The sequence below is a fragment of the Dipodomys merriami genome, unplaced genomic scaffold (assembly GCF_024711535.1).
Source record: "Dipodomys merriami isolate MVZ:Mamm:240054 unplaced genomic scaffold, mDipMer1.0.p SCAF_8, whole genome shotgun sequence".
Lineage (NCBI taxonomy): Eukaryota > Metazoa > Chordata > Mammalia > Rodentia > Heteromyidae > Dipodomys > Dipodomys merriami.
In genome coordinates, this window is record NW_027206401.1 from 34,074,348 (window position 1) to 34,362,569 (window position 288,222).

Sequence of the window (288,222 nt, forward strand, 5' to 3'; positions counted from 1 at the left end):
AAAAACAAAACAAAAACACTTCCATGCTTTTGCTGTTGATTCAGACCGTTTCTCCTTTTTTGTATGGTGGGTTCGGTCTTGCTGGATCTTATCAAAACACTCATTCTTGAAGCCACTTCTTTTAAAAGTAGCTTCTGATAATCTTAGGATTCAATCACAGATAGCATCTGTGACTTCAGTTCTCAGTGATTTGGCAAGTGAAATGCCCTAGGTTTGGAGTAAAGATAGAGAGGAGAAACATTAAGTAGGCATTCTTTCATGGTAGTTGGCTATTAATAGTGGGGGGAGCAGTACATGTTATGTCTGTTTCCAGTGTCAAGTAATTAGTGCATCTAGTTGGGACACGGGGGCAGAAGTATACTTAGAAAAAATATGCATTCAAATTGATACGTTAAAAAGGGTTCAACAAGAATTTTATTTTTGCCTGCTTTTAATATTCTGTGGTTGCTTGCACCTATAGATATTGAAGGAGACTGGATCTAAGCAAAAGGCATTAATAATAGAGGACAGTCTTACGTCTACAAATGTGTTTTGAGTTGGTAAGTTCCAGAAAAGTCTTATTCTCCTTAAATGGTTTCTGATTTTTCCCTGGTCGTGTGCACATTTGATTTGTTTTGGTTTATATTTAACATTTTTGTTAGATTTAAATATGCGCTGGTTTTTTATTTACTTTGTGTTCACAGCTGATTTGATTTCTGTGTTGTTAAGATTGATTTCCTGCACCTTGTATGGTTTGGGTTTAAGAAGCCGTGTGTTAGTTGTATGCAGGGCAGTAGGGCTTTATGGAGTCCCCCTGCAGCCCACTAGTGCTCCAATGAAGTCTCCAGATTCGGCCTTTTAAGTGGTGGCTTCTCTGTTCTCGTAACTGGATCTACCATACAACATTATGGAATCCCAATGTTGGTAGAAGGCCAAATGTAATCCAAGTTTCCTGTTAATGTATTGCTTCTCTCAGGGATTCAGGGTAGAAAGTTGCAATATTAGTGATCTTGGCACACAAAGCTTGAGTATCTGGGAGTGGGCAGATCCCAGCTCAGAGGAAAACTAGTAATGAAAGTAACAGGCAGCTTAAATTCCTTTGGTAAATTTTTCATCTACTTTGTATTTACAAAAGATTTTCATATCAAGGTGATTTGACTATGAAATAATTCAGCTTCTTGTTGACGCTTCTTAATATAGATGTGCAAAGTTAGAATGCCTGATAAACATGAAGTGAATAGTGTCCTAGTAAAGACAACAGGAATCAATGATGATGCCTCATTGGAGTGAGCAGGAGAGATGGCCAAATACTAACATTACCTCCTCTTTGGCTCCAGGGCACAAATAGAGACTGTTTATGAAGGTAGCTGAAAGAAGTCACCAAGTGGGAACCTCAAGGAAGAGAGCCTCTGGGAAAGGGAAGGTCTTGTCTGGACCTTATCTCTGGCCATCAAATTTCTGGATTACCTGGGTTTTTTTTTTCTTTTTCTGGTGCTAGTACTGGGGCTTGAACTCAGGGCCTTGTGCTCTCACTTGGTTTATACACTCAAGGCTGGTGATCCATCAGTTGAAACACACTTCCACTTCCAGTTTTTTGCTGGTTAGCTGGAGATGAGTGTTTTGGATTTATCTGCCTGGGCTGGCTTTAAACTGTGATCCTCAGATCTCAACCTTCTAAGACTACAGGGGTGAGCCACCAGTGCTTAGCAATCTGCAAGTTTTGTCAGTTGCATGTTACCTATACATTGTGAATCTAAGACAATATAATAACATAATCCAATATAATCTCAAATGATATGAATGTTTCTAAGACGTCTTGTAGCTCATCTGTAATCGGTAAATAAGAGAATGAACACAGTATTAACACTGTAATTTTAACTGTAAAGAAGAAAGGAAAACAAGTTAGATCATTTAGCTCTATTTTTAGAGAACTACGAGATGTCTGCTTCTTGGGCTCATCCCCATAGATCTTGCAGATTCTGGGTCCTGGCAGAGTACTGCCTCCTTTGCTCAGAGCTTCTCTCAAAAGACAGTACTGTGCTAGACCGTGAATTTTTAATATTCTCTGAGGCATCCTCTACCATATGGTAAGTGGCCTTCCTGAATTCCACAGGTTATCTCTGGAGGTACAATTATTGCTTTTGTTGGTGCTCTAGTTATAAATACATGTAGGTTTTGACATGTTTTTTTCCCCCCTAAGCTTACTATAAGTTCTATTCTTTTAATAGACATGTTCCAAACTGTGTTCAGTTTGTTAATTACATGTATTTTATATCATAGAAGAAATTCTGTATTTTGCACTTAGAGATGTTTAATAGGCATGAAAGATTATTTTAATTAGCTGCATCACAAGAATTATAAAAAGTGACTCCAAGGAATGACTATGTTGACAATGATCCTAATTACAAGAATTAAGGAAGATCATGTAACTAGACTACAGAATCTCCAAAAGCAATTTTTATTTTCATGAACCATTTATCACTACTGCTATAGAGAAACAGAAGGTAACTTTTCATTATTGAGAACTGATGAATGATCTTCCATGAGTTCCAGCTGAATAACTGGAAACTGTACTTGTTTTTCAAACCATTTGGCAACTGTGAGAACCTGCTTGTCACAAAACGCAGGTCCAATAAACTGCAGTCCTACTGGCAGCCCTTGGTGTGAGAGGGCTACAGGGATGTTCACTGCGGGCAATCCTGAGGAAAAGAAGGAAATCATTAGTTGATAAATTCTCTAGCCAAAGATGCAAAGACCTCTTCCATTATCTAGTGCTAGGAAGTATAGGCAGAAAGACTGAAAAACTATCCTGTTACATATATGTTTTTGTACCATGCTTTGTTCATTTAACAATAGACCTTGGAAATCATGCTGTCTCAGTTCACAGAGATCTTCTTTCCCTGTTTATAGCTGTACAATGCTCCTTTATGTGGTTTTTTTTTTTTTTTTGCCATAATTTATCCACTAGTCTTCTATAATTGAGCATTGGGGGTTTTCAATATTTAGCTATTTTATTCAATACCTTGTGTGTCATTGTTTGTTGATATTTTTTTGAAACTTTTCATAGATGAAGAGGGTTTCATCAAGGGTGAATGAATTTGTGATTAGTAATTCCCCTTCAAAGATATGCTTCTTTTCCTATATCCTTGCCAACAGAATGCGTGCTTTTAGGCCAATCCATTAGATAAGAAATTAACTCAGGATAGACTGAATCCCAGATTTTAATTACATTAGCTTCAATGTAGTTTTAGTTCTACATGTGGGAGAGGGAAAGTACAAGATTCTAGGTATCTTATTATGCCATAGAAGCAAGAAAATTTTCAAAAATTTAAATAGAAACAAGTCTAAAGGATATATACAACTTGAAAATTAGGATAATTTCAACATTAAAAACAATGACAATAATTTCTTATGAAGAATTAAAAAAAAGAAGAAATCCATGTGTGATTTTATATGCCTATAATCTCAGTATTTGGGAGGCTAAGGCAGAAAGATCATGAGTTCCAGACCAGCTGTGCTACACAGTGAAATCCTTCCTAAATAAATAAACAGCTCTTACTTACAGAAGTCTGATTCTAGCAAATATACAAGAGATGACACAATTAGAGCAGTCAGCATTTTATAATTCTCTAGGTAATAAGTAATTCAGGAAGAATTATCAATGGATACTAAAACTGGGTTCAACATATTGAGGAAATAATATAATCATGTCTCTATTGCTCTATAAATTGCTTATAAATGATCAAGGAAAACTATACCTTTATAAGGGCAATGTGGCAGTTACCTCTGTGAGTGATCAACTTAAGTTTCCAAAAATGGGACAAAATAATACCAACTGCTGTATGAGGTGAAAAGTATATAGTATTTCTGTCAAAAATGTTTAAATCAACCCAACTATGAGGGGACAATTTGACAAATCCAGAGGACATCCTATAGGACCAGTAGATTAAACATTGCAATGGTGATACATGTCTATAATCCCAGCACCCAGGAGGCTGAGGTAGGAGGATCATGAGTTTCAGGCCATAGCAATTCAAGACCTAAACTATGTAGTAAAACCCTATTTAAAAAAAAAAAAAATCAAGTGTTGGAGATATAGCTTAGTGACAGAGCATTTGCCAAATGTGTGTAAAGTCCTGAGCTTGATTTGTAGCACCATGGATATGGGGAGAGTATCACTGAAGAGAAAAAAAAATAAAGGTGGGAGGCTTCTGATTAGAAAGTTAAATGGAACAAAACTAGATGGCACAACATATTTCATATAGCAGAGATAAGAACTACTGAACCAGAATACTATATCCAACAAAAATAACCTTTAAAAGTGAAAGGGAGAAGCTGAGGACGCAGTGCAGTGGCAGAGTATCTGCAAACACTCATGAGGTTCACTCACAATAGAGCATCTAAACAAAAGAGAAGGGTACAGACTGATTTGTTGAGTGATTTACATTATGTTTGATGACTGAGACAAAAAATTATAACATGCTTGATATGGTTGTTAAAAAAAACACAAAACACCTGAGACACTTCAGTGACTGCTATAGATTCTTAAAAGATATCATAAACAAATGTAATATGCTTAGGGGAAAGGCAATTAAAAAATTTTTGGTACAATTGAGAAAACTGAAATATGGACTATGTTCATATTATTCTTGAATACAAGTTTTTAGATGCGATCAAAGGAAAGACTGTGGTTATGTGGGAGAACACCTTTTTCATGTATGAAGTGTCATGTCTAAAACCTTTTAAATGATTATGCTAAAAACAAGGGATGCTGTGTGTGTGTGTAGAATGAAGAAAGAAAATGAAGCATACTGTTAACAATGATGAATTCAGATGAAAGGCTTATCAGTATTCATTATACTACTTTACATCTTTTCTGCACATCTCATTATTTTCAAATTAAAACTTTAAAAGTGTTAAGTGTATGAGTTCAATTATATACATATGTGTGTGTGTGTGTGTGTGTGTGTGTGTGGTTTTAATATTTATATTCCTAAGTATTCCAGAAGAATAGGCTTTTGCTTCTAGGATGCAAGTCACCTAGAACTAGCTGAAGATAAGGGTATCTATACAAAAATTTGAAGGAAATCAGAACATTTGTGAGGGATCCTCACCTGCCATATTTACAGCCTGTGTAAAAATATCATCCTGGGCACTTCGTGTTCTGTTGTCTTCTTTGATGAACTCCAAGTATGGCACTGCCTCACTCAAGGTAGTGGGGGTCAGCAGGACATCCACTCCAGAGTTAAAAACATTCACAAAATCGTTTGCAATGAGGCGTCTCACCTTCTGTGCTTTGATGAAATAATTCTCATAGTTCCTGTGGGAAAAAACAGATGACACTTTAAGGACAAGAAAAAGATGTTTACATTATGTTTGTTAAAGAAGCACTGGATTCTCAGGGTAAAGGGATACATAAAGCAAAGGAAAATTAAGTTGGGTCATTGAATTTTTTGAGACAATAACAAAACTCCCTGCTTAAAGGTCTAACAACAATAAGCCAAGGTGGCAATAACATTCAAATAATAGTTTTTGAATATAATCAAATATTATTTGGTTATATTCCACACTAAAAGACCCGTTTCCATACTGACCAGATGCTTATAGTGACTCAGGCGTAGGAAAAATGAAATATCTTCAGGAAGTTTTCTATGCTAAGAATTCTTAAGCTGAAGATGCTACATTTGCTGAATACAATGGAGAAGAATCACTATAATAATAGGACAATTAGTAAGACTAAAATCCTTTAGGGCCTACTACTTAGATTGTACTTATTATTTGCTTAGAACAACAATTAAAATTATTAAAAATAAAATTAAAATTAATTTTTTGAATAAGTAGGAATCAAAAGTACCATATAAATAGGCCTTTCCTAGTCTAATCATAAGGATTTTACTTAATAAATATTTCAACCTGATAGATGTGCTACTGTTTTATATTTGAGATTTTTTTTGGGGGGAGTCCGGTTGTGGGGCCTGAACTCTGGGCCTGGGCGCTGACCCTCAGCTCTTCAGCTCAGGCTAGTGCTCTATGGCTTGAACCACAGTCTCACTTCTGGCGTTTTTCTTTTTGCTTATGTGGTGCTGAGGAATTGAACCCAGGGCCTCATGCATGCAAAGCAAGTGCTCTACCACTGAGCCACCTTCCCAGCCCATTGAGATTATTTTGGAGAAAATTCTTTAACAAACTGTCTTACTCTTTTAATAAGAAAAAGTTTCCTGAAAGAATTCTTCCTCTCACCACATCATTGAATCCTTCTCTTCTGGTTGTGGCATACATGGCTTCAGTAGACATATTAGTATTACACCTGTGACCTGAACACAAAATAGTAAAATTTTGGCTGAAAATTAGGCCTATATTGAAATTTTGAGAAACTGTACTTAGTAGTTCCTCTTCTCTATCAGCCTTGTGACTGACCATGGAAAGAAAAGAACAGAGTCAAAAAAAGAAACTTCATCCATTTACCCATCCATCTGTTCACCCCCCCCCCCCAACTATCCAACCTCCCATCCATCTATCCATCCAGGCATTTATTGAGTTGTACCTTGTGTCAGGTACTACATTAGATGGGCTGATCCTATAAAATCATTATCTCTTTCAGATATTCAGTCTAGAGAACTAAATTGAACAAAGACATGAAAAGCTTATGCACATAAAATGATAAAATGACAAAAATAAAATGTTAATTTACTTTTCTGAGTCATTAACATTATCTTAGGTTTTCTGTGTGTGTGTGTGTGAGAGAGAGAGAGAGAGAAGAGAGAAAGAGAGAGAGATTGTGTACAAGTACAGGGATTTGAACCCAGAGTCTTGTACTCTAGGCTTTTCTTAGCTTTTCACTCATGGATGGTGCTCTACCACTTGGAGCCATACCTCTACTTACAGCTTTTTACTGTGATTGGTGAAGTCTCTCAGATTTGTATGCCTTAGACTGGCTTTATTTCTGAGTAGCTGGGATTATATGCATGGGCCAATGATGCCCAGCTCAAGGAAACCTTCTGAATGTCTGAGGGAAAACTACTTTAAAAATACAATACCCACTGGGCATTGGTGGCTTACACTGATAACTACTCAGGAGGCTGAGAACTGAGATTGCGATTTGAAGCCAGTCCGGCGGGAAAGTCCATGAGAAAGCTGGAAGTGCAACTATGGCTCAAGTGGTAGAGCATTAGCCTTGAGCAAAAAAAATTCAAAGGCAGCACCCAGGCTCTGAGTTCAAGCCCCAACATTGATGCCAAAACCAAAACTAAAACCAAACCCAGCCACCTTACCATATTCTAGACCATCAAATCTTGCCATATTTGATGCCACTTCTGCTGTGCACAGTACATGGTAGCAGACAATGGAGTAACAGGTGTGGGGCAGTGATACTTCGATTACTTTGGCTCCCTCAGACTCAAAGAGGTCAGCAGCTTTGGACCAGACAGATTGTACTTCACTTGATAATTCTGGAACAAGATATTCCTTATAGAAAAAAAGCCAACATACAGAAATTAAAACATCTATATAAGTTTATAAAAAAACTTGTATACTAAGACCAGTATACTTATAAAAACTGATATATTGCTGACAGCTGGAAAGACTGAGCCAGGAGTGTTTATGCTATAACAAGCAAAGTTCTAGATATTGTAAGCTGGATATAATAAAGATTGGAGATCTGGATGAGAATTCATATTTGTTAAGTATGTAAGTATCACATACTCTGCTACATGCCTTCAAAGGTTTGCTTATTCAATGATTCTGACAACCCCATTATAGAGATATTATCATTCCTCATTTTATGAATGAAAAGTACTGAGACTCAAAAAGTTAAGTAACTCCCTAATATTTATAGTAGGCCAGGATCCCTAACTGGGTCTGTTTCCTAAGCCTGTGGTCTCAGTCCTTAAAGGGCATAGGTGGTTACCTCAATGTAAGTCCTTTTTAAAAAGTAGCATTTCTCTATAGTAGTGGTCTTACCTGAGGGTAATTTTTGCTTCTTTTTTTCCAATCCAAGGGGGAATTTCTGGGATATTTTGGTTGTGGGGTTGTCATGGTGGTGAAGGGTGCTACTGGCCTCTAGGGGCAGAGGCCAGGGATGCATGTAAACTTTTTGCAAGCACAGCACAATCTTCCACAACAGAAAATTATCCTGCCCCAACACCAGCTGCACTAAGGTGGAGAAACTTTATTATTCTGCAGGGTAGTGTCATTTTGCAGACAAGGAAACTGGCCTGACAGAGATTAGCACATACTCAAGTTACATGGCTAGCAAAAGGAGCAGTCTGCCTAAGTCTATTCTGTTTGAGATGACAGTTTTTCTGTAAAAAAAAATGTAAGGAAAAGTGGCATTACAGCTCAAGTGGTACAGTACTAGACTTGAGCAAAAGAGCTCAGAGACAGTGCCCAGGCTACAAGTGTAAGCTCCACAATCCAAAATAAAAAGTTTTATATATAGGCTGGGCACAGGTGGCTTACACCTATAATACTAGCTACTCAGGAGGCTGAGATTTTAGGACTGCAGTTCAAAGCGAGCCCAGGCAGAAAAGTCTGTGTGAGACTCTCATCTCTAATTCATCACTCAAAAACCAAAGTGGCACTGTAGCTCAAAGGTAGCCTATACAAAAAGAGCTCAGAACAGTATCCAAGCCCTGAGTTCAAGCCCCATGACCAACTAAACAGAAAAAAAAAAAAGGAAATGTAAGGAAAAAGTTACCTTGGGAATTCCTATACATAATTTGCTCACATCTGTCAAACTGGAAGGCATGAGTGGCTTAACAGGATCTTGTACTGTGGTAGAATCTTTGGGATCATGTCCAGCTAGTACATCTATAAGGAGAAATAGTTATGTGCAACAGTCTTACAATTTTAGAGCAAAAGTGTTTCAAATAATCAAACAATCAAATAGATACCCAACACAATTGCTGTATCATCCACACATCTGGTTAAGATTCCTGGCACATCCATTGAATTCACCAGGGGAATGAGACCATGACGAGAAACTAAGCCATAGCTTGGTTTGAAACCAACAAGCCCACAGTGGGCAGCAGGATTTCTGGTCGATCCTCCAGTATCTGATCCTAAAGCCCTGGAATTTAAATAGAACTCTCTTTAGAAGAAAGGTATATTTCAAATGTACTTAGAATCTACCTTTTAAAATTGTGTATCTTTTTTTTTTTTTGGGGGGGGGGGGTCCAGTCCGGTTGTGGGGCCTGAACTCTGGGCCTGGGTGCTGTCCCTTAGCACAAGGCTAGCGCTCTACCACTTGAGCCACAGCACCACTTCCGGCTTTTTTCTTTTTGCTTATGTGGTGTTGAGGAATCAAACCCAGGGCCTCATGCATGCAAGGGCAAGTGCTCTACCACTGAGCCACCTTCCCAACCCTAAAATTGTGTATCTTAAAAATATACTTTCTCAGGGTGCCAATGATTCACTTCTGTAATCAGGAGGCTGAGATCTGAGGATTGCACAGGCAAGTTTGAGAGTCTTATCTTCAATCAACCAGCAAAAAGCCAGAAGTGGAGCTGTCATTCAAGCGGTAGAGGTCCAGCCTTGAGCAAAAAGGCTCAGGGACAGTGCCTAGATCCTGAGTTCAATCCCCAGAATTAGCGCGCGCGCGCACACACACGCGCGCGCACGCACACACACGCGCGCGCACGCACACACACACACACACACACACACACACACACACACTTGTATTACCTCTGATTATAAGTATTAACATATACTAATTTTAGGGTAGAAAATTGGGAGCCAGTGGCTCATACCTGTAATCTATTTATGTACGAAGATGAGATGTTGAAGATAAGAGTTTGAAGCCAGCTCAGGCTGAGAGGTCCTTAAGACTACCTCCCAAATGAACAGTAAAAAGTTAGGCTGGCTGGGCACCAGTGGCTCATGCCTACAATCCTAGCTACTAAAGATGCTGAGATCTGAGGATCACAATCAGAAGCTAGCCTGGGAAGGAAACACAAACACTCATCTCCAATTAACTCCCAAAAAGCTGGAGGTAGAGCTATGTCTCCAATGGTAGAGTGCTATCTTTAAGCAAAAACCCCTCAAAGACAGTTCTCAGGTCCTGAGTCCGAGCCCTAATATTGGCACCAAAAAAAGCTAGGCTGAAGTCATGGCTCAGGTGGTAGAACTCCAGACTCTACCACTAGGAGTATGAGAATCCTAGTTAAATCCTGGTATAAAAAAAAAATGAAAAAGAAAAGAAAAAGACAAAAAGGAAGACACAAAGAAAAAAGAGGAAGAAAAAAAAGGAAAAAAAGTAAATTTCTATTACCTAGAAGCAAAGTCCAATCTCCTACTGACAATATATCTTATACCTTCCTTTGATGTTACTTTATAGTTAATGCCAATTTTAAGTATGCTTTCACACTGATTGCTTTTCATTGATGTGCATGCTTGGAAAATTTTTCTCATTTGTTTGTATGCAAACTACCCAATTATAGTAACTGTTCGTCTACTTGCCTTCACACTTCTTCCAGAAATTCAGATACCTTTTGCTACTCCATTGAAATCATGTACCATAATTTACATAAATATTTACAGTTGTTTCCCAACTAGAATAGTAACTAGATAACAAATAGCTCTGTAATGGATACCTTTAAACATAAAATGTTTGCCCATATGTCTGATTACTTTTAGACTATATTCCAAGAAGCAATCTGCAATTACAAATTCTTATCATTATAAATTGTTGACATATATGACCAAACTACTTGTCAGGAAGATTATTCCAATTTGTATTCCAAACTTCACCAAATTCAGTTGTTTTAGTACTTTAGTATCATTATAAGTACTAGTAGTTTTACAAGTTGGTAATAATCAAGTTTCATTGATGTGCATTTTTGAAAACTTTTTCACACTCATTTTATGTGCACTAACTATAAAGTGATTGTTGACACTTGTAGAGTGTGAATCCTGTTAAAACTGTAACAAGAAAAACAAAAACCCTATCTTGAGGACATTAGACTGACACAAGCCAATGACAAGAAGATAAATACTATTCAGTACTACATATATGAAATACTTAAAGTTTTCTCATTCACAGAGACAGCAGAAGCGTTATTACCCTGGGCTAGGATAGGAGGGAGATTAATAGGGAAAAAGTTCTAGTTTTACAAGATGAAAAGAGTTCTAGAGATTTGCTGTACAGCAATGTGCTTGACAATACTGAATTATACACTTAAGAATGGTAAGGATGGCAAGTTTTATGTTTAAAATAAAGTGTTGAAGAACTTTCGGAAAATATAGGGGTATTGGTAGAAGAATAGCATATATCTACTGTAAAAATTAAAATATAAGCTCGGTGCTAGTGGCTCATGCCTGTAATCCCAGCTACTCAGGAGGCTGAGATCTGAGTATCGCCGTTCGAAGTCAGCCCGGGCAAGAAAGTTCATGAAACTCTTATCTCCAATAAACCACCAGAAAATCAGAAGTGGCACTGTAGTTCAAGTAGTAGAGCGTTAGCCTTGAGCTGAACTACTGAGGGACAGCACTCAGGCCCAGAGTTCAAGCCCACAACCAACAAAATAAATAAATAATAAAACAAAATAAAATTTGATATGGGGAAAAAAAACCAACCCTGGTCCTGTGACCAGTTTTGATAGTTTCACCCAGACATTTCTATACAATGACTGATAACCATACTATGTTATTATTATTTTCAATAGAAATAGGGCTATATATATGCACTGCTCTGTAACTTGTGTTTCACCTTCACAGCATATATTGACAGCTTTCCATGTCACTATACAACACACTATCTCATTCATTTTAGTGGCTGCAAAGTACTCCAAGAATCTTTACATTAAAAAACAAAACAAAAACGTAAGTCCAGTTGGGTGGCTCATGCCTGTAATCCTAGTTACTCAGGAGGCTGAGATCTGAGGATCATGGTTCAAAGCCAGCCCAGGCAGGAAAATCTCTGATACTCTTATCTCCAATTAACCACTAGAAAACTGGAAGTGAAGCTGTGGCTCAAGCTTGCCTTGAGCTGAAGAGCTGAGGGACGCACCCAGGTCCAGAGTTCAAGTCCCATGACCAACAAAAACAAGAAAAAAAAACCAAACACACACATACACAACAGCAACAACAAAAACATTAATATAAAAGGAATAAATCAAAACGGAAAACCAAAAGCAGAAAACTTCATAGTTTGGGACACATCAATCTGGTTACTTCTAGTCTGTGTTTCTATTGTTTGTAAATAGGGTGAGAAATATTCCTAACAGTAACATGCCACTTGTGCTCCTCAGAGAATGCAAATTATATTTCTTTTCTCACCAACTCTATTTAAACTACAAAATCAGACTGGTGCTTTCACAGTTTTAGAAGATACATTCTCTCATTAGCATTCACTGGTGGTTGTGTAAATGTAAAACCTACATTTCCATAGGAATTATGTGTCAAAATGCCATCTACTCAAAGTACATTCAGAAAGATGAACACTAAATGGGATGATGAGGATAGAAAAAAGCATCTAACTCTGCAGTTCTAACTTGTCAGAACTCTCATTAATATTAATGCAATGCTATCAAATTCCACAGAGATAAAATGAAATGGTTTTACTTGTTCACAAGATTTCAGGAAAACTAAGAAGAAAATCAGAAGAAACTAAAGCTCCACACTGCTAAAAAATATAACTTATCAGTTGCAATAATTGTGAAAGAGCTCAAGCTTTAATGGATAATTAAGGAGATAAAAAGTATATACAACATTAAAATTAGTTAAATTGGGACTGATAACTATAGTAACAGCCATATTTATTTACTCTTTTTTAGGTGCTTAAGAAATGCTTCAAAAATAGGACTCCACACATGACTGCGGGATTCCTACCAAATACACATGGTATGATATATTGAAAACCTCTGTTTACCTCTTGTGCAACCATTTGCAGATAATTTTTAAAAGTTGTTTAATGCTACACATTTTTAGGTGCACGTTTAGGAAAGTGCTCTTTTAAATATCCTATTGATATGTACTATGGCAATTTTTTTCTTTTAAAGTCAGATTAGATAGAAGATAAACCACTGCTAAGAGCTCAGAAACACTAACTAAAGCTATGGAATAGTCCCTAATGTCTGTACAATTAATGAGTACTTGAATAAATAATATAAGAAACAATGCAGAAGTCCATTTATGCTCAATGCTTTATTATATAAAGTCCATAAAATGTCTTAAAAGCAACCAGATAATTAAAGTAAAATGTATAAAGCATAGATAGCGTGCTGTACAGTTCATTGCATTCATATACAATCTGATGTACTTTTAAGTACAGAGAGCTTACTAAAAAAGAAACAAAGCCAGGCACCAGTGGCTTACATCTGTAATCCGAGCTACTCAGGAGGCTGAGATCCGAGGAGCGCGGTTCAAAGCCAGCCTGGGCAGGAAAGTCTGTGAGATTCTCATCTCCAATTAACCACCAGAAAACTGGAAGTGGCGCTGTGGCTCAAGTGGTAGAGTGCTAGCCTTGAGCTGAAGAGCTGAGGAACAGTGCCCAGGCCCAGAGTTCAAACTCCACGACCAACAAAAGGAAAAAAAACCAAAACCCACAAAAAACAAAATAAAAAAGAAATAAAAATACCAGTATTTCATGAACGACCCTATTGCTGGGTTTTGCATATGGTTTATGACTATTATTTGTATTTGGATGGAATAAATACAGACCAAAAAAGCATCTTACGCAAAGCATGTGAATGCTGCCACAGCAGCTGCGCTACCGCCGGAGCTTCCCCCAGTTATGAGCCAATTTGAATCCTTGTTCTCACCACAGGGTGTCTGTTGCCTTTTTTCTCCATATTGTCTTGAAAAACTCCAGGGGTTCTTAACTGGTCCAAATATACCATCAGTGCTCCCAGATCTGAGATGGAGAAGTGAAGAATATACCTTAGTAAAACTTCCAGTTTATGTCAAATTCTCAAATCCTGAGTAGATTATTTGCTCTGGTACTCTTTGATCTTTTAATAATCCACTGTAACTTGATTTGGAAAAGGTAGGAAGCCTACTCAGCAGTACTAAACAAAAACAGGCAGTTAAGGAGATGAAAAAAACATTTTGGGGGAACTAGAAAGTCAAAGAAATAATTAGCTAAGGAAATAATGTATCCTAATTTGATCATTCAATTCAACTAAAGATTATTTCCCTTGTAAATAAGTCTTTCAGTTGAAAAGAGTTCCAAATATTTAAGCAGTTAAGAAATCCTCGGAAAGAATCTGTCCTTCTAGCAGAAGTTTCAAGTAAGCATTGTAAATAGAAGGCTCACAGCTTATTTCTAAGTTTTGAAATTTATTCAGATAAATTATTTTAAAAAATCAAAACAATGTGTAAACCACTTTGCACCTCATCTGAATGCACCCACCGCTAATATTTCACCCATCTGTTTTATTATTCTCATGGTCTGTATGTGCTTATATACATACAAATATACGTGCTTCCCCCCCCCCCCGCCAAACTCAAGCTGTGCATATATATACATATACATATATATACATATACATATATATATATACACACACACATATACTAGTGGCTGGGAAGGTGGCTCAGTGGTAGAGCGCTTGCCTTGCATGCATGAGGCCCTGGGTTCGATTCCTCAGCACCACATAAGCAAAAAGAAAAAAGCCAGAAGTGGCACTGTGGCTCAAGTGGTAGAGTGCTAATCTTGAGCTGAAGAGCTGAGGGACAGTGCCTAGGCCCAGAGTTCAGGCCCCACAACTGGACTAAGAAATCGGTATTAGAATCCTCAAGAATCTTCAAGGTGCTACACTTAGTGATATTAAAGGCACAGATAGGAGAAACACAACAGGAGAAGATTTCCATTTTACTTACCCCATAGCAAACTCATCTAAATTTGTTTTTCCCATTAGTACAGCTCCCTGATCCAGTAACTTCTGAACTACTGTAGCATTATAAGGTGGTACATAACCTGAAAAAAAAAGTTATTCTTATTGCTGAAAACAGTGAACATGCAAATGATATGCAGAAAATGCAACTTCAAATTTTTAATCAATTTGTGTTCATGCCTTAATCCTAATTTGGATAGTAGGTTGAACTTTCTTCTAAGAGTTAATTTTTTTTTTTTTTGTCGGTTGTGGGGCTTGAACTCTGGGTTTGGGCACTATCCCTCAACTTTTCAGCTTGAGGAGAGTGCTCTACCACTTGAGCCACAGCGCCACTTCCCTAAGAGTTAATTTTTTCTCCTGATAATTTTCCAAAGACAGTCTGTACATCATTCATTGACTTTAGCCAGGTGCCAGTGGCTTATGCTTATAATCCTAGTTACTCAGGAGACCAACATCTGAGGATTGAGGTTTGATGCCAGCCCAGGAAGGAAAATCAGTGAGATCCTTCTCTACAATTAACCACCAGAAAACCAGAAGTGGTGCTGTGGCTCAAAGTGGCAGAGTGCTAGCCTTGAGCAAAAAGCTTAGGGACAGTGTCCAGGTGCTGAGTTCAAGCCCCATTACCAACTGACCAACCAACAAATAAACAGACAAATATTAACTGCAACTACTGCATGATAATAATATAATCAATTCATTTAGTATTTATTACAAATCATTATGTTGTTCACTATGCTTGAGTTTTCTTCTTGGACAATATCTAGTTAGAAATTTTATTCTCAATTAAAATTTCCTCTATCAATGAAAAAAGTTTTATCATATATTCCAGAACCACAAGCCACAGTCTACCTATGGGAGGAGACTGGAGCATGTTCATCATAGACTATTAGTGTGGTACACACTCAACTTCTTTTTCATTTTATTTGCTTTTGCTCAGAATCTAAATATCTTGATCAGAATGCTTGCTTTTGACCTACTAGATGAGGAAGAATAAAATCAAGCATTAATATACTACACTAAAGAGATGGAGGAAGCAGGAACTAAAGAACTGGTGAGTCAAGAAATTCTCAAATCACCCTTAAGTGAGGAATAAAGATAATAATTCATACTGAGTCCTTGTTTTACACAAACTTGAGTTAGAGGTCACTTTGTACTTTTGTGCTGATCAGTTGCTGAGTCTTCTTCTTAAACAGAATTTCTAAAACTTCTGAAACAGCACTTATTCATTAAGCTGATCTAACTCTAAAGCATATTCTGTATTCTGAAGGAATAGTAAAACAATCCTAAGTATTTTTCCTAAAATACAATTAGTCTTTAAGATTATCTTTGTGCTTCAGTATTTCATCTTTTACTAAAACATACCTATTTTTATAAAAGTTTGAATGCTCCAATCAGTTACCTTTTAGCATATTTGATGCACATGTTGTCTCGATACCTGATGTGCTGAAATTGTCTTTTATTGAAATAGGAATTCCATCTAAATCCCCAAGTGACTGACCTGCATTAAAATCCAGAAGAGTGATATACGATAATCTGGTTCAAAATATAAAAATGTACCTTTAAATACATATGCATAACTTTTAATATGTCTTTTAGTTGTTTTACTAATTATTATTTTTAGCAATGAGAAATTAAATTTATGCTTGAAATTATTACAGTTAGACATTATAAAGCATCACATATCCATTACCCTCGTTTTTACTATACCTCGTGGCCAGTTCTTTAAATACAGGTATGTTTTACAATTAAAGTTTCACTTGCTAAAAAAAGACTACTGTATCCAATTAAACTCTTTCTCTGGAGATATAGCAGAGAAGTATAATTACAAGTAATTTACTTTTCTTATAATTAAAAGTAATTTACCTTCCTTATATCTTTTCTCTGATTCTTCAGCTTGCTTTAGGGCCACCTCTTCTGATACAGTAATGTAAGCATTTAGAAACTTGGTTTTCCTGATGAGGGACAGACATTTCTGACAGAGCTCTGTTGGTGTAATCTGGCCTTGTTTCAGTGCTGCAGAAACCTATATCACACACAATTCAAAAATCTTTTATTATTATATGAAGTGGGGAATAGACAGAATGGCTAAACACAAAGTTTTGAAGTGAGGCTCTGATTCAAAATTCTGATAACCCAATATTTAATATAATAACCCAATATACTGAATGAAGGGAAGGATGTTGATCAGCTAGACTAGCTGGCTAGTTTTCTAAATTAGGCTTTGGCAGCCTTTAGAAATAGTTTTTTTGTATTTTCTTTTTTTTTGACCATGGGGCCTGAACTCTGGGCCTGGGTGCCATCTCTCAGCTCTTTAGCTCAAGGCTAGCACTCTACCACTTGAACCACAGTGCCACTTCTGGCTTTTTGTGCTTATATGGTGCTGAGGAATCAAACCCAGGGCCTCATGCATGCAAGGCAAGCACTATCCACTGAGCCACCTTCCCAGCCCCTAGAAATAGTTTTTGTAAGTCATCCTGGCAAGGATCAGCTAGAACTCTGCTGAATAAAGGATGAGTTGGGGATGGCTATGTATAAGGAACAGCTTATTGCACAGCAAACAGTTCAGAATAAGAAAAGAGAAGTGAACTGAACAGGCACTACAGGACTTTATGATGCTGAATAAGATCATTATATCTAGCCAGGAACTGGTAGCTTATGCCCATGATCCTAGCTACTCAGTAAACTGAGATCTGGAAGATCACAGTTTGAAGCCAGCCGAGGCAGAAACACCTCTGAGACTCTATCTCCAATTAACCAGCAAAATGTTGGGATGGAGGCATGGCTCCAATAGTAGACTGTCAGCTGTGAACAAGAAAGTAGAGCAAGAACTCAAGGCTATGAGTACAAGCCCAGGTGCCAGTAAAAAAGAAACAAATGAAAAAATATCTTAAATGAAAAAAAGAATTTATACCTGTTGTGGAATGTGAGCAAGAGACATTATAATTGAGAGTAAAGCTTGTAAGATATAGGTTCAAGAGCAATTGAAAACTTTTCAGGAATTCTGTTTTTTGTGTTCTAGGAAGGCTGATGAGAAAAGTGTTAAAACTGCAGAAGAAATGACCAGAATTTGCAAAATAATAGAGAGGAAGGCCTGAAATGAAGTGATGATTATCTAGTATTTCCTGTAGGAGCTAATAATATGAACTGATGAGTTAGAAAAGGAATACATAACAAGAAGACAAAGATGACACTAAAGCTTTGGCAGCCATATGAAAAAAGAGTTGGAGCTGGGCACTGGTGATTCATGCCTGTAATCCTAACCTAGAGTCTGGGATCCGAGGGATCATGGTATAAAGCCAGTCTGAGAAGATAAATTTATGTGACTCTCATCTCTACTTAACCAGCAAGAAGCTAGAAGTAGAGAAGTAGAGGTATGACTTAGTGGTATAACACTAGCCTTGAATGAAAAACTAAGGACCCAGCCCTGAGTTCAAGCCCTAGTACCAGTGCACGCAGGCACGCTCGCGCGCGCGCGCGCACACACACACACACACACACACACACACACGCGCGCGCACACACACACACACACACACACACACACACATTCAGGAGTGGGATTATCTCATGAGACAAGAGTTCAGAGACAGAGGGAGACAGGGAGAGTAGGGAAAGTATTACTATTACTATTAGTAGTAATTGTTAGTAGTAGTAGTAGTATTTGCCAAGAGGTAGATATGTTGCATTACATATCTTGTTAACTCATTTTACCCCAAAACAAACAAATATTTTAGGTATCAAGTAATAGGACTTTACAACTGAACATATCATTAAGGACATGGCATTTTCAGGTTTAAGGTTAATGAGAAAAGCAGGAGAAGAGGCAATTGGGAGAATCCCTAATGCTCATGGATAAGAGGAGGACAAAGACTGGCAAAGGAAGGCTGCAGGAGCAATTCAGAGATGTAAGGACGTAACTCAGTAACAGTGATATTTCTATTGACTTGCTTGCATGAAATACAAAGTCTTCAGAAGAAATGAGCTAGAAAGAAAAGATAGCTGTGTGCTCTAATGTTCTGAATGGAGAGTGCAAAGACAGAAGACAGTAGTCGGCTTAGTGGAGGAGTTATTACTAGCAAACACTCAACCCCAGACACAGAGAAGTAGTTATAAGCCTATCACATGGCAAAGCTGCAGTAACAAGCAAACTATGTCTGCCACCTCTCTTCTTCCTTGGTCATGACTTGTCAACTGGTATGAAACTAAGAGTTAAGGTATATGTTAAATGCTCAAGAAAGAGACTGTATTGGAGCACTCGCATACAATGGTGCTGATCTTCATTAGGGTCACCTTTAGGAACTCTAGCATTGAGAAAATCAGTAGGGGAATTGGAAAACAGAAGTGAAACAAAGATGCTAATTAGAGTGAACCAAGCATAAGGATAAGAAATGTAAATTGGATAGCTCTCCTGGGACAAAACTGCAGGTGTCATATTTCAATAAAAAACAAAGTTAATTTTTTTAATTCTCATTTTAAAAATTCTCTCTTCTGGAACATGTCTACTAGAAATTGAGCTTTCCCTAGAGACCACTGTTCCCCATTTTGTTCCTACCTAGTAGAGCCCACAGTCCAGTAGGGCAGAGGGTGTGCAGGCAGGCATCCTGGTTTTTCCACACCTTTTTCTTCTCTCTTCTGTTAAGAAGCCCAGCCAGTCTCAAGCACAATCTTTGGAATTATGGTGTTCCCTGATTTTGCATGTTAATCCAGTCACACTCTTGCATTCACTTTCGTTTTTGTTCCTATGGTCCATGTTTACTACAAACTTCAAGTCAATGTATAGTGACAACCAGTCTCTCAATTCACACAAACTGTTCTCCCCCCCCCCCCCCCGCCCCTCCCCCCCAGGGTGCTGTCCCTCAGCTCTTCAGCTCAAGGCTAGTGCTCTACCACTTGAGCCACAGCACCACTTCCAGTTTTCTGGTGGTTAAATGGAGATAAGAGTCTCACAGACTTTTGTGCCAGGGCTCAGCCACCTGAGTAGCTAGGATTACAGGTGTAAGGCACCCACACCTGGCACACACTGTTCTTTAACTACTTCTCAGTTACAAGCCTGCCTGGTTCTAGCCTAAAGTACAACATTAGCTAACCACTTCCTACAATCTCTTAAATATCTCTACATTATCTTAAATATTCTGTCACCCACATCTCCAGTCCCCTCAACTCATTACTTTCCTACTCACACAGACAGACAGGTGGGTGGGGGAGGGGTCTCAATCCCACAATCTCAGAAGACACCCAAAACTCCAGATGACACCAAGGCTAACACTTTGATTTTAGCCTGTGAGTCTCCAAGCAGAGGCCTACTCCACCCACAAGTGTCAATAAAAAGATTATGGTGTTTCTAAGCCACAAAGGTTTATTTATTTTTGATATATCTGCTTTAAAAGAAAGGAAAATGATGGAACTAATTTTAGAAAGTAGGGGAAGGGAGAATTGCAAATACAAATAATTTGGCAATTTTGTCCTTGTTAAAAAATTGGTATTAATAATAGCTAGTTCTTTTTTTTTTTGGGGGGGGGGTCCGGTTGTGGGGCCTGAACTCTGGGCCTGGGCACTGTCCCTCAGCTCTTCAGCTCAAGGCTAGTGCTTTACCACTTGAGCCACAGTGCCACTTCTGGCTTTTTTCTTTTTGCTTATGTGGTGCTGAGGAATCAAACCCAGGGCCTCATGCATGCAAGGCAAGCGCTCTACCACTGAGCCACCATCCCAGCCCCAATAGCTAATTCTTATAGACATTTTCTCAAGATCTTTTATATTTCTTTGAATGTTTACTTCCACACTGAGGAGCTGATGCTTTTTTTTTTTTGGCCAGTTATGGGGGCTGAACTCTAGGCCTGGATGCTGTCCGTCAGCTCTTCAGCTCACTGCTAGCACTCTACCACTTAAGCCTCAGTGCCACTTCTGGCTTTCTGCTTATGTGGTACTGAGGAATTGAACCCAGGACTTCATGCATGCAAGGCAAGCACTCTACCACTGAGTCACCTTCCCAGCCTGAGCTGATGCTATTAACTGCATTTTACTGATAGTGTATTTAGCTCCTGTTTGAGGTCACATAGCTAAAAAAGAGCTGGGATTCAAGCAAGGCCTGATTATATTTCCAAACATTCATGATTGGAATCACTAATCAAGAACACATCTGTGTGCAAGGCACTATGCTATCTATTTAACAAGCAGTACTTTTGTGTGTGTGTGTGTGTGCCAGACCTGGGGCTTGGACTCTGGGCACTGTCCCTAAGCTTTTTTGTTCAAGCTCTACTACTTGAACCAAGGCTTTTTACCAAAAGCCATAAAAGATAATTAAGAGATGAGAGTCTCATGGCTTTGAACCTTGATTTATAAATCTCAGCCTCCTGAGTATCTAGGATTACAAAAAGCAGAACATTTTTAAAAATTAATTTTGGAGGTAATGTCTGAGGTTTACTTAGACAAAGAACTGTCTCTCAAAAAGAATCGTCTTGAAAAAGGTATTGGTGAGCCCTTCAAGCTGAGTATGCCCTTCAAGCTGATGGGTGCTTATTTGCTCTTTAATACACACCATCATGTTTTGTGTTCATTGCTTCAAGATTTTACATTCCTAAAACTAGTATTCAACAGCCTGCCCTCACTTTCCAGTACATCATCTCAGCAGCACAAAGATGTGACTGCTTTGGCACACTTCACTTGGGTCTAAACATCATTACATCTTGGTTTTTCTCTTGCCCCTCTGGCCATTTCAAGGTTTATTTTGCTGGATTTATTTCCTATTGTTGACCACTAAAGGTTGGAAAAATTTAGGCCTTTTACTTTTACACTCATCCTCCCAAGGTGATCTCATCTGGCCATGTGGCTCTAACTATCTTTTGTACTCTCACCAATTTATATTCTCACCTGTGGCCATTTCCTGAGCTCTAAGCTCATTTCCACCTGCTTATTTAACATCTTCACTTAGATATCTAGGAGGCATGTCAATATTAACATCTCTAAAACAGAGTTCTTAACCTCTACCTTCCAAACATGTTCCTTTATAATTTTCATATCTCTCCAATCTTGATAAATGTAACCATTCCCCAGGACAAAAACTTAAATATCCTTGATTCTTGTCTGTCCTTCAACCTCAACAGCCAATCAGCAAGCCTTCACTTAAAAAACAATCCCCCAAACAATGGAGGGGGTAACAATGCTCAATAGGAAGTGTACTCATTACCTTACTCATGTAACTGTAACCCTCTGTATAGTATCTTTACAATTAAAAAAAAAAAAAAACAATCCCCAGGTTAAGGGCATAGCTCAAGTGGTAGGTAGTGTACCTGTCTAGCAAGTGTCAGGCCCTGAGTTCAAACTTCAGTACCATTTCTGCCTTCCATTCCCCACAAAAAGTTCCCCTTTACATTTCTTCTACCATCTCTAATTTGCCATCATTTAAAAAAAAATCAATGCAACAGCCTTCTAACAGTTCTTCCTTCTTTCCAGTTTCTTTCCTATAAATCACAGTCCTTGTGATCAAGAACCAATTAAAAAAGCTTTTAAGGGGCTGGGAAGGTGGCTCAGTGGTAGAGCACTTGCCTTGCATGCCTGAGGCCCTGGGTTTGATTCCTCAGCACCACATAAGCAAAAAGAAAAAAGCTGAAAGTGGCGCTATAGTTCAAATGGTAGAGTGCTAGCCTTGAGCTGAAGAGCTAAGGAACAGCGCCCAGGCCCAGAGTTCAGGCCCCATGACCGGACCCAAAAAACAAACAAAAAAAGCGCTTTTAAATGTTAAATAAGGGCTGGGAAGGTAGCTCAGTGGTAGAGTGCTTGCCTTGCATGCTGGAAGCCCTGAGTTCAGTTCCTCAGCACCACATAAGCAGAAAAAACCAGAAGTGGCGCTGTGGCTCAAGTGGTAGAGTACTAGTCTTGAGCTGAAGAGCTGAGGGACAGTGCCCAGGCCCAGAGTTCAGACCCTACGACCAGCAAAAAAAAAAAAAAAAAGTTAAATCAGAACATGTCCACAAATTCAAAATTTTTACGAGGTTTCCTAGTACACTTTAAATAAAATCTGCATTCTGTACTGTGGTCAGCTTCAAAAGCTATGATTTGGCTCTTGCTGTCCCTCTCTTCCCCAAACCTCATTTACTTCTCTCCAGGTATTCTGGCCTTCAGACATTCCTTTAGTATGTGAAGCTTACTCTTCTTAGTCTTTGTACATATTATTGTTCATTATACCTGGGCGTAATTCTCCCATATCTTCCCTTCATATCCTTACACATCTCAAGTACCATCTACTCAATTTTGAAATGTTCCTGATTAGATAGGCCACTCTCTATAAACCATCTAGCTTCCACAACTAGTACTATTTTTCTCCAGAATATTTATATTACTTGAAATTGTATCCTTCATTTAAAAAATATCAGTTCTTGCTTTCCTACAAAAAAAAAATAGTATGTTGCACAAGGATAAGAAATCTGTCTTCAATGCTAATCCCTAGTGTTTGGAACACAGAGGTGCTCAATGAATGTTAGCTGAATAACTAAACAGTATTTCACTTCAGAACAAATAAATTATTTTTAGTTTAGATCTTTAAGAAGACTATTATTAAAAGTTATAATTAATGTCTAACTCCAAGAAACACTGAGAAAGGTAAGCAAAAAGTTAAAAGTGAAATGGTTCCAACTTTCTGAATGTACCTGAGTAAATTTTACATGTAGAGTTTTACCTCCTATTTATCACCCTACCTCCTTTCAGCGATTCTTCCCAGTGATCTGTTGTCCTAGACTTCCATTTATAGTCCCTAAGTAGCTTCAGATATCCAGTTTCCAGCTCCCCTCTCTTACTCACTTCTTTCTTCAAATATTGTCTCAACTTACAGTGGTTGATGCCTGAGGATCATGGTCAGAAGCCAGCCAGGGCAAGGAAGTCCATGAGACTCTTTTATCTCCAGTAAACCACCAAAAGCCAGAAGTAGAGCTGTGGCTCAAGTATTGTCTCTTGAGCAAAAAAAGCTCTGGGACAGTGCCCAGGCCCTGAGTTCAAGCCCTAGAACTAGCATGTGAATGTGTATACACGCACACACAAGAATTTTTTTTTGTAGGTCATGGGGCTCGCACTCTGAGCTTGGGCACTGTCCTGAGCTCTTCAGCTCAAGGTGAGTGTTCTACCACTTGAGCTACAGAGCCACTTCTGGTTTTCTGGAGGTTAATTAGAGATAAGAGTTTCACAGACTTTCCTGCCTGGGCTGGCTCTTAACTACGATCCTCAGATCTCAGCCTCCTGAGTACCTAGGATTACAGGCATGAGCTACTGGTGCCCAACTATACACAAGAAATTTGATTAAGGTGCAATAATTTTCAATGAGAAAAATCGTTCAATCATCCTAGGCATTGGTACACATTTAAGAGTGAACATATACTGAATTAATCTCTAATAGGTAGAATGGGAGACATCAGAACAATGACCTATAGAAAAACAGAGTGGACAGAAGCGACTTTTGGGGGTAAGGAAGTGAAAGTAAGGCAACCCCTTGGTCTTCCTTTGGGTCAACAACTCCACATGGTTTTTCCTCCTCAGTAGCTAGGGATTACAGGCATGAACCACCACCAACTCCTAGCTAAAACACCAGATTTTTATAGGTTATATTTCAAATAGGTTTTGGGATTTTTTTTTCTTATTAAGTTTATTACCCAGAACTAGGTTTGAAACTCAGGGCCTCACACTTTCTACACACACACACACACACACACACACACACACACACACACACACACACACACACACACACACACACACACACACACACACACAAAGATACTGTACAGAGGGATTACAGTTACATGAGTAAGGTAATGAGTACATTTCCTATCAAGCATTGTTACCCCCTCTTTTGTTTTTCCCCTACTATCCCTTCTCTTCCCACCTCCTCCCTCCGCCCCCCTCCTCCCCCCCCCCAGTTGTAAAGTTCTTTTTCAACATAGTGTCTTGTACATCTCACTGTTACAATGGGTCAACCTGTATCCTTGTTTCAGCATTTTGTTATTTCCCTTCCCCTCCCCAAATTAGAAAAATGCATATACAAGATGCAGGGCACCGGAATCAAGTACAGTGAAAACAGGGGTTATACCATGGAGAAAGAACACACAAAAGAATAAAAAAAAAATCTCACAGTACATTAAAAACAACAGAGACAAAGATAAAACCTCTTGCATCCCTATCTTGGGGTTCATTTTGCTTAGAATCATCTAATATGGTCATATGTACTTCTGACCTTCTGCTTGTTTGGTAAGATTATCCTAGACGTATACTAGTTATTGCAAATAAGGGAAACCATAGGGCCTATGTTTCTTTGGGTCTAGTTTACCTCACTTAATGTAATTTTTTCCAAGCCTTTCCATTTCCTAACAAATGGAGCGGTGTCATTCTTTCTGATGGAGACATAGAATTTCATTATATATATACCACATTTTCTTGATCCATTTATCTACTGAGAGGCATCTGGGTTGGTTCCATATCTTAGCTATGTGAATAATGCTGCAATAAGCATAGTTGTGCTGGTAGCTTTAGTATGGCCTTGTTTGTGATCATTTGGGTAAATGCCTAAAAGTGGGGCTGCTGGGTCACAGGGGAGCTCTATGTGTAGTCCTCCATACTGCTTTCCAAAGTGGTTGAACAAGTTTACACTCCCAGGGACACCTTCTAAGCAGGGAGTCTTATCAATTGAGACACTCTGGAATTTTACAAAACAAATTTGATTCCTCAAAAATAATACTCTAGCTGGGCGCTCCTGGCTCACGCCTGTAATCCTAGCAACTTGGAAGGCTGAGATCTGAGAATCGTGGTTCAAAGCCGGCCGGGGGAGGAAAGTCCATGAGACTCTTATCTCCAGTTAACCACCAGAATATCAGAAGTGGTACTGTGGCTCAAGTGGTAGAGCACTTGCCTGGAGCAGAGTTCAAGCCCCACCACTGCAAAAAAAAAAAAAAAAGAAAAAAAGAAAAAAAACGAGGACTCTTTGCCAAACTAGGGTAGTAAGGCAGTATTTTATAGCAAAAAAAATTTAATATTTAAAACTTGTATATTTAAAGGTCACTTTATCATTTATAGCTTTTAAAAACACTATCAGCTGAAAGAAGAGAGTCTTCCTAAGTGGAGATACAGAGAAGATGGAAGGCAGGATATGTCCTTCAACAAAGAACCAGGTTAAAACAGTCTGGGTCTTACCATACAGATCTGTTATGTCTACAGTGAAAGAGACCTGTAGCTTACAAAAAGCCCCAGGTGATTCTAATTTCAGTGGCTGCAGACTTTAAAATCTGGGCCAGAAAGCAAGGTGAACCCAATTAAAGCCGTAACAGCAGAAATAAAGTGAGAAAAAAAACCCACTGTAGTCACATTTACAAGATAGGAGAGCCTGGTGATTTATTAAATATCCTAGCTGGACAATTGAAGAGTAAAAAGGATAACAGTTATGCTATTTAAAGGATTTTTTTTTAAGAATCCAGGAAGATGAAGGGTGTTTGTTTTCATACCGTTACAAGGATGACTTGAATCTTGGTTAAGAGTGTGAGTATGAGGCATTTGGAATGTTCAGAAGGCCCTGGAGAATGTGGCCAGGTAATGGAGGCAGTGGTTGGGAATCAGGTTATCTTGGTGGCATCTGAAGCTTAAGAATGACTTTCTTGTTGGTCAAGACCCTAATACAAGACTCCCCCCGGCCCCCGCAACCATCAACTATTGGTTCTAATGTTGTATGGTAAGGGTTCGCCATGCCCATGAGTGAGAACCGTACCACCTGGCACAGGAGAGAGATTGGACCAGCTGATCAAGCCCGATCTCGGCCCAAGGCTACACAAACGACTAATTTCGAGAAGCTGGGTGGACCTGCGCTTCCCCCCACAGCTCCGCGGTGCAGAGATCTCCTACCTGAGGAATGGGGGCTACAGTCTCAGGACTGAGGTGCGAATCCCCAACCCAATCCGGCCAATGGGCTCAACAGGCGTTCTCAGGCCCCGGGACGGCTCCGCGAACCTTCCCTTCTTCCAGGGGATCCCACCAGGCTAATTTCACTCACCTCTCGGAGGGTCCGGCCCAGCATAGTCCCCGTGTTCAGCCAGGTGACCGGAGGGAAAAAAAAGAGGTCAGGAGCAGCCGCCGGTATTACATGGACGCAGCCATCTTGGATCGTCACGGAGCTCTCCAACACGGAGGCTTCGGATTGGTCAACTCACAGCTCGAGGAAATGATCCCAGCACACGATTGGTTCGCGCCCTGGAGCTTTCGCCGGCGGCGCTGGAGAGGAGACAGGCAAGGAGACGGCGGCCGGGGATCGCGGCGGGAGTGGGAAGCCTCTGCTTCCGCTTTGCTTCGGGGTGGCCTGCACTGGTCCCGCCGTGGGGACCACGGACCAGACCCGGAGCAGGACGTTTCTTTCTTTCTCTTTAGGGGAGGGGGGATGTCAGGGAGGGAGGGGAGCGGACGGAATCCTGGTGGAACGTGAATCGGCGCATTTCTCATGCCAAGTGCGGAATAGTAATTGAACGTTCTTTCTTTAGTTGTCCCATCTGGTTACTTCATGTTTGAGTGAATGCTCAGTGTTGAACACGGTCTAGGGTGTTTGGAAGAAGGCCCTAATTTAGGGGTGAACATTTGAGTGCATTTTATTGGAGAACCCAGTTCCACCACTGTATACCATGGAAGTTTTGAAGACTTGCCTCCTTAGAAGAAATGCTGGTGTCGTGGCCTGTTTATGGAGAAGCAAAGCTGTACCCAAGTCTTTGATTAGGAGGATTAGTACTACCTCTCCAAGGAACAGTGTCATGCCCGCTTGGGTGATAGATAAATATGGGAAGAATGAAGTCCTTCGATTCACTGAGAATATGATGCTACCTGTCATCAATTATCCAAATGAAGTTATTATCAAGGTCCATGCTGCCAGTGTAAATCCTATAGATGTTAATATGAGAAGTAAGTTTTCCGAGATGGTTTTGGTTGCCTTGTTTTTAAAGTAAGAATTTTGCTAGGCATGCCGTTATTTTGTTCTTTTTTCTTTTTCTTTTCTTTTTTTCTTTTTTTTTTGGTCGGTCGTGGGGCTTGAACTCTGGGCCTGGGCGCTGTCCCTGTGCTCTTCAGCTCAAGGCTAGTGCACTACCACTTGAGCCTCAGAGCCACTTCCGGTTCTGAGTGGTTTATTGGAGATAAGAGTCTCTCGGTGTTTTCTGCCCCTGCTGGCTTTTAAGCAGGATCCTCAGATCTCATCCTCCTGAGTGGATTACTGGCATGAGCCACCAACGCCCAGCTGTTTGTTTGTTTTGTTTTGTTTTGTTTTGAGACAGGGCCTCCCTTTGTAGCCCAATCTGGCTTTCTGCTCAAATCATCCTGCTTTAGTGCTGGGATTACAGATGTGTATTACCACATTTGGCTAGGCATATATATGTATGTGTGTGTGTGTGTACATATATATGTACACATATATATTACTTTATTTGACTACACTTACTGCATATATATATATATCTGTCACTTTTTATTTAACTACACTTTTACTGACAGGGAGGAATCATTTAGGATTTTTATACCACTAAATATTTCTGAAAAATTTGAAATCTGAATGGCCTAAATATACTTTAATCTTTTACAAAATGTAAATTTAATTATTTGCCCATGTTTCTTCAAAAAGTAAATTGGGAATGGGAGAAGTCTACTGTGTCTGCTAGTCTCTTGCTGATGTACTATTCTAAGCTTTTCATGGCAATCTTAGATCCATCACAGGTTTGAGAGGTTTTGTTGTTTCTGCATCAGTTCTGAATTTGCATTTTTTTTTTTTTTTTGTCGGTCCTGGGGCTTGAACTCTTCAGCTCAACATGAGTGCTCTACTGCTTGAGCCACAGCGCCACTTCTGGTTTTCTAGTGGTTTATTGGAGATAAGAGTCTAACAGACTTTCCTGCCTGAGCTGGCTTTGAACCCTGATCCTCAGATTGAATTTGCATTTTTATAGTACCTATTTTCTTTGCTCTGCTATTGCTTACTGGAGGATTGAGCCTGAGTTCAGCGCCTGCCTACCAGTTGATCTAGTAGAGCTCACACAATTTCTTTTATTGATCCAGTGAGCAAAGCAACAACACTTCTTACTTCTCTCTAGGATATGGGCACATTTTCTTCTAGTTCATCTTTTTTTTTTCAAGTGGGTATAATATACCTTTCTATTTCCCATGGAAGTGTATGACTTATTTCAGCATTCAGGAGGCTGAAATCTGAGGATCACAGTTTGAGCCAGCCTGGGCAGAAAAGTGTCCATGAGACCCTTATCACCAATTAACCACTCAAAAACAGGAAGTGGTGCTGTGGCTCAAATGGTAGAGCACTAGCCTTGGGCACAAAATGCCTCAGGGACATCACCCAGGCCCTGAGGTCAAGCCCCACAACAGACACCCCCCCCCAATACAAAACAAAACACACACAAAAACAACAAACAAAACAAGTTTTCCTCTTCTGTTCCTTTCTAGGTTGCAAAAATATCTGATGGGTGGGCACTGACAAAAGTTTGAAGAGCTCTATATTCCTTAAATATATACAAAGATTATTATTATAGTGCAGAAAAGATTGATTTGTATTGGTGAAATACTTTAACTTTGGGGGGAGAAATGACAAAAATGCTGTTAGTCTTGCTGATGCGAACTCATTTATGTCTCCTGAAGAAATTGAAAAACCTCTTTTGGTGTGATTAAGGTCAGTGTTAATCACAGGCAGTTAGCCTCTGTGTTATAAGCTGCTGTCTGTAGTTTCATTTAAGCATGGGTCACTGTTTTTAAGGGCTATTTGTACCTCAATAACAATTCTCATATATGATGAGAATTCATCTATGTATGATGAATTTGTTTTTCCATGTATGTATCCAATTATATAATCAAAAGATTAATGATAGAAGGAAACAGTTCATGGGCTTTATAGAGATGTGTTTGACTTCAACATTTCCCCCCACCTGAAGTGATGTAATACAGTGACAATCATTTTCTTTTCTCTTCTTTCCTTCTCTTTTCTTCCTCCATCCCTCTCTCCCTCCTTTCTTTCCTTCCTTCTTTCCTTCCTTTTCTCCCTCTTTCCTTCCTTCCTTCCTTCTTTGCTTCCTTCCTTTTTTCCTATCTTCTTCCTATCTTTTGGCTTCAAGACTTCTTTGCACTTAAAAATGACTAGAATTTAGGTGAGCTATAGTTATATTATTAGAAAGCAAAACTAAAATGTTAAACTATTTCTTTGTTTTATCATAACTGATTAAAATTAAATCAGGAGAAAAAATATAAAATGACTGCAAAAAAAGCATAATGATTGAGAGACGAGAACATATGTGATGTACTGAAACAGGTAATTGATAGAGCCTGAGTTTTACTATCAAAGAGGTCATAATGAAGCTAGGTACTGGTGGTGGCTAGGTACTCAGGAGGCTGAGATTGGAAGGCTCACAGTTATAGGCTAATTCAGGTTAAAAAAAAAATTGCAAGATCCCATCTCAACAGAAAAACTGGGTTTGATGGCAAGTGCCTGTCATCCCAGCCACGTCAGAAGGTATAAATTAGGAAGATCATGGGCTAGACTGGCTGGGGCTGAAATACCATACTTATCTCAACAGTAACTGTAGCAAAAAAATGGACAGTCTTGGCTTAAGCAGTAGAGCATCTGCCTAGCAAGCACAAAGCCAGTTCAAATGTCCGTAGCATTAAAAAAAAAAAAAAAAAGTTATAGTGAAAAAACTGTTTTGTAAAATGAGAAAATTTAATGAAAGGGTAGCATTTTTATTTACAGCTTTCCATATCTCTTTGCTGTCTACTTATTTTCATAAGTACTTCTGTATTCAATCTGTTGCCCAAAGATAGATTTTTGAGAAGGAAAGAACTTCTTGGACTCCTTGAAAAGACTAGGGCATAACAAACTCGAAGTTCTGGTTTAGAGAAATGAACATTCACTGCCATGAAGCTGGCTATAATTTGTTAGGAGGTATAACCCGATTGTATAGGACGTGCCTACCTTGCAGAGAAGATGGTGGGCTACATCCCTAGCACTTAAAAAAAGCAACATCCCTTCCCCACCCCCTCAAAAGTTGTTACATGGCTATAATACCAGCATTTGGGAGGTAGAGGTCAGAGAATTTAAAATTTCAGGCCACTTGGGCTACATGGTGATCCTCATCTTAAAATACAAAAATTAAATATTGATTACATGACAGTGTTGTGGATATTTTGAGTGAAATAATCCCAAAATAAATTAATTCAGTGTAAAAGTATGTATTGTAGCTTGTGATATTTCTATTGGATAGCACTGGACTAGACAATCTGAGAATAATTATATTGCACATTTATGTATTTTGGGGAAGAGGTTTAGAGGAAGACTTTGGAGTCTTAAAATGTTTGTGGTTAGAAGGCTCTATGAAAAGTGAATTGAGGGCTGGGAAGGTGGCTCAGGAGTACAGCTCTTCCCTTGCATGCCTGAGGCCCTGGGTTCGATTCCTCAGCACGACATAAGCAGAAAAAAAAAGCCGGAAGTGGCGCTGTGGCTCAAGTGGTAGAGTGCTATCCTTGAGCCGAAGAGCTGAGGGACAGCACCCAGGTCCAGAGTTCAGGCCCCACAACTGGACCCCCCCCCCAAAAAAAAGAGTAAATTGAAAGCTGGGCAACCATGGCTCATGCCTGTAATCCTAACTACTGAGATCTGAGGATCAGTGTTCAAAGCCAGCCTGAGCAGGATAGTCCATGAGACTCTAATCTCCAATTAACCACCAGAAAACCAAAGTAGCACTGTGGCTTAAGTGGTAGAGTTCTTGCCTTGAGCTGAAGAGCTCAGGGATAGCACCCAGGCCCAGAGTTCAAGGCCCACAACACACACACATACACACACACACACCACACACCACACACACACCACACACCACACACACACACCACACACCACACACATACACCACACACCACACAGAGTGAATTGAGGCCATATGCAAGTGTGGCTTACTCCTGTAATCCTAGCTGCTCAGGAGGCTGAGATCTGAGGATCGCGGTTTGAAACCAGCCTGGGCAGGAAAGTTAGAATCTTATCTCTAATGAACAAGAATGAAAATTGAAATACTCATTTTTGTCTCATGAAGTCTATTTTTTCTTTTGTGCTGTTGAGGATTGAACCCAGGGCCTTGAGCATGCCAAGCAAATTACCATGAAGCTGCATTTCCAACTGTAGTTTTGTTTTGTTTTGAAGTAATCATTGCTATTTTTTATTCTGTATTCTTTTTACAATGGGCTTGAAGGCACTTTTGTTTTACAGGATGCATTTACACGATGTGTGTTGTGTTAATGTTTTTATCTCAGTAGAAGAGCTGCATTTGGACTTCCTTGGTTGTTATTCAGCATATATTTTACTTTTATTGAGTATTCTTGAGATAGGTTGGTGTTTTGTGACTTATCTGGGAGTACTATTTGCAAGTTATCCTACTGTCCATGGATTCTTTTCAAGAAAGTGTTATTGTTTTTGCAGATGGTAGCTTGGGGAAATAAAATAATTAGTAGAAGATTGTAAAACTCTCAGAAGCAATTACTTGTCTTGACAAGAAAGCACAGTGTGTGTACTTTATTTTGAAAGGTGATGGCTGGCTGTTTTCTAAAGATTGCTACTGTTGGATTAAAATAATAACTGTTAGAAAGGACTAGAAAAATGAGGAAATTAAAAAATACAGCATAACATCAACAAAACTTAGTTTCTTTAGTGGAAATAAAGTCTTTGAAGCTGCTGACAGATTTATTGATTTTTATTTTTCCAAATCAACCCAACTCTGAACAAGTGAAACCTCTGTCAATAAGAAGAAACTCTTAGGAGCCCTATTCATTCTCACCAAGCAGCAACTACCGGCTAGCTGCCTTCTGGATATGGGGCCAGTTGGGATAGTACCAGTGTGTCATGGCTACACTTGATGCATTAGTATATTACGGTTACAAAGAATAGTTAATAAACATCCTAGCTTTCCTGGCTCAGAACCCTAAAGAGAACTGAAACCTTTTTGCAGCTCTGAAACAGCCGAACTTTGATATAGCTTAATGCCCACTGCTGTTGCTCAAACCATATAACATAGTTTCAGTGAGTAATTGTTTCTCTTAGCAATGAAAGGAATGTGAGACAGGAAAAGTGAATTTGTAATCTTTATGAATCTCACATGTAAAGTTTCTCCCCTCTTCCCTACACCACAACTCCCACCCTCTACTCCCTCTGATAGATACAGTCTGAACTCTCCAGATGGTAGTTGTGTCATGCTGGCATAATGATTTCTCAGCTTAGATTTTTCTGGGACTGTCTCAGCTTTCAAACACTTTCTCCAATGTGCCTTGGTTTTTCATTAGAAAAACAACTTTTGCAAGCTAATCCACCTGTCAGCAGCTCTCTCTGTATTTACTTTGCCTTTTGCCGCTGGACTGTCATTGCTGCCATCCATCTAGGGCCAGCCTTCTGCTTGTGTTCTTGATCCCAACCCCTCTCTCTTACCCTGGGCTATCATTTTACCAATTCTCTTCTACCTCTTTAAATTTCTTCTTTTCTTCTGGATTATTCACGTCACACACACATTTGCTATCATTTCTCCCTCTGAGAGGAGGGAAAATCACTGAAAAACTCTCCCTCCGTCCTGTCCCCCTTCCTGCCCTGTCCTGCTCTGTCCTGCCCAGCTACTGCTTTATTTTTGTTTCCCTTTTAACAGATCTGTTTGAGAGAGTTGAATCTTCACACAGTCTTCCCATTTTCTCTCAAGCACCTCATCAGAACAGGTATTCCTATCTAAGTCTATATATTGTTGGACTGTTTTTTTTTTTTAAGCCCCTTAGCTGCTGTTGACCTGATTTGCAAACCTAATGCGTTTGGCATCTTTCAAGGACCTCCTTGACCATTTGGCTTTTGGGATATTTCTCTCCTCACTGGGCAGGCCCTCTAGGCCCCTTGGCTGGATGCTTTTTGTCCTTGATGTGTAGTGTGACACTGCCCCCAGGATGAGTAAGGGGCAAGGGGAGACTTAAAGGGTAGGAAAGTCATCAGACACATGTTGCTGGGCAAAGAGAAGCATATGACTCTGGAGGGCCTACCATAGAAAGAAGACACTCAGAAACAAGTTGAGCAGAAGAAAGATACTTCTAAGTCTTTGAAAAGTCATCTTATATATTGAAGTTACATAATAAACTACTTTGTATTATTGCTGATAGAGAACCAAAAAAAATTGAAATTATTTTCAGCTTTTTGAAACTGACATTTATGTAGGATATGTAGAGTAAAGCAGCTGACCTGATTTATGGCATCAGAACCGACACATCCCAGTGGCTCTTTTCCAGTCAGGAATCTCAGTGCTGAATCTAAAGTCATTTTTCTGGAAAGACTTTTAGGAGATGAGAACTTACAAATCAGTGCCAGTACTTTATAGTCATGCCTTGTTTATTCATTAACTTTTAGTATTAATATTAATATTTTAACATTTGTGTTCTTTACCAGACTTGGCACCACATATTTTTGTTATTTAAAATGTTCATGAACGAGCAGGGTGTTGGTGGCTCATGCCTGTAATTCTAGCTACTCAGGCAGCTGAGATTTGGGGATGGCAGTTTGGAGTCAACTGGAGCAGTTCCAATTAACAAAAAAACTGGAAGTAGTGCTGTGGCTCAAGTGGTAGAGTGCTAGCCTTGAGCAAAACAAAAAGTTCAGTGTTGGCACCCAGGGTCTGAATTCAAGTCCCAGGATTGCATATGTGCGTGCACATACACAGAGAAAAGTTCATAAATGAGCCAGGCCTGATGGTACAGCCAATAATCAGAAACACAGAGATGGGGACTAGAGGATCTCGAGTTCAAGGACAGCCTGGGCTAGATGACAAAAAAAAGTCCACAAATTAATAAATTAGTAAAGAACCATCTTCAGAGACAAAGTATATGTACATATATACGCATATACATATGTGTGTGTATATACACACAATACTAGAAGCTCTTAGTATTTATTTATTTATGGTGCTGGAAATTGAGCCCAGGACCTCAGGCATGCTAGGAAAACAATATATTACTGAGCTTCTTGACCAGATCAATATCACTAAAAGTTCTGGACAGTTTTACAGTCTGTTTCAAAGAGATTTTAAGCAATGGTGGCTTCAGTTTATAAGTGATTGTGATTATCAAAGTATTTTTCTTTAAATAAAATGTCCCATTGTTTTTATGTTTTCCTGTGTGGTGTCAAAAAGTTATAAAATTTTAATCCATTTATAATCTACATCTTAAGATGCTAACATTGTTCTTGGCCTGTGTCCTGTAGTTATTTAAAGATCATATTGCTCTTGCTTTCAGAGTAAATGGCTAAATTGTGGTTTGTAGGTGGCTATGGAGCAACAGCTTTGAATATGAAGCGTGATCCTTTACACATAGGAACCAGAGGAGAGGAATTTCCCCTGACTCTGGGTCGGGATGTCTCTGGTGTGGTGATGGAGTGTGGACTGGACGTGAAGTACTTCAAGCCTGGAGATGAGGTGTGTTAAACCTTTTTTTTTGTTGTTGTTGGTCACGGGGCTTAAACTCTGGGCCTGAGCACTGTCCCTCAGGTCTTCAGCTCATGCCTAGTGCTCTACCACTTGAGCCACAGCGCCATTTCTGGTTTTCTGGTGGTTTATTGGAGATAAGAGTTTCACAGCTTTTCCTGCCCAGGCTGGCTTTGAACCGTGATCCTCAGATCTCAGCCTCCTGAGTAGCTAGGATTACAGGCATGAGCCGCTAGCGCCCGGCTGTGTTAAACCTTTTATTCCTTATTTCTTATTTTTTATTCCCTCATTCTAAATGTGCAAATATCCTTCTGCCTCTTTGGGAAGTACGTCTACACCACTGGCCACTTTTCTTCTTTTCTGTAAATGTATTGAGCCTTGGTCAGTATTCTTGACTTTGCTGTTATGCTTTTCAAATAATTAAAAATAGCTTGACTACCATTAGAAAACTTGATCTGTCTAAATGGAATGCTTATGGATCACAGGACTGGGTGAGTCTTGAAACCAACAAGTGGATGTGATGTGATGTGACGTGTGTGTGTGTGTGTGTAATGGCACAGGATTGTGGTCTTTAAGTCAGCTCTTATATAAAACACACAAAAAAAAAACCCTCCAAAAAACTAAAAAAGTGAAAAATGACTAGAGACATGGCTCAAGTGGTAGAGCATCTGTCTTTGCAAGTTCAAGGCCCTGAGTTCAAGCCCAAGTACCACTAACAAAGCAAAACAAAACAACTAAGACTTTAAAATTGGAGCTACTTTGTTTTTGTTGGAAGGGCCTTTAAGTGACAATTTCTACCTGTAGATTAGATAATCTTAAAATAGCTAACATTTGTTATAGTTTCCTGTCACTTGTCACTTTGAACATTTGTGACAAGAGATTGTAATGAGTTCATGAGAACAGTAACTAATCCCTGTGAGATGGATGGTACTTGGCCCAGTACACAGATGAAGGAGCCATGCTATAAAAAGTTCCAGAGCTAAGCAGTGCTTGAGCCAGGATTCAAATCTCAAAGACTAGGATCTTACTGGAACTCTTGAGTAGTTAGTGCCACAGTCTGTTAGTAGTTAGTGGCCTCTGCTTTCAGTGTAGTTTTACCTGATCAATGCAAACTCCTAATTTGTTTTTATCATGTAGTGCTAATTCTTTTTGTATATCGTTCACAGAGAATAGGAGCACCTTCACCCTTACTTTTGGTCATAACATTTCCATGCCTCTGACGAAGGTTGTATGTCTGTTGTGTTTCAGGTCTGGGCTGCAGTTCCTCCTTGGAAACAAGGCACCCTCTCAGAATTTGTTGTAGTCAGTGGGAATGAGGTAACTCAACATCTTTGCTGAAATGCCATTAGAAAAATCTAAAAACAAACTGACATATCTTTGAAATGATTGCTTGTTTTCAGGTCAGGTTTGTGTTTTATGGTAAGTTTTGAGGGAGCTAAAACAAATGAATTTTTGAAAGACTAAGGATTTGGTATGACTCACTAGCACTGCCTACCAGAGCAGTTATCTTTGCCTAATGAAGAGGAGATGTGATATGAGGTCTAGAATACTGCTGTGTTACTTACTCTGCTTCATATAAACAGTGAAACCAAATGTGCCCAAGAGAGTATGGATTAGTCACATTTAGGCATGGAAGTGTCAAGTTGTTTTGAATCACTTTAAACACAGGAGTCTAAGGCTAGCAGGGTGTTGCAGGGCTATAATTAACAAACTATTCAGGAAGCAAAGGCAGGAGAATGAAGAGTTGAGAAGAAGCTCAGGCAAAATTAAGCCATATCACAACAAAAACTCTGGGAGCGTAGTTCATGTGTAGAGGGTGCCCTGGCTCAAGTGTAGAGGATCCCTCAGTACTGCAAAAACAAAAGCAGAAACAAAGAAAAAACTGCTCTCAAATATATCTGACTGGGGACACTCAAGTGGTAGAGCATCTATGTTTGACTAGAAAGGGTTAGCATTGAGGAAACTGGCTACAGAAGGGATCTTGGAAGAGGTCAAAGGGTGTTACTGAGATTGGAGAAGGCCTAGAAAGTTTACTTTCCAGAAAATGGGAGTGAAGGAAACAATTGATTGCATAAACAAATTGGAATGTGTTTATGAGGGTTGAAAGTTTAACTAGATTTTTGTCTGAGAATAGTCTGGTCTAATGGGATTATTACATATAATCTTTTTATAAACAGTACAGTAACTAATAATGTAGTCAAACAGTACAGTATCTCTGTGAGGCAGGTGAAGAGCTATTTGGAGATTTTTTTTTGTCAGTTGTGGGGCTTGAACTCAGAGTCTGGGCATTGTCTCTGAGTTTTTTCACTCAAAGCTATCACTCTTAACACTTTGAGCCACAGTGCCACTTCTGGTTTTCTGGTGGTTAATTGGAGATAAGAATCTCACAGACTTTTCTGCCCAGTCTGGCTTTAAACTGTGATCCTCAGCTGTCAGCCTTCTGAGTAGCTATGATTATAGGTGTGAGCCACTGGCACCCAGCTTTGGAGAATATTTTTTAGAAATAATCTTGAAATACATTGTGCAACAAACACTGAACTTTGGAAGTCTGTTATATTTATGTCTGAGGATAATTGGACTCCTACGAAGTGCTTAATTGTGTTAATAGATTTGCAAGTCCCTCATTTTTGTTTTTCCTCTTCAAATCTAGGTTTCTTTCAAGCCCAAATCCCTCACCCATACTCAAGCTGCCTCTCTGCCATACGTGGCCCTCACAGCCTGGTCTGCCATAAACAAGGTCGGTGGCCTGAATGACAAGAATTGCATAGGAAAACGGTACGTGTATCAATGGTGGCGGCTGAACTTGTCTCCTTTTCTTTTGTTCTTTATGGAAGATCTTTAGAAGCACTGAAGTTAGAATTATTTACCTGACCAGAGTTATGCTAATATTTGAAACAATTGCACTTTCGCCTGCACTTGAGTTAGCCCAATCAAATAGGGACTCTAAAAGAGTAGATGGACTCTAGGTATCTGACCTGTCTGTAACAATGCAAAAGTTTACATGTGAATCTTGAGGAAGAAGTTTCCAAAAAAAGTTAAGAGTCACTCTGCACTTTCTAAAGAATGATGTTGACATGAATTTTTTTTTAACTGACCAGGAATTGCTCTCATGTTTATATATTTTTCTGAAAATGAGATATAGAAGACCTATAGAACACTATTGTATATTCTTGGGTTCCTTTAGGCTTGATCCTTGATATTCTTTCAGTCATTTCTGGTGCTCCATGACTTGAATGTATGCTTCTGAGTTAGCAACAACACACTATCCAGAAGTATCTCTGGTGTCCAGTCCTCCCCAACTGGCAGCTTTATTTTCTGTGTTTTCACACAGGTTTCTACATCTGTGTTCAGCCATGGTCTCAAAGGCTGAGTACGCTAAGGTAATATGTTTTGAGAGAGAAAAAGCACATGCACATTTGTGTAACTTTTATTACAGTATATTATATTGTTATATCTTGTTATTGTTAATGCTTTACTTGCCTAATTTGTAAATTCAACTTTTATCTGAGGTATGCATGTTTAAGAAAAATATACAATGGGTCTAGGCACTATCTTCAGTTTAGGCATTTGTTGGGGTTTTGGAATGTACTCCTGTGCTAAGAGGAACTGTTGTACTTGAATTTGAGTTTAGGTTCTGCCACTTTCTTGCTGGTTGACTTAGTTGATTTTTCTTTGAGTTTGTGTTTGAAGATTAAATAAGAACATATATAACACTGGTGGCACAGGTATGGTACATGGGATGCTCTCAATAAATTTTAGCTCCTATTATTGGCCAAATTGTAATGCACTTTGTTTTTTTTTTTTTTTTTGGGTCTGGTCGTGGGGCCTGAACTCTGGGCCTGGGCGCTGTCCCTCAGCTCTTCTGCTCAAGGCTAGCGCTCTACCACTTGAGCCACAGCACCACTTCCGGCTTTTTTCTTTTGGCTTATGTGGTGCTAAGGAATTGAACCCAGGGCCTCATGCATGCAAGGCAAGCGCTCTACCACTGAGCCAACTGAGCCAACTTCCCAGCCCTGCACTTTGTTTTTTAGAAACTCAGCATAGAGAAAATTGATACTTTGGGGGTTTAAGGAGAAAACTAGGTACTAAAAATCACTTAATGATTATAATGAAGGAGAGAGCTATGAGCAAAATTATATTGAGTTAAAATAATAGTCCTTTTTGTTTGTTTGTTTTTTGGGTACTGGTCCTGGAGCTTGAACTTAGGGCCTGGGTGTTGTCTCTGAGCTTTTTTGCTTAAGGGTAGTAATCTACCACTTGAGCCATAGCTCTGCTTTTGCCTTTTTGTTTTCTAATCAGAGGTAAAAGTTAAAAGTCTCATGGGCTTTTCTTGCCATTTTATCTGTGATTTTAAGATCTCAGACTCCTGAGTAGCTTGGATTACAGATAGGAGTCACCTGTGCCTGGCCATAGTCCTTTTTTATTGCTAAAGATTATGCAGATAAAATGTGTTATGAGGGGCTGGGAAGGTGGTTCAGTGGTAGAGTGCTTGCCTTGCATGCATGAGGCCCTGGGTTTGATTCCTCAGCATCACATAAGCAGAAAAAGCTGGAAGTGGCACTATGGTTCAAGTGGTAGAGTGCTAGCCTTGAGCTGAAGAGCTGAGGGACAGTGCCCAGGCCCAGAGTTCAGGCCCCACAACTGACCAAAAAAAAAAAAGTTATGAAAATATAGAAATATTGCACTTTATACATAATTGTGGAGCAATAAAACACTGTCTTTATTGCAAGTTCAAGCCTTATTTCTGAAAGCATTGTGAAGACTATTCATCTAATAAGGCACTGCCATTTACCTTAGAATTCAAGGCAAATATTTATTCTAAAGGTCACTTCTGTTTAATTTTGAAGCTTTTGTGGCTTATCATTTTTGATGTTGCCATTTTGGTTAAATACTTTGTTTACATTAAATTTATGGACTACGTGTTTTTCTAATGGGCTGCTGTCATTAACCACCTTGAAAAAAAATCTGCGTTCATATTTTTAGACTTTTATTAGTATTGTAGGCCCTTCAGGGACATGGCTATTTTATTGCTTTGGGATTTTCCCCCTTTAAAAACATGTACCAGCATGATTGTGTGCACAACTATGGTTAGAGTACCGCCATTCTTTTTTGCTTGGGCTTTCTGAGTAAACTTTAGAATACTTTAGAAAACAACTTAGAGACAAAGAACTAGCTATTTTTCCACTGGACTCCCAGTGTGTGCTCTCAGTTTATTGTTGGCTTCGTAGCTGCTTCTTTGGTATGCTGCTATTGTCTGTGTAAGCCATAATGGGAAATTGGAATCCTGGATCCTACTCTCCACTCAACCATTAAGTAGCCATATGCTATTTATGGTCTCTGAAATTTCCTCTAAATTACCAATTGTAGGACACTGTAGACTGTGAGGGGAACTTTGAGAAATGGACAATTCTATACCCGTAATGCTCTTACATATTATATTGGTGGGAGAGGAAGAGAATCTCTTCACTGATTTAGCCACGTTATCCATACTAGAATGAGATCCATTGTAGACTGTCAGTAATTCACGTCATAGACTATATCCTCATGTGCATAGTGGCCTGGAGGATACATATGTTGTGAGCAACAATAAAAGAGCCTGGTGTCTTGGCCTGCTCTAAGTAGAGATTATAAACGGGTAACTTAAATGGTGACACAGAATTATATCTCACAGTCATGGATGTTGAAAGTCCAAGATCCAGACACCAGTATGTTTGGTGTATGGCTAGTTTTGTTTGTTTCACAGACAATGACTTCTTACTTGTCTCGCATGCTGAAAGGTGCTGCTCTCTGGAGTCTCTTGTAATGGGACTGGTGCCATTCATGCCCTAAATGGGGCATACCCACATACACTAAACACCTCCTGTACCGTAGAGGGAGGGTCAGCTTTCAATATCTGAATTAGAATGTGAGACACAAACACTATAGACATTTAAACCATAGTTCTAGGTACTTTGTGTTCCTAGAAATGTCAGTTTACTGAAATCACTAACCATGAGTTCCTTGGGTTATAATAGTAGCCTACCTCTCTACTTATTTGTGAGAATCCGAAGATATGTAAATGTGACTAAAGTTACCTGTTACCTGAGAACCTTAACATACTAAAAGAAAAAAAATTGTGCGTTGAAGATGTAATCTAGGTCCTCACACTCCAGGGCACTCTGCCACTTAAGCTATTGCCCCAGCCCTCTAAAAATCATTTTAAAAAACAAATTACATAATGCGATTTTAATACTCTATGACAAAAGTGAATTTATTTTTCAATGTAATTATTCATTGTGATTTTTGCTTTTTCTCTAAGTGATTACATTTAAAAAAAAAATTTTTTTTAAACTACAGGGCCTGGGCACTGCTGTCTTACTACAGGGTACTTTTACTCAAGGCTAACATTCTACTACTTGAGCCACAGCTCCACTGATGGCTTTATATGGTTAATTAGAGATTAGAGTTTCATGGACTTTTCCTATCTGGCCTGGCTTTGAGCCTCAATCCTCAGATCTCAGCCACCGCCAGCCTGTTGTTTTTTGTTGTTTTGCTGTTTTGTTTTGTTTTGTTGGCTATTGACATTTAAAGCATGCTCTGGTTTGCATAAAGAAGTATTTGTTATCAAGGACTGTCTGCTTTTTCTAACCAGTTAATACAGAAAAAAAATTACAAAAACTAAAGTAACAAAAATACTCATCAACATATTGATTTTACATGATAATTTTTTATATGTAACAGTGTTTTTGAAATTAAGACCAAACTTTCTAAGGGTTTGAGGAAGTTACCTTATGCTTCTGGCTACCCAATTCTATTTCTGGCTACTTAAGCATTAGTGAACCAAGGAGATAACAACCTTGATATGTAATATTGTCAATTTGTTTACACTTTGGTATTACTAGAAACATCAAGTAAAATTATTCCTTTGATAGCAACTTGTCCATGCTTTCTTCATGGTTTATTTGTAGGAGCACACGGATAATTTAGAAATTCAAGATGAATAGGAACCTATTTGTTTCTTTTTTTTTTTTTTGTCAGTCATGGGGCTTGAACTCTGGGCCTGGGCGCTGTCCCTCAGCTCTTCAGCTCAAGGCAAGCGCTCTACCACTTGAGCTACAGCGCCACTTCCGGTTTTCTGGTGATTATTGGAGATAGGAGTCTCACAGTCTTTCCTGCCTGGGCTGGCTTTGAACCGTGATCCTCAGATCTTAGCCTCCTGAGTAGCTAGGGTTACAGGCGTGAGCCACCAGCGCCCGGCTATAGGAACCTATTTGAAAAACAAAAAAACTAAATTTTTAAAATCTTGTACAATCTGAAGATCTTGGATACATTTGAAATTTTCATCCTCTGCCTGAAATTCATCTCTTGCTAGGAAATTTATACTTTTTTTTTGGTCGTGGGGCCTGGGCACTGTCCCTCACTCAGCTCTTCAGCTCAAGGCTAGCATTCTACCACTTGAGCTCCACTTCTGGCTTTTTCTGCTTATGGGGTGCTGAGGAATCTAACCCAGAGTCTCATGCATGCAAGGCAAGCCCTCTATCACTGAGCCACCTTCCCAGACCCAGAAATTTATGCTTCTCTGTTTGCCATAAGTATTAGAAAGTGTTAGAAATTGAATCATTCCTCCTCTACAAAATAAATTTGACTTTAAAATTTTATACACTTAGTAGCCAGGCACCGGTGGCTCACGCCTGTAATCCTACCTACTCAAGAGGCTGCAATCTGAGGATCGTGGTTCAAAGCCATCCCAGGCAGGAAAGTCGGTGAGACTCTTATCTCCAATAAACCACTAGAAAACCAGAAGTGGCGCTGTAGCTCAAGTGGTAGAATGCTCGCCTTGTGCTGAAGAGTGCAGGGTCAGCCTCCAGGCCCAGAGTTCAAGCCCCAAGACTGACAAAAAATAAACAAATAAAATTTTATACACTTGAAACTCAATGCAATGAATAAGAGTACTTCTCAGCTTCATTTTTCAGAAGTTTATGACATTAGAAATTTGTCATGTAAATATAAATTAAGATTCTGGTTAATTCTGTTTATAGAAATATACAGAATCAAAACAGTAAAGCATTGACTGTCCCTGCCACCAGTAAGCTTATACTGAAATTAAAATAATTGCCTGGTAATTCTACCAACCTCCTTCTTTCCCATGTCTTCTACTGCTTATCCTTCACCTCACTACCCACATGGCTCTCTGCACTCTGCTCCTGCCACCTCTTTGGACTTTGGGTTTTCATCTATGGGAGACTCTTTGTTGGGTTACAGGCATTGAGGAAGAACAAAGAACCCAGTCCTCTTATGTTGTAATTGTGGGGTTGTGGAGAAGAGGAAAGTTGAGGGCTGAGGCCCTGCCTGGCCAGTGTGATGCAAATGAGTCTTCCCTTACTTTGAACCCCTTATTGTGAGCCTGAGGTTCTGCAAGGTATTTGTAGAAACTTCAATTCTATCAATTGTCTTTTATGGATTAAGGGACTGGGATAGCTCTTTTGTAAGGCCTAGAATTCTTTACTCTCACTACACTGTAATCTAGCTCCCAACCCTTGCCATTTAACTGTAGCTATCAGAGAAGTGCCCAAATGAATTGACACTTTGAAGTCCTTATTCTAATATGATCTCTCTGAAGTAGCTGCCACTGTTGACCACCCCCTTAAAACTCACTGTTTGTGTGGCTTTAGGGACACTAGATTCCTCTAGTTTCCCTCTTTTCTTTTGAGTCATTTCTTGTTATTGTTTTAAAAGCCTCCGCTTTCTTCTAGCCCCTTAAATATACTGTGTTTTCAGTGTTCCACTCCATCATTTCTCTCCATCACCCAGGGCTAGCCATTTACTCCCAGGCTCTATTAGTTCTTGCTAGCTTGCACATCTGTATATCTAACCCTAACCGGCTTGCTGTTCCTTTTTTTTTTTTTTTGGGTCAGTTGTGGGGCTTGAACTCAAGGCCTGGGTCCTATCCCTGAGCTTTTCTGCTAAGGCTAGGACTCTATTACTTTGAGCCACAGAACCACTTCTGGTTTTTTGGTGGTTAATTGGAGATAAGAGTCTCACAGACTTTCCTGCCCTGGCTGGCTTCAAACCTTGAACATCAGATGTCAGCCTCCTGAGTAGTTTAAGATTATAGGCATGAACCACCAGCACCCAGCAAACTGTTTCCTTTGAAGCTCAAACTCAACTTGTGAAAAACAAAACTACTGTTACCTATTGAAGAAACTGCATGAGAAAGAGACGTATGTAATAATCCCTAATATCCTGGCAAGGCACTCTTATGTTACCAGAACTTTAGGACAGCTAAATTGACCCCAGTTCTTTGTTATACAGGAATTGATCATGAGATACAGAGAAGCCACATTTTGAGAGATCAAATTGGGATTCTTTTTTATAAAGGCAGTGACTGCGAGCTGATACATGTCGCCCAAAACTTGCATTCTCAAATATACTTAATACTGTTAGAAAATTGAGCCATGAGGGTAGCAAGGCATAGAAAGAGCAGAAAACAACCTCAAAAAAAACCTGCCCAACTCTAATAGAGAGCTGAAGAGGGAGACCATAGTGACCTGATAAGTTAGGAGACACGATGCATGGCGCAAAATAGCATGATGCAAAATAGTGGCTGAGCTGGTCAGAGTCTAAATAGGGTCATGGTCAGAGGGCAGGGTCACAGGGAGCTCAAGAGAGAGAGCCTTGGAAGTTCATGGCACAGGACTGGCAGGAACTGCCCCTACTTTTAGGAATTCAGACATCACCAGGGTGTGAAGTCCCATCACCAGGGTGTGGGACTTCACCTTCATCCACCAAGAAGACAAGTTGGTGCCAGTTAGACCCAATTCCCTACCACCCACGCCAGTGCCAAGATGGCACCAGTTAGAACCAGTATCTTTATTTCATCTTGAGTCTGCCAAGAAAATTCAAGCAAGAGGAGGACACTGTAAAGGTGATAAGAAAGTTTATTAGAAAAGTTTATATGGCAGAGAAAGGAGAGTCAGACATGCCACAGGATGATAGCACTTCAGCCCATGTCAGCCATCTTGCCTTGTCTTGAGGGTTACAGAGATTGGCCTTGGATTGAATAGGAAGAATTGGGAGTCCTTGAAGATGGCGTTCTGATTGGTGGGTCTCTTTGCAGTTTCCTATAAGGTCCTGGCACCAAAGACTTAGTTTAAGTCCTGTCCTTACTTCCTTATTCTTTTTAGTCCTTCTTCTTTGTTCTTTTGTAGCCTCTTGCCTCCTTTTCATTTGCAGGCAGGTTTTGGTTTATCGGTTTATCCTGCCATCTGCAAGCTGTATAGGCCTCAATTCCCTAACTGCCTGCTTTTCTACTAACTACTATTCCTGCTATCTGAATTCTTCCCCTGTATTCCTAATGTCAGTTAATTATTATTTACTTTAAGCCAAAACTTGATAGTTGTTTCTAAATCCTTCTCTGTCCTCTTCTGCATAATTCTCCATTGTTCATGCCATGTACAATTTAGAATTGCTGTCAACTTTGGAATAGTGTCTTCCCAAATTTCTTTTGTATATGAGCTGTAAGTTTTCTTTTGTATGTAATTGCAAGGCATTTCAAATTTATAGTGAATAGTACTAAAATACAATTGGATTTTAATTAACATGTCTTATTAAGTAGTTTGTTGTTAATGTCTTCCCTATTGGGATGTATTAGAAGTTTTTGCATGTCTTAATTGGAAGAAGTTTCTTGCAGACTAGTTTCTGGCTCTGTACATCTCCAACCTTGTTAAATTTAACCTTGTTTGTCCTTCACTACTCACGGAATTCAGTACTGGGTGCAGTGGCACTCAGTCTTACCTTTAAAAACATGTCATGTTTTAATGAGTTGACTTAGTGTGCAGTTGGGATATTCTTAGAAGGAAGTCTTAAACCAGAACAGCTGGTAATAACTGAATTTTTCAGAATGACTGTGAACCACATCTGTGTTTCCCACTTAACCTAATATATATAGTAGTCTCCCTTTATCTCTGGAGAGATACATTCCAAGACCTCAAATGGATGCCTAGTAGTATGGAATCCTATGTATATTGTCTTTTCCTGTACATACGTACCTATAATGCACTTTAAGTTAAAAAAATAGGCACAGTAAAAGATTAACAATGGTAACTGATAATAAAATAGAATAACTACAACAACGACGTAAAATAAAAGTTATTTAAAATTTGTAAATTATTTTCTATGGTTTTACATTTAATATGTGTGGACTACAACTTACTGTAGCTAACTGAAACCACAGAAAATGAGCTCATGGGTAGGAAGAGATCCCTTTTCTAAATTTAACTTTTTAGCTAAATCTAGTATCACCTAGCAATAGGGGAAGTATGATAGAGGAGTGGAAAAAGACTGCAATCTTAAACTGCTCATGATTGGCATGACTTAACGTTGCAAATTTGACAAAAACATGTGTCCATACCAGTATACTGCTGGAGTTCCTTCTAGAGCTCTGTATGTGTAAGGGAAGGGCCTTAAACTTTGGCTTCATTGGCTCCACGGAAATATACTTCTCTGGCCATGCTACTTCTTTTTTTCATCCACTGTTATTATTCACCTTATAACTATTTCTTCCCTCCATCTTATTTTTTGAAACTCAGGGCCTTGTGTATGTGAGGCAAACACATTAGCATTGGGCCACACTTCTAGTCCTCCTCTGTCTGTTTTTGTGTGTGCAAGATTGAAGGAACTATTGATTTGGGACAATTCTCACTGCCTGTCCCATTTGAGATACAGTCCAGTAGCCCTGGTTGAAATTCTGAATACATCTCAAATAATAGAACCATTGTTATCCCATGTATGAAGGTTCTTGGTCTATTATGGGTTAGCTAAACCTTTATAAACAGCCACCCTGGGCACCTTGCCAAGATGTATAAATAGCTTTGTTTTCATGGGAAAAATGTGTTTAAAATCCAAATGTCTAATTCACACGTGAACTCCCCTGTAAATTAGGAAATGTCAGCATAAATTACAGAGGCTTAGAAAAAGAGAACACAAATCAAGCCAACTTGATCACATTCGATTGATTTGTTTTATAGCTCTATTATTCTTCTTATTCAAATTAAGTTTCTTATTCACTATAGGGAGTAAACTTAGCATATTGTGCCAAGATACTAATCTTTCGCCCTTCTTTTCTATCAGATTTAAAAATAGTACATGAAGCTGAAAAGTGAGACATATTTTCAGCTTCTGTCTCTGTCTCTGTTTGCCCCCCTCCCCCACCTCAGCACCAACACTCCCTCCCCCATCTCCTAGTAATGGAGTAATGGGGTTTAAACACAGGTTTCACACTCTGTTTACTTGTGGTTTTTTTTTTTTCTACTTACCATGGTACTGTACCACTTGAGTCATACCTCTGGTTCAGCTTTGTTTTTGCTGGTTAATTAAAGATGAAGTTTCAAGGATTTTTCTGCCTGGGTTGGCTTTGAAATTTGATCTTCAGATCTTAGCTTCCTAAGTAGCAAGGATTACTGGTGTGAGCCACTGGCACTGGTGCCAGGCTTCATCATTTTTTTTTTTTTTAATGTACTGGTCCTGGGGCTTGAACTAAGGGCCTGGGTGCTAACCCTGCTCAAGGCTAGTGCTCTACCATTTGAGCCACACCTCTACTTCTGGCTTGTTTTTAGTAGTTAATTGGAGATAAGAGTCTTCTGGACTTTTCTTGCCCTGACTGGCTTCAAACCTCAATCCTCAAATCAGCCTCCTGAGTAGCTAAGATTACAAGCACGAGCCACCAGTGTTTGGTTCATCTTAATTTCTCAAAGAAGACTGGGCCATATTAAAAAATCATCTTTGTCTCTAAGCCATTAAGATTTAACAGATGACACTAATTTTGTGATTTAGCCTCTTTCCCCTCCACAAGTATGTAGTCTAGAGGGAATCATGGAGGCTATGTACTTCTGTGGTAGAAAGGTGGAGAAGCGAACTGTACGTTGTTTGAAAGCACCAATTGTTTTTCATTATTCCCAGAGTACAACTCTGTGATCACCATTTCACAGGTGTATCTAAGACCTAGAGATTCCATTAGAAACTAGAAACTTCCCAAGTTTCTAGTTACCCAGCCCTAGTATTCAAAGACTTCTGGGGCCAAAGCCAGAATACAGAAATTTGAAAGATGATTCCCTCCCTCTGGTTCTCCTGCTGTCTTGTAATTTGTTTCGCTTTTTTTTTTTAATTTGTAAGGCAGTAGATAAACTGCTTCATAAAACTGAAATACTGAAAACTGATCAGAGATGTTAGGTACACAATGCTAAATAAAAATGGTCTTAGTCATGGAGAAGAAGAGATCGTTTAGGGAGAAGTCAGGTATGGGACAGAAATGATAGAGCAGGTTAGAATTTTCAAATTTTCCCCATATTTTCTGTACCTGCCACTAGTGCAATCCCCCTTCACCTGAGGGAGCTCTCTGTATGCAGTAGGAACTCAAAAAGGCATTTCATTAGAGCTGAGGGACAGTGCCCAGGCCCAGAGTTCAGGCCCCATGACCGGAACCCCCCCCTCCAAAAAAAAGGCATTTCATTAAAAGTCATGGCAATTCTTCGTGGCTTCTTTCAATGTAGTTTCATGGTACATTTTCCTATAATAACCAACTATATTTTATATCTATCTATCTATCTATCTATCTATCTAAAACCACATTTCCTATATAATCAACAATACAGCACACCTTTCTTTACTGAACCAAGTAGGCATCTACTTCAATGAGATTTGCGTGTATAGTGTAACTATTGCAGCAAGCTAGGTGAAACATATTCCCTTTTTCCTTAGCATCCAAAGTGCTTTGAAGAGTACAAGCATACTTTAGCCACAGGTCTTCAGACTTTAGGGGACCATTTAGCCTAATGCTCTGGCTTAAATATTTATTTTTTTCTGCTTTATTTGGAAAGGAAAAAAAAGTATGGGCCCTGGTTGACCCTACACAAAACATAACGAAGTTTAGGGGATGGGGAATGGTGTGTCCTGCAGAGCCTTGAGTCTCCCTCTTTGCCTCTTTTGTACTTTAGGGGCGCCACCAGGTGGCAACATGAGGAACTGAAGCTGATGTTGCAGAACCTCTTCCTCTTCTGTCCAAGCCTTGCTTGAAATGTAATGCTGCTTTTTTGCTTGAGGAAATGAGGCTGCTTTGAGTAGTGGAGAAGAGATGAACAGACATTAATGAGGTCAGATGTATATTTGACCGTTGGACCCATAAGTGACCAGTACTTTTTTTTTCTTTTCTTTCTTTTTTTTTTTTTTGTGTGTGTCATTGGTTGTGGGGCCTGAACTCTTCAGCTCAAGGCTAGCGCTCTACCACTTGAGCCACAGCACCAATTCCGGCTTTTTTGCTTATGTGGTGCTGAGGAATCGAACCCAGGGCTCATGCATGCAAGGCAAGCACTCTACCACTGAGCTACTTTCCCAGCCCCCCATAAGTGATCAATACTTTCAATATCTTTTTTTTTTTTTTTGGGGGGGGGGGTTGGTCCTGGGGCTTGAACTCTGGGCCTGAGCGCTGTCCCTCAGCTCTTCATCTCAAGACTAGCGCTCTACCACTTGAGCTACAGCACCACTTCCAGTTTTCTGGTGGTTTTTTGGAGGTAAGAGTTTAACGGACTTTCCTGCCTGGGCTGGCTTTGAACCGTGATCATCAAATCTCAGTCTCCTGAGTAGCTAGGATTACAGGCGTGAGCCACCTGCGCCTGGCTTCGATATCTTTTTAATCTGGCCCTTTCAGAAGAAATTGATCAATTAATTTCAAGATTTTTTTGTTTGTTTTTACTAGAAAAAACTTCAGTGTAGTGTTTGTAGTAGCTAGAGAATTCCCTCACTTAAGGTGGTAGAAAACTGTAGACCTAATGATAGGATGTCATGCAGTTGTTTTTAAAGTCAAGAAATGTTCAGGCGTCTGCTACATCCAGGATAGTGTGGCTAGAATAGGCATTAATGGGAGGTCTCTATCTTTAAATACTTGCAGAATCACTTGGAATGCAGAATGTATGTGTGAATTCATAGCCAAGAAAATGCCAAATGTGTGATCTACTTATCAGATTCTGGATTATGTCAGAATATATGGAGGAAAACTGAAACTTGGTCCTTCAAGGAAAGGGAGCTCTTACCAGATACTGAAGGCATTTTAGATCTCTATGTGTAGAAGTTATAGGGAAGGGTAAAGAGAATAGAGTCTCTAAGGAGGAGAGTTATGTTCAGAAAATAGAAGAAAAATAGAGTTGACATGATTAGATTAACATTTTTATTAGCTTATATTAGTTACATAAGGGGGGATTTTATTATGACACTTAGTTTATTATCTATGCATATAATGTATCCTCATCAGACTTAGCCCTCTATCCCTCTCCTTTAACTCCCTCTCCCCTTTACCTTCCTTCCTCCCTCTGCCCACCTTTAGGATAAGCAGTCAGTTCATTGGGTCTCTAAGAGCAGCAAGCTGCAGTGAGCAGCCCTGTGAAGATCCTGGAGCCCATGGTGCATGTGCTGATAGGGCACATTTAATTAAGTGCTTTAACAGGAAATCACAGCAAGGATAAGATTATTTCCATTTGATAAGCTTTCACAACAGGTCTGAGCACAGGATGTTTATCCCACTTGGACAGGAATGTAGTCAGAGGATCTTTCTTAGAAAACAACTAAGTCTTGTACATTTAAAAGGCCCCGAATTTCCCCCTCACAGAAGCAGCTGTGGTAACTCTACCTAGAGAAATTGTAAAGCAGATGTTACAGAGTACCCTACCAGCTACCCCCCAAATCCCAGCTTATGCTTAGTAGTTTTGTTGATGTTTGGTATTTTTCATAAAGAGTTCGTAGAATGTCTGATGTTATGTAGTTACAGCTCCTTATGAACCTAAAGCAGAAGTCTTTGTGTGATATAATCTTGGGAAGCTGAGTAAGTCTGTTTGCTTTGGAAACTGTCACTGAGTCAGTTGTAATTTTCAAACATTTATCCATTGGTTTCTTTTGTATTGCAGTGTTTTAATCTTGGGTGCTTCAGGTGGAGTTGGTACTTTCGCAATACAGGTAAAACAAATTTTTAATATTGTAAGCAGGAAGATTTTTTAAAATTTGAATTTATAAATTAACATGTTATAAAGTATATTTCCTTAAAAGCTAAAAGCAGGTCTAGCAAATGAATTGTAATTTCAGCTTGCTCTTCTGAAATGAACATATTCTAATATAGAAAAAAGCATCACTCTTTCTAGTAGTTTAGTATGTAAGTTGAAAATATTGAGGAGAATTCTTTGAAGGGAAGATCATAGGCAGAAAGTTGAGGTGTGGCTCAAGTTGTAGATTACCAGTCTTGGGTGAAAAAGCCAAGTAATAGTGCCAAGTCCAAAAATATAATTTTTGTAAAAGAACATATACAAATGGCCCATGAGTTCATTATTTCTTACTCAGCTTACAAAGAGCGAGGGTTTATTATAGATCGTGGTTCAGAGGTTTCAGTCTATGATTGCCTGAGCTGTTGCATTTGGTAAGGATGTACTATGGTGAGGCAGCATATTATGGCAGCAGCATCTGACAGAACTTTTCATCTCATTGCCAGGACATGAGGAGGGAAGGGGAGAGAGAAAGGGGTAACTAGGATTCTGTGATCCTCTTTAAGGGTAAGCCCCAATAACCTGGAACTTTCTACCAGGCCTCAACTATTGAAGTTTCTACCACCTCCCAATAATGCCAAACTGAGAACTAACCATTTAACACATGAACCTTTGGGGGATATTCTAGGTCTCTCATACATTGCTGGGGGAATATAAAATAGTGTAGCTGCCATGAAGATAGTTTATTGTTTCCTCAAAACGGTGAACATTCAGAAAGTTTGCATACTAATGTTCATACCTGTATTATTCATCAGAGTGAAAAACCGAACTAGCTATAGTAGTTGGATAAACAAAATGTGATATATATATATATATATATATATATATATATATATATATATATAATGGAAAAATATTCAGTCATAAAAGGAGAATGAAATTATGGCATTTGATACAAGCTAAATAAATCTTTAAAAAAATTATGCCAAGTAGCTAGGAGTGATGGGTCAATACAGTAATCTTAGTTCCTTAGGGGTAAAGATGAGATCATGGTTCTAGACCAGTCGGGCATCATGAGACTCTGCCTCAGGCAACAGCTAGGTGAAGTGGTATACACCTATCAGTGTGGCTTGGGAGAGGATCACAGCCCAGGCTGGCTAGGTCATAAAATGAAACATGCCTCCTTAGTGGATGTGAGGTCCTTGGTTTGGTACTGTGAAAATAAGTAAAACTTTTTTTAAGCACAAAAAAAATGCTAAGTAAAAAAAAAAATCTAGAAATAAAAGATCACATATTATTTTATTTATCTCATATTCCAGAATAGATAAATCTACAAATACAGAAAACAGATTAATAGTTATCTGAGGAATTACTGCTTAATGGACATGAAATTTGTTTCAGGGGTGATAATATTCTGAAATTAGATTGAGGTATGGATGATAAAAATTCTGGTAAAAGAAAACCAAAACAAGGTATAATAGTTAATCTTGTTTGTCAGACTTGACTGGATTAAGAAATTCCTAAGGGATTGCTAAAGCATACCTCTGGGTGTGTTCAGAAGGGTGCTTCCTGAATCAGATCATGAGGGCTCCCATCTCAGAAGAGAATTAGTCCCTAAGGAGGTGGTGGACACGGGGGTAGGGAGGTGGGGCGGTGGGGGAGAGGGTGTCTTTGAAGGCTGTTTCATGCCCTGCCCCTTCCTGTATCCCCTTCCTCTATTTTCTGGCTGCTATGATGTGAACAGCTCTCTTTCTCCATGCCCTCCTCACTATGTTGGAAATAATTCCCTTATAGTAGTTTCTGTTAGCTGTTTAGATCAGAGATTAGCAGAAGTAACTAATATACAAGGGAATACTACAAAGAAACTTTTCTACTTTCCTGAAATCACATGTTCTGAAATATATATTGATTAGTTCCATCTCTTCTCTGAGAACTTAATTTCAAAATGACCAATACTAAGGAAAATTACTAGTAAAAGTATCAAGGAAAATTCAAGTAAAAACTTTGGCCTTTAAAGAAAAAGAAGCCGGACTCTGGTAGCTCACGTCTGTAATCCTAGCTACTCAGGAGGCTGAGATCTGAGGATCACGGTTCAGAGCCAGCCTGGGCAGGAAAGTCTGTAAGACTCTTATCTCCAATAAACCACCAGAAAACCAGAAGTGGTGCTGTGGCTCAAGTGGTAAGGCACTAGCCTTGAGCTGAACTGCTGAGGACAGTGCCTAGGCTCAGAGTTCAAGCCCCATGACTGACAAAAAGAAAGAGAAAAAAGAAAAAGAAAAAAAAATCATTTGGATATCTAGAAGAGTACATGCATATCAAAAAAAAAAAAAAAGTAAAGTTAGATTTTTATCAAACTTTGTGACAGCAACACTTTAATGCCAGGGGTTAAAAATGAAGTGACACCAGTCACTGATGGCTCATGCCTATAAGATCTGAGGACCACAGTTTGAAGCCAGCCTGGGCAGGAAAGTCCATAAGACTATTGTCCCCAATTAACCACCAGAAAACCAGAAGTGGTGCTCAAAGTGGTAAATTGGTAGCCTTGAAAGAAAGAGCTCAGAGACAGTGCCAGGCCCTGAGTTCAAACCCCATAACTAACAAAAACAAAAACAAATGATACCAAACACACACCAAGACTATTAGGTGAGACAAAACTGGCCTTTAAGAGTAAAGAACACATAAGAACTGTTATCAACCTGCTGTGTTAATAACATGGGTTATTGGTAATGTTATCTAATATAGATGTAAGGAATGCTCTTGTGATCCCTCTTTGAGAATCTGCTACTGAATTGAGCTTCTCCAACTGAAATAGCTAAAAACTCATGGTGAATGTTAAATGTGGAATTACAAGACTAAATAGAGTCTTAGAAGTTTAGATTGTAGTATTTAAGTTCAATGAATAGAACTTTTTTTTTTTTTTTTTAATTTTGGTTGGTCCTAGGGCTTGCACTCAGGGCCTTAGCTCTGTCCCTGAGCTCCTTTTGCTCAAGGCTAGAACTCTACTACTTGAGTCATTCATCTAGCCACCTCCTCCAGCCTTTTCCTGAGTAGTTTATTGGAGATAGAGCCTCATGGACTTACCTGCCCTAGTTGGCTTTGAACTGTGATTCTCAGATCTCAGCATCCTGAGTAACTAGGATTACAGGTGTGAATCACCAGTGCCTGGTAAGCTGAATACTTTTAATACTGTCTGGAAGACTAAATTAACACTTTTCAGAGATAGAAATGAAGATATGCATTTTTTGGCCACTTAAAATGGTTATATTCTGTGGATATGTGCTTTTTTTTTGCTTTTTTTCTGTCATTTGTCCTTGTCATTGAAGATGATAAATTTGATACTATCAACTCCTGTCTTTCCTGATACTAGGTACTGATCCCTCCTTGAAATGGATTGATTAAAACTTGTGGGCTGGAGGCATGGCTTAAGTGGTAGAGTCCTTGCCTAACAAACACTGAATTCAAACTCCAGTATCATCAAAAACAATACAAAACAAAACTTTATGCCATAGAGGCAACTGGCTCTCTGGTGGAAACAAACCAACACTTTTTCTTTCTAAACAAAAGTTAAGTCATTTTTACTAGTTTCTGAACAAAGTCTTCCTTTTTTTTTTTTTTTTAATTTTTCTTTTGAGTCCGGTCATGGGGCCTGAACTCTGAGCCTGGGTGCTGTCCCTCAGCAATTCAGCTCAAGGCTAGCACTCTACCATTTGAGCCACAGTTCCACTTCTGGCTTTTTTCTTTTTGCTTATGTGATGCTGAGCAGTCGAACCCAGGGCTTCATGCATGCAAAGCAAGCGCTCTACCATTGAGCCATCTTCCCAGCCCCTGAACAAAGTCTTCCTATAGTTCTCAGTAAGACAAAGTACTTAAAGTTTCATATTAAAGTACTTAAGGTTTCAAAATTAATCTATGGCACTACCTTAAAAAGTAATCTGTTTTATTCCTTTCCTTTTTTTGCCAGATAATGAAGGCTTGGGGTGCTCATGTGACAGCAGTTTGCTCTCAAGACGCCAGTGAGCTTGTAAAAAAGCTTGGGGCAGATGATGTCGTTGATTACAAGTGTGGAAGTGTGGAAGAGCAGTTGAAATCCTTAAGACCGTATGTATTGGAATAATGCTCCTGTTGGGCACATTGTCTTGTGCCTTTACTCTTAGCTCTGTAGAGGCTGAGATGGGGAAGATGGTAGTTCAAGGCCAATCTGGGTAAAAAAATTATCGAAAACCTCATCTCAACCAAGGAAAAAGCTGTCTGTGGTAGTTTGTACCTGTGATTCCAGCTACTATGGAAATGGAAATGAAATGATTGTAGTCCAGGTAGACCCAGAAATAATAAATGTGAGACCCTGCCCAAAAAAGAACTAAAGCAGCAACAAGGGCTGGTGCCCTGGCTCAAGAGGCAGAGTGCTTGTCTAGTAAGTGCTTGTCTAGTGAGTTCAAGCCCCAGTACTACTACCAAAGAAGAAAATACAAGAGCCAGCGATGCTCCCATTTGAAGTACAACAAGGATAGTTGTAATGCAGGTCTCAGGTAGTTTGGTGGCCTTTCAATTGCTTTGGGAGGAGATCTTTGAAAAGGGAAGAAGTGATGTTGTCCAAAAAGAAATATACTCTTTACCTGATTTATGTTACTGTAACTCCTCTGTCCATCACCTTTATAATAAAAATAAAAAAGAGAGAACTGAAAAATGTACCTTATCATTAAAGGTTAAGATAGTACTATAACATACTTTGGTATGTACCAAAGAAGCTACATTTATCTGATCTTTTGCTAATTTCTTTTTGCTTCTGGTTCTGGGCCTTGAACTCAGGATCTAGGTGCTGTCCTTTAGTATTTTTGCTGTACCACTTGAGCCATAACTCTACTTCTGCTGGCTGTTTGGTAGTTAATTGGAAAAACTAGTTTCTTGCCTAGGCTGACTTTGAATTGTGATCTTTGCATATAAGCCCCAAGCAGCTAGGATTACAGGCTAAACTTCTTTTGCTCATTTTTAAGATGCTTGTTCACATGTATTGCTGGTTTGTAAAGGTCTCAAGGTAAATCGGAAGTGTGCTGCCTTCTCTGGTGAGTGTCACACAGGAGGAGTAGAGTAGTTCATGAAACCATGTGATTGGCACCAAACACAGTTTCAGTGTTTTGGAGCTATAAGAACCTAAGAAAGCAATGTAAGGGTAAATGCTAGAAAGTAAGCACCACCCTGGTTGTCCTCAGTGGTCTAATGCTCACTAGGCTCTGATTTGGCCTGAGGTACTAGATAGGGACAGACTCAGGAATTTTCTCAACCCCCTCAATCTTCAGACCATGATTTGTTTACTTTATTTATTTATTTATTTTTGAGTTCGGTCGTGGGGCCTGAACTCTGGGCCTGGGCGCTGTCCCTCAGCTCTCCAGCTCAAGGCTAGCGCTCTACCACTTGAGCCACAGTGCCACTTCCAGCTTTTTTCTTTTTGCTTATGTGGTGCTGAGGGATTGAACCCAGGGCCTCATGCATGCAAGGCAAGCGCTCTGCCACTGAGCCACCTTCCCAGCCCCCATGATTTGTTTACTAATCTGATTTTTATTAGCATGACAGAACCAAAGCCAAAAGTGGGTTTGAGAAGTATTTGGAAGACTGGTTTGCTGCTATGATTATTACAAAGATCTTCCCTTTTAAAAAATTTTTGTTTTAATTAATTTTTTTCTTTAGTTTTCAAAAACCACTTATTCTTGCCCATGTTGAGAAGAGTATTTCAATTAATTAAAAGAAGGTGGATACCTATGATCCACCCATAACATTCTTGAGCGTCTGTCTACCCAGAACATTACAGTTCAGGATACAGTAAAGATACTTGCACATCCATGTTCATTGCTGCACTATTCACAATAGTCAAGTTATAGAAACAGCCCAGATACCCTACAGTAGATGAGTGGATCCAAAGAATGTGCCACCTATATGCAATAGAATTTTTCACAGCCATTACAAAGAATATGTCATTTGCTGGAAAATGAATGGACCTAGAACAAATCACGTTATGTGAAATAAGCCAAGCTCAGAGAGACAAACAGTGTATATATTCTCACATATGTGGAAGCTAGATCTAAAATACAACTGGACTGTATAATTATAGAAAATATTCTAGGCATTCATATACAAACAGACTAAAGGATGATACTCCTAGGGGACAAACCCAAAGGTATAACTTCTCTGAACATCTAAAATATTATTTATCAAAATGAATTCCAGGAAATGAAAACATATTCTGTTTTGGGTGTTTGTTTTTGCTTTTGGAAGGTTTTGTTTTTCTGTCTTTTTAGGGGAAGGTAAATTGTGGGGATTGGGGAGAAATGGAAGGAGGAAGGGTAAACAAACAAATTTGAACTATGCAACTTGCAGACAGGAGGGGGAGGAAGCAAAGGAAAAGAGTGACATTGTCCAAAAGGAATTGTACTCTCACCTGACTTATGACATGGTAACTTCTCTGTATAACACCTTAATAATTACAATTAGAGTACATTTTTATAAAGGGTGCCAGGAGCAGCTCCTCTCTGGCAATGCCTAGTCTTGGACCACCCACCGACTCCAACAGGAGCAGGGCATGTGTCAGAACAGCCAGCTGGGTCATCATTCCTTTCACTATTTAGCATCGACCCTTGCCAATCCCAACCTAAATCTTGGAAACAACAGCGAACATGACATATTCCTGCTGTGATGGAGCTTGCATGCTAGTTGGGAAGTTTTAATTTTCAGTATTCTGAGGAAAGTTGATTCATGAAAGGAGGAAAAGAAATGATTGGAAAAGAGGGTCTCATGGTTGGAGTGATTTAGAAATGCTTCTTCCAGCTGGGTGCTGGTGGCTCATGCCTGTAATCCTAGCTACTGAGATTTGAGGATCGCAGGTCAAAGCCAGCCTGGGCAGAAAAGTCCATGAGACTCTTATCTCCAATAAACCAACAGAAAACTGGAAGTGGCGTTGTGGCAGAAGTGGTAGAGCACCAGCCTTGAGCTGAAGAGCTGAGGGACAGTGCCCAGGCCCAGAGTTCGAGTGCCAAGACCGACAATAAATAAATGAATAAATAAGTGAATAAATAAATAAATAAAATGCTGCTTCTAGCTACATGCTGATGGCTCATGCCTGTAATCCTAGCTATTCAGGATGAAGTCTGGTGATCATGGTTCAAAACTGGTCTATAAGACTCTCATCTCCAACCAACCAGTATAAAGCTAGAAGTGGGGCTGTGGTTCAAGGGGTAGAGCGCCAGCCTAAAGTGGAGGCTTCTTTGAGGAAGCAGCATTTGGCAGTCTGCATTAGACAAGCTCTTTAAATAGGGTTTTTGTTTTGTTTTGTTTTGTTTTGCATGTTTCCTACTGTATCTTCCTATCTGGTATTGTAGGGAAGTGGTAAATAGTAAGTATTCAATAATATTTGATTCATTATGGAGGTAATCCAGAGATAATGGCATGTCCATATGATTGAGGGCTCACAGCTACTCTCCTGTGTGAATGAATGTCCAGGCCTTCTAAGCCTGGCCTTTGGGAAGTGAGGACATGACGAGTCTCTAGGATTTGGCTTGTGGATAGCAGAAGTTGAGTTTAATCGCAGGTCTTTTGCTGCTAGGAAGAGCAGTATTACCCTGAAGCCAACCCCTGAATATACCTTCAGCTTCATGTAGGTCTGGAATTTGCTTCCAGAGGAAGGACAGCTTGACAGATGGAAGTCTGAAGGACACTCAGTCTAACCTGTAGCCCTGTGCTATATTTCCATACCAGGTATCTCTGGCAGGTGGTCTTGTCACTGTACTTGCCCTGGTCTACAAATGGAGACCATTACTTCTATTTCTCTTCTGTTCCCCTCCCCTCCTCTTTCCTCCTTCCTTATTTTTTGACAACTTCAGTTAAAATTGACTTTTGGAACTTTAATCAGGAATTTGAGCTCTGAATCTATCTTCAGTATAGTTGTGCCTTCCAAGTAGCAACTCGTTAGCTATTTAAATCCTGAGAGTTTTATAGCAAGAAGTGGTTTTGAGATCCTTCAGTCCTCTGGAGTTGAGAAAAGAAATGTCAGATGGTTTATGAAGGTTTTGCGTGTTCATGTTACATTAATCATTAGTGTGATATTGGTCTACAACAACATGATCCCCAGACTTCCTTTACGTATTCTAATATTTGTTTATTCAAAAATTGAAAATGAAGTGGAAACTTTTTTTGTGGTCAGCCAAGGGGCTTCAACTCCGGCCTAGGTGCTGTCCCTAAGCAATTTTGCTCAAGGCTAGCATTCTACCACTTCGATCCACAGCTCCTCTTCCAGTTTTCTTTTCTTTCCAATGGTTAACTGGAGATAAGTGTCTCATAGATTTTCCTGCCTGGGCTATTTTTGAACCATAATCCTCAGATCTCAGCCTTCTGAGTAGCTAGGATTATAGGTGTGAGCCACCAACACCCACAAGTAGAAACTTTTTAGTGAGAATAATCATCTATAAGATCATTCTCCTGTGTTGCATAACCTTTCATTTTTATCTTTCTTTAGTTTAATTAAAAAAATCTCTTAAAGGCTCAAGGTTAATGAAGATAGCAAAAGCCTGTTTTAGAAGCTTTGATGTTTGACTTTATCCAGATGGATTTGGAAAGGAAAAGGCCTTACCCAGTCAATGGATTAGCTTAATTTATTCTCTCTCAATAGGTATTTGTTTTCAAAAGTATTTAAGATCTTTAGGCTGTTGTTTTAAGTAGAATACAGTGATTATAGCTGTTTTAGGTTAGCTTTAAGGATTTGAATATCTGTCAGTTCCTCTGGATTCCATTAGGGTGAATCTTTTGGCATGTTAGAACAGAATTGAAGACGGAGAGAAGGGTATTGATTTCTCTTCTTATATTATCTTGATTCGGTACATGAAATTAAAACAGAACACTCCAGAAGGTAACAAGGATGTGTCTACAAACATTTCTGGCTGAGGAGGGAATACAAGCAAATCAATCTGATGAGCAAAAACATATCCTTTCAAGTATTCATTTGCACCAAGGAATACTTTGGATGTATTAAGTGGATAACTTTTAGTTCCTCTACGGATTATTTTGGATGTGAGAGCCTCTTCTGTGCATCTGAACTTTACTTCTTTATCACCGAGCTTAAGTTGTTCCCAAAGTTCTAGAAAATATGATTTTTACCAGAAGAAAAAGTCACTTTTGGAAGTGGAGCTGTTGCTCAACAGGTAGAGCATTAGCCTTGGTAAATAAAGCCCAAGGACAGCACCCAGCACAAAGCAAAAAAGGAAAGGGAAAAAGTCACTTTCAATTTAGCTTAGAAAAAAGTTATTGATGCAGTGGGAGCCAATAAGCAGCCACCCCCTGTGCTGCGTGGCATAGTGCATCACAATTTATAAATTGTCACTGCAGTACAATCTGTAGACAGTGGTAAAGGGAATAAAGGAATATCCAAGCCTGATGAAGCTAACAAAGGTGTTCTGATTTTGACTTTCTCTCTCCAGGTTTGATTTTATCCTTGATAATGTTGGTGGATCCACTGAAAAATGGGCTCTAAATTTTCTCAAGAAATGGTCAGGAGCCACCTATGTGACTTTGGTGACTCCTTTCCTCCTGAACATGGACCGACTGGGCATAGCAGATGGCATGTTGCAGACAGGAGTCACCATGGGAACTAAGGCATTAAAGGTGGGAAGGACAGTCTTTGTTGGTGAGATAGAGAGCAAGCAAGTAACTGCTGTGCTCAAAATTACTTTTCCAGTTTACTTTCTCTTCTCTTGGAACACTGTACAGGCTAGCATGGACACTAGAGTTAGGGCCTGGATTCAGATTCTGAGCCCTACTCAGTAGCTGTGTGGCCCAATACAAATTACTTAACATGTCTGAACCCAATGGCTTTACCTATAAAATGAGGCTAATAATCTATGTATCTTACTGCATTTTTGTAAGCACCAAATGAAATAATCCATCTGAAGAACTTGGCACAATGTGAGGTACATTAAAAGCTCTTGTTAGGCCTGAGAAGGTGGCTCAGTGGTAGAGTGCTTGCCTCCTATGCATGAGGCCCTGGGTTCGATTCCTCAGTGCCACATAAACAGAAAAAGCCAAAAGTGGCTCTAGTGGTAGAGTGTTAACTTTGAGTGCAAAAGCTGAGGGACAGCACCCAGGCCCAGAGGCCAACCCCCACCACCTACCAAAAAAAACTTGCTAAAATATTAGTCATTATTACTGTCCATCTATCCCCTTGGACTCTCTTCCTGCTTATACTTGATGGCCTCTATTTCACTAATCTTAACACATATAGTACCTTGTATTTAAAAGTAGAAACTGTATTAGGGCAGCATACAGTTGCTGTTTTTATGACAGAATGGGGATATAACAAGTATTCCTAGACTGGCGCTTATTGCCTTCTGCAATCTTATCAGCATGTTATTGAATTGTAGAAGGAAAATCAACTATTACTGTAGTGAGGCTGCAAAGGCTAAGCCTGCTACCATTCTCCTGCTGGGTTTATATCACTGTCCTGACAAGGCATCTGTCCTGTGAATTATAAACTGTAGTTATTAATGGCATTCTAGGATTTTCCTGGACTTGACTAGTTAGCTTGATTCTGTTCACAGTCCACTGTTGCCAGGGCTTTGAAAAGCTAAAAACTGAATGTACCGAGTGAGTGGTGGACCTTGGAGACTAGCACATACCCGTTTCAGCTACAAGACTGATAGCAGAACTTGGGAATCTGCTCTTGACTTAGTGCCTTACTTTGTATTCACTACAGTGGAAACGGAGCCTTATAATTTTGGTTATGAATGGTTGGTAATTGTAGATCCCTGAATTAGTATTGAAGTATAGAATATATAATAGAAAAAAAATATAAAAAGAAATAGAATATAAAATAGAAAAAGTTGTTTTTTTAATTAGACTCAGGAAAAAGAAAAGGCAAAATAAAAGGTTGAGTCATTGGGACAATTCAGCCAGTTCTTATCTTACTTGTCAGATGATAGGCATGATCATCATTTTTGGCTGCTTCTTTTCTTCTACCTCCCTCCTCCTCCCTCTCCTTTTTTTCCTTTCCCGGCTCTCTTTCCTCCCTCCCTTGGAATGACAATATTTATATGAAATGTATACGAATAGTAGAGATGAACAAACTAAGCTTTGTATCTGGGCAGTGGAGAAAGGGATCTTAGCTGTCTTTTGTCGCCTCCTCCTTGAGAAGCCTAATCTTTTCTGTGCTTTAAAATACAAGTTTAAGGGCTGGGAAGGTGGCTCAGTGGTAGAGCACTTGCCTTGCATGCATGAGGCCCTGGGTTCGATTCCTCAACCACATAAGCAAAAAGAAAAAAGCCAGAAGTGGCTCTGTGGCTCAAGTGGTAGAACGCTAGCCTTGAGCTGAAGAGCTGAGGGACAGCACCCAGGCTCAGAGTTCAGGCCTCACGACTGGACCCCCCTCTAAGAAAATAAAATAAAATACAAGTTTAAGCTTTCTATAAGATTCTAAGTTTGTGAGCTAATGAGACCTCTTACAAGTTAACCTTCAGAGCTGTCTCCAAGAGTAAATACTCTACTCTTGGTTTTCCTCTCCCCTCCAGTCTGTGCTCACATCATAGTTGTGGGTAGATGCAGAAATAGCGGTAGTATAGTACTAGCCAGTCTTGTACTACCTCTTGGATAGTTCCTTTTGATGAACTGGGGTTGGCTAGTTATTCAGATATATGGAAACAATAGCCCAGCTGAGAGGCTGAGGCAGGAGTACTGTGCATTTGAGACCAACTTGGACTACATAGCAAGACCCCGTCTCAGAAAAAAATCGGGGGGTGGAAGAACACCTGAACTTGCTCTTGCAATAATTGACATAAAGAACATCAGATGTAAGGGGCACAGCAGTAGAGTTGAGCACTCCTAGTGTTAAGAATTTTGCTCATCCTTATCGGGAGAGATCTTTGTCTCATAATAGATGGGTTGGTATTTGTCATATTGTAGGGGAAACCAGGAAAATATACAGTAGTTTTATACTTTTGCCTTTACAGCTGCTTTATTTCTATCAGAGCCAGAAAAACCTGTGTTTTCTTGTCTGCAGTACTATTTTGTTGGCTTATTTCTCCTGAGACAATTTGAAAATTGATTTTCTGATCTCTCTGGGCCTTTTTCAAACCTTGTAGGAGGAATTTGGCTGTCTCAGCCCCTGATTTGTCCTAGGGAGGCAGTTCAGTGCGTGACTATCCAGACTGTCTTTCAGGGAGGGATTTCCTGAGCTCACTACTCATCAGCTTAGAGAGGATGCCTGAGCTGACATGCACATGTCCTGTTCATTTGTTTATTTCTTAAGCGTTACGGAGCGTCACTTCTCTGTCAGTCACTGTGCTAAGATGCTGGGCATAGCACTCATGTGTTGGCATGAAATGGGAACCTGTTTATCTATCCAGAAAAGGCCTTGCCCTGAATTTGTATTTAGCCAGATTTTATCCTTTTCTATATTTGACATGTTTTCTTTCTTCTTTTTAGCATTTCTGGCAAGGAGTCCATTATCGCTGGGCCTTTTTCATGGCCAGTGGTCTATATCTAGATGAAATTTCAGAATTGGTGGATGCTGGAAAGGTAGGTACTTCTGGAAACCTTTTATTTAGGAACTCGTGTGTGTGTGTGTGTGTGTGTGTGTGTGTGTGTGTGTGTGTGTGTGTGTGTGTGTGTGTGTGTGTGTGTGTGTGTGTGTGTGTGCGCGCGCATGTGCGTGCGTGCGTGTGTGATGTGTGTGTGTGTGCGTGTGTGTGTACGCGTGCGTGCGTGTGAGTGTGATGGGGCCTGAACTCTGGGTCTGGGTGCTGTCCCTCAGATCTTCAGATCAAGGCTAGCGCTCTACCACTTGAGCCACATCACCATGTCTGGCTTTTTCTGCTTATGTGGTGCTGAGAAATTGAACCCAGGGCCTCATGCATGGGAGGCAAGCAGTCTACCACTGAGCTACCTTGCCAGCCCTTAGGAACTCTTTTTAAAGTGTTATTATAAAGGTGCTACAGAGGAGTTACAGTTGCATAAGTCAGGTAAAGAGTGTATTTCTTTTTGGACAGTGTCACACCTTCCCTCACTCTCAGTTTTTCCTTCCTGTCCCCACCTACAAGTTGTATAGTTCATCCTTAACACAGTGTCCAATGAGTACCATTGTTGCATTTTTTCAACTTTTGTCCCTCTATTTCTCTGCCTCTCCTTATACTCTCAAACACATATAAATGAGCAAACAGAAAAAAAAAAAAGAAAACAAAGACAGTAAAAAATATTTAGAAACTTTTATAATACTGAAGCACCTCTTGTAGACCTGTCTACCATGCCCTACCCATGCAAACTCTATAGAGAAGGCTTGGCCAGGTTATATACTGCCTTCCCTGGCCAAGTTATATACTGCCTTCCCTGGCCAAGTTGAAGTGTCATATTCTTGTTTCTGTTGCCAATAGAACCATAGGCACAGACTGGAAAAGAACTTAAACTATCTAGTTCACTCCCATTAGTTTGTAGGAAAAGAGCTAAGCCCTGGAAGATTCCCCCCAATCCCTCCTGCCCCCTCCACAAATGCTCTGAGTTAGATGGTAGCAGAGGGATCTACATTGGGCTACAAAGGTGAGAGAACAGTAAATTTCAGTACAGCTGCTTCTGGAGCTTGCTCAGTCTAAGGTGAGGCTGCCCCAGGGGTAAGGTAACTTCCAGATGAGATGGAAACAAGTACTAAATCCCACTGTAGCTAGATTATGAGGTCACCAAGGTCTCTGGATTCCCAGAGTAGTGTTATAAAGTCTAAGACAAATAAATGATGCATCTGAGAAGGTCAAAGGCCCCGGTAATGGATGGGTAGAGATAACTGATTAATATGCTCTGACTCTGGGCATCTGTCCTGTGGGAAGTTTTTGTGGAAAGAGACTACTGTTTAGAAAGTCTAGTCATTCCTTTTGTTTTCAGAATGGCTTTCATTGATCCTGAAGTTGGAAAGGCTCCTCAGCTGCCACTTGCTTATTTGAGTTCTTACAGGGTTGTAACTGCCCTGACATTCCATCATGATATTCCTGACATATCCAGAACTTATAGTCTGGTGCTGATGTGTGTGATTCTAGTGTAATTCCCATTGAGAGATTTATGTATGACAAATTGGTTCAAAGAGGAAAAAAGGGATTGGAGACATGACTCAGGTGGTAGAGTACCAGCCAATGAATGAAAGCATCAGACATTGTGTTTGAATCTCATTCTTTTGAAAGAAAGCTTTAATTTTTTATTTTTATTATAAGGGTTACAGTTACATGTCAAATCAAGTAATGAGTACATTTCTTTTGGACATTGCCACTCCTTCCCTCACTGTCCCCCAAAGAAAAAAAGTGGGAAAAGGGATGGGATTATGCTTGGAGAAGGAGGACCAGAACTCATATCCCCTGAGAGTCCAGTGCTGTGCTTTTCCTGCTCTACAGTACAGTTGCCTTCTTAGTGCTTAGGGCTCATTTGGGACTTTAGCGTACATTTTCTTGTCATTTTGCAGTGGACAGGAAAAGATCTGTGTCTAGACATTTGGATAGCACCCCTAGAGGTGGGCTTCCATTTGCCAAGTACCCCCTGCTAGACTCATGCTTCTTGTTGGACCACTTCATCTTTCCATTTTGATTGTAGAAAAGAGTATTTTTAGGAACTCTAGTGTCTACTTTTTGTGCATTTCAGTTTCTTTATTTTATATAGCAAAAGAACTACATATAGAATATAGCTAGTTACTGCTTCCTTAGTTTTTGGTTCTAAGTCTGTGATCTTTTTCTTGGACTTTTAGCTCTTATCATATCTTGGGTAGAGAAGGGGTTCAGCACCATTGTAACTGTGTAAATACCTCTTTGTGGCCTTCTCCCACATCCCACAGGGATGCTTGTTTTCTTGCTGGGAAGAATGAAACAAACTCATCAAGTAAGTGCTTCATCAGCTGGAATTCTACTGTTAAAGAGGTTGCTGACCTCCAGAATGACAGAGCATGTCCTCATATCTGCATCAGGATGTCCACATGCTTGTTGTTGCTCTTTTTATTCAAAATATTATGACTCTCTCTCTACCTACAATTTAATGTTTACCCAACAGAAATAAAAGGTGACTTGTATGTATGTATGTACCAACTTAAGTTGGCAGATAACTAGTAGAATGGCTCAAAAAGCACATGAAAGATCAAATGATGACCTTGACATGTCCTTAGAGGAAGATGAGTAAGGAGCTGTTCCCTTTCCATTGATTGTCCTCTCTCCTATCCAGGGTTTTGGGCTTAGGATTCATTTTGACACTGAAGGGCCCTGGGCTTGTGTAAGTGGATAGTTGATACTGATGTCCCGGTGAGGTCAGCCCTCTTACCAGATCCCTGCTTCCATGAGAATGTGAGTGGTTAATGCCTATATACACAGACACAGCAGACCTTACATTATGGCGAAGTCGATAGAGATTTGCTTGACTGGATGAGGACATTGAAGTTTGTCAAGCTTTGGCCAAGTGTCTAATCAATTTGCAGTTGTTTGAGGAGCTACAGAGGCTTTTTTATAGTGTAAAGCCATGAAGCAACAGAGCCATCTGCTTCATGATTTTAGATAAATATATTCACAAGCGTCAAACCCCCAAAAGTAGGGAAAGTTATTTTAATTAAAGCTTTCCTTGACTCCTGTCCCTAAATTACTGAGACTCTACTTGCCACATATAACTAATATTACCCTTTTTGGTTACCCCAAAGCCATTTTGTCTTATCCAAATGGGGAATTTTTTCTTTTCTGTTCCAAACACTAGCACCTTGCTTTTTTAGGCCTTGAACTTTATTTCACACTAGTATGAAAAATTTTCTATGCTGGCCGTCAGTGGCTCATGCTTATAATAGCTACTCAGGAGACTAAGATCTGAGGATTGTGTTCAAAGCTAGCCCAGGCAGGAAAGTCATGAGACTTTAGTTAACCACCAGAAAGTCAAGAGTGTAACTGTGGCTCAAGTGGTAGAGTGCTAGCCATGAGCAAAATACTCAGGGACAGCACCTAGGCCCTGAGTTCATGCCCCAGAACAAGCACACTAAAATTTTTCTTTTAGTCTTTATTTTGTAAACAGCTGCATAGTATTCCTTAGTCTTTTATTTTGTAAACAACTTCATAGTATTCCTTTGTATATGTGTATTTTCATCATTGTAGTATTTCAGTGAATAGCTCAGTATTTGTGTTGAGCACATAATTGTGAGTATGTCCATATCTCTTTATGGAAATGGAATTGTGTGAGTCAGAAGAAACCCACAATTTGTAATCTTGATAAATATTGGAATAGCTAGCTTTTGAAAATTTAGTGTCTAGGATTTGTTTTGTGGCCTCCCCTCAGGCCCTTTTTAAAATTTACCATTCTCTTCATTATTTCTGGACATGGGAAGGTCTGACACTCCTCTTTGTCACTTGTCCTAATTTTGTTATCCTGATGCGCTGCAGTAAAAATGATGAAGCCTGAGAGTTACTGTCTACAATACTGAGCACTGTCATCGAGTCCATAGCAGTTTCGTCCTCTGCTGCCTTTGCCTTCTCACAAAGCAGCACTCAGTAGATACTTTGGAATTGACGGTCCTGTTCCTTTAAATGTAACCACCTTTCTCAGGCCCAGGAGTGGAGAGGGGCTTGTGGGGCCTCACAATCCATTCCCCCTAGAGATAGTGTCTAGGTGTTGTTTTGCATGGCTGTAGTGGGAGGGCTTGTTGTATACAGTAGGCTGTCATATTTATGTTAGCTGTTAATAGTTTGAATCTGAATTTTAAGTAGTATTTTCATTGTATCTTAGCAAACTACACAGTCAGCCAAATTAAGATGAGGCCTTTTTTTAATATTCTCTGGGCTAAGAATGGTTTTTATAATTTTTAATGTTTTGTTGTTGTTTTTTTTTAAAAAATAAAAATAAAAAGCTTACAAAGCCAGGCGCTGGTGGCTCATGCTTGTAATCCTAGCTACTCAGGAGGCTGAGATCTGAGGATCACAGTTTGAAGCCAGCTTGGGCAGAAAAGTTCCCCTGAGATACTTCTGTTACCACTCAAAATCCAGAAGTGGTGCTGTGGCTCAAGTGGTAGAACACTAGCCTTGAGCACAAAGAGGCTCAAGGACAACACCCAGGCCCTGAGTTCAAACCTACAACCGACAGCATCAAACATTATAGACAGTTTGAAACCTTGGTATTTTGTCAGATCTTTTTGTATTTGCTCATTGCTTTTGAGGACTAAGGAGGTGGTAAGGCATATTCATCATCATATCATAGTCATAAAAATGACTGTTTCAAGAAAAAATATTTTTACACGTCTGATTATATGTGAATGTATATATTGCCTATTGCTGTAACAGATTATGGAAAACATGATGGCTTAAGACAACATTTATTCTTTTATTACATATTAATTTGGTATTAGGGCTTGATCTCAGGGCCTGGCACTGGCAAGGCAAGCCATCACTTGAGCCTTGCCTCTAGCCCCACATTTATTATTATTCTGAAGACCAGAAGTCCAAAATGGCTGTATTCTTCCTGGAGGAATATAGAGGGCAATCTGTTTTGTTGCCTTTTCCAGCTTCTAGAGACTGCCTGTATTTCTATCTGAGCCTGTGTCATTCTGACCACCAGAAATTCAGCCATCATGTCTCCTTCTGTGACTTTCACCTTTCTGCCTCCCTCTTGGAAGGACCCCATAATTCCATTGGGACCATTTAGATAATCCAGTTGATCTCTCCTATCTCAGGATCTTTGCCCTCATCACATCTTTAAAGTCCCATTCCCACGTAAGGTAACATATTAACAGATTTGTAAAGCTTTTTTTTTATTTTAACTACCATGATGCATACAATATCTCAAGGGATAGGAAAGGATCTTGAAATATTTGTTGCCCCAAGAAAGGAAAATAGATGGCTAAGGATCAAAAATAAAGGTGAAAATTTTTCTTGCTCCATTTTTTCCCTCCCCATGTATTTAAGGAATCTCACTATATTGACCAGGCTGATCTTGAACTCTAGAACTCACGTAACCCTACTTGCTCAGGCTCTGAGTAGATGAGACTACAGGCATGTATTGCCATACCTGGCTCCTTTCTATCTTTTCCGGGTGCTTTTGTACACTTAGATTTTTTCAGACAATTTTTAAAGCCCTTTGATGTTACATATTTAATGGTCACAGGTATCCAGAATCCTAGTTGATCAACTAAGCTTCTTGGTTAAACAGTGATGTAGACTTCTCAAACGTTTAGTAAGCATTGGAAGAGTTCCTGGAATTTGATTCAGAACTTGTACTGAGAACCCCTTAGTATTCTGCTTCATGTTGTTGCATATGGAGAGATGTGCTGACTGCACTGAGTTAACCTGAGCAGCACTGTGCACTAGAACTTTCTGCAGTGATAGGAATGTTGTGTCTGCATTGTCTAGTATGGCAGCAACTAGCCACATGTGACTGCTGAGTGGCTAGCTCAACTGGAAGGCTGAATTTTTAGTTACTGTACTTGATTCAGTTTAATTGGCCCCATGTTCCTAGAAAATGTGAGTTCTAAGGTAGGTGATTTTCCAGACACTCCAACATGATCAAGCCCTAAGTTAGTTTTCCAAACTTGAATTTGCATATTGCAGCTGTATTCTGCTCCATAGAAAGATTGTAATGATTAGATTGAACCTTGAGGACTACTACAAAGTTAGCTTGCCACGTATGGAAAGTTTCTTTCTTTCTTTCTTTTTTTATGAGATTGATTGGAATATATTGTAAACACACGGAGATGTGACAATGAAAGCCCTTTATGTACAACTAATGTACACTAATACATATATTATGCATATATACATGCACATGTATATTACACACTTACATATATATTGTATATCATATATACACATATATATCATATATCACATATACACATTCACTAGCTCATAAACCAGGTGAAGAAACAGACACCAACAATGCAGGTTTGAAGCTCCAGGTACCCTTTTGGGAACCCTGAACATGAGTCTCACACTACTGCACTTAGGAATCAAGTTCCCCCTCTAAGAATGTGATTGGTTCAAGTCAGTCACATGCAGTCAGAGGCATGGCTCTTGATTTAAGCTTTAATGAAATAGCATGCAGTGGTAACCACCTGAGGGAGCTATCCAAAAGCCACTTGTAGGGTTGCTTGTTGTCAGAAGACATGGCCAGAGCCCTGGGCAGCAGCAGCAATATGCCATGGCAGATGTCCCGCAGAAGGATGGTGCCCAAGGATGCTCCCTTCCTCTGTGATCAAGGAGGCTCTGGGTTTGGGCTCCCTTTCCCTTGCACCTCCTTTGGACTTGGACATGTCCGAAGAGCGAATGTAGAACAATGCTTGGGCATCATTACTTCCTCTGTCTTGGTTATTTTTGCCTTGAAGCCAGGAAACCCCTGGGTCTTTCTTACCCAAAACAGGATGCGCCTATGGCTTAACTATAGAGGCACGCCCAGCACTCCATCTCACCAGAGAAGACAGGGGTGAGGTGGACGCCAGAGCTCTGGCTTCTTCTCCTACATGGCAGGCTTCTTATGAATCTCATCGCCCTGATGCTTCAGAAGTGTTTCTAGTTGTTTTGATTTTTGTTTTCTGATTCTTACTATATAGCCTAGGCTGGTTTACAACTCATAATCCTCCTATTTACTCCTGAGTGCAGAGCTGTTAACTGGCACGATTTTTCTGAAGTTTTGCTGATACTCCTGAAATTGTTTCCATGGGGAAATGTATGAGGGTTTCTCTGTCACACAGCTAGGATAAGTACCGATGCATAAGTTCTGGATGCTTTCCAAAATGGGTGCTCCCTTGGAGAGCACCCTTGTCCATACTTACCTCCTGTCCTATCACCTGTCTTCAAGCTTTGACTTTTCTGAAGGCAGGAAGTATTTAAGAAATAGCAAATTGAAACAAAACTTACCTCTCAATCTTTTTTTGCTTTTCATCTCAGGGCACTTAAATTCATCCTCTTCCCTTTTACACTGACCAAATCTGGAACTACTGAGCCCATCACAGGTCAGGGCCTAGCTGTCTAAGAAATGTCACTGGGATTGTGGTCTTGGTGCCTGTCCACAGGTGTGTGGATTTGAACTCAGACCAGAAGCCCTGGGTGTCTGTCCTCATATACTGCACTAAGATGCTGTAGCTTCTGTGCCTAGTGAAGGTTGGGGCCAAGAAGCTGGTAAAGAATTGGACAGATTGATACCCCAACACACCCACAGCCATTAAATCATGGATCCTGAGTCCAAGATTGGCTCTGTTCCTGACAGCTCTGACTTGCACGTTCCACCTAATCATGTCCTAATCTGTCAAAACGACCTGCTCAGCTATGTGGATTCCTCTTAGCACAGTTATTTTGTACTTGTGGGAAAACGAGAATTACAGAAACTTCTCTGCTTACTCCTGTGCCTGCCATGTCTTCTTACTACCAGAAAACACATTTTTGCAGTATTGGAAGTTTTTCTTTACCCTGTCCCTCAAGGGCAGAGAAGGCTTCTGCCTCAGAGTGACCAGAAAGTGAAACTATTGTGGGAGCACATTGAAGCAGGTTAAGGCTCTTCCTGTCCCTGTGTTATAGAAGTGATGTCAGGCAACAGGTACCAAATCTTGGGGCCTGACTCAATGCAGCCTTTGTTAAGAAAAGGAAGGCATCCCTGGGAGACCCCACACTTGGAAGCCAATGCTGAATGGGGGCTGTAGTGGGCACCCCCTGATCAGCTGTGAGCCTTGGTGTCTAGGTAGCGGGATGGGTGGCTTTGCACCTGCCTGCTTTATAACAGGCTCGCTGTGCTGATACACTACAGCAGTGTCATCACATAAACGCTCCCACTTCACTGGGAATAACCTTTCTTTCCCCTCTCTGGATTTTAACTCTGATCCCTTTGTTCTTAACAAACAAGCACTCTGGGTCTGATGGGAGGCCGGGCCTAGACACTGGCTCATTATCCAGTTAATCTCCATTTGCTGTCACATATTCAGCCAACAGTGGCATTTGCCTGCCTGTAATTTGAAAGCCTTTTTTTTTTTTTTTTTTTTTTCATTGTCACTTACAGGAATGGCTGAATGACTCATTATGCCATGGTCAGCCCTCTTGGGTTCTCTGCTACAATGGGCCTGCCCAGCCAGATTAAAGTGTGCAGCCACTGCAAGCGGCCAGGTCATCAGGTCAGCATCTGTGGCTGTGGACAGAGCTCTGAAATAAATGAGGCTCCCTGGCTTAGACCATTCACTCCTAGAGCCTGATTCGTGGACCTGATCAAGATTAGTATCTTGCGCTTAGACGGCAGACACTTAGTGGATCATTGTGGAATGGATGAGTGTGTACCACCATTAAGTTTAGGACTGAGAATAACTAGCAGAAGGACACAGTGATTCCCACTATAAGTGCTGGTGCACATCTCTTGGGGAGCTTAATCAAAATACACTTTTCCCCACCTCTAAGGAGCTTGATATAGTTGTTCTAACAGGGACCCTTGATAATGCATTCTAAGCATGCATCCAGGTGATTTGGTATCAGCTAAACAGCATCCAGAAAGCAGCATCTTTGGGACTCTAAGGAGAGTGATGGGTTTAGAAGGTTTTCCTTAATGTGGGACATACGGAAACCTGAATGCCTTCCTTTAAAAAAAATGCAAAGGAGTTTCATCTAACAAACCATCTCAGATCAGTTTGTAATGGCTGCAGTGTTGAGGACGGTTCTGAGGAATGCCCAGCATTCTGGAATTAATCAATTAGGATATCCTTCATGGGTAGACCGGAGTGCTGGCACACATGCCAAACATCTGTCAGTTTGCACAGAGAAAGCAGGCCGGGATGTAAGTTGTGATGGTATCCTGGGCTACCTTCTACTTCTTTAATGGGTAAAGGTGGAAAGCAGCAAGTGATAATGGAAGATTCGGCATGTGATGGTAAGAGCAGTCGCCTTTGGTTGAATCCTGACTTACTACTTCGCAGTGCCTTACTTACTTCTGTCCCTCAAATTCTTATAAAATGGGAGTAATGGCTATACCTACCTAGACCTATCCTAGAAGGTAGTTACGGGTTTTAACGGAGTTCTTGAACAGTATTTGGCACATAGTGAGGAAAGTTTGTGCTGGATGGTTTTGATATGGACTTATTGTGCGTTGTGGTTACAAAAAACAGCATTTTGGAGAAGGGACCATTGGATTTGGTGATGTTCTTCTGGTGGCTGGGCTGTGAAAGCTACACCAGTAAGCTGCCTCGCCTGCGTCTAAATGTTGCAAGGACATGTCTTCCTCTTGTAAGAGAAAAAGAAGCATCACATGTGTGCTTGACTTGTGCCTTCAAACGGTTGGTCTCTCACAGTGGAGATGTAGGCAAGTGAGCCTGCCAGGTTTCCACTGGACATGGCTGATTTCAAAACTGAAGTTTTGAAAAGGAAGAGTTCACTTGGACCTATGCATGGAGAAGAGAGGTATTACGTGAGGCCTACTTTTTTCTGAAGAAAGTAGGCTGGAAGTTCCCCCACCACCCCCAGCAGTACCCTAGACTTGCTGAACTAGCTGGAATGGCTTTCCTATCAATTCTAAGCACTGCACTACTATTTATCATATCCAGCATAGCTGTGGCTTGAGCCACGGTCTCCAAATGCTGGTCCCAGATCATAGAAAACTCCTGCTCCCTCCCTACTAACCTACTGGTTTTCACTAAGTGACATTGAGCTCATACTTACATGACTGGCATTATGCTGGGTGATGAAGATGCAAACGAGATAGTCTAGGAGACGTGATAGGGGAAGAGTGACAGAGGAAGTGAGCTTGGAATGTATTATAAATGTGTGAAAATATAACAATGAAATCTCCCTCTGTATAACTAGTATAAACTAGTAATAACATTTTTAAAAATAAATGAGGCCAGGCACTAGTAGCTCATAACCTGTAATCTAGCTGCTCAGGAAGCTGAGATCTGACGATCATGTTTCAAAGCCAGCCCAGGCTAGAAAGTCTGTGAGATCCTAGTCTCCAGTTATCCAGCAAAGAGCTGTAAGTAGAGGTATGGCTCAAGTGGTAGAGCACCGACCACCCTTGAGTAAAAAAGCCAAGTGAGGGCCTGAGGCCTTGAGTTTGTCCCAGTAACAGCAAAAAAAAAAAAAGAAAGAAAGAAAAGAAAGGGAAAAAAAAAGGAGCTGGGCGGGGGGGAGTGTACCATAGGTACTTTATGCTCTGGTTGAATAGATATGCCAAACATTTAACCAATTAAGGAATATGTGTGGGGCTGGGAAGGTGGCTCAGTGGTAGAGTGCTTGCCTTACATGCATGAGGCCCTGGGTTCTATTCCTCAGCACCACATAAGCAGAAAAAGCTGGAAGTGGCTCTATGCCTCAAGTGGTAGAGTGCTAGCCTTGAGCTGAAGAACTGAGGGACAGTGCCCAGGCCCAGACTTCAGGCCTCACAACTGACCAAAAAAAAAAAAAAAATACGTGTGTATACACATACACACACACACACACACACACACGCACGTGCACACACACACACACACACACACACACACACACACACACACAATTTCCTTTGTTAGGGGCCTACAAAGATACATGCAATGAGTGCATAAAGTATTTCCCATCCACGGCAGAATGGCAAAGACATGCTGGCTCTGAAAAGACCCTGTGGTTCCTACAGCTGTTCAAAAGAAGAACACAGTGCAGGTGGGGGACTTGGAAAAGTAATGTTAGCCTGGGATTGGAAAGCTGGTGGGGATTTTCAGAGAAGAAGCATTTCAGAAATGTAGCAAGCACAGCACCATGAGAGCGGAGGCCAGGGTGGTAGTGGTCTGTGGAGTGCCTGGCTTCATTGTTGCTGCAGAGTTCTGAGGAGGAGTGACAGGACAGCAGTGAGCATGTTGGAGCCGGTGGAGTCGGGAAGAAGAGGTGTGATGAGCACCAGCAGACAGTCCTTCCTAGACATGAGCTCCTGCCCAGGCACGCCAGAGAAACCTAGGAGAGACTGGCTTTAAGGAATTCCATGAGGAAACCAACTATAGACACCATCTACCTTGGAAGATGAAGGTTTTCTTACTTAACCAGTTACTTCTTGTGTTTTACAGATTCAGCCAGTTATTGAACAAACCTTCCCTTTTTCCAAAGTTCCAGAAGCCTTCCTGAAGGTGGAAAGGGGACATGCACGAGGAAAGACTGTAATTAATGTCATTTAAATAAATGCAGTATACAGTTTTGTGAATGTTGTTTCTCTGGTGAGTTCATGTGATCCAAATGTATTTCTAGCCATCTCCCTCAGATATTTTCATTTAAAGTCCATGGTATGTGTAAAAATAGCCACACCTGTGGCTAGGAAGTTGGCTCAGTGGTAGAGCGCTTGCCTTGCATGCATGAGGCCCTGGGTTCGATTCCTCAGCACCACATAAGCAGAAAAAGCTGGAAGTGGTACTGTGGCTCAAGTGGTACAGCGCTAGCTTTGAGCTGAATTGCTGAGGGACAGTGCCCAGGCCCAGAGTTCAGGCCCCACAGCCAAAAAAAAAAGCCATACCTTTTAACCAATAATTTGTCAGTAATTGCTATACAAGTATCAGAACTTGGACTTGTCTGTTGTCAGTGACAATTACACATTGTTTTCTTTAAGTTTCTTTTTTGTACAGCTTTGAAGATTGCAATGGCACCTTCTACCAACTCAAACATTATTAACCCTTGAGATCCCAAAGCTGTTAGTGTGTGGATGGATGTTAGCATGATGAACTTTAAGATGTAGTTTCTTCATGATTTCATCAGCGAGTATTTTTCTGACTAGCTGCTACAGATTGGATTTGAAATGTCTCCTGAAGATCCATGTGTGTAAGGCTTTGTCTCTTACCGCTGGTGATATTGGGAGGTGATGGACCCTTTAAGAGAGACTTAGTGGGAGGAATTTAGATCAAACAGCATGTCCTTGAGGGAGATAGTGAAACCCTGACTCCTTCCTTCCTCTCTCTGTGTCCTGGCCACCATAAAGGAAGTTTTCCTTCACCACTCACCCCCACCACAACATGCTGATGGCACTATTTGGGGAGATTGTGGAAACTAGGAGGTAGAACCTAGCTGGAGGCAGTAGGTCACTTAGGTGTGTCTTAATATCTTGGTCTGGGTCCTTTCCTGCTTCCCTCTCTTCGCTTCCTGTCTGCAATGAAGTGATGTTTTTTGTATATGCTTCTATGAGGCCACGCAACCATGGATTTAACCCTTTGAAACTGTGACCTAAAGTAAATCTTTCCTCTTTAAGTGGTTCTGTCAGATACTTGGTCACAGCGATACAAGCAACTAATACAGGGCTCTGCTGGAATGGAGGCTGCCCATGTTAGTCTGGCAAAGAACGTGGGTAGTATATTTGTCCATGATGCATCTTTGTGTGAGGCTGAGTTTAAAGGTGAGGAGGAAATTTTGAGACAACACAGCCTAAAGGCAGCAGGATATGACTTTTTACCAACTACTCTTAGCCAATTTTACAGTAAGAACCAGGAAAAGAGCAGAAACAAATTAGAATATTTTGCAGTTTAGACAAAAGTGGAGCATGCTGCAAGGAGTGGGGCAGTTGCTAAACAGATTAGCAGTATGGGAAAAGAAAACAAAAACCCCAAAATACTTTGCATTGAGACAATAGAAAAGATGCTTGGATGGGCTGGGAAGGGGGCTCAGTGGTAGAGCGCTTGCCTTGCATGCAGGAGGCCCTGGGTTTGATTCCTTAGCACCACATAAGCATAAAAAGCCGGAAGTGGCACTGTGGCTCGTGGTAGAGTGCTTGCCTTGAGCTGAAGAGCTGAGGGACAGCACCTAGGCCCAGAGTTCAGGCCCCATGACCAACCAAAAAGGGGGTGGGGGGAAGAGCATCTTGCAGGCCAGTGTTTAGTAAAGTACCTGGAGGCAGCCTCTGAGGGGGTGACGCATGACCTTGAAAGTAAAGTCGAAGTGGCAAGGGAGACCCCAGGAAGCACAGAGAACCTGTCAAGGAAGCTGAAGGTAGCCAAGCAGAGCTAGCCCAAGAGAGTGGTCATACAAGATGCAACCAGTAAGGCCATAGCAATGGGGCTGCCCAGGCCCGGTGGAGCTCCTATCAGGTCCCATATATCCCAGGTGCCAGATATAAAGCTAGAGGGTCTAGTGTGTGCCTTGATCGGATGCTTCCTTTTTATGCCCACATTCTTCCCTTTTGGAATGGGCATGTTGACACCCTGCGCCACTCTATCTTAGAAGTATGTAACTTGTTTTATTTGTACAGAGCTCACAGCTGAGTTTGCCTTGAGCCTTAGAGGAGACTTCAGACTTGGATTGTCAAGCAGTGCTGACTCTGGAGAGGGCCTGAATGCATTGAACTTTGTAAAATGGACATGAGCCATTGGAGGCTTGGGGATCAGACCTATGCGTGTAAAGCTTGGCCCCTAGCCTATGGCACTATTGAGGGGTGGTAGGACCTTGGGAAAGCTAGGTCATTGGAGTATGCCTTTGGAGGAGATCCTGTAACCCTGGTCCCTTGCTGATCAGCACAAGCTGAGAGTCTTCTACTCATTCCCACCATGATGTGCTGCCTCACCATGGGTGCCAGAAAGCCAAAGAACCAAAGAGCCATGGGCTGAAACTCCCAAACTAACAGGTTAGCTAAGGTTTCCTTTTGCTTATTTCCCCATCTTCTCATCCTCATCATCACCTTCACAATTCTGAGTTCCATAGGCTTCTGGATAAACATCTAGCCTGTCATTCGTGTTAGCGTTATAATACTGGATGGTGATGCCTTGTATTTTGCATTCGGGCTGGGCCTCTTTCAGTAATAGATGGTTTTCCATGGCCACTGCCTTCATTTTAACAGAGTCTGCAATCAACCATTATCTGACCTCACAAGCCTACATTTATGTTTCTCACCAATAAACCTACTATGGTATATACTCCTCAGTCTCCAGTCATCAAAGGTATGTTTTACAGTTTGATTCATCTATATCTCCTAGAAACTTAGATATTTTCTTCTACCTTTTGATGTCCAGAGACCTGTTTTTACTTTCTCCTTCATTAATTCTTGCTAAGACATTCATCTAGTAGCATGATGGATTATCTCCAGAGTTCCTGTAGAATTTTCTCTAGGTTTATCTCAGTATTTTAGTATTTTTCTATTTCAAAAGAAAAAGCCTACCATTTGCGCTTGGCTTCTACCTGAAGTGTCTCAGCCCTTGCCTCTGAAGGCTCCCAGATGGAAGTGAGTGGTTCAATTCTCAAGAGAGAGTATATGAGATAGGACTTCCTATCTAGAAAAGTGAGGATTAGTCAAACTTCTCCTGCCCTAATGGGTAGTCTGTCAGACATTTGCTTTTAGTCTGCCAGCTGACTCTTGGCAATGTACTGAAGGTTCCTGAACAGACTCAGGGCTCAGCAATTTATCAACCAGAAGAAGTTTATTCAAGAGAGAGATTCAGCAGAGACCACTGTAGAATCCCCTACCCCACTACAGTGTAATGATATATACACAAAAGGCCTAAGATCAGAGCTACACAGGTAAGACCTAGACAGCATATTGAATGCTGTTGTATGTGTGCAAATGCTATATTTAAACTAAAGCTGGACCATTCTGATGACAAGGGCCTGCCATGGGCTCCAGAGAAGAAATCCACTCTTAACAGATAAGATGAAAATCCTGAGACAGGAGCACCAATGTTCAGTGATGAGGACAAAATAAGGAAAAACATATTCAAGGAAATGTTTAGAAGTTTTGTTTGAAACTAGAATTCCCTGTGAGCAGCAAGAGATGGGCCCATGTGTTGCCAGCAGTTAAAAGTTTCCATTTTCATTCTTGAATTGCTTAAGAGTTTTAGGTTCCTCAAGAACTCTACATCTGACCACCAAGCAGCCCTGAGGGGGCTGCTCTCCTGTACTTTCTGGATCTGTACTAGTTTTCCCCTGGGGTGTTATAATCCTCTGTGCTACCAGAAGGATGTGATACTGAGGAAAAACACTGTAGAACATGTGTTCAGTACTTGCTGTAGGTGAGTAAGGAGGGCTAATAAATTAGGCCATGGTAATACTGTTCCAGTAGCAGCTGTAAAAAGGCACTTGTGATATTTAGAGCAGTCCATACATGCGTTATAATAATCCAAGTCCTGCTAAAAAAAAATTAGCAGACATGGACATGAAATTTCATAAATTCCTAATTTTAATATTAATTGAAAAGTGTTTTGTTATACTTACTGAACTCCTTATACCATCTCTGGATATATAAGACTTTTCACTATTCAACATAATTTATGGTTCTAGTAAATGCTGAGGCCGTGAACCAAAAGTACAGGCCTAATATAGCATTCTTCTCAGATGTAAACTGTTTTCTCCCTTACAAACCTGACTTCTGTCCTTCCTTTTGAAGGGATGTGCCAGTCCACAAAGTCAGTGAATTTGGTCTTTTTTCCCCTCCTGTCACTGTCTTTGGAAATAATTTAAAATGTACAGTTGTGACATAACATCTTTCAAAACAAAAAACCCAAATGTTGCTGATGTTTAAGTAGCTACTTAGAGGAACTGAAAGGCAAGAAATGAAAGGAGGACGAGTTATTGGTTCAAAACTACCAGTCTTTGAAAAGATAATTATCCCAGTTGTGGCTGTATTAACCCTAGACTGAAGGAGTCTGTCCACTTTCCACTGGGCTCCTCCATGCACACTGTCCTTCGGTGCTTCTTTAAAAGGGTGGCCGCGAAGACTCTCCCGTAAAGGTTGCTCCTACTTTCTTTCGTCAGCTTTACAACACCATGGCCTCCCACACTTGCGTTAACTTCTCTTGGTTGACCGTGTTGAGGATAATGTGGTTTTGGTCATACTGTGCACCCCCTGAAAAAAAGAAAGGACAGTGAGCAATGTGCCCAGAGAGACAGCAACAGCACATATGCATACTCCATCCCAAGAGCTGTGGATCAAAACTGCACAAAACGGCTCCAAGGAAAGAAAATGCAAGAAAGCCTAAGGCCTGGGCGATGAGATGGTCAACCTGCCGTAGACTGATGTGAAAACCCATCAGACAGGATATTTTACCTTGCAGGTTTCCTTTTTTGTACCCAGTTCTCAGTCACTCTATGTCTAAAACTGAGAAGCAATGAGGGGGTGGGAAATGTAAAGGAGGAAAAAAGCAGAGACACCACTGTATGTTTAGTGGTGAAATGGGTTTGAGAAACTAGTGAGAACTAAGCAGGCAGACCTAGAAAGGCAGTAAGAAGTGGCTATGAAAAGCAACAGATTTTTCGACATAACAACTTGTACATCTCATTGTTGCAATGGGTCTTCCTGTATCCCTATTTAAACGATTTGTTTTAAACGATTTGTTTTTTCCCTTCCCCTCCACAGATTATATGAACATCAAATACAGTGAAAGCAGGGGTTATTCTGTGGGGGAGGGACATACAAAGCAACAAAGAAATAATCTTATAAATGTGTTAGAAACAATTGCATGAAAGAAAAAAAACCATTTGAATACATATCTTAGGGTTCATTTCCCTAACATCAACTTATCTGACCTTTTCTGCTTGACTCAGACATATACTAGTTATTGCAAATAAGGGAAACCATGGGACCTATGTTTCTTTGGGCCTGGCTTATTTCACTTACTATAATTTTTTCAGTATTTTCACAATTAAAAAAAAGAAAGAAAAGCAACAGATTTTGCAGAATAATGGAAGATAGGTGCAATTAGGTAAAAGGCAAGTGAGCACAGGAATACAGAAGCATTCCTGCTACTTATACAACTTCACATACAACTTTATAGTATTTAAGATGATGAGTACACTGTACTATAAAAGTAGGGTCATGGACTCCTCAACTCACTGGAGTGTGTACGAGATGACTTTCCAAAGATACCTACTAGAAATTTCACATAGCTGAGGAGAAAACCAGTTTCATGGCTTCTTCAATAGAGAAGAATCATCAACAAAGAAAGGGTTATCTGATTCCCTCTCCCCTCCCTGCAGTGTGGAGTAAACACTTTCAGATACCTTAATCTACAGCAAAGCCTCTCACCAAAGCTCTTCCATCAGGGGCCCCATAGAAATAAAACTGCACATGTATGCAGGCCATGACTGGGACAGAAATCATAGCTCATCCTCAGGCCAAGGAGTGATCATCTGTCCTTTAAAACATGTAGAGCATCAGAGACAACTTACACGATAGACCTAGGTTGTTAGGGAAGAAGTCTTCCTACTTCCATAAGAAATCATTGTTATCTAGAGGTGTGACACCGCAGGGTGGAGCAGGAGCACAGGACTCTACCCTGCAAAGTAAGCTGCCACCTGGCCCTTTATAAACTTGCAATGGGAGATTAAAGTTCCCACCATTAAGACAAGTTGGAGTTGAGCCCTGGTTCAAGTGGTAGAACACCTGCCAAGTAGGCATAAGGTCCTGAGTTCAGCAACAATAAAGACACCAAGATTTCAGAAAGCACTAAGGGCCCCAAGATACCTTACTATATACTTTTTTTTGTGTGTATATTACTTTGATTCTAATTAGAATCATGAAGCCTAAAAAGTGAGAACTTAGTTAATTGGGGGCGGGGGTTAAATCATCCTAGTTCTTTTATTATTTTCCTGGTTTAGAAAATACTGGACCAGTCAATATAGACAATGGTATGTGATAGATAGTACAAATGACTGAAGAACAAACTTTTTTTTTTTTTTTGTCAGTTGTGGGGCTTGAACTCTGGGCTTGGGCACTGTCCTTGTGCTCTTCAGCTCAAGGTGAGTGCTCTACCGCTTGAGCCACAGCACCACTTCCAAGAACAAACTTCTTGATGTGTTTTTGGAGCTAGAAAGACTATCCTTCAAGATCTGATCGTAGAAGTGAAAACAAAAAATGGATCCACCATTGCCAGTAGGCCAAACTACCACCTGAGTATTTATTCTAAATCACTGTTTACTGCTAATGTACCTGGGAAGGGTTGCTGTGTCAGCTACATGTCAGCTCTCGTCAAGTAGGGCTTAAGGAAGAGCAACTTTTACCTCTTACTTTAATGAAATCATTCTTATTCCCTTAAGTATCAAGAAAGGTGCTGCTGGCATTGTGTGCTTACAGTCCTAGCACCCAGAAGAGACGAGAAGGAGTGGGAGAAGGAAAGCTACTGCTTGGTTCATTTAGTTTTCATGATCTACATAGCTGTTTGATTGGTTTGCCAGACTTTTCATGTTTTGAAAAGTGAGCATGAATCAACTCCATTGTTGTAAGACTGGATAATACTTAAATGTCTACCAAAACAACTTACTCCCCAAATACAAGCAGAAGAAAAGCAGCTGATTTAACAAGTCCTATGTCAGTTTTTACAGGTAACAAAAGGTTACTGGGCAGCTAATGAAAACCATGGCTTCCTCCTAAGGGCATCAAAGACAAGAGGCTTGTATTTCCCCTGCCCAGGAGGCAGGCTGTGCCCTGCTCTCGCGTGTCCAGAAGGTGGCATCATTCATCCACATTCTGAGTGTAATTCTGGAACAAGAAAGGAAGTAACTATTGTAACTGCTACAATGGACATGGCACAGAGAATTTGAAAAAACACTGGACAAAGTATTAGAGCCTGAAGTGACGCACTCAGGTACCTCTTGGAGCCCCATAGCTTGGAGCCAAGAACATTTCACTGTGGTTCCTCAGTGTCAAGCAGAGAGCCTGCCACACAGAGGCTGCCTAAACAAGACTGCTCTGGAGCCTGGACAGAGGACACTAATCACACTGGGGCAACGCAGAAGTTTGCTCAGCCTTCTTCTGGGGTCTAACCATTCTGATTTTTCTGAATTCCTCAAATTTTCAATTAGTTAATTTCCTTGTCTTCTCTGAGGATCTTACTCTCCTGTCTAGAATGAGGAGCCCTGCCATAAAGTTGGTCATAGTAAGAATAAAGACAGGCCTAGGTCAGTGATTCTTAAATAGTTTGAATCTTAAATCATTTGAATTCTACATTGACCATTCATAAAATGAGCATTCTGCTTGTCTGCTGTACCAATGTAATATGAGGAATGTATTTATTTTCTATATGCTACTTCCATGCATTTTCTATTTCTAGTTTATATTACATTTTGGTCCCCATCCATCCTGTAACCATGGTGTCTAGTTCCTGTGCCCTAAGTGCTGTCCTCTGCCTCTCAGCCCCTTCTCACTGCTCAGTCCTAGTGGTTCTAATCTCACAGAGCAGCTAGCCATTCTGCCTAATGGGCATTATCAGACTTGAAAGATACTTCCAGTCCCCCTGCAGGTATCAAAGTCCTTGATGAAAATGTTCAGGCTTTACTTTCCATTTTCCAGAAGTGTCTTAACAACAAGATCACAGCTATTGCCTGGTGCCGGTGGCTCACGCCTCTAATCCTAGCTACTTGAGCCAGCTCTAGCTATAATTTACAATGGAGGAGTGAGTATGGTATATTTACATTTTCACAAGTTTACTATATTATAAAGCTTAATCATACCGTCTTTCCTGATAGGGAATAGAAAAGTGCCTAATGATAATTTACAAATTATTCCAGATATGAATAAACACTGCTCCCATTTGCTTTTAAATAGCAACAACACTAGCTTATTGACTTCCCGTGCATAGGTTAGGGGTAGTTTTGTTTATATTGTTTTAAATTTCCATTAACTATTCCCTGGTTCAGCTGGTTCAGGCTAGTTACGTCTGCAATGCCTAGGTTCTTGTTAGGAAAGTAAATTTTCGTGTCCCATTCCAGATTCCTTGAGTCAGGAACTCCAAAGACTTGGCCCACTAATATGCGGTTTTAAATTCAGGGCCCGGGCTGGGAAGGTGGCTCAGTGGTAGAGCACTTGCCTTGCATGCATGAGGCCCTGGGTTCAATTCCTCAGCACCACATAAGCAGAAGAAAAAAAAAGCCAGAAGTGGCACTGTGGCTCAAGTGGTAGAGTGCTAGGCTTGAGCTGAAGAGCTGAGGGACAGCGCCCAGGCCCAGAGTTCAGGCCCCACGACCGGAACCAAAAAAATTAAATAAATAAAATAAGCAAATTCAGGGCCCTACTCTGAGCTGTACCTCTAGTCTGTTTTACTTCAGGTTATTTTTCAAAGTTGATCCTCTCCTTTTTTTTTTTGGCCTGACACCAGCCTTAAATCTCAATCTTCCTACTTACACCACCCCATAGCTGGGCTTATGGTGTGTGCCCAACTTATTTGCTGAGAATGGAGTCTCAATAATATCCCCTCTCCCAAGTAGCTGAAACTATAGCTAAGAGGTACCATGCCTGGCCTCAACCTACGGTTTTAAACACGCCCTCTAGATGATCTACTACATATGAAGTTTGAGGACTATTGGCCCAACTTATTCTTTCCAAGCACCATCAATTCACTTTAGATTAACTTCATTGAACACATGTTCCAATGAAATCATCCTGGCAGTTAATTCTTTTTAGAACTTAAGCCTTTCAATAAAAGGCTACAGGTACCTGGTGCCGGTGGCTCACCCCTATAATCCTAACTACTCAGGAGGCTGAGACATGAGGATGGCTATTCAAAACCAGCCCAGGCAGTAAAGTCTATGAGACTCTTGTCTCCAATTAAATCACAAAAAACTGAAGTGGGGCTGCAGCTCAAGTGGTAGAGCAAAAGAAGCTCAGGGACAGCACCTAGGCCCAGAGTTCAGCCGCAGGACTGGCCAAAAAAAAAAAAAAAAAAAGCTGATATATAAATAAGAACTACACTAATAAGAGCACAGCATTTTAACGGTTACTTTTAGTCTTACACTGTTATAAAAACAGGGCTAGGGGTGTAGCCCTGTGGTATAGCACATGTCTAGCATGTGCCCTAGTTTGTTTTTTCTTTTTTGTTGTCCCATGGGGCTTGAACTCTGGGCCTGAGCATTGTCCCTGAGCTCTTCAGCTCAAGGCTAGCACTCTACTACTTGAGCCATGTGCCCTAGTTTGGTTTACACAGAAAGAAAAATCAGTCAAGTGTCTAGATTCTAGCTTAGCACTTCAAGAGATGAAACATGAACAAACTCATAAACCATGCTCTGCCTTAGGTTTTTGGGGGGTATTATTTGTTTTCTGGCAATTAAACTGAAAGGGAGCAGAAAGGGAGGGAAGGATAGCACAGATTACTAAGACTCCTGTGGATATCAAATGGGCCATGTGTATGGACTGTTTCACACCGTGGCTAGCACATGGCAGAGAGGCTCTTACACTAGTGTATTAGCACTGCTCTTTTTTTTTTTTTGGGGGTCCGGTCGTGGGGCCTGAACTCTGGGCCTGGGCGCTGTCCCTCAGCTCTTCAGCTCAAGCCTAGCGCTCTACCACTTGAGCCTCAACGCCACTTCCGGCTTTTTCTTTTCTTTTTTGCTTATGAGGTGCTGAGGAATCGAACCCAGGGCCTCATGCATGTAAGGCAAGCACTCTACCACTGAGCCACCTTCCCAGCCCCAAGCACTGCTCATTTTCAAAAGTTAGAAGCAGATCTTTTTTTCCCCCTTAAGAAAGGTACCGTGCATTGAAGGAAATTCTCCTTACCTTTGATGTCTAGAACCAGATTTGGTTTTAGCTTGCTGTAGATCCTTCCATCTGACTTCATGCACCAGAACTGACAGTCGACATTCTGGTCCAGAGCCAGGCCAAGCTTGGAACCAGATGTTACCAGGCTGCCCACAATGGTCAGGCAGCAGTCTTCTGCTATCTGCTCAGTGGAAAACAAAAATATCTCAAAGAAGGATACATATTAAATCTCAAACTTTATTTATAAAACTAATGTAGTCCCAGGCTTCATTTGTCCTATGTAAGGCATTTGGCTCTTATTCCATATGACATGAGTGATGGACAGTTCTTAATTCCTGTCCATTGTCCAGGAGACTTCTGTCACTCGTAAGACTCCCTGGATAACTGGTAAGAGAGGCCTCGGGACAGCGACACGGCTGGTGGAGGTACTTTTCCCTGGAGGAAGTGACTGAACTGAGCCCAGGTCTGTAGCTTGGTCTCTCCCCACCACCTCACACCTCTGCATGTCCTGTCCTTCCGTATGCAACTGTACTTCTCAATGCCCAAGCACTGGGGTGTCTACAGAGCATTTTATCTCAAAACTTGAAATTGCCTTGATTGGCTTCTTGTCTTTCCTTTGTCAGAAACTCCCTCAGTATGCTACCCAGCTAGAAAAAGAAAAAGAAAATGCAAGCTCTGTAAAGGCCATTTAAGTGCAACTTAATACTGAGGAATCCTTCTTGAAGCCAGTTCACCCTTCATCTATAAACAGGGTATGGCAGTCAATGTCCATATACCACTAACACATCGTATTTTTAAAGAAATAGATGGGAAGGGTACTAGTCTATGCTAGAGATATGCATCCTTTTCTAGCTTGTGAGAAAGTGGGGTTTGATCCCCATCATTACCAAAAAAAGAAAGTATACTAATTATTCTATGTCATTTTTTCCTCAGTGAAACTAAAGTTGAATAACATCACTGCAAGGCGATGAGAAGTCATTGCTGAAAGTACGGCTTTCTTGCATCTAAGCAATCCCAAGGCAAAGGGGCTTCTGCGCCTGCTGTTTCTGAGGTGCTAAGCCACGCTTCTTTACGAAAGGGTGTTTTCTCAAGCACAACATCCCTGGAGGGCCAGCGTGCTCCTCTCACAAGGCTCTTCCCTTGGATGACTCATGGGCAGTGAGGTTTTAAAGGAGCAGGAGCAAACAGTAAAGCCCATAAAGTCAGGGAGTCAAAAAGATGCCTTCGACGATGAAGCGTGAGCTTCACTCATAAAAATCTGATGACGTTCAGCATGTCCATGTCTGCCGTGGCGGAGGGATGCGAGAGGGGGATGGGCCATTTCTCACTTTATCTCCCCACATTTTTCATTGACATCTTAGTTGTACAGGGGGTTTTGCTTTGACATGCTCATATATGCCTACAATACACCTCCATCAGACTCAGCCCCTCTGTCATTCTCCTTAATCCCTCACCCTTTCCCAAGCCCAGCTCTACAAACCATCCTCACACATATGTGAAAACAGAAAATGAAATATTAACCTTTCTTAACCCTCTGTTCACCCTCTCCCACCAGCCCCCACCACAGGACCTGTTTCATCTTCCTGTCATTCATATTTTTGAAGTGTGTGTTAATTGTTAAGAGTTTTACACATCATATACAGTGCCTTAATCACATTGATACTCTTGCTTACTCTCACTTCCCCATATTCACTACTCCCTATAGAACCTAAGTTTGAGGGGATTGAAGGGGTGAATCCTGCTGAAATACATGGCAGCCATTTTACAGCATGTGGCCATTAGGAAATGGACCAGGTTGTACAGAGAGGTATCGCTACCCTCCTCTTATTCTGTGGCATTCTCCAACACTGAGAAACCAAGAGTGATTTCTGTCAATTTGCTGGACTACTATGGAAAGGGTCAGAGTAGCATCACTTCCTTTAGCTAGCTCTTAAAGCCAGCATTAGTGGCTCACACCTGTAATCCTCCTTGCTCAGGAGGCTGAAATCTGAGGATCATAGTTCAAAGCCAGTCCTGGCAGAAAAATCTGTGAGATTCTTATCTCTAATTAATCACTAAAAAAAAAAAAAAAGCTGGGAGTGGAGGTGTGGCTCAAGTGATAGAGTGCTAGCCTTGAGCAAAAGAGCTCAGGGACAGCACCCAGACCCTAAGTCCAAGCCCCAGGATTGGCAAAACAACAACAACAAACAACAAAAACTCTGACCAGTGCTAGACGTGCCTAGCATTTTAAGTTCCTAAGATTGGTTGTATCTGAGCTGGGAAACATGTTCATTGGAAAGACCTTCAAATTTGTTCCTGAACACACTCCAGGAACTGTGAAATTAAGTCAACTAGAAGACAGGACAAAGAACAAAGGACAAGTCCCTTGCTGGCTAAGGTACTACAGACCCCATCTCATCTTAAAGCTCACCCTGCATTTGATGCATCCTTCTTGATAAATCCATATCTGGTCATCAGCACCAACATCTTCCATCACCTGTATTCTAAGAAGCTTCAAGTCATCTAAGTTTCCGTTGGTTGACATAAATAACCCTGTTGCTTTGTTTCGAAGTCTGAAGTAAATTCGTTTCTAGAAGACAAAACCCCAGCAATAGTCATACAGAGATTGTACTGTTAGAGGAGCTAGACAGACATTAACATTTGCAGAGTCTAACGTGAGGTATGGATGAAGGAGTCAGGTTTTCAGACTTATTTTTTCAGTGATGAGAACTGGAAAGAGCCAGGCTCTAGTGGTTCATGCCTATAATTCTAACTACTCAGGAGATTGAGATTTGGAGGCTCATGGTTTGAAGCCAGTCTAGGCAGAAACATGCTCATACTCCATCTCAAATTAACCATCAGCGAAAGTTCAAGCTGGGGGTATGGCTCAAGTGGTAGAGTTCCAGCCATGAGCAAGAGAGATAAGCAAGTTTAAAGCCCTGGTACTGTCAAGAAAAAAAAAAAGTAACTGGGGCAGGAAGCCTGCCTGTGGATAACAGAGCTTGGGACCCACCATGTTTGATGTTGGGTTTCAAAGCATTTCTGAACAGCCACACCTCTTTAAGACACAGACAGCCCAAATACTGAGAGGTGGGGGAGAGGCCAATCACAAACTGTATATGAAAACTAAAAAGTTAAATTGCAGCTATTCATACTGGCTCATGGGCTGGAAGGTGGCTCAGTGATAGAGCGCTTGCCTTGCATGCATGAGTCCCTGGGTTCGATTGCTCAGTACCACATAAGCAAAAAGAAAAAAGCCGGAAGTGGCGCTGTGGCTCAAGTTGTAGAGAGAGGGGGTAATAAGTTGGACAAGAAGTATACTTATTACTTTACATATGTAACTTAACCCTCTGTCTATCACCTTGACAATAAAAAAATAATAAAGAAATAGTTCAAGCCAGGTGCCAGTGGTTCACGCCTGTAATCCTAGCTACTCAGGAAGCTGAGATCTGAGGATCAAGGTTCAAAGCCAGCCCCAGCAAGAAAGTTGGTGAGACTCTTATCTCCAACTAACCACCAAAAAACTGGAAGTGACGTTGTAGTTCAAGTGGTAGAGCACTGGCCTTGAGCTGAAGAGCTGAAGGACCACATCCAGGCCCAGAGTTCAAGCTCCACAATCGACAAAAAAAAATAACAAAAGAAGAAAAGAAAAGGAAATAGTTCAGAGATGAGTCTATTTACAAGGCTGGGAAGGTGGCTTAGCGGTACAGTGCTTGCCTAGCATGCATGAAGCCCTGGGTTCAATTATTCAGTACCACATAAATAGAAAGAAAAGGGGGGGAGGAGGAAGGGAGGGAGAGTGTATTTGCAGAATAGAAAAGGAAAATGTACCTGAGCAAATGGTCGTAGAGAACCGATTTGGCGGCAGCCACTGAATTCATACCAGTTAGGTACTTCGGCAGGAGACAACAGGAACTGGCGCCCTCTGTAGTTGCCAAACTCGTAAGTAATCCATCTGCACAGAAAAAGAGCGAGGTGCTGTCTCAATTTTTTTCCCATAAATGTACTTATAACATGGATGGCCTTTATTTTTATATCCTATTGAATTTCAAAATTATTAAAGGATTAAAAATCCTCCCAAGTTGAATTTTAATCATTTGTGCAACTCCTGCCAAAGGACAAGCTTTCTCTTAGCTCCATAACCAAAATCGCTGAGAAACTACTCAGAAAAACCCTAAAGTGGAGCTGTGGCTCAGTGGTAGAGCACTAGCTGTGAGCAAAAAACAGCTCAGGGACAACACACAGGCCCTAAATTCAAGCCCCAGTGTGCACATGTGCAAACACGCATACGCACACACACGCGCGTGCGCGCGCACACACACACACACACACACACACACACACACACACACACACACACACACTGACATATACTACATATATCTTTGAGGCCAGATGTGGTAAAACATGCCTGAAACCCCGGCAGTTAGGAGGCTGAAGCAGGATTATGAGTTTAAGAACAGGCTGAGCAGATAGTGAGATGTTTTTCTTTTTTTTTTTTTTTTGGTTCCAGACTGGGACTTGAACTCCACACCTGCCACCATTTTTGCTCACTAGCTAGCACTCTAAAACCTAGCCATGCCTCCAACCTTGTAAGGTATTTCTTTAAAAATCAAAAACGTATTTTATTAGGTTAACAAGTAGTGAACTTACATGCCCCCAATAACCTGAACAGATCGTATTTGTGTGTTGAATCCCAGTGACTGGAGATTAACTGTTTCAGCATTAAGTTCAATCTTTTTTCCTTTGAAGTTTTCTCTTTCGAAAAGAATAATTGCTGGTTCAGAAAATTCCTGTTTGGGAGCAAAAATCATGTTCTGTTAATAATTCAAAGTTTATATAAAAATGATCCAGTTACAAGGACAAAGCCACAACCTGCCAGATTGACTGATTCATACACTCTCTTTCCCAGGAGCCTGGGTTATTTCCAGGTTTCAAAGCTAACAGGAAGCATGCAGGGGCCGGAAGTGTTTCCACTGCATATATAGGACGGCTGATGGAAGCCACATTATAAAAGAAAATATACCAGGCACAGAGAAACAATTATAAGCGTGGAAATATGAACACTTCTGATGCAATTTATATGCATCTATTTTTCCTTTTATTTTGCAAATTCTTTATTGTGATTAAGTGAACACATAATTTCACAAATTTCACAGTATTGTGGGATAGTGAAGGCTTAGTTAAAGTCACAAACACGTTCTAACTTTCATGGGGCAAATTGTCTATCGTGGTCTATAAAATTTATGAGTTCTATGAGCTTTGACAATACAGTTATTTCTTCTACATCGGGTGATATGTACATTTATTTTTCAATGGAAGCCATGGGCTTAAGTGGTAAGGTTCACAGAGCCGTGGTAGCCTGGTATACAATGGCACAGCGGAGCCTGCCCTTGCATGTGTTTTCAGATGTCCTTTGTTTTAATTGGCAACATGACAAGGATTTTTGTCATGCTTGTGAACCTTCCTGTAGGGGTCACTGTCCAGGACGGGCGGGGAGAAAGGGGGTGTGCAGAAATAGAGGCCACATGTTTAAACTTGACCATGATTGCATGGTAAAGAGAATTAAGCACATATACCCACTGGTTTCAGTAAAACAAAAACCAGCAGCCTTTGTTTGTTTAAATTAGGAATTTGACCTTGAACTAAAAATCTGAGAACAATATTCCTAAAATAAGAAAATATATGCCAAAAAAGCATGTGGGATTACAGTGGTTTTCCTACTTGCTTAAAGTTGAGTAGCAAAAATATGGCACTTTTGGCTTCATTTGTATGATGTGTCTGTGTAGGAGACTGTCTCATCAGTAAACAGAGCAGGTGAGTGAATGTGAGTATGTGTGAGTGTGTGTGTGTGTGTGTGTGTGTGTGTGTGTGTGTGTGTGTGTGTGTGTGTGTGTGTGTGTACAGAAGTGGGGTATACTGTCTAGGAATTAGCTTATATAAAACATACAAAAAGGAGACAACAAAGATTATAGCAGCATTACATTATCACTCTGTACATTTAGTGTGCTTTTCTTTGATGGCATGCCAAAAATGTTCTAAATACTCAAGTTTCGTATCAGACGTCAGTAAAAAAAAACTTGGAAGTATTAAGTTACAATTAAAAATGTGAGTTGAGCATGGTGGTACATGCTTATAATCCTAACACTTGGGAGATGGAGATAGGAAGATTCTGAGTTTGAGCCCAGCATAGACTCAAACGGGTCTCAAAAGAAAAAAAATACATAGAGAATTAGGGATGTAGCTCAGAGGTTATTTTTGCCTAACATGCACATGGCTCCAGGTTCATTCTCAAATGCACACACACACACACAAATTTGTGTGTGTGTGTGTGTGTGCGCGTGCGAGTGCGCGTGCGCGCTCATGTGCGCACACAGCTGCTCTTGGGCTTGAACTCTGGCCCTGGGTGCTATACTGAGTTTTTGCTCAAGACCAGCACTCTACCACTTGAGCCACACCTCCACTTCCAATTTTTAGTGGTTAACTAGAGATAAGAGACTCATAGACTTTCCTGTCCAGGGTTGGCTTTGAACCTCAATCCTCCTGAGTAGCTAGGATTACAGGCCATGAGTCACCAGCTCTTGACTATCTGCCTCCAATGTTAATTCCTCAAGAAATTTTAGCTGCAATGTGAAGCACCCATTTCTGTAAGGCTGTATTCACTGACAGATGTACTTACAACATCTATAAAACGAAGAGACTTGAAGGTTGCTCCAGGCAGGAGGCCCATTGCAGAGAGGCAAGGATAGTGTCCTTCCTCCAGCACGTACTGATTTCCAGAGAAATTTTCTCCATCGTATGCAACCCAGCTGCAGTAGGGGAAAAAAAAAACAACACAATATGAGATTTGAATATTCCTATTTAAAAATAGGATTTTTAGAGGCAGTCTATTTAAAAAAAAATCAACCTAATTTATAACTCAGTGTTCTTTCTTTGAAAATATCTGGGTATATTTACAGGATTTCATCTTATGGCAAATTAATATTCCTTAATCAGTGGACTTGGCAGTTAGATTTAAAACTTCCTTCTCTGTGGAATGGCCCATGTTTTGATTCTCCCACCCCCAGCGCCACCATACTTCCACCAAGGTGGCTTCAGGCCTTCGGACATCTTTCTTTGTCAAACGATCTCTCTTCAACCCTTGTAGGTGGTCAGTCACTATAGTTTATCCATATCTTCTGAAAATTTCTCTCACTATTCTCTTTTCCTTATTTCTAATCCCTCTGTCCTAGACCAGGACTGAAAGCATCACTGTGACATGAATACATCGCTGGGTTTTTCTACCTTCTTCCAAGAAGTTGTATGTTTTTCTCTTAAATCCAAAAGGTGCTCACTGAAGACTAATTGCATGTCAGTTACTTTCCTATTGCTAGAAATGCAGCACAGAACAAAACGGAGTCTCTGTCCACTTGAGGTACCTACTCCAGTGAGCCAAAACAGACACTAACTCAGCAACAAAACACACACATCTGGTAGTGATAAATGAAGCAGGGCTGGGAGGTAAAGAACTCAGGGTGGGTGGGCTGAAGGTAAGAAACGGAAGCTTCACACTCAGTCTGGATTTGAGTAAAAGGCAAGAGCCCTTTCGCTGTGCACTGCTAACTGGGACAATGGCATCTCAGCCATAAAGACCCACAGGACTGACTGCAGCTGTTATTATCACTTCTTTACAGATGGCTCCCAGGGTTTCCTGAGTTTCTTTCACCTCAGACTTTACCTTTCCTCATGAAGCTTTTGTAAAACTATTGCATTCAGCCTGGAAAGCTGAGTCTATTGCTTTTATCCCATTTTATGTTTCCTGTAGCATCCACTGAGAGTGGAGAGTCTTCATAGATGATCTAATGGCCCAGTCCATGCTGGCTTCACTCCTGCCTAACAGAAAACCCTCGTAGGCTAGGAATGTGGCTGGCCTTGGTCAGCACACACACATCACCTCCCCTTGCCTATCACATACAGGCCTACCCTACTCTTGTATGCCTGTAAAAATGCTGGTACCTAGGGAGGTACCTTAACAACCACTTCAAGTCCAGCTCTCCTTTTCCAAATGATGGAGCAGGCATTAAGAATACATAGCCGGGCGCCAGTGGCTCATGCCTGTAATCCTAGCTACTCAGGAGGCTGACATGTGAGGATCATGATTCAAAGCCAGCTGGGGCAGGAAAGGCCATTAAACTCTTATCTCTAATAAACCACTAGAACACCAGAAGTGGCATGTGACTCAAGTGGTGGAGCGCTAGCCTTGAGCTGAAGATCTCAGGGACAGGGCTCAGACCCAGAGTTCAAGCCCCATGACCAACAAAAAATAAAAATAAAAATAAAGAATACAGGGGCTGAGAAGGTGGCTCAGTGGTAGAGCGTTGCCTTGCATGCATGAGGCCCTGGGTTTGATTCCTCAGCACCACATAAGCAGGAAAAAAAAATGCCAGAAGTGGCGCTGTGGCTCAAGTGGTAGAGGGCTAGCCTTGAGCTGAAGAGCTGAGGGACAGCGTCTAGGCCCAGAGTTCAGGCCCCACGACCAGACCCCCCCCACACACAAAAAAAGAGAGCCTGGCTAGATTCCACTGCACGCTGGAGCTATCTTTACTTCCCCACCCACACTGTCTAGACTTCAGTGCTGCAAGGCACGCACACATGCACACACGCACACACGCGCGCACACACACACACACACACACACACACACACACACACACACACACACGGCAGAGTAGCTTGGCTTCATGTGGTGCCATGCCCCTAGCAGGTGTTACCAAGTACTTGTTGATGTGTGAGCTCTACCCCCTTTACTCCTGCAATCTGGCTCTGACACACCACTGTTTGCTTACCTGCCTCCCAAAATTCTGCAAGACTTAGTTGAAAATGAATCATCAATTTGACTTGTAGTCTCTTCAAAACTTTGACTTTGACCTTGAAACTGTGGTTCTGAAAACAAGTGAACCTTTGAAAAAGTAAGCAGAAACACACAAAATTATTCTCTGAAACATGCCAAAACTGAACTTTTGAAGTGATAACCCAAACCTGACATGCTAATTCTTGTTACAATAAGCAGGTGTGAATTTTATATATCCTTTAAGTTTTTACTTCATCATTAATGATCAATTAGAAACATGGTGGCTGAGCCATGTAAGGAGATTTAGTTGAGACCTCAAAGGAAACCCAACAATAGAGGTGACTTTCTATAGCACACCCTGTTGTTAATAAGCTGTGAGGCGTTACGAAGCTTTCTTGTGGCCAAAACTAATTGTTCATCAGGTCTAACATGAATAATAAACTGTATTTTGGAACCATGTAATATAGTTTTCCTTCCTCTCCATGGAAGATACTTGCTGATTTATCAAAATCATATACAGGCCAATAAAGGCAGCTATGCTGATATTTGTGCCTTTATAATTATGGCTGTCTGAACACTTCCATTAAAAAAATCTACCTAACAAATGGAATACTCCAGATGATTTCAGAGTCAGCAACCAAAAGGCTTGAGTGAGACTATATAAAATGTCTGTCTAATGCAGACACAGCAAATCTGAAAACTAATGCTACTATTTATCATAATTATGTCATTGCTTGGAATTTCTTAGTATACTAATGTAAACTCTGATTCAATGTTCTGATATAAAGTTTTGCTTTATATACAGTACTTGTATATACCTTATATACAGTACTTGGGTTAATGCTATCAATTAAGAATTAGAGCTTAATTTATCTTATTTTTATTTATTTTTTTGGGGGGTCCAGTTGTAGGGCCTGGGCGCTGTCCCTCAGCTCTTCAGTTCAAGGCTAGCGCTCTACTACTTGAGCCATAGTGCCACTTCCGGCTTTTTTCTTTTTGCTTATGTGGTGCTGAGGAATCGAACCCAGGGCCTCAGGCATGCAAGGCAAGCGCTCTGCCACTGAGCCACCTTCCCAGCCCAATTTATCTTATTTTTTAAATGCAATTATGTTTTGGAACATAAAAATGGGTAAAACTAACAACTAAAATGTCCCAAATAATTAATACTTTACACATATGTGAATTCAGTTTTTTTAACAGGAGGCCCTAGATTATAAAATGCTGATTCTTATTTTTATTTATTTATTTTTGTTGTTGTTGTTGGTTATGGGACTTGAACTCAGGGCCTGGACTGGGTCCCTGAGCTTTTTGCTCAAGGCTAGCATGCTACCACTTTGAGCCACAATGCCACTTCCAGTTTTCTAGTGGTTAATTGGAGAAAAGAGTCTCATGGTCTTTGCTGCCCAGTCTGGCTTTGAACCATGGACTCTCAGATCTCAGCTTCTTCAGTAGCAATGATTACAGATGTGAGTCACTGGCAGTGAGCTTACAGATTCCTTTTAAAAATTACCTGATTTCGTCTCCGTGGGCCAGCAAAAGAATCCTAAAATTAAAGAAAACAAAATGAATAGGGTATGTTGAAAAGTTTTTTTTCCATATCATTAGTAAGTTCTGCTAAGGATCACTTCAGAATATTTTCTGTAGCAATCAAGATTACATGAACCAGAAACACATAAAGGAAATCCTGGTTTCACTGTAGTATTCTCATATGAAAATTAACTCCTTACCAAACATATGGGCTGGACAGAAGAGATCTTACAATTTTTTCCTCCCCAGTCCTCAAAACTGGTGTAAAGACCTTTATCCAGAACATACTGCTCTCCTGTGAAGTCAGGATTTTCATATGCTACCCATCTAAAGAAACACAAACACTAGTTATGGCTCATATTTTACACATAACACCTATCACATCTGGCTGATGTGTATATATTTCATACAGAAATATCCATCCATTTACTAGGCAAATACCATAATTTTCTGGCCTTGTTAACTATTAGGAACAGGCTGGATTTGTCTATATGATAAATCAAGGTGATAATGAGAAAAAGGATATTTTGCTTTATATGCTTTATTTGTGGTTGTTTTTTTTTTTTTGGGGGGGGGGTCCAGTCGTGGAGCCTGAACTCTGGGCCTGGGCGCTGTCCCTCAGCTCTTCAGCTCAAGGCTAGCGCTCTACCACTTGAGCCTCAGCGCCACTTCTGGCTTTTTTCTTTTTGTTTATGGGGTGCTGAGGAATCGAACCCAGGGCCTCATGCATGCAAGGAAAGCGCTCTACCACTGAGCCACCTTCCTAGCCCCTTTTTTTGTGTTTTCATTAATCAGATCTTTATTCTTTGAGAAAATTCCAATGAGAATAATTCTCTGTGGGTTTTTTGTTCCCTTCTACTTTAAGGAAATAAATTGACTTTCAGAAATTGCCTAGTTCTTTTAAATTAAACAAGGAAGAATTCTTGTGTGTTATCAACACAAAGATTTAAAAGATCTTAACAGGAAGCTATATGTCTATTAAATATCAAATCACACTGCAGAACAAAAAAATGAAATGGCTGGCACCAGTGATTCACACCTGTAATTCTAGCTACTAAGGAAGCTGAGATCAGAGGATGGCAGTTCAAAGCCAGCCTGGGCAGGAAAGTCTGTGAGACTCTTTTTTTTTTGGGGGGGGGAGGGGGTCCAGTCGTGGGGCCTGAACTCTGGGCCTGGGCACTGTCCCTCAGCTCTTCAGCTCAAGGCTAGTACTCTACCACTTGAGCCACAGAGCCAGTCCGGCTTTTTTCTTTTTGCTTATGTGGTGCTGAGGAATTGAACCCAGGCTTCAGGCATGCAAGGCAAGCACTCTACCACTGAGCCACCTTCCCAGCCCCTCTGTGAGACTCTTATCTCCAATAAACCACCAGAAAACCATAAGTGGTGCTATGGCTCAAGTAGTAGAGTGCTAGCCTTGAGCTGAAGAGCTGAGTGACAGCGCTCAGGCCCAGAGTTCAAGCCCCACGACAGGCAAAAAAAAAGTTAAATGCTAAAAAAAAAAAAATGTTCCCAACAGTATTTCCCATATGACCCGATAACATAATAAACAAAATCAATCACAGAAATATCAGAAACAAATACTTTTTGGAAAGTTTTCATTTGTCAACTTTTCAATGATCTACATTCAAAGAAGAAAATCAATAAAACCAACTTACACTATTGCTACCCAAAGGTAAAGTCTTTGAGGGGAAAAAACCTTTGATTCTGTTGCAGTGCAGAGATACCTAGGCTCTACTTGTACCAGTTTATTACGTACCAGCCCTCTCCCAACTGACAGGAATAATATCTGTCTATGTGGAACTTTCCCCAAATGCCTTCACATCTATCAAATCACATTTATCTTAAGGAGATACTGGCATGCTCATTTTATAGATGCGAAAACCTAAAGACATAAAAAGTGAACCTATTTGTTCATTCGATAAACATTGGGGGCTGGGAAGGTGGCTCAGTGGTCATTCGATAAACATTGGAAAGCCATTTGCCCTGTGCCAGGAATGACGAAGGTGAAAAATACCAACTGCCTGAAGTGGACAGATGGCTCAGAACCATCGTCAGGAACAGTTGGTGCTTTTCTAAGGTCTGGTGACAACCAGTTAGTGGCCATAACATGGCTGGGGCTGCAAAATTTAAAGGTCACCAAGCATTCTACTTTATGACCTGCCTTATAAAGTTCCCTTTCCTTTACTATTCTAGTAAACCACACCTAAGAGTCTATATCCTTCATAATTAAAAGACCCAATTTTACTATCTAGGTAGTTGATTAAACCAAAGCACAAGTATAGTCATTACCAGGAAATAAGCAGCCATCAAGGAGAAAAAGGGGAAGCTGGGTAAGATGGCCACACCTTTGCCTTCAGCTACTCAGCAGGCTAAAGGCAGGACTTTGGTTTGAGGCCAGTACAAGCAAAAATTCATGAGGCCTCTTTTTTATCTAACAGCTCAGTAGTGGCCTGTGCACACCATTCCAGCTGTGGTGGGACCTGTAGAATAGGAGGATTACAGTCCAAATTTGCCCCTGGGCAAATAAACAGTGAAAAAAAAAAACACTGGAATGACTCAGCTGTAGATTGCCTGACTACCAAGAGTAAAGGGCAGAATGCATACCCTAATACTGCCAAAATTTAAAACAAGGAAGCCAGGTGCTAGTGGCTACACCTATAATCTTAGCTACTTTGGAAGTTGGGATCGGAGGATCATAGTTCAAGGACAGCCTAGGCAGTAAAGTCCATGAGAGCTGGTAAGGCTATTCAACAACATGGGCTACCTGTAGCGCTTTCTCCACACACAGCCTTCGGCTACCTTCACAATTATTAACAAAAGAATTAAGAATATAACAAAATCCAGGAATTCCAAACAAAAACAAAGATAGTAAGTTGTGACACAAAAGATTTCCCCCCAACATCCAGGTAAGCCTGTCTAATTCACTGAGGCTGAAGCAGGAAAATAGCTTATTAAAATGTTTCCTAAGCTCATGCCTGAGTAGCTAGTGACTCAGGAGGCTGAGATCCGAGGATCGAGGTTTGAAGTGAGTCAGGCAAAAAAGTCCATGAGACTCTCCAACCACCAAAAAGCTAGAAGTTGAGCTGTGGCTCAAGCTTTGAGTGACAAAGCTCAGGGATGGCACCCAGGCTCTGAGTTCAAGCCCCAGTACTGCACACACATATGCAAAAAGATGTTTTCTATAGAAAGTAGCAATGTTCTTTCTGGGCACAGCACTGAGTGAATGAGGAGCAAATGCCTGGATGTGAGAGTCTGCCCTACCTATGGTGCAGAGTTGACATATAATTAGGATTCTTAAAAACATACCTGGATGGGCATGTTCACATGGATTCTGTGCACATAAATCCATACTTCTCTGCTTAAAGGTGAATGAGGGGAAGGGAGAGAGGCAAGGACAAGTGTTAACAGGTCCCATCCCGGCCTCCTGAAGTAACTGTACATATCATAAAGGCAGCGGGGCAAACCTGCCCTTCTGGGGAAGGCTGAAGGAGAAAGAATTGCAAACAACAGCCCTTTTGCTTTTTATGTGAGCTCAGGAAATACTTCACTTTACTTTTTTGTTTTTAAAGCAGTTGCCCAGTTTGCACTCTATGAGCTGGAGTAGAGCACAGAACTAGACACTGATGAGAAGCAGAACTGTAACAGGAGTCTGACACTCCAGGAAGAAATGGAATGCAGGCCCCCAAATCTTCCATTGTTTCCTGAGCTTCCTTCAAGGCTGTTGCTGCTGGAGAGCTAATAATGAGTTTGCCACCTGGAAAATTTAGTACCCAGGTGATATTGAGTCTCCTGGGAGATACTTTCACAGAGCAAGAATTTCAAGAGGTTTTTTTGGTCGTCTTTGATTTTTCTGTTTCTTTTCCTAATGGGGCTTGGTGGCAAATGCCTAAAATCCCAGCACTCAGGTGCATGAAGCAGGAGAATAGAGACTTCTAGGCCAGTCTGGGGTACAAAGTGAGATCCTGTCTCCAAAAGCAAAACACAACAACAAAGTAAGAGTTTTCTGACTTTGACTGCCATGCTAAAAAATAAACAACCATAGCATTTTAGATGCTTATTTACTAGTAATATTAAAGCCATTTAAATGAAACAATTTTCCTTTGAAACTTAAAAATGAATAAGCTAGGGGTGTTCAAGTGGTAGAGTGCTTGCCCTAATTCAATACCCATTACTGGAAAAAGAAAAAAAAAGTTAGTTTTCCTCCTTATCTTGGTGCATCTTAACCTTCCCCTCCTCCAAAAGTCTTATCTGCATCCAGACTACAAATTTGTCTCTCTGCTGTGCATTTCTAAAACGTTTTAACTTCTTCTTTTTTTTTTTTTTTGGTCAGTCATGGGGCTTGAACTCTGGGCCTGAGCGCTGTCCCTCAGCTCTTCAGCTCAAGAAGACTGCTCTATCACTTGAGCTACAACCCACTTCTGGTTTTCTGGTGGTTTATTGGAGACAGGAGTCTCACTGTCTTCCTGCCTGGGCTGGCTTTGAACCAAGATCCTCAGATCTCAGCCTCTTGAGTAGCTAGGATTACAGGCGTGAGCCACCAGTGCCCAGCTAATTTCTTTTTTTTTTTTTTGTAGCAATAATTATTTGTGGTTTGCGTGAACAGTGTAACGTCTCCAAAGACATAATATGATGCTTTGCATACACAATAAATATTTATCAAAATGGCAAACTAAAATGAGGGAAATGAGGAAGCAGCTGATCTGGTAACACAGAAGGCCTTCTGCAAACAGAATTTAAAGGAAGTGTGAACCTGTATGTGTGCCTCCTTCAACTTCCCCCCAAGACCAAAACTCAGCTGCTACAATCAGAAAAAAAAAAAAAAAAAGAATGTCTAAGCCAGGAAATACAACTGGGAATGCTAAAAACAAAAACAGAAAAGCAATATGTTGTAATGGAAATTGATTTCAAGTAAGGAGGGTCTGGGGAGTAAAGAAAGGACTGGTTCAACTCAGTAATACTACCTGTCCCAACAGCACAATCTATACCAATGTCTACCCAGCATCCTTTGTGGCCACTTTGCCAGAGTAGATAGATGACTGGCCTATGACTCATAGAACCAGCACACCTGGTGAGGATCAAATGCACAACTCTTTCACCAGTCACTGAAATTTCCTGTTAAATAATTAGCTGTAAAGGTAGAGCCACTGTACCACTTCAAATGCCTACTGCCATACATCTCATTTCAGATGAAATGGAGATAGCCAACTATGATTCTACCATACCATGGCTTGAGAACAGGACCTTAATAAAAGGCATTTTAAGTCTGGAAGACCCAGATGAGACTGCTATCATTCTGGCAAGATGGCACCATAAGCAAGAGCTTACACAAGATGTGCTGACTAACAACAGAAAGATACTTCATTGAGGCCTACCTCACATAAACACAAAATACAACAGGGTTGAGGCTGGACTGATTCAAATAGCCTGTGTCCCTCAGTAACACATGAAACAACTAACATCAACCACTTTCAACAGAACCAATGTCATTTTTCCCCCATTTATCCAGAAGAACCTTCTCACATCGGAAAATAAACCAGACATCAGCTGGACCATGAAAATGATCATGCAGTTCCTACTGTAGACCCTGGCTGTTAGGCCACATGGGATCTACCTGCCCTCCTTATGGTCCTGGGACCAACCTGGGATGGCACATCTCCCAGGCACAGCCAGCGCCTGGATTCAGGTATGCTCATGTGATTTTCACCTAGGCAGCAGGTCTAACCTGGAACTTATGAAGCAAACAGCGCTCTTTCCACTGCAATGCAATGAGGTGGGAGAGCAAAAATTCAGGGTAAACATAGACCACCAGATGAAAGGGGACAGCCTAAGGTTAAACCAACATGAAAGACGCTCAGGCAAGACACAGCAACTAAGTTTGGAGGACTCTGAAATAAAATCTTCTCCAAGACAATTCACTTCCTAAGCCAATGAGTTCCATTGTTATCACTTGCTCCAATTAAGATTGGCTCATGGCCACTTATATCCCTGAGAGTTATCTCTCTCATTGGTCCTCTTACAATAAAAACTTGCTTTGCTAGACGGGAATATGGCTTAGTGGTACAGTGCTTGCCAAGCATCCATAAAGCCCTGGGTTCCATTCCTCAGGACCACATAAACAGAACAAGCTGGAAGTGACACTGTGACTCAAGCCTTAGGTAAAGGAAGCTCAGGGACAGTGCCAACACCCTGAGTTCAGGCCCCAGGACTGCCAAAACAACAACAACAACAACAAAGCAAAAAAACAACAAAACATTGCTTGCCACTAACAAAACATTGGGCTGGGTATGGTGGCACACATCTATAATCCCAGCACTCAGGAGGCTGAAGCAGGATGATCACAAGTTTGAGACCAACTTGAACTACATAGGCAGACTCTATCTCAAAACATACATCACACAGGTAGTGCCACCTCCTTGTACAGACATCTAAATACAATAAACCACTGCACTGTTAACTCCAGGGAAACTGAAATATTGATTTTATTGTATGTATTTTATTAAGTTAAAATAATAATGAAAAACAATCTGGAGCAGGTGGAAGAGCACAGGAAAATTTAGCGAGATTTTGTTCCAGCCTCAGGTTTTAACGTTAGAGGGCTGTTATCTCATAAGATATTCATGATCTTTCTATAATGAATGACACAGGAAGTGGATCTGTAGATTTCTGTCATGATCCTCGAAAGCCTACTTCAGTGTTCTATTACATGAAAAGAAAAGATTATATGAGAAATATTTGTGAAGCAACATAACAGTAAGTATTAAACAGTAAGTATTAAACAGCAGAATTGGTGTTTAGCTGGTTAGATAGCTATCTGCTGAGTGCCCACTCTACTAGTTTACCCCGAATCAAGACAAAAACCAAGTTCAGGATCGGGACTGGAGGATTTCACTTACACTCCACTCAGCACATGAATAGACTGGGTCTTCACGCCATATCCAGTGTCCTTTAAATTAGCCACAATTCCTAGCACGTCAATACTGGAACCTTTGGAGCCGAAGTTTTTTTCACTGTACATGATCATATGTGCATTTGAAAAATCCTATTAAGAAAAAAAATCAAAATTCAAAGGGGAGTCATTTATCACCAAAGAGATTGAGTCCTAACCATTAGCTTTTAACTTACACCTAATATAGGTCGCAAAGACTGAAGTTCTCCATTGTAACCGCCCCAGTCTTTCCAGTCCTTGTATTCTCCTTCTTCTAGTAAATACTGGTGACCAGTAAAGCCAGGCTTCTCATAAGCTACCCAACTGCAAAGAAAGAGCAGCACAGAGTCATGGTTTGCACTTCTCTTGTGCACAGCAGGGTCATGACAAATATCAATAGCTATGAAGCTAGTCATAAACTTGTCTTGTTACTGGAACTCTCTAGAGTTTAGGAAAACACTACATAAAAAAACAAACTAAGAGCTGGGAAGGTGGCTCAGTGGTAGAGCGCTTGTCTTGCATGCATGAGGCCCTGGGTTCAATTCCTCAGCACCACATAAGCAAAAAGAAAAAAGCCGAAAGTGGTGCTGTGGCTCAAGTGATAGAGTGCTAACCTTGAGCTGAAGAGCTGAGGGACAGCACCCAGGCCCAGAGTTCAGGCCCCACGACTGGACCCAAAAACAAACAAAAAAACTAAGAAATATACACCTGGACTGATGGCATGGGTCAAGTAGTAAAGAATCTGCCTAACAAGAAGAAGGCCGTGAGTTCATACTCTAGTAGTGCTAGAAAAACAAAAACAAAGCCAGGTGCTGGTGGCTCACACTTGTAATCCTAGAGACTCAGGAAACTCAGATCTGAAGATTGTGGTTCAAAGCCAGCCTGGATAAATAAATCCAAGAGACTCAGATCTCTAATTAACCAACAAAAAGCCAGAAGAAGTTAACATTATCCCCACATCTGGTCCTCAGCTCCACCTACACCTGAGCTCCTCCCTGCCCTAGAGTTCGGGCCATACAGCTGGCCACTCCCTCTCTCTGCCCAGATCTACCTGTGCGTGTACCTGCCTCACTACCAGCCCCAGAACTACCTGCCACCTGGATAGGGGCAGACGCCATGGGCTCCCTCTCCCTGGGGAAATATCACCTCTCTAATAAACCTTATAATAATCTTTCTCCTGTGCCTCCCTGCCTCTGCGTGGTCCCTTGGGATGGCCATGAAGGATTCTAACATTAGAGGCATAGCCCAAGTGGTAGACAAAGCGCCAACCTTCAGCAAAAAAAGCTAAGGGACAGCACCCAGGCTTTGTGTATAAGCCCTAGTACTAGCAAAAACAAAAGAAAAGAAAAAAAAACAGAAGAGAGATGAAAGAGAGAATGGCACAGAGAGACAGAGAGAGTGAGAGGGAGGGAAGGAGGTAGATAGATAAGGAAAAGGGGAAAAAGGGAAAAAAAAATAAATCTACCTTAGAATCAGGAATGTTATTTTGGGGAAAAGAGGTCATTTATTACTTTATCAAGGATAAATGAGAAATCCTTACCAGTTACTTCTCTACTTACATGCCTCTTAAAACTTTCATAGATCCCACTGATGTAAAAGGTAAATGACCATTTCCTGTTGTTTTTTCTGCTTCGCCTTCTTCTGTGATAAAACTACACATTTCTGTTTCTAGCTCCATACATTTTCCTTCAAACAAAGGCTTTTCATAAATGACTACCTACAACAGAAATAAGACATTTCAGTAACATGTAAGAAGTTAACTATCTCAGCAGCTGAAATAAGTTAGCCATTTCAAGCAGAAACATCTGGAATACAAATTCTCTGTATTTTCAATATAGACCATTTCCATTTTGACTATATTTTCTATATAAATTTTTATTTTCAATATAATTTTAATGACATCATTTTCAGTTAAATAAGTAACAACAACTAATAACATAGCTTAAAATAACTTATTGAGCTTTTCCCCTGCCCAGATGTTGAACAGTCCAATGCCAAGGTTCAAAAGATAGTTGGTTTTGTTTTTTGTTTTAGTGCCAGTCCTGGGGCTTGAACTCAGGGATTGGGTGCTATCTCTGAGCTTGTTTGCTCAATGTTTACATACTACCACTTGAGCAACAGCTCCATTTCTGGCTTCTTAGTGTGTAACTGAAGATAAGAGTTTCAAGGACTTTCCTGCCCAGGCTGACTTTGAACCATCCTTAGAGCTCAGCCTCCCAAGTAGCTAGGATTACTGGCATAAGCTATGGGCACCTGGCTCTATTTTCCTTAGTAACAATTTTCTGTTTAAAGTTGGGAACTGATATTTAGTACACTGCTTAGATGAAACTAAAGAAGCCAGCCTAGGCAGACAAATCCAAGAGACTCCCACAGACAACTACATAAGCAACAAACATGGCATAAGTTGAGAGAATATCAATAGCAGAAAGAACTATTTTGGAGTAGGAAAAATGTGTCTTGAAGGAGTTTCTTCTTGGCTATGGGCAAGCAGTGACAGGCCCATGCAATTAGCAAATACAGCCAGAAATAATAAACTCAATGGAACAATGAGCCTTGAGGGGCGTGGCTCCATATCCTGTTAAGTGATACCGAATGTCCCAGGATCTTCTTCCAGCCTGTGGATGCATGCAGAACTGAGGCCTGCCTCCTCTGGGTGTATCAGAGTGGGTTGGAAACTGGTGTACGCACAAGTCACATGAGATGGAAGAGGAATAAAACCACACACACATTTGCACACACAACAAGCACACTTACCTTTGGATCTGTAGGGAATTCAACTTTACGGCCACCCTGGGGAAAAAATAACATAGGAAGAAAACTGATTTTTCATTGCTGCATTACCATTTATGTTACCCACACCATTGAACCATTCATTTACATAAGATGATGCTAAAATTACCAGTAATGGAGATGAAGACATGAGCAACACAGCCTAGATAGACTCAGACAGGATATATAGGCTGAATGTGTATGGGAGATTTTTTTTTTTCAACTTAGAAAATTTCTCATTAACCAATCCATATTTTTCATTTGCTTGCTCAATAATCGTAGATCTGGTCACCTGTGAACCTAAATCCTCATCAGCAGCCACCACTACCTGTGGTTTATTCTGCCCCAGGCAGGTCCTTAAGCAGCAGGGGCACTAGCTAGCTAAGCCACCTCCACCTCTCCCCACAGTTTCTCTACTAGCCAGCCTCCCTCACCTGCATTTCCTGCCTGGCTCTAAGAGCCTGGCCTACAAAACTGCTTAAGTTCACACATGCAATCTGGAGGATGGTGAAATAATATGATATAAACTATTAGATAGCACTTAAAACATCCCAAAGGAGGGTGTGGGGGAGGTTGTTATACTTTTATAATAAAAGCAGACTAAAAATAAAGAAAAGGTTAAAATAGTACACAGGCCAAGTTAAAAGTCAGCAGTGGGAAAAGTCAGGACCTCTCTCACCAATATACCTTTAACAGCTTTGAAAAACTGCTATTCAGGATGTTCAAAAGCACCTAATGAGCTGTGATAATGAAGGGTTGGATCTGGTTTTGCTCAGCAGACCAGAGCTTATAGAACCAAATAAATATCCCTTTAAAGGAACCCTTTTCAGAAAGTATACATTCACAGGTTGAAAATGGTTCTTGTATCTGTTTTCAAAACCCCATCCTACATTCACATAAGTAGAAATTAAAATTTAAAAACCTGAAATATCTGCAAGAAACATTCAGATGTTTAAACAAATGCTTTGGCAGGAGATTAAAAAGTTACCTTTCTAGCTGGAGCCAGTGGCTCACACCCACAATCCTAGATACTGAGAGGCCTGAGATTTAAGGATTCTCGTTCAAAACCAGCCTGGACAAAAAAGTCTATGGGACTCTTTTCTCCAATTAACCACCAAAAAGCCAGAATTGGAGCTGTGGCTCAAGTGGTAGAGTGCCAGCCTTGAGTGGAAAAGCTAAGGGATAGCACCCACGCACTGAGTTAAGCTAAAAAAAAAAAAAATTATCTTCCTAACTTTCTAATTTGTCTTACACAAGTTCTGAAGACAACTGCAGTGTGGAATTTCACAAACATGTATAATGCAAGTGTCTAGTGAGGACATGTGCACATGTGCGGTGTCCACAAGACATAAGACAGAGGTGGCCTTGCTCCTCTCGAAGCCTGTAGGTGGAGGAAGCAGGATGCTCCTTCTAGAAGGGCAAATACTTGAGGGAAGTATGTGGACATCAAGCTCCCATAGCTACCAGTCTGCCAGCCTCCTGTCACTACACTGGGACATCCAGAGAGCTAATGTTTCCATTATTTCTGGGCGGGTAAAGGACCTGTAGACTTCATAGGAATTATCAAAGAGCATCTGCCTTCAAGAACACAAAATTCATCTTCACCATTTTCAGAGGCCGCATGGATCCAATGTACGCTTCTTCCGTATCCCAGAAGGATAAGTCAGGGTACTCGCCAGGCTCGAGGACGAAAGGAACACCTTGAAACCCAGGTTCTTCGTAAATCAGCCATCTAAATAACCACCAAGGGAAGGCAGAAGCAGATAGCTCAGCATTGGTGTCAGCTACAGGAACCCCTTGACAGGAAGGAATGCAACAGGAGAGGATGTGGGACAGCAGCTAGGTGTTAGGGGATATGGGACCCTGGGAGGACCAAGCCGTCCTCTTCCTTTTCAGCTTTCCTCCTTGGCTAACTTTGCCTGCTCCTAAGGGAAAACTTCCTGTTTCCTCCACATAATAAAAGTAGTTTGCTTTTTACAGTGTATTTACTCCGAGAGGCCAGGGAGGGAAATCTCAGGCCTGGTTTTAACACCTCATTTGTAACCGAACACTAGTGTTCCACCCTAATCATTTTTCACGGTATCAAAAGCTCATAAGGCTTGCCACCCTTGATTTTATCTAATCCTCACAACAATGCTGCAAGGAGGTCAAGGAAAAAGTTTTTACACTCCTCAGGCCACATAGCAGTAAGTGCCATGGGGGGGGGGGGGGGGGTGGCGACCCAGCCTGATTCCAGAACCCAACTCCCAGGTTCCCTGTTCCTGGTTCACGGGTTTTTCTCAGTACAGGGAGTAGACTCAACAACTTACTCTTTCTCAGTACAGGGAGTAGACTCAACAACTTACTCTTTTCATAATTACTTAGGATCAGGCTGTGAGCATTACTCAAGTGCACAGTGGTATTCTTAAGAACTTGAAAGGCCTACAGCGGTCCCAGGGCTGCAAAGCTTTTCCGGTTCTTGGTTCTGATTTTAACGGCTTTGCAGAGCCCCACCCATCTATCAGGTGAGTCAGCTGTCACTTTTGCTTTGGTCAGGGAATGGCAGCCTCACCCGCCTCTCTGGTGCTCTGGGAAGGAGAGGCTGCTGAAGAGGTGATGTATATAAGACAGAAAAACACATAGACTCAACAACCACTTACACTTGACACTTTTTTATTCTGGCTAAAATGCTAGTTGTGATACTCCACCATGTTGCTACCCGCCCCCCCCCCCCCCCCCCCCACCAAACACAGGATAGTTCCAAATAAAATCCTTCACCAGCAAACAAGCCTGAACTCCACTTCTTGCTTTTTCTCCTATTCCTAATTTTGGCACAAGGCACATTTTTATTTTTATTTTTTGTCAGTCCTGGGGCTTGAACTCAGGGCCTAGACACTGACCCTGAGCTTCTTTTGCTCAAGGCTAGCGCTCTTGAGCCACAAAGCCATTTGGCTTTTCTGTTGATGTGGTGCTGAGGAATTGAACCCAGGGCTTCATGCATGCTAGCAAGCACTCTACCACCAAGCCACATTCCCACCCAAAAGACACATTTTCAGTGCTAGTTTTTATTAAAGATTCCCCTGGATAAATCAGCAATTACTTTAGACTAACAAAAGGGTTTATCACCAAAATCCTACTGCAGTTAGACAATGACATGTAAAGAATGCTGAGAAGCTGGATGTGGTGCATGGTGAGACTCACAGCTCACACTCAGGGTGAGAAATCTGAACAGTGAGCTGGTGGAATACAAAAGACACGAGGAGGCAAGAATGAGAGGCATCTATTGCTTTAGATGATGGTTCCACTTGTGAAAATTAATTCAGCTTAGACACTTTAGGTTTGCTGTGGACCTTTTTGTACAAATGATATATTTCAGGACAATTTAACTGAAGGGAAAAAGTGGTTTGTCTTTTAAATATCCTCATAACCATAAGAAAACAGTAGGAAGGGAGCACTTTAAAGTTGCTAATACTGGAGCTGGGAAGGTGGCTTAGTGGTAGCGTGCTTGCCTAGCATGCATGAAGCCCTGGGTTCAATTCATTAGTACTACAAAAATAATAATAATAAAATTATAAAATACACAAAATTGCTAATATTTAAAGACAGTTAAGGATACATTATACATTTTTGGAGCTCAGAGCATCACAGCCTACTCTGTGCCCTAAAGTTCTGGAATAAGTTCATTTTCAGCTAACAAAGGCCTCAGAGTCTGACTTGGCCAAAGGAACGGACTTAATCTTTTACAACAGAAGGCGTGGCTCATGACCAAGGCACTGAGGGTCTGAAAGGAAGCTTTCCTAAGGGCCTTTTCTTTAGCTTTCTATAGAGTTGGAGTTCTGGATGGATTTATTTGCTGATACTAAAATTTCACTTTCCTTGAAGTTATGCTAATCACCTAACATCGGAAGGAGGAAGGCAAATTGGGGCAGAGAAGATCTGCAAAAAACTGAACATACAAACTGGTATACTCTGAAAGGACTATCATAGTACTACATATGCATATATAAAAATAGAATAATGAAGACTGTTAGCATTGTTCCCAAAAGGTGGGGAGAGATAAGAAAAAATAATAAAGTCAAGCCCCACGACCGACAAAAAAAAAAGAGTAATAAAGGAATGAATTCTATCCAAGTACATTATATACATGATATACATGCATAAAAATATCACAATGAAGCACTTTTGTACAATTAATATGCACTAAGAAGATAACTGATAACTCTTTTTTTTTTTTTTTGGTCCGGTTGTGGGGTCTGAACTCTGGGTCTGGGCACTGTCCCTCAGGCTCTTCAGCTCAAAGCTTGCGCTCTACCACTTGAGCCACAGCGCCACTTCCAGCTTTTTTCTTTTTGCTTATGTGGTGCTGAGGAATCGAACCAAGGGCCTCAGGCATGCAAGGCAAGCGCTCTACCACTGAGCCAGTACTGGGTCTTGAACTCACACTTGGTTTTTTCAGTCAAGGCTGGTATTCTGCCACTTGAGCCATACCTCCATTCCATATTTTTTTGCCAGTCCTGGGGCTTGAACTCAGGACCTGGGCACTGTTCCTGAGCTTTTTGTTGTTGTTGTTGTTGGTCGTGGGGCTTGAACTCTGGGCCTGGGCGGTGTCCCTGTGCTCTTCAGCTCAAGGTGAGCACTCTACCACTTTAGCCACAGAGCCACTTCTGGTTTTCTGGGGGTTTATTGGACTTTCTTGCCCACGCTGGCTTTGAACAGCGATCCTCAGATCTCAGCCTTCTCAGTAGCTAGGATTACAGGCATGAGCCACCAACGCTCGGCTGTCCCTGAGCTTTTGCTCAAGGTTAGCACTCTACCACTTGAGCCTCAGCATCACTTTTGGCCTATCTGTTTATGTGGTACTAAGGAATTGAACTCAAAGCTTCATGCATGCTTGGCAAGCATTCACCACTAAGCCACATTCCTAGCCCTCCACACTTTTTTTTTTTTTTTTTTTTTTGGATGTGGGTCTTGAACTCTGGGCCTGGGCACTGTCCCTCAGCTCTTCAGCTCAAGGCTAGCGCTCTACCACTTGAGCCACAGCGCCACTTCCGGTTTTTTTCTTATGTGGTGCTGAGGAATTGAACCCAGGGCCTCTGGCATGCAAGGCAAGCGCTCTACCACTGAGCCACCTTCCCAGCCCCGCCCTCCACACTTTTATTTGGTGCCAATCCTAGACTTTAACTGGGCCACGGCACTGTCTCTATGCTTTTTTGCTCAAGGCAAATGCTCTATCCCTTGAACCACAGCTCCACTTCTGGCTTTTGGGACAGTTAACTGGAGATAAGAGTCTCACAGATTTTTCTGAGTGGGTTTTTCCTGCCTGAGCTGGCTTTGAACTGCGACCCCCAAATCTCAGCCTCCTGAATAGCTACAATTACAAGCCTGAGCCACCAGTGCCTGGCAATTTCACACTTTTTGCTGGTTAATTGGAGATAAGAGTCTCACAGATTTTTCTTCCTAAACTGGCTTGCAACCATGATTCTCAGATCTCAACCTCCTCAGTAGCTAAGGATTACAGGTGTGAGCCATTGGTGCCTAACTCAAGACTGTATTCTGAGAGTTCTTTCTCAGCAAGTCTTAGCTGGAACTTGCTGGGTACCTCAGATAGATATTTATGCTGAGTGCACTTTGAGATCTGAAAACTCATTAATTTTTCAGAAACCATTCCAATAAAATATAATATTCATGAGGCTAACAGAAGAGGGGGTAAGTATCTTCGGGCAATGTTATTTCAGCTTATGAAGGTACTCTCTTTTCCTTTGCATTTAAGTAATGAGCTTTTGCCAATCTGCAATAAAAAGCATGACTAGGTGAGTGTGGTTATATATATCTGTGATCCCAGAATTCAGGCAGAAAGGTTGTCAAGTTAAAGATGAGTTACATAGCAGAACTCTGTCTAAAAATATAAAATACATTTAATATTTATGTGTGTAAATACATATATATTTGTATATGTATATATGTGTGTATGTATGTATATGTGACTTTATAAAGTCATAAACTTATAAAATTTCAAAGCATAGACTTTTTGTTGTTGTTGTTGTGGGTTGTGGGGCTTGAACGCTGGGCCTGGGCACTGTCCCTGAGTTCTTCAGCTCAAGGCAAGCACTCTACCACTTGAGCCACAGTGCCACTTCCAGTTTTTTGGTGGTTAACTGGACGTAAGAGTCTCACAGACTTTCACACTGGGGCTGGCTTTGAACCGCGATCCTAAGATCTCAGCCTCTTAAGTAGCTAGGATTACAGGCATGAGCTACCAGCACCTGGCTAAAGCATAAACTTTTAACAAACATGAATATATATAAATGTATTCATAACAAATGCATCTGAATATTGCTGAAGTACTAATAATGAAAATTCATAGGTATATTAAAAATATACCTATGTGATTATTCTTTTAGAAATACCCTTTGGCTCACCCAAGAAAAATTGGTCCCATCATGTCCACTAGTTCTTAAATAAGTAACCTGTTGTCACCACCTAGGAGACAAAGCTAAACTTACAATATTCCCAACTGAATCCTGACATGTGGTTGAACATAAAAACTGGTCATTGACAGAAACCAATTGGACACTTGAAAGATTAAACGTGATTGTTCTAGCTTTGAGGTTACATAAAACACAGTGGCTATGACTGGCAAGTAGGGAAATGTACTTTTACATGGCACCACTTCAACTGAGCAAGCAAAGTTGGCATCATTAATAGGCAAGCTGGTTAGTACAAGTCACCCGATGGGGTGCAGCCTAAGTATATGGCACTAACTGAATGAAGCACCATTGCCCAAATTGTTCAACCTGCGTTGCAGGTTTGGCTCAAGCCACAGAGCATCTACTTGGCAAGCTTAAAATTGTTCCACTTACCTATGTTATCTTTAAACCAAATTCTTAGTATAAAGAAAATTCAGTTAATAAAGGAACATGTTTGATAGATATAAGGAAATAAACATTCAGAATGTGGTACCAGTGTTTTCAGTTCTTAAAAAGTCTGGCATGGGAAACAAAGAGATTATAGAGTTATTTCAGAGATTCAAGGTGGCACAGAAACAAAACTGCTGAATGCATTTATGTGAACCTTGACTGGATCCTGATATATTTTTTTTAATCTACAAAAGACATCCATGAGACAACTAGGAAAATGTGGTTATAAGCCATAGATAGCCTATTGTGATGGGCATATTGCTAATTTTTTCTTAGGTAATGATAATGAGAGTTGTTCCGGAAAAGATGAATATAAAGAAACTCAGAAAGGCATAGATAATGAGTAAAAGGGCCTGATAGTTGTTACTTCAAGTGCTCAGAAAAAGATGACACATGATCCCAGCTACTTGATGACAGAGAACAGGAGGATGGAAGTCCAAGGCCTAGCCCTGAGTCAAACTATGAGACCCTATCCGGAAAAATAACTAAAGGGCTAGGCATGTCTTAAGTGATTGAAAGCCTGTCTGGCAAATATGAGGCCCTGAGTACAAAGCCAGTACCACAAAACCAACAAACATGATCCAAATAAGACAAAACGTTCATCACAGGATCTAGTGGTTGGTATATCGGTGTTTATTTAACTCTTTTTACTTTCTTTTTTTCAAACTAATTTTACGTTCATGGGTTTGAAAGCCTTTGTAATAAAAACTAGGCCCATTAGGTGTATGCTACACAATGAAATACACACAGTATTAAATAGCAATTTTTTTGTTTTGCTTTTGTTGGTTGTGGGGCTTGAACTCTGGGCCTGGGCACAATCCCTGAGCACTTCAACTCAAGGCTAGTGTTCTACCACTTGAGCCACAGTGCCACTTTCCAGTTCTATCGTGGTTAATTGGAGATAAAAGTCTTCCAGACTTTCCTGCTGGGGCTGGCTTTGAACCGCAATCCTTAGATCTCAGCCTCTTGAGTAGCTAGGATTACAGGCATGGGCCACTGGCACCCAGCTAAATAGCAATTTTTTTACAAGACCAAAGTACATGGCTGCTCATCAGTGTGGATAATTTTAGGACAGAGGGGAACTCAAGAGAATGACAGAGGTGTGCCGCAGAGCTGGGAATGGTCTGGGTGTGGGTTCGACAGTTGGTTCATGAGGGTTTATTTCATTATTGGGCTGTATAACTCACATATATGCATATATTATACTGTAGATATCAACTATGACACAATAAAAATGATCAAACACAGTTTGGCCAGTCCTTTCATTAAGAATATCAGCATTCTATACATGTTCTGCTAACTTGCCCTGGTCTGAGAAAAGTAACCAGACTCTTTCCTGCTTGCTTAAATGATGGTGCAGACCTGACTCACAAAAAAAAAAAAAAAAAAGAAGAAGAAGAAGAAGAAGGGCTGGGAAGGTGGCTCAGTGGTAGAGTGCTTGCCTTGCATGCCTGAGGCCCTGGGTTCGATTCCTCAGCACCACATAAGCAAAGAGAAAAAAAGCCGGAAGTGGCACTGTGGCTCAAGTGGTAGAGCACTAGCCTTGAGCTGAAGAGCTGAGGGACAGTGCCCTGGCCCAGACTTCAGGCCCCACGACCGGACCCCCCCCCAAAAAAAAAGAAGCTCTGAGTTCTTTTTTTATTAGAAATATAAAAATACATATTTTGAACAAATACAAAATAAAAATTTGGGGGGGGTCTGGTTGTGGGGCTTGAACTCTGGGCCTGGGCACTGTCCCTCAGCTCTTCACCTCAAGACTAGCTAGCGCTCTACTTGAGCCAAAGAGCCACTTCTGGCTTTTTTTTTTGCTTATGTGGTGGTGAGGAATCAAACCCAGGGCCTCATGCATGCAAGGCAAGTGCTCTACCACTGAGCCACCTTCCCAGCCCAAAGTAAATTTTTATATGTATATTTTATTTGTATTTTATTTTATATGTCTTCAGGAAGATGAGTGCTGATATTACGAGCTCTTTAAAACAAAAGTTGAGGGGCTGGGACTGAGTTGGAGGTCAGCCCGGGCTACATCAAACCTTGTGAAACCCTGTCCCAAAAATAGCAAACAAGCTGGGCACCAGCAGTAGCTCATGCCTGTAATCCTAGCTACTCAGGAGGCTGAGATCTGAGGATCAGAGTTCAAAGCCAGCCCATGTAGGAATCCGTGAGACTCTTACCTCCAATTAATCACAGAAAAAGCCAAAAGTGGTGCTGTGGCTCAAGGGGTTGAATGCTAGCCTTGAGCACAAAGAGGCTCAGAGATAGTGCCCAAGCCCTGAGATCAAGCCCCAGGACCAGCAAAAATTGGAGAAAAAGAAAACATCTACAAGATGAACAAAAAAGAACAACAAAGATACTCTCAACCCATCTACACTCTTCTTAGCAATCTGGGAAAGGATTCATGTCCTGAGCATACCAGGAAGTTCAGTAAGCCCAAACTTCGAACTGACATCAGAAGTAGCATTCATGAGCCTAATGACAGAAATGATGCCAGGCCATCATAAGCTGGACTTTGGGACAGACTTATGACCACCCCGCAGGATGCACAGCAACCCTACTGCAAAGATTAGAGAAAGGTTGAAATTTAGCTCCATAAACCCCAGCCTGGCTGGAGCCTGAGTCACGGAACATCCCAGACCCTGTGATTAAAATCTTCAGGCTGACACCCTTCTAATTCTTCTCTCAGGTTAAGTTCATTGCTCAACACTACTGCTCTGAAAAAGGATAGATCCCTTTGATGTAAAAAAAAAAAAAAAAAATCAAAGGCAGCCAGACATAAAGTCACTTTCTTTGACTTACATTCCTGCTTTTCATCCCAAGCTCTGAACATGAAAGCGCCTCAGACTCACGTGGCTGATCTCTCTTCCCTCACAGCACTCTCTGCCTTTGGGATATCATGCTGTGCCTGGTTTAACACCTTCCCCAAGCTCTTTATCTCTGCCTCTCCTCTCCACACTACAGCAGCGTCACTCACTCTCCTGCCTCTCTGTGCATGTACAATGGCAGCTCAGACTCAACATGTCCAAAATCAACCTGAAAGGCATTCTTCTGCCCAACCCACTCCTCCACATCTTCATCTCAGTACCCAGTCCTTTCACTCAACCCCTCACACCTACCTAAAAGCTGTTAGCGGATGCTGTCCCTTCTAGCTCCATAATGAGCCCCAAGTCTGGTCATTCCTTATGCTTCAATACCACCCTGAATAATGCACCCCAAGTCTGACCATTCCTCACCCTCATCACTATCTTGCCTGAGGCAGATTGGTTTCCTTGCTTCAACCCTTGGATGGAAGAGGTAGAGGTAGGAGGACTGTGGTTCAGGCCAGACAGGCAAAAGCAGAAGACCCTATCTAGAAAACACACGAAAAGCAAGACGACTGACTGGAGGTGTCACTCCAGAGGCAGAGCACTTCACTGAGACACATAAGGCCCTGTACGCAATCTCCAGTACCACAGGAAATAGAGGAGAGGTGAGGAGGGGAGTAGAGTAGAAAGGAGAGGAGAGGAGGAGAGAGAAGGAAGAAAAGACTAATAAATACATGAAAAATACAGCATCTTTAGCAATACAAATCAAGACTACATTGAACTGGCCATCAGTAGCTCATACCTATATTTTAGTATTCAGGAGGCTAAGATGCGAGGTTTGAAGTTAGAAGCCAACCATGGAAGACAAATCCACAAGACTCATCTCCAATTACTAGCAAAAAGCCAGAAGTTTAGGCATGGCTCGAGGACTAGAGGTCTACCTCTAAAGAAGAAAAAAGCTGCACAAGAATATGAGGCCTCAAGATCAAGCTCCAGTACTGGGGAGATAGGCAGATATCTAGAGATAGATAGACAGACAGACAGACAGACAGACAGACAGACAGACAGACAGACAGACAGACAGATAGACAGACAGACAGATACTACACTGAGATTCCTTCTCACTCTAGTCAGAATGGCAATCATCAAATAAACAAATAATAAATGTTGGTGAGGATGTAAATCAATTCAGCCATTATGGAAATAAGTATGGCGGTTCCTCAAAAACTAAAAACAGAACTACCCCACACTCCTGCTCTGCCATTTCTAGGTATATATCGGAAGGAGTGCTAAGTCAGCACACAATACATATGTACATAGTAACAGTATGAACAAGAGTCAAGTGAAGGAATCAGACCTCACTTGAAGAGAGAGAACACCTGGTATGCATACATAATATAGCTTTAGCCATAAAGAACAAAATGATGTCATTTGTAGGAAAATCGATTAAACTAGAGATGATCATATTTAGCAAAATAAACCAGAACCAGAAAGACAAATATAGAATTGTTTTTCTCATATGCAAAATCTAGACTTTAAAAAAAAAATTCATGGCTGGGAAGGTAGCTCTGTGGTAGAGTGCTTGGGTTCGATTCCTCAGCACCACATAAGCAGAAAAAGCCAGGAGTGGCACTGTGGCTCAAGTGGTAGAGCGCTAGCCTTGAGCTGAAGAGCTGAGGGACAGCACCCAGGCCCAGAGTTCAAGCCCCAGGACTGGGATGGGGGTGGGGGGTAGGCAACAACAACAACAAAAAAACCCACAGGTAAAATTATTGTCTGTTCTGTACCTGGATATCTCCTACCTAATTAGTTCCATTTTAACCATTTTAACAATTTGAAAGTTCTTCCTGGGTCAAATCAGAATCCATCACTAATTTCTGCTGGTTTTCCTGAGACCTCCTATGACCTACCAGGAACAAGGGTGATTTCTCTTCCACATGACTACTTTGCAACTCTTCAAGGCTGGCTGCTACTTCATGTTCACAATTTCCATGCAGTTCTCTACAAGTTTATCTTTTTGTGTGTGTGTGCTGGTACTACTATAACTTGAACTCAGGGCCTGGGCCCTTTATGTAAACCTACTCAGAGCTTTTCTATTTTGAACCACAGCTCTACTTCTTGTTTTCTGGTGGCTAATTGGAGATAAGAGTTTCATAGACTTTCCTGCTCAGGCTGATATGGAACCTTGATCCTCAGATCTCAAGCCTCCTAAGTAGCAATGCCCAGCCCAACAAGGTTTTAGTTCCTGATTTCCAAGATTCTGGTATTATTTATCCAACTCCTACATTCTACAAATCAAATCATTTTCCATGTTAAAAACTAGTAAGCAGAGACTTTTAGAAATTAATAGAATGAGACAGGTGCCAGTGGTTCATGCCTGTAATCCTAGCTACTCAGGAGGCTGAGACCTGGAGGAATGTTGTTCAAATTAAGCCTGGAAAGAAAAGTCTTGAAAGACACTATCTCCAAAATAACCAGTAAAAAGTTGGAGTGGAGGTATGCTTCAAGTGGTAGAGTACCAGTGATAAGCAAGCAAGCTAAGCCAAGCCCAAGGCCCTAAGTTAAAACCCTAGTACTATAGTGCATGCATGTGCGTGTGTGTGTGCGCACGCATGTGTGTGCGCACGTGCACGCACACGCACGCACACACACACACACACACACACACACAAGTTGATAGAATGCCAAAGGTCTGACTAAGGAGTACCTTATCATTCACCACAGAAACCACCTTTCACTTTACAGAGTAGACTTAAACCTTTTTGCCTTTGCCTACATACCCCATTATTAAGATACTCACCTATACTTCCTCTAATTAAAAAAAAAAACTTTTGAACATTCTCTGAATACATATTTGTAATGTATATGCATTACCACTGAACATTTGGACAAATACATTATGCATACCAGAAAACACACTCACAAATTAAAATCCTAAAAGGCAGGGAATTTGAGTAAAATGTGAAGAAGCTGTGTGGTATTTTCCAGCACCTCACCTGTCCTGGGCTAGCTCTGCACTTAGAGGAGACCACATGTTCACTACTGCAGTCTGTGCTATTTATCTATACTTTGCCCCTACCTGAGATTACCCATTTCCTTCAAACTATCCTGACAGATTCCTGAGATTTATGCATGACACTTTTACAGGGAGGGACATGTGTGTTGGCTCCCTCCCACCTGAATGAAATACTGAATTATCTCTTGAAATTACTGTGGACATATAATCTGTTACTCAGCTTTGAAGAGACGAAGATCCTTTGTTATAAGGAAAATCCCTACAGTAAACACAAATGCACTTGCCAGCACCGGAGGCTCATGTCTGTAAATCCTAGCTACTTAGAAGACTCAGATCTGAGAACTGAGGTTTGGAGCCAGTCCAGGCAGACAAATCTGAGAGAGACCTGTCTTTGTTTAACCAGCAAAAAGCCAGAAGTGAAGCTATGGTTCAATTGGTAAGAGTGAAAAGGCCAAGCAAGGACACAAGGCCTTGAGTTTCAAGCAACAGTATCAGTATTTACATGAAAAAGTGTATTCCCTGGGGCTGGGAAGATGGCTCAGTGGTAGAGCGCTTGCCTTGCATGCCTGAGGCCCTGGGTTCGATTCCTCAGCACCATATAAGAAAAAAGAAAAAAGCTGGAAGTGGCGCTGTGGCTCAAGTGGTACAGCGCTAGCCTTGAGCTGAAGAGCTGAGGGACAGCGCCCAGGGTTCAGGCCCAATGACTGGACCCGCCCCCCCCAAAAAAAGTGTATTCCCCCCCCATTCCTCTAATAAAGTGATTTTCATAAGCAAGGTAAATCATAGTAAACTAGGTTTAAAATAATCAGAATTTAATGTGCCATATAAAAAATACCTTTCAGTCCAGAATTACTGAACAGAACAGCTGATCAGAAACAGTATCTTAAGCTCCATCTCCAGTACTACAATCCCAACAAAACTTCATTCCAACCATCCACATATTAAATACTCACGTGCCCCAGTGCACTTTAATGGAACAAGTCTTCTGCATTACACCAAAACCCTGCATTTCTTCAGTGTCATCGAAGTAGGAGTTAAGGAGTCCTAACCCTTCTGGCTCAGTAAATAAGTCAATTTGACTAATTCTGTAATCCTGAAAAACATATACATATACATACACATAAGACACAGCTAGTAATCATCTTATCACATATTTAATTCTATAGTAAGCTTAGCATTCTTTTTTTTCTAGTCACTTTTCAAGTGATTAGAATGAGCCTTGCCAGGTGCTCATGGCTCATGCCTGTAATCCTACTACACAGGAGGCTGAGATCTAAGGACTGTAGCTCAAAATCCCGCCTGCGCAGAAAAGTCCAAGGGACTTTTATCTCCAATTAATTATCCTCCCCTCTCCAAAAAAAAAAAAACACCTCATAAGCGAAGTTGTGGAAAAAAAAACCCCTAAAGAACAGTGCCCAGGCCCTGAGTTCAAGCCCTAAGACCAACATACATACAAGAAAAAGAACGAGAGGTTGGAGTTATAGCTCAGATGGTAAGGCACCAGCAATGAGTGCAGACAGTCAGAGAACAAGTTCAAGTTCAAGTTCAACAACAACAACAAAGATCGTTTAATAGCCATATAACAGTTCACAAAGTCCTGCCAGTATGCATCCCTTTCCAGTTTTCAGTCTTGAGTTCACATTGCACTGCCTTGAGGGACAGACATACTCCATTCGTCACAGGCCTCAGTCACACTCAAACCCAGGTCATTCTGAGCATTCTTCTGTCATCTTCTCTTGGCTTTTCTTAGTCAAAGGGGTTTGGCTGAGAAGTATCTGAGACCATAGTCTATACCATGGTTGTTAATTGGCTCTGTGAACATTATAAGGCCTCCAGGCTGGGACTAGACCTCTATCCTGCTGATTTGATCTAAAAGGTCAAGGACAAAACACATATTCATGGTAACATTCATGGTGACTCTACATTTTAGTCACTGTTCTATGCCCCACATACCCACTGCCCACTAAACACACTGAGTACACTAGTGGGTTGTTTACTGAGCCTCTTCCATGCACACAGCCGGGTGAGCTACAATATAAAAAGAAATCTTAGGCTGGGAATGTGGGCTTAGTGGTAGAGTGCTTGCCTAGCATGCATGAAGCCCTGAGTTCAATTCCTCAGTACCACATACACAGAAAAAAAGTTGAAAGTGGCACTGTGGCTCAAATGGTAGAGTGCTAGCCTTGAGCAAAAGCAGCTCAGGAACAATGCCTGAGTTCAAGCCCAAGACTGGCAAAAAAAAAAAAAAGAAGAAGAAACCTTAATGTTTGGGCCAGTTCAGGTGAGATTTAACATCTCTAAAAGCAGTAAAGATATGGAACCAAAAACTGACTATCTTAAAACATGAACCATAGGGCTGGGAAGGTGGCTCAGTGGTAGAGCGCTTGCCTTGCATGCATGAGGCCTTGGGTTCAATTCCTCAGCACCACATAAGCAAAAAAGAAAAAAGCCAGAAGTGGCACTGTGGCTCAAGTGGTAGAGCGCTAGCCTTGAGCTGAAGAGCTGAGGGACAGCGCCCAGGCCCAGAGTTCAGGCCCCACGACAGGACCAAAAAAAGAAAAAAACACGAACTATAAGTCATATATTCAAGAATCCAGTACACAATCTACAAAGAAAAGGTAATTCACACCTATCAGGAGCCACAAACATGTTCCTGCCCTTCAACACAGTACTATTCAGAAAAAATTAAACCTAGGAAATAAATTAGAAAAAAAGTACATTTTTAAAATATTTATTTTGGCTAGAACTGGGCTGGAACTCTGGGACTAGGTGCTGTCATTTAGTTCTTTTGCTCAAGGCTGGCACTCTACCACTTGAGACATAACTCTCTTTCTAGCTTCTTGGTGTTTAATTAGAGATAAGAATATCAGACGTGGGGTTGGGAAGGTGGTCCAGTGGTAGAGTGCTTGCCTTGCATGCATGAGGCCCTGGGTTCGATTCCTCAGCACCACATAAGCAAAAAGCCAGAAGTGGCGCTGTGGCTCAAGTGGTAGAGCACTAGCCTTGAGCTGAAGAGCTGAGGGACAGCGCCCAGGCCCAGAGTTCAGGCCCCACGACCGGACCCAAAAAAAAAAAAAAAAAAGAATATCAGACTTCCCTGCCTAGGCTGGCTTTGAACTTCTGATCTTCAGATCTCAGCCTACTGAATAGGCATGAGCCAGTAGTATCTGGCAGAAAATTATAAATTATTAAACACACAGTATGTTCTCACAGCATTATTTACAATAGTGGGGGGGAGGGGAGAAAGGACCTGAAATCTACTGGTGCAGAAAATAATCAATGATGCTCCCTCACTTATCTGCTTAGTGATGAATGCTAACCCTTTATTTCAAGGAAGTAAAATGTCTGGCTAAACCACAACCCAGATAGTGACGTGGAAAACACTGACTAATCATTGCACAACAGGAGCTCTCTTGCCCCACATGCTCCACTTCCCTTACCCTGTCATCCAGTCTACTGGATCCCCTCCCCACCAGGTCCTACTACCTTCCCCAGTCAGAATTCACTGACATGGTTCCTTGGGAGTGTGATCATAGAGAACAAAAAGAATTAAGAATTACATTATAAGGAAAAAGTAGACCAACATTGGATTTGTGTTATGATTACAACATTAAAAAAGAACAGATTAGATTATGACCACCAAAATGCACAGAATTGAAAAGAGAAGAGAAGACAGCATAGTAGATGGTAGGCTTATTTTATTTTGCCTTATTTCGTGTGTGTGTGTGTGTGTGTGTCACACTTGCTAGGCAAGCACTCTACCACTTGAGCTATTCCCCTAGCCCAACAGATAATATATTTACACACTGATTGTCAATATAACTTGAGCCATAAAAAAGCAGGTGTAATATTCTACTAATGGGGGCATTTTAAGATAGAATTCATCTTATCTCCTTATCAATGTTATGTACTTACAACTACTAAAAAGGGGCGGGAAGGTAGCTCAGTGGTAGAGAGCTTGCCTTGCATGCATGAGACCCTGGGTTCAATTCCTCAGCACCACATAAGCAAAAAGAAAAAAAGAAAAAAGCTGGAAGTGGCGCTGTGGCTCAAGTGGTAGAACGCTAGCCTTGAGCTGAAGAGCTGAGGGACAGCGCCCAGGCCCAGAGTTCAGGCCCCATGACTGGACTCCCCCCCCCCAAAAAAAAACTACTAAAAAAAAATCACTTAGAATACTAAATCATTAAAGTGACTGAGAAGTTCTGACCTAAGGAACAGGTGTCACTTTCTCCTGCCAAAAATGGTTACTCAGTTTTAGAGACTTCCATTTCTTTCCTCCATTTCTTTTTTTTTGGGGGGGGGGGTGCGAAAAGGGAGGTGTCAGTCATGGGCTTGAACTCTGGGCACTGTCCCTTCGCTCTAAGCAAGAGCTCTACCATTTGAGCAACGGCGCCACTTCTGGTTCTCTGGGGGTTAAATGGAGATAAGAGGCTCATGGACTTTCCTGCCTGGGCTGGCTTTGAACCATGATTCTCAGATCTCAGCCTCCTGAGTAGCTAAGGTTACATGCATGAGCCACCAGTGCCCGGCTCTTCCCTCCATTTCTTTTGTGCTTTACAATATCTGACTCTATTACATAAAGACAGGCTTTCAATTTTCTACTGGGAAGATACCTGTTAATTATGTTTTTTAAAATAAATCTCACGTAGCCAAAAAATAAAGATACTAATAACACTTTCCTCATAACAAATATGACTTATTCAAGAAAAATCTAAGTTGAACTTTCAACTGAATTTCTGGATTATCTTTCCAAAATAGAATATGTGTAGACTATTCAAAGTAATCAAATCACGCAGCAATCAAAAACCAAGAAAAATAATGGTTCATAAAAAATATTACAGGGAAGTGGCACTGTGGCTCAAGTGGTAAAGCGCTCACCTAGAGCTGAGGGACAGGGCCCAGGCCCAGAGTTCAAGCCTCACAACTGACCCTCCCCCCAAAAAAATCACAGGCTGGGCGCTGGTGGCGCAAGCCTATAATCCAGCCTCCCAGGAGGCTGAGATCTGGGGATCATGATTCAAAGCCAGTCTGGGCAGGAAAAAGTCTGTGAGACTCTTATCTCCAATAAACCACCAAAAAACTGGAAGAAAACTGGAAGTGGTGCTGTGGCTCAAGTAGTAGAGCACTTGCCTTGAGCTGAAGAGCTGAGGGACAGCGCCCAGGCTCAGAGTTCAAGCCCCGCAACCAACAACAACAACAACAAAAAAAATCACAGCCAGAATCTCAAGTTTGAGAACAGTAGTCTGGGCTACAAAGTGAGCTCTAAAAACAAGCAAATAGACAGAAATCATCATAAAAAAGAACTCATACAATCAAGTTACTAAACAAAATACACTTAGAAGACTGAAATAAGAACCAGGATGAAAGATTTACACCTTGAAGATTTACCATGGGAAAAAATCAAACCAATTAGAATGCATCTTTTCTAATTCACCTAAGGCATGCAAATGTTTAAATTATAGAACATATACTCACAGAGTACCAATAAAATACTCTCCTGATCATTTATTTCATAAATTAAACATTTCCTTTAAAATACAAACCAGTTCACAAATAAAATTAAATTAAATTAAAAAAAATAAATAAAATACAAACCAATCCTGGAATTTGATATATATTTGTTGCATGAATGAATTCATATTTGCCATGACCTACCTGGACTACGTGTCTGATTGAACCAATTACCACAGGCTTGTCAGACTCAGCTTCCTGGTTTCTTTCCAAAATATCTTCCACACCCCAAAGACCAGAGAGTTCTACTTCGCCTTCTTCTAGGGGGACAGAGTGCCCTTCAAAATTTGGTTTCTCATACAAAATCCAGCTAGGAATAAAACACAGAAATACCATTAGCCAATGTTTAAAAAGTTTTTATAACTCAACTATTTTGGCTGATGTATATTATGTATCAGTGACCAGGCCTCTAGCAACTAAAAGTAGCATGAACCCTATAAAATAAACATTACTGGAATAATTAAACCTCTGCTAATTCAAGACCTATAGCAGTATCTTGGAGAGTTTTATGGAGAATTCCAGGAGGATTTCAACTACCAACACTGCTAGTTAGGCGACTTAGAAATTAAATATAGATAGCTAAATAGGTTTACTGTAGCAATATTTTCCTTATCTAGATAGAAAATATTAATTTTTATACATGTTTTTTATTGTAGAAATACTCTACAGAAGGGTTACAGTTACACAAGTAAGATAATGAGTATATTTCATATCAAAATTGTTATCTCTCCTTTGTTTTTCCCCTACTATCCCTTCTCTCCCTACCTCCCCAACTCCCCTGTCCCCCCACCTCCACCGAAGTTGTAAAGTTCGTAGAAAACATTAAGTTTAAAGGAATTTATTTTAATAGAAAGGACATGTATGTTAAACAGAGAGTATTTTTAAAACATTTTTCCCTCAGTCAAATACTGAGAAAAAATGTCTAACATATGACAGTGCTACACCTATGTGCTTATACTTTCAAAGAAACCTGGGCTAGGGGAGTGGCTCAAGTAGGAAAGCACCTACCCTAATTGATATAAGACTTTTGAGATCAAAACCCAAGACTGCAAAGAGAAAAAAAGAAAAAAGCCAACAAGGGTAATTGATTAAAAGAAAAAAATTATTGTTTTGTTAAAAAAAACTTACACAAAGTTTGTTTACAGTAATTGGAATGAAAGCAATGTTTTTACTTTTCTAATGAATATATTGAATATATAGAAATATATGGCCAGGCGCCAGTGGCCCACACCTGTAATCCTAGCTACTCAGGAGGCTGAGATCTGAGGATCACAGCTCAAAGCCAGCTTGGGTAGGAAAGTCCATGAAACTCTTATCTCCAATAAAGACCACTAGAAAACTGGAAGTAGTACTGTGGCTCAAGCGGTAGAACGCTCGCCTTGAGCGAGAAATATATGAAAAAATATAGAAATATATGGAGAGAAATACATCTAATAGGAAAGATGTTACATGTTTAATTAAATGGTGATCAAAAGAAAAACTTTGTTTTTTTTTTTTGTTTTTTTGCCAGTCCTGGGGCTTGAACTCAGGGCCTGGGTATTGTCCCTGAGCTTCTTTTGCACAAGGCTAGCACTCTACCACTTTAGCCACAGTGCCACTTAAGGCTTTTTCTGTTTATGTGATGCTGAGAAATCAAACCCAGGGCTTCATGCATGCTAGGCAAGCGCTCTACCACTGAGCTATCTTCCCAGGCCCAAGCTTGCTAAATTTTAAAATCATAAATGTCTAGAGCTCAAACTTCTTTATTTCAAACGTGTTTCTAATAGATAAGAAGTATTTATGTCAAATCAGTTATTTTTTTCAAATTGCTTTCTTTATTCAATTTCCCAAATTTTCCAAGAGGTAATTAATACTAGTAAAATAATTTTAGAAACACTCAAAGTATTTATATTTCATCTATTTTATTTAAACAAAACTATCTTTTTGTCCAAAAAACAGGGAACAGTTTAGGTTAGTTCTTTACTAAACTGTCACTTAAAAAAAAAAAGCTACCAAAAATGTCTTTAAGTGAAAATCTTATCAGACATTTAAAACTCAGGAGATTGGCAGGCACCTGTGGCGCATGCTTGTAAGTATAGCTATTCAAGAGGTTGAGGTTGAAGTTTAAAGCTGGACTAGGCAGGTAAATTCGGGAGATTTTTTTTTTTTTTTTTGGTCGGTCCTGGGGCTTGAACTCTGGGCCTGAGTGCTGTCCCTCAGCTCTTCAGCTTAAGGCTAGTGCTCTACCACTTGAGCTACAGTGCCACTTCCGGTTTTCTGGTGGTTTATTGGAGATAAGAGTTTCACGGACTTTCCTGCCTGGGCTGGCTTTGAACCACGATCCTCAGATCTCAGCCTCCTGAGTAGCTAGGATTACAGGTGTCAGCCTGGCTTGGGGATGGAGGGGGGGGGCTTTGGGAGATTCTTATCTCTAATGAACCAGCAAAAACCTAGAAGTGGAGATGTGGCTCAAGTGCTAGAGTGCTAGCCTTAAGCAAAAGCCAAAGCACTGAGTTAAAAACCAAATACCAGCACAGAAAACAAACAAACAACAAAACAAAACTCTCACAAGCCAAGAGAATATTATGGGCCATGATGGATAATATTCTAAAGCAATGTTCCACAGGTATATAAAGAAACTCAACTCTATTATACTTTTCTGACTTTTCTCCCAGAAACATATATACCTCTTATAATCAGAATCATGACTCAGACTCTGTTTCTTAGCTGTAAATTCCTTATTGTACCACAAGCAGCATTTCCTGCAATTTGCCTGCTAGGGGCATGATCCTAAGGACACAGAGAGGACCAAAAAACGTGAAGAAGCCGGGCACCGGTGGCTCACGCCTGGAATCCTAGCTACTCAGGAGGCTGAGATCTGAGGATTGTGGTTTGAAGCCAGCCCAAGCAAGGAAGTCCATAGGACTCATCTCCAATTAACCACTTAAAAACTGGAAATGGACCTGTGGTTCAAAGTGGTAGAGTGCTAGCCTTGAGCAAAAGGACTCAGGGACAGCACCTAGGCCCTGAGTTCAAGCCCCATGACCGACAAAAAAAAAGCATGAAGAACGGGAAATCCATAGGCTAAGCAAGGATGGCCCCGTGTCATACTTACCATCCTCTAACCACTTTGACGAGGATCACTGGAGAGAGGCTCCAGGAGGTACAGTCCTGAATGTGTCCAAACACCTCGATGCACTCCTCCGAGACTTCGGGCTCTCTGAATATTACTACCTACAAGCAAATCAAAGGGCTAGTGCCAGTCCACACTGCGTCAAACCACAATACAACCCAGAAGGGAAACAGAATCGAGTCTTACCTTCCCTGGTCGGGGATTAAGTTTACTTTGTAAGCTTCCTCTAAGTGTCTAGAATCAGACAAATAAAAACACAAGAAATAATTAAAACTCTACACAGTAATCTTCTTTTCTCTCCCTATGATCCTTCAGAGGAGGTCATATTTACTTGCCAATTTATCAGTTTTAAAACATGCCCATCCACCCAGCTTTATGCTCAAGTTATATTAAAACTCTCTCTGAGTCTGGATAAGTAAAACTGCAAGCTTCTCCCATCCAACTCAATTTGCCATTTCAATTTCTCCTCATATCCACCAATGCTAGAAACTCAGGGCCCAAGTCAGATTTCTGTTTTATATAACAGAACCAACTTTAGACTATAATTCAAATAATCTCAAATAGATAAACATTAGAAAGTACTAATCACTTATCTACAAGAACCTGGATCAATTTTTGTTTCATGCACACACCCTATCTGGATGTGTAAATATTGTGTTGCCATAGTAACATCTGCCATCACATAACAACTACTAGTCTAAATAAAAGTTGGTAGGTTATACTTTACAACACACATTGAACCCAGTATATTTAATCCTCTCTTTCTTTTTTGTCTTTACTGGGGCTTGAACGCAGGACCCTGAGCTCTCCCTGGGCATTTTTTTACTCAGGGCTGGTGCTCTGAGCCACACCTCTACTTCACTTTTTTGCTGGTTAACTGGAGAATCTTCAGATATTTTTGTCCCTGTCTGGCAGATGCTCAGATCTCAGCCTACTAGGTAGCTAGGATTACAGGTAGACTTGAGCCACCAGTGCTGGGCTTAATCCCCCTTCACTGATGCACAAAATAAATATCTTTTCTTTTATATGGCTTCAAAATTAATCACTTTCAAAACCATCTGACATGACCAGTAAAACTAGAAATGCATAAGATAATAAAAATGATAATTACACATGCATAAAATATTTCAAAACCTGGACCATGTCCTGTGCTGACGGAGATGCCTCTTCTAAGGCCTGTCTTTGATCTGACGACTCTTGCATCACACCAGTGGAACATGACCACAGACCAGAGAAAGGCCCACTGAGGTGTTATTATTACCTGTATGGCCTGAACCTAGCTATATGTATGTGTTAGAAGTAGAGAAAATAAGAAGCTTCACATTTAAAAACAAAATTTAGGTAAAACACTAAAAACAAGAAGAATGATATAAGGGGGCGACACTGATGGAGATGCATTATATTTATAAATTGACACACTGAATTGAAACCTCTTGGTATAACTAGTTAAAAAAAATTATAGGGGCTGGGAAGGTGACTCAGTGGTAGAGCACTTGCCTTGCATGCATGAGGCCCTGGGTTCGATTCCTCAGCACCACATAAACAAAAAAGAAAAAAGCCGGAAGTGGCGCTGTGGCTCAAGTGGTAGAGTGCTAGCCTTGAGCTGAAGAGCTGAGGGACAGCGCCCAGGCCCAGAGTTCAGGCCCCAAGACCGGACCCCCCCAAAAAAAAATTATAAAAAACTTAAAAAGCCACAACAAAAACATGAAAAAATAAGACTAGCTATATAGCTAACAAAGGCTAGAACCTAAAAGATAGTGTTGGGGGGCAATCTTAGAGTCTGAACTCAGAACCTGGAACTTGCTAGGCAAGTGTTCTACCGCTTGGGTCATATTTCCAATCAAAGAAATAATGTGTGTGTGTGTGTATGTGTGTGTGTGTATATAGACATATGTCTCTGTCTAGAAAAATATTATGCATTGCTTAGAAAAATATTATTGTCTAGAAAAATATTATGCATTGTTTCTTTTTTACTTTATGTGATTTAGTTTTTATAGGGAAGCTGTGTGTGTGTGTGTGTGTGTGTGTGTGTGTGTGTGTGTGTGTGTGTGTGTGTGTGTGTGTGTGTGTGTGTGTGTGTGTGTGTGTGTGTGTGTGTGTGTGTGTGTGTGTGTGTGTGTGTGTGTGTGTGTGTGTGTGTGTGTATTTTTTTTTACCAGTCCTGGGGCTTGAACTCAGGGCCTAGGCATTATCCCTGAGGTTCTTTTGCTAAAGGCTAGTATTCTACCACTTGAGCCACAGTGCTACTTCCAGCTTTTTCTGTGTATGAGGAATCAAACTCAGGGCTTTATGCATGCTAAGCAAGCACTCTACCACTAAGCCACATTCCCAGCCTTAGGCTTTGTATATTTTATCAGGACTGTCAGATTGCAGTTTAGTAACAAGTAATCTAAGAATAATTAAAAAGATCAAAGCTATAATGAATGAGAAGTAGGCCAGCAGAAATTTTGTGCTGGAGAGAAAGAGTTAAGAATCTCAGAGGCAAGGGAGGTGAAGGGTAAACAAAGGAGGAGGCTGCAATGCTTGGTAAGAAATGTATGCATTATCCTGCCCATGTAATTGTAGCCCCTCTGTACAGTATGTTCTCAAATAAAATAAAATTAAATTAAAAAAAAAAAAAAGAATCTCAGAGGCGCTGCACAGTGGCTTCTACTCATGAGACTAAGATCTGTAGGTTATGAGTTGAAGCTAGCTAGGGCAGAAAAAGCCTTCTAGATTCCATTTCTGATTAATTAGCAAAGTGCTAAGCTGGAGGTATGGCTCAAGTAACAGTGTGCCAGCCTGGCACTTGAAGGCCCTGAGTTCAAACCTTAGTACCAAAAAGAAAAAGAAAATCTTAGCCAGGAATGGGAGTGCACACCTATAATCATTTCACTCAGGAAACTGAGACAGGAAAATCACAAGTTCAAAGCCAGCATAGATAACATAGTGAGACACAAAAAAAAAAATCCACTTCTCCCACAAAAAAAATCTTAGGATTTTTTCTGAGTGCTACAGTTAGATAGATACTCTTCTGTCAATGCTATTTTCATACCTTTTTATTATTTTTTTCCTAAGCTCTTTTCCTCAAAGTGTTCAGAGGCCTACATAGTTCTGTAACATGTGATAATATCATTGTTCTGAGGGCAAATAGCATATGCACTTACATTTTCTGGCATTTCAATTTTTTTGTGTGTTAAGTTTGTTTCTAATAGAGTTCTGATAGACATTATCCTATCACCTATATAAGCAAAAGCTCTTTGAAGTTCTCAATTTTTTAATGTAAATGGATCCTAAGACCAAAAAGTTTGAAACTCACAAACATGGAAAATAGATATACTGCTGCTAGACACGTACATACAGATTTTTTTTTTTTTGGGTCCGGTCGTGGGGCCTGAACTCTGGGCTGGGGTGCTGTCCCTCAGCTCTTCAGCTCAAGGCTAGCGCTCTACCACTTGAGCCACAGCACCACTTCCGGCTTTTTTCTTTTTTGCTTATGTGGTGCTGAGGAATCGAACCCAGGGCCTCAGGCATGCAAGGCAAGCGCTCTACCACTGAGCCATCTTCCCAGCCCCATACAGATTTTTTAAGGAAGGTCTTGCTAAATAAACGAGGCTGGTCTGGAACTGGAGGTCCTCCTGCTTTAACTTCCTGATTGCTGGAGTGACAGGTATGTCTCACCATAATGGGCCAACTTTGGGTTTTGCAAGAGTTTTGTAGCCAGGCACCAATGGCTCACGCCTGTAATCCTAGCTACTCAGGAGGCTGAGATCTGAGGATTGAGGTTCAAGGCCAGCCTAGGCAGGAAAGTCCATGAGACTCTTATCTCCAATAAACCACTAGAAAACCGGAAGTGGCGCTGTGGTTCAAGTGGTAGAGCGCTCACCTTGAGCTGAAAAGCGCAGGGACAGTGCCCAACCCCCAGAGTTCAAGCCCCAGGACTGACAAAAAAAAAATTTTTTTTAATTTAAAAAATTATAAAAAGAGTTTTGCAAATCACATCATATGACAGAATCACAGTAGAATCAACGCAACCCAATGAATTCACCATAGCACCTTGTCCAGGTGAGAAAAGGTGGCAGGCAGTTTCTGCAAGCTCCACTCACATTTCTAGACAAACACTGCTGAGCTCTCCTCCTAATATTCTGCCGTCCTATTTCCTTGTCCTCCCTCAACTTGGATATCCGGTATGGCGGCGAAAGGGCATAAATTCACTTGAAAACTGATAGCGAAGACACCTGCTAGACTGGGGAGCAGAGCTCAGTGGTAGAGCACAAGCTTAGCAGGTGCTGAGTTTGATTCCCAACACTTAAAAACAACCAATCAGCCAGGCTCTGTTGGCTCACGCCTGTAATCCTAGCCTCTCAAGAGGCTGAGATCTGAGGACTGCAATTTGAAGCCAGTCCAGGCAGGACAGTCCATGAGACTCTTATCTCCAATTAAATGCAAAAAAATAAATAAATAAAAAAAATAAAGACTAAATAGAGCTGCAATTCAAGTGGCAAAGCACTAGCCTTGAGCTGAAAAGAACAAGAACAGCAGCAAGCCCCAGGACCTATACATGCCTTCCCCCACCCCCCCCAAAAAAAAAACCCCACAGAAAACCAAAACTAATCAGCTATCCAAAGAAACAAATAACAAAACTTATAGCAAGCCAAGTGCTGATGGCTCACACCTATAATCCTCAATACTCAGGAGGCTGGGATCTGAGAATCACAATTCAAAGCCAGACTGGGCAGAAAAATGCATTAGACTCTTATTATCTCCAATTAATGAGCAAAAAGCCACAAGTAGAGGTTTGGCTCAAGTGACTGAGTGACAACCCTGAGCAGAAAGCTAAGGCCCAGTGCTGGCACAAAAGCAAAAACAAAAACAAAGAACAAAGAACAAAGAAGATGGAGAAAAGATAACTCCCTCAAAGTCATATTTTACTGTACTCTTTACAATATTAAAGAGCTAGTGGAAACCAAAATGTGTTATGCTTCAAACTTCAGGATAAAGAATTATCTCCCTGATGAAAGCTAACTCCTTGTCGACAGAAAGCATGTGGGATGTACATTACTGCTTCTGTGAGAATGAGGGAAATCTCACAGCATAGAAGAAAGAAGAAATGGTCCCTTAGCTGGGTGGGGCCTTCACAAACAGAGGAAGCTGCTCCACACATCTAAATTCTAAATACAGTGTTGTGTGCTGCTACTCAGAATAGGAAAGAAAAAGTCTCATCTGTCTGAACTCAAAGCATGAAATGTATAATCTACCAGCTACATATTAACATGTAGACTACAAATGTCTTGAGAAAAGTACTTTCGTACTTTGTTATTGGGCCTTGATGGTTTCCTGTGCATAGCTGGTTTTCAAATACGTGATGAGTAGAAAATAATTAGACATGAACACAACCACTTTCAAAGCACAGCGTAAGATTGCTCACTGTCCTTTCCCTCCCAGCTCTGTGAATACCCCAGGCCAGTGGTTGGTACTTACCGCTGGATCTGGCAATGACATTCCAGAGAAAGAAATGCCTGGGTCATAGCGGCTCGGCTTGAAAAGACCCATGAAGTCAGTGTCACTGTTTCCGTGGTTTGGCACGTGGGGCTTAAGAACACTGTCCACGTGGTTAGCCTTTTCAATACCCTCATGGTTCCTCAGCTTGGAAACTTCAGAAAACTTCATTTCTGGCAAGTGCAGGTTGCTCCGGGAATTCAGCTCTTCTTTGTTTTCCTCTTTGGGTGGGTATTTTTCCATGTGGCTTGAATTTTTCAAGCCTGAACAAGATGGACTGGACGAGGTGAAGTTGAAGACCTGTATGGAGTTGTGGGGTGCCAGATGGGGCTGCTCTTTGTCTGAGGCACAGGGCGGGGCACCTTCCGTCCTGGGCTGCGCCCCTGAAGAACATGACAGAGAAGGGTTTTGCGACGTGCTAAAAGATGTGGTCATCGTATTGACTGACGTCACCGAGGGAGAAAAGACCTTATCTTGTGGCAAGGAAGACAACATGCTTGAGAAGAGGGTGCTTTTCTCTAGCCTTGATCTCTTCACTCCCCCGTTGCTGACATCCCTGCTCCCCTTGTCACTGACTTCAGGGGTTGCCTGAGACTCGCTTTTCCCGCCAGCATTGGGGTGCAAGGACTTGAAGAGGATACTCTGGTCCGCGGAGGTGCGTTTGGGTCTCAGTTTAGATTTGGGATCCAGGTTGTCCATCAAATGCAAAGCTGGTGGCAGTTCTGTCAGGCTCTCCTTCTTTTTTCCCAAACCAAAGGTGAACACATTGGGATCCAACACCTTTTCTAGATTATCCTCGTGAATAGGAGGCATGGCGAAGTGAGGGGCAGGAGAGTTGGGCATCCTGGCCTTCTTCTTTTTCTGGGGCACGCAAACTACACTGTCCATCTTTTTGATGATTTCAGTGAACTTTTCCATATCAGAAGAAGAATCAAAGACACTATCATCACTAGTGGCAGAAACATTCAAATGACTTGCAGGACTATCCTGGCCATTCACCACATTTTCATCTGGCCTTGGAGGCGTTTCTGACTGATTCCTGGTTTGGGGAGAGTTGGTGGGGCTGGCCTCAGCAGGCAGGGGAATCCTGCTGCTGTGATTTGGAGCAGGAGTGGTCAGAGATCTTGCAGATTCTGGCGGCATGATGTGTGAGCCTGGCTCTGCCACACGTTCCTCTATGTGAGGAGTGTCTGTGGGCGAGGTGCTCTTGTTACCCGCTACTTCCTCTTGCTGAGGATCACAACTTGCAACGGAAACCACTTCAAGTTCATTACTGTGGCAACTCGGCAACTGTGCTTCTCTAACTTCAGAGCTTTCTGAGATGATCTGGGAGCTCACGTCTTGGGTGCTCTCTGCAGGAAGCACAAAGGACCTGACCTGTACAAGGACCTTGGACGGAGCCTCAGGTCCCACAGCTTCTAGGCTGTGCTTTGGGGACAAAGGATGGTTGTCTTCTCCCCCTGTACCTGCAGAGAGTGGCACTTTCTCAATGTAAGGAGATGAAGGCAAGGTACATCCATTATGGCTTTCTGACTCTTGGAGGTCAGGGCACAAGTGGCTTATAGGAACTTGAGCACACCCATTTTGGGGAATGTCCACAAGGGGAAGAGAAGGCCCCTGGCATGACTCAGCTGGGGGCTGTGAGTCACAGAACACATCCTGTGGCTTTGGAGGAGAATCTTTGGTATCAACAATGGCAGAGCCATCCTGAGCTGTGTTGAGTTCAAGTCTTTTGCTGCCTGCAGCCTCTGAGTCGTCCTCTCCTGAGGGCATGGGGTCCGTGATGGTAGGGGCCTCTGGTTCTGAAACCCGGCCAGCATTTGTCTGCACATCTGCTTTGTCACCTTGGTTAGGCTGCGGAGTTAGGGCTTGGCCCTCAGGGAGCTCTTGGCCAGCTCCTCCAGCCACTGGGAGAACAGGAGCTCTGGTTTCTGCAGGGGGGTCCTTCGCCAGCACCCCATTCTGCTGGCTGTTTGGCACCGTTTTCTTTTCAAGTTGCTCCATTTCCTTGGCTTTCTTGGCTAAATTCAGCTTTGCCCTCCCAACAAACGTCTTATTGGAAGGAGGGATGCTCCTCGTACTGCGAACGTCGGGGTGTTTGGGGGTATTGTTCATCCGCTTGTTTTCAAATAAGGAGATTTTGGTGGCAGTGTTTCCCTTATGAACTGGCTGGCTGAATGAATTGTGTTCATTTCCCGAACTGTCAGAATTCTTGGGGGTTTTCAGACTTAGTTCCACACTTTTGGGTCTGGCAGGGCTGCAAGAAAAAAGCAGGATAGTTATCAACCTGGTTTTCAAAAGCCAATTTGTTACAAAACTATAACACTTTCCCAGTATATAACATTTGCCATCTTTGCTTTGTTTTGGGGACAGAGCTTATAGCCCCAGCTGACCTTGAATTCTCCATCCTCCTGCCTCAGCTACCTAAATACAAGAACTACAAGTATGTACTACCATGCCCTGCTTTTTATGTCCTGGGACATGAACTCAGGGCCCGGGCACTGTTCCTGAACTCTTTTGCTCAAGGCTAGCACTCTACCACTTCTGGTTTTCTAGTGGTTAATTGGAGATAAGACTCTCATGGACTTTCCTGCTTAGGCTGGCTTTGAACTGTAATGCTCAGGACTTAGCCTTCTAAATAGCTAGGATTATAGGCGTGAGCCACTGGCATCCAGCCAACATTTGCCTTTTTATGAACCCTTTAAAACAATCCTAAATATACTATCAACTAGGGTTTGTTTGTTTTGTTTTTGGTGCCAGTACTAGAGCTTTAACTCAAGGCTTGGGCACTGTACCTTAGCTTTTTTGTTCAAAGCTAGCACTCTACCACTTGAGCCACATCCCCACTTCCACCTTGAGGCTGGTTAATTGGAGATATGAGTCTCATAGACTTTTTTGTCCAGATTGGTTTCAAACAATTCTCAAATCTCAACCTCCTGAGCAGACAGGATTACAGGTGTACACCTGGATAACAACTAGTTATTTTATTAATTAATACTTATTTATTTTTGGTGCCAGTCCTAAGGCTTGGCAATGCCTCTGAGCATTTTTGCTCAAGTTCTACCACTTGAACCACAGTTCACTTCTGGTTCTTTTGGTGTTTAACTAGAGATAAGTCTCCTGGACTTCTGTACCTATGTGGCTTTGAATCATGATCTTTAGATCTCAGCCTCTTGAGTTGCTAGTTGTGAACCACCAGTGCTCCGCTTTAAAAAATTTTCTTAATGTCTGCATAACAAAGTCCATCATACGGATAGACTTGAAGTTATTTACTAACTATCCAATCATTTGTTTTGTCACCATTTCCTGGGCAGTCACATGTCCTGTCTAATAGGACTGCCACCTTTGAATGTATAGTGTTTCCTTTCAAACAAACAGAAGGTGCTGTCTGACCCCTGTTGGCTCTGCTCCTGGCTCTCACACTAACGTGAACTTGCTGTTATTTTACTTCTGACCTCTGCCTTCTCTATCTGTAATAAACAAAAACTAAATGGCTTAGAACAGCTGTTTAGAACAGAGAAGTTGTTAATGAGGGCTGAAGGATGGAGTGGTTGTTTTTCTGGTTGAACTGGGATTTGAACTCAGGAGCCTCAACCTTGCTAGTCTGGTAGACAGGCTCATATCTAGCCCTGCCATATCTCTAGGCCTTTTTGAACTGACCATTTTTAGGTAAGGACTTTGCTTTCTGCCCCACTGTACACCCCAGCTGTGGTATGATTACCTTTATGCTTCCTGTCGTCAGTAGGATCACAGGTGTGCCACCACGTCCAGCTTCCCTTGTGGAGCTAGAGTCTCATGGACAGTTCTTCTCAGACTGTACTCCAATAGCAATCCTACTAATATCCCATATGGCTTAGGATGATGGCACACACCACTGTATACAGCTATGGTTTGAGAGGGATCTCATTCTCAACCTCCCAACTAACTAGGATTGTGTGCAAGAGCCACCAATGTCTGGCTTCACTTCTGTAGTTTGTTGTTGTTTGGTGCCCATCCTGGGGCTTGAACTCAGGGCCTAGGCTCTGTCCCTGAACTTCTTTTGCTCAAGGCTAGTGCTCTAGCCCTTGAGCCACAGCACCACTCCCAGCTCTGAATAGTTTACTGGAGTTAAGAGTCTCACTTTCCTGCCCAGGCTGGCTTTGAACCACAATCCTCAGATCTCAGTCTCCTGAGTAGCTAGGATAACAGGCATGAGCCACAGGAGCCTGGCCTCCACTATTGTTTCGGCTTCCCTTTATGTTGTATATATCATTTGTATATAAGCTTTCAGAGAAGGGTTCCAAGGGTTAAAGACAATAAGGAAAAAAAGAAAGAAGAAAAACATTGGTCTAGTGGTTAGTAAAATAGAAAAGTAACCACTCACAGTCATGACTGCCAAGCACTTGAGAGATGCTTCAAGCTAGCTGACTTACTGTACAACTTTGTACATTCTCTTTTTGAGATGAAGTTGAAGCCCCACAGCTAATGACAGGGACCTGATTTGTAATAGGTACTGTGGTGTCAGATGCTGCAAGCCTCCCCACTGAACTACTGGGCTTGTATTCAGGGTCAGACAAGACTGCTCTGAAGTAGCTCCTCTGGTTGTCCCCATCTTATATCACTTGGTCATCAAGAGATCTATAAGATAATCAGGCTTTAGAGGCCACTTAATAACAGAACTAAAGGTAAGAAGACACAGAAACTGGCCTTTAGGAAGGTTGGGCCTGGGATGCCTAGGGAGGAACAAGCAGTAGACATAGGAGTTAGTAGAAAGCCAGGCAGTCAGGGAATTAAGACCTCAGCAGCTTGCAGATGGCAGGATGTGCTGATAAAACCAAACTTGCTTGACAAGTAAGTGGGGGGGGGGGGCTGGGAAGGTGGCTCAGTGGTAGAGCACTTGCCTTGCATGCCTGAGGCCCTGGGTTCGATTCCTCAGCACCACATAAGCAAAAAGAAAAAAGCCAGAAGTGGCACTATGGCTCAAGTAGTAGAGGGCTAGCCTTGAGCTGAAGAGCTGAGGGACAGCGCCCAGGCCCAGAGTTCAGTCCCCACGACCGGACCCAAAAAAAAAAAAAAAGTAAATGGGGGCAGGGGGCAACAAAAGAATGAGGAAATAAGACAGGACACTAAAAGTTTTGGTGCCAGGACCTTATAAGAAACAGAAAGGAGATCCACCAATCAGAAGTGTCTTCCGGGACACTAATTCTCATATTTAACATAGTTAAGGCCAATCTCAGTAACCCTGAAGATGGCTGAGGTGAGCTGAAGTGCTATTTTCCCATGCATGCCACATGCTCTCTGTCTCTGCGGTATTTCTCTTCTAATAAACTTTCCTGTCACCTTTACTATGTTTAAGTTTTACTGAACCTCTTCTCTTGTCAGACATAAGGACCAAGGTGAACTTGGTTGTCCTAAGTTTCTAGTTATACCTTTCCCTTCTGGATAAAATAAGAAGTCTGGGCTAGATATCCTCCAGTCCTTCTCAAATGAAAATTTAGAGTTTTATTCTTAATTAGTATGTTAATAGCATAATATTTTAATAATTGAAAAGCTAATATATTAATACTTTAATAATACATGTAATACTAATATTAGTAATATTTGTTCATAAACTTATCCTAAGCACTGCTTTACCTTACTGTGGGCTCTTAGCATAAATTTAAAAGCAAAATTAGCATAAAGATTAAGTTTTAAAACCAGTATGATTAGAAATGGTGTTTACAGATGCTGAACCAATTAGTGAGGGATGGTCACAAACCACGGAACATTAAAACAAATTCTCACCAATCAGGGCAAGGAACAGTACTCCAATCAAAGATCAAAGCGTACCTTATGATGTAAATGGAAAACCTACAGGTTAGCCAACAGCTACCTAAGGACAGGAAACACATTAAAGATTTGCACTAAGATCAAAATACCATTTACAACCAAACTTCTGTGCTATTAAGCTGTGTTACCAGAGTCACTGCAATTAACCTAGTTAAGACTGATTAGAAGGAAGGCTCCTATAACTCCTATCATAATGCCATCAGCCAAAGTAAGAGGGAAAAAGAATCTGAAAGTTAAAAAGCCAAAGTTATAACAAAAAGTTCCTTCCTATTTTAAATATACCATTTTAAGAATTTCAACAGCACTTGGTAGAAAACTTGGAAAATAAGTTTTCTAGCAACATTAAAACTATGTAGCTTCATGGTCCTTTTTCAGGTAATAGTTTGTCTATCTTTTCAATCAAGTTTTGTTTTGTTTTTTAATAGTCTAAGTATCACCTTTACTTAGAATACAGTCATAGGGAACCAGGTGCTGGTGACTCACACTTGTAATCCTACCTACTCAGGAAGTTTGAGATCTGGAGGATAGAGGTTCAAAATCAGCCTTGGCAGAAAACTCCAACATACTCCAATCTCCAATTAATCAGCAAAAAAGCTGGACTGGAGGAGTGGCTTTTAAGTAGTAGAGCAACAACCAAGAAGTAACAACAAATATAGTCATATAAAGAATCAAACGGTCTGAAAAATCCTATCCAACAGAAATGAGTCAAAGGAATAGAAAGAATTACTGATTCTCTATTGGGGGATAGTTTGCCATGTGTAAGGTATTGAACACAAATAAATAAACTGAGGTAGTAAAGAAAATGTGTGGGTAGAAAACAGTACTTAGAAAAAGGACACTTGGTTTAGTTCTAGGAAGCCCCACAGAAGAGCTACATTGTAAGATCCTAACCTGCTGATGTTTGTTTACTCTATTCCTTAACAGTGTAACATTTCTGGTTTGTCCACTGCTGCCTTCTGATTGGAAGACAAGTTAAGTGTCCCTATTCAGGTAAGTAAGCTGGTGTTTGGGAGGTTTCAGGGATTCACTCACTCTGGTCTTATGCAAATAATAGGCATCATTCACTCAAGTTATTTCTCTGATGCTACCGTTACAGAATAAATAGCTGACTATATCAAAGGTCTCCAGGCTGGTAGCGGAGGTGAGGTAACTCACGTTATTCATTAAGCATATTTTCCTCAAGTTGCTCGCAAACATACTTCCTAGTCCAGAAATCTAATAGAATGAAGCCATTCAGTCTAAGACTGCTTATGCTGGGCAAATTATCAGGTCCTCCACCTGTACTAAAGGGTAGGGGAATGGGTATTCGGCCAAACACAATCTCAGTTTCGAAGACAGTCCACAGTGCCCTATCCAACTTATACAATCTGCTATCAAGGTATGAGCACCAACTTCTCCAAATACAAAAACAAACAAACAAACAAAAAACAGCAGTGATTTCTTCCTTCCCTACACTTCTCCAGCCTTTACACTTTACACAAAGAACAAGGAGCCAGAAGCTATTACCCAGCCTTTACAGTGGTTAAAATCCATCTGGCAGTTTTATCTGGTTTGTGTACTACTCCCTGAGTGACAGAAGGGGCTATAAACGTTTCAAGGGCCCTGAACTGAATCATCCTTGAAGGTTTCCTCCCTGCTTAGTACATATACCATGACAGAAGATCCTCAATAAACAGTTGCAAAAGCATTAAACTGAATAGTAGTGCCCTTTCATTTAGTAAATAATTTCCAGCAAAAAAGACTGACTTCAGGGCTGGGGTGAGGCTGGGGGCAGGCATAGATCAGTGGTAGGAGTGATTTGAAAGCTAGGTTCTATCTTCAGCACCAAAATGAAACACACAGATCTTTCTTCAATAACTAAAAACTAATTTTCAGCCTCAGAGCAGAAAGTTTCCTATCACCACAGAGGGGAAGAAAAACCAAGATACTTGTTTTACAGACCTCCTTTAAATGAATCCTAGCTATTCAGGTGGTTGAGACCTGAAGATTGGAGTTTGAAGACAGAGGGTTTAGGCACAAGAAAGTTCATGAGCTTCATTTCCAATTGACCATCAAAAAGCAGGAAGTGGAGTGGTGGCTCAAGGGGTAAAGCACTATCCTTGAGCAAAACAGGTATGGGATAGTGCTCACACCTTAAGTTCAAGCCCCAGTACACACACACACACACACACACACACACACACACACACACACACACACACACACACACACACAGCACTACATTCTACAGGAGGTTTAAGAATTTTCTTAAACTCTTGTCAAAACTGGGTCATACTGAACATATTGTTTGTTTCATGTTTGTTTAAAAACATCTTACCCTGTTATGCCCAAATACGTTCATCTAGGATAATTCACATAAGTAACTCAAGTCACTCAGGGAAGGCTTATCTGATTTATATAAAATAATACGCTTCAAGGGAGATCCTATTTTTACACTCATTTAACTTTAGGTGTTGCACTGAGATACGAATTTACTTCTTCAACCTTTATTCTGTAAACCGGCCCTTCCCATGTGGAAGTCCAACACGGGAGCAAATTCAACGCAGACCACTCTTCTGCAAACCCCCCCCCCCCCAGCCTCCCCTGCAGCTCTCGGGGACCCGCCAGGCGGTCTACTCACAGGGTCACTTTAGTGGTCACCGTCGATCTGCCCACACCGAACTGGTTCCTGGGTTTCAAGCCTTCGGGGTCGGAAGGTCCGGTGGCCCGGCCCAGCTCCCGGCCCCGGCCGTCCAAGTAGCTGGGGAGCGGGCCCCTCTTGTGCTCGGGCTTGATCTCGGGCAGCAGCGAGCTGCTCTTGACCGTGAGCTCGCGGGGGACCAGTCGGGCCCCCTCTTCGCCGCCGTCCGCCGCCCCGGCGCCCTTGGCTCCCAAGCCGGGATCGGCCCCCGAAGTCCTCTTGGGTGGGGACTCCCTGGCGAGAGTCCGCGGGCCGCTGGCGGGCGGGCTGGGCCCAGCGTCGGGGACGCGGCTCCGGCCCTTCCTCTTGGTGGGGGACGTGGCCGCGGGCGACGGGCGGCTGCGCTCGGGCTCCCCACGGAGCTGCGCTCGGGGGGCGGTGGCGGAGGCTACGCCCCCGTCGGGCGCCGCCCGCGGAGATTTCACTTTCTTTTCCGCGGCCGCCGGGCTCCCGGGGGCCGCGTCTGGCGCCACCTCGTCGTCGAACACCGCGTCGTCCCGCGCTCCGCTCTCGGGCGGCCCGGCGGCGTCCGCGCCCGGCGAGTCGGTGGATTTCTGCGATCGCCTCCGCCGGCCCGACCGGCGGCCGCTCGATTTCTTATCCATGTCGTCCGAGTCGCCGAAATCTTCTTCTGCCCTGGGAGCAGCGATTCCAACCGGCTCGTCCACCGGCACCACCTCGGTCTTGCTCAAGTAGATGTCCAAAGTCAACACTTTGGAGGGATGCGCGCGCTCGCCCGGGGTGGGAGGGCCACTGCGCGGGCCAGAGGCGTCCTCGGGGGGCTGGGGGTCGCTACACGCACCCGCGTGGGGGGCTCCCTCGGGGACCTTGCCTCGTTCTTCCACCGGCCGCTCCCGGGTGGGAGATCCCGACGCAGCCTCCGAAGCCCCGGCTGTCTGCTGCGGGTGCCCCGCGTCCGGCGGCGCGTCCTCCCCGGGACGGCGTGCGTGCGCCTCTGCGCTCTCTTGCCCGGAGCGGTTCGGCGCTGAGGAATGCGGCTGCTTGGCAGCGGTGGTGGCATCTGGGAACGGCTCTCCCTCTGCCTGCAGGGGTTCTAATTGGGGTGAATCACTGTCGGGGCTCGGCTGCCTGGCCGCGGCACTCGGCGAGCCAGGTGACATTTCGGCGGCGTCGCCCGAGGTTGCCAGGACACAGCCCTCGCCTTGGGTCTCCTGGGAGGAGCTGTCCTCCCTCGGGTCCGGTGGCTTCGGTTGGTGGTTCTCACATTTACTTTTCTCACTGTCTCTTTCAGGGGCGTTAGAAGAGGTTACATCTCTGGGAGAGGCTGGTTTGGTATTGCAGCTGGTGGAACCCTCGGGGCCAGACCTGGTGTTCCTTCTCCTTCCAGCCGTGAACAGAGTGCCAAGTTTCCCCAAAACCGGCTTCTTTCTGTTATCTTCCGGTGGTTGTGCTCTGGACTGGAAAATAAATAAAAGGGAAAGACAATGTGAGAATCCTGGTGCTCTCCCCTTTACTAGTTCGTTACAGAGTTGCTTAAACTAGAGGCCAAATTCAATGTAGACCTCTACTTGCTATTGCTAAAATGGGGCGGTGGATGGTGAGCGCCCCTGGCTGACACCTATAGTCCTAGCTACTCGGGAGGCTGAGATTTCAAAGCCAGCCCAGGCTGAACACTCCGCGAGACTGGCTCACCTCCAGTTACCAACAAATGGCTAGTGTGGCTTAAGTGGTACAGCTTTGAGGGATAAAGGCCAGGTGAGAATGCAAGGCTCTGAGTTCAAGAGGAGAGCGTGGAGACAGAGGGAGAGGCTGTCTTTATTCATTCTTATCCACAAAAACCCCTCGATGCCTTTACTTTTTGAGCCTTCACTAAATGAAGTATGGTTTGGGGCGCCACGTGACTGAGGAAGGCATTTCCTTTCATTTTAATGCTTTGCTTTTTCACGGAAATTTGGAAAGCCCATGAACCCAAACAACAAAACGCAATTCCACGCGTGGCTGCAGAGCAGCGGCGCGCGCCCAGCATCGCAGGGTGGGATTTGCCCAGAGCCACGCAGGGCTCTTCCTTTTCTAAGACAACGGATTCGTAGTCCCCCCCCCCAACGCCCCGCACCCACCCCACCCCCAGACCAGTAAGAAGCCACGTGGAAACCACACAAGCAGAATGAAAACCTTAGGAAAGCGGCACCCAACGCCTCCGGGAGCGCCACACCGCGTTCCTCCAATGAGAAAGGCGCGCAGCATTCAAACGCCCCGCCGCGCCGCTCGGTGCAGCCCCGCCCAAGCCCGGCGCCACCGGAGCTTTTCCCCAACGCCAGCGCCGACGGGGGTAAATAAATACCCGGAGATCGCGGAGGACGGAAAAACACCGAAGGCCGATGGGGCGCGAGGGCTCCGGACACCTGGCCAGCCCGGGGGGGGGGGGGGACGCTGGGGAAGGAAGCGCGTGGCCCTGTGCCCGTGGGACCCGCCCACTCCGGGCGGGGTGGGGTGGGGTGGGGCTGTCGCAATCGGTTCCCCTGGAGTCTCGGAATGAGGGAGGGGGGAGCGAAACGCCAGGCACCTGGGGCCGGAAGCCCGGAGGGAGCCCCGAAGAAATCCAAAAGCAAGTTCCAGTGGGCGCCCCAGGCACGGGTGTTTGCCCTCTCGGGGAAGCAGGCTGGTGCTGGCTTGAGGGAAGGGTTGGGAAAGGAGGCTGGAAGGCAGGGCGAGGAGCCCTGAGCCCACCTTTGGCCCCTAGGTGCCCTACGGTCCCCTCAAGAATTAACTCTTAGCTAGGCGCTAGTGGCTCATACCTATGATCTTAGCTACCCAGGTGACTGAGATCTGAGGATCCAGGTTCGAAGCCAATCCCGGGTAGAAAAAGTTCCTGAGACTCTTCACTTAATTAGCAAAAACTGGAAGTGGAGCCGTGGCTTAAGTGGTAGAGGGCCAGCCTTGGAAAAGCTAAGGGACAGTGCTCAGGCCCTGAGTTCAAGTCCGGCACAAAACCAAAAAGAAACTCTTACACTCAGAACCCAGGTGCTGGCTGGAGCACCTGGATCAGGAGCCCAAAAGCAAGCCCCACCTTTCCCGGAAGGTGAGCAGTAAAAGGCAGGTGATACTGACTGTAGGGAGATTCATGGCCCTCTCTAACAGGAGCCCCATTTCATTTGCTCTCCACGCAGCTGTAAGGTGACGCATGTGTTCACGCAACCCTGCAGTGTGACAGCCGGGTGAGTAAAGCTCTATGCAGAGAGGAAGGAAGTTCCCAAAGCTAACAGACTAAAACAACCGGCTCAGGGGAGGATTCACACCCTGCGATTCCACATCAGACTCTTAAATCCGTTACAGCTGTCAAACCCCTGTGTAACGCATGGGGAGGTGCCCACCCACCAGATAGCTGATGAGCCTGGGGCTCAGGAATCAGATGACGACCTCTACCATCTCTCCCCACCCCCTGGCAGAGCTTCTGCCTGAAAAGCACCAGGTGGGACTTTGCAAGTATGGCGCTGGACTGACTGGTGGCCTAGTGATGGAGCCATTCTCCCAGCTCTCAAAACTAGGCTATTTACTTCCAAAATCCCACCAGAGCTTGCTGCTTGATCTAGTTCTTCCGTGGTTATAGAAATAGTAGAAGGATTCACTATGGTATAATTTTAAAAACTGACGCAATTCTGGCTTCCTAAGGAAACATTTGGATTCTTTTACTACAAGTCAAAAGTATTACATGATTTTAAGTCATAATACATACTCACAAGCCCTCCTTATGTAAGACACCTGCTAACTGATTTGTGTAGACTTTTATTTTTATTTTCCAACAGCCCTCATGCTAGGTAGTCTTCATACCTGTTTGTCAAGATTGCATAGCCAATGAAGCCTTTCTAAGTCTTAATATAGAGCTCTTTGTCTCCGCCTGGACAGGCCATCAAATCTATCTTGAAGAAGTTGCAGGGGAAAGTAGGTTAGAGTCCATTGGCTCAATTCCAGACTGTCCAAATACAACTAAGCGTGTATTATCCTCTCCTGCCTGAGGAGAGAATATGTTGCAATCCCATTTTCCCATGCTGTAAAGATGCCCTGTCAGCAGTCTTTCTCTCTGCTCACTATATGCATCTCCTTTTCCAGTTTTGGCTAAAGTTGCTTTTTGGTTTTTTTGGTGCCAGTCCTGAGGCTGGTTCTCTGGGCCTAGATACTGTGAGCGTTTGTGGGGGGGGGGGTTGTTTTTTGTTTTGTTTTTTTGCTCAAAGCTAACATTCTACCTCTTGAACCACTGTTCCATTTCCAGCTTTTGTGTGGTTAATTGGAGATAAGAGTCTCACAACCTTTCCTGCTCCAGCTGGCTTCAAACTGTGATCCTCAGACCTCAACCTCCTGAATAAGATTGCAGGTGTGAGCTATCAATGCCAGGCTTTTTACAAAACCAATTACTTGCTCTTCAATTTAGCTATCAACTGCTAGATTCTTCCTGCCCTCCAGACATTCAGACCCTTTAGCACTTGCCAGAGTGTTCTGTTAATTTCCTAAAAGAAACTTTGAAAACATGTAATGACATGGGTGGTTCTCAAACCATAATGCTAAGTGGGTCTAGGGGTTCAACTCCATAGTAGAGTGACTATCTAGCATGTGTGAAATCCCACATCCAATCTCCAACTCCACAAAAAGGAAAAAAATAAAAGGAAGAAGCAAGACTAATGGTTGCAGTTTGTTGCAGCATTTATATGACATTGAAGCCAATGCAAATCTAATACATAATGATACAAAACAGATTGGTAGTTGTTAAAGGTAAGAGGCAAGAGACAGGATTATGACGAGGAGGAGACAGAGGAATTTTGGGGTATAATGGAAATAGTCTATATCTTAATTGGGGTGATGGCTATATGTGTGTACATACTTTTCAAAACTCATCCAACTGTACCTTTAAATGAGTATATCAGCAGGGCACTGTGGTTCACACTTCTAATCCCAGCTATTCAGGAAATAGGCAAAACTGCTTGAGCCCAAAAAGTTAAGGCCAGCCTGGGCAGCATAGCAAGCCCCTGTCACTTTAAAAACAAACCAATGAGCATAACATAATTTGGTGTATGTAAATTATATCTTGATAAAGTTGCCTTAAAAATCAAGCTTTTCCCTCAGAAATAGAGTAGAAATACAGCGAGTGACACCATCTATCTGACTTAAGTACACATTTCAGGTCTTAGGAAGGAGGACTCTGGAGTCATTTGGGAAGGAAGAGTCATCTACAAAGAATGCAGCTTTCCCCTGGGGGCTGTGATTGACAGGAATACATCTTTGATCACAATTGGCTAAGCAGAGTTCACAAAACCCCGTTCCTTGTAAAATGTCAGAAATCTGTGCTATCTCTCATTTAATGGAAAGCTCAAGGCCAGGACACACAGCATAAATTATTAATACTTTACAGTATATCTAAAATCATACTTATTGTTTTGTTTGGATTTGTTTTGTTTGTTTTGCTTTGATTACCAATTGGAGTCCTAGTTTAAATTTAGATATACTTCCCCTAAAACCATGTTTGGAGGATAAAGAAAAATGTGTTGAGAATATTATTTGAAAATGAAATCAACCATTAAAAAAATACATCTTTGGTGTTTACCTCCCTTTTCATTCCCTGATAGAATGTAAGCCCCACACCAACAGGAAGGCCTACGTGCCTTCTCAGAAGCTACCATGGGGGCCTCCTGCTGGAGCAGGATATCAAGTATTTGCTGGTGCTAAAGAATTTAGGGAAGTGGAGCCATGGTTCAAGTGGTAGAGTGCCAGTCTTCAGTGCAAAAGCTAAGCAAGAATCTATGACCCCTAAGTTCAAGCTCCAGTACCAGCACAACGAATTTAGAATCCAGGAGTGGTGGGTGGTGCATGCCCATAACACCAACACTTGCAAGGCTATAGCAGAAAGATTTGGCAAGAGGTCAGCCTGGGCTGTAATAGCAAGTTCAAGGCTAGCCTGAGCTACATAGAAAAGCCCTATCTCAGGAACAAAACTATATATACAGAGGCAATTAAGAATACCCCTCTTCCCTTTCAAGAAGTTCTCACCATGCTTGAGGATAAAACACAATGAAAATCTTTTCAGCCCCACATAGTATGGAAGAACTGTCTTCCTGCCTACAGGAGGATTTTACACCCAAACACTACTGCTGGCACCCACACTCAGCTCCTTCAGGTTTACTGCTGGGTCCCAGCCCAGCACTGACTCAAAAAGGCAAATCAAGCTTTCTACATGTCCCTACCTGTATATCCTTCTAGAATGTGGTCATCAGTGTACCAAAGTAAGTCTTTATGAAAACATTTGTGATTCCTGAAGATCCCACACTGTTGATTTCTAGAAGAAACCTTAGCTCTTATCTCCTATTTAGCCATGATGAGCATGATTCAAATGAACATTATTGAAAATAATAAGATTAGCCATAGTACTTTGGTAATATCTTAGGTTCACAGCATATGCCTGGGTGTTTGGGCCTTTGTTTACCTGAACTCTTTTATCTGAATAGGTAAAAGCTAAGGAACAGTGTCCGGGTCCTGACTTCAAGCCCCAGTACTGGCACATGAGTGTGCGCACACACACACACACACACACACACACACACACACACACACACACACACACAGGGTGAAAGCCAATATTTGTCCCAAAGGATCACAAGGATTAACACTCTACATTACAGTTAATGAAAAGCATCATTAAATTGCCACAACCAGCCATTGTTTGGTCCATGGTGCAGATATTCCGATGGTGCATCAGTAACACAGTAGACCTTCAGCATCACTCCTCAGCTCCCAGGGTGTAGTCTTGCTTGTCCTGCAGTCTTGCTTGTCCCTGTGCTGTCCTAACACCTGTCACTGCTTCCAATGCCCCTCCCATTTCCTATGCCCACTAGTGGTTGTTGTTGTTATTGTTATTTAATCTCTGTGTTTTCATGGGGGATGGCATGAGGATTGAAATGTTTTTTGTCACCTCACACCCAAACAATAAGCACATTTCATCATGTAAAATAAGTTTACAATTGAGTGAAACAATAGAGACAGAGAGGCTGGGAAGGTGGCTCAGTGGTAGAGTGCTTGTTTTGCATGCATGAGGCCCTGGGTTCGATTCCTCACCACCACATAAGCAGAAAAGGCTGGAAGTGGAGCTGTGGCTCAAGTGGTAGAGCGCTAGCCTTGAGCTGAAGAGCTGAGGGACAGGGCCCAGGTCCAGAGCTCAGGCCCCACAACTGACAAAAAAAAAAAAATAGGGACAGACAATTTTTTTTAACTTCCAAGTTTACTAATGTCAAAGAGAAAGAAAGAGAAAGGGAGAGAAAGGAAGAAGAAAGTGAGAAAAAGAGAGAGGCATTACTGAATAGGAAGTCAACATGTATGAAACAGTTTAATTTCATTAAAGTAAGGAGTTTAGGCCAGGGATAGCGGTTTCCACCTGACATCCTAGCCACACAGGAGACTGAAATTTGAGGATCAAGGTTTGAAGCCAGCCCAGGCAGAAAAATCTGTGAGACACTTAACTGGAATTGGTGGTGTGGTCTAGTACCAGCCTTGAGCAAAAACACCTAAGCAAGAGCACCTGGCCCAGAATTCAAACCCTACTGGCACAAAAAGAAGTTTCTTTAAAAAAAAATTCCCAGATTCAGGAAAGAATGATCTTTAAATCATTTATTTCTTGGCAAAAAATAAAGTGAAACCTACTTGTAACCTACCAGTAACACTTGATCAGCCAGAAAGGAAGATAAAAGGTAATATTGAGGATTGTTTGAATTGTGGGATCAACTACTAATTTCACTAACAATTACTGAACATATACTTTGTGCCAGGAGTGTTTTCTTACTTTAAAAAGGCATATTATAAGCCAGGTGCCAGTGGCTCACACCTGTAATCCTAGTTACTGAAGAGGCTGATATTTGAGGATCACAGTTTGAAGCTAACCAGAGGAGGTAAGTCCACAACACTATTATCTCAATTAACCACCAAAAACAAAAAACAGAAGTAGAGCTGTGACTCAAGTGCTAGAGTGCTAGCCTTAAGGAAAAAAAAAAGTCAGGAATATGCCTAGGTCCCTGAGTTCAAGCGCCCCAGAACCAGCACCAAAAAAAACCCCAAAAAACAAAAACAAAAACAAAGCGGGGTGGGGGGAAGAGGAAAGCAAGTTATGGCCCAAAAAGTAATTTTCCTGAGAAATAAATCAGGCTTTCTAGAAGTTAGCACAGTAATATTTCCCATCTGATAATACGTGTCACTAGAAAAATCAGACTTAATCAGAATAACAAGAGGTGTGCCGCTTTTGTAACTGTGCTCACTGTATGGAATGCATTACAGCTGCGCACATGCTCATTCCCAGACCCAGATGTCAGAGAGCACAGGGCAGGTGAGCCTACCCTTTTGCTGGAGTTCTGTTTGGAACTGTGGTAACTGTGTAAACGGTGTGCAAGGATTTCTGCTGGCTCTCCTTTCTTTACCCTTGTCAATGTTCCAGGCACCCAATCATGATAGAATGTAGAAACTGACTCCTTTGCCCTTTGGTTTCGGTTGGGTTCACTCAGTGTGGATCACTGATAGGAGGGGAGAAAGAGAGAGAGAGACAGACAGACAGACAGCAGACTAGAAGGGCCTTTAGGACATGTTGAATGTACAATATGACAAAGCCTCTGTCAAGCTGTCCTGCCTAGTAGCTAGAAATATGTTCTAGAAATAGCCTTCTTCAGACTTAGGTGAGAAAGTGTCTCTACAAATAATAACTAAGCCACATGTCAATGGCTCCTGCCCGTAATCCTAAGATTACAGGAGACTAAGATCTGAGGATCATGGTTCAAAGCCAGGCCAGCAGAAAAGTCTGTGAGATTCTCACTTTGCTGCTGCCTTAACCTTGCATTTCCAGCCTCCAGAGCGCTATCCTCTCCACCTTACAGAGCATCTTCCGGCACAGTCTCTTCTAGTATTCTGCAATATGGCCACATAGCTCCCAAGTAAATCTGCTCTTCTTTCTGTGTTTTAAGTTCTGGAGCCTCCTACTTATCACTACTTGTACCTTCGGGGCCAACATGAAGTAAAGGTTGGGGCTGCTTGAAGACCAGCACTGTGATAAAGCATCTGATAACTGACATAGTTTACAGTGAGCACAAGCTGGACAACAGTGTGATCATGACCTGGGTTGGGACAGGTGGGAGAAGAGGATATCGCGAGGTGTGCTGCTTACAAAGGCACACAATTTAAAGCATGTGTCTGGTTTATGCCTGGAATTCTGCATTTTATACTGCAGACTGCAGGTCAGGCCACAGGTAACAAAACCCGGGTAAAGGAAAAGTTACAGATTGGGCGGAAGGAGGTCGGGGCGGGGAGGACCTCTGCCCCCTCCTGTTCACATGACAATAATTTCTTCATCTTCCCTTACTTGAAACTGCAACTGAGGCTGTTTAAAATTCCTTTCAGAACCCAAGTCTAAGATAGTAAATAAATACATACACAAATCAAGACTACCTTCCATTCTAACTCTATTACAAACACAGAAACGGGGGGCAGATTGAAATAATCTTTAAAAAAAAAAAAGAAGAGGTATGCAAAGAGAAGAACAATGTGAGAACACAGTCACAACACTCAATGTACGTATGTGAAAATAGAATCAGGAAACTTCACGAAACTGGTGAAGGAAGGGGTTGGTGGGAAGGGAATGATGGAAGGGTCAACTCTGATCGAGATGCATTGTACACCTAAATTAATACGTTAAGTTGAAACCCCCACATAAATTATCTGAATATTAAAAGTAATATTCAACTTTCAAAAAAAGAAAGAAAAAGAATTAAAATTATGGATTATGTATTTAAGCATAGGGCCTTGGAAGAGACCATGTGAGTCAAGAATTTCTCTTTTTTTTTGGGGGGGGGGGTCCGGTCATGGGGCCTGAACTCTGGGCCTGGTCACTGTCCCTCAGCTCTTCAGCTCAAGGCTAGCACTCTACCACTTGAGCCACAGTGCCACTTCCAGCTTTTTTCTTTTGGCTTATATGGTGCTGAGGAATCGAACCCAGGGCCTCAGGTATGCAAGGCAATAGCTCTACCACTGAGCCAACTTCCAAGCCCGTGAGTCAAGAATTTCTTTGTCCACTCTTAGACTCCTTATAAGCCTTGGCTATCCCTTTTAAACCATTCTATCTTATTTTTCTCAACTATCCAAGCTAGTGGGCTATGTGTTTCTTGGGCCAAGTCCACAAACAACAAGAGTTCCTGATGGTGAAGAAAATATAGCCATAAATTCAACAGTTGCTCAAGCATTTTCTCTTTCTCACAAAGGTATCTGTCAGACTGAATTAATTTGCTTTACAGCTGAGATAAATAATAAATTGGTGAATTTTTTTCTTGGTCATAATGTCTAACTAAAATAGGAGTTTGTGATTGATGGTAAGTACTTCCTATCTGCCTCCTGGTTCGTGTGCTTAGCCTGATTAACTTTATCAGTTCACTAACTAGAGAATTTAAGTTTAGCTGGACTGGAAAATAGGAATGTGCTCATTATGTAGTCAAATGAGTTCTTGCTTCATGGACTTTCAAGAGTAATTACTTTAAAACACTACTGAGCCCCCAGTGGGCCTGAGAGTCTAAGTACTGAAGAAGCAAGGACTAATCTTCAGTTGGGATTTGTATATAAAAGATTTGATGAAATTGACCAGAAACAAGTTGGGGAGAAGAGGGTGGAGATCCCCAGAGAGGACTGATAGTCTGTGGCCTTCCCACCAGCCTCTGATGGTCACCAAGGTGGGCAGCACTGGAAGGCTATGGAGACCAGCAGAGCAATGGGGAGGGCAGCATTGTAAAGAAGGGACACACGTCTCCAAGACAGCACCGTTAAGAGATGATCGGATCACTGGTACCAAGAGCATGAGCCACCATGCTCAGGTATATTCTGCTTCTTACTTTGAAAAATATTAGCCAGGTACGGTGACATACATCTGTAATCCCAGCACTGAGGAGCCTGAGGCAGTAGGATCTCAACTTTGAGGCCAGGGTGGGAATGTGGCTTAGTGGTAGAGTGCTTGCCTAGCATGCATGAAGCCCTGGGTTTGATTCCTCAGTACCACGTAAACAGAAGCAGGCGGAAGTGGTGCTATGGCTCAAGTTCAAGCCCCAGGACCAGCAAAAAGAAAAAGTCTGACATGTTGCTATCCTTGCTATCCTTTATACTGCAGGCTGAAGTCTGAGATGCTAAGTAACTACTAAGAGCCTGTTTTGATTGATGAGATGGAGACTAACATAGCAGGACATCCCAGGAGGTTTACAAGGGTTAATACATCTTCAGGGTGTGGTCTTTCATTGCTTACAAACACTTGTCTCTAAATTGTTATAGCTAGAATAAAGAAAAAAACAAGTCTACTCTTTAAGAATATTTTTTTGTTGAAGATTATGTTAGCAGATGCTAAGTGAAGTACGCAGACCATGGCTCATCCTGAGTAAAACAAGACCCTCACTTTCTGTAACCATATCTTTTTTTACTTTCTTCTTAGCAAGTGGTAGAGCTCCAGCCTTGAGCAAAACAACAACAAACAAACAAGAAAGTGAAAATTTGAGGCTTGAACTCAGGGCCTTATCCTGTCCTGTCCTGAGTTGCTGGTACTGGGGCTTGAACTCAGGGCCTTGCATTTACTAAACAGGCACTATATCAGTGAGTTACATTCCTCAGCCCAATTTCTTCTGAGCATGGCACTGAGTGTGTTTTATACACTTCTTGGCCTTTACTTTTCCTCTTGTGATTTCTTTCAGCTAACATTTCTTAAAGAATATTGGCTGGAACTTTCATCATTTACTTTCTGGTGTGGTATTGAACTTGGGACCTTGTACATGCTGGGCAAATGCTTTACTGCTGGGCCACACTACCAGTCCAAACATTTCTTAAGCACTCAACATGTGCTGAGAATCCCATGACAGCCCTGTGAGGGGTGGGTGCCATCCTATTTCACATCTGCAAGAACTGCAAGGTGCACATGATTTGTCTCAGGTCACACACACACACAAATTGAGGCAGGGCAGGATGAAGAGTCCAAGTAAGGAGGGGAAACAAACCTTGGGCCAGAAGGGCAGCTCTAGTCATGCCCAAAGAACTGCACTAGATCGCCCTAGCTGGAGAAGCTCACACCTTAGTGGAGTGGGGGGTGAGGGAGCCATAACATTCATCCATGCAAGAGCCATTCATCATCAAATGACTTTTTCCACTGGCTCTCTACCTTTCCACCTCAGAAAGACTAACTTCCTTTCCCCTCCTATGGAGCCTAGCTTTCTTTTTCCCTCCAGTCTTTTTGGGAAGGTGGTCTGGAAATCAGGACCAAGTCTGAGTCTGTCTCTGAGTAGACAATGCAGAATCTGCTGCTCCTTCAGCTATGAAAAATAAAACATTTCATCATCGCCCCATTCTTCCTGGCAGGAGGTGTGAGCGAGATGCCTTCTCTCTGCCTCAGCTTGTGAGTTTGGATTGCAGTTTGCAAACCCAACTCCTGTACAGGCTTGAGGCGGACAAGCCTGCACACTCAGGCTTTCCTACACTGCCCTCGTCCTCATTACGCCTGGAGACACAGGCAGCAGGCTCTGCCCATTTCAACATTCCCAATTACAATTCAGATGTTGGTTCCCACTAGCCACTACAGCACGGGTGCCTGCGGTGTGGGTATAGCACCGTGTATCTTTCCATATACCTTTAATCTCCTGTTGCAGAGAAACTCAAGAGAGAACCTTCAGAATGATCAGTAGGGGCCTTCTCCTACAATTCTAGCAGCCCAAGCTTGTCTAGCCACTATAGTTACAGCAGACTGCTTACAACCTTTTTAGATATTTACAAATGGGCACTAATGAGATGGCTGACAAGAAAAGCAGAAATGTCACTTCTTAAACTTCAAATACTTTTTAAAAGTTCATAGTCGCGTTACTCTAGGTGTTTAGATTTTTTTTAACTTGACAAACCATTTCTTAAAAAGCAATTTGTTAGCTGAGTGCTGGTGGCTCATGCCTGAAATCCTAGCTACTCAGGAGGCTGAGATCTAAGGATGGCTATTCAAAGCAGAAAAGTCTATAAGACTCTTATTTCCAAAAAACTATTCAGAAAAAGCCAGAAGTGGTGCTGTGGCTCAAATGGTAAAGTGCTATCCTTGAGCACAAAGAGGCTCGGGGACAGTGCCCAGGCCCTGAGTTCAAGCCTCAGGACTGGGGGAGAAGGGAAAAAAAGAAATTTGTAAAACATTAAGGGATTAATTCTGGGCTGAGGAGGTGGCTCAAGTGATGGAGCGCTTACATAGCAAGCATGAAGTCTTGAGTTCAAATCCTAGTGTCACAAAAAATTAAAATAACATGAAAAACATGAGAATAAGAGTAAAAAAAAAGATTTCTAGACCAAAAGCCCACACCTTAGCATAACGACTACTTCTCAATGTAGTTATGAAGCCATTGTGTCTGAAATTACCAATGATGGGGAAAGTGTTAAAGTTTTAATAGAGAAAAAAATGAATGTAAAATGCCCAGCTCTTACCCAAAGTTTTATACTTATGTCTCTATAATCAAACTAGTAAATAAAGTTTAATAGGCCCTATATAAACTTCTTCTTCTAAAAGGTTTACAGGATTGAGTTGTTTTGTTTTGTTTTCTCTTAGTTTAATCCCCAGCACTCCTGGAATCATAGGGTTGTAAGAAGCTGAGTTGGTCCTATAAACTTCTGCACCCTAATAATTCGCCTTTGGAGAAAGTATGTGCAATACATAATAAGTTGCTATGGAACAAGGCGGGTGGAGGAGGGCTGCTGGCCAGCAACGCCCACTGCGGAATATATTTGGAAGATAACCTATATTTTAAAAGAACGTGAAGTAGATTTCTAACTCATGCTACTGTGAAGAAAAAGAAAAAGCCATCCTGCCTTTCAAAACCATGTTTCTCCACTAGTGTTGCTTTTTTTTTCCTCACTAGGCTGGGTATCCATTTATCTTTAAATTTGACAAAGGGGTGGGGACAAAAGTTGTTTTTAACTCAAGGCTAAGAACAGGATTAAATAAATTCCTTAGAGCACACCCCCACCACAGGACTATAAAACAGAAATGGTTACAATGGCGGCATGAACTCCAATGGATTTAACTAGAGTAGCTGGCTAATGATCCCCAAGCTAGCAGACAGTGTAGCAGCTTTCATTCCGGCTCTGCATTCTCAATCAAGCTAAAGTGACCCAGGGACTCAGCCCCCTCCTACTCTAGTCCTTCTGCTCACAAGTGCTTAAGATTATTTAAACCAGAGAAAAATTGCCAGCTGTAGACAACAAACACATTGTGAAGCTGTTGGATGTTATTAATACTAATACTTCTAGATAAGTTTAAAACAAAGTCTTAGGCAATGAAGAGATAAAACTGTTGTTCATTTCTTACCATGGTGTTGCTTCTTTCCAGGTTCCTATCCAAGCACCAAGAAAATATAGGAAGCAGATGGCAGTTTGGCCCACATAACCAGAAAGAACCAGCTTCCTTACTCCTCACACCTGGTCTGTCTTCCTCCTGCTTTGCCCTGTTCAGCTGTGGCCAGCTCACCAGAAGGACTGCCACTGACTGTGTGAAAAGCACATCTAATAAGGGTGTGTTTGATTCCAGAGTTGAAAGGGTTAAAGAGGTGTGCCCTTTTTTGGGGTGTGACACTAAGTCAAAATTGCTGAAAAGACAAGGGAGGAAGTTGTAGGTAGTTTGGGGAAAGTTGTCTGGCACACATTAAACCCTATGAAAAATCTGCTACATGTGGATGAGAGGGGTGCAGGGGAGTTGGGGATCTTAGCTTTGATTTTCTTTCTCTGAGGAACAAGGTCACTTGTCTTTAAGGCTAATTTTTGAAATTCAGTTTTGTTGTAATTTCAGCTTTCACTTACTCATGCATTTTTCTTTGTTTAATACAGGTGAATTATATCTTATCAATCACATCTCAGGTCACATTATTTAATAATGTGTGTGAAAGCAGGGTGTCAGTTGCTTGTGCCTGCAATCCTAGCTACTCGGAGACTTCAATCTGAGGATTGAGGTTCGAAGCCAGTCAAGGCAGACAAGTGACTTATCTGCAACTAGCCACAAAAAAAAGACAAAACAAACAAACAAACAAAAACAGAAGTGGAGTTGTGGCTCAAGTAGTAGAATACCTGCCTTGAGCAGAAAAGCTAAGGGACAACACTCAGGCCCTAAGTTCAAGCCCTAGTACACACACACACACAAACACGCACACACGCACGCACACACACACGCACACGCACGTATGCACGCACGCACACAAACACACACACACACACACACACACACACACACACGTGCCTTAAGTCTAATTAATTTCCCTTCTTCCTTAGCCCATGGCAAATACTATTCTTCCTTCTTCTAGGAGTTTGACTAGGTAAGCAGCTCTTAAAATAAAATCACATAGAATTGGTCTTTTTATGATTAGCTTGTTTCTTTTGTTGTTGTTGTTTTCATTGCCCATTCTAAGCATGTGTCCTACCACTAAGCTACACCTCCAGCCCTTGACTGGCTTGTTTGTTAGCACAGTTACTAAGTGCCACATCCCCAAGGGCCACCCATTCTGCAGCATGTCATATATTACATTTATTCATTCAACAAGCCTCCAACAAGGTTGCTGGTTCTGTGTTAGTCTCTATAGATTCAGGGTGTCCTAACATCAATAAACTCCCAGTATGAGGTACACGGAAGGAATAAAGACAATGTATAAAGGAAATACAAGAAATATTGTTATGTAGAGGTACATGTAGGATGTTGTAGGTATGTAATAACAGCTACCATTGATGAATGGCCCATGTAGAAGATTAGTGTTTTGTTAAAGAGGTGTCATTTGAATTCATATCTGAAGTATATATACCCTACCTGTGTATTTTTTCTTTCTTCCTTTCTAGCGAAGAACTGTTGCTGAAAGCCAGGAGCCTATGCCTTACACCTGCCATCCTAGCTGCTCAGGAGGCTGAGATCTGAGAATTGCAGTGTGAAGTCCATCTGGGCAGACAAATCTGAGAGACTCTTACCTCCAATTATCCAGCAAAAAGCCAGAACTGGAGGCATGACTCTAGTGGTAGAGCACCAGCCTTGAGCAAAAAAGCTAAGCAAGAACATGAGACCCTCAGTTCACACATACACGCTCACATACACATAAACTCTCTCACACACTCTCTCTCTCTCACACACACACATACATATACATACACAAATTATAGCTGATAGATCCTTATAAGTTTCTATTCAGCAAATTAATAAATCAATTCTAAGGAATCATTTGTGTTTAAAACTTTGGCATTATGACTATAAGAACATGTAAGAGCATAAACTAAAAACAAGAATTCTCTTCATAGCTCAGCCTGGACAGAAAAGATATGAAGCAAGTGGTGCCACCAATGTACACAGTGCATAGTGGATAGAGAAGACAAGACTTACTTTGACTCCTAGAAGCATATAGACATATTCATAAAACAGCCACCAGTACACAGGCAGGCATATAATTAAGTGCTGAAGACATGTGTAATGCTGGACAGGTTCAAAGGGGAGCTCAGGGAGGGTGTGCAGCACAGCCCGTAGAGCAGCCTGGTGGCCTGAGTTAATGAGGCTCAGGTCGCTGGAAGGCACTCCAGGCCTAGGGCACACCATAGAGAAAGGCTTCCTCAGGACCTCGGGCACAGGGACCTTCTGGAGTGATGGGGCACAGCGAAGGCTGGTGGAAGGTTGGAGATTTATCCCATTTGGAGAGCCTTGAGAAGCTGACAAGACAAGAAGCTGGGTGTGGTGTCACGGGAAATAGGAAACCTCAGCAGGTGTCTGTGCTGGGAAGTGATGTGATCTGTCCAGTGAGACAGGAAGACAGATGTGACCGCCTCTTCTAGGCCCCACTGGATGGGAACCTAGAGACAGCATGCTGTTCAGATGTGAAGTGATAAAGGGCCTGAGTCACCTACAGGCATGGAAATGGAGGGAAGGAATGAAAGGACTGAGAGGACACAGACACAGGAATAGACAGAGATGAACACACCTCTCTCAGGATGGGGAGTCGGGAGGCCTGGAGATCACTGGAGTGTTCCACCCATGGGGGGGTTGGGAGCCAGCCCGGGTCACACTCAACTTACAGGACAGTTAATATTTCCAAATCTTCACTCTTTAAGCTGTACATATAGACTGTTGCATTGATTTTTCACTTTGAAAATCCATTTTTTGTTGACAGTGGTGTGTTTTTTGTTTTGTTTTGGTGCCAGTACAGAGATTTGAACCCAGGACTTAGGTGCTGTCTCTTATTTTTTTCACTCAAGGCTGGTGCACTACCACTTGAGCCACAGCTCCACTTCCAGCTTTTGGCTGAAGAATTGGACATAAGAGTCTCATGGACTTGTCTGCCAGGCTGACTATGAACCAGGATCCTCAAAGCTCAGCCTCCTGACTAAGGAGGATCACAGGTGTGAACCACTGGTACCAGTCTTTTGGTGCATATTAAATGGGGCACAGTAAGGGGTCTAATCATTACCTTTCTATTCATGCAAAGGCTGCACTTTGATCAGATCCATTCCCCTGTTATTCTTTTCTACATCTACATTTAATCAGACTAAATTAGTCATTAAGACCACAGTTTGGTAGGAAAGATATGACACTGTGTCTAAAAGGCACTATTGACTGTATTATAGAGCAAGAAAGTCCTGTAGTAACAAAGGCCTCCAGCTTCTGTCCATCAGCATCTGGAGTCCATCCTGGAAGTGCATCCTCAACACAGCTGGATCACACTGTACAACCTTTGCAATGAGCTCACTGAGCACAGGTAATAACTACTCTGACATGCCTGGCAAGTATTTCATCATTTTCTTTAAGAGTTTGGGGGGGAAAGGGTTACCCTTTGTGATGATCATAATGAATGAAATAAAAATAGCAAGCTTGTAGTTTTGTTTTGAAGTAAACCAATGAAATCCTCTTGAACACCACATGGAGATGAGAGGCTGATGTGCTAGTTGTATGCATTTCCAGCCTTGCTTAAGAGTTCATATGATTTTATTAGGAGACTTTGGCTGAAGAATAGATTGATAGTGGGCCCTGCATGCGTCATGAGCATCAAGCCTTGTCACAGAGAGTTGGGAAAGGGAGGAGAATTCAACACCTCTTCTACTCCCTGTCCCCCTCCACCAGATTCCTCAGGGGTCAATTCTAGCTTGAGGACTCTCATATGTTTACTATTTCTGGGAATCTGGATTTATGCCCCCAAAGTAAGAAGTGATTTCTAGGAAACAAAGATGCAAAGCAAACTGTCTGTCTCTCTCCGCCCCCCCCCACATTTGTTGGCTCTTCCCTTCTCTTCCCTTCTTTTTCCCTTCCCATAACATTGAAAAAGAATATCCATGCAAACATATTTTAGCTACAAATCATAGTCTGTGAATACGCAATCCTATAGTCTGTGTGCACAGGGCCCACATAGCATTCTTAGTGTCCAAATCCAATATTTACCCTTCAAAAATTTCTAAAAGGAGCTATTTATACCTTGCTATCCTCTGCTTTAATCTGCTTAATCAATTGTATTCAGTTTCAATTTGATCTTCTTCCATACTCTCCTTGGTAAAACATCATCCCACAGAATGAGTTATGGGATTTTCTTTGGGAACGTACTCCTTTTGTGAACCTTTGGTCAGGTTAGTCTGAGGAAAAGGGGGTTCTAACAAGGGTTCTCCCTCCTAGGGGAGACAGCCTGCATTTGCACTGTGTTGAAGGAGATATTCTGGCATTACTGAACTTGAACTCTGGCAATCTACTTAGATAAAAAGCAGGATAGATCTAGGTACCAGTGGCCTGAGACCTGGAGGATTAAAGCTCAAAGCCAGCTTGGGCAGACAAAAAGTTCAGCTGAGGCATGGATCAAATGGAAGAGTACCAGTCATGAGCAAGCGAGCAAGTTAAGGCCCTGAGTTCAAGCCCCAAAACTGGAGTGCGCACACATGTACACACACGTACACACACACACACACACACACACACACATACACACACACACACACGCTCACACACCCTAACAGAGCAGTATAGAATTCTGAGAATTTGATATTGACTATAATGTGGACTAATTTATTAAACTAAGGATTCTCCTCTGGTTGGCTACTGAGGTTTCTGCTTGCCTATAGATTACAATGTCATCCAATCAACAATGTCACAATGTCATTTGGTGGATGGTTGTGTCTCATGATACAATCAAATAAGCGTTATAATTAAAAAATATGCATCTTATCAAAACCATCACCTTAAATTTTTTTTCTGGTGGTAGGAAGAATTCTAAGACAATTTCCAGATTCCTGCCTCCTACATACTTGTCTTATATAATTAATCCCCTCTCTGAGTGTGGGCAGGACCTGTGAATAGGACAAATGTCATTCCCTTGAGTAGACTGCATTTCTTGGCAAAGGTGAAGGATTTTTGCAGGTGTAATTGTTCCCTAATGAGCTGATTTGGAATCACTCAAAAGGAAGTGGGCTTGGCCTAATCGGGTAAGCCCTTTAAAAGAGTATTTGCGGTAAGGATTTGTAGCATTAGGGACTCTGATGGCTGTAATGAGGGGAGCAGGCTGCCACAGCTGCAAAAACATGCCAAGAGCCCTGTGAGCTTGGAAGAAGATGACAGCCTCACATGACCTTCTGCAGCAGCCCGTGACACACTGAGCAGTGGACCCATCTAAGCCTGTGCAGACATCTGACCCACGACAGCCATGAGGGTTTCAGCTACAACACTTTAATAGGGTAGGATGCAGCATGGAAAGGTGCTATCCTTTGCTTTACAAAGGCATGACCCAGTCTTTGAGCTAAGTTCAAGCTCCACAGAACCAAAAGCACTGAGGTGTGGCTCAGCAACAGAGTGCCTACCTCACAAATGCATGGCATTCTGGAGTTCAAACCCCAGGAGCACAAAAACAAATTTAAAAAAACACAAGTGAAATAGAAAGAGGTGGGACTCCAACAAAAAGAAGGTCAGTGAGAAATTCCTGGTAGTGAAAAGACAAAAAATACTAGCAACAGCAGCAGGCAATATATTTTTTTAACTGTTTAACTGTGCTGTGATAGGCCCTCAGTAAAAGTATACTGTATGTTAGTTGGGTGACTCATGCCTAGCTACTCTGGAGGCTGAGCCCTGAGGATCATGGTTTGAAGCCAGCCTGAGCAGGAAAGTCTATGAAGACTCTTACCCCACGCATTTTACCAAGCATTTCATATGGTCATTGAATCTGAAGAGGTGTACATTTGTGTGTCTATTTTACAAAGTAGAAAGCAAGTTCAGAAGCCAGGAGCCAGTGGCTCACAACTGTAATCCTAGCTATTCAGGGGACTGAGATCTGAGGATCATGGTTCAAAGCCAGCCCAGGCAAGAAAGTCTGTGAGACTCATCTCCAATTAGCCACCAGATAACCAGAAATAGAGCTGTGGCTCAAAGTGGTAGAGTACTCACCTTGAGCAAAAAGAACTCAGGGTTGGCACCTGGCCCCTGAGTTCAAGGTCTATGACCAACAAAGAAGAAGAAGAAGAAGAAGGAGAAGAAGGAGAAGGAGAAGGAGCAGCAGCAGCAGCAAGTTCAAAGAAGGTGAGTAACACTTTCAAGAGCACAGAATTAATTTCAGTGCCTGACCCCCGCCCAGCTCCTACTACCACACTCTCCAGAAACCACCATATCTCTGTGTAGTCCCTTCTATCTTTTCCCCCAACCTCTTCCTTGGGTTTCTTTTCTTTATCCTTACCCTCTCCCACCTTCAGCTTACTTCTGGTCTCTTGGGACATCAAGCCATCTTCTGGGAAGGAGAAGGCTCTTTCTCCATATATTTCCATGCTATTGATACTCAGGCTCCCTGAGCTAGAGGACCCTCCTAAAACTACACAGAAGAGGAAAGGAAGGGATTATGTGGGTAACTGTCTTCATGGTGACATTGATGGATGGTTCTGTCTAAAGTTGGGATGTGGCCAGCATAGCTGCCAGAGTCCCCTCACCCACTGTCTTGAAGTTCCTGGGCTCTTGACTAGCTCTATTTCCTGCTTCAGCTCTCATCCTCTTCAGTCTTTTCTACACATGGTGACCGGTATGAACTTTTAAAATCACAAGGCAGGCTTTGCCATTCTTTTGCTTAAAATTCACCAATACAGCTAGTACAGTGGCTCGTATCTATAATCCTAACTACTTAGGAGGCTGAAATTGGCAGGATCGTGAAATTGGCAAAAAGTTGATGAGACCTTCATCTCAACCAATTGTGGGACATAGTGGTATGTACCCATGATCACAGCTTCAGGAGAAGCACAATGGCTGCACAAAGTGGCTGACCATTTTCAACCTAGTGATTTGGAAGTGTTAATAGAATGATCTTGGTCCAGGCTGCTGCTGTGGCCTAAATATGAGTCCATACTCCAAAACAAAAAAAAAAAGCAAAAAAGGATGAGAGTATGGCAGCACACGTGGTAGAGAGCCTGCCTGGAAATCACAAAGCAAATTCAAATACAGACCAAAAAAAAATCCCAAATCCAAGTTCTTACTATGCTCTGTCCCATGCCTACTTCACCCCAAAACTTCCTTCTCTGCCTTGTCCACTTCCCTCCAACTACATGGTTTCTACATTATTCTCTCATACCAAGGACCTTTGTATATGCTACTTTTCTTTCTGGATGCCTCCTTGAGCTAGCCACATGAACTATATTCAACAAACTAGTCCCCCCAGAGAGGCCTTCTGAGAGCCATGCTCTACATAGCCCAACAATGCCCTTCCTCATCTCTACTGCCTTCCTGGAGCTCCCTGGATGAAGGATCTCCTGGGTTACTCTCTGTCTCTGGCCAGAATGGAAGCTCTTGGGAATGGGGTTTTTATCAATGCCCTTCACCCAAGTCCTCAGTGTCTCATGACAGATATTATAGGAGGTAACTCAGAAACAGTTATAGAATATATAAATTTATTTCACAACATGGAATTTTTTTAAAAAGCCCATGAGAAGGTTCCTATGAGAGAAATACAAAAAAAATTGGGGTGATCTGAGGGGAATCTAAACACCCTGCCAAGGTGTGTACAGGATATAGGGAACTCCTCTAAGAGTAGTGTCCCAAACAAAGACTAAACAGGCCCAAAGGGTACAGGGGATGGCTATAGGACAGACACCTAGACAGGGCTGTGCCCAGGGCATGTTGACAGGGGCTGAAGAACACAGCCAGCTGCAGTGCCCTTCAGAGAAGAATCTAGAAGAAAGGTAGGTCCTGGCCTCATTTCTTCATTTCTCCATTTCTCTCTCTATCTCTGATCCCCTGCCAGGACACATCTGACCTCAACAGAAAGCCTAACTAAAGACAGCTTGTGGATATGGTCCATGCTGGACATGCTGGATGGAGAGGAGTGGGAGTGGGGGTGGGCGAGGAGGGTCTCCAGGAAGTGAATGAATGCAGAGGAAGACATAGGAGAGGAGAGACCTGGGCCTCTCACCATCTCTTTCCCAGAGAGAAATGCAGAGTTGAGGCTTGGGTCACCATAAAGACCGAGGGACTTGGTAAGAGATTGTCAAGTGCATCTCACCTCACCTCTCCTGACTAAATTCTGTGCTTGGTGGGGCTTTGTAATTGTTCTCTTCATGAACTCAGTGGTACAGTCACAGGAAGTTGAAATTTCACCTCTACTGTAATGGCCAAATCTCCTTTAACAGAAAACCTTGCTAACTCCAGACTGCAGTGAGCAAGCCCAATGTGGTCAGTTACCTGCTGTCCTGTTTACCTGTCACAAGGTACCCAGTCAGAAATTGCCAGCCTGCAGCTTAGGAACTTTGTCCCTCATAGTTGACAATCCATTCTTCAATGATGCACTCCTTGGCACCATGCCACTAAGAAAACAGACTGTTTTCCTAGCAAACTGTATCAACACTTCATCTTACCTCACACAAAAAAGTTAACTCAAACTAGATCAAAGACCTGCGATGTGAAACTATGAAACAGAGGAAAATGTATGTTGAAGCTTTGCAATTTTTTAACAACATCTAGTTTCTTTCTTTCTCTCTCCCTTTTTTTCTTCCTTCCTTCCTTCTTTCCTCTGTCTGTCTGTCTTGTCTGTCTGTCTGTCTGTCTGTCTGTCTGTCGTGGAGCTGGAACTCAGGGCCTGTCTCTTAGCTTTTCTGCTCAAGGCTAGCACTCCACCACTTTGAGCCATAGCACCACTTTCAGTTTTCTGGTGGTTAATTGGAGATAAGAGTCTCACAGATTTCCTGCCCCAACTGGCTTTGAACCATGATCCTCAGATTTCAGCCTCTTGAGTAGCTAGGATTACAGGCGTGAGCCACTGGCACTCAGCAATATCTGGTTTCTTGTGGTATCTAAAGCACAATTAGACAAAAAAAAATTTTTTTTTGTTGGTCATGGGGCTTGAACTCACAGCCTGGGTGCTATCCTTGAGCTTTTTCACTCAAGGCTAGTGCTCTACTACTTTGAGCTCTACTTCCAGTTTTCTGGTGGCTAGTTGGAGATAAGAATCTCATGGACTTTCCTGCCCAGCCTGGCTTTGAACTTCAATCCTCAGATCTCAGCTACTGAGTAGCTAGGATTATAGGTGTGAGCCACCAAAGCCTGGCCAAGTAAAATTTTTAAAGGGGAGCTTCATCAAAACCAAACACTCATGCTTTGAAGAATGTTACCAAGAAGGTGAAAAGAAAAGGAAGGTGGTAGAGAGAGTGAATTTTTAAAATTTACTGTGTACATGTGGAAAAATCACAATGAACCTCATATTACCAATGTATGCTAATTCAAAAATAAAAATAGTCATGGGTAAAAAAAAAAAAAAAAGGTCAGGCTAGGAAGGTAGCTTAGTGGTAGAATGCTTGCCTAGCATGCATAAAAACCTGGGTTCGATTTCTCAGTACCACATACACAGGAAAAGCCAGAAGTGGCACTGTGGCTCGAGTGGTAGAATGCTAGCCTTGAGCAAAAGAAGCTCAGGGACAGTGCCCAGGCCCTGGGTTCATCCCATAGGACTGGCTAAATAAATAAATAAAAGAAAAAAAAAAAGATGAAAAGATAAACCAAAGAATAGTGGGAGACTTTTTGCAAATCCCCTATCTGGTAAAAATGTGGTCCACAGGCTTGAAATTCAGCAGTGAAAATACAAATAACCCTGATTAGAATGGACAAGGCTCTTGAACAGACATTTCTCCAAAGAAGACATATAAATGGGCAACAAGCATATAAAAGGTATTTAGTGTGATTCATCACTGGGGATGTGCAAATCAAAGCTCAGTGAGATTGCAGACACACCTAGAGGCGGCTAAGGTGATGGAGATGGACAGTCAGGTTGAGGAGGTGGAGACATGGAGGGATTGGGAAACGGTGAGGTTTAGAACACAGAATTACCACATGGCCCCATACTAAGAACTGAATGTTTATGTCACCTCAAATTTCATATGTTGTAACCTTAACACTGATATGATGGTATTTGAGAAGAATCTTTGGGGTTAAGTACAATTAGGTTAGACCATGCTTGTGATCTCATGATAGGATTAGTGCCTTCATGAGAAGTGACATGTGTCTCTCTTCCTCTCCCTCTCCTCTCCTCTCTCTCTATCTCTCTGTCTCTGTCTCTGTCTCTGTCTCTCTCTCTCTCTCTCTCTCTCTCTCACACACACACACACACACACACACAAATACACATACACACAAAACCAGGAAGAGCCATGTGAGTAAAAAATAATAATGATGATGATAATAATAATAATAAACATTATCTACAACCTAAGAGGAGAACCCTCACCAAAAATGGCCCCTGCCTATACTTTACTCTTGTGTTTCCAGGCTCCAGAGGTGGGAGAAATGAACATCTGTATTACAAGTCACACAGTCTGTAGTATTTTCTTATAGCAGCTCATGCTGACTAAGACATCCAGTTATTCTGCTCCAAGATAGACATCCAAGAGGCCAGGAAACATCTGTACATGTGAGAACTTGTCCATGAATGCACACAGCAGAATGATTCATCAGAATTTAAAAGGTGGAAACAACACAAAATGTTTGTGAACTCAAGAATAGCTAAATAAAACACAGCCTTCTTTGACAACAGAAGGGAATGAAGTGTGGATGCATGCCATGATACTAGAAGCACCCTGAAAAGTGTGCTAAGTAAAAAGCAGACTGTAAATGCTGCAGAGCATGTAAGTCTATTTATATCACATAAGCAGGAGGCAAATCCACAGATACAGGGAGAGGATCCCAGGGGCTGGGAGAGGAGAACATGTAGAAGAAGAACATGGCTTTTTTTTTTTTTTTGCAGGGGAGGGGGGGTGTGATGGAAAACTGGAATTAGGTAGTGGCAATGGTTATATAATCCTGTAAGTGTACTAAAACCATTGAATCGTAGATGTTAAATGGTGAACTTTGTAGTATATGGTCTATGTCAATATTTAAAATGTATGATGAAGAATGAGGTGAGACCATTCTAGACCGCATATTATACCACCTCCAAAAAATAAAGGAAAACTGAAGTTGCAAGAAAAAAAATATGGTGTCTTGGAACAAGGGTAAGGCTAAATATATAATGTAGCCTGGGGTTCCTTTTTACTCTCATGTTGGTGGCTTTGAAAAAAGGGAAATGGAAAGAGGGGAGGGAGGGATTAAGGTCCTGAAAGTAACCCCCATGAACTTCATTGATGCCTAAGCTTCTAAAACAGGGTGAAAGGAGAGTATTCAACCCAGCCTGATGTTCTTGAGGAGACTCACAAACTCATATTACACTCCGGCTCTTTTGGTCAAGGTTGGCACTCTACCACTTAAGTCATGCCTCCACTTTGGGTTTTTCAGTGGTTTATTAGAGATAAAAGTCTCTGGGAAGATGGCTCAACGGTAGAGTGCTTGCCTTTCATGCATGAGGCCCTGGGTTTGATCCCTCAGCACCACACAAACAGAAAAGGCTGGAAGTGGCACTGTGGCTCAAGAGCTAGAGCATTAGCCTTAAGCTGAAGAGCTGAGGGACAGCGCCCAGGCTCAGAGTTCAGGCCTCACGAACGGACCCCCCCAAAAAAATTAATTTATGAGCTGGGGATGTAGCTAAATGAATGAACACTTGCCTACTGTGTATAAGGCTCTGGGCTCTATCCCCAACATTGTAACAAAACAAAACACAACAAAACCTCATTGATTTGTTAAAAGTAAAGAGTTAGTACTTGAGTTTGAGAGTTTGAGAGCAATCTAGACAATATAGCAAGACTCCATCTAAAAAACTAATTAAATTAATAAAGAATTAGTGTATATCATTATTTTAAAAAACTGTCTAAACTGTCTTTGGCGTGTGTGTGTGTGTGTGTGTGTGTGTGTGTGTGTGTGTGTGTGTGTGTGTGTGTGTGTGTGTGTGTGTGTGTGTGTGTGTGTGTGTGTGTGTGTGTGTGTGTGTGTGTGTGTGTGTGTGTGTGTGTGTGTGTGTGTGTGTGTGTGTGTGTGTCTCCTAGGGCTAACCTGAACAGAAAAGCCTGTGAAATGCTTATCTCCAAGTAACTAGCAGAAAGATGGAAATGGAAGTGTGGCTTGAGTGGTAGAGTGCTAGCCTTCAGTGGAAAAAGCTAAGGGGCGCCAATGCCTAGGCCATGAGTTCAAGCAGTAGTACTGGCCCAAAACTAACAAACAAAAAAACCACTAAGTAGAAGATGTATAGCCTTTCCCTGGTTACTACAAAAATGGTATGGCTGAGGTAGAAGATCTCTTTGACTTGGACACACTGCTCAGTGATTTGTGCTCTGCTAGATGTCATAGTTCTTTGCAGATGTGTGAGAGTCACAGCTGAAACCCACACTATCCTAGGTGGCAATTACTCGGCACATGTTCTAATTTAGCATGTACATCAATCTGGAGATTGTGGCTGTTGTCAGTCTCAGCACAAACCACAGTTTAACTGGCTTTATTTGCTTATAAAGATAATTGGAATTAAGGTTCAGGAGGAGAGATAAGCCAGATATAATCTTCTTAACACAAAAGAAAACCACATGTACCCTCATTATTTTTGTCTTAACTCTGTCCTCCATAATTACTGAAGAATATTAGGTGGTATGCAAATTTAACCTAGCAGGGTGACCTTGCAGGACTTTCTTGCTCTTCTAACCCGGCAGAGGCAGATGGGAGACCCATGTCCTCTTCAGCTGCTTTAGTCCCAGCAACAGGGCACAGCCTGGCAATTGGGCTGGCCTTGGGTTCCCTGCCAGGGAGACCAACCATTGTCCCCTTCTTTGTAAAGGGACAGGAGCTTCTGTTCAGACTTCCCCAGCCCTGCAGGGGAGGAACGGGTGCTTGGCACAAGCCTTCCAAATGGTCTCCGTTCCCTGCTCTGGATCCACTCAGGGAGAATGAAAAGCCCTTTTTGTGACTTGAGATCCTTCAGACAGGAAGAAAAGTTCACACCCACTTCTAATGAGCCCCAGAAAAATGGCTCCTTTTCGGCCAAGGGACACAGAGAGACTTTAGGAAAACCTGAGCAGAAAAATCTCAAGAGAGCAAGGAGAAGGAAGGGAGGGAGGCCACAAAAGGCCCCATTGTCCATGTTCCTCTCTTGTTTCTGGTGTTTGGTTTGGTTTTTGCTATTTGGATACGGCTCAGGATGACTGAGGGAGATGCTTTGCCAAGAGTTTTTAAAAGCTCAAGTAAATGAACCTCAATTTGACATAATCTGAAGTAATTTGCTAACTATAGGAAAAAGACCAACCTTAATTTGTTGTCTAAAATGAAGGTGCTTTCCTGGCACTGGGGCATTATACTGGTAATCCTAGTAACTCAGGAGGGTGAGATTTGAGGATTGTGGTTTCAAGCTAGCCCTGGCAGGAAAGTGTATGGGACTCTTATCTCTAATTCACCAGCAAAAGGCAGGAAGTAGAAGTGTGACTCAGATGGTGGAGTGCCAGCATTAAGCTGAAAAAGTTAAGTGGAAGTGTGAGGCCCTGTTCAAGCCCTAATACAGGATACAATATAGTAAATAAAATAATAAAATGAAGGAGCTGGATGAGTCTTAGTAACTGTGAGTCATTGCTTCAGCTGAACTTAACATTTGAGTTCCCTGAATTACAGCAAAACTTTCCCTTGTACAAAGACTTTCAATGAATATTTACTCGCTACAGAAAGCACAAAGCAAGCAAGATCCTCTGCCTTCATCCATTCTAACTCTCAACCTCTCTTCCTGCTTACCTATTTACTATTGAATATTCCTCCTTAAAAGTGTGCATCCGCAAAAACAATATACATTCTTAGTAAAATGCAAGCAGAACAGAACAATACTTGGAACAATGCCACTTCTCTGGCTTTAGAATTACAATCCAACTAATAGCAATGAACATCATTCAAACAGCTGAAGTGATCTTGAAGAAGAAAGAAAAACTATTGGACCCACATAATTATGACTCTAACTCTCAATGCCTTCCTAAACAGACATCTTTCCCATTGCTTTGCCTAATAATAATAACATATATATCTCTCCTCAAAATGTCAAATTTACCAAGTGCTTTTGGTAAGTAGCACTCCAGGTGCATCAAGGTAATAAACACATCTCATCTCACAAAGACTTGACAAGGCCAATGACCAAACTGAAGCACAGATGGGTTTAGTAACTACCGCTATGGAATGGCCACACTTGGATTTGAACCTTCATGATGTTGCTTAAGAATCCAGGCTTTTAGCCAATTTGCCATACTTTATTCCCTTTCAAAGGTGCTTGTAGTTCTGCAAGAGGAACTGGCTTTATTTTATTTTATTTTTTGGTTGTCCTGGGGCTTGAACTCTGGGCCTGGTCACTATCCCTCAGTTCTTCAGCTCAAGGTGAGCGCTCTACCAGTAGAGCCACAGTGCCACTTCCGGTTTTCTGGTAGTTTGTTGGAGATAAAGAGTCTTATGGACTTTCCTGCCTGGGCTGGCTTTGAACCGTGATCCTCAGATCTCAGCATCTTGAGAAGCTAGGATTACAGGCCACTAGTGCCCGGCAAGAAACTGGCTTTAGTCTGTGTCCCTCACAGACTAAAAAATTCACAAAAGACCCCGGTGTGCTTCCCCTCTCACTCCCCCCAATCACAAAAGGACTATCATCAAGAAAATTACCTTAACAAGCTAACCAGTTTTTCAAGGTGATTCATGGGGGGAGGGAGATATAATTTCACATGCTGAACGACTTAATAACATTGATACACAATCAACAGTTAGGGGGAAAAAATCACCTCAAGTTCCCATGAATTAATCACAGATAAATTCATTGCTGCAACATTCTTCGGTGTCTCAGTTGCCAGGAAATTCAGCCAGAGCGTGTGACTCAGTGTGTGTGGAAATCCATGATAAATGTTCTCTTGGTGTTAGCTCTAACTTACCTAATTGCAGAAGGGCAGAGGGGCAAAGGGTGTTGGAGTTTATGAACTTAGTCTCCTCAGTGATGCTGCCCCAGGCCCTCCAGCCATCCTCCGGGAAGAGCAAACTCGCCCACTGCCCAATGTCAAGACCTTTCTTCACCTCTTACCCACCCCTCGTGATAGTTTTAAATAAAAATGTAATCGTGTGGTAAACTGCTGAATTGTGCTAAATTGGTAAGTGCTAAAGGTACACCATGGAGTCTTTAGCACTTTCCAAAGCTCTGTACAGCTAAAGTTAACATACTGATGTAACACAGGTTGGATTTGGGGCAATGGACTTAATCTTACTTAAAATAATGAGTTTGGTGATGCTCATGTATCCTTCACTGAGAGAAGCAGACAGCTCACATCATAAAACAAAACATTAGGAAGTCATGAAATAGGAGTGTGGTTTGTGGAAAAAATGGGTGTTACTTTTTTATCTCACTCAGAATAATAACAATAGAATAACTGCATAGAACATAACTCTATTATATTTCAACATCAACCATTTGTTCTCAACAGAAATTGTTGCCAGTGTTTCAGAAGCCCATTAGATGATGTTCCAGTGTTGGGGGGGGGAGGTTAAATTTATTTATATTTATTTTTTTGTGCCTGCACTGGAGCTTGAACACAGTCCCTTAGCTTTTTCACTCAAGGATGGCACCCCACCACTTGAGCTACATCTTCACTTTCACCATTTTGGGGATTAATTGGGAGAAAGAGCTTTAGGTTCTTTCCTACCCAGGCTAGCTTTGAACCTCAACTCTCAGATCTCAGCTTTCTCAAAAGCTAGATTATAGGCATGAACCATCAGCACCAGAATGTTTCACTGTTTTTGTATAGAGAGGAAATATTTCCAAAATATCAGATCTTTGGCTTTCTGTGGTCCACGAGCTCAGGACCTCTGTCATCTGCCTAGTTCTTGTCCTCTTCTGCCAGATCATCCAAGCAAAGTCACACATTCATTCTCTCCAAGTCACAGACTCTATCCCCTCATCCAGGTTTCAAACACCTTCAATAACTGTCTACTTCCTTCAGGACAAAGCCCACTCTCACACCCTACATGGAATGATACTATCCATTGTGCCTACCATCCTGCCTTGTTTCTCTGTACAAACTGTCCCCTCCACCCAAACTACTACCTGTTCAGGTCCCCAAATGCACGTAGTACCATTTTCTTGTGACCTTCCTTATCTTTGTCTCCTCCCAGAATGTCACCTCCCCTGCTGGTGCCAGAACATCTCTGAGTCACAGAGCAGAGCCCAGCCCAGAGGTGTCCAGGGCAGCCCCACCACTGGCCCCTTGTCCTTTAGTGTCCCTTCCCATAGCACTGGCTTGTATTTGCTGCCTTCTATGACTTTCCTGCTTCCAGTATATTTCTCCTGTCTTTTCATTCAGCTTACAGATTCCTCCAGGGAAAGAAACATATTTCTATATGTCTTCTAATACATTTTTTAAAAATAAAAAGGTATGGGGCTGGAGAGGTGGCTCAGTGGTAGAGCGCTTGCCTTGCATGCATGAGGTCCTGGGTTCAATTCCCCAGCACCACATAAGCAAAAAGAAAAAAGCCAGAAGTGGTGCTGTGGCTCAAGTGGTAGAGCGCTAGCCTTGAGCTAAAAGAGCTGAGGGACAGTGCCTAGGCCTAGGCCCAGAGTTCAGGCCCCACGACTGGACCCAAAAAATAAATAAATAAATAAAATAAAAATTAAAAAGTAAATATCAGAGCCCTGTTGATTTGCTATCTCCCTCACTACGCTAACTCTACTTGAAAAGCTAGTTCTTACCCGGTGCCAGTGGCTCATGCCTATAATCCTAGCTACTTAGGAGCCACTCAGATCTGAGGATCATGATTCAAAGCCTGCCTGGGCAGGAGAGACCATGATACTCTTATCTCCAATAAACTACTCAGAAAAAGCCAGAAATAGTGCTGTGGCTCAAGTGGTAAGCACTAGCTTTGAGTACAAAAAGGATCAGGGACAGAGCCCAGGCCCTAAGTTCAAGCCCCAAGATTGGCAACAAAAAAGAAAACCAAGAAAAAAAGAAAAGAAAAGCTAGTTCTTAACACTCTTGGAGTGATTTTATATGATTATTGTAAAAACCTGAATGCTTATAGAATATGTCTCCAGATAGAGCTTTTTACCTATGTCATGGGCTAGACCTATAGGTAAAAAATGCTGTTAGAGAATAGGAACAAATTAACTCACTCTTTGAGAGGCTGAGGCAAGAGAAGTATGCATCTGAGGTCAAAGAAACCAAATTAATAAGAGGAACTACTACTACTAATGATAATAAACAATGTGCCCAATTCTCCAATGTTCATGACAAAAAGAGAATAAGACTGACTTTTTTTTCCAGTTATGGGGCTTGAACTCAGGGCCTGGGCACTGTCCCTAAGCTTCTTTTGCTGAAGGTTAGCGCTCTACCATTAGAAACACAGTGCCACTTCGAGCCTTTTCTGTGTATGTGGTACCGAGGAATCGAACCCAGGGCTTCATGCATTCTAGGCAAGCACTCTACTGCTAAGCCACATTCCCAGCCCAAGACTGAAATTTTTTAAAAAAAGAGAACAAGACTGTCCCTTAGATATGTATTTTAACCTTTTTTTCTTTCATGCATGTGTTTCTAACACATTTATAAGATTATTTCTGAGGGGGGGAAGGAGAAGGATTGGGATTGGGGGGGAGGGGTGGAGGCTGGGAAGGGATGTGAAGGGTAAACCAAAGGAGGAGGGTACAATGCTTGGTAAGAAATGTACGCATTATCCTGCCCATGTAATTGTAACCCCTCTGTACAGTATGTTCACAAATTAAATTAAATTAAATTAAAAAAAAAAGATTATTTCTTTGTTGCTTTGTATGTCCCTCCCCCACAGTATAACCCCTGCTTTCACTATATTTGATGTCAGTATAACTTGTGGAGGAGATGGGGAAAAACAAGTCGTTTAAGGGTACAGGTGGACCTGTTGCAACAATGAGAAGTACAAGTTGTCATGTCGAAAACGAGCTTTACAACGTCGGTGGGGGGGGTGGATTGGGGAGGGAGAGGGGAGGCTGGGAAGGGATGTGAAGGGTAAACAAAGGAGGAGGCTGCAATGCTTTGGTAAGAAATGTATGCATTATCCTGCCCATGTAATTGTAACCCCTCTGTACAATATGTTCACAAATAAAATAAAATAAAAAATCTTTTTTTTTTTTTTTTTCCAGTCATGGGCTTGAACTCTGGGCCTGGGCGCTGTCCCTCAGCTCTTCAGCTCAAAGCTAGTACTCTACCACTTGAGCCATAGCGCCACTTCCGGCTTTTTTCTTTTTGCTTATGTGGTGCTGAGGAATCGAACCCAGGGCCTCATGCATGCAAGGCAAGCACTCTACCACTGAGCTACCTTCCCAGCCCATAAAAAAAATCTTAAATCTAAAAAAAAAAAAAAAAGAGAACAAGACTGTAAATGAAAACTTAAATATGTTTCAATATTAGTAGTTAAATCATTAACTAAATAATGTTCTAATATTTTACCTTTTAAAAATATACCTTCAAAATGTTCTGTAGCCAAGTTTTCTTTCTCTAACTCATTTACCTCCATTCTATAATACAAGGGGCCATTCATGTCTGCCCAGGGACATCTCAGCGTACATAGACAAGCTCTGAATACATTTCCTATGCATGGCCTCCCCTGGATTACTCTTGGCTATGGGGTTCCCTCCTGGCCACAGGATGTTGGCCCAAACAGAGATAAAGAAGAGGTCCGTACAAGACTCTAAAGGGAGTCCATTGTTGCTAAGAAAGATATTGGATCTAGCCGGGGCGCCAGGGGCTCATGCCTGTAATCCTAGCTACTCGGGAGGCTCAGATCTGAGGATCACAGTTTAAAGCCAGCCCTGGCGGAAAAGTCTGTGAAACTCTGATATCCAATAAACCACTAGAAATCCGGAAATGGCTCTGCGGCTCAAGGTACAGTGCTAGCCTTGAGTTGAAGAGTGCAGGGACAGTGCCCAGGCCCAGAGTTTAAGCCCCACGACTGACCAAAAAAAAAAAAAAAAAAAAAAGATATTGGATCTAATCTTCACTTTTTGTCATTTTTGGGGGGGATAGGATGTTGAACAGGGTCTTACTATATCTTGAGCTCAAGATACTCCTGTCTCAGACTCCCAAGTGTGAAATTATAGGCATGCACCACTAACACCCCTTAACATAGATTTATTTAGAAATTTTAGGTACATTCAAAGCACTAAATAAAAAGGTAGAACATTTATGACTTTAAAGGATCAGAATGTCACCTCAGGATGACACCACATTAAACTTTTAAAAGATGTTTAATCTTATTAAAGGCAAAAATGCTTTTTTCAAGAGCCAAGTTCCAGAAGCTCACACCTGTAATATTAGATACTAAGAAGGCTGAGATCTGAGGATCATGGTTCAAAGCCAGACCAGACAGAAAAGTCTGTGAGATTCTTTTTTTTTCTTTTTTTGGGGGGTCCAGTCGTGGGGCCTGAACTCTGGGCCTGGGCGCTGTCCCTCAGCTCTTCAGCTCAAGGCGAACACTCTACCACTTGAGCCACAGCACCACTTCTGGCTTTCTTTTTGCTTATGTGGTACTGAGGAGTCGAACCCAGGGCCTCATGTATGCAAGGCAAGTGCTCTACCACTGAGCCACCTTCCCAGCCCTGTGAGATTCTTATTTCCAATTAACCACCAAAAAAGCTGCTAGTAGAGCTGTGGCTCAAGTGATAGAATGATCAAGGTTAAAGCTCAGGGATAGCACACAGGCCAAGAGTTCAAGCCCATGATTTACACACACACACACACACACACACACACAAGAGTACAATAAAGGGAAACACATAGTATAAATATGAACATTTGGAAATTGTTACATACTATAGTAATTACCAGTAAAATGTAATATTTTAACAGCAAGGTAAGTTATATGGCTGGGTACTACTGGCTCACATCTATAATCCTAGCTATTTAAGAAGCTAAGATTTAAAAGAGCCCATTTGAAGCTGGGCGCTGGTGGCTCACACCTATAACCCTAGCTACTCAGTAGGCTGAGATCTGAGGATTGCAGTTCAAAGCCAGCCCAGGCAGAAAAGTCCATGAGACTCTATCGCCAATAAAGTACCAGAAAACCAGAAGTGGTGCTGTGGCTCAAGTGATAGAGCATTCACCTTTAGCTGAAGAGCTGAGGCACAGTGCCCAGGCCCAGAGTTCAAGCCCCATGACTGACAAAACACACACACACACACACACACACACAAACAAAACAAACAAACAAACAAAAAACATTTGAGGCTAGCTTGGGCAGAAAAGTTCCTGAACCCTTATCTTAAAAATAACCACTAGGCTTGGTGCCAGTAGCTCATGCCTGTAATCCTAGCTACTCAGGAGGCTGAGATCTGAAGATTGTGGTTCCAAGCCAACATGGACAGGAAACTCCATGAGACTTTTCCCTCCAATAAACTACTCAAAAAAGCTGGAAGTGTTGCTGTGGCTCAAGTGATAGAGTGCTTGCCTTGAGCAAAAGAAGTTCAGGGACAGCGTCCAGGCTCAGAGTTCAAGCCCCAGAACCGGGGGGAGGGGGGGGGAAATAACCACCAAAAAACATGGCAGAAAGTACAGCTGAAGTAGTAGAGTCACAGCCTAGAAAGCATGAGGCCTTGATTTCAAACCCCAGTATCAAAGACAGAGATAATTGGCAGAGAATAGCTAGAGAGGGGCAGATATATGAGGTCCTAGGTTCCATCCCTGCATCCCAAAACATACATTGGTAAAATGTAACAGTCACAGCTCATTAAACACACAGTTGTAATATATAGTTTTAGAAAATGTCCACAGCTACAGATTACAAGACAAAATCCCTTTTGTCTGTTCTAATCTTATTCCAAGTTAGCTTCTGAGTCACAGGGTAGTTTGCCAAATGTGATCATGTTTCCCATTCTTTCTGGTGAGCAGTTCTCTTCTTAGGAAAATAAAATCACACATAAACTCTTGTGCTGGATTCCTCAGTGAAGAAGTAAAAACACATTTATCTCAGTAGACATAGGGAAAGTCTATTTCACAGTTAGTGCAGATGACAACAGAAACAGTGTTTTGAAATTACACATCCATAAAATTGCCTTATGTTCCACAGAAGGAAAAGGAAAAGGTTATCTAGGTGACAATGGCTTACATCTGTACTCCGAGCTACTCAGGAGTCTGAGCTCTGACAATTACTGTTAAAAATCCACCTAGGCATAAAGGTCTTTAGGACTCTTATCTCCAATTAATGGACAAAAGAGCTGGAAGTGAATGAAGGTGTGGCTCAAGTGGTAGAACTCCAGCCTAGCATGAAAAAGCAAAGGGAGAGTGCTTTGGCCCTAAGTTTAAGTCCCAGTACCTGCATAAGAAAAATAATAAAAAGAAACAAAAGAAAAGAGGCTAAGAGAAAGAATTCACTTTTACTTTGAGAGCTTAAGGTTAGCATTATGGGGATGAGGAGCCCAGGAAAGTAATATGAACACTAAGCTGAAGGTCAACAGAAAACATTGCTGTGGCCCAGAAGACTGCAGTGGCCTTCTGGCCTGGCCATTACACCTGTCTCTCTTTCTGCATAGCAGGAGACACACTTTTTTTTTTTTTTGCCAGTCCTGGGTCTTGACCTCAGGTCCTGAGCTTCTTTTGCTCAAGGCTAGCACTCTACCACTTAAGCCACAGTGCCAGCTTTTTCTGCTTAATGGTACTGAGGAACAGAACCCAGGGCTGCATGCATGCTAAGCAAGCACTCTACCACTAAGCCACATTCCCAGCCCAGAAGACACACTTTTTGTGAGTGTGTTTAGATAGAAGCGGGTAGGCTTGGAATGTGGCTTAGTGGCAGAGTGCTTGCTAGCATGCATGAAGCCCTGGGTTCCATTCCTCACTATCACATATACAGAAAAAGCTGGAAGTGGAGCTGTGACTCAAATGATAAGAGTGCTAGCCTTGAGCAGAAGAAGCTCAGGGACAGTGCCCAGACCCTGAGTTCAAGCTCCAGGACTGGCCCAAAACAAAAAACAAAAAACAAAAAAAGATCCAGGCACTGGTGGCTCATACCCATAATCTTATACTATTTCATAAATGGAAAGACTAGCTCAGGACAAACCAAGTTTTTCTCAGGTTCCCAAGTACCGTACTCCTTGGAAAAGCCTCTCCAGTACATAGATTTTCATTTTTCCGGTAACCACATGCCTGTCTACCAGCTTTCACCCATGCCATCTCCTTCTTACCTCTTCCCCTTGGTTTTCCCCTCCCTGTCACCTGCTGCTTTTCCTGAAGGAATAAGGCCACCTCCTGGGCTGCACATGGTCCTAAGAATTCTACACACTGTCCCAAGAATTGAATCTAAATGATGGGTCAGTCTGAAACTACCCCAACTGAACTTACTCTTGAGCTTGAAGAGATCAAAATTATTAGATAGTACAACTGTCTAATGCCTCTGATTTCACATTCCAAAAGACAAGTGACTATGTGGGAAATTATTTACAAGGAAGAACTCAGACAGAAACATGGAACACTTTCAGCTCAACCAACCGAGATGGAATGAAATCTGTCCTTCCATCAACTATAACAGCAAAGCTGATCTCTCAACATCGGTGGGTGGCTCACACCTGTAAGTCTAGCTACTCAGGAGGCTGAGATCTGAGGCTGGGGATGCAAAGCCAGCTCAGGCAGACAAATCCAAGGAAGGAAGCAAGGAAGGAAAAAAGAGAAGGAAGAAAGAATAGAAATTAGGAAGGAAGACAGGAAGACAGAAAGGAAGAGGAAAGAGAAAAAATCAAGCATATGTCCTACCTTTTTTGTGAATTGTTTTTCAAAATTACAAAATCATTGATACATCAATGAGTCAATGAATCCAGATGACAATCATTCATAGCTGCTGACTCTACCAAGTAAAAGGCTTTTAAAAGGAAGGATCAGAGGGACCACATCAAGATCCACATCATTAAAAAGAAATACTGGGGGCTGGGACTGTGGCTTAGTGGTAGAGTGCTTGCTTAGCATGCAGGAAGCCCTGGGTTTGATTCCTCAGTAACACATACACAGAAAGAGCCAGAAGTGGCACTATGGCTCAAATGGTAGAGCTCAAGCCTTGAGCAAAAAAGAAGCACAGGGACAGTTTCCAGGCCCTGAGTTCAAGCCCCAGGGCTAGCAGAGAGAGAGAAAGAGAAAGAGAGAGGGAGAGAGAGAGATACTGGTAGGAGCCAGAGATGGAGTTCAGTGGTAATGTGCTTGCCTAGCATGCACAAGGGTATTCCAGTCCCATTAATAATAATAGTAATAATGATAATAATAACTATAAAAACTGGGAAGACGCCTTTTATGTATACAAAGCACCACTTGTGAAATACTAACCTAATCTCAAGACCCACTGATCAGTTTGCTATTCATGAGTGAATACTGGGGCTAAAGGAGAGTGACACTGTGAGGGAAAAGCCAGCAAAATCCACAGTGCAGGACATTCCACCGAGGCCTAAGACATGTGCTAACAAATGCAAAATGTAGACGGGGCTTTGATTTGGATTCAAACAAACCAAATATAAAATACACTTTTGGTAGCTCACACCTGTATTCCTAACTACTTAAGAGGGTGAGATTTGAGGATCATGGTTGGAAGCTAGCTCAGGCAGGAAAGCCTGTGAAAATAATTCTTATCACCAGTTAATATCAAAAAGCCAGAAGTAGGCCAAATGCTATGGCTCATGCCTGCAATCCTAGCTACTGAGGAGATCTGAGGATCCTGCTTCCACACCAGCCTGGGCAGGAAAGTCATTGAGACTCCTATCTCTAATTAATCATCAAGAGCCAGAAGTAGAGCTGTAGCTCAAAGTGGTAGAGCATTACCCTTGAACACAAAGCTCAAGTACAGTGCTCATGCCCTGAGTTCAAGTCCCAGGACCAGCACACACAAAATGAAAGCCAGAAATGCAGCGGTGGTTCAAGTGGTAGAGCTCCAACCTAAAGTAAAAATGCCAAAAGACAGTGCCTAGGCCTTGTGTTATAACCCCAGTGCCGGACAAAAACAAACAAACAACCCTCACCACTTCACTAATTGTTGAGAACACAAATATATTTCTATTGCAAAGCTCTTATCAGGGCGGAGGGCATGGCACATGAGGTTGAGTACTTCATGCTGGAGCCCCTAAGTTCAACCTCCAGGACCCAACCCTAAAATCTCTCATTCATATATATCATGCAGTTTCAAGAAAAAGTTAAACAATATTTGTCATATTCTTGTTTTTTAAAAAGAAAAAAATAGGGTGGGGGGATGTAGCTGAGGAGGTAGGAGGGAAGGGATGGTAGGGTTGAAAAACAAAGGAGGCAACAATGCTGGATAAGAAATGTACTCATTACTTTGCTCATGTAACTGTAACCCCTTTGTATAATATTTTCACAATAAAAAACTTAATTAAAAAATAAATCTATATCTGGGAAGGTGGCTCAGTGATAAAGCGCTTGCCTTGCATGCTTGAGGCCCTGGGTTCGATTCCTTAGCACCCATAAGCAAAAAAAAAGCCGGAAGTGGCCCTGTGGCTCAAGTGGTAGAGTGCTAGCCTTGAGCTGAAGAGCTGAGGGGCAGCACCCAGGCTTAGAGTTCAGGCCCACGACTAGACCCCCCCCCAAAAAAATCTATAGGTGATTTTAAATTCAAAACAATAAAAATGCTGAAGTTTTTAACTTACAAAAACAAACAAGAAATAAGTCATCTGAAAAACAGGAGGGTTAGAATAATTCTCTTCCCAGACTACTGTGCTAGCCAGTATTGCAGTTCAACTTAACACACCTAATGCCTCAAAATAATTTATACTTCCACAAAAATATACATTTAGCCAGGTATTGATGGCTCACACCTCCAATCCTAGCTACTCAGGAAGCTGATATCTGAGGATCATGGTTCAAAGTCAGCCCAGGGAAGATAAGTCTGTAAAACTCTTAACTCCAATTAAATCACAGATAAAGCTGAAAGTGATCCTGTGGCTCAAGTTAAGTGTCAACCTTGAGTACAATACGTACGTGTGTGTGTGTGTGTGTGTGTGTGTGTGTGTGTGTGCGTGTGTGTGTATTTAGCGCTCATGAGTCTCAGATTTAACTTAATATAAAAAAATCAACAAAATCATTACCTTAATAACTATGAAGAAAAATATAAGATTTGTTTGAAATTTGACTTCTGATTAAACATGTAAAATAGTAGAAAATATAAAATAGTTATGTTTGTAAAAAGAGAAGTCATAGAATATTGTGCTACTTTTCTTTTGCAAAAAAGAAGCTCAGCCATATTGCTATTCACAGAGTACATTTGAAATATACTGGAGTCATTATCATCTTTTATTTTTATTTTTTTGGTGGGTTGTGAGGCTTGAACTCAGGGCCTGGGTGCCAACCCTGAGTTCTTTTTTGCTCAAGACAAGTGCTCTACCACTTTGAGCCACAGCTCTATTTCTGATTTTTCTGGTGGCTAATGGGAGATGAGTCTCACAGACTTTCTTGCCTGGGCTGGCTTTGAACCGTGATCCTCAGATCTCAGCCTCTTGAGTAGCTAGGATTACAGGTGTGAGCCACCAGTGCTCAGCTCAGTATCATCTTTCACAGGTCAGTTCAATACTTCAGTCATCACTCCTGAAATCAGACTAAAGACAAGGAGTGGAGCTGTGTGAAAATTTTTATCTTGTCTTCTTTTCTGTCAATAGCATGTAGATAAATAGTACTTTTTCCCCTTAAGTGCCTGACACAAAAGACTATGTCCCTCTGTAGGGAGGTCGTGGTTTGAGTAATTAATATAACGCGGGGTGGGGGGGGGGGCGGGGGTGGCACCTACTCCTTCCTAGCCCCACACCCGACTTGTTATCACTTGGCTGTGGGAGCCTTACCTTCATTGGGAGAGTAATGTGCATGAAGAGATTGTACAAGCCCTCCCCTAAGAGCATTCTTCCTGGAATACAACATTCCAGAAATTCAATCCTATGGACTTTTTTTTTTTTTTTTGCCAGTCCTGGGGCTTGAACTCAGGGCCTGGGTGTTGTCCCTGAGCTTCTTTTGTCCAAGGCTAGCATTCTACCACTTGAGCCACAGGGCTTTGCCACTTCTGGCTTTTTCTGAGTAGTTTATTGAAGAGTCTCATGGACTTTCCTACCTGGGCTGGCTTTGAACTGCGATCCTTAAATCTCAGCCTTTTGAGTAACTAGGATTACAGGCATGAGCTATCAGGGCCCAACCCTAGGGACTTCTTCATTTATCAAGTGTTGGAAGGCTTTCTGGGCTCATTTTGAATATTTTACAGAGAAGATTAAAATAGATAATGATCCTGTGGAAATGTGACTAGCAGTAGCCAAGCCAGCATTACCCATTGGCAGACCAGACTTATCTAATCTGTGCTTATAAGATTTATCAGGAACATTCTAAAAAGATGGAGTTGTATGTTCAGTCCTACTCTCTAATGATTAATACATCTTTCAGACTGAAGAACATCCTGAAGAATCTCTGCTCAGGTAAATTTTCTCTAAAGATGGGATGTCACATGAAATGCTTCTCCATTTCTCCATGCTATCATCCTCACTTTCAGGACAGGCTCTGTCTCTAGCTCCCAAGCAGATAAGCAGAGCTCAGTCTCCTTGCATGAGCCAAGTCACAGGGTGGGGATGAAGTTCTACAAGAACAACATGTATTTGTCTATTTCTAATTGGATGTAATGGGAATATTGGGCCTTAAACTCAGGGCCTTGAGTTCTCCTTTGGCTTCTTCACTCAAGTCAGGCTCTCCACAACTTGAGCCACACCTCTACTTCTAGATAAGAGTCTCTCCAATTGGTCTGCCCAAGCTAGCTTTAAACCATGACCCTCAGATCTCAGCCTCCTGAGTAGCTAGTATTGTAGGTGTGAGCCACTAACATCAGCTTCTATTTGGATGCCTTTAATGATACTATAGGTGGATGCCATAGCGCAGGAGACTCAAGTTCAGTGGAGAGTCAGGAATTCCAGCATTCTTTAGGGAGCCTGGCAACATACTGCTTGGAATCTGGGCACTGACACCTTGTTTTTCCTTGTTTGCGAAGCAAGGGTAATGACACCCAACTCAGGGGCTCCAGTAGGGCTTAATTAATGATTGCCCAGTGCTAGATATACAGAAGTTCCAGTGTACAGGCAGGTACCGTGGCCTTTTCTGAGTGATACCTACTAATTACACGGTGCGGGCCCCGCACAGCTGTCAGTGACCCTGAGGAAGGAAGGTGGGCTAAGCAGATCGGCACATTTCATTTGTATGATTATATACTTGCTTCCAGTTCCTGCTCCAAGCTCGGCTTTATAATAGCGTGTAGTATTTGCTTCCTATTTCTTCAGTGAGTAACGTGAAGAAAGGGCATGCTGAGAGGTATTTTAAATGCTAGGTGTGCCACATTGTTGTGTGACAGACTAGAGAGGAATAACAACACTCAGGGGAGGAGAAGGCTCTGTGTCCCAATTGAAGTAAGGGCGAGGCCTGGGCCTGGGTGCCAGCAGAGGTGCTGTACCTCCCCTTAGCACTGCCAGCCAGTACAGGTGACAGCCTACTGTCCCTACCTGGCCAGGCTTTGTGGGCCTCAGGGGGCAGAGTTGCAAAGGCTATTGGCCCCAAAACTACCTCCTAATAAAAACCCCTGACTTGCTGCCATGCAACATGGAAGTGAAGAAAGAGTCTGTTGGTTTTCATTTGATTATTTGAGACACTACGTAATTCAGGCTGGCTTCAAGCTCTTGTCTCCACTTCCCAAGTGCTAGGATTTCAGGCACATTTTACTATCTAGTCTTTTCTCTTTTCTTTTATAACTTTTCTTTTCTTTTTATGCCAGTCTTGCAAACTCAGGGCCTGGGCCTGTCCCTGAGCTTTTTCTTTCATGACTAGGGCTTTACCACATAGCCATAACTCCCACTTCTGGCTTTTTGGTGGTTACTTGGAGATAAGAGTCTTACAGAGTTCTCTGCTTGAGCTGGCTTTGAATTCCAATCCTCAGATCTCAGCTTCTTTGAGTAGATAAGATTCCAGGGTTGAGCCACTGGTGCCCAGCCTTATGTTTTTCTTTTTATGTCATTAAATTGGGGCAGTTGATGAGAAGACCGTGGCTAAAGAGAACAGAACAAGCCCTGGTTTTGAGTGCTGAAGACTCCTGGCAGAAATGGTTAATCCCAATAATTACCAAACAGAAGCAAATTTACATGAATAACTGACATCAAATTTAAAAAACAGAACAAACTTCTGAATACTTGTTATGCCCTAAGTAGTCCTTGAAAAATCAAATAATTAAGGAAACTAAGTCAAAAGTAAAAATTACAGAGAAAACATGTACTCAATTCATTCAAGAAGTACTTACTAGTTGCCAAGTGGCTCATACCTGTAATCTTAGCTACTAAAGAGACTGAGATCTGAGGATTGTGGTTTGAAGCTAGCCCCGATAAGAAAAGTCTATGAGACTCTAGTCTCCACTTAACCACCAAAAAGCCAGAAGTAGAGTTGTGGCTCAAGAGGCAGAGCACTAGCCTTGAGGAGAAACAAAAAGCTCAGGGACAGCATGCAGGTCCTGAGTATGAGTCCCAGAACTAGCATGCACAGATACACGGACACACAGACACACAGACACAGACACAGACACACAGACACACACACACACACACACACACACACACACACACATACACCCACACACACACACATTTACTGAGTACCTCCAATGTTCCAGACCTCATTCTAGGAATGGGACTAAAGCAGTAAACAAGGTAGACAAGAGCCACAGAGCTCTGCTTCATGGAGGTATGTTGCAGAGAAGGAAAGACAGATGATAAACATGCAGAGAAATATAGAGTCATATATACTGTGCAGATAATTCCTGGCAGATGAGAGGATAGTGTAGGAGTGGCCTTTCTGCAGAGGTGACATTTAAGCTAAATGTGAAGGACAAGCAGGAATCAGGGTTAAGGGCTGCAGGCTGTGGCAAGTGCATTCTGGGTAGCTACCTCCCCAACGCAAAAAGGAGCTTAAGAAACTGCTCCAAGGAGAAGGTGAGGAGAATGGCAGTTCAAGGGGGTGAGTGATAGACGGGGCTCTGCATTGGACAGGGACCCAAACAGAGGGAGGAGGACCTGACTTCTATATAAAAAGCTGATTTGGGCTTCTCTGTGCAGAAAGAATTGTAGGGTTTCAGAAGACAGAATGAAGCCAATTTAGGTGACTGTTACAGGCTAGAAGTTGAGTTCTTAGTCCGGGTGTAACCACATGACCAATGATCATTTTCTGCATGTCACTGTCTTTGTCACATTTACATGTCCACTGGCAGAAAAAAAGAAAGAGATGCCATGTTTTTGTTGAATAAGTCTGTCGTGGCCAAACTTTTTTTTTTTTTTTCAGTCCTGGGGCTTGAACTCTGGGCCTGGGCGCTGTCCCTCAGCTCTTCAGCTCAAGGCTAGCGCTCTACCTCTTGAGCCACAGCGCCACTTCCTGCTTTTTTCTTTTTGCTTATGTGGTGCTGAGGAATCGAACCCAGGGCCTCAGGCATGCAAGGCTAGCGCTCTACCACTTGAGCCACAGCGCCACTTCCATGGCCAAACTTCTTGGCACACATCTAGTTTACAGATTCACCCTTGGCCCTTCCAAGAACCACTGGTGTTCTGTTGACTTCCTGCCATACTTGTACTTGTGGTTCTTCAGAAATCACTCTTCTCAGTCATTAGTTTCCCCCAACCCATTTATGGGAGAGGGGCAGTATTTTCTTTCTCTACAGGGAAAAACCTCTTCTGCTGTGCATTTCTTCCTGTGCCCCCTCCACATTCCTCTTAGTTTCACAAGCATGGCTCCAAAGCGACAATCTGTGCTCAACATCCTCACAAATTCTTCATTCTGACCCCTTCAGTATTGTCCCTTCTCTTTTTGGCCAGCCCTTCCTTCCCTTAACTGTGCTATCCCTGTGACAGCCACAAACCTCCCCTTCTCAGACTCTGCCTCTCCAGGAACCTGAACATAAACCTTTGTCTGTTGCCCACCTTCCTTCCCCCACCCTCATAACCTAGCAGAACTTCTAAATTCAAAAACGCCATTCTCTTTGCCAAATCCAGTATCCTCTTCATCTTACCTATTTTTATTTCCTCTATGTTTTCTTTCTTTCTTTTTTCCTTTCCTTTCCTATCCTTTCCTTTCCTTTCCTTTCCTTTCTTTCCCTTTCCTCCTCTCTCTGTGTCTCTGCCTCTATCTCTGTCTCTGTCTCTGTCTCTCTCAGTGCTGGGATTGACTCAGGACCTCATGCTTACAAGGCAGGTGCTTTACTACTTGAGCTATGCCTCCAGTCCATTTTTAAGTCGATTACTTTTTAGGTAGGTTCTCACTTTATGTCCAGGGGCCAGTCTGGGCTGCTATCTTCCTGCTTGTGTTTCCCCAGTGCTGAGGATAACAGATGTGTGCCACTGCGCCCAGCCTCAAGCCTCTGCTATAGCTGTGGTAACAGATGAACACTATTGCACTCAGCCATTGTTTGAAATGGAGTCTACCAAACTTCTTTTTGCCCAAGCTGGCCTAAAACCTGAATTCCCCAATATCTACCTCCCAAGGAGCTAGGATTAGGGGTTTGAGACACTGTGCCTGCCTAATGTTCCCCCCCCCTTTTTTTTGCTAGTCCTGGGGCTTGAACTCAGGGTGTGGGTGCTGTCTCTGAGGCTCTTTGTACTCAGAGCTAGTGTTCTACCACTTGAGCCACAGTGCTACTTCCGACTTTTTCTGAGTAGTTTATTGGAAATAAGAGTCTCATGGAGCCAGATTCTGGTAGCTCATGCTTGTAATCCTAGCTACTCAGGAGACTAAGATCTGAGGATCACAGGTCAAAGTCAGCCCTCGCAGGAGAGTCCATGAGACTCTTACCTCTAATTAACCACCAGAAAACTGGAAGTAGAGCTGTAGCTCAAAGTGGTAGAGTATTAGCTTTGAATAAAAAGAGCTCAAGGACAGTGCCTAGGCCAACAGTTCAAGCCCATGACCCACAAAATAAAACAAAACAGAGTTTCATGGACTTTTTTTTCCCAGGCTGGCTTGGCACTATGATCTTCAGATCTCAGCCTCCTGGGTAGCTAGGATTACAGGAATGAGCCACTGATGCCCAGCTATATTTTCCTTTTTTAAGTCATATTATTCATTATAAATCTCTCATTTATTCAATACTTATAACCTCCAATTCTGTGTATTTCTGTAATACCCTAATGCCATTCTTACTCTAAATTTACTACAGATCCACAATTTCCTATGGAAAGCTCCTTGGGTCCAGAAACATTTTAAATGAATAGTCAGAGCCAGGCACTAGTGACCATAATCCTAGCTACTCAGGAAGCTGAGATCTGGAGGATTAAGGTTGGAAGCCACTTTGGGAAAAAAAAAAAAAAAAAAAAAAAAATCTATAAAACTCCATATCCAAAATAACTAGCAAAAAATCTAGGTTAAGGGAATTGCTCAAGCTTAGAGAGCCTACCTACCAAATAATGTTAGGCAAGTGCTCGGTCCTGAGTTTAAACCTGAGTTTCAGAATTTAGAAAGATGGCCGGGCGCTGGTGGCTCATGCCTGTAATCCTAGCTACTCAGGAGGCTGAGATCTGAGAATCATGGTTCAAAGCCAGCCTGGACAGGAAACTCTGTGAGACTCTTTTTTTTTTTTGTCAGTCGTGGGGCTTGAACTCAGTGCCTGGGCACTGTCCTTGAGCTTCTTTTGCTCAAGGCTAGCACTGTACCACTTGAGCCACAGCACCACTTCCAGACTTTTCTGTTTATGTGGTGCTGAGGAATTGAACCCAGGGACTCATGCATGCGAGGCAAGCACTCTACCACTGAGCCACCTTCCCAGCCCCTCTGTGAGACTCTTATCTCCAATAAACCACTAGAAAAACTGGAAGTGGCACTGTGGCTCAAGCAGTAGAGTACTCTGGCCTTGAGCTGAAGAGCTGAGGGATAGCATTCAAGCCCCATGAACGACCAAAAAAAAAAAAAAAAAAGAATTTAGAAAGATGATAACATCCACATATAGTATATTAGTATTCTATGGCAAAAAAACGAATAGCTACTTGTTCTAAATGGGACAATTAAGGATAAAAATTGCTTCACATCTAGTCAATTTTTGCTGTCAAATGAATGCTTTAAAAGTTGATCACAAAGGGCTGGGAAGGTGGCTCAGTGGTAGAGTGCTTGCCTTGCATGCATGAGATCCAGTGTTCGATGCCTCAGCACCACATAACTAGAAAAAGTTGGAAGTGGTGCTGTGGCTCAAGTGGTAGAGCGCTAGCCTTTAGCTGAAAAGCTGAGGGACAGCGCCCAGGCCCCACGATCGACAAAAAAAATATGTTGACCATGAAAATAATCTTAGGACAGGAATCCAAGAGCACAATGCCTCTGTACCTTTGAACATTTAAAATAGTATTTATGAAAATAAAATAAAATAGTATTTATGGAAATGAATTCCAGATCATGGAAACAAAAAAAGTTGATAATGAAGAGAAAAGAAATAGCCAGCCCTTGGGGTTTGAGACATGGATTAGTTGGTAAAGCAATAACCAATAAAGGAAAGCCTCAGGTGTTGAGTTCTAGTCCTGATCTTGGACCAAAAAAAAAAAAAAAGAAAGAATAAAGAAAAGAAAGTCAACCATCTTCTAATTTGTTCTGATGATCTCACATCTATTCATACTTCTTGCTCTCATTCTCTCATTACCAGGACTATCATTTTTATGATGTCCCATCCACTTTTGATCAAGATATACACAGCTTGTTTTCATGGGTTCACTTGGCACCTTGACTCTGATGCCTGTCCTAATGGTGAGACAGAGCAGTGTAGTACTAAAAAAGTATTTTGTTTTTAAACTGTAGCTTGTCTTTTCTTCTAGGCTTGATTTAGGGTGAGTTCTTGACAATTTTTTGTTGTTGTTGGTTGTGGGGCTTGAACTCTGGGCCTGGGCACTGTCCCTCAGCTCTTCAGCTCAAGGCTAGGGCTCTACCATTTGAGCCACAATGCTACTTCTGGTTTTCTGAGTAGTTAATTGGAGATAAAAGCCTCAGAACTTTCCTGCCCAGGCTGTCTTTGAACTGTGATCCTCAGACCTCAGCCTCCTAAGTAGCTAGGATGACAGGCTTGAGCCACGGGCACCTAGCTAGTTCTTGATAATTTATGTGAGGGACTCAGTGTAGATCCACAGGAATTTTGTGTGTGTGGTGTGTGTGTGTGTGTGTGTGTGTGTGTGTGTGTGAGAGAGAGAGAGAGAGAGAGAGAGAGAGAGAGAGAGAGAGAGAGGAAGAGGAGAGAGAGAGAGAGAGAGAGAGAGAGAGAGAGAGAGAGAGAGAGAGAGAGAGAGAGAGAGAGAGAGAGAAACAATACCAAGTAGAAATTCAGGGAAACTTTACAAATAAGATAGTTTAAATTAGAATTTTCAAGATAAATAGATATATAGATTGGTTCTTAAAGTACAAAAGAAAGTCCCTTCTCAGACCTTGAAGATATTGGTTTGTTTTTATTTTTATTGTTGGGTTTTTTGTTTGTTTTTGTGCTGGTATTGGGCTTAAACTCAGAGCCTGAGATCTCCCACAGTGTTTTTGCTCAAGGCAAAAACTATCACTTGAACCACTCACTCCTCTACTTCAGGCTTTTCTTGGTTAATTCAAGATAAGAGTCTCATCTAATCTTCTCAGGCTGGCTTCAAACCACAATCTTCAGATATTAGCCACCAGAGAAGTTAGGACTACAGGTATGAGCCACTAGCACCTAGATGTTTGATTCTTATATATTATCACTTGGCAAAATATCTGAAAATTTTCAGGACTTTGAATGAATATATTAGTTCTTGTGAAATATCACCCAATCTCGTAAACTCTTGGACATTAACTCTTGACAGAAGTATTCTGATACTCTTTTTAGTAACGGTGAGCCAAGGTTGGGAGAGAACAGGAGGGCACAGGTTTGGATGGCCCTATCACTAACAGGGAGATAGTTTAAATTTGGAGTTAAAACTTCAATGCCAGAAACAGTCCCTACTCTCCCTGGTTAAGTTGGGCAACCTTCATTTTCAGATTCTTATAAAACACAACCAAAGGGGAGGAGAATTCTTCATTATGTAGGGCTCTTCCTTGGATCATCTTGATGAGCAATAGGTTAACCAAGCGGTTCCTAAGGCCTTCTTACAAAGGCCAGCAGGACCTGGGGTGAAATGCCTGCTGTGTATTGAGCTGATCTGGGTCACTTGGGAATCACTCACTTCGGTTGCTTTGTCACACTCATGAAGTTTTCGTTTCTTTCATGCATGTGTTTCTAACGCATTTATAAGATTATTTCTTTGTTGCTTTGTATGTCCCTCCCCCACAGTGTAACCCCCACTTTCACTATATTTGATGTCAGTATAACAGGTGGAGGAGATGGGGACAAACAAGTCGTTTAAAGATTCAGGTGGACCTGTTGCAACAATGAGAAGTACAAAATGTCATGTTAAAACCAGCTTTACAATGTCGGTGTGGGGGGGGAGGGGGGTATAATTGGGTGGGGGGAGGGGGGTAAAATTGGGTGGGGGGAGGGGGGAGGCGGGGAAGGGAAGTGAAGGGCAAACAAAGGAGGAGGCTGCAATGCTTGGTAAGAAATGTATGCATTATCCTGCCCATGTAATTGTAGCCCCCCTGTACAGTATGTTCTCAAATAAAATAAAATACAATTAAAAAAAAAAAAGAAAAAGATATCTCACAATGGCAAGTTGTCACAAATCTATTCCCCCCACCCCAAAGTTTAGTTTTCCCTCATGTTCTTCTTGACTTTTTTTTTCCTCCACATTGCTGGCTGAAAATGCCCCCTGGTAATTGATAATTAATAATTCTCAAAAGACACGAATCTATGCAGAGTACATTTTTGGTTTCTCTATAGATGGTGTTTGACTAAAGCTTACCAATGAGAGGATCATCAAGCACAATGACAGAGGGCAATTCAGGGAAGCTGGATGGTGGCTCAGTGGTAGAGCGCTTGCCTTGCATGCATGAGGCCCTGTGTTTGATTCCTCAGCACTACATAAGCAAAAAGAAAAAAAGCCCGAAGTGGTGCTGTGGCTCAAGTGGTAGAGTGCTAGCCTTGAGCTGAAGAGCTGAGGGACAGCGCCCAGGTCCAGAGTTCAAGCCCCACGACCAACCAAAAAAGAAAAAAAAAGCTCTACCAAGTAAAATTGACCATGAAATCAACAGGCAGAAGAATAAACAGAATAATTAAAAATACTAAACCCCTGGAGTATAAGAAACAGCCAGAAGGATCCATTTGGCTGATATGGTCAAAAAATTGCCAAAATCAAATGTTTTCTTCCATCTTCAACTAGTACTTCAGCATGTATTTTTACAAGTATGTTTATGTTTACGCTTACCTACATGCAAACATATGTGCATTTTTAACATCAATTACCTATTTCATTAAATTATGGGTTGGATTCTAATCAGTACCTTGAGAAGAAAAAAAATAAAAAATAAAAAAGCCTAGGTCAGTTTATAGGCATGGTGAAGTAAAGCTCACATATATCCTACAGATTGCTTTCAATAGCTTCAAAGCCATCCTGCATAGAACAAAGCAAATGTATATATGACAGGTAGATTAGAGGGAGATGAATAAGCATCAAAGCTGAGCTCAGGCTGCCGTGAGGGCCTCTTACATTTTAGAGAGTAGCCCAGGACATTTAATTCTAGAGTAACATACTAGTTTTACAAATTGAGGATTGGAGGTATTGAGCAAGCAAAGGTGAAGACCTTGATTCACCTCCCAACCTTAAAACACTCAGTCAAATCTGGATCACAAGAGGCCATTCTGAGCTGTAGATTCAGAATCTGAAAGCATTCCATTTCTCAAAGTATATTTATGGACTTGTTGTTATCTGATTGAAATAAGAATTTGATCCAGGTGTCAGTGGCTCATGCCTTTAATCCTAGCTATTCAGATCCTCAGGATCTAAGGATCACAGTTCAAAGCTAGCTCAGGCAAGAAAGTCCATGAGACTTGTATCTCCAATTAACCCCAGCAAACTGGAAGTGGTGCTGTTGCTCAAAGTGGTAAAGAGCTAGCCTTGAAGTAAAGAGCTCCAGGCTAGTGCCCAGGCCCTGAGTTCAAGCCCTATGACTGACAAAAAAGAAGGCTAAGTCTCAGATTTTAAAAAATCTGTCAGGGGCTGGGAATGAGGCTTAGTGGTAGAGTGGTTACCTAGCATGCATGAAGCCCTGGGTTCAATTCCTCAGTACTACATAAACAGGAAAAGCCAGAAATGGTGCTCAAGTGGTAGAGTGTTATCCTTGAGTACAGAGAGGTTCAGGGACAGTGCTCAGGCCCCAAGTTCAAGCCCAAGACTGACAAAAAAAAAAAAATCTGTCAGGCATTAACTTTATTGGCATGTAGTTTGCTAATTAAATTCTAAATAATTGAAAAAAGTGAGAAAGTAAAAGAGAGAGAGAAAAGAAGGAGAAGGACAGAGATAGAGACCGGGAAGGGAGAAGAGATGAAATGATAACTAAATGAGTATCTTAATAGGTAGTGGTCAGGATACTTTTAGACAGATCAGACTGAAATATTCAGTTAGCCATCCACTGAAGTATTAAGCAGTGATTTTCAGTCATGTACCTCATATTCAAACATTATTATAGAGAAATTGGAAGACAAAAAAAAAAGAAGAAAGAACTCAAAGAATTTCCTTAAACACTTACCTCAACATCTCTGTCATAGCATCTATGTCTGGAATTGTCATATCTATTCCGGCTGTCAAGGCCCCTATTCCGAGAGTCCACACTCCTGCTTCGATTGTTGGCACACCCATTACACCTGCCACAGCCACAACCACAGCAGGTTCGACCCCCCATGGTATTGGACTGGACTGGCCTTCCCACGTTCTCCAAGAGAGAATGGTACTGTAGAATCAAAGTAATGTTCTCCACTACATAAACAGGTAGCTTTCCACTGGTCCCAAATGTAGTCAGGCTTCAGTCAAAGAATAGCCCTTGTTCTTGGCAAAAGAAGAGATTCCCCAAAGAGGGTTCTGTGGCCAAAACCAATATTCTATGACAATTAGGAAAGACTCTTCACCGATTCAAAAGAAGACAGACCCTAACTTGGTCATCTCTCCAGCCAGAATGATGGAATGATCCTCTCCTAATGGCCTCAGGAAAACAAAATGAGCTTCACTGGCCAGTGACTCCTCTTTATTACAGGGGTGATGTCACCAGAACTCTAATTTTCTCCTGTATGGCATTTGCTGATAGGAATTCAGCTTCAATGTAAGGATGTAAGGAGAACAATAACAGTAATTACCACTTATGCTGAGCTTTGTTATTTGCCCTGTGATTCCTAGGAATGAGATGGACATGCTGGCCATCTAGTCACCACTGAGCATAAAGAGATGCTCTCCACTCCAGCTGGACATGAGGGGCCCCAAAGGATGTAATTTCCATATCTTCAGACCCTGATGCTGTAAGTGGAAGGGAGTTATGAATATTTTCAGTGTCATATGCAAGAAGTTTGTGTGAACAAGGAGAATGACACTGAGGTGAGCAAGAGGAAAGAATATTTCACTTCCTTTACTGACAGATCCTTTTACCTCTACTGAGTAAAAAGGTATTTCAAAAGCCATACTTCTGCTCCACATCTCCTATGCCATCCCCTAGAGTAAGGACACCGTAGCATTTAATTTTTTTTTTAACCACTTAATGGCTTCTGCCATATGTAACTCCTTCACATCCCAAACCATACAATGGGTGCAGATTCGAACTGGATTACAGAGCATTAAGGAAAAAGGAGGAGGAGGAGGATGAAATGAGGACAAAGAAATTTAAAATGTCCCATATAAAAACAAAATTTTATCAGTTCTAAATATCAAGCAACTTCACAGCAACTTATCACAGCAACTTCAGAGAACCAAACCAATGCAAAAGGAATCATAGAGAACCAAACCAATGCAAAAGGAATCATGTTTCCCGAGAGAATTCACCACAAAATACAGAATGGCCAAGAGCATTAAAGAAAAACAAATCATTTTGCCAGTCTTGGTGCCTGAACTCAGGGCCTGGGCACTGTCCGTGAGCTTGTTTTTGTTCATGGCTAGTGCTTTACCACTTGAGCCACAGCACCACTTCTGTCTTTTCAGTTTATGTGGTACTAGGCAAGCACTCTTCCCAGCCACCTTCCCAGCCCCTGGGGTTAGTTTTTTGAGCTCCTGTATATATTGGATATCAGGCTTTTGTTGGTTGTATTGCTGATACTTTCAGTCTGTTGGCTTTCTAGTTTAGTAACTATGTCCTTGGCTATGCAGAAGCTTTTCATTATTTCCGGTCCTGGGGCTTGAACTCAGAGCCTGGGCACTGCCCCTGAGCTGCTTTTGCTCAAGGCTGCAACTCTACCATTTGAGCAACAGCACCACTTCCACTTTTTGTGTTTATGTGGTACTGAGGAATTGAACCCAGGGCTTCATGCATGCTAGGCAAGCACTCTACCACTAAGTCACATTCCCAGCCCAAGAAAAAAATCTTGACTTCATTCTTTTTATTCACTTTATTTATTTAAAAGGCTTTTTTGACAGTACTATGTTTGAACTCAGGGCATTGCTCTTGCTCTACCATTTAAGTCATTTTTTAACCATCAGCCTCATTCTCTCTCTTTCTGTCTCTAGTTTTCTCTCTGTCTGTGTCTGCCTCTTAATCTCAGTCTGTGTGTGTGTGTGTGTGTGTGTGTGTGTGTGTGTGTGTGTGTGTGTATATGTCTGTCTCTCACTAGTACTAGATCTTGAATTCAAGGCTGGTGCTCTACCACTTGAGCCACAGCTTCACTTCCAGCTTTTTGCTGGTTAATTGGAAACAAAAGTCTCTTAAATTTGTCTTCCCAGGCTGACTGAACCTCATATCTCAGTTTCCTGAGTAGCTAGGATTACAAGCATGAGCTACCAGTGCCCAGATCCAATGTTAATTGAAGAATCACATGTTGAAATAATGTGATACCAATAGACCAGCAAAATGAAAAGGACTGATCATACAATCTTCATAAGTGGTAAGAAGAATGGGAATATTCATGCACTTTGAGGAGTACAAGTTGGTAGAAAACTTCTTAATGAGTACTTATTCATGTTCATAAACATTCATACATCTAAAATTATATATTTTTATTTTAATTATTTTTTTGTCAGTCATGGAGCTTGAATTCAGGGCCTGTCCTTGAGCTCTTTCATTCAAGGCTAGCTCTCTACCGCTTTGAGACACAGAGCCACTTCTAGTTTTCTGGTGGCTAACTGACAATAAGAGTCTCATGGACTTTCCTGCCTGGACTGGCTTTGAACTGCAATCCTCAGACCTAAGCCTCCTGAGTAGCTAGGGTTATAGGTATGGACCATCACTGCCCAGCTTATGTATTCTTTTAATTTAACAACTCCACTTCTAGTGAATTTAGCCCACAGAAATAACAAAGAGAAAGTGTAGCACCAACATTGTTTATACAAGGTTAAAAGGTAGCAACAATTTAAATGTCCATAAGTAAAGACTGAAAAACTATAATATTTCTATTATTCTGTATAGATGGGATGTGTAGCAACTCAAAAAGGCATATAAAGATAATGACTTGAAAGATAATCACAAATATGCTTAGTATAAAAACCAAGTTAGAGAATTGTATGTAGTATGGGATCTTTTTTGTTTAATACCAACAATAGCAACAACAAAACCATCTCTATTGTTCCAACTCTATAAGAATACATAAGAAAAAGCACTAAAGGACACACACACCAAACCAGTCATCTCTCAAGGTACAAAACGTTTTTGGGGGGCTGGGAAGGTGGCTCACTGGTAGAGAACTTGCCTTGCATGCATGAGGCCCTGGGTTCGATTCCTCAACACCACATAAGCAGAAAAAAAGCTGGAAATGGTGCTGTGGCTCAAGCGGTAGAGCGCTAGCCTTGAACTGAAGAGCTGAGGGGCGGCGCCCAGGCCCAGAGTTCAGGCCCCATGACCGACAAAAAAAGAAAAAGAAAAACTTTTTTGGTGCCAATTCTGGGGCTTGAACTCAGGGCCTGAGCACTGTTCCTTAGCTTTGTCACTCAAAGCTGGCACTCTACCACTTGAGCCACAGTTCTATTTCAGGCTTTGGACTTTGCTGCCTAGGCTCGCTCTGAACTGTAATCTTCAGATCTCAGTCTCCTGAGAAGCTAGGATTACAGGCATGAGCCACTGATACCTGCTGTAAAATAAAGGCTTTTATGTTTACACTTTTTGCAAGAAGCAAGTAAATACGTTTGCTAGAAAAATAACAAAGAAAACATCTCCCAACAGACAAGGCCTTCTAGTTTGGAAATGGACAGGAAATACACAGGAAATGGACTAGCTGACGCACATTCATGTTTATTTACACATATGTAAATAAGCAGCACCCACAATCACTACCTCAAAGGAAGACACTGGAGTAGTTGAGAAGGAAAGAAAAACAAATCATTCATTGAGCTCAAGCAAGAAGGCTGTGTCTGTTGAAAGATGTTTTCCTTGTCAAGAGCATGATCATGAACCAGAGTATATTTTTTCCTTAACTTTTATAAACCATGTTTTATGGATAATCAAATAAATACATTTCAACATTTTTAAAAACATCAGTGTTAACTTTCAAGTTGGCAGAAGAAACTCGACCAACTCTTATTATCTGATATCTTTCATTAAAATTAAAAACATGCAAAAGAAAAAAAGAGTTTCTGTGGGCTGCTGATCATTACTTCCAAGTTTTCTTTTTTTTTGGGGGGGGGTCCAGTCATGGGGCCTGAACTCTGGGCCTGGGCGCTGTCCCTCAGCTCTTCAGCTCAAGGCTAGCGCTCTACCACTTGAGCCACAGCGCCACTTCCAGCTTTTTTCTTTTTGCTTATGTGGTGCTGAGGAATCAAACCCAGGGCCTCATGCATGCAAGGCAAGCACTCTACCACTGAGCCACCTTCCTAGCCCCTTTCCAAGTTTTCTTAATGCCCATTTTTGTTTGTTTGTTTTAGTTAGTCCTGGGGCTTGACCTCAGGGCTGGGGCACTGTACCTGAGCATCTTTTGCTCAAGGCTATCACTCTACCACTTCAGCTACAGCACCACTTCTAGCTTTTCCTGTGTATGTGGTACTGAGGAATTGAACCCAGGGCTTCATGCATGCTAGGCAAGCACTCTACTACTAAGCCACCTTCCTACCCAATTCCTGTCTTCTTTCTTTCTTCTTTTCTTCCTTCCTTCCTTTCTTTCTTTCTCTCTCCTTCCTTCTCTTTCTTTCTTTTGTTGGTCGTGGTCTTGAACTCTGGGCCTGGGCGCTGTCCCTCAGCTCTTCAGCTCAAGGCTAGCCCTCTAACACTTGAGCCACAGTGCCACTTCCACCACTCTGAATGGTTTATTGGAGATAAGAGTCTCACAGACTTTCCTCCCCAGGCTGTCTTTGAACTGCGATCCTCAGATCTCAGCCTCCTGAGTAGCTAGGATTACAGGCATGAGCCACTGGCACCAGGCTAATTCCTGTCTTTTAATAAAAATAAGAGTCTATAAACTCTCTCTTTCTCTCTCTCTCCTCTCTCTCTCTCTCTCTCTCTCTCTCTCTCTCTCTCTCTCTCTCTCTCTCTCTCTCTCTCTCTCTCTCTCACTCTCTCCACCTGAACAATGTATTCCACCTTTCAGATAGGTAGTGACAGAACACAGGGTCTCCTGCCATGCAGACACCCAGGCATGCTGGCATCCTAATCCAAGGAGAGAGATGAAAAAGAGAGCAATTAGATCTGCATATGTGGACAGAACAGATCTCAGGGTGAGATGGGGTGAAATGATGTCACGATCTCACTGATGATAAGAGCACAGGTGTGGGACAAAGTAGGTCCATGGGCTCAGGTGCTTATGATCTATCTAAAGGCACAGATAAAGCTGGGAATGTATCTGGATGATACTGTATTTACTGTCTAACATGCATAAGGCTCTGGGTTTAAATGCACTGCATTCAGTTGGTCTATCAATTGACCAATCAATGCATAGATCACTTACGGTGAAGTCCTGACAGGAAAGTGGACTGTAGTATTGGGGTGTCTAGATGGATGATACTCGTAAGTGCTTTAAGGCACTGAGGGAAGATTGAACCTTGGTTAGGAAAATGCCACAGTCTTAGCTCTGAGGTACAGTGGGGAGGCCCCACTTCTTTCAGGATGATTTTAGATGGTCTGGAGACTAACACGAGTGACAAGATACAGTGTGCAACCCAGTGACCACTGTTCCTGCACTGTGTTCCGGGACAGCGCAGCAGAGAGGAGACACCACAGCATGCCTCCAGGAAAGCACAGGCATGGGGGAGGTAATGAGTCTGAGACCTTTAAGAATATTCTCAACTTGGTCTGGCATAAGAAGTCAGGTTGGGGCTTTGGACATTCACAGAGAAACCAGTGCAGCAGGGAGGACCAGCTATGAAGAGAGAGAAAAGGGAGGAATAATAGGAATGGGAAGGGAGGTGGACAGAGGGATAATGGGCTGGGGTGGGGCTTTGTGGTCGAGTATGTTGTACTTGTTGATTGAGCTGTTGTATTTCCTGACTAAATTAGACCAGGCTGGGCACTGAAAACCACATTCCTTGCCAAGCCAAAGGTGAAGTGGGCAATGTGGAAGCTGTTAGAGTGACTGTGGCTTATCTGTTGTGGATGACCTTGGAGCATACTAATCTCAGGAGAGAGAGAGTAAAGATTGCAGATGTCTCCTGAATCATGGGGCAGGGATGCAGCACCAAGAACCCAGCTCTGTACAAAGGACTTCCAGAAAAGAGTGCCAGGATTTGGAAGGCTCTCTCTTCTTCATTGATTGCTTTTATTTCAAGGAGAAGAAAGATCATCTGTCTTAAAAAAAAAAAAAAAAGTACACACATGCACACACATGCACTTGTACTAAATAGGAGGGGGGATCTTACCTAGGTCCATGGCAGGGAAAAGATCTGTTAGCACTGATGAGGCTGAGGGGGAGGGGGTGGGCACTACAAGTTCAAGGTCAGTTGGTTTCCACTTACCCTCTCTTCACAGTAAAGTCTAGTTTGTTTTGTTCTTATGTATTTTCTGGTTCTTATGGATTTTGTGTTCCTTTTCTCTGTTAAGTTGGAAGCATAAATCATAATATGTATATTATGATTATATATATATATATATATATATATGGAATAGTTGGGTGTGGCTTATTTCTGTAAGCTTAGCTATGATCTGAGGATTGAGGTTCAAAGCCAGCTTGGGCAGAAAAGTCCCTGTGAGGCTCTTTCATCCAATTAACCACTTAAAATCCAGAAGTAGCACTGTGGCTCAAAGTGGTAGAGCGCTAGCCTTGAGCAAAAGAGCTCAGGGTCAATAACCAGGCCCTGAATTCAAGCCCCTCTACCTACCCCCTCGACTCCCCCTCCCCCCAAAAAAGAAAGGAAAGCCTGAGCTGGGTGCCAGTGGCTCACGCCTGTAATCCTAGCTACTCAGAAGGCTGAGATCTGAGGATCACGGTTCAAAGGCAGGAAAGTCCATGAGACTCTTACCTCCAATTAACCACCAGAAAACTAGAAGTGGCGCTGTGGCTCAAGTGGTAGGGCTCTTGCCTTGAGCTGAAGAGCTCAGGGACAGGGCCCAGGGATTTGGAAGGCTCAAGCCTTACAACCAACACAAAACAATAAATAAATAAAAATAACAGCCTGATGTACTGTGATTTAAGATGTTTTCCTAATGTATAGAAGGTCCCTGTAGAATATAAAGGTGCATTGTTTATTAGTTTTTAACACCTATTAATTATTAAAGAATTTTTGAAGTTTAAAATGCCAAAAAAAAAAAAAAAGGCTGGTGCTAGTGGCTCACATCTATAATTAATGCTACACAGGAGGCTAAGATCTGAGGATCAAAGTTCAAAGCCAATCCAGGCAGAAAAGTCTGTAAGACTCCATCTCCAATTAACCAGCAAAATGCTAGGTTAGGGTGGGGATGTCCCCACTGATAGAGCACTAGTAGAGCAAGCACACTTAGAAAGAACATGAGGCCCTGAGCTCAAACTCAGGTACTGGCACAAAATTAATTAATTATCTAAAATTCCTCCAAAAGAGGAGAAATGGCTCAAATGATTAAAGCAAAAGTAGTTTTTCCCTGAATTCCATTATGTAAATTGCTATTTATTCCATTATCTGAAAGTGGTCCAAAAAGATTGAAAATATAAAAATATAACAATTTTACTGTAGCCACATACAATTTTCTAGATCAAAGTAAATAGTTAGAATTGAAGGGAGATTAAGAGATTTTTTTTTTAATACCGGGAATCACTGAAATTCTCACTAAGAGAATTATCCTCTTTGAAAATGCTGTGTTGCAAGTAATTCATTGCTCAGTCTTCTTTAAAGAAATGCTTTAATTAGTCGAGGTATTTCTTTATGCCCAAGAAATACTTCCTTAGAATAAAACAAAGACATTTTAACTCCAAAATAAGTTAAGCAGTAAACTTCACATAATAAATAGAAGTACATATGTGAAAACATACACAACAAAGTATCTACAATGTTAACTCTCTAATATGCAAAGAAAGAACCACACTTGCCACATATAACACATGATATTTATGCTTTCACCTAATGAAACAACCTCCTTATGCATTTCTCTAATAGGAAATAATGCTCTGGAAGAAATCAAATACCTAAAAAACAACATATTTTCTTTTTTAAAAATTAATAAAGAAAACTGGGTGCTGGTGGCTTAACACCTGCAATCCTAGCTACTCAGGGAGCTGAGATCTGAGGATGCAGTTCAATGCCAGCCTTGGCAGGAAACTCCATGAGACTCTCATCTCCAATTAATCAGCAAAAAGCCAGAAGTGGAGTTGTGGCTCAAGTGGTAGAGTGTTAACCTTGAGAAAAAAGAGCTCAAGGAGAGCGTCTAGTCCCTGGGAATCCCAGGATCAGCAATACACACAAAATTACTAAAGAGTTATATAATATATTTAATAAATAATTATACAATTTTCAGTAAGCCTTCCCACCTCAGACTTAAATTCTTGAAACTTTCTGATTTATAGTTACAGCTTTCCTCTAGTTACACATATGTAATTGAGAGGTGATGCTATCTTTGTAATTACGAATCTGTATTTCCGTGTACACAAGCAAGTGAATGAAATGTCTCCTTTTAATGGAAGGATTCAACATATCATTGTCAGCTTTAAGGATTGTTGTTATACCATGCTAAAATAAGCAATAAGTAAATAAACACAGTAATTTTCAATGTATAGAACAAATATAAAGAGAGTGAATTGTGATTGTCTAGGGAAATACAAAATTGTTTTAGCTTTAGTGAAAATAAAAATTCACAGTAATGTTTTATTAAATAGATATAACTTAGATGGCTAGCTCCATGCAATGGGAAAGGATGAGGGTGTCTGGGGGGAAGGGCCTGAGAAAATGGAATTAGAAGGAGAATTTGAGGGGTAGGGAAGGTTCCCTGGCACTCATCTTGAGTATGAACTCCACAAAATTTTTCTCCTCCACTTTCTCTCTCTGTGTGTGTGTGTGTGTGTGTGTGTGTGTGTGTGTGTGTGTGTGTGTGTGTGTGTGTGTGTGTGTGTGTGTGTGTGTGTGTGTGTGTGTGTGTGTGTGTGTGTGTGTGTGTGTGTGTGTGTGTGTGTGTGTGTGTGTGTGTGTGTGTTGCTGAAGATTTAACCAAGAACTTTAAACATGTTGGACAAGTTCACTACCACTAAGCCACATCCCCAGCCCTTTATCTGCACAGAATTTAAGTGTAGCCAACATTCGTTTCCCAGTAATATAGGTGAGGGGGTGTCTGGGCAGGGGCAGGATCTGGTACCTGTGAGCTGCCAATCTACTTGGCCTCTCAGTCATAATGTTAAAAGGCATGAAGTTAAACCTGTCAGAGGGGATAAAAAAAGTCTGTGGCTTAACTAGGCACTTGTGGTGCATGCCTGTAATCCTAGTTACTCGGGAGGTTGAAGACTGTGGTTCAAAGCCAGCATGAGCAGAAAAGTCCATGAGACTCTTTTCTCCATCCTCAGGAAATAATTTTCTTTATTTGGTCAGTCATGGGGCTTGAACTCAGGTCCGGGGCACTTTCTCTGAGCTTTTCTGCTCAAGGCTTGAGCCACAGCTCCACTTCCAGTTTTCTGGTGGAAATAAGAATCTCATAGATTTTTTTCCTGCCCAGGCTGGCTTTGAATTGTGATCCTCAGATCTCTGCCTCCCGAGTAGCTAGGATTACAGGTATGAGCCATTGCCGCCCAGCAGAGAACAAATGTATTTACTGGTGCTGGCACTGGGGCTTGAACTCAGGTCCTGGATGCTGTCCTTTAACTTTATTCACTTAAGGCTAGTATTATATCACTTGAGCCACAGCTTCACTTCTGGACTTGGGGTGGTTAGTTAGATATAAGAGTCTCAGGAACTTTCTGTCTGGGCTGGCTTTGAACCATGATGCTCATCTTCTTCTTCTTCTTTTTTTTTTTTGTTGGTCGTGGCACCTGAACTCTGGGCCTTGGTGCTGTTTCTGAGCTCTTCAGATCAAGGCTAGCACTCTACCACTTGATCCACAGTGCCACTTCCTGCTTTTTCTGCTTATGTGGTGCTGAGGAATTGAACCCAGGGCTTCATGTATGCAAGGCAAGCACTCTACCACTAAGCCACCTTCCCAGCCCTGATCCTCAGCTTCTTAAATAGTCAGGATTTCAGGTGTGAACTATGGGGTGCCCAGCTAGGAAATTTACTTTTTTGTTCCAGTCTGGAATGCAGCCACAAATTATTTTCTAGACCTCAACAAACACCATGGCAAGTTTAATTGTATTAGACTTCCAGAATTACTTTATTTCAAATGATAAAGGGCAGCCGATGCTAGGGTTCAGGTCTGTAATCATAGCTACTTGGGAGGTAGAGATCAAGAGGGTCAAAGTTTATCTTTGCAAGACCCCATCTCAGCGGAAAAGGCTGGGCAGAGTGTTGCCAGTCCTTTATCCCAGCTATGGCACAAGTATAGATAATTAGAAGGATTAATGTCTAAGGCTAGTCCAGGCCTAAGTGAGACCCTCCCCCAAGTTAATTCTTATAAAGAGAGAAGAGCAAAGTGAGAAATCAAATCTGGATCTTAGCCTCTTGAATATGAGCCTGGCTCATCTTGACCATTTTTAACTATGGAGCTCCATAGTTTGAGGTTCTGGCTAGCCTTGAACCTTGATCCTCAAAGTTCTCAGTCTTCTGAGTAGCTAGGATTACAGATGCAAGCCTAAACTCCCAGATATAAGGATATTCATATTGTTGCACAAGAAACAGCCAGAAAACTCTTTCCATCTTGTACTCTTTGGAGGTGGGGGAGGTTTCAAGACAGCCTAACTATGTAGCCAAGGCTAGTTTTGAACTTAGACTCCTGACTGGGAGGATATCTACCACATCTTTTACTACGAAAGCTCACTCAGGTCATGAGTTATGGGAAGAGGAAAGGAAAGGAAAAAAGGAAAGCTGTATTATATGGCTTTCAAGGCCTGCATGCTAAATTAGCATCACTCCCAATGTGACTAAAGTCGCTCTTCTTCTTCCCTGTCCTGCAAAGAGTGAGTCCATGAATGACACCTTTGCCAGGGTGAGTGGGTGCAGTGAGCGCGCACTTCCTTCTCCCATCTTGATATTAAATCACAGCATTCTGAGTACATTTGTTCACCCTCCCTATCTGTGCTCTCTCTTAGCCGCCCCCACCCCCCAAAAAAGACCCCCCCAAAAAAAACTCACAACATTCAGTACAAACATCTGGGTAACAGAAAGCAAAGAGTGATAAAATGATAGCAACTCTTGAGAGCCTTACTGTAGCAAAAGTGCTTTGATGGGAAAGAACCCTTGGCTGTCATTTGGGTGTGGTGTTAACCTGGCACACCTTCAAGGTCAAGCACAGCCTGGATAAAGAGGTGGCTGTGAGGGGGAGGAGGAGGAGGCTGCAGACAGCAGACGCAAAGATTCCACTCATTTATCCAGACACTTCTTGCCCTGCACACCCGTACACTTTGCACACAGCAGAGTCTGGTGACATAGGCTGCCTCCTAGGGCTGGGTTCTTTGAAGTGTCTATTCCTGGGAGCCAGTGGTAGACAAAAGCAGCCTTACCTTCTTCGTCAGGGTGGAGTCTGCAGGCGTAGGAGCAGACACCTCTCCTGTGGAGTGACACACCTGGGGCTCCCCACAGTGCAGTGGAAATTCCTGGGGTTCTCCCTGGCTTCCATCCAGTACATCCAGAGCTCTACAGAATGGGAACAGTAGTGTCAATAAGCTATCAACAACTCAGGCAATTCAAAAAACCCAAAGGCATTGTTCTCCATTCATTTTTCTCTGACTTTTCTTTCTTTTGGGGGATCGGACTCAGAGTATCGTGCTCACTAGGTTGATAGTTTACTTGAGCCGCACCTCCATCCTTTTTTTGCTTTGGTTATTTTTGAGATAGGCTCTCACTTTCTTTTTTTTTTTCCGCCTCCTCTGGCCTAAACCAATGAATGTCTTCTAAAGCAGCTGGGAGGACAGGTGTGAGCTACAATGCCCAGTTGTTTTTTCTGTTGAGAAAAAAAAAAGAAAGAAAAGAAAAAAGGGGTCTAGTGAACATTTTGAGGGGATCTGGAACCACAATCCTCTCAATTTCAGTCTGTGATGTAGCTGGCATGACAGGCATATATCACCATACCTAGCTATTGGTTGAGATAGGGTCCTGTGAACTTTTTGCCTAGCCGGCCTCAAACTGTGATCCTCCCAATCTCTACCTCCTGAGTAGCTAGGATTACAGGTGTGAGCCACCAGCAAGAGGCTTCCTTTCCTTCCTTTTAATTTATGCTAAACAGTGGCTCCTGTTTGTAATCCTAGCTACTTAGGAAGTGAAGAGCTGAAGGATCACAGTTCAAGTGCAGCTGAGGCAAAAAGTGGTAGAAAGATTTCGATGTTGAGCCAGCCCGAGTCATGTTGTGAGATGCTGCCCCAGATAGGATGGGGAGTAATGTCACTCCAACTTACTCAAGAGGTTGAGATATAAGGATCTCAGTGTGAAGCCAGCCAGCTCAGGCAGAAAAGTTCTTATGACTTTTATTTCCAACTAACCAGCATAAAAACAGAACTGGAGGTGTGGCTTAAGTGGTAGAACATAAATTGTGAGTGGAAAAAAATGGAGTGGAAGCTAGAAGCTTTGAGATTAAACCCCAATATTGGAAAGAAAGAAAAAAGGGAAGTTAAAATAAACAAAGACAGGAAGAGAAGAGAGGAAGAGAGAAGGAAGGAAGGAAAGAAGGAAGGAAGGAAGGAAAGAAGGAAGGAAGGAAGGAAGGAAGGAAGGAAGGAAGGAAGGAAGGAATGAGAAAAATGCTAGAACAAGTCAATTTTTTTTGTTTGTTGTTTTGTTTTTACAGTGCGGAGGAGGATCAATGCCAGGTCCTCAAATGCTAGGCAAATGCCCTACTACAGAGCTATACCCCAGCCCTAAGATCCTAAGATCAAGATTTGCAAGAAGCCTGTCAATGAAGCAGAAAGAGAACTAAAACTTTAAGGCTCCACTGCTTCACAGAAGCAATGGATATTCTTGTGAAGTTTCTACCACGTGCCAAGGATGAGAAGGAAAACAATACAAAGCATTAATTCTTTAAAAGTCAAGGAGTGTGTGCATCAATGAGATAATGTCACCAAGGAAAGTGTGTAAGAGATGAGCATAATCTGGGGACTACTACCTTGCATATTTGTTTTTTTTTTATTCTTTGAATTATGTAAAATGTGAACATATATTAGCAATAAGTATTTCTTTTTGTTTTTCTACAATTTTTATATTATAAAAGCAATACTGCCAGGCACTGGTGGCTCATGCCTATAATTCTACCTACCCAGGAGTCTGAGATCTGAAGATCAGGGTTCAAGCCAGACCGGACTTCCAGCCTGGACAGGAAAGTCTGTGAGACTCTTTATTTCCAATGAACCACCCAAAAACCTGAAGCAGAGGCGGTTTAAGTGGTAGAACACTAGCCTTAAGAAAAAAAACTCAGGCCCTGAGTTTTTCCCTATTTTTCTTTTCTTAAATTAAGGGAGCCACACAGCCATTCTCAGAGAAATTCAAACTTTGTGAGGTTTGAAGCTTATATAAAATGCATTCATGAAGAACAAAAAAAAAATCTTACTTTTTCAAAAGTGTACAGTGCTTAATCCCTTTAAAGACCTTGGATATGGATATATATATATATATATATAATGCAGTATATAGCAAATTAAATGCATTTCTTTACCCCATATTCTTGCTTCAGAAACATGAGGACATGAAGGACATGAGAAGTAATTTAATGAAACTTAATCAGCTTTAGCTGTAAGACATAAATTGATGATGTACTGCCATCTATTGTCCACTTGAAGAATTACCAGTTCGTACTGCCTACCTTCAAATTAATGATTTCCAAGTTGCCAGAGATACTTGCCCGTGTGTGTATAGAATAACTTCCTAGAGGGGGCTTCAAACTCCAGACAATAGGACCACTGTTATGAACTAAGACATTTGTTACAAAGCTATTATATAACTTTCCTGGCTACAAGAGAAAGATGGTGTGTGTGTGTGTGTGTGTGTGTGTGTGTGTGTGTGTGTGTGTGTGTGTGTGTGTGTGTGTGTGTGTGTGTGTGTGTGTGTGTGTGTGTGTGTGTGTGTGTGTGTGTGTGTGTGTGTGTCAGAGATTTAACTCAGGGCCTGGGCACTATGCTTTAGCTTTTACTCTAACACTTAAGTTACACCTCCACTTTAGGACTTTTTTTTGCCAGTCCTGGGGCTTGAACTCAGGGCCTGGACTCTGTCCCTGAGCCTATTTGTGCTCAAGTTTAGCACTCTACCACTTGAGCCACAGTGCCACTTCTGACTTTCTCTGCTTAGTATATTGGAGATGAGCCTGAGTTGACTTTGTACTGATCCTCAGATCTCAGCCTCCTGAGTAGCTAGGATTACAGGTGTTGAGACACTGGTGCCTGGCTCACGTTAGGCTTTTTTTAGGTGGTTCATTGGAGATAAGAGTCTTTACTGTCTGGCCTGGCTTTAAATCAGCACCTTCAGACCTTAGCCTCCTGAATAGCTAGGATTAGGCATGAGCTTCTGGTGTCTGGAAAGTCACCTGTTAATCCAGTAACAACCTGTGACAATCACCTGTATAGTGTTTCTTTACTGTCACAGTTAAATGGTAGAGAAACACTGTTTACCCAACAACCTCAATCCTGCTGACATTAGACGCTGTATTAGATTATGGACACACCATCAGATAGTCCCAGTCCTAAAAAGAGCCCTTGAAAATACCTGATGCCGTTGTTTCAGGCACGTTTGAAACGACATTGTTCCTGAGAAAACAGGTGACTGATAGGACACGGAGTCCCCTGGTTGCCCATGTGTCTGGAATGCAGCTAGTCTCCCAAAAGGTATCTAATGACATCAGGATAGAAGCCAGATGATGGTGGCTCACGCCTGTAATCCCAGTTACTCAGGAGGCTGAGATCTGAGGATCACTGTTCAAAGCCAGCCCAAGCAAGAAAGTCTATGAGATTCTTGTCTCCATTAACCACCAAAAGCGAGAAATGGAGCTGTCGTTCAAGTGATAGAGCACTAGCCTGGAGCAGAAAAGGCTGAGGGACAGTGCCTAGGACTTGAGTTCAAGTCCCAGTACCAGCACAAAAACCAAATCAAAAAATCAAACAAAAAATATCAAAATAAAAACCAATAGAAGGATAGAGCCATGTACATCTGACCCCTTAAAAATGTATAATTGGGGGCTGGGAAGGTGGCTCAGTGGTAGAGCGCTTGCCTTGCATGCTCGAGGCCCTGGGTTCGATTCCTCAGCACCACATAAGCAAAAAGAAAAAAGCCGGAAGTGGCGCTGTGGCTCATAGTGGTAGAGTGCTAGCCTTGAGCTGAAGAGCTGAGGGACAGCGCCCAGGCCCAGAGTTCAGGCCCCACGACCGGACCCCCTAAAAAAAAATGTATAATTGAAAGTCAGTTTCCCTTGGAGAAGCGAGGGGTTTAAATATGCAGAATTAGTATTTCCTCCAGCAGCAATGCTGTCTTCATATTTATGTTTTTCTCAGCTAACCAAAGGATGAAACACAGCAAGGTACATGCAAGGTAATGGCCAAATAACAGTTTGGCCATTAGCTGTATGATTTGGGTTAACAAACATCTTGAAGCTTCATTTTCCTAATCTAGGATATTAATATTATGATAAGGATGATTAAATTAGGTAATACTCATAATAGGTTTGGTCTAGTACTGGCACCTAGTAGGTTCTCAATTAATAGCAGCATTTATGAATGTCAGTTGGTGTTTCCTGAGTAATAACTTAGAAGGTGTTTCTTTGAGTTCTCATATATATCAGGCTGAGATATGAAATAATGTAGAAGAGAATATCTGAGCCAGAAGATGCTTTAGAGACAACCTCTTATCAAAACCATCCTATTTTGCATTTGAGTTCACTGAGGTCCAGAGACGTTGTTCAAGGTTGTGGAGTTCTTTTCTAAGAGGAATACAGAGACTGCTCAGCTCCAAGCTCAAATTCTCAGTGCTTGAGTTTTGTGACTTCAAATCCCTAGTTTTCTGGGTAAACAAAACTGATTTTCCATGCTTATTTAAGTTTTAAATTTTCCAAACACCCTCAAAGCTTTAGCTATGTAAACAATTCTATACTATTAGTGCAAGCCCTTAGTACCATCCAACAGTAATCAAATGTCCAAACTCTGCCATCCAGTGGCTACACAAGAATATCAACCTAGACATCCCGCTAAGTGGTTTTGAAATAGTAAGCTTCCACTCCCAGATTGCTGGCCTTTTCCTGGGCACAGTGATGATTCTATGGTGACTTACAGGGTGAGAACCAGTTCCCAATGCTCTGTGTGAACAGAAATGTCCGTCTCCCTCAGCTGTGCTGGTACAATGCAGAACATCCCTTCTCCAGCTGAGGCCAGGCCCTGGCTCTCATAGTGCCATCTGATCAAATCTACCTTTGGGAGGCTACAGAGTTGGTGAAAACTGCCAAGCTATCTCAGGGCCAATATGATATAATTGTTGATCATTTGGGATCACTGTATCTGTTAACCAACTATGAAAGTCTCCCAGAGCCAGGCTGAGCTCAATAAGGTTTGGCTTTCTTAGCATGAGTTGCAGAGGAAGGAACAGTCCCGTTCTAGATAGGAGCAAAGAGAAGTCGAGGCCAAGGACCACAGATTCTGGAATCACTGCCTAACGTCCTAGAAGAACTGAAGAACTGAGGACTATGCTTTGAGGAAAGGCTCAAGTTTAAAGTGTTGTGTTTTGCTGGGCATGGTAGCACATACCTGTAACCCAAGTTACTTGAGAGCAGGAGGCAGGAGTTTTACAAGCTTGGGTAACCTAGCGAAATCGACTCTTTACCAAACAAACCCATAAGGATGGCGATGTAATGATGTGATAAGTGGGCTGGCCTGGCATGCATGAGACACCAGTACCACACCAAAGAAACCCAAGGAGGAGGAGGAAGAAGAGCAGGAGGAGAAGAGAGGAAGGAGGAGGGAAGGAAAGCTGGGAGGGAGGGAGGAAAGGAGGGAGGAAGGAGAGAGGGAGGGAAGGAGGGAGGGAAAGAGAGAGGAAAGGAAGGAAGGAAGAAAGGAAGCAGGAACGAAGGAAAGAAGGAAGGAAGGAAGGAAGAAAGGAAGGAAGGAAGGAAGGAAGGAAGGAAGGAAGGAAGGAAGGAAGGAAGGCAGGCAAGACTTGATAACATGGTTAATTATAGAACTTTATTTTCTGTGAAGTATTTGTTTTTCAGGCCTTATTATAGTTAGCTTTATTGCTTTTTTTTTTTTTTTTTTTAGTTTTCCCATCTTTACCTGTTTGGATTGTTAAGAGGATATAATTTACTATGAATCTGGTACAGGATGGGGTGGCAGTTTAAAATCCATGAAACACATTCCTACCTCATGGGTCCAGCATTGATCTCCCTTGGTCTATCCCAAGAACCATTGTCCTAATTCCTGATATCATGTCTTCAGCTTAGTAAGTCTCCAATCTCTCCTGCAGTCTCCACCCCATGTTAACTTTAGGACCGATCTGTCTGGTAGACTCCCTGTTCAAAAGCTACTGGACAGTTAAGCACTGTCTAAAGAATGTAATTGTAGGGCTGGGAAGGTGGCTCAGTGGTAGAGAGCTTGCCTTTCATGCATGAGGCCCTGGATTCAATTCCTCAGTATCACATAAGCAGAAAAAGCCAGAAGTGGCGCTGTGGCTCAAGTGGTAGAGTGCTAGCCTTGAGCTGAAGAGCTGAGGGACAGCGCCCAGGCCCAGAATTCAAGCCCCACGACCAACCAAAAAAAAAAAAAAAAAAAGAATGTAGTTGTAACTTCACAGTCTAGGTTTCATGTGTCTCCATCCTTGGCACCAGTCACCTGCCCTACCTCTCTCTCTCTCTCTCTCTCTTGCTTGCTCTCTCTTGCTCATTCTTGCTCTCTCTCACACACACACACACATACACACACCATATTCCAAATAATCTTGTCAAATGATTTGAGCTTCATGACAACAATTGGCAACTCTTACACTCTCATCTCTAAGAATGAACTCCTTAATAGATTTTTGCATTTGTTTCTGCGAGGGTTAAAACAACATGTCACCTCAGAAAATGCTCAAGGAGGGGTTCCTGGGTGAGCAAATACAAAGCCTCTCCTGCAAAGATGGGCTGAGCCAAGATTTCAGGAGCTGCCTGCAGAGCCTGTTTCTGTTTATGACTTTGAAATACTGTCAATAGAAAGCTTTGCTTCAAAAGCACCTCCTCCTGGCTCTAGCAGTTACATACCAAGTTTCTCGGGTCTGGTATACTTTTCAGATGTCTGCAGTGATGTCACAAGCTTTGAAGTTGACTGTACAGCACCTTTAATATGCATCATCTGCCGTCTTGTTTACCTTTGCCGCACCTAACTCAGCTGTCCAAGACGACTCGCGAGAATGACGATGAATAAGAGCCTCTGAAACTCTGGGGCCTCCAACAAGCTTGACATTGCATGCAGCTGCTTCCATCCTTACAGACACTTAAGAACTATCTTCCTCAGTTCTGAGGTTTGACAATGAGCCCATGAAGCCAATGTGACTACTTCGGCACATGTCTAGAAGCCATCTGTAACTATCCCTTGCATCAAAAAATTTTAGCATTGCCGGGCGCTGGTGGCTCACGCCTGTAATCCTAGCTACTCAGGAGGCTGAGATCTGAGGATCGCGGTTCAAAGCCAGCCCGGGCAGGAGAGACCGTGAGACTCCTATCTCCAATAAACCACCAGAAAACTGGAAGTGGCGCTGTAGCTCAAGTGGTAGAGCGCTCGCCTTGAGCTGAAGAGCTGAGGGACAGCGCCCAGGCCCAGAGTTCAAGCCCCACGACCGACAAAAAAAAAAAATAAAAAAAATAAAAAAAAAATTAGCATTTAGCCAGGTGCCAGTAGTTCACACCTGTAATACTAGCTATTCGGAAGGTTGGAATCTGAAGATGGAGGTTTAAAGCCAGACCAGGCAAGGAAGTCTTTGGATCTCTTATGTCCAAGTAACCAGCAAAAAGAAGTGGACCTGTGGCTCACTGGTAGAGAGCAAGCTTTGAGCAAAAAAAAAAAGCTAATGAACAGCACCCAGGCCTGAGTTCAAGGCCCAAGACTGGTACCAACAAAAAGAAAGAAAAAAGAAGGGGAGTAGGGTTTAGCTCAGCGGAAGAACGCCTGCCTGGTAAGCGCAAGGCCCTGAGGTGGGACCTCAGCTCTGGAAAAAAAGAAGAAGAAAGAAGGAAAAAGAAGAAAGGGGAAAAGCATAATTTATTGCTATTTTTCTCACAAATCAGATATTCACATACTCAACTTTTGCATGGCCATAGCTCAGAGGTGTAAAAGCCCCAGTCAGGCCTGGTGCTGGTGATCTGAGCATCACTGGCTGAGATCTGAGGATCACAATTCAGCCAGGAAAGCCAATTAATCACCTGAAAATTGGAAGTGGAACTATGCCCTACAGTGATAAAGTGCTAGACTTGTGCTAGAAACCTACAAATGACCACTGAATCTCTAGACACTAGAGCAACATTCCCATACATCAAAGGGCACATATAGCAATTTTTGCGATTATCTGAAAATAAACAAATTATTTTAAAATATGAGAGTAGATCTCTTAACCTATCTTTAAATTTTCAAGGTCATTTTTTACATCAATTAGTTGAACAAAGGTATTTTATTTTAACAAGTCCATTTACATATACAATGCTCCTTGATCACAATCACCCTTCTAACTTTCTCCCACCTGCCAAGGTAACTCCTATAGAAGTTAGGTCTTCTTTTGTTGTTTTTGGTTTGGTTTGGTTTGGTTTTTCTTTCTTTGGGAATAATGGGGTTTGAGCTATGACCATGAGCTTACTATGCTGACATATCTCCACTTGAGCCACACCCCCAGCCCTGCTTTTTGCTGGTTACTTTGGAGATGGAAGCTATCAAACTCTTCTGCTGGGCTGGCCTTGGATCCTGATTCTCCAAATCTATATCTCTAGAGTAGTTAGGATTCCCTCACCACCTAGCTTTGGAGATTAGCTGCTTACATTAATTTTCTTAATATTTTAACATGTTCAACTTACTCAGTTTCTAAATACTGCGAGTATCCAACAATTAGTATGTAACAACAATTACTATGATCAGTAATTAGTACATAATTGCTTTGATCACATCTTTGGCTTCTCCTATGCATCTGCACCAGGTGAGTAAACTCTATGAGGGCCCTGAAGTACATAAGGGCTCCTAATATGTGTTTGTCCACTAACTAGAGTTGTCATCATATTCCTAATGAACAAGCCCAATTGGTATCCTGAACTAGCACTAATGCTACATAAGACAACTCTGAGAACCTTTTCTAATTAAATACCACTTCTAATTAAATACTATTGTCACCAGGCCTACACCAGGGATACAGATTTGTTGTCTAAAGATTTGACAGAAAGAAAAGCTATAAAGCTGAATAAACAATAGATTACTTTTGTTACCTCGGCTCTCACAGCAGAAATCATCTTTGTGCATTATTTATTTTATTTGCATATGTTATTAGGGCTTTGATTGTGCCATTTCCAATATATGCACATACTCCATCAAAGTCCCCCTCTCACTTAGCCTGAGTCTCCGCCCCCTTCTTAAAACACCTGTAAGTAGTTACATTGTTCTATTTTCATACACAGGTGTGATATATTTCAAGCTCCCACCCTCTGCCGCCCAGTCTTCTGGTCTCCACTCCCAAACAGAGCTTGTTTTAATTCTTGTTATTCATCTGTAAGGACTAGATTCCACATATGAGAGAGAACATGGACTGTTTCTTTCCTCAATCTGGCTTATTTCCCTTAACATGATGATCCCAGATTGCCAGTGACCCAGCTCTTTACTCTCTGCTTACAGAGACACTAGTGTACTCCTAACATCACCTCTAAATCTGATCCTCCAATATTATTCTTATCTCCCCATTCTCTCTGCACAAACTCAACACTGATATGTGGTCCAAGAGACTGGCTTATCCTCCCTTACATACAATTGGCTTCACCATTACACGTCTTTGCTTGAGTTTCCTATTCATGTCTTTGACAGAAAATGACTTAACCCAGAAACACTCATCTACCCCCTTGACAGCCACATCCTGAAAAATTCCAGAACTGCCCTTGCTACAGATCAAGCCATCTACTCCACACACATACACCTAGTGGCTATACAAGAGATAACCTGTGATCTGAGGTCATACTGTTTGGTGACAAGATGCTGTTAAAATTCTCCTTTCCTGAAACTCAAGGTAAGATTCCATCTCTCCACAAAGAGCCCTTCCCCTGTTCCCAACTTGCCCACCTTCCACATCTCTGATCTCTGCCCAACTTTTCTGCCTAATAAAAGGGACATGAGTTGTAAGGGGATCTTGCAATTTCTTCTCCAGGCAGGGCTGAAAAAGACTGGGCTGTCCTTCTTAGGTTGAGGCCAATAAACCTTCTGGCCTATGAGTTTGTCTTTCTGATCCCTTCTTTATTCCTACTCCTGGGACTTGAAATATTTCCTCAGTCTTCCCTTCTCCCTTTGCAATTTTAGCCTATCAAATTCCAGCACGTGTAATGTGAAAATCCACTTCCTACAAGATTACCTTAATATCAGGAATTGATGTTTCCCTACTCTTTAGTTGTCTAGTTTGTGCTTGAAAAAAAGAAATCCCAATATAACTCAAGAGTTTATGATCCAAAACTGTTTGTTTGTTTGTTTGTTTTTGTTTTTCTTTTTTTGGGTCCGGTCGTAGGGCCTGAACTCTGGGCCTGGGCGCTGTCCCTCAGCTCTTCAGCTCAAGGCTAGCACTCTACCACTTGAAACTGTTTTTGTAGGTGATATGGGAACTTGCTGTGGTTCAGCCTGGTATTCTTTGATTTGTTTTCATATTAGGTTTCTGTGAACTTTGGAGGAGCCAAAAGTCATGTCATTTTCTATCCCAGAACCTGTTGACAGTGGATATAAAAATCAATGCTTTTCTTTATTTGTTGTTTGGTTGGAGATGATATAAAACAAGTTTTTTCTTGTGCCACTGGCTGACTGAGAATCTAGGTTTCCAGCGCCCGGAGAGAGTTGAGTCACTAAACCACAAAGCGTTCTGTTCCAAGGCACTACTGATTTTGTTTGGATTTTATATGGCAGGGTGGGGGCGGGGGTATCTCAGTGAGTAGGCGGAGGACTGGTTATTCCTTTGAGTCAGCCCTCTCGGTACACACACAGTTCCATTTCTGCACTTAAGGTGAAAGTAGGTGTACCGATAATGTAGAGTGTGAGAATCAGGCATAACCTAACAAGAAGAACAACATGTCCGCACTCTGTGCTGCAAAATACCTTCAGATTGGTTTGTAACAAAAAAGTGCTTAATTGGGGGGGAGGATGGGAAGGGGAAAAAAAGGAGGAGGCTATAATGCTTGATAAGAAATGTACTCATTATCTTGCCCATGTAATTGTAACACCTCTGTACAGTATTTTCATAATAATAAATAAATAAATAAATAAAAAGGATTAAAAAATGCTTAAATACTCCTGATAATTTAAAAAATTGCTTTTATAAATGAGATTAATAGTAGAACATCTGAAAATGCTTCTAAAGTGATCAGTCCATAAAATCAAAGAGAGATTAAAAGTGTTTTGAGTTGGGTGCCATAATCCTAGGGGCTCAGGAGGCTGAGATCTGAGGATTATGGTTCAAAGCCAGCCCAGGTAGGAAAGTCTAAGAGACTCTTATCTCCAATAAACAGCTCAGAAAACCTGAAGCGGCGCTGTGGCTCAAGTGGTAAAGTTCTTGCCTTGAGCTGAAGAGCTGAGGGATAGCACCCAGGTCTTGAGTTCAAGCCCCATGATTGAGCAAAAAAAAAAAAAAAAAAAAAAGTGTTTTGAAATGAACAGGTACCTGGCTGAAATGCCTATAATTCTAGTACTCATGGAGGCTGAGATCTGAGGATCATGGTTCAAAGCTGGAAGTAGGGGTGTGTCTCAAGTGGTAGAATACTAGCCTTGAGCAAAAAAAGCTCAGGGACAGGGCCCAGAACAAGCAAAAATAAATAAATAAATAAATAAAAGGAACAGCACCCAGGCCTTATTCACCCCCCCACACACACATACACATTCTAGCAATCTGCACAAAGTCTGTCAGATGAAGCTTGTCATTGAAATGGGCTGTAAGTAGATCTAGCAAGGGTAGCAATGCAAATACCCTAGGCCTCCAGCAAATAACCTCAATGGTTATTTAGTTATTAAGTAGATCTCAATTAATCCCTGTTATTGCTATGATGACCCTAGCCAAAACCTATAGTAATTGAAACAATCCTAGGCACAGGAAATAGCCCAGGGCCCACCCCCAGAATACTGAAGTCCACCAGGACATGCCAATTGAACCAAAGAACATGGAACACCAGCCACATAGAGCAGACCACCTTGGGCTCCCACCAGCATTCAGGCTCCCTGGCCTTAGGAGTCAACAGTGTCGCCAGGCCTTACATTCATGCAACATTTTTTTTTTTGGGGGGGGGTCCGATCGTGGGGCCTGAACTCTGGGCCTGTGCGCTGTCCCTCAGCTCTTCAGCTCAAGGCTAGCACTCTACCACTTGAGCCACAGCACCACTTCCGGCTTTTTTCTTTTTGCTTATATGGTGCTGAGGAATCGAACCCAGGGCCTCAGGCTTGCAAGGCAAGTGCTCTACCACTGAGCCACCTTCCCAGCCCCTCATGCAACATTTTATAATGTGAAAAGTAGTGTCATTCTGTCCGCTGTTTCTTTGTTCTCAAAGCAAGCCTAACTTGTAGTTATACAGTCATATTAATTTTGTTTTGTTTTGCAAAAATAATGGAGGAATAATATTAGCACAAGAATAGGAAAACAGAGCTGGGCATTGGTGGCTCACACTTGTAATCTGAGCTATTCAGGAAGCTGAGATCTGAGGATCATGGTTCAAGGCCAGCTTGAGAATCTTATCTCCAATTAACTGGCAGAAAACAGGAAGGGGCACTGTGGCTCAAAGTGGTAGAGCTTTAGCCTTGAGCAAAAGTGCTTAGGGACAGCACCCAGGCCCTGAGGTCAAGCCCTATGACTGACAAAAAAAAAAGGGAATAAAAATAATATCTGGTGAATCCTCTGAGGTATGAAGATGTTTTTCGAAGAATGTATAAAGAGCAAGAGTTTAGCACTGGAGCTAGAGCTCAGTGGCAGAGCACTTTCCTACTATGTTCATGACCATAGGTTTTATCTCCAACACTGCAAGGGAAGAAAAATCAGACATGAATTTCAGGAAGGGGCCTAAGATGGAGAATCAGGGCTGAGCCAGGGGACAGGCTAAGGGTGCACCTGGTGGTCTCATGACTAGGATTTGACCTGAGGAACTCTGTATTTCATCTGGTGGGTGGAGCCCAGGTACACTCACCAGAGTTATCTACATTTGGATTACAGTATTTAACTCACACTTACTCAAGTCCTCCAACAACCTATAGATTTTCTCAGGAACTGGTGACACACACATACCTGTCATTCTAGCTACTAGACAGGCTGAGATCTGACAATCATGAGTCAGAAATTCTCAGCTCCAATTAACTTCCAAACAGCCAAAACTGGAGGCATGGCTCAAGTGGCAGAGTGCCAGCCTTGAATGAAATCGAGTTAGAACTGGAGGCCTTAGGTTTAAGCTTCAGTAGCAGCCTGTGTGTGTACAAGCACATAACTCTAGCTTTCCCTTAGCGTAGTTTAACTCCCTAAAGGGTAGCTGTGGGCTATCCTCCAGGTTTCATCTTTGTACCCCAACAGCTGATGGATGGCACAATGACTTCATGTAAAGAGCACTCAACAAATATCTGAAAGAGAAAGAAGGGAGAGAATGAGGAAGAGATAGGAAAAAATAAGGTTTGAAGTACAATAAGGTTTTGTTTCTTTCAAACAACAAAACCAGACTAGTAAAAGAAGTTGAAGATTGGTTCATTCCATGAACCTCCTCCTCTGTACAAGTTTCCTTCTCCTCTGCTCTTTTTTTTTTTCTTTTGTCAGTTGTGGGGCTTGAACTCTGGGCCTGGGCACTGTCCCTCAGTTGTTCAGCTCAAGGCTAGCCCTCTACCACTTGAGCCATAGCGCCACTTCTGGTTTTCTGGTGGTTAATTGGAGAAGAGTCTCACAGACTTCCCAGCCTGGGCTGGCTTTGAACCATGACCTTCAGATCTCAGTGTCCTGAGTAGCTAGGATTATAGGTGTATGCCACCAGCACCCAGCTGTTCCTCCTCCTCTTCCTCTTCTGCACCCTCCTCACATCCCTCTTCTATCTTCTTCCTTCTGCGTAAACTCAGAGCCTGGGCACTGTCCCTGAGCTTTATGTGCTCAAGGCTAGCACTCTATCAATTGAGCCATTACCTCCCCTTCTGGTCTTTAGATAGTTAATTGGAAATAAGAATCTCACAGACTTTCCTGCTGGATCTGCCTTTGAACCATGATCGTCAGGTCTCAGCCTCTTGAGTAGCTAGGATTACAGGTGTGAGCCACCAGCACCAAGGTCCCATCTAAAATTTCTCAAGTGGGAAAAATGATGCAGAAATGAATGAAAGTTCAAAGGGGAGTAGAAAAACTTCCACTTGTATAAAAGTGATTCATCCCCCAAGGAATCTAGGTTATGAGGTACAATTAAGAGCTTATAGTTATTTACATTTTTCACTTGCCAAGAGCTTCAAGAGAAGAGTTGCATTTAGAAGATTCTAGCATGATTGTCTCATGCTAGAATAAACACATGGTCCATTAAGACCATCCTAGGTATTTAGAGCAGTATTTCCTACAAAGCAGGGATGACCCACAGCATTTGTAAGCTAATTGATGCCTAAGCAAACAATGTAAAGAAGCTCCTCCAAGTCAACACAGCCTGTGGGTGGCAAACCCATGCTGTCATTTGTGCTAGCTGATAACCCCTGGTCCTGTGAGGCCAAAGTGGACAAGTCCCTTGGAGCTTTGTCTCTGGCCAAACTCCTCATAAGCCAGCCAGGCCAATGTGGTGGGGGTGGAGTGCAGAAATATGAGCTCTTATTGGAAAAGTCCCACAAGGGAAGAGAGTGATTCACAACACAGATAAGACATGGAGATGTCTCCTCCCTTGTGCTATGATTTGCCCACCTCCAACAGAATGATGAAGTCAATAATATAGAATCAGGATTTCCTCCCCCCCCACCCCAGACTGATATATTTGCTTGCCTGCAACAAGGAATTTGTCCATCTGGGTCTATAATTTCTTCTTTATTGTGTCTACTTCATGCACAGTTCCAAAGAGGGTTTAGATCTGAAAGATTATGTAAAAGAATCTTCTGATTTGACTAAAGATTGAAGTGTTGAGTCCAGTATAATGGCTAATGTTTGTAGATTGAGGCAGGAGAAAATTCAAGGACAGCCTGAGAGCTACACAGTCAGATCCTGTTCTCAAACAAACTGATTGAAGTGTCTACTGTGAATGTATTTACATGAAACTTGGGTAAGTTATTCTTTGTTTTTTTTTTTATTGTTAGTTGTGGGCCTTGAACTCTGGGCCTGAGTGCTGTCCCCCAGTTCTTCAGTTCAAGGCTAGTGCTCTACCACTTGAGCCACCACCACTTCTGGTTTTTCTGGTGGTTAATTGGAGATGCCGGGGCTGTCTTTGAACCGTGATCCTCAGATCTCAGCCTCCTGAGTAGGTAGGGTTACAGGCATGAGCCACTGGCACCTGGCTTTATTGATTCTTTTGAGTAAGGTTTAATACAAAGTTGGGGTTAGCCAGGCACTGTGGAACATGAATTTGGTCCCAGCTACTTAAGAGACTGAGGCAAGAAGATCACTTGATTCCACAAGTTCAAGATCAACCTGGATAATAAAGTGAAATACAAACCTTAAAAACAAAAACACCAGGCTGGGAAAGTGGCTCAGTGTAGAGTGCTTGCCTTGTATGCTTGAAGCCCTGGGTTTGATTCCTCAGCACCACATAAGCAGAAAAATCCAGAAGTGGCGCTGTGCTTAAGTAGTAGACGGCTAGCCTTGAGCTGAAGAGCTGAGGAACAGTGCCCAGGCCCAGAGTTCAGGCCCCACGACCGATAAAAACAAAACAAAACAAAAAACACCAACAAACTAGGAGTGGGAGGCTCACACCTGTAATCCTAGCTACTTAGAAGGCTGTGATCTGAGGATCACGGTTCAAAGCTAGCCAGGCAGGAAAGTCTGTCAAACTCTTATCTCCAATTAATCACCAAAAAAAAAAAAAAAAAACAAGCAACAAGTGGCACGGTGGCTAAAGTGGTAGAGTTAGTCTTGAGCTTAGGAATAGTGCCCAGGCCATGACTTTGAGCCCCACCTAGGACCAGCACAGAAAACAACATAAAAAAACCAAGTTGGGCTTTAGGCGGCTCTGACAATTCTCCCTCATCCTGTCTGTTGCACATTGCTTCTCAAAGCAGGCATTCTCTTGAGTACCTTATGAGAAGTGCAGTAGGTACAGTCATTTATGTAATTTCAGTACTGGGTGGCTAAGGGGGGAAGATACGGAATTCACAACCAGTTTGAGTTACATAGCAAAATGTTGTCTAAAAGGAAGAAAGAAGCCAGGCACTGGTGGCTCGGACCTCTAACTCTAGGTACTTAGGAGGTTGAGATCTCAGGACCAAGCTTTGAAGCCAGCCTAGCCAGGAAAGTCCATGAGACTCTTATCTCCAATTAACTATTAAAAAGCCAGAAGTGGAGCTATAGCTCAAGTGGTAGAGCAGCAGCCTTGAGGGAAAAAGCTAAGAAACAGCATTCAGACCCTGAGTTCAATCCCCAGTATTGACACAAAACAAAAGAAGGAAAAAAAGAAGGAAGGGAGGGAGAAAGGAAGAGGGAAGGAGAAGGAAAAGAAAGGAAGGAAGGAAAGGAGAGAGAGAGGAAGGGAAGGAGGAAAAGGGAAAAGAGGTTGGATGCAGGTGGTTCATACCTATAACCCTAGCTATTCAGGAGGCTGAGATCTAAGGATCAAGGTTCAAAGCCAGCCTGGTCAGGAAAGTCTGTGAGAATACTTATTTCCAATTAAATACTGCCCCTCCCACCCCCCACAAAAAGAAAAGCCAGAAGTGGAGCTATGGCTCAAGTAGTAGAGCACTAGCCTTGAACAAAAATGCTCAGAGACAATGCCGAGACCATGAGTTCAAGTCTCAGAACCAGCACACACAGACACACAGACATATACACACTGACACACACACATACTGACACAAACACACACACACACACAGGAGACATAGAGGAAGAAGTGACATTGTATTAAAAGAAATGTATTCATTACCTGACTTCTGTAACTCTGACCCCTGTATACATCACTCTTATAATAACACAAAAAATATAATTAATACATAACAGTTCTTAATTGATTGCTTACTATTATTTTTTAACAGGGTCTCACTAAGCATCCTAGGTTGGCCTCATACTCACCATATAGCCCAAATTCCCAATCCTTTACCTCAGTGTCCCAACTGTTGGGACTACAAGTATTTGCCACCATACTAAGGATCTCTTACTATTTTAAATAAATAAGGCAGTAGAAGAGAACAAATAGAGAATCAATGCAGTAAGTAGTATTACATACCTTCATGATTCCAGTTTAATAATAATAACTCCCTTATATTGAATGATTGTGGTGAGTACCCTGCTAAGTACTTTGCCTCTATTCTCTTGTATTGTCCTAACAAGAAAACAATCAGACAGACATTATCACTAGCAATTAATACAGATATGAGGAAATAGACGATCACAGGGATGAAGCAACTTGTTTTATAATCACACATGCACAGTAAATTGTGGACCTCAAATATCCACCTTTAGTATAAAATAGTTTCATTATTGCATTACTTTCACATTTAGAGAACAATGCACCCCATCATAGCTAAAATGAAAAGGCCATACTTTTGGTCTCAAGCAGTGACTCGAAGTATTTTTTATGTCATTCGGCCTCCTGAGTATCTAAGATTACAGGTGTGTGCCACCAGCACCTAGCCCCATGACCAACTTATTGCTGAGCAGCTCCTGTGAGGCTGGCATTTGGTTTGCCCTCTCCCCTTGGGGGGTCCCTGGCCCATGCCATTTACTAAGATGTATGCTTTCCCCCATCTTCTTGTTCTATTCAGAGAGGGCAGACCCCAATCAGCAAAGCTAGAAGGGAGCCACCTACTCACACAGAGACAGAAAGTGGAAGAAAAAGAACACAATTTTGCCAGAGGGTAAAGTTTCCAAAGCACCAGCTCTGCCTGGTCCCAAATTTGGTTTTCTATTCCAAAACATAAGATGCTGTTTAAAAAAAATAATAATGATTTTAACCAAGCACTGTTCTAACCCCAGGCTTATACTTTTCTAGAACCTCAAGGGTGCTTTCACAAAAGGCCAAGGAAAGGATACTCTCATTTGTCTGATGGAGAAGTGGCTGAGCCTCAGCACACCTGATTCCACTACTCCAGAGAGGAGTACTGCCTTTCTACTCTGCCAGACTTCTCTAGAGTTTAGGATGATCCTCTGAGGCATTGAGAGGACAATGGACTGATGCCGAACATTTCCTATTTACCCTTAAGGTAAAAGAGGAATCTGATCTGCTTTCTGAAAATCTTACATAAAAAGTTATCTCAGGGCTGAGAATGTGGCTCAGTGGTAGAGTGCTTGCCTAGCATGCATGAAGCCCTGGGTTTGATTCCTCAGTACCACATAAATAGAAAAAGCTAGAAGTGGCTCAAGTAGTGGAGTGCTAGCTTTGAACAAAAAGAGCTCATCAACAATGCCCATGCCATGAGTTCAAGCCCCAGGACTGGCAAAAAAAAAAGGGGGGGAAGCCATCTCTGCCACATCTAACTGTACCAACTTGGGCAAGAAACTCAATCTCTCAGATTTTTAGACTCCTTGCCTATAAAATAAAGACAATGAAGCAGGGTGCCAGTGGTCCAAGTCTATAATCCTAGCTACTCAGGAGGATGAGATCTGAGGATCTCAGTTCAAGGCCAGCCCAGACAGGAAAGTCCATGAGAGTCTTACCTCCAATTAACTACCAAAAAGCCAGAAGTATGGCTGTAGCTCAAGTGATAGGACACTAATGTTGAGCAAAAATAGCTCACGGACAGTGTCCAAGTTCTGAATTCAAGCCCCAGTACTGGCACAAAAAAAAAAAAAAAAGGAAGACCCAGAAACATGACAAATCAAAGAAAGGTTGGACAAATGGGACTGCATGAAACTGCAGAGCTTCTGCATGGCAAAGGACATAGGAAGCAAGATCAATAGAAAGCCCATGGATTGGGAGAAGATCTTCACTAGCCATACAATGGACAAGGGTCTCATATCCAAAATATACTTAGAACTCAAAAAATTAAATCTCCCAACAACAAATCCTCAAAGAACCAACTGACCAATTAATAAGTGGGATAAAGACTTAAAGAGAGACTTCTCTGAAGAGGAAACAAGAATGACCAATAGACACATGAAGAAATGCTCAACTTCTCTAGCTATAAAAGAAATGCAAATCAAAACAACATTGAGATTCCATCTTACCCCAATTAGAATGGCTATAATCAAGAAATCTAATAACAACAGATGCTGGAGGGGATGTGGCCAAAAGGGAACCCTACTGCATTGTTGATGAGAATGTAAACTTGTTCAACCACTTTGGAAAGCAGTATGGAGGTTCCTCAAAAGTCTCCACATAGAGCTCCCCTATGACCCAGCAATCCCACTTTTAGGCATTTACTCAAACAATGCCACACTAAAGCTACCAGCACGACTATGTTTATTGCAGCATTATTTACCATGGCTAATATATGGAATCAGCCCAGATGCCCCTAAGTAGATGAATGGATCCAGAAAATGTAGTATATAATATACACAATGGAATTCTATGCCTCCATCAAAAAGAATGACACCGCCCCATTTGTTAGGAAACTGAAAGACTTGGAAAAAAATTATATTAAGTGAAGTAAGCCAGACTCAAAGAAACATAGGCCCCCATGATTTCCTTTATTTGCAATAACTAGTATATGTCTAGGATAAGCAGAAGAGGTCAAAAGCTATGTAAGTATGACCATATAAGATAATGTTAAGTGAAATGAACCCCAAGATAGGGACTCATAGATTTTATCTTTCTTGTTGTTCTTTTTAATGTACTTACAAAGTACTATGTGATTTTTTTTTTCTTTGTATGTTCTTTTCCCATGGTACAAATCCTGTTGTCACTATATTTGATTTCAGTGTCCTGTATCTTTATATACATTTTTCTAATTTGGGGAGGGGAAGGGAAATAACAAAATGCGGAAATAAGGATACAGGATGACCATTGTAACAATGAGATGTACAAGACACAATGTTGAAAACAAACTTTACAACTTTGTGGGGTGGGGGGAGGAGGGAGGAGTTGGGGAGGTGAGGAGGAAAGGGATGGTAGGAGAAAAATAAAGGTGGGGGTAACAATGCTCAATAGGAAATGGACTCATTACCTTGCTCATGTAACTGTAACCCCTCTGTACACTATCTTTACAATAAAAAAATATATTTTAAAAAAGCAGCAGGGCACTGGTGGCTCACGCCTGTAATCCTAGCTACTCAGGAGGCCGAGATCTGAGGATCAAGGTTCAAAGCCAGCCGGGCAGGAAAGTCCATGAAACTCTTATCTCCAATAAACCACCAGAAAACTGGAAGTGGCGTTGTAGCTCAAGTGGTAGAGCGCTAGCCTTGAGCTGAAGAGCTGAGGGACAGCACTCAGGCCCAGAGTTCAAGCCCCACAATCAACCAAAAAAAAAAGCAAAAAGGACAATGACACAGTACCATTGCTATAAAATATGAGATAGCACTTGTTATAAACTATAAATCTCATACCAGTTTTAATTATTATATATGATCCCTACTTTATAGGCATATTTTACTATACCATTACATGAATATACTACTTTTAACATTCCAAATAAAAGAAAACACATATTTTTGTACATATTTGTTTTTATATTAAAAATATCAAAAGCCAGAAAAGTGAGGATATTAATTTTTTAGTACCTATTAATTAAAAATTTTGATGTGCTGGTACTGGAGCTTGAACTTAAGACCTTTTACTCTCCCTTAGCTTTTTTGCTTAAGGCTGGTGTTCTATCACCTGAGCTATACTTTCACTTTCTGGCTAATTGGAGGTGAGTCTTACAGACTTTTCTGCCTTAGCCGGCTTTGAACCTGATTCTCAGATCTCAGCCTCTTGAGTAGCTAGGATTCTAGGCATGAGCCACCAGTGCCCAGATTAATTTATATAGATGGAAGGGCTGTTTAGGGGTAATCAGCATGGGTCTCTCAGAGGATAATGTCTGAACATGTGAGCCAAGCACACATGTAGGCAAAGAACAAAGAACAAAGAAAGCCAAAGCAGTCAGTATGTCTAGAAGGGCTAAGGAAGTAGGTCAGTGGCAGGAGAAGATGCAATTAGGAATGAGGTCCTGGGCTATGCTTTGGATTTTATTCTAGGTGTAATGAGGAAGCACTGGAGGGCTTCATGCAAGGGAGTATCACAAGATGGAATGCCACGGTGCATCATCCAGACTAGAAACCTTGCAATTGCTTTCTACCTATGCTTTGACTTCCCAACCCATATCTAATCAAGTGCTAACTCGTGACAATATTTATGTTCCAATATGACTCATACATCTCATTTCCATGCCTCCTAAATCCAGGACGTTATATCATGAGGCCTAGATGATGACAACCACCTTTCTTCTCACCTGCCCTAGTCTCCATTCACCGCACTGCACTCCTTATCTCTTGGGTGTGCATTGAGGGGTGGGGCGTGACTACCTCACTTTCTCCTAATGGGATGGCTTCCTGTCTTCCTATCGTCTTCCACTAAGACGGTCTTCCTACACACCCAGAAGCTTCCTCGCAAATATCCCTTTTGAACATCCCTGTTCTAACTCTCCTCACAGATCTGCTGGCAAATGGTATTCTTACCCTAATTCACCAGGTGTGGAATTATCAGTCCTGTGGAGACTGCTGGCAGACAGGACTCCGGCATTGCCTGGGAAGTTGCGGGTAAACTGAGGAAGGACTGCAGTAATCAGGTAGGCACTTCACAGACTGGTAATCGTTCCATGGACTGATTCATGGACTACAACTCTAAATCAAGACGGTAGTCTGGCATGGGGCTGGCTTCCACCTCCCATTCAGAAGGGAACAGAGACTTCAAAATGACCACATCTGATGATCAGAAAATGTTGCTCCTGCTATGAGATTTCTTTTCTTTTTTTTTTTTTTTTTTTGGTCTGGTCGTGGGGCCTGAACTCTGGGTCTGGGCGCTGTCCCTCAGCTCTTCAGCTCAAGGCTAGCACTCTACCACTTGAGCCACAGTGCCACTTCCGGTTTTTTTCTTCTTGCTTATGTGGTGCTGAGGAATCGAACCCAGGGCCTCATGTATGCAAGGCAAGCGCTCTACCACTGAGCTACCTTCCCAGCCCCTGCTATGAGATTTCTGGTTATAAATCAGAGTTGAGGCTGGGCATGGTGATGCATGACTATAATCTTAGCACTTGGGAGACTGAGGCAGGAGGATCTCAAGTTAAAGACTAGCATGTACTACATAGTAAGATCATATATGTGTATGTGTGTATATATATAATATTTAGTGTGTATATATACATATGCATACAACAGGTTCTAATGTTCTACTTTTATTAATCACTAATATAAAATTCATTCATTGAGGTCTCTCCCTTTGAGAATACCCACACTAAGCATGTGCCTCTGCCTTCCTGCTTGTTTTGCTTGTCTGTGTATCTGCTTGCTTGCTTATTCAAAATAAAGCTCTGCCAACTTTTCTTATCCCCTCCCCCACCAAATCCACTCACTCAAATATTTACAACGTTCTCAAAATTTCAGCTGCGGCCCCATACCTGGGAATAATGGGCAGTGTGTTGTAGAGACAGGCAGCAGAGAAACCTGGGCTGGCAGAGGAAAACAGCGGAACTAGTCTGGCAACTATCAGCCTTTCCCCTCCAGCGTACATAAAATAAAACTCAACATCTGAAAGGAGGTTGAATTGTTCTTTGCAGAGAAGCTTATGTGTGTGTGTAGGGGTGGGGGGGGGGGTGGTGGTGGTGGTGGTGTCAGGGTGGTGAGCATAACTGCTTTCTCTCTCCTGGGTTGCAAAATAAGTGAGTGATGCCCCCAGGAAATGAAAAGTGAGAATTACGAATTAGGAGTGACCTCAGGAAGGAGGCAATTCTTTCTTCCTTGTGAATGCTTTCCGGCTGTGGAATCCGGGTCCTGGAGCTGCACTGGTCCATGGCAGAGTTTGCCCTCTGTATTCTGGACTTTGGGACAGACAGACAGACAGTGAGCAATACTAGCTTTCTGCCAGAACAACTCTGAAGTTTTCTACATAGGTGCTGCAGAGACACCAACATGCCTAGCTGGGGGAAGCAGGGCCCTGAGAGGCTGTGAGGCGGGGAGGAGCTCTGAGAAGCCATCCTCCAAGAAAAGAAGCACTTCTGCAGCAGGGAGCACCCCAGGTCACCCAGAGAATCAGTCAGCCAGCACTTGGATGCTTGTCCAAGAGACAAGAGACAGTTAACCTGCACCAGCTAAGTAAAAAAAGATTCTCAGGGCTGGGAAGGTGGCTCAGTGGTAGAGCACTTGCCTTGCATGCATGAGGCCCTGGGTTCAATTCCTCAGCACCATATCAGCAAAAAGAAAAAAGCCGGAAGTGACGCTGTGGCTCAAGTGGTAGAGCACTAGCCTTGAGCTGAAGAGCTGAGGGACAGCTCCCAGGCCCAGAGTTCAGGCCCCATGACCGGACCCCCCCCCCCAAAAAAAAAAAAGATTTTTCAGCCAGGCGCCGGTGGCTCACGCCTATAATCCTAGCTACTCAGGAGGCTGAGATCTGAGGGTCGTAGCTCAAAGCCAGCCTAAGCAGGAAAGTCTGTAAGAGTCTTATCTACACCTACATCTATACACACACACACACACACACACACACACTCACAGCCAGAAGTGGAGCTGTGGCTCAAGTGGTGGAGCACTAGCCATGAACAGAAAAGCTCAGAGTCAGTGCCCAAGTCTTGAGTTCAAGCTCCAAAACTGGCATCCTCAGCCCCCTAAAAATTTTTTTACAGGGTCTACTTGGAAGACTTTTTCCCCAGGCCAACTTTGATAGTAGAAGTAGAGAATGAATCCTGAAAACTACATAAACAAAATTTTGTTTTTTCTGTTTTTAAACAAGGTCTGGTTATGTTATCCAAGCTGAGATTACAGGTGTGTACCGCCCAGTTTATAAAGAGAGGTTTTTATTTTATTTACCAGTCATGGGGCTTGAACTCAGGGTCTACATGCTGTCCCTGAGCTCTTTTGTACAAGGATAGCACTCTACCACTTTGAGCCACAGCTCTACTTTCCATTTTCTTGTGATTAATTGGAAATAACAGTCTCACAGACTTTCCTGCCTAGACTAGCTTTGAATTGAGCCTCAGATCTCAGCCTCCTGAGTAGTTAAAATTATAGGCATGAGCCACCAGCATCTAGCAGTAAAAAAAATTGTTGTTATAAAGGTGATATACAGAGGGGTTACAATTACATAAGTCAAGTAAAAAGTACATTTCTTTTTGGACAATGTCACCTCTTCCAAGTGTTGCTTTATTATTATTTTTTATTTTATTATTTTTTGGGGGTGTTCCAGTCATGGGGCCTGAACTCTCGGCCTGGGCGCTGTCCCTCAGCTCTTCAGCTCAAGGCTAGCGCTCTACCATTTGAGCCACAAAGCCACTTCCAGCGTTTTTCTTTTTGCTTATATGGTGCTGAGGAATCGAACCCAGGGCCTCAGGCATGCAAGGCAAGCGCTCTACTACTGAGCCACCTTCCCAGCCCCTTATTATTTTTTTTAAAGCATTAGTTGGGCTAGAGGTAAGGCTTAATGATAGAATATCTACCCTGCCTGAAAAGACACTTGTTAAACAGGATCATAACATCCAATATCTCATGCAATAATAGTAATTATAATAACCATCTCCTGGAAATAATTAAATGCATCTAAGACATATGAGCATATAATCTTAATAAAGGAACTTGATGTTTTATAATTTAAGAAATGTCAGGCCCAAAGATGCATACTGATGGAAGATCATTTGCCTGGTATGTGCAAGGTCCTGGCATTAATCTCCATGCTGTATTGGAAATAAGAATTTTGAAGTATGAAATGGTTTTGGACATTCTATCAATTTTGACCCTGCATAGTCATGGAAACATAACTGAAAATTTGAAAACCTTTCTTTACTCTCGAAGCTAGCCAGGTCATCCCTGACAAGGTTTGCATCTCTCATGTGGCCTTTATCAAAGAAGAGGAATTACAAATTGAATTGGAAAAGTGTGTGTGTGTGTGTGTGTGTGTGTGTGAGAGAGAGAGAGAGAGAGAGAGAGAGAGAGAGAGAGAGAGAGAGAGAGAGAGAGAGAGAGAGAGAGAGAGAGAGAGAGAGAGAGGGAGAGGGAGAGGGAGAGAGAGAGAGGCAGGGAGGGAGGGAGGGATGGAGGGAGGGAAGGAGGGAAGGAGGGAGACTGGGACTTAAATTCAGGGGATGGGTACTATCCTTCGGTTTTTCTATTTTTATTTTTATTCACTTCTTTTTTGCTGGTCCTGGGGCTTGAACTCAGGGCCTGGGCTCTGTCCCTAAGCTTTTTTGTGCTCAAGGCTAGCGCTCTACCACTTGAGCCACAGCACCACTTCTGGCTTTTTCTGAGTAGTTTATTGGAGATAAAGAATCTCATGGACTTTTCTGCCTGGGCTGGCTTTGAACTGTGATCCTTGGATTTTACCCTTCTGAGTAGCTAGGACTAGCAAGCACCCAGCTTATCCTTTAGCTTTTTTTTTTTTCTTTGCTCAAAGCTGGCATTCTACCACTTGAGCCACAGTTCCATTTCTGGCTTTTTGGTGGTTGATTGGAAGTAAGAGCCTCACAGACTTTCCTGCCTTAGCTAGCTTTGAACCACAATCCTCAAATCTCATCCTGGTGAGTAGCTAGGATTATAGGCATGAACTATCATGCCCAGCCTCCGGTTGGAATTTTAAAGCCACACACACAGGTGGGTTGGAAAGAGATCTAGACTGCATTGGTGACTTGTCAGTGACCTGTGCTTGGGGAGAAGGGGTAATATGCTGCCTCCCGCCTCCTCCACTAGTGGAAGGTCACAGGCTTGTGAGCCTCTAGTTTCTACTTTAGAAGAGCAGCAGGGAAAGGATGATGCTTCTTGTCCTGTCCATCCCTCTCTCTGGTCCAGGCACAGCATCCTAAACATTGCCTGCATCCTAACAAGGTTCATATATTGAGAAGGCCAAAGCAGACGCCAAGTTCAGCCAAGGCAGACACACAATGCTGCTTTCCTGCCTGCTGTGAAAGTAGACTTTGCTTGGCTTTCTTTCAAAGAGAACTGCAAAGAACTTTGAACTCCACAGTTAGCTGCCTCAGTGTAGAAGGCAAAGAGGATCTCCTAGTTCTCAGCAAAGCTTTTTTGTTTGTTTTTAATAAAGGAAGTTATTCTAAGCACCAGAGGAGGAGCAGAAAGTGGTAGAGCAGCTTTCCTTTAGCCAGGCTGTGGGGATGACCCACTCCAGGGCAGAACCACACCATGGAAGGCTCTTGCTGTGTGGTTTGTCCCCTCCCCACCCCCCAACCCTCCACCCTAAAATGTAGGAGTTCCTACATTTGAAGTGTTGTTTGCAAAGGTAATTTTCCACTGTGCCAAAGACAATAGAAATCTTAAAAGTATCCAAAAGGGGCTCAAACTATAAAAATTTGTTTTCCCGCTTTCTTTTTGTACTTGTTGTTGTTGTTTTTGTGCCAGTAGTGGGGCTTGGACTCAGTGTCTCTCTTTGCTTTATTCTTCTCAAGGCTGGTGCTCTACCACTTGAGCCACACCTCCACTTCTGGCTGTTGGCTGGTTAATTGGAGGTAAAAGTCTCTTGGATTTGTCTTACTTGGTTGGCTTTCAAATCTCAATCCTCAAACTTCAGCCTTCTGAGTAGCTAGGATTACAGGTGTAAGCCATCATGTCTGGCTCACGAACCTCTAATTTCATTTCACTGCTCTGTCCTAAAGATTTAATATTAATTAAGAAAAACCAGGAGCAGGTGGTGCTAAGGGACATCACACTGTGACAATCTAGCTGCTGCAACAAGTTCCAGAACAACTGGTGAACTTCAGGATGGTGTAGCTCCCTGGTACCCTCAGCTTCTTGATGCTTACAAACAGGGCATTGGGGAATGGATCAAATTCTAATTCTGACCATGTCAATCCTTTTAAAAGTTGTTCTCTGTCAGTAGTACATACCTATTTACTTTTGCAGGTCTGGACTTTGCTCTGTCTTTTTTTTTTCTGGAGTTAATAGTATGTTACATTCTGTTGGGGGAATCAGGGCCACCTGGCTCTGACTATGTTCTGTTGTGACAGAATGAGTGCCCTGCTTCAGGGACAGAACCTGAGAGCAATGGGGAGTTTGGGATGGTCTCACTTCCACACCTTGCACATGCAATCCAAAGCTAGCCAAGGAGTCACAAGGCCAAATCTTTCCTGGAGCAACGGGAAGGGAGAAGTTCTCTTTTTGGAAGAGTTGCCAGTTCTGTAGGGAATGTAGTCAACTTGGGGAGGAAGCACTTCATGACAGTGGGTAAAGGAATGCCTAGCTGAGCATGGAGCTCTCCTGGAGGATACCAGAGCCAGAAGATGAAAAAAGCAACCATCTAAAAACAGGATTACCTGGGGGCTTTCCAGCTGTGTGAGCCAATAAAGTTTCTTTTTCTTTGATGCCTGTATTGGGCTTGAACTCTTTTGCTCAAGGCTGACACTAGAGCCACAGCTCCACTTCTGGCTTTTTGCTGATGAACTGGAGATAAGAGTCTCATGCTCTTTCCTACTTGGGCTGGTTTTGAATTCTGATTCTCAGAACTCAGCCTCCTGAGTAGCTGAGTACCAGTGAGCCACAGGTATCTGGCTAGATTCTTTATGTTCCCTTATTTTAGAATTTGCATTGGATTTCTGAGTGGACACAGAAGGTCCGATTTCCTTTGAGACAGTATGTACCCCTTCAGCTTTGAGGGATTCTCGTGAGAAATGGACCATGTAAGAATTGAAATTTGGACCTGATCAGACTCAGAGGTGAAGGTGTAATACGGAAAAATAATCTGTTTTTTTTTTCTTTCCTTTAACATTTACCCACTTAGGTCAATGCAAACAAAGACAGATGTCCCTAATCATAACGACAAGGTTTATTTCTAGTACTATAGCTGTGATAACCTAGAAACAAAAACCACAGCCCTTTATCAGTAATCTATGCAACTGGGCACATTGGGTGGGGTAAAATAATAACATATTAGCATACTTTCTAAAACCAAAGTTAACATTTAAGTCATTTAGAGGATTTTGATTGAAATGATAAAAGTGAGGAAATTCTAGAATCTCTCTTTTCCCACTTCAAATACAGAAAAATCTAAATAAATTAGTAATTCATAATTACACTCAAAAGCAAAAGAGAATTCTTTTGTGTACTGGTACTGGGGCTTGAACTCTTGCTTGGCTTTTTCTTTTTTTTTTTTAGAGGTTGGAGGGGATATTCTTTTTTAATGTACTTTCTTGTTATTATAAAGGTGATGGGCAGATGGATTACAATTACATGAGTTAGGTAGCTTGCTTGGCCTTTTCACTCATGGCTGATGCTCTACCACCTGAAGATCTCTTGGTTCTACTATTTTCTATTTTGGTGGTTAATTAGAGATACGAATCTTACAGATTTATCTGCCAATGCTCGCTGGCTCTGACCTCATTCCTTAGTTCTCAGTCCCCTAAGTATCTAGTGAATAGCTATAAGTGTGAGCCACTGGTTACTAGTTTACAATTTTATTTCATTTTTTTGTCGGCTGTGGGCTTGATCTCTGGGCCTGGGCGCTGTTCCTCATCTCTTCAGCTCAAGGTGAGCTCTCTACCACTTGAGTCATAGCGCCACTTCTGGTTTTCTAGTGGTTTATAAGAGATAAGAGTTTCACAGACTTTCCTGTCCAGGTTGGTTTTGGACAGCAATCCTCACATCTTAGCCTCCCGAGTAACTAAGATTACAGGTGTGAGCCACTGGCGCCCAGCTTTACAAAAAACCTCTTAACAAGCCAGAAGAAGAGAAAGTCCAAACCATCCGCATAAAAAGCATGAAGTTCCTAGCGTAGAATTGGAGCCAAATACACTCAGTGAAGCTGGGTCTTCAATGCCAGCACTTGGCTGTTTGGGGAGGCCTTCTTGCCCCCAAGAAGCTTCCCATGTGAGTGTTGCCAAAACTGTCCTATCTATAAATAAGGTCTAGAAGAATTGTGCCTGCTGGCCTGGCAACAAGGAACAAAGAGAACTATGAGAGGGGGGAAATGTATTTAACAACAAAACCCTGAGCCTATATAGATACAAGATATGGAATCTATGAAGATAAAAATACAGACACATTGGGGCTGGGAAGGTGGCTCAGTGGTATAGTGTTTGTCTTGTATGCATGAGGTCCTGTGTTCGATTCCTCAGCACCACATAAGCAGAAAAAGCCAGAAGTGGTGCTGTAGCTCAAGTGGTAGAGAGCTAGCCTTGAGCTTAAGAGCTGAGGGACAGCACCCAGGCCCAGAGTTCAAGCCCCACGACCAACAAAAATAAAATAAAATACAGACACACATCGAATGAGGGCTAAACCTAAAATGTGCTTTACTAATCTATGTAGGCTACACCTACAATAGCAGATTGCTCCCAGGAACATGATGGACAAGAACAAGGAGATCAAATCAAGTTCAGAGAAAATGATGCAATCAGGTACAGTAGCTCACAGCTATAATATCAGAGAATTAGCAAGACTCCATCTTAACAAAAACCCAGGCATGGTGGTTCAGACCTGTTACCCCAGCTATGTGGAAGTTGTAGGTAGAAAGATCAAGGCCTAGACTAGCCCTGTGAGAAACTGGGTGACTAACTGAAAAATGTCAAAAGCAAAATGGGCAGGGGGCATGGCTTAAGTAGTAGAGTGCCTGCCTGGCAATCTCAGGGACCTATGTTCAAAACCAAGTACCACCAAAAATAAAAAATGGTGCAATTAAAGAGATATGGTGAACACAAAAGATGTATGAGGCTGGGGCAGGCATCGCAGTAACATTGTTTTGTTGTTGTTGTTTGTTGTTTGTTTTTGTTTTTTGGGTCCAGTTGTGGGGCCTGAACTCTGGGCCTGGGCGCTGTCCCTCAGCTCTGCAGCTCAAGGCAAGCACTCTACCACTTGAGCCACAGCACCACTTCTGGTTTTCTGGTGGTTAACTGGAGATAAGAGTCTGATGGACTTTCCTGCCCAGTGCTGGCTTTGAACCAGGATCCTCAGATCTCAGCCTCCTGAGTAGCTAGGATTACAGGTATGAGCCACCAGTTCCCAAGCTTCCTGGGGATTTTATTGCCTGACTTCCACACACAAATGCTTTCTGATTCATGTGTATTACTTATTAACTACATCTTATCGATCATCTTTTTACCTAGTTCTTGAGATTAAAATCATTCTCCCAGGCTTGAGCATTTTTGTGACGAAAACACTTCCTAATATTTTGTTTTTGCTCACACTCTGCCAAGGTATTAGCATATGTATGATGTGACTAAGATTTAGATACATGCTTTCTCATTATGAAACAGATTTAAACATTGCCTAGAGTTCTCAAGAAGTAACTCACACACTTACTTAATATTAAGCAGTATTAGCCACAGAACCTTCCAGTGGTTGTTCAGAAGTGTCTAATTGCTCAAATACCGGGTTGACAAATTCCCTTCCCAATTCTTTTCTTGTGCATATGCATGAAACAGTGTATACCAAGGAGAGACACTCAGCACCAGTGATGAGGAGGTCTGGAAGCTAGCCCACACCTGTCCTCTTCCGGGCATCTAACCTTGCAGCAAAGTTACCTCCTTACATCAGGTTCCATGTTTATAGAACCATGATTATGTCACTACTCCTCCACACCACAGCCCGGGGAAAGTGCACACCCACTGGAGAGGCTGGAAGGAATCATGGAAATCAAGGCACAGGTCCTCACCTTTGAGCAGGTTTACTTAATTCTAACCCTTCTCAGCTGGATTCTTTAACTCCTAAGATTCTGCCCATCTTGTTTGTTTGTTCCTTCCTTCCTTTCTTTCTCCTTCCTTCCTCTCCCTCCCTTCCTCCCTTTCTTTTTCTGTCTCCCTCCCTCTCTTCTTCCCTTCTTCCTCCCTCCCTCTCTCCCTTCGTTCCTTCATTCTTTCGTTCCTTCCTTCCTTTTTCTTCCTTTTTTTTTCTTTCTTTTCTTCTTTCTTTCACTGAGGCTTGACCTCAGTCTCTCACTCTTGTTTGGCTTTTTCATTCAAGGTTGGTGTTCTACCACTTCAGCCACATCTCCATGTCTAGCTTTTTTTTGGTCCATTGTGGGGCTTTAACTCTGGACCTGGGCACTGTCCCTCAGGTCTTCAGCTCAAGGCAAGCACTCTACCACTTGAGCCACAGTGCCACTTCTGTTCTTCTTCTTTTTTTTTTTTTCTGGTGGCTTATTGGAGATAAGAGTCTCAGGAACTTTCCTGCCCAGGCTGGCTTTGAACCATGATCCTCAGATCTCAGCCTCCTGAGATCTAGGATTACAGGGAAGAGCCACCGCCCCCCGGCCCATATCTGGCTTTTTGCTAGTTAGTTGGACATAAGAGTCTCTCATATTTGTCTGACCATGCTGGCTTTGAACTAGGGTCCTCAGATTCCTGCTTGCTGAGTAATTAGGATTACAGGCACTAGCCACCATTGCTGGGCATTGCTTGGCAATCTATGATAAGTCTTCTTGATCAGATTCCTGGCATCTCTCCAGATTCCTGTTTTGCACTTTGTTTTACTTGTTTGTGGTGGGTGGGGCAGCACAGTGCCTTAACATGCTACGCAGGAGCTCTTCCACTGACCAACACCCCCAACACACCCCTGCACATTGCATACCAGAATGCTTTAACCCTTCTTACATCACTCAATGGTGCTGCCTCTATAATTTTAAGTGCATAATCTTATCATTAAAATATCTATTCCTGGGAGAGAACTGAGAAAGACATTGTCCAAAAAGAAATGTGCTCTTACCTGATTTATGTAACTGTAACCTCACTGGACATCACCTTTATAATAATGATAAAAATGAAAATTTAAAATAAATTATCTATGCCCCCAAAGGAATGTTTGCTAGGCTATACCTAGGTCATAAATTTTGACCAAACCAGATTTAATGGCTACTTTAAAAAAAAAAAAGAAGAACTCAAATAGAACAGAAAACAACTGAACACATCATACTTTGTAACACAAAACTATGTTGTTAAAGAATGACCTCAGTTTGTCTGTGACTAGGTGTATCTTACTAGCTTAGGTAAAGTAAGTTTCTTACTGGTGTTCTCATAAGAACAAGACGGGCTGTACACTACAGAACAAAGGCCATCCCATTGTTTAGAACCTCTGAAGGACAGCCCACTGTGGGCACACAGCCTGGTATCACTGACATGAGCTAAGGAGCCTTGTAAGGTCCTTATTGTCTTTTTTTCTACCAAAATGATTATTCCAACTTGCCCCTGTTCCTATGTCTCAGCCACAGTGGGAATATTTTAATCCCTCCTTCACTGAACACAAGCTAGCTAAGGACTTAATTGCATGCACATCAGGAGACTGAGATCTGAGGATTGTGGTTAGAAGCCAGCCTAGGCAGGAAAGTCCATGAGACTTTTATGTCTAATTAACTACCAAAAGGCCAGAAGTGGAGCTGTGGCTCAGTTGTAAAGCACTAGCCATAGCAAAAAGTTCAGGAATGGCACCCAACCCCTAAGTTCAAGCCCCAGGACTGGCGTGCGCGCGCGCGCGCACACACACACACACACACACACACACACCATTCTAGGAGCCCAAGGCAGCCCTGAAACAAGACAGACCAATATCCTGCCCCACAGAGCATCCATGGTGAAACACAGTGCAGCACACAGCCTAACACTGGTCACCACACTTGCTGCCCTCTCCCTCTGCAGCCCCCCACATAGGCCATACATCAGAGGTTCAGCTGTCATTTCCTCAGGTCACCTCCAATGCATCCCTCTCATTGACCACTCCTGAGTGAGTCTCAAAGAATCATTCAGAAGTGCAGGGGGCCAGTGGCTCGCACCTTTAATCCTAGCTACTCAGGAGGCTGAGATCTGAGGATCACAGTTCAAAGCCAGCCTGGGCAGGAAAGTCTGTGAGACTCTTATCTCCAATAAAACACTAGAAAACTGGAAGTGGTGCAGTGGCTTAAGTGGTAGAATGCTTGCCTTGAGCTGAAGAGCACAGGGACAGTGCCCAAGCCCCACGACCAACAACAAAAAGAAAGAATAATTCAGAAGACAAAACAAGAATGATCTCACCTGGTAATAGGAGACATGACTGAAGAGTTATCTAGTATATAATATGAAGAATTAAGTCCAAAGCATTTATTGCCAGGTCTTAAGATTCATTTGTTCCAGCTGGGCACTGGTGGCTCACACCTATAATCCTAGCTATTCAGGAGGCTGAGATCTGAGGATCGCAGTTCAAAGCCAGCTTGGGCAGGAAAGTCTATGAGACTCATCCCCAATTAACTACCAGAAAACTGGAAATAGCACTGCGGTTCAAGTAGTAGAATGCTTACTTAGAGCTGAAGAGCTGAGGGACGGCGCTCAGGCCCAGAGTTCAAGTCCCATGACCGACAAAAAACAAACAAACAAACAAAAAGATTTATTTGTTCCACGTGAGGCCACTTCAATTTATTTATCTGCAGGTTAGAAAAAGGTAAGATCTTCCCCAAGTTTAGATGTAATACCAAGAAAAAAGCTGATAGCTGGGCGCTTGTAGCTTTCATCTGTAATCCTAAATATTCAGGATGCTGAGATCTGAGGATTGCAGTTCAAAGTCAGCTCAGGCAAGAAAGTACAGGAGACTCTTATTTCCAATTAAGCACTAGAAAATTGGAAGTGACACTTTGGTTCAAAGTGGCAGATCACTAGCTTTGAGCAAAAGTGCTCAGGAACAGCACCTAGGCCCTGGTTCAAGCCCTATAACCGATTAAAAAAAAAAAAAGCGGGCCCTCATTTATTGCCCTCTTCCCTTTCTCTTTCCCCCTCCCTTCACCTACACACCTACATACCTACACACATATACACACACTCAGTCTTTTCTTTCACTTGAGAAGAAACCCTAGAGCACAGGGGAAAGCTCTACCAGTAAGCAACATGCCAGGCCCTGAATGACCTGGACCTTAGAAGAGGAGAGGAAAAGCCATGTCTAAATCATAAATCCACAAAGGTATAAAAATGGAGGCCCTCAGCAAGTCTGAATTGATCTTGTTAAGCTCTTGCTATGTAGTACTATAATCTCTTGCTATATAGTAACAAAAATGTCATATAAATGTACAGCAATAGTGAGGTATTTTTTGGTCTCAAAAGACAGAAAGGGCCAGGTGCCAGTGGCTCATGTCTGTAATCCTAGCTACTCAGGAGGCTGAGATCTGAGTATGGCAGCTCGTAGCTAGCCTAGGCAAGAAAGTTCATGAGACTCTTATCTCTCTAATAAACCACTCAGGAAAGGCCGGAAGTGGTGCTGTGGCTCAAGTTGTAGAGCATTAGCCTTGAGCCAAGCTCAGGGACAGTGCTGAGGCCCTGAGTTCAAGCCTAGGACTGGCACAAAAACGCAGAAAGGAAATATAAAATGTAAGATGAATGCTAACTGATGCAATAAGACAAATGCTAACTTACACAATGACAAGATAAAACACTGAAATTCCTTGTAAGCAGTTTTCAAAAACTGCCTTCAGTGTTTGGCCTCTTGACTCATATCAGGGTTTTCTGCATTCAAAATTATCCAACTGCTGATCAAAAGATTTTTCTGAAGTGAAGATTGTGCTAAGGTGACTCATCAGACTTCTTTAAATAATTCTTCAGTTCCTGGACCAAGTGCTAAATTAGGTATTTCCAAGTGTGTGTGTGTGTATATATATATATATATATATATATATATATATATATATATATATATATATATGAATATATGCATATATATGAATATGTATATATATAGGATGCTTCTACTATGCAAAATGAATTGATTCTCTAGGCAAAATTCTTCACTGGGAAGGGTAATAAAAAGGCCAACTATATTTCTTAATAGTACCTAACTCACTCAAAACATGTTTCTCCAATAGACAACTCCTTGACTTCATTTACCATTTTAAGGAAAACCATCTTTAATGAGAAATATGCCGTGTGTCACATATCATGCTAAATGCTTGGGATAAAGGATATATACTTGTTTTTTAAGGAGTTCACATTCTAGTTGAGGAGAAAAAAAAGGTGTAAAAAGCTGAATGCCAGTGGTTTGCACCACTTCTAGCTACTCAGAAGACTAAATTTTGAGGATTGAAGTCCAAAGCCAACCCAGGCTTTTCTGCCTGGGTTTTTTATCTCCAATGAACCGGTAAAAAGCCAGAAGTGAAAGTATGGTTCAGGTGATAGAGAGCTAGCCTTGAGTAAAACAAAAAAAAAGGCCAAGCAATGGGGCTGGGAAGGTGGCTCAGTGGTAGAGCGCTTGCTTTGTAGTGCATGAGGCTCTGGGTTCGATTCCTCAGCACCACATAGGAAAAAAGCCGGAAGTGGCGCTGTGGCTCAAGTGGTAGAGCGCTAGCCTTGAGCTGAAGAGCTGAGGGACAGCGCCCAGGCCCCACAACGGACCCAAAAAACAAACAAAAAAAAAAAAAAGCCAAGCAAAAATATGAGACTCAATTCAAGTAACAGTACTAGCACATACCACACATGCGCACACACACACACACACACACAATGTGCAAATGATAGCCAGTATTAACACCTGTAATCCCCACCTACTTCAGAGACAGGCCCAAGAATCCAAGGTCAAGGCCAGACACTTTTCATAGTAGACACTGAAATGATAACAGTCTAGCAATTGAGAAAATGAATTGAGAAATGAATAAAAAATGAATTGAGAAAATGAATAAAACAAAAATGAGCTGAACACTGGTGGCTCATGCCTGTAATCCTAGCTACTCAGGAGGCCAAGATCAGAGGATCTTGCTTCAAAGCCAGCCCAGGAAGAAAAGTCCACAAACTCTTATCTCCAATTAACCACCAGAAAACTGGAAGAGACACTGTGATTCAAACTGGTAGGTCCATAGCCTTGAGCAAGAGCTGAGACAGCACTCAGACCCCAAGTACAAGCCCATGACAGACAAAGAATAAAGAACCAACAAGAGCTCCAAATGACTCACAACTCAGATAGGACATCTAACAAAGTCATTGAATATTTGAGGATATTCCAGTTCAAAAGAATGTATTTCTGGGGCTGGGAAGGTGGCTCAGTGGTAGAGCGCTTGCCTTGCATGCATGAGGCCATGGGTTCGATTCCTCAGCACCACATAAGCAAAAAGAAAAAAGCCGGAAGTGGTGCTGTAGCTCAACTGGTAGAGTGCTAGCCTTGAGCTGAAGAGCTGAGGGGCAGCGCCCAGGCCCAGAGTTCAGGCCCCATGACTGGACGCCAAAAAACAAAAACAAAACAAAAAACAAACAAAAAGAATGTATTTCCTCCTGGTGGGGTGCATTCATGATTATAATCCTAGTTACTCAGGAGGCTGAGATCTGAGATCTGAGGATCATGGTTCAAAGTCAGCCCGAGCAGGAAAGTCCCTGAGACTTTTTTTTTTTGGGGGGGGGGGGGTCCGGTCCTGGGGCCTGCACTCTGGGCCTGGGCGCTGTCCCTCAGCTCAAGGCTAGCACTTGAGCCACAGTGCCACTTCTGGCTTTTTTCTTTTTGCTTATGTAGTGCTGAGGAATCGAACCCAGGGCCTCATGTATGCAAGGCAAGCGCTCTACCACTGAGCCACCTTCCCAGCCCTCCCTGAGACTCTTATCTCCAATTAACCACCAGAAAACTGGAAGTGGCACAGTGGCTCAAGTGGTGGAATACTCACCTTGAGCTAAAGAGCTGAGGAACAGAACTCAGGCCTAGAGTTCAAGCCCCATAATTGACAAAAAAAAAAAAAAGAATGCAGTTTCTACGTATCTTATAGGAAACAGAATTTTGCAAACAATTGCTGAAATGCCTTCTGAATTCTAGTTATTAGTTTGTTGGATTTTTAAAATTCCCATTGATCCATACTCTCACTTTAGTATGCTCTTGTCTGTGGGTCCTGATAATCTTTAAAAGTAAGAAAGGTGACAGGGCCCTATCTATGTATTGACCTCAAAACTTCCTGGAAGAAAAAAACTTATTAAGTGTATATTAGCTAGATGTTGATGGCTCATGCCTGTAGTTCTAACTACTCAGGAGGCTGAGATCTGAGGATTGCAGTTTGAAGCCAGCTCAAATAGGAAAGTCTGTGAGACTCTTATCTCAAATTAACCACCAAAAAGCTGGAGGTGGATCTGTGGCTCAATAGGTAGAGTGCCAGCCTTGAATGAAAAAGCTCAGGGGCTGCATCTGGACCCTGAGTGCAAACACACACACACACACACACACACACACACACACACACACACACACACACACACACACACACACACACACACACACACACACACGTTTGTATATGTATGTGTTTCATGTTCATGAGACTCAGTGCTTTTGTACTTAGCTAGCTTGTCAATAAGTACAAAAGCTCCAAATGGTTCTCTAGAGAACTAGAGAGAAAGAGGCCATATACATTCAACATTGACTATCAATTACTTGAAGTTTATATCAAATCTAATACAGAGACTATCCAAAATTTCCAAAGACGTAGGAAGAGCAGCTTCAGTTTCCCACAGCAAAAGGAAAAATGCAGGATTTCCTGGAAGCTCACTGGGAGGAGCTGACTTACCTGGGCTAATCTCTAGTTAATCCTCTGTTGAGAAATATTCCTAACACAGAGATGATCCTTTAGTGATCACTAGGGTAGCCGTGATGCGCTCTGCTGAGTTCATAGACCTGAATATGGCAGTAGCCTTCCACTGACCCCAAACCATCTAGGGCAGGGACACTGCTCACTGGGAAGCCTTCCTAAACCACGCCCTCTCCTTTGTCAGAGGGGACTAGAGCAAGATTATATTAAAGCACTGAACTGAATCGAACACCTTAAAAGGGCCCAACCCTTAGAGCTCTTCCCTTCTTATTGGATGCTTGTCTTATTTGAGGTGATTTCGGAAACAATGGCTCTAACTTGTCTTAAGCGAATATGGTTGCAACCCTAGTAAAATGAATATGATTTCAGTTATGCAGGAAGAAAACATTCTGGAACTGTGACACACAGTATGGCAATTAGCAGGCACCTTAGCTAAAGTGCTTACTTTGCTAAGAGGGTAGATCTTACATGTTCCCAGGAGGAAAACAAGTGCCAGGTAAATTGTTGGATATATCCATTAGCTTGATTGTGGCAATTATTTCACAATTGTAGCTATACACACACCAAGTTATACACCTTAAATATATAAAAGTTTTATTTGTCAATTATGATTCAATAAAGCTAAGGGAAAGGGAAAAAAAAAAGAATGAGGATAAAATCCACTCAGGAAACAACTTAGATCTTAAATACTCTGACCTCATTTAATGCCACACAGAAACTGTAGTTCAGATGTTTTTGCATACCGTGATACAATCAATCAAAAAAATGCCAATGTCTCCACACTGGGAGTAGTCCTGAGGTCTGGTTTTTCTGGCAGAACAGGGTGTCAATATGTCCACAATCCGTGCATTTGGTCAAGAGGCAATACCATTCAACTTGACCTTGCCAGGAGCACATGCGAAGTTATAGGCCGGAGATTCTGAGGCTAGTTTTTCTGTCTGGTGCTAAAGCTGTTGGCAAATTTAAATGAAATGCTAAAACATTGAAATTACATATTCCAGGGGCTGGGAAGGTGGCTCAGTGGTAGAGCGCTTGCCTTGCATGCATGAGGCCCTGGGTTCAATTCCTCAGCACCACATAAGAAAAAAGCTGGAAGTGGCGCTGTGGCTCAAGTAGTAGAACGCTAGCCTTGAGCTGAAGAACTGAGGGACAGCGCCCAGGCTCAGAGTTCAGGTCCCACGACTGGACCCAAAAAAAGAAAAAAAAATTACATATTCCAGCAAAAGTTGTAAACTTGTTGGGGGCTAGTGATGTCATACACTTACGTGACAATATTAAATTACTTTTTTAAAAAAGTTTACAGGGAGAGGGATAGAGGATTTGAGATTGATAGGGATATATTGTTTACGTGCATGGAGATGTCATAATGAAACCCCCTTGTACAACTCCAATTAACCACCATTATTATAAATAATAATAGGTAAATATTTATAAATATATAATATAGAGAATTTATACAAATATATACTACTGTAAATATAATAGGTGAACACAAGTATATATAAGTTGTGCAGCCTGAACTCTGGGCCTGGGCACTGTCCCTCAGATCTTCAGCTCAAGACCAGCGCTCTACCACTTGAGCCACAGTGCCACTTCCGGCTTTTTTCTGCTTATGTGGTGCTGAGGAATCAAACCCAGAGCCTCATGCATGCGAGGCAAGATTCTACCACTCAGCCACCTTCCCAGCCCCATAAGTATATTATTTATATAAATATAAATAAATATTTATTTTAAAAAAGCTCTCATGGACTTTCTGTTCAGGCTGACATCAAACCATGATCTTCCAGGTCTCAGCCTCCTAGCTAGCTACGGTAACAGGCATGTGAACCACTGGTTCCTGACTGTGATGACCTTGCTGACAGAGTACCAAGGAAACTCAGATACTACATGCATATCTGCATCTCAATTCAATAATTACTTGATGCTTATGGAAGAATTGTAACATGTTCTGCTTCCATTGAGTTTATGAGCTCATTCAGTATGCACACTGAAACGATCAAAATCTGTTTGGAAAGGATGAAAACTAAGAGTCTAGTCATTGGTTGATATCTTTCTATGAGAAACACAAGAATTGTGAGATTAAACTGAATAAATTGAATTTTATTGATTGATTGATTGATTGCTGGTCCTGGGGCTTAAACTCAGGGCCTGGGTGCTACCCCTGAAACTCTTTGTGCTCAGGCTAGTGCTCTACCACTTGAGCCACAGTGCCACTTCCAGCTTTTTCTGAGTAGTTTATTGGAGATAAGAATCTAATGGACTTTCCTGCTCTGGCTGGCTTCGAATTGTGATCCTCAGATATCAGCCTCCTGAGTAGGTAGGATTACAGAAATGAGCTACCAGGGTCCAGCTTAAATTGAAATTTATATCTGAACTTTGTATGAAAGGGAAAACATTTCAACATTAAAAATAAAGATAGAGCTGGGCGCTGGTGGCTCACGCCTGCAATCCTAGTTACTCAGGAGGCTGAGATCTGAGGATCACAATTCAAAGCCAGTCCAGGCAGGAAAGTCAGTGAGACTCTTATCTCCAGTAAACCACTCAGAAAACTGGAAGTGGTGCTGTGGCTCAAATGTAGAGTGCTTGCCTTGTGCTGAAGAGCACAGGGACTGTGCCCAAGCCCAGAGTTCAAGCCCCACGACTGACAGTACGAAAGAAAGAAAGAAAGAAAGAAAGAAAGAAAGAAAGAAAGAAAGAAAGAAAGAAAGAAAGAAAGAAAGAAAGAAAGAAAGAAAGAAAGAAAGAAAGAAAGAAAGAAAGAAAGAAAGAAAGAAAGGAAAGAAAGAAAGAAAGAAAGATAGATAGAATTGATAGCCAAATCAAGAAGGGTATAAGCTGGTACTGTAACATCATTTTGCAGAATTGGTTGGTCCAGAAATCAGCTGTAAATCTAGGGATTATGGTTTTAATGTCTATAAGGAGGCCAGAGACCAAAGGATGACAAAATTATCACTAAAAGAAAAAATATACCTTCAAAAATCTATAACTTCATTTCTGTATATGAGATGTATTCATGGGTCCCAGGAGAAATTGTAGAATTCTAAATCAATAATTGAAATTGTAGAACAATTAAACAATAATAAAAATACTAAATAACAAAACTAAAGGTGTCAACGTCTTACTCCTATAATCTTAGCTACTCAGGAGACTAAGATCTGGAAGACTACAGGTAAAGGCCAGCCCAGAAAGAACAAATTGCTACACTTCATCTCCAAAATAACTATCAAAAAGCAGGGCTGGAAGTATAGCTCAAATAGTAGAGCTCCAGCTTTGAGTCAAAAAAACCCCAGTGAGAATATTAGCTATTTGGAAGGCAGAGATGGGAGGATCCATAGTTTAAGGCCAGAATAGGCAAAAAGACCCTGTCTCAAAGAGCAAGCTAGTCATGGTGGTTCACTGCCAGAGAAGTGGAAGACCCTATCTGAAAAATAATTAAAGGAAAAAAACTGGTGGAAGCAGGGGCTGGGAAGGTAGCTAAGTGGTAGAGTGCTTGCCTTGCATGCCTGAGGCCCTGGGTTTGACTCCCCAGTACCACATAAGCAAAAAGAAAAAAGTGGGAAGTGGTGCTGTGGCTCAAGTGGTAGAGTGTTAGCCTTGAGCTGAAGAGCTGAGGGACAGCACCCAGGCCCAGAGTTCAGGCCCCACGACCGGACCCTCCCCCCCACCCCACCCCCAAAAAAAAACTGTTGGAAGCATAGTTCAGGTGGTTGACCATTTGCCTTACAAGCATAATGTGCTGAGTTCAAAATTCCAGTCACACACACACACACACACACACACACACACACACACACACACACACACACACACACACACACACACACACACACACACACACACACACACACACACACACACACACACACACACACACACACACACACACACACAGCAGCCTAAATTCAAGAAAATAGGAGGGCCCTGGTGGCTCACACCTATAATCCTAACTATTCAGGAGGCTAAGATCTAAGGATCACTGTTTGAAGCCAGCCAGGAGAGAGAGGTCTATGAGACTATTATCTTCAATTAACCAGCAAAAAGCTGAAGTAAGGTTGTGGGTCAAACAGTAGAGTGCCAGCCTTGGGCAAAAAAGCCAAGTGACGTTGGGAGGCCCTAAATTTAAGCCCAGGTTCAGGCACAAAAAAATAAAGAAGTAAATTCAAACAAATAATGAGGAAACATACAACCAGAAATTGATGATATAAAAAACAAATCTTTGAGAGAAAGTTAAAACATTATTATCATAGAAATATTTTTACTAGGGGCTGGGAAGGTGGCTCAGTGGTAGAGCGCTTGCCTTGCATGCATGAGGCCCTGGGTTCGATTCCTCAGCACCACATAAGCAAAAAGAAAAAAGCCAGAAGTGGCGCTGTGGCTCAAGTGGTAGAGCGCTAGCCTTGAGCTGAAGAGCTGAGGGACAGCGCCCAGGCCCAGAGTTCAGGCCCCACGACCAGACCCCCCCCCCAAAAAAAATTAATTTGTAAGTCAGGCTCTGGTGGCTCATGCATGTAATCCTAGCTACTCAGGAGGCTGAGATCTGAGGATCACCGTTCAGAGCCAGCCCAGGCAGGAAAGTCCATGAGACTCTTATCTCCAATGAACCACCAGAAAACCAGAAGTGGTGCTGTGGCTCAAATGGTAGAGCGCTTGCCTTAAGCTGAAGAGCTGAGGGACAGCACCCAGGCCTAGAGTTGAAGCCCCACAACTGACCCCCCCAAAAAAATTAATTTGTAAATTACCAAACTGACTCAAGATGGACTAGATATATACTAATTTAAACTGGAAGAAAACTAAAACATTATTCTGAAAGTTATTTCCTGTGCTGTGAATAAGATCCATTGATACTTTGTTCTAGATGGGGTAATGCCAAGACAATCTGTTTGTTTACATCTATTTTGGAGTCTGGTTACTTCTGTAATTCTCAGGGAGGCTGAGTCTTTCTGTGCCAGGTTCTATCTATTAAAAGCATACAGCAAGCATCATAAATAGTAAAATGTTAGAAACAATCTCTTCAAAGCCAAGAATAAAACCAAGAGTCCTTCTATCACTATACCTATTCCTTACTGAACGGTTAAATGATTATCTAAAAAAAAAACAAAAAGGTTTAAAAAATCCAAAATAATCTATAAACTATTAGAAATAATTAGAGTGCATCTTGTGTCAATAATGTATTTAAGATTAATATATAAGCCAGCTGAGCATAGAGGTATGTCTTTGTAAGTCCAGTTGCTTGGGAGGCTGAGGTACAAGGACCATTTGAGCTCTACAGGTTAAGATCAGCCTGAGCAAAAGGCGCACAAAAAATAATAATAATAAATAAATCAGCCTGAGCAACATATCAAGATTCTGTTTCAAAAAAAACAAAAACAAATATATATGTGTGTATATATATATATGTGTGTGTATATATATATATATATATATATATATATATATATATATATAAAGCTGTATTTCTACTCACCAGAAATGATAACTTTGTTATTGTTGTTGTTTGTCGGTCATGCGGCTTGAACTCTGGGCCTGGGTGCTGTCCCTGAGATCTTCAGCTCAAGGCTAGCACTCTACCACTTGTGCCACAGCACCACTTCTGGTTTTCTGATAGTTAATTGGAGATAAGAGTCTCAAGGACTTTCCTACCCAGGCTGGCTTTGAACTGTGAGCCACCAGGTGTCTGGCAAAGTTATTTTTTTTTTGTTTTTTGTTTGTATGTTTGTTTTTAATTAAATCCTGTTCTAAATTAAAAACTAATGTCAAGTCCAGCACCATTCGCTCACACCTGTAATCCTACCTACTCAGGAGGCTGAGAGCTGAGGATTGCAGTTCAAAGCCAGCCTGGACAGCAAACTCCATGAAACACTTATCTCCAATGAAACATCAAAAAGCAGGAAGTGGAGATGAGGCTCAAATGGTAGAGTGGAAGCCTTGGGAAAAAAAAAACCTCAAGCAGGGGCTGGGAAGGTGGCTCAGTGGTAGAGTGCTTGCCCTGCATGCAAGGGGCCCTGGGTTCGATTCTTCAGCACCACATAAGCAGAAAAGCCGGAAGTGGTGCTGTAGCTCAAGTGGTAGAGTGCTAGCCTTGAGCTGAAGAGCTGAGGGACAGCGCCCAGGCCCAGAGTTCAGGCCCCATGATCGACCAAAAAACAAAAAAAGGGTCAAGAACAGTTCCCAGGCCCTGAGTTCAAGACTCAGTACCAGAACAAAACAAAACAAAACAAAAAAAACTGGCTATGATATGTATGAAAACAAAACAATGAAAGCTGTTGAAATTGTTTTAAGGGCTGGGAATGTGGCTCAGTGGTAGAGTGCTTGCCTAGCAAGAAGCCCTGGGTTCCATTCCTGGTACCACATAAAAAGAAAAAGCTGGAAGTGGTGTTGTGACTCAAGTGGTACTTGAGCAAAAAAAGAAGCTCAGGAATAGTGCCCAGGCCCTGAGTTCCAGCCCCAGGACTGGGGGAAAAAAAGAGAGAGAGAGAGAGACAGAGACAGAGACAGAGAGACAGAGAGACAGAGAGACAGAGACAGAGAGGGAAGGAAGGAAGGAAGGAAAAGAAAGAAAGAGAGAGAGAGAAAGAAAGAAAGAAAGAAAGAAAGAAAGAAAGAAAGAAAGAAAGAAAGAAAGAAAGAAAGAAAGAAAGAAGGAAGGAAGGAAGGAAAGAAGGAAGGAAGGAATGAAGGAAGGAAGGAAAGAAGGAAGGAAAAAAGGAAGGAAAAAGAAAGAGAGAAAATTGTTTTAAGAAGTGGGGCTCAGAAGTAAGCTAGAGGGCTAGCGGGGGTGACGTTGCTCAGGATGCATTGCATGCAGGTCTGGAAATGTCACAATGAAACTCCCCTTGTACAACTAACTATACTAATTTTTAAAAAAATCAACAAAAACATTATACTAAAGTAAGTAATGCTTTTTTGTTAGCTGCAGCTGGTGAAACTCAAGGAGCTTAACTTTTTAGGTACCTTTCAGGTGTTACTAGAGGTGTTGATACAGATACCTCCCTGTCCTGAACTGTCCTTTCCAAATCATAATCAGGTCTAGACAGGCTCTTAAGTACATCTGTATTTTTAGGTTCAAGTTAAGTAGCTCAGAAAGAACATTTTAACATGTTTCAATCAATTCTGATGTGTATATTAGCACATTGTTGTTATTATAATCTCCCTAAAGCAGTGTAATTAAGAAAGATTCTTTTTTTTTTCTTTGAAAGGCTTAAGCCTGTCAAAAATTTTAAGCACACATTTGTTTTTCAATTTATCATCCATAAGCAGAAATTACATGGTTGACTTCACTCCAATTCACTATTATGAAACACTTAACTTACTTGTATAGAAACTGGTTTCCGGTCAAATGTACACTTACAACAAAAAGAGTAAAAAAAATAAACTTACACTTTGTAAATAACTTTTACAATGACTTTATTTCTCTTATTTATTTGTTTGTTTTGATGCCAGTATGGGGCTTGAACTCAGAGCCTGGGTGCTGTCCATGAGCATTTTTGTTCAAGGTTAGTGCTTTACCAGTTGAGCTATAGTTCTGTCCAGCTTTTTTGGTAGTTAATTGAATATAAGAATCTCACAGACTTTCCTGCTTGGGTTGCGTTTGAACTGTGATCCTCAGATCTCAGCCTCCTGAATAGCTAGGATTACAGGTATGAACCACCAGTGCCTGGCTTTCTCTTTTTCCAGGTAAGATTTCCACAATACTAGCAATGAAAGTCAAGGGATGCTGATGCCCAGTTTTCTCGGAATTTAGCCTCTAAAACAGTCCCTTAATTACTTTTTTTTTTTTGAGGCAGTGTCTCACGTTGGAGCCCAGGCTGCGTTAAATTGGAGATCCTCCCACCTCATCCTTCTGAGGGCTGGGATGTAGGCTGATCCACCACTCCTGGACATTAATAATCATTTCAAGATAATCTTACAAGAATATAACAGAAGCTGGGAGACGTGAAAGAACAGTGTTTTTCAATGAATTCTCAATTCCATGTGATAAATAAGTGGAAATGAACCAACAGATATTATGGCTGGGGTGGCTAAATAGTAGAGCAATAGGTTCATTTCCCAGCATTATAAAAATAAAAAGGAGGGGGGTGGGAAGGTGGCTCAGTGGTAGAGCACTTGCTTCACATGCATGAGGCCCTGGATTCAATTCCTCAGCACCACATAAGCAAAATGAAAAAAGCCAGAAGTGGCACTGTGGCTCAAGTGGTAGACCACTAGCCTTGAGCTGAAGGGCTGAGGGACAGCACCCAGACCCAGAGTTCAGGCCCCACGACCGGACCCTCCCCAAATAAATAAATAAATAAATAAAAAGGAAGAAAGAAAGAAAAAAGACTATCATTGGAGTAAATACCTATAATTCCAGCTACTGCAGAAGCAGATATCAGGATGATTGGAGTCCAAAAGCAGTTCAAGTCCAGCCCAGACAAAGTTATTAAAACCTCTATCTCAACAATACCAGCTACTGAGGGAGAGTACTATGGTCTGAAGATAGTCCCTAGCAAAAACTTAAGACCCTAACTGAAAAATACTAAGCAAAAAAGGGTTAGAGGTATGGTTCAAGTAGTAGGGCATCTATCCAGCAAGCCTGAGACCCGGGGTTCAAACCCTAGTACCAACAAAAAGAAAGGGAGGGAAATAGGAAAATGTAAATATTAAGTAAACTTTTAATGGGTAAAATACGGACAAATATAAGACCCTATTGTACAAGTATGGATGGTAGGAGGGGAAAAAAAAGAAGATAACATGCATTCAGAATATTTAAGGAGGGGCTGGGAAGGTAGCTCAGTGGTAGAGCGCTTGCCTTGCATGCATGAGGCCCTGGGTTCGATTCCTCAGCACCACATAAGCAAAAAAGAAAAAAACCCGGAAGTGGCACTGTGGCTCAAGTGGTAGGGCATTAACCTTAAGCTGAAGAGCTGAGGGACAGCGCCCAGGCCCAGAGTTCAGGCCCCACAACTGGACCCCGCCCCCCCCCCAAAAAAGAATATTTAAGGAGCAAAGGAGTAAAGAAGACAAGAATTAACAAAAGCTGGGTGCCACTGGCATAGCACACACCTGTAACTCTAGCTATTCAGGAAGCCTAGATCTGAGGATGGAGATTCAAAGCCAGTCTGGGTAGACACAGCCAGGGTAGACAAATGTGACTCTTATCTCCAATCAAGCAACAAAAGCTGGAAGTGGAGCTGTGGCTCACATGGTAGAATGCCAGCCTTCAGTGAACAAGCCAAGCAAGAGTACGAGGTCCTGAGTTCAAGTCCCAGTGCCTGTGTGCACACGCACGTGCATGCACACACACACACATTAATGATGAGACACTTATTAACAAGCTGTACTAAGAGAAGCCAAAGAAATACAGTGCCACAGACCTAAACCACATGTACCTCAGGTATTATGGCTTGGGTGAACTTTAAGCGCATGGATCAGAAGTGAAACTGTTTCCCTTACTCATTGTTAACCATAGGTCCTGCTATTCAATTTCTGATCAACATGCTTTTGATCAGTAGTGAAATATTGTAAAGGCAGGAAAAGGCAAAAAGAAGAGGAATGGAGGAGCAGAGTAAGGAGATATCATGAGGCCTATGAATCAGGAATGGGACCGTTGGCAGATATTGAGGGCCAAGAGTAGTGTAAGGATCCCAAGAGCTCACCCAGATAAGGCTACACCCCACTGCAGGCTGGACACTGAAGGTGCCCCCTGCATGATGAGCTCAGGGCAAGTAGGGTACAGGAGCTCCAGACAGCATCAGTCAGTTCCTTGGTATGTTAATGTACCGGGGCATGGTATCTACCCCCAATGAAAAGGGATGCAGTAAACACTGGTTATTTCCCAGGATTCCTTGCAGAATTCTTTCAATGGTAAAGTGCCTGCCTAGGAAGTACTTGATTCAAACTCAGGTACAGCCAGCGCCTGACTATTCCCAAGGCCTGAGAGTTCTAGGAATGCATGTAAAAGTCTCAAGAGGAGCGTGGTGCTGGTGGCTCATGCCTATAATCGTTGCTACTCAGGAGGCTGATCCGAGGATCAAGGTTTAGCCAGAATGAGACTCTTATCTTCAGTTAAGAAGCCAGAACTGAAGGCCTGTTTAGTGATAGAACACCAGCTGTGAGTGAAAAGGGAGAGAGAGCCAGAGGCCTTGAGTTCGAGTCTCAGCACCAAACAAAAAAAATCTCATGGACCATGAGGTATATTGCTACACTGGTTATAACTGATAAATGCACAGATGCACAGCACAAACTTGTTTGCATTATACTCATTTTGCTTAGCCAGAGAGACATTAAGATATCAATCAAATAATACCTTTCTACTCAAACACAAGGGGCCATTCATAGTGAGCAAAAACTCAATCCAGAATGAAAGCAAGTGTCATTTCATTTCTTTCTCTTTCAAAAAAACCTTAGGTTCCTTAGTTGTTAAGGAATCTAAGCGGGACTGTCCTTCACCCAATGGTGCCACTGATTTGTGAACAATCTCATGGCCAAAATCTTGTTACTCTTATCTATTGTATTCTATAGAGGAAAAAAAAGTTCCTGTTCTACAATTATGATTGAATTAATAATTAGAACTTCATGGTTGAGGGCCTGAGGATATAGCTCAGTGGCAGAAAGCCTGCCTAACATATGTGAGTAAAAAATCCCCCTGGCGGGGCTGGGAAGGTGGCTCAGTGGTAGAGCGCTTGCCTTGCATGCCTGAGGCCCTGGGTTCGATTCCTCAGCACCACATAAGCAAAAAGAAAAAAAGCCGGAAGTGGCACTGTGGCTCAGGTGGTAGAGCGCTAGCCTTTAGCTGAAGAGCTGAGGGATAGTGCCCAGGCCCAGAGTTCAGGCCCCACGACCGGACCCAAAAAAATAAAAACAAAAATCCCCCTGGCTTTGATTTCCTGTACCACAAAAAAAAAAAAAAAAGAAAAGAAAAAGAAAAACCTTGTGGTCATTTTCTGGTCATCTGGTCTCCTCTACTCTTTCCTTCCTGCGCACCATCCTCCCTTCTTATCACTGCACCCCCTCCTGGTTTTTGTTTTTGTTTTTTGTTTAATTTAGTTTAGTTTAGTTTTGTTTTTTGTCAGTCCTGGAGCTTGAACTCAGGGCCTGGGTACTGGATACTACATGCATGTTAGGCAAGCACTCTATCACTAATACCACATTCCCAGCCCCATTTTTTGAGGTAGGATTTTGCTGTACAAACTTTCAATCTCCCCACTTCAGCTTCCCAAATGCCGGGATTACGAGCATTTACCACCATGCTCAGTGTTCTTACTTCTTTATTCTGTTTATTTGCCTAGGTATTTTTTTCCATCCTGTGAGAGATGACAAGAAATTAAGACAGTTGAGAAGATATTACATTAAGAGAGGAAGGAGATTCCCATTTTCACCAGAGTTGCCTTCAACTTTTACCAAATAGCTGTTTACTATCATGTGTGTGCAACAGGGTGGTTGCGGGCAGACTTGAAGAGTGAGGGGAAGTTCCGTATACCAAACCAAACAAAAAAAACAACCTTGCTCATTCCAGTCCCTCTACCTTTCCCCCAGCATGAATGCCCCTGCCAAACAGATTTTTCTGGATGACGACCCATCCCAGCCAGCCTTCCCTCATGTCCAAAGGTTGTAATCAGCTAATGTGAGGCACCTATTGGAATACACAGTGTGGATGCTGATTCCTGACAGGTGAGCCCCATCATGCCACTGTCCACTGCGATCTAACACGTGGCAGGGCCCATGTGGCAGGACCAGTGAGTGCAAGCACAGAGCAGGAACAGAGGACAGTTCTGCCCCTAAGCTTCAGTGTAGTTCTTCTCAGGTACCAAAGCCCTTGTATTTCTTATTCTCAGACCCAGGGCTTCTCAGGCCACCCTCACTTCTTATGGCCAAAAAGCCCTCAGTTTGTTCCCTCCCCTTTAAATTTAATTTTTATTTATTTATTGGTTGTGGGGCTTGAACTCTGGGCCTGGGCGCTGTCCCTCAGCACTTCAGCTCAAGGCTAGCACTCTAGCACTTGAACCACTGAGCCACTTCCAGCTTTTTCTGCCTATGTGGTATTAAGGAATGGAACCCAGGGCCTCATGCATGCAAGGCAAGCACTCTACCATTGAGCCACCTTCCCAGCCCTTTTCCCTCTCTTTTTAAGCAGATCTTTCATCCATGGTTAAGGCCTGTGTGGAAAGTGGTGCCCCATCCCCCTTTCCTGTGTATGAAAGGCAAATGAGAAGATTAACTCCTTTAGCCTCTTTTCTTCCTTCCTTCCTTGTTTTCCCGTGTGTTAATATTTCAATGTGTCTTTCCACCTAGGGCTTAAAGCATGTTGTATACAACCTCACTGTGTGAACTCTACTAATTCTACCTGTTCTACAAATCATCCCGATCCGGTGCTGATGTTCTGTGCATTTTCACATCTATTCCTAGATTTCATTTATGAGCCCCTTGCAGAATTGCCTTTGATTCAGATAGCTTCTAAGTCAGTATTAGGGGCTATGGGAAATAATCCTAAGACCTGTTGCTTAGTTCATTTTAAGAGATTGTTGCTATCACTCTACCTCATAAAATTCTCTCTCTGAGGCTGCCTTGGGGAATACTCAGTTCTGACCTTGAAGAAGTGCTCTAATTCTCTTGATCTTCCTCCATCTCATTTTGCTGAGAGTACCGAAAAACTCATAGCCACATTTGCATCCATCCTTCTACAGGTGGGCCATTATGGCCAGCTGATTTTGCTTTAGCCTTATTAACTTGGTTCCATCCTTCCCTTCTTTTGTATCATTCACAGTGTCCTGTGTCATGTCCCCTGGTAAACTCCTTGAAATCTTACTCCATTGAGAAACAATTACAAAAATAAGAAAGAAGGGGAACAAAACAGTAGATAAAAATGAGAGCATTTCACTTCTTTCTTAAATCAGTGTCAATAGCAAGCCTACCTTTGTCCCCTTTTGAGAAGCGGTCAGCAGGATGTAGCTTAGAGGTGGAGCACCTGCCTAGCATAGAAGAGGCTCTGTGTTCAATCCCTAACAAAAACTCCACAAGAAGAGTCCCACATGTCTTGTGGGATGTCCCTGGCAAGGTGCAGTGGGGCGTCTAGAGCTTTGCCTTAGGTCAGAGTTCACACTCATGCTATTTCCTACCCTAAATGAGGTTCCACTGGTCACCCACCATGAGCAGTCAGAGTTCTACAGGTGGCTTTTCTACACAGATGATCAGTTGGGCTGAGCGCAACACTCTGGTACCTGGTAGCCGACACTGCACATGTGCAGAGAAATGCTGGTCATGAACAAGGAAACTTCTTTTTCCTCTGTGCAATACTGATCAGTCACACACTGGAAAGATAGCCATAATTCCAACCTCTTTGGCCCTATGTACTTACTAATCATGCAAACTCACCAGCCCAGACAGTCATCACTCAGTGGCTCAAAGTAGTGTATACATTCTTTAGAACCCCTGAGAGATGACACATGAAAGATTAAAAAAGGAAGTTATCTGGGGCCAACTTGCCAAGCAGGAAACAATAGATGAGGAAACAAAGGCAAGATCAGAGGAAATCACATATCTTTGTGTCAGAGCCTTGTTAGAAAGCCAGTCACACCAGCCCCGGGTGTTTCTTTTGCATTATAGTCTCTTAGAAAAGAAAGCTCAGCCTTCTCAAACTATTTTTTCTTTTTTTACCTTTACAATTTTTTACTTAGCATAATTAGTTGTGCAAGGAGGGTTTCATTTGACTTTTCATACATGTCTATAACATACTTTGATTTACCTGACCTAGTTAAATCTCCCTTACCCCCTCCTCCCCACTTCTTAAAACAATTTAAACAGATTCCATTGTTCTTTTTATTTTTACAATTCACTATTTCTTTATTTTTTTGAGGGAAGGGGGCAGAGGTTAGTCATAAGGCTTGAACTCAGGGCCTGAATGCTATTCCTGAGCTTTTTTGCTCAAGGCTAGTATTCTACCACTTTGAGCCACAGTTCCACTTCCAGTTTTCTGGTGGTTAATTGGAGATAATTCCTGCCTGGGTGAGCAACAAACCTCAATCCTCAGATCTCAGCCTCCTGAGTAGCTAGGATTACAGGCACTTGGCTTAATTTCTTTTTTAAATTGTCATTATAAAGGTGATGTTCAGAAAGGTTGCAGTTGTATATGTCAGGTAAAGAATGCATTTCTTTTTTGGACAATGTCACCCTCATTGTTATTTTCTTTTCTCTTTCTCTCTCTCTCTCTCTCTCACTCTCTCTCTCGCGCGCTCTCTCTCTCTTTCTTTCCTTTTCCTTCCTTCCTTCCTCCCGCCCTCCTTTCTTTCTTTCTCTTTCTTTCTTTCTCTTTTTTGCCAGTCCTGGGGCTTGAACTCAGGGCCTGGGCACTGTTCCTGAGCTTCTTTTGCTCAAGGCTAACACTCTACTACTTGAGGCACAGCAATACGTCCAGCTTTTTCTATGTATGTGGTACTGAGGAATTGAACCCAGGGCTTTGTGCATGCTAAGCAAGCACTCTACCACCACGAAACCACATTCCCAGGCTTGTTCTATTTTCACACATGCAGGTCGACTACTTTGTCCATATTCAGCCTTTCAGCCCTCTCCTCTCCTGCAGGTTGGTACCCATCCTCATTCCCCCCCCTTTTTTTTTTTACTTTCCTGTCATTCTTTTGTTTTTAGCATATATTAATTGTACCAGAAGCTTCACCATGTAATTTCAGATGTGCATATATTATATATCCCTCAGAATAATAGTCTCTATTGCTTTTTCTTTCTTCACCCCATTTATCTCCCTATTGATCAACAGCTTTTACTGAAGTTCTTTATGTCATTTTCAAATAGTGTCAATGTATTTTGAAGTAATTCAGCTCCATCACCTTTTTTCTGTTTAGCCTCCAAAACTATTCTTTTTCTTTTTCTTCTTTTTTGCAGAAACTGGATCTTGAACATAAGGCCTCACCTTCTTACTTAGTTATTGTTTTAAATCAAGGCTGGCACTTTACGACTTGAGCCACACTTTTTCTAATTGGAGATAAGAGTCCCTGGAATTTGCTTACTTGGGTTAGCTTTGAATCTCATCCCTCCTATCTCAACCTTCTAGGTAGCTACAATTATAGGCATGAGACACAGACACCTGGCCTCAAACTATTCTTGTGAATCTAGTCTATATGAATTTCATTTACACATTTGCAGATATAAAAAAAACACTAAAATTTTACACATCTGCTATAATCTGGTTGTAGAATACATGATTACTTATGTAAAGGAGAAGTTTCAGACATGTCTTAAAATATAAAAATTATCAGTAGAGCCAAGTACCAGTGGCTCATGCCTATGACCTTTAAACATACTTTTTGTGTGTGTGCCAGTCCTGGGGCTTGAACTCAGGACTTGGAGACTGAACCAGCGTTTTTGTTGTTGTTGTTGTTTTGTGGTTTTGCCCATGGCTAGAGCCACATCTCCACTCCCAGCTTTTGATGATTAATTGAAAAGAAGAATCTAGGGAAGAGATGACATTGCCAAAAAAAAAATTTTACTCCTTACCCAACTTGTGTAACTATAACCCCTCTCTTGTAAATCACCTGTGTAATAACAATTTTAAAAAAGAAAAAGAAAAAGAATAGAGTCTCCCAGTCTCTGAATTGTAATCCTCACATCTCAGCCTTCTCAGTATGTAGGATTACAGGTGTGAGCCGCTGGTGGTGGGACTTTTCACACTCTTTTTTTTTTTTAAGCCCATAAAATTCTACCTTGATGACTATGTCAAATTTATTTCACAACATCCTTTCCAAAAAAAGCTATGTGAAGAGTCTGTCCACCATTAGGAAAACAGAGGAGATGGAAGAAGAGAGAAAGTTCAAGGATCAGAGCAGGTCTATTTGGGACCCTCTGCACCAAAGTAGAGACAATACCTTCCTTACAGGCTGAGGGGATTTTATAGGATGTATGGGGAAAGCAAGGCCAGGCATAGGACAATGAGGTGTGAGGGGCTGACCTACACTAAGAGAGATTTAGTTGAGTGAGACCTTATATCCAAATACCATTCTCTTCCTAGAAAAGGTTTTAGACCTGTCCTGATTTTATCACCTGTGTGATTATTTATCTATCTTCCATGGATGTAGAGGCATAAAAAATGAACATGAGATTTCTCATTGGGCCTATTTGGGTATCAATAGATTTGTAGTAAAAGATTACATAATAGCAATGAGCATGATACCAGGAAGAAGGATTCTGAGTTCAAGGTCAGCCTCAGATACCTAATGAGACCCTGCATAGAGACACAGACAGACAGACAGACAGATTCACTGTGTTGCCAGGCTGGTCTTGAACTTTTTTTGTTTTTTGTTTTTTTTTTTTGCCAGTCCTGGGGCTTGAACTCAGGCTCTGGCACTGTCCCTTGGCTTCTTTTGCTCAAGGCTAGCACTCTACCACTTGAGCCACAGCACCACTTCTGGCTTTTTCTGTTTATGTGGTACTGAGGAGTCAAACCCAGGGCTTCATGCATGCTAGGAATGCACTCTACACTAAGCCACATTCCCAGTCATGACCTTGAACTTCTGAGCTCAAGCAATCTTCCCATCTCACCTAACTATACCTAACTTAATATTTCCACAATAAAGTCACAACTATATCTTTGTTAGATTCTGGCCATCAGTAATACAGAAGCTTTTAGTGTACATTTAGCTTTTAGTATCAGCATAAATGTTAAAAAAAATTTAAACTTCTATAAATATATGAAATAGGAACTAAGCACAAAGAGATGGACATATTTTTCTACTAGAGAAAGAGCAATTGGTAGAAAGGTATTTTTTTTTTCACCCTATGATGATGCTTTTTGACCTCAGGCTCTTGAATATGCAAGAGAAGCTTTCATCTATCACTCAGCTACACTTCCAGCTGCAAAGGATTGTTTAAAAGTAAACTTTGTAGCCAGGTGCTAGTGGCTCACACCTGTAATCCTAGCTACTCAGGAGGCTGAGATCTGAGGATCTCAGCTTGAAGCCAGGCTGAACAGGAATGTCTGTGACACTCCAAATAACTACCAAAAAGCCAGAAGTATAACTGTGGCACAAGAGACAGAGCACTAGCCTTCAGCAAAATGCTCAGGGACAGCACTCAGGCCCTGAGTTCAAACCTCAGGACGTACACACACACACACACACACACACACACACACACACACACACACACACACACACACACACACACACACACACACACACACACACACACACACACACACACACACACACACACACACACACACACACACACACGCACGCACGAAAACAGAATTGTGGTGGACGCTTCTCTCACAAAGGGCAACGTGCAGGTTAGGGTGTAGCTCAGTGGTACAGCCCTTGCCTAAAGGGCTACGTGATTAGTGTGGCCATCTGTCAACCTGCAATTTTGACAAGTGACTGCGTGTGTCCTGTCACCCGGCCTCCGAGGTCTAAGCTCGCTGCTCCTCCCTGGCTGCCCTGCCACATGCCATTGTGTTTACAGGGAGACAAAGTTCCTGGACTGAGGCGTGCTGGGTTTCTTAGTATCCCTCTGCAGTGTCCCTCAGTGGGGTTTCCTTCTAGAAGGAAAGGCCTACTGCCCTTCCCTTGGCAGTCTTTCAGGCTATCCTTTGGGGGTGTGGCTTTGGCTCTACTGCTGGGACCAGCCTGTAGCAGCCCTGCCTATGGCCCTCAGCAGTGCCTGTCCCACTAGACTGAGACACTCTGACTTTCAACCACCTGAGGGCTTTCTGGTTAGCAGGGACCCACATTGTGTAAGACAGGAAATGCCAACAAAATAGTACACTACTGGAGCAGTCCATTGTGGGCATTGTGGCCTACTTCCTGTCACCTGAGGTAACATAGCTCTGAGTGCCACAGGAAGTCCAGATCTTCTAAGGGGATTAACCTCCATTATCCAGCCATGGAACTGGCATGGTAATTCTCTTATGACTGCCTTCCCTTTCCTGCCCAACTTCCTCACTCCCTACAGGAATTTCCTGTATCTACCTTAGACCTGAATCCCCGTCACAGTCAGCTGCTGGAAGAACCCACCTAAGACTAGTTTCTCAGGACCTTCCTTGCCTGATAAAATTACCCTTCACAGGGTATGAATTCAGTGCTCAGGACTGGCAGCCATGTAACATCTGTCTTGGTCTCTCCCACATTCAAATAAAACACAACATCTGCCAGTGGATCACTAAGAACCTGTAAGCCTCATTTTCTATCATTGAGGGAGCTGAGCTCTAAAGAGCTGATATGATTTATGTTACGGTAACTCAAGCAGGAAATAACAGCACCAGGAGCAGAATTAAGACAGCCATAGCTCAGGGCTGAAGTCTTTGGGTCTCAATCTATAAAGAAAGCACTTTGGGATTTAAAAAAAAATATTTCAAATATCAAGACATATGACTACACAGAAGACAGATGTAAGATTTCCTTCTCCCTCCATCAGTCTCTTTTTTTCCACCCCCAGTCATGGGGCTTGAACTCTGGGCCTGGTCACTGTCCCTGAACAATTCAGCTCAAGGTGAGCACTCTACCACTTCAGCCACAGCATTACTTCCAGGTTTTCTGATGGTTACTTGAAGATAAGAGTCTCATGGACTTTCCTGCCCTGGCTGACTTTGAACTGCGATCCTCAGATCTCAGCCTCCTGAGTAGCTAGGATTACAGGTATGAGCCACCAGCGCCTGGCTCCATCACTTTTGTGCCTGCCTGCCTTCCTTCCTTCCTTCCCTCCTTCCTTCCTTCCCTCCTTTCTTCCTTCCTTCCCTCCTTCCTTCCTTCCCTCCTTCCTTCCTTCCCTCCTTCCTTCCTTCCCTCCTTCCTTCCTTCCCTCCTTCCTTCCTTCCTTCCCTCCTTCCTTCCTTCCCTCCTTCCTTCCTTCCTTCCTTCCTTCCTTCCTTCCTTCCTTCCCTCCTTCCTTCCTCTCTCCCTCCCTTCCTTACCTCACCTAGTTAGTCTTCCTTACTCCCCTCCATTAGCCCTCCCCCTTCTTTCCTTCCTTCTTTTCACTCTCTTTTTCTTTTTCTCTCTCTCCCTCTGCCTTCCCTTTTCCCTCTCCCTTTCTGCCTCCCTCTCTTTCTCTTTCTCTCTCCCCCCCCCCCATGGAAATTATCCAGGCTGGCCTGGTAGTCCTGATCCTCCCATCTCAGCCTCCTGATTATCTGAGACATTAGATGCATGCCACTGCAGCGTCTCTAATTCATTTCTGAATTCTTATCATTAGTAAGGATTAGGCTACAAATAGGAGTGCCTGAGGTATATTCGTGAGTATTTTGTAACTTCATGCTGAATTAGTCAAATAAGGAGTAAACACAAAGACACATGCGCATGTTGTATGGGATCCCTCAAAACAGCACACAGATGTTTTACTCCTTCACATTGTACCTGTACATTAACTGCATAACTTTCGCCATTTCTTCTCATCTCTTTTGCAATCATCCAAGATATGTAAGGTTTTCACTCAAAGGAGTGTACAAACTCTAACTTGCCAGCTAGTCTTGTAATTTTGATGGATCTCTATGCTTTGTTAAGGGGCACTCAATGAAAATGTCAGAAATAACTTCATTAAAACCAATTCCATTTCTATATGCCTTAGACCTTGTTGTATTTACAAAATGAAAAACACTTATGAAAATTACACTCAAATATGTAATCCAGAGGACTTTAGAATAGGGAGTGAGTATAGTGGTAAGTGCATGTAATCCAAACTACTCAGAGGCAGAACTGTGCTTTAAGGCTAGTTGAGTAAAAGATTTTTAAAAAGTTAGCAATACTCTATCTGAACAAGCTGGGTATGATAGTTCACATCTATAGTCCCAGCTACTCAAGATACAGGTAGGAGCATCTCAGTTTGAGGCAAAATGGGCAAAAGCATGAGACCCTATCTGAGAAATAAATTACAGCAAAAAGTGCTGGGGGACAGGATTTGAAAACTAAAGGCTTGCATAACAAGTACAAGGCCCTGAGTTCAAACCCTAGTACCACAAAACAAATCAAACAAAACAATTAGAACAAAACTGAATTAACTCTTCCTATTATAAGTGAAGAATCAAAGCTATAGGAAAGCCAAGTCATGTTTTGAGTGAACAGATTCAAGGCTTTAGACTACTAGTCTCATTTTTTCCTTCAAATCTCTTTTTTTTTTTTTTTTTTAGTTCTTCTACATTATTGGTACAAATGAAATCCAGAATTAACCTCATCATACGGAGATTGGTTAATAAGTCATCAGCTTCATTTGCATGGCTAGGCCACAGTTCTGTGGTCTACTGCCAAGCTCTGGTGCCTCAGGGAACAGAGATTCCAGCTCCTCAGGATTTCTGTCCCAAGACCAAGGCCTGGCTTTTGAGCTCCAGAATCTTTTGCCTAGACAGTGACCTTTTCAAATCACACATTTCCCAGAAGAGATTACTCTAAGGATATCTGAAAATCACCCAATATTGGGATTTTCTTACTTAGTTCTTTATTTGCTTGAGACAGGGTCTCATTATGTAGCCTAGGAACTCACTGTCCTCCTGCCTCAGTCTCCCAGGAGCTGGGATTACAGGTGTATGCTACCACACCCAGCTCAGTATTTGAATTTTCCAACTATGTGTTTTATACTACTAAAATTTTCACTTTATAAAAATAAGTAGGGGCTGGGAAGGTGGCTCAGTGGTAGAGTGCTTGCCTTGTATGCATGAGGCCCTCAGCACCACATAAGCAGAAAAATCCAGACGTGACTCAAGTGGTAGAGTGCTCTCCTTGAGCTGAAGAGCTGAGGGACAGTGCCCAGGCCCCAAGTCCAGGCCCCACGACTGACAAAAAAAAAAAAAAAAAAAGTAATGATGCCTGCTGGGGCCTGAAGGTAAACAGCTCTGCTGAGAAAGGTGGTTCTAATCAGAAAGGTGGCTGGGAAGGAATGACATTAAGTTTTTGTTCTGATGAAGTCCTACAAGTTAGGGCAGAGTCTTGGGTTATCTGACTCCAAGAGTGGAAATGCCCTCGAGAGAAAAGACTTTCAAAAGAACTGAAGGAGGGAAGAGTTAAATTGAGGCATCAGTGGCTAGCCACCCATTTGCTGCTAATAAAAATCCATAATTTTATACATTTAGAATTTTTTTAATGTGCTAAAAAAGATTCTGTTGAAAGTGGGGTAAGCTAAAGTGGGGTGAGGGTAAATAAGGATGAATATAGCCCAAGGAGTTTATGATCAAAGCAAGTTTGTTTGCATGTATGAAAGTAGAACAGTGAAACCTGTTCAAATTGTCTTAAGAAGAAGGAGTGGGGTGAGAGTAATAGGTGAGTTTGCTTGAAATAGGTTGTATACATGGGTGGAAATGTCACAATTACCTTCCCCTGCCTGGTACAACAAATACATGTTAATAAAAGTGCTTTAAAAAAATGAAGTGGGGGGGTTGGGCTGGGATGGTGGCTCAGTGGTAGAGTGCTTGCCTTGCATGCATGAGGCCCTGGGTTCGATTCCTCAGCACCACAGAAGTAGAAAAAGCCAGAAGTGGCACTGTGGCTCAAGTAGTAGAGAGCTAGCCTTGAGCTGAAGAGCTAAGGGACATAGCCCAGGCCCCACAACCAGAAAAAAAAAAAAAGACAAAGAAATAGTTTTAAAAAATGAAGGAGAAGAAGAAAGAAGGAGATTTGATATTGCAATACACAAGTAAAGTGAGAGGCAGAAAAGTCCATGAGGAGGCGTGAGAGAGGCAGGCCTCTTCCCTTTCTGCAAGCACAAGTCACTGAAGCACTCAAAATCTCTTTCCCACCCATCCATGACTTTAAAATCCCAACTGGAGGCTGGGCACAGTGTCTCATGGCTGTAATCCTCATGACTCAGGAGGCTGAGATTTGAAGATTGCAGTTCATAGCCAGCCCAGACATACAGAAGACTTGTTTCCAACTAACCAGCAAAATACTGGAAGTGAAGCTGTGGCTCAAGTGATAGAGCACCAGCCTTGAGCAAATAAGCTAAGGGGTAGCACCCATGACCCAAGTTCAAGCCTTAGTACTTCAACACACATACACCCCCCATACACACATACTCCTATAAAGCTATCCTCTATAGGCATTATATTCCTTTATCTCTCAGCCTCTCTCTCATTCATGTCCAAACTTCTTTATTATAAAAGTAAGTGCAGGAACTTCTTATCTGAATGCTAATGAGCTCAGCTTCTCTGGAAGACAGCAGAGTAAGACTATTTTCCAACTATAGAACTTTAACTGGCTCAGCAGTGAACACACCAGAGTCTCCCCTTGCCAGGGCCTCCCACGCCAGAGATCCCTGCCAAGCACACATTCACATCGTGTGTACAGCAGCCTCATCCTACACTTCTACTTCACTAAACCTGCCAGTGAGGCAGACACCACACACTTACGAGGGAGGTAACAGTGCTCATCTACTTGGGTCATGAATAAAAGGGGCAAACCCCATGCTCTAACTACTATTGCCACTGGATAATTGTTTTTTAGAATTAAAAGACCATTAAAAAATGTGTGATTTACCACAAAGAAGCAAATTTCCAACGGTACTCTGCAAACTGTACAATAGGAATGACTATCACAATTTATACCTTAAAATAACTACCTTAAATCAAAAATACTTTAGCAAATATTCAGTAGAGTATATTATGAAAAGAAATGGGCTTACTCTCTTTTATGACCTACTGTTAGTCCTATGCATATAATATTCAGACAAATTAACGAGTCTTTCTAAATGTAGTGATTAAAGTCAAGGTCTACTCAAAAATCAAAATAAATTTGGGTGTGTTGGTACACACCTATAATCCCAGCACTCACAGGGTAGAGGCCAACCTCACTCACATAATATTGGAGGCCAGCCTGTGCTATGTCATGGGACCTATATCTAAAACAGGTGAAAGTAAAATTTAATTTTGAGAGAAATAGGCACTAAAAACGCCTTACTAGCACTGATTTTAAAAAAAAATTATGTACCTTGCCCATGTAATTGTAACCCCTCTGTACAGTATTTTCACAATTAAAAAAAAAGATTATGTAAACAATTTTTGTAATTCTTTTACATCATATTCTCCAGATTTGAAGCCAGAATCATCTATAGTGGGTCATTTATAGTTTCTTCTTTTGGAGCTATAGTTAATACTGTGCAGAATGAAAAGTTTTCACTGAGAGTACTTTGCATACTCTGTAAATCAGCCAAGCAGCAGAAGAGAAGACTCTGTGGCTTTGGGGCTTGATTATAAATCAGGTGCAACTAGTGAATCCTTGAGGATCTGAGTCACATTCCTCTACACACTCATGTGTTTGGGTTTCTCAGGTCTAGGATGCCCGCAGACCCCCCAAGACACATGAATTCTTTGCTCCTGTATATTCCCTTTTCTGCAGCAGAGCCAGGAAATGCTCAGATAATCAAAACAAGGGAAATTCTCCTTCCTGGGGTTGGATGGGTTGTTTGTTTGTTTTTTCAATACTGTGGTATTTCCCTACCAAGCAATTTGGCCAAGGTCTATATTGTGCTGGTCATTTTGAGTTTGGGTCTTGCTTCCTGTCTAATCACATGACCTGGACTTCAATCTACCTATTTTAGGTTTCTTGTCATTGCTAGGATGACAGGTATAAGCCACCATGTTCAGTTTCCTCAACCTCCCATATTCTTGGGATTAAAGGTGTGTGTTACTGAGTCTAGCTAGGAGCTGAGTAGGGGACTTAGGAACTTTTCTTTCTAGGCTGCCCTGGAAGCATGATCCTCTCATTCTCAGACTTCGAAATAGCTAGGATGACAGGCTTGAGCTACCAGCTCTGGGCCTTGTTGGATTTTCAAAGAGCAAAGAACAGAAAGGGATACTAAGATTTCTTTTGGATGTTTCTCTGCTTTAGTTTCAAATGCATACACATACCTTCTACCAACTACTCATTCAATGAGCTTTAGTTTTATAAATATGGCTCCATTATGTACTCACCCCTTTCAGGTTGTTTCCTTAACTGTGCATGTCAGGGTAAAATGGTTTAATTTCTTGGAGTCACTATGAAGATAAATGAGAAGCACTGAACAGGAAAGTAACTGTCCATAGAAAGTGCTCAGTAATTGTTCATGTTCTATTTCTTGACAAAGGTTCCTTATGCTCATTTAACTTAATTCTGGCTGAAAAGAATTTTCTTCTTCCTTGTCCCTTGCAGGTCGCTTTTCCTCAGTAAATATGCACCAACCCATATAGCTAGCACTTTTGTTCTTTGTTGATCAGTTATTAAGAGTGACATTAAGGTAGAAATTGTGTTCCTCTTCATTTAACTTTTGCAGATTTGAAAAATGGTGGAGGTGTAGCCCAGAAATAGGAACTTTGTGAAAGCAAGGAAGTTGATGCATAACTTCCCAAAAGCCTCTTTGTAAGGAAGAAATACATGACTTCATTCTGTCTATACCAACAAGTATGCGACACACCTAGGACTTGTAGGCCCCTATGAACACTAAATAAAGTTATGAAAACTGGACACTGGTGACTCAGGCTTGTAATCCTAGCTACTCAGGAGGCTGAGATCTGAGGACATCAGTTCAAAACCAGCCCAAATAGGAAAAGTCCATGAAACTTAAAAGCAGAAGTGGAGTGTAGCTCAAGTGGTAGAGCCTTGAGCATAAAAGGGGACAGCACCTAGGCCCTCAGCTCAAGCCCCCAGGACTAGTGTGTGTGTGCGCACACACACACACACACACACACACACACACACACACTCAAAGCTATTGGGGGGACAGTATTGGATATTGAGGGACTCACATTTGCTAGACAGGAACTCTACCATTTGAGACCCAGCCTCACTTCTGAAAAAAGAATTTTGTGTATGTGTTGGTACTGGGGCTTGAACTTAGAGCCTCAAGTTCTTAGTTTTTTCTACTCTTGGCTGGTGCTTTATCCCATTGAGACACGCTTCCATTTCTGCTTTTTTATGGTCCATGGAAGATTAGAGTCTTACAGATTTTTTTTTTGACCAGGCCAGCTTTGAATTATGATCCTTAGATCTCAGCCTCACAAACAGGTTGCAATGTAAATGTAAGTCACTAGCACCCAGCTTTGTTTTCTAACTTTAAAGATTTGTTCAAAGACGCTTTAAGTCAACATGTTAGTTTTTTTTATTGTGAAAATACCATATAAAGGGGTTACAATTACATGGGCAAGATAATGAGTACATTTCTTATTAAGCATTGTTGCCTCCTCCTTTGTTTTCCCTTCCCATCCCTTCCCATCTCCCCCTCCCACCCCCATCAACATGTTAGTTTATGTGTACAATGCCCCTTGGCAAAAAAACCCAAAAAACATTTTATACATATGGCATAAGAAAGTACAATTAATTTACACACAGTAAAACCAAAGGAAGGTAATTCTTAGGAGAGGAAAATAAGGGTGCAATGTCTATGTACCCCTGATCATATAAAATAATAGTTATCAGAGCTAGGGATGTTGCTTAGTGGTAGAGTGCTGACCTAGCACGCATGAAGCCCTGGGTTTGATTCCTCAGTACCACATACACAGAAAAAGCCATAAGTAGTGCTATGGCTCAAGTGGTAGAGCTCTAGCCTTGAGCACAGAGAGGTTCAAGGACAGAAACCAGGACTGAGTTCAAGCTCTAGGACTGGCAAAAAGCAAAAATAAAATAAAAATAATATTTATCTACAGGAACTCTAGGAAATGGAAATAAGAATTTCTTTTCTTTTCTTTTTGTTTTGCTTGTTCACTTATCTGTCTTTGAGAGGGCAAGCGGGAGTGGGGAGGGGCAGAGAAATGGAGGGACAAAGGGTAAACAAATGCAGCAGTGGTACACACTAGACACTAAGTTGAAATTGAACTATGCAACTTGTAGGTGGAGATGAGCAGGAAAAACTGAGGCAGAAAGCAGAGGAGGGAGTGACATTATCCAAAAAAGAAATGTACTTCTGTAATGTCTTCTGTAACTCTAACCCCTCTGTAGATCACTTTTATAATAACAATAAATATTTTTTAAATCACAAAAATACAATTAAGTGCCGACAATCCACTAGCTACCCAGACTTCTAGGCCAAAGAACTAGAAACTTTTTATAGGATGAGATTAAGATAGTCACAAAAGACAAATGGGAAAGAGAATAAAAGAATCAAAAGTCTGAACAAGTGCCAGATATTCTGTAATACTTCACTTTTATCTTAACAAAAAAGAAAAAAGAAAAAAAAGTCTCAAATCAAGTGTTAGAGTAGCTTGTTTAAACCTGTTTACTAGCACATGCAGGAATACAATTGCTCTTACTCTTGTCATCCAAAGTACAGCCTAATGAACTTCTGGATGAAATTGAATCACTTCCTCAAAAAAAAAAAAAAAAGTATTGGCTGTTTTGAACAGCAGGAAATCAAGACAACAGTTGCAAGGCAGGAGAGCCAAGAAATGGCCGGCAAAGCCCAGTGAGCCTTTACTACCCAGGCTTGATGAGGGCCAGTGCTTGCTTGCTAAACCACACATCAAAAAAGATTACAGGCATGAGCCACAGCTCCAGCTCAACTGCATCTATCCAGCAAATCTGAATGGAAGAACATTTCCACAGATATGGTTTGAAGTCATTATAAAACACATGCTCAAACAGGGCACCGGTGGCTCACGCTTGTAATCCTAGTTACTCAGGAGGCTGAGATCTGAGGATCTCAGTTCAAAGCCAGCCCGGGCAGGAAAGGCCGTGAAACTCTTATCTCCAATAAACCACCAGAAAACCGGAAGTGGCACTGTAGCTCAAGTGATAGAGCACTCACCTTGAGCTGAAGAGCTGAGGGACAGTGCCCAGGCCCAGAGTTCAAGCCCCACAGCGGACAAAAAACAAAAAAACAAAAAAACACATGCTCTTTTTATTTTCTTATGTATTATATATAATTTTGATCCTGCACCCCAACTATAAAATACCTAGATAGGGACTGCCAGAAGTGTTGCAACTGTTTAGTAACAAATTCCAGAACATTAAGAGGAGCATTATGCATAGTGTTTTTAAGTAATCAGTCAGATCTCTTGCTTGAGCTGCTGGTAACTGCCTTTGGGACACCATAATCGTAATTTCTGATGACTGACACTCAGGATTGCTGGCGGGAAATGACACACAACAATAATAAATACAACCAGTGGTCAACTTTCTTTGCCACCAAGTATTTTTCCAAGCCTAAAACCAACTTACTCCCACTCATTTTAATTACTGTCTAAAGGAAGGTTAAAAATGGGATTTCCAGCCAAGTACAGAAATGGTGGCTGATGCCTATAATTCTAGCTACTCAGGAGGCTAAGATCTAGGGATCATGGTCAAATCCAGCCCTAGCAGGAAAGTCCATGAGACTCTTCTACTCAATAAACTACGCAGAAAAAGCCAGAAGTGCTGTGGCTCAAGTGGTAGAGAGCTAGCCTTGAGTCAAAGAAGCTCAGTGACAGTCCCAAGCCCAGAATTCAAGCCCCAGGACTAGCTTGAAAAGAAAAAAAAAAGCTGATATTTCCTAATTCTGCATTTTATTTTTCCGTGGCTTCTACAGATGTACCAGACTGACTTTGAACTGTGATCCTTGATATGGTAGAGGACATAAAGATGGAATATGATATTTGACTTGGATTGTGTAAAATGGATAATGAATGATTTTAAGATATAAACGTAAGTGTGCTGTGGATAAGACTTCCCTGGTAACTCATTACTTTAGCTAATAACTGTAATGGTAACTCTGTAACTCTGCTTCTGCTGTTTTCTGAGCAATGGGAGCCCTAACCCAGCAGATCATCACCACCCTTTGTTCTATTCCCCTGCTTCCCACAAGCAAAACCTTGGCGGGAAATTTAAACTTAAGGTGTGCATTTCTTGTAACAATCATTGGCTAAAACCAACACCTAGCCTCCGCCTTTCCCCATCCTAGCCCCAAATTCTTAAAAGCCCCTATGGGCTGGCACTCGGGGCTGTTTCCTGGGATCCCAACTCCAGGTGCGGTCCTGGAGCACTTTTGGTCTTGGTCAGCACTTTTCGCTCAATTAAATCTTTTACATTTTTACTGAGTGGTCTCACTGCCCCTCCCCACTACAATCCTCAGATCTCAGGCTCCTGGTAGCTAGGATGACAAGCATGAGCCACTTGGAGACACTTGGCTTGGAGACACTTAAGGGACCTTTGGGACTTGGGTTCACTTCTGGCTTTCAGCTGGTTAATTATGTTAAGAGTATCACAGACTTTTCTGCCCAAGCTGGCTTTGAACCTAGATCTTCCTATCTCAGTCTCCCGAGTTGCTACAAGAACAGGCATACAAATCCAAGAAACTTTTAAGTCCAATTTACCAGCAAAAAGCCAGAAGGGGCTGGGTGCTGGTAGCTCATGCCTGAAATCCTAGCTACTCAGGAGGCTGAGATGCGAGGATCATGGTTCAAAGCTAGCACAGGCAGGGAAGACTGTGAGACTCTTATCTCCAATTAACCACCAGAAAATCAGAAGTGGTGCTGTGGCTCAAGTGGTAGAGTACTCGCCTGGAGCTGAAGAGCTCAGGAACAGAGCCTAGGCCCAGAGTCCAAGCCCCACAACCAAAGGAAGGAAAAAAAAAAAAAAAAAAAGCCAGAAGGGGAGACCTGCCTAAAGTGGCAGAGCAAAAATGCTGAGAAAAATGTTAAGCAAGAGCATGAGCCCCTGAGTTCCAGCACCAGTATAGGGAGGAAAAAATGAAAAAGAAAGAAAATTTACTGCATTTGACTTTTACCTAAAAGCTTATTTCCCTTTATCTTTTATTTCTCCTCAGTACTAGTGCTCAAGCCTGGGACAAACCTCACACATGCTAGGCAAGTGCTCTGAATCCAGCCTTCACAGCCCAGTTCTAATCAAAACAGCATAGAGTGCTTTGGAAATAAAACATTCCCACCACATAGCAGGAAAGAAATACATAAAATGACTGCCCTGTCAGGCATGGGGGTGCACACCTATAAATCCAGCATGGAGGCTGAGGTAGGCTAAGGTAGAAGAATAAACAAGATACACATACAAAAAGAGAAATCACGTCCACTGATGGAGAATGAGCAGGCGCCACTGCTCATGCTGTGTTGCGTGCTTGATGTGCATGAATATGCTTATTTGTATCACATCTCTTATTATTCACATTTGGTGAATGAGGAAATTGTGCCACAAAAAGCATGCCCAGCATGACAGAACTGAGTGTCACAGTAAGTAGAAGAACAGGGATAGAAACGCACATAGAGAATCCCTGCTCTGTAGCCCTGTTTACAAACCTATTTAAAAACCTAAGAAATAACAGTCATGACTGTGAAGGGACCTGGGGCTAGGGTTTACCACACCCTCTGTACACACACTCCCCACTGGTGGCCTGATGACAAGAGAATAATTGGACAAAGGTAGGCCCAAGGGGATAGCAAGTCTTCTGTGAAAAGTAACAGCATATTAACCTGCATTTGCCAGGCACGGGTGGCTCATGCCTGTCATCCTGGCTACTCAGGAGGCTGAGTTCTGAGGATCATGGTTTCAAGCCACATGGACCAAAGATTGACCAGAAATCGTAATGAGATTCGGCCACAGGTATGCTCTCTCAGAAATACATAAAATAGTTGTAAAGATGATCTAGCTAGAAAGACATCCCAGTGCATCTAGCTTCTCAGAACATTTGTTAGCACTAAGTTCATTACAGTTCTGAAGGAAAGAATGAGGTGCTTCAAGATTGAGCTAACGTACATCTGTATGTGTGCTGTTAGATTTGATAGAAGAGAAATGATGAGATTAGGTCAGATAAGGAAAACACAAAAGTATTTAAAACTGTGGGCTCCGGGGTGTGTGTGTGTGTGTGTGTGTGTGTGTGTGTGTGTGTGTGTGTGTGTGTGTGTGTGTGTGTGTGTGTGTGTGTGTGTGTGTGTGTGTGTGTGTGTGTGTGTGTGTGTGTGTGTGTGTGTGTGTGTGTGTGTGTGTGTGTGTGTGTGTGTGTGTGTGTGTGTGTGTGTGTGCACGCACGTGCAAATGTGCACGTGCATGATTTGTAGTTAGTTGGAGGCATGAATCTCATGGACTTTCCTGACTACCCTGGCTTTGAACCAGGATCATAATCTCAGTTTACTGAGTAGCTAGGACTACAGGCATGAGCTACTGGTGCCGGGCCCTAAAAATCTTTTACTTAAGCAATGGTAAAGGCATTTCATGGTTAGATACCTTATTTATTTATTTATTTACTTACTTACTTATTTGGTAGTACTAGGATTGAACTCAGAATCTTGTACCTTCAAGGCAGTTACTCTACTATCTGAGCCACATCCCCAGCCCTTGGATACCTCATTTTGAAGTTCTATACTTTGTTGGAAATTTCAGTGTATATTTAAGCACCTTAAGTGTTTAGATAGAGCGATGTATGTTCTGTTACAACTATTTACCACTATGGTAGATAAGAGACAATTTGAGTGTCTTCTCTCCTAGCACTTCTCCAAGCCCTCACACAGGCTCATCGAGCTCTGAGCTAGTCAATCTTCTTCAAAAGTGCCATGTTCTTCCCACTGTTAGTGATGCTCATGGTGTCCCTCTGTTGAGAACTTAGGATCCTAGTTCAAAGCTAGCTTAGGCAGAAAAGTCCTTAGACTCCTATCTCCAACCAGCAAGAAACTAGAAATGAGGCTATGGTTCACGTGCTAGAGCACCAGCTTTGATAGAAAAAGGTGACCAAGAGCCCCAGGCCCCACAGAGAAAGAAAGAAAGAAGGAAAGAAAGGAAGAAAGGAAGAAAGAAAGGAGGAAGGAAGGAAGGAAGGAAGGAAGAAAGAAAGAAGGAAGGAAGGAAGGAAGGAAAAAGAAAGAAAGAAAGAAAGAAAGAAAGAAAGAAAGAAAGAAAGAAAGAAAGCAACAGAAAGAAAGAAAGAAAGCAACACAAAGAAAGAAAAGAAAGAAGGAAGTAAATCCTAGAGCTCCTGACTCAAGCCATTCTCCTGTCTAATCTCCTGAATGGTGCTGGGACAACAGGCAATGTCACACCGTGGTCAGTTCTGCTGGCTAGTGCTTAGTACTTACTGTCCTCAATAAAAAATTGTATTAAGTGGATCTTCGTAGGTTACAAAATTAAGACTATTTTAGAAATAAAAGAAAAGCCGGGCGCTGGTGGCTCACAACTGTGTAATCTTAGCTACTCAGGAGGCTGAGATCTGAGGACTGGTTCAAAGCCAGCCTGGGCAGGAAAGTCTGTGAGACCCTTATCTCCAATAAACTCTCAGAAAGTCAAAAGTGGCACTGTAGCTCAAGTGGTAGAGCACTCGCCTGGAGCTGAAGAGCTGAGGGACAGCGCCCAGGACCAGAGTTGAAGCCCCATGACCGACAAAAAGAGAAAAAAAGAAAAGAAAAAGAAAAATGTGTCCAAAATGCAAGTTTTGTGCAATTTTATTCCGGCCCTTATTGTCCCTAAGGGTGTGGTTTAAAAACACTTATGGAAGGATCTACCGGGCACTGTCAAATACCCACTACTAAAAATATTTTACACCTCCAAACCACACAATTGATGATTGTTCAAGCAATGCATCGACTCTGGTAGAGTAACTGAATAATGAAGTCCACCCATAGAATAAAACCACCACAAAAATCTATGCAAAATTAAAAACCAGTTACACGTTAACTACTTTTGTCTCGGACTCCAACGGAGACATTTACCCTTCGGTCCCAGTTTCTCCACCATAGACGGGGCGGGGGAGGAGGTCTGACCCTTGCCACTTCCTCCTCCTCCCGTTGAGATTAGCGGAGGGAGAATATCCAGACGGGGACTCGTCCGCGGTGAAGGCACCCTTAGCCGACCCGGGCGCTCGGAGCGGCCGGGGAAGCCAAGGGGCGGAGGAGGAGGTGAGATCGCGGGGCTCGGCCGACTTACCTGGCCTCGCCGACGGGCGCCGGGTGCGGAACGAACACTCCACACTGAGACAGCGGAGGCGGCTGCTTCTTTTTGGGGCGCCAGAGGTGGAAGGAGCCGTGTTTCTTGGGGGCCTTGGACGGGCTGGGCTCCCTGGGATCGCCTTGAGGTGGCGGCGACAGCGGCATCTTCTCGTCGACCTCCTCTCGCGGCTGCTGGGGCGCCGTGTGCGCCTGCACCTGGCCCAGCCCGGGTTGCAGCCACACACCTGGGCGCAAACTCGCCCGCCCTCCTCAGCGCGCGGCGGGACCCCGCCCCCTGGCTGCTGGCGCGGGCGACCGCCCCGGGGTAAAGCACCAAGACCGGGCTCAGGAGCAGCCCAGCAATAGGGGCGCCCTGGGCTAAGGAGAGCGCGGGATCCACACACTGCGCCTCCGCGCGGCGCCCGCTGCGCGGTGCCCAGGTGAGACGCGCGCGCAGCGAGCCCAGGTAAGGCCGACAGGTCCCCCGGGCCCGGCTGCGCGGCAGCGACACCTGCTGGGCCCTCTGGGAACCGCGCTCCCCTGCGTCTGTTCAGGGCCGGGAGCCAGAGCTAGCTGTCGGCTTTCCAAAATGCCTCTGGTGTCATTGCCATTAGTCGCCCTCCTGAAGAATTTTTGGTCATTCTTGACTGGTGTCGGGTTGGCAGGATGAATGACTGCTTAGCCACGAACCCCAGTGGCAGAAGGATGGATGAGGCGTATCTCCTGGTCAGGCAGCTTGGCTCTTCCACTCTGGTGTTTTGGAGACTTTAACCAATGTCATCTGCTGGTAGCTTCTGTTCCTGTTCGTAAACATCAGTGCCAACTTACCTTTTCTCAAGAGTCTGAATAATTAATCTGGATTCGCAAGTCCCATAAAGCAGAAAAGGGTTTTTTAAAAAATGTAGCGCATTCGGGTGTCAGTGGTTCACACCTGAAATCCCAGCACCTCAGGAGGCTGAGATCTGAGGATCTTGTTTTAAAGTCAAACCTCCAGCAGGAAAGTCCTTGAGACTTATTTCCAACCAACGACCAAAAGAAGCTGGAAGTGGAGCTGTGGCTAGAGTGGTAGAGCGCTAGCCAAGAGTCAATATCAGCTTTATTTTTACTGGAAAGACAACACTCATGTACCCACACACATACCTACTGAGTAATAGGGGTATGTATAGGTTCAGCTTTAGTGAATCCTGCCAACAAGTTTTGCTAAATGTTTCTGTAGCATTTTTATTACTTCAGCAACTTTAAATTTTTCCATTTTTAAAACATCTAAATCAAGATGTGATATTCTTGGCATGGCTGATGTATGCCTATAATCTCAGCACTCAGAAGGCTGAGGCAGGAAGATTGAGAGTTCTATGTCAACTTATGCTACATAGCTAGTTTCAGGCCAGCTTGAGCTACACAGAGAGACTTCAACACAAACTAACAAACAAGGAAAGAAGAAGAAAAAGAAATAAACAATATAATATTTTGAATCCTGTTCATTTTGACCTTTCTGATTGGAGATGTGGTAATATCATAGTTTTAATTTATACTTGCGCAAGAAACATTTATTGAGTTCATTGAGTACTGTTTATGTGCTAGGCTCTGGAGGGCATTGGCAGATACAAAGAATACACACACATACACGTGTGTGTGTGTGTGTGTGTGTGTGTGTATGCGTGCATATATATGTATATCTGGTACTTTAGGAAGGAAGGAGTGGTCAGTAAAAAATTATTATCAATTTGGCACTTGGGTTGAAGCTTAAAGTGCAAAGGTAATAGAAAAAAGGGGTAAGAAAAGAGGAGGAATAAGGAGAAAGACAAGAAAAAGAGAGGAGGGAAGAGAAGATACCTAAACACACTTGCGCAAATATTTATACATCCAGTAATTCTGTTTTGTATTCCAAGCAGAATTCCTCACTCTACTCATTCATTGTGCCACCAGGGAATCTGGAGCATATTTCTATTATAATACTTCCCTATCACATTGAAATTATTATTTATATAAATGTCTTTCATATTAGCATAAGAAAAACTTAAGGGTATCTCTCTTATGTTTATATTTTCACAATGAATTTCCATTAATTCAATTAATCAATCAGACAAATTGGTGCTACTAACCCAGTTATAATCTAGAATATTTAAGGCACTGATCTTTTTTTTTTTTTTTTTTTTTGAGTCTAGTCATGGGGCCTGAACTCTGGGCCTGGGCGCTATCCTTCAGCTCTTCAGCTCAAGGCTAGCGCTCTACCACTTGAGCCACAGCGCCACTTCTGGCTTTTTTCTTTTTGCTTATGTTGTGCCGAGGAATCGAACCCAGGGCCTCAGGCATGCAAGGCAATCACTCTACCACTGAGCCACCTTCCCAGCCCAGGCACTGATCTTTCTGACTACATATTTTCTTTTTTTATGTTTGTCAGTAATGGGGCTTGAACTCTGGGCCTAGACACTGTCCCTCAGCTCTTCAGCTCAAAGCAAGCACACTACCACTTGAGTCACAGTGCCACTTCCAGTCTTCTGGTGGTTAATTGGAGATAAGAGTCTCATGGATGTTCCTGCCTGGGCTGGCTTCAAACAGAGATCCTCAGATCTGAGCCTCCTGAGTAGCTAGGATTACAGGCATGAGCCACTGGTGCTCGGCTTGACTGTATATTTTCTAAGAGCAAAATTCACATGTCTTTTTGCCACTATTCAACTCCTGATGACTAGCACAGTGCACTGACTAGCACTACAAGGCACCAGGAAGGCATCTGCAATATATATTATTCAATAATTAGACTTAAGCCTACCATGGTAGTGCAGGCTTATGATCTGAGCACATGGAAGGCTGGCTCAGGAGGATCATGAGTTTGAGACCTGCCTGGGCTATCCAGTAAGACATTATCTTGACAAAATAAAACAGGTTAGAACTGCTTATAGAAGAGGAAACATAGTACTCCAGAGTAATCTGGCAAAGGAGTCAGATATTTAAGCAGACATGGATATAAAATTTGGCAAGTGTTCTAACCAAGGTATTTCAGTCATTCTTTTTCAGTCAATATAAAAACAGACCTATTCAGACTTGGTTTTTGTCTCCCCCACTCCCCCCACAAATGCTTAGTAAGAAGGAGTTTATTTGAAAGAAAAGAAAAGCTCTATAAGAAAAGAGCAATGGGGCTGGGAAGGTGGTTCAGTGGTAGAGCGCTTGCCTTGCATGCATGAGGCCCTGGGTTCAATTCCTCAGCACCACATAAGCAAAAAGAAACTGGAAGTGGGGCTGACACTCAAGAGGTAGAGTGCTAGCCTTCAGGTGAAGAGCTGAGGGACAGCGCCCAGGCCGAGTTCAAGTCCCACAACTGACCAAAAAAAGAAAGAAAGAAAATAGCAAAATTTCATCATCTGGAAAGGAGTCTCAAGAGGAATCCTGAGACTTGTTTAAGCAATCATTTGAGTTCTTGTTTCATTATCTATTAAAAGACATTAGGTGGTTCATGAACTGTTTACAGAAATTAGGAGGCAAACTCTGAAGCCCAAATATTCCAGCCATCCCAGAAACCGGTCAGGCAAATACCACCCTCATCAATTTTACTTCATCTAGTACTTGCCAGCGGTTTTGCTACTGGCCACCCTAAAGCCCAAGGCCTGTCCAGACAGGTCTCAATAAATGGTCTGCTGCCTTACTCTCCTGGTAGTAGTTTTGTATAGGCAACTTTTTTTTTATAGTTTTGATTTTTTTTTGAGCTTTGCATTCAGAATTTTTATTTGGTAAAATATATGGATTTCCAAGTACCAAATATAGAAGAATTTCTAATGAGTAGTATGGATATAACTAATTATTTCATATTTATGTATTCTACTGCCATCGCATATGTAAGATGGACATATACAAAAAAAGGTATTTAATGCCCTTTTAGCACTGAGAATAGTGTTTAATTTAGAAATTTGAGCTGTGTTCCAGGAGCCCATGCCTGTAATCCTAGCTACTCAAGATGCTGAGATCTGAGAATCGAGGTCCAATGCCACCCTGGGCACATGTAAGAGGCAATCTAAAAGATCATTTTCCTAGGTCCTGTGAATGAACTAAAAAAACAAAAAACAAAAAACAAATTTGCATCTGTGTCATTTGATCTGTACCCTTTGAAATCACCTTGTTTGTAGGCAGAAAGATTCAGATAAGCATCTTATGTAGAAGGCAAACTGCCTCTCAAATAAGCAATGTGTTCTTCTAGTCATCTTAAAGCAAACAGCCAAGAACTTGGGAGACCACCTTGTTCCTGCTTTGTTCCAGTAATAAAAGGATAACTTTTCTGGAACTCCTTCCAAAGATGAAGATTGAGCTCAAGGCAAACCAGGTCATATCTATGACTTTAATTATACATACCTTAATCACCCTCTCTTTCCAGTTTTCCCTTTTTAAAACTGAAGCCAATGTCTAGACCTCTGAAGATAGCTCAAGATGTACTTAAGAGTTATCTTCCCATTGGCTAACATGTAATAAATTTTCTACCCTTCATCATGTCTCTCTGTTTGGCATATGGGGTAAATGGCCAGATCTAACTTGGGACTGCTGGACTTTGGGGTTTAGAATGGGTTCTAGGTGTGCTCGTTTGGTGGGGACTGGGGACCTCTTTTATGAAGCGGCATCTGAGGAGACTCTGGGGCTCGCAATGGCTGACGAAAAGCCCAAGGAAGGAGTCAAGACTGAGAACAACGATCATATTAATTTGAAGGTGGAGGGGCAGGATGGTTCTGTGGGGCAGTTTAAGATGAAGAGGCATACACCACTTAGTAAACTCATGGAAGCCTATTGTGAACCACAGGGTTTGTCAATGAGGCAGATCAGATTCGGATTTGATGGGCAGCCAATCGATGACCCAGACACACCTGCAAGGTTGGAAATGGAGGATGGAGATACAATTGATGAGTTCCCGCAGCAGACAGGAGGTGTCTACTAAAAACGGGAACCTGCTACTTTGCTCCAGAACTTTGTTCTTATAGACCAAGAATACATTCTTAATTAGAAAAATGCAATCTGGTTCCACCACATCCTGACCATTACAGTATAGGTCTCTCTATCCCCTTCCCCATTCCTTTATTGTACATAAAGTAACTGGTGTATGCACACAACCATATTGCTTTTCTTTTTTCTTTTTCTTTTAAACTAAATGGCCAATGGTATATTTTGATTGACATCAAATGGAGATGGAATGGGGAAAAATACTGGTCCTGTGAAAATATCCCCCTTCTCCATCCATGGCATGCTCATTCAGCTTTTATCTTTATATTTCAGTAAGTTATTTTGCTCTCACTGTTTTAACAAAAGAAAAAAAGAGGGCTGGGAAGATGGCTCAGTGGTAGAGCGCTTGCCTTGCATGCCTGAGGCCCTGGGTTTGATTCCTCAGCACCACATAAGCAAAATGAAAAAAGCCAGAAGTGGCGCTGTGGCTCAAGTGGTAGAGCTGTAGTCTTGAGCTGAAGAGCTGAGGGACAGTGCCCAGGCCCAGAGTTCAGGCTCCACAACTGGACCCCAAAAACAAACAAACAAAAGAAAAAAAGAAAAAAAATCCTTTCATACCTTGTTTGATTGGAGAATTTTAATGTTTTCATTTATCATTGTAAAACCAAGGACAATTTTATAACTTTTTTGTACGTAGCTGTTACATGTAGGGCAATCTGTCTTTAAGTAGGGGTAAATTACTCTTAACAACAACAAAAATCCTGGATAGTTTTCCCTTCAAGTCACGCGTTTTGTTTGCCATCTTTTTTTTTTTTTTTTTGTCGGTCATGGGGCTTGAACTCTGGGCCTGGGCGCTGTCCCTCAGCTCTTCAGCTCAAGGCAAGCGCTCTACCACTTGAGCTACAGCGCCACTTCCATGTCACGCATTTTGTTGTTTAAATAAACTTCTTGTTGTTTTTTTTTTAAAAAAATAGGGTCTAAAAACTCAATTTCAGTTCTGGGGGATAAAGAAAATTCCATGGCCTAGTGCTGGTGGTACATGCCTATCGCACGTTCCTTTAATCCTCATTACTCAGGAGACTGAGATCTGAGTTTTGTGGTTCAAAACCAGCGCAAGCAGAAAAGTCCATGATATGATACTCCAATTAACCACCCAAAAGCCTGAAGTGGTGCTGTGATTCATGTTGGTAGGCTGCTAGTCTTGAACATAAAAGCTCAGGGATGGTGCCCAAGCACTGAATTCAAGCCCTAGAACTGGTTAAAAAAAAAAAAAAAAAAGGTACATCTAATTAGGTACAGCTAATTGGAAGAACTTGGATCATTTAACTCTTTCCTGACTACAAGAAAAATTTTGGTTCTCTATGTTCTACTTCAGAAAAATGGAATTCATGTGGCTAAAAATTGGCTAACAGGGAAGGTATTCAAGAGGCTCTGTGGTCAGAATGTGAACAATGAGCACAGCCAAAGGAAAGGGCAAAGGGCTATGGGAACACAGAATGACTAAGTCTTTCTTAATGACTCAGGGAAGTCTTTAGCAGGGAGGTGACAGGTTCCTGAGCTGTAATTGATGAATAAGAACTTACCCATCGGAGAAGAGAGGGCAGATAGTCTAGGGAGAATAAACAACATGGGTCAAGGCCCAGGATTGTCAACCGAAGCTGGAGAAGGTGGAGAAATGGGGGAATGGGGGATGGGATGGGGCAGAAAGACTGGAGATGATATTGGTAAGATCAAGTAGGGTCAGATGGCTAATCATTTGATAAGCCAGACTTTTAAGGAGTTTGAACTTAGCTTTGTAGGCAATGGGGACTGTTATAGTTTGGAACATATTTCCCAAGGCTCATGTGGTAAAATAGTTTAGGGACAGCTCCAGGCCCTGAGTTCAAGCCCCAGGACAGGCAAAAAATAAAGACTAGTGTTAGGGCTGACTAAAGTGTTAGAGCACCTGTTTAGTGGCTATGATGCCCTCAGTTGAATCTGTATAGAAAATAATTTGGAAGACTAATTTTTGTTTTATGTAATATATATTTATATATTTTAAAAAGGAATGAACTAGAACAAAGTTTAAAAAAAACACCACCACAAAAACAGCCATGGTGGGTGCTGGTGGATCAGGCTTATAATCCTAGCAGCTCAGGAGGCTAAGATCGGAGGATCTAGGGTCCAAGCCAGTTCAGGCAGAAAAGTCTATGAGTTTTTTGTTTGTTTGTTTGTTTTTTAAGGTCTGAGATAGGATTCAAACTCAGTACCTGACACTACTGCTCATTGGCTAGTATTACACCAACAAAGCCATGCCTCAAAACCCTTTTTTTTTTGAGATTCTTATTTCCAATTAACCACCAAAGCAATAACAACAACAATAATAATAGCCCACCAGCATAGGAACTGTGGCTCAAGTGGTAAGGTCCCTTGAGCACAAAAACCTAGGGACAGCATCCACGCCCTAAGTTCAAGCCCCAGTACCCCTACAAATGAAAACAAACAATAAAACCAGCCAACTCAATTTGAATGGTTGATCAGCGGATCAATTTTCTGTTTCATATAAGATAGGGACACCAAAGATTTACTGTCTTGTCCCTACTTCCTCATTCTTTTGCTCCTTTTACTTCCCCATTCTTTGTTGATACCCCTATCCCTCCATTTTGTTGTCTGGCAGGTTTTGGTTTCTCGGCTTATCCTGCCATCTGCAAACTGTATAAGCCTTAATACCCTAACTGCAGGCCAACTCTACACTCCTTTTAAGATTAAAGGGAATCTGACTTTCCCACCTGAGCTAGTTTCTAACCACAATCCTCAAATCTCAGCTTCATGAGTAGCTAAGATTATAGGCATGAGCCAGCCAGTGTCTGGTTTTGTTTCTTTTGTAAGAACTTAAGAGCAGTAGTTTGATTTTTTTGAAATATAAATACAAATGTGATAGCAACTAATAGTTTTGAAAAATAAGCCATAGACCATGGAATTTTCCCTACCTTTGAGCAAAAACTTTTACCCTTTGAATAAGTTTTTTGGTTTTTGTTTTCAATCCTGGGGCTTGAATTCAGGGTCTGGATATTGACCCTGAGCTTCTTTTTGCTCAAAGCTAGAACTCTACCACTTGAGCCACAGTGCCACTTCTGGCTTTTTTCTGTTTATGTGGCACTGAGGAATCGAACCCAGTGCTTCATGAATGCTAGGCAAGCACTCTACCACAAAGTCACATTCCTAGCCCTGAATAAGATTTTTTAATGCCATGCCCTGCCTTATAGAATAAAAGGCTTACTCAAATCTAAAATAATTTTTAGGACTAGGGCAGGTAGGATAAATACTAGCAAACTTTTTGTTTTGGGGGATTTTTTGGGGTCCGGTCGTAGGGCCTGAACTCTGGGCCTGGGCGCTGTCCCTCAGCTCTTCAGCTCAAGGCACTCTACCACTTGAACCACAGTGCCACTTTGGGCTTTTTTTTTTCTGCTCTGCTTATGTGGTGCTGAGGAATCAAACCCAGGGCCTCATGCGTGCAAGGCAAGCGCTCTACCACTGAGCCACCTTCCCAGCCCCAATTACTAGCAAACTTTTTAAGTTCAGGAAACTTTGTGATTTGTGTGTGTGTGTGTGTGTGTGTGTGTGTGTGTGTGTGTGTGTGTGTGTGTGTGTGTGTGTGTGTGTGTGTGTGTGTGTGTGTGTGCGCGCGCGCGCGTGCGCGTGTGTGCATAAGTATGTGTATTATGTCAATCCTGAGGTTTGAAATCAGGGCCTGGATACTGCCTTGAACATTTTTTTTTTTTCTCAAGGCTAGCATTCAACCAGTTGAGTCATGCCTCCACTTCCGGTGTTTTTGGGCATGAGTCTCAGAGACTTTCCTGCCTGGGCTGGCTTTGAACCTCCATTCTCAGATTTCAGCCTCCTGAGTAGCTAGGAATACAGGTGTGAGCTACCAGTACCTGGCTAATGAAGGTTTTTTTTCTTTTTGTGGTTGTTTTTGTTGGTCGTGGGGCTTGAACTCTGGGCCTGGCCTCTGTCCATGAGCTCTTCAGCTCAAGACAAGCACTCTACCTCTTGAGCCACAGCACCACTTCCAATTTTCTGGTGGTTCATTGGAGATAAGAATCTCACAGACTTTCCTGCCCGGGCTGACTTTGAACTGTGATCCTCAGATCTCAGCCTCCTGAGTAGCTAGGAATACAGGCTTGAGCCACAGGTGCACGGCTAATAGTGGTTTTTACTTAAAAGTAGCCAAGAATGATCAAAGCCAGATATGGGGCTGGGAAGGTGGCTCAGTGGTAGAGCGCTTGCCTTGCATGCATGAGGCCCTAGGTTCAATTCCTCAGCACCACATAAGCAGAAAAAAAAGCTGGAAGTGGCGCTGTGGCTCAAATGGTAGAGCACTAGCCTTGAGCTGAAGAGCTGAGGGACAGCGCCCAGGCCCAGAGTTCAGGCCCCACGACTGGACGCCCCCCCCCCCAAAAAAAAAGCCAGATATGGTGGATAAAATAGATGGTGGAAAAGGAGGAGATCGTTGACATTTATTATTTTGTGTGTGTGTGTGTGTGTGTGTGTGTGTGTGCGTGCGCGCGCGCGGGTGCGTCTCATGCACTAAACCTGGGGCTTGAACTCAGGGGATGTTTTTTTTTTTTTTTTTTTTTTGTCAGTCATGGGCTTGAACTCTCTTCAGCTCAAGGTGAGCACTCGACCACAGCACTTGAGCCACAGCACTACTTCCGGTTTTCTGGTGGTTAATTGGAGATAAAAGTCTCATGGACTTTCCTGTCTGGGATGGGTTTGAACTGTGATCCTCAGATCTCAGCCTCCTTAGTAGCTACCATTACAGGTGTAAGCCACCGGTGCCAGGCTAGTGTGTTTTTTTTAAACTGCTTTAAAGGCAATCACAAGAGTTTTGTTGATGCTTGAGTCATTACACTATTATTTGACAAGTATGTAGTTTCCTGGCATTCAACTTTGAAGGACAATGTAATTTATGTTCCTTATGTTTGCTTAAAAGTAAGTACTTAATCGCTATCCCATAATACTGTGAAATTTATGTAATCACTTAATCTCAATAAAGAAAAAAATTTAAAAAGTCACTTAATTTAAATCACTTATGAAGTTATTTTTAAGGCTTTAATTACAAATATGTTTTATAAATGAGGCACTGTGGTGCACACCTGCAGTACTAGCTACGTGATAGGCTCAGGTATGATGTTTGAGTGAGCCTAGGAATTTAAGGCCAGCTTGGGCAACATAGCAAGAGCTTACCTAGGAAACAAAGGAGTCTCCTACTCCCACCACCCCCCCACCCCTCCCTGCTCATGCCTGTAATCTCAGTTACTCAGGAGGTTGAGATATGAGGATCATGGTTTGAAGTCAGGCCAAGCAGGAAAGTCCATGTGACTTTTACCCCAATTAACCACCAAAAAGTTGGAAATGGAGCTGTGGCTCTACTGGTAGAACATTAGCCTTGAGCAAAAAGCTCAGGGACAATACTGAGGCTCTGAGTTCAAGTCTCAGGACAATCACACATGTATACACACACACACACACACACACACACACACACACACACACACACACAAACTTACTTTACAATTAATAAGCAATGCTAAGGGTATATGACACCTAAAACATATAGAAGATTTTGAACCCAGGACCTCATGCTTTCTAGGCAGGTACTCTATTACTGAGCCACAGCTCCAGCCTTTATTACTGTAATTATTTTGAGATAGAGAATTATTTTTTGCCTAGCTTGTACCTGGACTATGATCCTCCTATTTTACACTTGATACTGTAGCTAGGATGATAGGCACATGGTATTATGCTCACTATTCTAAGATATCTTTTGTTGTTGTTGTTGCCAGTCCTGGGGCTTGAACTCAGGGCCTTGACACTGTCTCTGAGCTTCTTTTGCTCAAGGCTAACATTCTCCACTTGAGCCACAGAGCCACTCTGGCTTTTTTCTGTTTATGTGGTACTGAGGAATTGAACCCAGGGCTTCACACATGCCAGGCAAGCACTCTACCACTAAGCCACATACCCAGCCCCATGCTTGCTGTTCTAATACATAAAAATTGGTCAATAGTTTTATTTCTATGCAATAGATAAGTATTATTTTCCTGGCCATACTTTAGTACACTCTTATTCCTCTCTTCCTACCTTGGCCTAAATGACCAGAAATCTATTCCTGATTTATGGAGACATTGAAATTGCTTGGATGGAGTATTATCCTGAAACGAAGACAAGACACATCTACATACCACACAGGCTAAGAACTGCCTACTCATAGTAAACCCATTATATAATTCTTCCAGATGAGTGAGGGTTTTGCAAGAGAGGACATGATTATTACATGAAGAAATGAAAATAACCTTTCTCTCATTTGCAACACTTATTAAGTTGCATAAATAATGCATTATTGGATTATTTATTCATATTTGCCTGTTGCATAAAAAGGATTTGAAGCAGGTAAGTTAAATATAGATAACATATAAGCAATGAGCTATGTGAGTTCATTTTCCTACCCAGATACATGGAGTGTAATTTCATACACTGTTGTAATAGCATAGTAAAGGTAGCTTGAGTACTTAAGTAGCTACATCCAAACATTAGCTAATACTAGCTATGGGTAATTTACCCAATGGGATAATCTATCCCATTAATTGCTTTATTTGCTATCCAGAGCAATTCCTGTCAATGTAGACTAATTGTTTTGACTCAATGGACCAACCATTTATTTAAAAAATACTAGATACTATTAATATTCTTCTACTGACTAAACACTGGCTATATTGTACCAACTACCTAAATTATGGAATTCTAAATTCAAGTCCATGGGTAGATTTTTATCTATAAAAGAAAAAATAATACCAGCTTCACTGCGATAAAGGCACAACACTGATGCAGAAGGCCAATAGCAAGCAGAGCTGTTGGAGGTGTTGACATAAAATATCTACTTCTGCTATAAGGAAATAAGAAAATATTCATTCTCAGCCCTGAGGGAGCAGGCCTAGGAACACAAATTCAAGTTACTCTGAATAACATGTTACAGAAAAGAAAGTCATAAATCAATATATTTATAAAAGAAAATAGGTGGGGTCATTAGGCAGGCTAACTATAGTAGATTGGGTCTCACTGTGTAGCTCAGGCTGGCCTAGAAGTTGCTGTACAGTCCAGCTGACTTTGAACTTGTAATTCTCCTGCCTCAACCTTTCTAAATCCTGGGGGTAGAGGCACACACCACTGTGCCTGAATGTTGTCTTCATCACTTTGTAAAGGATAGGAGAGTGTCAAATTTGACATTCCAAAATTTTAATCTAAAGTCAAGAAGTTGTTATAGATACAGAAGCTAATAGCAATGGCTTGTAGCACTTCTAGCTAACCTAAGATAATTTCAGCTTTTAACCCACTACTTCTCATCTCTCTACATTTACCAGGTCAGCCAAGATCCAGTTCGCTGTAGGATCTTTAACGGAGAACTTTAGTTCACAGGGACATATAGAGAAGCTATTCTTTTTTTTTTTTTTGGGTCTGGTCGTGGGGTCTGAACTCTGGGTCTGGGCGCTGTCCCTCAGCTCTTCCGCTCAAGGCTAGCACTCTACCACTTGAGCCACAGTGCCACTTCCGGCTTTTTTCTTTTTGCTTATGTGGTGCCGAGGAATGGAACCCAGGGCCTCAGGCATGCAAGGCAAGCGCTCTACCACTGAGCCACCTTCCCAGCCCTGAGAAGCTATTCTTTCCACTTAATTTTCTTGTGGACATAAATCTACTCTAAAATATAAAACCTATTAATTTGCGTGTGTGTGTGTGTGTGTGTGTGTGTGTGTGTGTGTGCTTATGCATATGTGACCCACTGGGGTTTGAACTCATGGTCTCTCAGTCTTGGTTGGCTTTTTGTTGTTGTTGTTAAATTGTAGTGTTCTATCACTTGAACCTCCACGTTCTACTTTTTGTTGGTTAATTGGACATCAGTCTCTCAGAAGCTGGGTATTGGTGACTCAGGGATGTAATCTTAGCTACTCAGGAAGCCAAGATATGATGTGATGTTTAAAGCCAGTTAAGGCAGGAAATTCCATGGGACTCTGAACTCCAAATAATCAGCTAAAAGCTAGAAGTGGAGCTGTGGCTTAATGGTAAATTCCAGCCTTGAGGAAAAGAAAAAAGTTTAGGGACAGGTCCCAGGCCCTGAGTTCAAGCCTCAGGGCTGGCACATGACTGAAACTGGGATCCTAATCCTTCTATGTATCTAAAATTATAGGCATGAATCACCAGCATTCAGCAAGCCTTTCTTTTTCTCTTTCTTTTTTTCCTTCCTCCCTTCTTCTTTCTTTCTTTTTATTTTTTCTCTTTTTCTTTTTTTGTTTGTGCCAGGCACTGCCCCTGAGCTTTTGTGCTCAAGTCTAGGTAGGGTCACTTGAGCCACGGCTCTACTTCTGGCTTTTTTTTTGGGTGACTAATTGGAGATGAGAGTCTTAAGGACTTTCCTGCCTGAGATGGCTTTGAACTGTGATCCTCAGATCTCAGCCTCCTGAATAGCTAGGATTATAGGTGTGAGCCACCAGCAGCTAGTTCTAGAACAATTAAAAAGTTAAAATGACACTGCTTTCCACTCTCCTTCTTTCTTCCCCTTCTCATACCCCTTTTCTCGCTCTCTTGAGACAGTCTTATTATGTAACCCAGGCTGGTTTTGGACTTGCTAAGTAGCTCAGGAACCTCTAAATCCTACCGTTTCAGACTCCTGAATGCTAGGATTGCAGGGCATGAGCCACCATGCTGAGTTACCTCATCTCTTCAGTTTGGGTACTCCTTAAAGATATGAATTATATTTTTGGAAAACTATCTAGAGGTTTTGAAACATATAACATATAAGCTCTATGTGTAACAGTAAACATTCATAACTGAGAAGAACTGTGTTTTGAAAAGGTTGATGTCCGGTGGCTCACACCTGTAATCCTAGCTACTCAGGAGGCTGAGATCTGAGGATCAAGGTTCAAAGCCAGCTCTGGGCAGGAAAGCCTGTGAACCATCAGAAACAAGAGCTGTGGCTCAAAGTGATAGAGCACTAGCCTTGAGCACAAAAGCTCAGGGACAGCTCCCAGGCCCTGAGTTCAAGCCTCATGACCAACAACAACAAAAATAGGTTGATTTCAGATGAGTACTGGTAGCTCATTTCTGTTATCCTAACTACTCAGGAGGCTGAGATCATGGTTTGAAGCCAGCCCAGAAAGGAAACTCTGTGAAACTCTTATGTCCAATTAATCAGCAAAAAAACCCTGGAAGTAGTGAGGCTGTGGCGCAAGTGGTAGAACAGTAACTAGCCTTGAGTCAAAAAATTCAGAAACAGTATTCACAACCCTGAGTTCAAGCCTGAGGACCAGAACCAAAAAAAAAAAAAAAAGTGACCATGTAGGAATGAGGGAATGTGGCTTAGTGTTAGAGAGTTTGTCTAGCATGTACTTCATGTCTAGCATGAAGCGCTGGTTGGATTCTTCAGTACCTCATAAACAGAAAAAAGCCAGAAGTGTTGCTGTGGCTCAAGTGGTAGAGTGCTAGCCTTGATCAGAAGTAGTTCAGGGACAGTGCCCAGGCCCTGAATTCAAGCCTCATGACTGGCAGGAAAAAAATCAAAACACAAAAAAAACAAAAACTGGAAGTAGAGCCATGGCTCAAGTGGTTGAATGCTAGCTTTGGGCACAAAAGTTAAAGGACAGTCGGGTGCTGGTACCTCATACCTGTAATCCTAGCTACTCAGAAGGCTCAGATCTGAGACCTCTTAGTTCAAAGCCAGCCGGGCAGGAAAGTCTGAGAAACTCTTATCTCAATAAACCACCAGAAAACCAAAAGTAGCGCTGTGGCTCAAATGGTAAAGCACTTGCCTTGAGCTGAAGAGCTCAGGGACAGCGTCCAGGCCTAGAGTTCAAGTCCTACAGCCAACAACAACAAAAAGAAAGTTCAAGGACAGCTCCCAGCCCCCGAGTTCAAGCCCCAGGAGCAGTGCCTGGGCTCTCTCTCTCTCTCTCTCTCTCTCTCTCTCTCTCTCACACACACACACACACACACACACACACACAGAGGCACACACACACACAGAGGCACACACACACACAGAGGCACACACACACACAGGCACACACAGACACAGAGAGTCGATTTCACAGCTGGGGATATAACTAGTATAGACCTGTTGGCTCAACACCTGTGATTTCAAGTGTCATTTCAGTTATGACTTCTGGCTTCTTTAACCATTTATGATACTTTTTCTCTTGACTACTCCCACCTGATAGAGTTGCCAAATCTCTTATGCAATGTTCTCTCAGATTAACATGTAAGCAACTGTAAACTACTACAACTAAAAACCCAGAATGTCCTCCATATTCATTTTGGCAGAAGAACAGCAGGATAGCCTAAAGAGAGAACAGGGAGTAAGACAGGTGATGGGAGCTGGAAAACCAAATTAGAGTTAAATTGAGAAATTTAGATTCTGTTCCATAGGTGGTGAAATTGTATATATATATATATATACACACACACACACACACACATACACACACAGAATAGGGCCATAATGAGAACTATGCTAAAGGAGATAAAGATGTCAGCAGATTTTAAAATGGTTTGGTGCAGGTCAGGAGAGGAGAGTCTAATGAAGGGGTGAAACAACAGGAAGAGGTGTGGCCAGGTTGGGGAAAGATGTGGCCACACTGGATCTGGATGTGACCTCAGAGCCTGGGACCCTCCTATGGTCAGATAGGAGGCCAGGGAGGCCTAGTATGTGACCTAGCAGGTGGGGGAGGTTACTGCTTCCAGGTGTGCCAGTTATCTAGGTAATACAGATA

At 42.1% G+C, this 288,222-nt stretch overlaps 4 protein-coding genes, 1 long non-coding RNA gene and 1 pseudogene across 8 annotated transcripts; 3 read left to right on the forward strand and 3 right to left on the reverse strand.

Moving 5' to 3' along the window:
• Positions 1 to 2,287: 2,287 nt before the first annotated feature.
• Positions 2,288 to 26,941, reverse strand: Qrsl1 (glutaminyl-tRNA amidotransferase subunit QRSL1). 3 transcript variants are annotated; one of them, XM_070011096.1, is made up of 11 exons: positions 26,833 to 26,941; positions 16,677 to 16,836; positions 16,213 to 16,311; positions 14,800 to 14,896; positions 13,655 to 13,831; positions 8,871 to 9,046; positions 8,675 to 8,787; positions 7,251 to 7,443; positions 6,176 to 6,293; positions 5,094 to 5,299; positions 2,291 to 2,678 (listed from the first exon to the last, which is right to left on the reverse strand). In XM_070011096.1, exons 1-11 carry the CDS (start codon positions 26,854 to 26,856, stop codon positions 2,467 to 2,469), a joined length of 1,575 nt encoding a protein of 524 aa, XP_069867197.1. In that variant the 5' UTR covers positions 26,857 to 26,941; the 3' UTR covers positions 2,291 to 2,466. The 3 variants fall into 3 exon arrangements, with proteins under 3 accessions (XP_069867198.1, XP_069867197.1, XP_069867199.1); XM_070011097.1 differs by lacking the exon at positions 16,213 to 16,311 and having other exon boundaries at positions 2,288 to 2,678; XM_070011098.1 differs by lacking the exon at positions 8,871 to 9,046 and having other exon boundaries at positions 13,740 to 13,831.
• A 114-nt stretch (positions 26,942 to 27,055) lies between these two features.
• Rtn4ip1 (reticulon 4 interacting protein 1) lies at positions 27,056 to 75,435 on the forward strand. The gene is made up of 9 exons (XM_070010180.1): positions 27,056 to 27,725; positions 35,133 to 35,284; positions 36,542 to 36,610; positions 37,944 to 38,068; positions 51,223 to 51,271; positions 55,253 to 55,389; positions 60,750 to 60,933; positions 63,745 to 63,837; positions 75,302 to 75,435. The coding sequence occupies exons 1-9, from the start codon at positions 27,452 to 27,454 to the stop codon at positions 75,407 to 75,409; spliced, it is 1,191 nt and encodes a 396-aa protein (XP_069866281.1). The 5' UTR covers positions 27,056 to 27,451; the 3' UTR covers positions 75,410 to 75,435.
• A 3,174-nt stretch (positions 75,436 to 78,609) lies between these two features.
• Positions 78,610 to 142,252, reverse strand: Crybg1 (crystallin beta-gamma domain containing 1). The gene is made up of 20 exons (XM_070010744.1): positions 140,938 to 142,252; positions 132,492 to 134,766; positions 127,218 to 127,265; positions 127,014 to 127,132; positions 124,064 to 124,229; positions 119,362 to 119,501; positions 107,304 to 107,430; positions 105,684 to 105,719; positions 104,489 to 104,646; positions 103,127 to 103,253; positions 102,898 to 103,043; positions 96,205 to 96,331; positions 95,988 to 96,020; positions 94,473 to 94,585; positions 92,327 to 92,456; positions 90,301 to 90,440; positions 89,479 to 89,602; positions 88,079 to 88,237; positions 85,687 to 85,849; positions 78,610 to 80,043 (listed from the first exon to the last, which is right to left on the reverse strand). The coding sequence occupies exons 1-20, from the start codon at positions 142,116 to 142,118 to the stop codon at positions 79,955 to 79,957; spliced, it is 5,601 nt and encodes a 1,866-aa protein (XP_069866845.1). The 5' UTR covers positions 142,119 to 142,252; the 3' UTR covers positions 78,610 to 79,954.
• On the forward strand, positions 133,921 to 142,329 carry LOC138819307 (uncharacterized). Of its 2 annotated transcripts, none has more exons than XR_011369393.1 (3): positions 133,921 to 134,000; positions 139,242 to 139,307; positions 142,250 to 142,329. It is a non-coding gene; the product is annotated as an uncharacterized lncRNA (long non-coding RNA). The 2 variants fall into 2 exon arrangements; XR_011369394.1 differs by having other exon boundaries at positions 133,951 to 134,019.
• Positions 142,330 to 200,342: 58,013 nt separating this feature from the next.
• Positions 200,343 to 272,721, reverse strand: LOC138818989 (beta/gamma crystallin domain-containing protein 1-like). Its single transcript, XM_070010140.1, has 3 exons — positions 272,505 to 272,721; positions 203,402 to 203,534; positions 200,343 to 200,492 (listed from the first exon to the last, which is right to left on the reverse strand). Exons 1-3 carry the CDS (start codon positions 272,669 to 272,671, stop codon positions 200,343 to 200,345), a joined length of 450 nt encoding a protein of 149 aa, XP_069866241.1. The 5' UTR covers positions 272,672 to 272,721.
• A 4,412-nt stretch (positions 272,722 to 277,133) lies between these two features.
• On the forward strand, positions 277,134 to 277,421 carry LOC138819183 (small ubiquitin-related modifier 2 pseudogene; annotated as a pseudogene).
• The last annotated feature ends 10,801 nt before the right edge of the window (positions 277,422 to 288,222 follow it).

Excerpts from the sequence above, each read along its gene's own strand:
- Qrsl1 (XM_070011096.1), bottom strand. The coding sequence starts at position 26,856 with ATGCTGGGCCGGACCCTCCGAGAG. Across the intron at positions 5,300-6,175 it reads AACTTTTTCTTATTAAAAGA|GAACTATGAGAATTATTTCA; the intron begins GTAAGACAGTTT and ends TTTTTCCCACAG. Across the intron at positions 2,679-5,093 it reads ACAGGCTGTAAATATGGCAG|GATTGCCCGCAGTGAACATC; the intron begins GTGAGGATCCCT and ends TCTTTTCCTCAG.
- Rtn4ip1 (XM_070010180.1), top strand. The coding sequence starts at position 27,452 with ATGGAAGTTTTGAAGACTTGCCTCCTTAGAAGAAATGCTGGTGTCGTG. Across the intron at positions 55,390-60,749 it reads CAGTTGAAATCCTTAAGACC|GTTTGATTTTATCCTTGATA; the intron begins GTATGTATTGGA and ends TTCTCTCTCCAG. Across the intron at positions 63,838-75,301 it reads AATTGGTGGATGCTGGAAAG|ATTCAGCCAGTTATTGAACA; the intron begins GTAGGTACTTCT and ends TGTGTTTTACAG.
- Crybg1 (XM_070010744.1), bottom strand. The coding sequence starts at position 142,118 with ATGTCACCTGGCTCGCCGAGTGCCGCGGCCAGGCAGCCGAGCCCCGAC. Across the intron at positions 127,133-127,217 it reads TTAATCCCCGACCAGGGAAG|GTAGTAATATTCAGAGAGCC; the intron begins GTAAGACTCGAT and ends ATTTGCTTGTAG. Across the intron at positions 119,502-124,063 it reads CAATCAGACACGTAGTCCAG|GATTACAGAATTAGTCAAAT; the intron begins GTAGGTCATGGC and ends TATGTTTTTCAG.
- LOC138818989 (XM_070010140.1), bottom strand. The coding sequence starts at position 272,671 with ATGCCGCTGTCGCCGCCACCTCAAGGCGATCCCAGGGAGCCCAGCCCG. Across the intron at positions 203,535-272,504 it reads GCGCCCGTCGGCGAGGCCAG|AGCTCTGGATGTACTGGATG; the intron begins GTAAGTCGGCCG and ends CCCATTCTGTAG. Across the intron at positions 200,493-203,401 it reads ACTCCACCCTGACGAAGAAG|CATGGTATAACAACAATCCT; the intron begins GTAAGGCTGCTT and ends TGCTTATTTTAG.